At 47.9% G+C, this 271618-nt stretch overlaps 3 protein-coding genes, 1 long non-coding RNA gene and 2 pseudogenes across 16 annotated transcripts; 3 read left to right on the top strand and 3 right to left on the bottom strand.

The window, feature by feature from the left end:
* Positions 1–4641: 4641 nt before the first annotated feature.
* Positions 4642–17200, bottom strand: Liat1 (ligand of ATE1). Of its 5 annotated transcripts, XR_002386994.2 has the most exons (4): positions 16871–17193; positions 13258–14215; positions 12962–13084; positions 4645–9765 (listed from the first exon to the last, which is right to left on the bottom strand). XR_002386994.2 is itself a non-coding variant. In XM_087191589.1 (3 exons), exons 1-3 carry the CDS (start codon positions 17067–17069, stop codon positions 13723–13725), a joined length of 594 nt encoding a protein of 197 aa, XP_087047715.1. In that variant the 5' UTR covers positions 17070–17200; the 3' UTR covers positions 13124–13722. The 5 variants fall into 5 exon arrangements, 3 of the variants coding, with proteins under 3 accessions (XP_087047715.1, XP_021094051.1, XP_021094052.1); XR_002386993.2 differs by having other exon boundaries at positions 4642–13084; XM_087191589.1 differs by lacking the exons at positions 4645–9765; positions 12962–13084 and having other exon boundaries at positions 13124–13777; positions 13876–14215; positions 16871–17200.
* A 25664-nt stretch (positions 17201–42864) lies between these two features.
* On the top strand, positions 42865–192921 carry Rph3al (rabphilin 3A like (without C2 domains)). 9 transcript variants are annotated; one of them, XM_021238217.2, is made up of 10 exons: positions 42865–42942; positions 107076–107187; positions 109222–109365; positions 111031–111189; positions 112047–112176; positions 140419–140505; positions 169069–169243; positions 188496–188609; positions 190152–190298; positions 192018–192921. In XM_021238217.2, exons 2-10 carry the CDS (start codon positions 107111–107113, stop codon positions 192050–192052), a joined length of 1068 nt encoding a protein of 355 aa, XP_021093876.1. In that variant the 5' UTR covers positions 42865–42942; positions 107076–107110; the 3' UTR covers positions 192053–192921. The 9 variants fall into 9 exon arrangements, with proteins under 9 accessions (XP_021093876.1, XP_087048089.1, XP_021093877.1 ...); XM_021238218.2 differs by lacking the exon at positions 42865–42942 and adding an exon at positions 67928–68043; XM_021238216.2 differs by lacking the exon at positions 42865–42942 and adding an exon at positions 95246–95430.
* Positions 192922–210367: 17446 nt separating this feature from the next.
* On the top strand, positions 210368–210654 carry LOC147823848 (Nuclear RNase P; annotated as a pseudogene).
* A 13636-nt stretch (positions 210655–224290) lies between these two features.
* Doc2b (double C2 domain beta) lies at positions 224291–255607 on the top strand. The gene is made up of 9 exons (XM_004857114.4): positions 224291–224710; positions 235323–235402; positions 238643–238717; positions 240206–240315; positions 240454–240580; positions 243600–243757; positions 250886–250967; positions 251934–252030; positions 252610–255607. The coding sequence occupies exons 1-9, from the start codon at positions 224338–224340 to the stop codon at positions 252744–252746; spliced, it is 1239 nt and encodes a 412-aa protein (XP_004857171.2). The 5' UTR covers positions 224291–224337; the 3' UTR covers positions 252747–255607.
* LOC106010422 (putative inactive 1-aminocyclopropane-1-carboxylate synthase-like protein 2) lies at positions 228976–234192 on the bottom strand (annotated as a pseudogene).
* On the bottom strand, positions 250304–251628 carry LOC110344383 (uncharacterized). The gene is made up of 3 exons (XR_002386956.2): positions 251455–251628; positions 250731–250758; positions 250304–250483 (listed from the first exon to the last, which is right to left on the bottom strand). It is a non-coding gene; the product is annotated as an uncharacterized LOC110344383 (long non-coding RNA).
* Positions 255608–271618: the final 16011 nt, after the last annotated feature.

Genomic DNA, 271618 nt, shown 5'->3' on the forward strand with positions numbered 1-271618 from the left:
TATGGCTCCTGTTTCTTTTCGTACTGTTTTCCCTCATAGGAGGTATCAAACTTTAATCTATTGCTTATTTTAGTTATTTTATTGTTTTTCTTATTTTCATTTTTTATTGTGTGTGTGTGTGTGTGTGTGTGTGTGTGTGTTTGGTACTGAGGACTGAGCTCCAGTGTTTTACCACTGAGCTGTATTCTTAGCACATTTTTTATTTCATTTTGAGACATGGTCTCACTAAGTTGCCCAGGCTGGCCTCCGGGTTGGGATCCTCCTGCCTCAGCCCCCTAATACCTGAGATTACAGGTGTGCATCATTGCACCTGGCTGAAATTGATCTTTCTCAGGAAGAAAACCTAGCCTTGGATGATTTTCTCTGGTGAATTCTATCAACCATTCAAGAAAGATACGACACAAAATTGTTTAGAAAATAGAGGAAGAAGAAACAGTTTCTTGTTCTGGAGGAATTTGCCCAAACCCTGACAATGATATTGAAAGAAAACCATAGGCCACATTATTCATGAATATAGACACAAAAGTCCTTAACCAAAATAAGCAAATCAAATTCAATAATACAGTGGACCCTCAGTTACAACTGGCCTGACATACGAACTTGGGTTAATTAGGTTAATGGAAGATTCATTTGCCTCTTGTTTTCTATAGCATGTACCCAAGTAAACATCCAGATCTCAGCTGTATTGACTTAGTTACAACAAGCCCTCAGGAAATGATTGAGTTCTTAAGTCAAGGATCCACTGTATATAAAAGGATAACATCTCACGACTAAATGAGGCTTAACCCAAGAATGCAGGGTTGGTTTGATATTCAGAAATCAGTGTAAGTCATCATATTAACAGACTAATACAACGACATCAACATACAATTATTTCAGTGGATGCAGGGCAAACATTTGGCAATAGTCAACATCCTATAATCCCAGCACTCAGGAGGCCCAGGCAGGAGGATCATAGCGAGTTTGAGGCCAGCCTAGGTTACATAGTGAGTTTCAAGACCAAGCTGAACTACGTAGTGAGACCCTGTCTCAAAAAACCAAAAACTGAAACAAAACAAAAACAAAAAACCAACCAAACAAAAAATAATAGAAACACTCAGAAAATGAGGAGTAGAGGGGAACTTTCCTGACCATAGTAAAAGGTGTCTATGAGCTACCTCCAACTAACATCAGATTTCATGATGAAAAGTTTGAATGCTTCCCTCTAAGTCTGCAAACAAGGCAAGGACTTTCACTGTCACCACTCTGATACAACACTGTGTGGAACTGGTCTGTGCATTAATGCAAGAAAAGGAAAAATACAAGTTAGAAAGGAAGAAGTAATATTTCCCTTATTTGAACTGGGTGTGGTGGCGAATGCCTGTGATCCCAGCACTCAGAAGGCAGAGGCAGGAGGATCGCCGAGAGTTCAAGGCTAGCCTGGGCTACATAATGAGTTCAGGGCCAGCCTGAACTACAAAGTGAGACCCTACAAAGGGGGACTCTCAAATTCCCCCCTCAAAATTTCTACTATTTGAAATGATGTATTCATTATGTCATTTCATACTGGAATGATAACTGCTGATTGCCATCCTCCTCGGATTGCAAACAAATCAAGAATAACCACTTTGACTACTGTACTAAAGCCCTTAGCCAGAGATTAGGCAAGAAAAGAGGCATAAAGATTGGAATGGAAGAAGTAAAGCTGTTCATATTCATAGGTGATAGAATTATTTACATAAAAATCTTAAGGAACCAATAAAAATTTACTAGAACTCATCATTGAATTTATCTGGACCTTAGAATATAATGTAAATATACAAGAATCAACTGGGGCTGCGGATTTACCTGCCTTGAAAGTGCAAGTTCCTGAGTTCAATCCCCGGTACCAAAAAGAAAAAAAAACCCAAAAAACAAACAAAAAAGAATCAATTGTATTTCTATTTATTAGTAGCAAACAAAAATGAAATATAAAGCCAGGCACCTGTAATCCTAGCTACTTATGAGGCTTAGGCAGGAGAATCACAAGTTCAATCTCAGCCTGGGGAACTTAGCAAGACTGCTTCAAAACAAGGTGAAAAGGCTTGGTCTGTGGCTCACTGTTCAAAGTCTCGCCTAGCAGCTGTGAGACCCTAGGCTCAGTTCAGTCCCCAGACACACACACCACACACAAAAGATGGTTGACAATTCTAGAAACTGGGTTTTGGGTACATGTTTCTGTGCTTCCTTTGTATTGAGCGTACGTTGTCATTCAGTATTCAAGTGGGATTGGTTCCAGGACCCCCCTCCCCAGGATGCCAAAATCCACAGATGGTTAAGTTCCTTATATTAAATGACATAGTGTTTGTCATTGTCAAGTGAACTTTGTCATCACTAGATTGCTTACAATACCTAAAACAATGTAATGTTATGTAAACAGTTGTTATATTGTATTATTATTATTACTTTTTGGGGGGGGGCGGTTTGAGACAAGGGCTCACTATGTAGTTCAAGCTGGCCTTGAATCACTATGTAGACTAGGTTGGCCTCAAACTGGCAGCAATCCTCCTGCCTCAGCCTCCTAAGTGCTGGGGATTACAGGTGTGCACCACCAGGCTTGGCCATATTGTATTAAGGAATAAAAGAACATTACTTATTCAACAGAGATGTATTTTTTTCCCTCAATACAGTACTTTCAGTTAGCAGTTGGTGGAATCCATGAATGTGGAACCCACAGATAGGAAGGGCCAATTATGTTTCAAATTTTCCATAATAAAAATTTTCAAAAAGTATATACAGTATTTAACAATGTTCCCATCACACAATTAGAAAATCCTGAGCTGGGAGTGTTGCTCAGTGGTGGATGCTAGTCTAGGATGCACAAGGTGCTGGGTTCCATCCCCTACACCAAATAAAAAACATATGAGAAAATATATAGTAGCAAAAAATAGAAATCATTCAAATTCTCCCCAGAAACGAACCATCACTAACTTTTTGGAGAACTGCAGCTTTTGATGGCCATGGTTAGGAACCTGTCCAAGGGAGCACCGAGCTTTTCCGTGGTAGCACTAAGAAGAACAGTTTTTACCCTTGCCGTGGAGTGGGTTGGGCAGGCAGTTCCGGCTTGAGCGGGAGGTTTCTGTTCTTTGTGTTCACTGACTGCTTTTTCAGAATAAGCATGCAGGGATCATGGGTGTGTCAAACCAATCACTGCTAATTACAAATTACTGCCCTCCTGTTCTCCAAAAGGATTTTGTTTAGGTAATTAAGCGGGACAAGCACAATTAACAGGATGTTCCCTCTGCCAACGCAGCGCCTTCCCAACCCACCCACTGGAGTTCTTACAAAGCAAGGAAGGCTCCAAAAATGTTAGTTTAAATGAATTTTTCCGCTCCTTTTTTTGTGTGTTTATTTGTGCATTCAGGGGATGGGGGTCGGGACGACTCCAGGGAAAGACACCGGGGTGGAAGGATAAAGGCCAGAGGATTTTATCGGTCCACCGGTGCACCGGTGGGGGTGGCAAGGGATCAAGACAAGCTGCTGTGGCTGAGAACAAGACAGCCTTGAGGTTCCTTCTAAGCAAAGCCAAGCGGAAGGCAGCCTGTGCGACAGCATCTAGATGAAGGTCGTGAGCCTCAAAAAGATGGGCTGTTTTTCCTGGCACTGAGCTCTGAGAGGACTTTACCACCACCTGCAAGCCATACAAGGGACACAAAATCAAAGATCCACAAGTGCTTCCCGTGCCTTTTCCGATTTGGCTCTAGGAAAGTCAAGGAGGGCTTTCAAAATAGGCAGCGATCTACAGAGAGATGGCTCCATGCAGACTCTGAGCCATGGCTCCATGCAGACTCTGAGCCGGAGAGCCTGGGTTCAAATCCCACCTTCACCATTTATCCGCCATGGGACCTTGGGCCAGTCCCTTAAACTCTGTGTAAAGTAGGGATAGCAAGAGGTTTTTTGCCCTTGAGATCTGTGAGGATTAAGTAAATGGATGTGTGCAGAGGGCTTGGAAGAGTACTTGGCACAAGTTACAAGCTGTGCAAGTGTGTATTGTTTTAATTATCTCTTGGCTTGTAATTTCACTTCCAAGAATGTATCCAAAGCACTGGAAACATTACACTGGAATGTACATATAAGGATATTTATTGCGAAGTTGTTTAGAACAGCCAAGAAAACTAGAGATCAACTAAATGTTAACAAATAGAGGGCTGAATAAAAAGCCTATATAATGGGATACTAAGCAAGCTTTGGACAGGGTGATATGGATGTCATATTGGTGACTTGGGAAGACATCCATGCCATATTTTTAAAATGGTCATTAAGAAGGCAACATATAGTATCCCATTAATTTTGCTTTCCTGTATGTAGATATATTAATAGAAAAGGACCAGAAGGATGAATACCAAACAGAATGAGGCTAGCTCTTGCCTAACAGTGGGATCAGGTATTTTAATTTTTTTATTCCAGTACTGAGGACTGAACCGAGGTATGCTCTGCCAACTGAGCTGTATGCTCTGCCAACTGAACTATATCCTCAGCCATTTTATTTTATTTTATTTTATTTTATTTTATTTTATTTATTTTATTTTGTTTTGTTTTCTGACAAGGTCTGGCTAATGGCCTTGAATTTGAGATTCTCCTGCCCCAACCTCCCAAGTAGCTAGGATCACAGGCGTGTGCCACCACACCCAGCCCAATCAGGTGGTTTACAAAACATTATTTTGTTTATCTGTACTTTCTAGTTTGCCTGTAATATGCATCTCTTGTGTAATTTGAAAAGCAAAAGCTGAATGTAGAACATCACATGGCTTCTGGTGATCTGGTGAGAGAAACCAGAGTTAAATGGTTGCTCTGTCTCTTCCTTAGACCAGGGTAGAGAACTGGGAAGGGTCTTTGATTTTATGCTGTTCATAAGCTAACAGTTGGCCACAATTTCACTGTTGATTAAAGACACAAGACTCTTGGGTCAGAGACAAAGGTTGGTTTATTAGTCACAGCAACAGCAATAGCCCAGGCATGAGCATTTGTGCTCGGTCCCCCAGCTTCATTTCCTGCAGGGTAATGCAAAGAGATTCCAAGTAACATCCGAACATCACTGGATGTGTTACAGGAAGGGAAGGCTGAGCTTGAAAACCAGAATATTCTAGAACAGGCAGTAAGCAAATCTGCCCTTTGGTCTAGAGAGAGACACTAACTCTTCAAAGCTGTTTGTCATGCAAACATCCTACAAGAGATAGTTTGGAACAAAAGTGGCCCATGACTTTCCTCACATACATGCAGAAACATGAAAATTCCCTTTGGGAATTATCTCCTACCAATCAAAGCTTTTATTTTATTTATTTCTGTAATAAATTTTATTTTATCCCATTCCCCCCTCAAGCCCCCTCCCCTCCCTATATACAAAAGCTTTGTTTCTACTTTTTCCTTCTATTTTCACTTTTTCTTGTCGCTTCCTTCCTCCCTCCCTCTTCCCTGTTCCCCTTCCCATTTGAACACTTTCTTCCCATTACTCAACATTCATTAAACATCTCAGTCCTTATTTCCACATTCAGTTTCTCACACCAGAGAAACAATGTGGTATTTAAACATGTGTGTCTGATTTATTTCACTTAAGAGTATGGTCTCAAGGTCCATCCATTTAGCTATAAATGTCTGAAACTCATCCTTCTTTATGGCAGAGTAGTACTCCATTATATATAAAAAAACACATCTTTATCCACTCATCAGTTGATGGGCATTTGAGCTGTTTCCAAGATTTAGCTATTACCAACTGTGCTGCTATAAACATGGGTGTGCGTATATCACTGTGGTATGATGCTTTTAATTCTTTCGGGAAGATCCCAAGAAGAGGCATAGCTGGGTCAAAAGCAACCTCTAGTTTTAGTTCTTTGAGGAATCTCCACACTGATTTCCACAGTGATTGCACCAGTCCACACTCCCACCAGCAGTGGAGAAGGGTTCCTTTTTCCCATACCCTCTCCACCATTACCAATCAAAGCTTTTAAATTTAATGTGCATATGAAAAAAAAACAACACATAAATCATGGAAGGACTGGGGATTTAGCTCAGTGATTCCAGCGCCTGCCTCACAAATGCAAGGTCCCCAGTTCGATCCCTAGTACCAAAAAAACCACAAAAAAACCACATTAATGTGCATATGAATCAGCTGGGGATCTTGTTAAACTATAGGTTTGGATTCAGCAGGTCTCAATGGGGACCTGAGAGTCTGCTAGCAGGAGAGTTTCTAACAAGTCCCTCAGTCATGTGAGTACAGGGCTCGGGACACACAAGGAGCAGCAAGGCCTCAGCACCCTTCCTCATGGCCAGTGCTGCAGACCAGTGTCACTGAGCAGAGCCTGGAGTGTTGATCTGGGTGCTATGACTTAGTGGGAACAGGGAAATGAGGTAGCACCTTTTATAGTAATAATCAGAGAGGAATATGTCAATGGTTTCAAAGACCAGATCTGACCATGAATAAGTAACAGTCTGGCCAGGACATCCCAGGGAGTTTCCTCATCACCCCAGGTCCCTCCAGAGCCAGTGGGTGGAGATGTCTGCCTCCCCAGGCTCATTCTCCCCAGGAAACTTCTCTGCCAGCCACAGTTCCTAGGAATGACTCCCTCCTTCCTGGGAACTGGTTAGTATGGATTCTTAGCTGCATATAAGAGGCAAATCAGACATGGGCTGATTTGTGGGCCTGCTGATGACCAACACCATTGTCCATCCTCTTCTTCAGGATTCTCTCGAGGGGAAGATCCCTGTATATACTGCCAAGATGGTACCCGATGATGGCTGAGGATTCTTGCTCAATTTGTATAGAAATCACAGTTTGGCAAAGTACCACTCTTTTTGTGTTAAGAGCCCTGGGCTTTTTTTTTTTTTTTCTCGGTACTGGGGATCGAACTCAGGTCCTTGCTCTTTCGAGGCAGGCAGTGGAACCACTGAGCTAAATCCCCGGCCCTCCTGGGCTTTGAATGCCAGCAGCTTTCAGCTCTTTTGGTGTTAGTAGCCTGACCCTTTGCTGCTATGGGCAGCCACAGGGATTCTCCAGCATGTGCTGCTAGAGACAAAAGTCACCAGTTGGCAGAAATATGCCACCCGGAAGAGGCTTTATTGGAGCTTATGCATCAGTGCTACAGCATAACAGGAAAAATGCACTGACTTACCCAGACTAACTGCCCACAGGCAGAGGTACAGATGGGGTATTGATACAGGGTGGTCATGGGGAGGGGAGGGCTCCTCAGTGACCTGACTGAGAAGGGCTGCAGAGGGGAGGAGTCGTCTGTGATAGATCTATGACTGAAGTCTCATGCAGCCAAAGCAAATGTCACCCAGAGCAGCCCTGCGTCACCTGTTGTAGCTGTGCTGGTTGCAAGGCCTTTGAGGCAGCCGTGGAAGAAGAATAAAAAGTATATCTTGCAGCTGGGTGTGATGGCCCTTGTCTGTAACCTCAGCACTCTGGAAGGCTACAACAGGAGAATGGCTAGTTCAAGCCCAGCCTGGGCAGTTTAGGAACTTAGTGAGGTCCTGTCACAAAATAAAAATGTCCAAGGATGTAGCTCAGTGCATGGGCCCTCGGTTTAATCCCCAGTTAAAAAAAAAAAAAGACCTTCTTGGGGAGTACAGGTCCTTCATTCCAGCCTCACCAACACACCTGCTGCCTTCATCTCACTCACTTTGCTGTTGAGTTTGGAGAGTGTGCAGTGCCCACTTAGGGAGCCCATCTAAGGCACTAGTGCAGTAAGCAGGAGCAAGATGTCTAGACCAAGCCATACTGGGGTTTGATATTCCAATTCCTCCTCTTGGTCCCCATGTGACCCTGAGCAAGGCCCATTCCCAGTCTGTATAGGTCTCCTGTGTGCAATGGGAACTGCTCTTATCAGTATGGTGATAGCAACTAGAGAACTGAGTATTTAGGAAGTTGCTAATAAACATTTCCTGAAAGGACCATTGGAGACCTTAGATCAAAATCTCAAACAGAATATGGTGGCTCATCCCTGTAATCCCAGCACTCTGGAAGGCTGAGGAAGGATGATTGCAAGTTCAAGCCCAGTCTGGACAACCTAGTGATGTAGCAAGTCCTTGCCTCAAAATAAAAAATAAAAAGAGGCCAGGGATATAGCTCAGTGCAAAGGCCATGGGTTCCATTCCCAGTACCAAAGGGGGGAAATTTTAAATGGAAATTAAAACAAGAAAAAAGCCAAAATGAAGTGTGCTGGACATGGTGGCACAAGTCTGTAATTCCAGAATTCAGGAGGGTGAGGCAGGAGAATCACCATGAGTTCAAGGCCAGTCTGAACTATATAGTGAGAACTTGTCTAAAACAAAACAAAACAAAAATCTCTTACAAGTTGTGTGAATGGAGCAAGTCTCCTCTTCTCTCTAAGCCTCAATTGTAAAATGGAGATAATACCTTCCACCACTCAGGGAACAAATGTGAAAGAATTTGAAAACATTAAGATGCCATTAAATATTACAATTACAATTAAGGTGGAGACAGGACCAAAAACAAAAAACAAAAAACCAACAACAACAAAAAACACATACCAGAGGGCTGGGGATTTAGCTCAGTTGTTCCACCGCCTGCCTCTCAAGCACAAGGGCCAGAGTTCAATGCCCCGTTCCAAAAAAAAAAAAAGCCACAAAAAACACATACCAGGAAAACAATACAAATAGCTATGCACAACTCCTAGAATGAGCCTAACTAGTAGGGACCATCAGTCTTTTTTCCTCCCCAGTTTTACTGACACATAATTAACAAACACAAGGAAGTTAACAGGCCCCATCAATGTTACTGTATTTAGCTCTTAACTCACCCAGCAATGACCTCCACCCTGTAAGATATATCGGTGCTTTTTGGAAATAAATTTAAAAGTCCTCAAGGTAGGCACACTGGTGCACTGGCCCCCTGTAATCCCAATTCTTCAGGAGGCTGAGGTAGGAGGATCACGAGTTCAAGTTCAGCCTGGGTAATTTAATGAGACCCAATCTCAAAATTAAAAAATAAAAATAAAAATAAAATAAAGGGCTGGGATGTAGCTCAGTGGTAGAGCATTCCCTGGGCTTGATCCCCAGTACTGAAGAGAAAAAAACAAAGTCCTCTGAGCATCAGTAATGGTGTCTATAGTGCCCAGATGAATTACTGCTTGTATGACAAGCTTGAGTGTGGGGTTTTCCAGCCCTCAGATGAGACTGAAGCAGCTAGCTTAATGCACAGCTGATAATGAAGGAGGATACCAACTATTTCAGCTGGCTACTGCTGTGGAACAAAATAGTCCCCAAATTTAGTAGCTTAAAATAACTTTATTAAACCAGGCCATGATATTGTACACCTGTAGTCCCAGCTACTCAGGAGGCTGCAGCAGGAGAATCACTTGAGCCAGGAGGAGGTGGAGGCCAGACTGGGCCACATATACTGAGAACATGTCTCAAAACAAAACAAAAACAAACAAACAAAAAAACTCTGCTGGGCCAGGGATTTAGCTCAGTGGCACCACGCCTACCTCACAAGCACAAGGTCCTGAGTTCAATCCCTGGTACCAAACCAAACCAAACAAAAAACTCTGCTGTGTTCTCAAACAGTTTCTGTGGGTCAGAACCCAGGTGCAGCTTGACTGGCTGCCTCTGGCTCCCGAACTCACACAAAGCTGTAACTGAGGCATCACCCAGAGCCGCAGCATCTTTAGGCATCACTGGCGGTGGACCTGCTCCCAAGGTCACTTGTGCAGCTGGCAATGGGACTCAAGTCCTTGCTGCTGTTGGCTAGAAACATCAGTTCCTTGCCACTTGGGCCTCTCCTTAGGTGGCCTGCAACATGGAAAAGCGAGAGCCCTGAGATTCAGGGAGGGAAATAGTATGTGCCACACTGAAGCCAGTGTGACTCTTGTTCTCTTCAATAGATTAGTTTTTCTTTGTAGCACTGGGGATTGAACCCAGGGCTTTAAGCATGCAAACCAAGCACTCTACCACCAAGCTATAGCCCCAGTCCTTTTAATATTTTATTTTGAAACACAGTCTTGCTAAGTTGTCCAGACTGGCCTTGAACTTGGGATCATCCTGGCTCAGCCTCTCAAGTAGCTAACAGGTGTGTACCACCACATCCAGCAATAAACTTTATTTTGGGGAGCAGTTTTAGATAAAAAGTGAATAGAAAGTACAAAGATTTCCCATAAACCCCCATAACAAGTCCCAATTTCCCCTATTATTGACATCTTGCATGTATGTGGTCTTTTTGTTACAATTGATTAGATATCGGTACATTATTATTAACTGTAGTCCACAGTTTACATTAGGGTTCACTTCTGGTATTCTATTGAATTTGGACAAATATATAATATGTATCCATCAATAGTATCATTCAGAATAGTTTCAGTGCCCTAAAAATTCCTTGTGCTCCACCTTCTGTTCCCAAACAACTCTTGGACTCAAGATTGCAGGATATTGTTTGTCTATGGTGAATACATGCCCTGGCATTGGCCAAGGGTCAGTAGCTCTGGTGATAAGGATGTAGTCAGTACAGATCACTTGAGATGAACATGCTATGCAAGCCACTCCCTTGACCCTTGATCAAACCTTTTAAAAAACCAATCATTCGGGCTGGGGATTTAGCTCAGTGGCACCGTGCCTGCCTCAAAAGTGTAAGGTCCTGAGTTCAATTCCCAGTACCAGAAAAAAAAAAAAAGAATCATTCTTAGCATATGCCTGTAGTGCCAGCACTTGGGAGGTTGAGGTAGGAAGATTGCAAATTGGAGGCCATTCTGGGCTACACAGTGAGATCTTGTCTCAAAAAAACAGAAACAAGAAACGATCACTATTTATTTGGAGAGCAGGGCCAGGGATTTAGCTCAGTGGTTCCACCACCTGCCTCACAAGCACAAGGACCTGAGTTCAATGCCCGGTACCAAAAAAATAAATTAAAAAGGTTAAGATATTTGGAGGGCAATGAACAAGGCTTGGGATCACTCTGGGAGTTGCTTTGCATAGGTTCTATACAGATTCTACAATGACCTGTTCTGATCGTGCATCTGGTGGGGTTGCCCCGTCCCATTTCCCCAGAATCCAGCCTTTTCTGCCATCAAACACTCATTGACTTGACCACTGATTGGTCCAGTGTTGAGCATATGACCCTCGCCAGGCCCAAGACCTTCTCTGGTACTGACAGGGACCCTGGATAGGGACATAGGAGCAGCTTTCTTTTCTTTGCAGAGCTATAAGGATGTCAGTAGCCACTCTGCCATGCTGTGATGAGAACTTGGCTGAACTCGGAGCTAATATAGAGGCAGCAGGGGTGAGATGTGCAGAGAAATGAATTTTGATGTTATATTGTGACCTCCTGGACTAGCCATACCTGAAGCCACGGCCAGGCACAAATTGTTGGTTTTCTAAGTCAGTCATGTCCCTTTGTCTATCTATAAGCCAGTTTTCATTGTGTTTTCTGTTCCCTGCCACTGCAGGAGTCCTCACAGATACAACCTGAGTGTGAGAAAGAGATTTGGACCCTGGGTGGTTTGAGTTGGAGTAGCTTTTGTGCCCATGGGAGGATTAATCCCCACCGGTTTCTGATATTTGTGTCCCCCTTTCCCCCCCTTTCTGGCTTCGGATCAAACCCTGGGCCCTGCGCATGGTAGGCAAGTGCTCTACCCCTGAGTTTCACCCCCAGTCTCCTCTGTGTTAAGCACAGGCTCCAACTGGACACTTTCCTGTCTGGCCCAAAGCCCCTGCCCAGAACACTAGTCTTCTGGACCCTTGCTTCATTCCTTCTCTAGTCTCTCTTGTTCCAGACCCCTGTCACCTGCCCTGTGGTTTGTGTGAATGGCATCTGCTGGTCAGGCACTGAAGCCACATTTCTTCTGTGAAGCTCACCTTTTGATGAGGTGAGGTCTGTGCCAGCACCCAGGCAGCCTCTCCAGTGGCTATGCAGCTGAGCCAGCCTAAAACATCATTGGCCAAAGCTCTCACAGTCCATGGAGGGCTTTCTAGGTGCCAGGTGCTATGCTCAATGCTTTATGTAATCACTGCTGCATGTGGCCCTCACAACACGAAGGTAGCTAGCTGCATCCCTATTTTCTGATGAGGAAACTAAGGCTCAGAGAGGTTAATCAATTTTCCTGAGTTCACAGGGCTAGCATGTAATGGGAAAGACAGAAAGTCAGCTCTGATGTTAGCACTCATACTGTTAACCACTAACCCACAATAACACTTCTCTTCATGGCAAGACGAGCACCATGAACCATCCCTCAGTACCCACAGAGGATTTTGCTAAGCTCCCAAGGCACTCTGAACCCAGTGCATGCTCAGAGCCTCCAGCCACTACAGTTGCTCCGGAGGCATCTCAGATGCCAGCCCAGCTGCTCGTTGCTCTGCTCTGCTTCAGGGTCCCTGCCAGACCTGACTGCTAACCATTCTCCAGGGAAGGAGAGGACTCTGTCAAAAGTCCCTGCAAGATATTTTGCCAGGGCTCAATGGCAAAATGTGGGAACTCTGCAACAGGCCTTTTTAAGGAAAGGTAAAAGGAGGGCTGATCTGTTAGCCATGGGGTGGCAGATAAGAGGGGCTACTTCCACTTAGCTTCCAGACAAGCATTATGTCGATCTGTATTGGCTTTTAATTTCTCCCAGGGACAGTGTGTCCCACCTATCCAAGAACATCTTTACCCCTGGGGAGCCAGGGACCTCATTTTAGACCTCCACCCTGACCCTCAAAGGTAACTGATGCTAACCCAGAGACCACTTTTCCCCTCCGGACTTATCGGGCTGCATTTTTGTGGTACGGGTGACTTCCCCCATAGCTGAAGTAGCCTTCCAGGCCCTCACAGGGTGGCAGGCTAGAAATGCCAGAAAATTATCACCATTGGCCAAGACACACCCTGGGGAGTGTCAGTACCCAGCCCTTACATACTCACCTCAGGTGCCACTGTTTTGAGATTTGGGCCTGAATTGTTTCCCAGTGCATCCTGTGGGATCAAACTCCAGCTGCCCAGCAAGAAGGGTGGCTTAATACTTACTGTCCCCTAGCTGGCTGTCTCTCCTTCCTCCGTTCTTCCCTTTACCTCCCAAAAAATCTCCTTGCATTTGAGTGCTTGCCTCGGGTCTACTTCTGGATGCAAAACCAAGATGACAAGGCCTCTCTATGTGTAGAAAGGGGAATATAAATTTAGGAAAAGCAGTATAGTAAGGCATCTTTAATGCTCCCAAAAGTTGCTTAAAATGCTGCCTGAGGGATTAGGGGAGGACTATATTTATAAAAGTCCTCTTTGGACTTCCCATAATAACCTCCCAAGGATGAAGTTCTTGAACCTACTGATTTTGCAAGCCACATAAGGATAAACAGTGTAATTAAGAAAAAGTCTCCAGAATATTCAGGGCATTTTCTTGGGCCTAACAGATGCATGTATTATGCAAGCTGTATCCATGAAATTAGTTTCAGTCTTAGAATTTAAATAGTCCACACACTTTTTTTTTTTCAGGGGCAGATTATACAGAGATCTGTCTGTGATGAGAACTTAAATAACAAAGAGAGACACTAGCATATTTCAGAAAAAAGACAGTTGTGCGAAGCACTGTGTTCATGAAGTTGCTGGTTTCTTAAGGAATGGGACTCTCCTGAGCACTTAAGGGCATCTCAGTGCAGGAGAGGTTGGCCTCATGTGTACACCAGACGTCTGCTTCCTTCAGATACAGCTCTGGTTTCCTTTTATTATTCTTTTTTAACACATAAACTTGTGGCAAGGAGAAAGGGTGAGCTTGTCAGCACTGTGGGTAGACTTCACTCTGTCAGAGCAGGAGGTAAATCAGAGTGCAGGAGCTTTGCCTCAGGGTTTTTCCTCAGAGCAGTGGTGAGGGTGCGTGGTCAGTGGGCTGCCTCCTTTTAGGGCAGCAGTCTTTGTCTGGGAGATGATGGGGTGAGCTCTCAGGGCTCCCCTGACTGCACGGATCGGAGTGGAAGCCCTTGAGGGTCAAGTTCTGGTATCGCTTCCTCCGGTTCAGTTTGTATATGCGAATCCTTTCTTTTTCTGCTTCCGGGTCAACGAGAATTCCATCCCAACGCAGACTTTCGTTGATCTGGTTTGATAGTTTCTCTTCTACTTCAGCCAAGTGGGGGAGGCTTGTGGTGCAGGCAGAGGCAAAGATGTGCTTGTGACTGTCCTTGTCTTGTTTGGGCTCTGGCCTCAGGCCGTGGTCTTTGCTGGAACTACTGATGTCTTGGAAAGATGAAGAAAATGGCTGACGCTTTAGGCTTCGACTTTGATGTTTATCTGCTGAGCAAATGAAGGGGTTACTGCTGTGGCCATGTCCGCCCTCAGCCCGCCTGGGGTGATGCCCAAATCACCAAAGATAAAAGGAGTTGGGGGCCTCTCTTTACCCAGGGATCAGACCACCCTACCCACTGCCCTCGTGTTTACCCGCTGCCTCTGTGTTTCTGGTCAAGTCATTTTGAGGAAGGAGGAACCTTCTTTCTTTTTCTTTTTGTGGTGCTGGGGATTGAACCCAGGGCCTCTTAGCACATGCTCTGCCATTGAGCCACAACCCTAGCCCAGGCCCTACAGTTTGAGCACATACCCTGAGCAGGCCGTCTGGATAGAGGCTATCAGCCCTGCTCTCCAGGTGAGGAACCTGAGGCCACAAGAGATTTGCTAACCTCCCAATGTCATAGAGCAAGTGGCAGAGCCAGATTCAAAGGCAGGCCTGGCTCCTGGTGCCCTGTTCTTTCCACTATGCCCCACTGCCTCCCATTCAACCTTGACATATGCTGACCAAAGTACTTTCCAGGCCTACAAGTCTCTGACTACCACCAATCTCAGCTCTTTTTTGGGGGGTACCAGGGATCAAACTTAGAACCTTGCACTTTCGCGGCAGGCAGCAGCACCACTGAGCTAAATCCCTTTATGATGGAAGAACCAGAGAACAACAGAAAAGCTTCCTAAACTTGACTAATGAAAGGAGTATTATGCCACACTAGGAAATACTTTAGCTGTGTGGCTGGTGTGTCTTTCCTTCCCTCCATCCTTTCCTTCCTTCCTTCCTTCCTTCCTTCTTTCCTTCCTTCCTTTGCATTAATAGCATTTCAGAATTATATTGCTACATATAAAACACTACAAGTTGTGGTTCATCTGACAGCTCATTCCATTGAGGGGAGAAAATCTTGGGAGGTAGAGTGGAGGACAGAAGCCACAAAAAGAAAATAAGGGGGCGCCGGGGATTTAGCTCAGTGGTTCCACTGCCTGCCTCGCAAGCGCAAGGTCCAGAGTTTGATTCCCAGTACCAAAAAAAAAAGAAAGAAAGAAAGGAAGGAAGGAAGAAAGAAAGAAAAAGAAAGGGGAATAAATCCTATTTTGACATTTCCTTAGCTTCCTAGTCTCTGAAAATGATTTGGTGTCCCCTGCTGACAGTATGAGGTATATGCCACTGTAATTTCTACAGTCAAAAACACCAAGCTGGGTCTGGTGATGCTTGCCTGTAGTCCCAGAACTCTGGGAAACTGAGGCAGGAGGACTGGAAGTTCAAGCCCAGCCTCAGCAACTTAGTGATTTAGTGAAAACTTGTCTCAAAATAAAAATTAAAAAGAGCTCAGGATGTAGCTCAGTTAGGAAGCCCTGGAGACAAAAGAGTTCCGATTTTGCTTTGTAGATACACAGAAGGGTTTTTGTTTGTTTTGTTTTGAGACAAGGTCTCACTTTGTAATGCAGTCTGGCCTTGAACGCACTATGTAGCTCAGATTGGCCTTGAACTCATGGAGATCCTCCTGCTTCAGCCTTCCAAATTCTGGGATTACAGGGGTGTGCCACCTCGCCTGGCTACAGAGAGCTTTTTTGCCCCATACTCTAGAATTGTTTTGTTTTTGTTTTTGCCTATTATGATTTCACGCTAAGAGTAATTATAATCTTCCCATTACTCTCTTTCCTAACTACCGGGCTGACATAGGGAAGGCTGCTACTCCTTCAGCCTCCAGCTCTGCAAAGAGCCCAGAAATTTGAGGCCAGGACCAGCCACATTGAAGGTCAGGGCCATTTCCCTGACAGCCAAAGCCACTGGGGTAGACCATACATGTGACAATGGACTCAGCACTCACAGGCAATTGCATTCCATGTCACTGCTGCACTCTCTTCTCAAAGGGGATACCCAGTGCTGTTCTTGAGAAATCTGTGAGTCTTGCAAGAAGGTTTTAAGGTGAAAGGACTCTGGGTTTGCAGCAGGTGTTGCTGTGTATAGATCTGAAGGTGAGCATGAGAGACTGAGAACCTGCGTGGGTACGATTGTATTATACAGGAACTTTTTGGGGGTCTATGTGTGTGTCACAGTATCTTGAATGTGTGTAGCCCTCGTTGTGCTTCAGTTCTGTTGGATGGTGTCATATTGATACGGGGGGGGGGGGGTTGTGAAGGGTTTCAGAGATTATGAGAGGATGTGTCAGTGACCAGCATGATGGTGTGTGTGCAGGCCAAGCCTGCCCCTTGGAGGATGAGTGGGGTAGGGAATCCTTTGTGCAGAGAGGATCCTTTATATGAATTTACTGAGTGTGGGTGTCTACACAGCATTCAGAGGCAAGTACCTCAACACAGGAGGGAGTGAGGAGGAGATCTCAGGGGGGCATGAGTCTGCATTTCTGTATATGATGGTCAGGCAGTGTCTTGGGTCAAGGGAAGGCTCTCTGTGAGAGGGTTTCTCTACAGGGGCTTCGGGGAGGGTGTAGGGGTTGGGATTGTGAGTTTGGGCCAGAGGGTCTCTGTGGGCACAGCAGTCTTTAAATGTAAATGCTGAGCATCACGGTGCTGCCACAAGTGGCGTGTGTGTTTAGGGGCTCCTGTCTGGGATGCGTGTTTCTGTTCCTGGTCTGAAGTGGTTTCCAGAGAGAGGGGCATCTCTCAGAGGGTGTCCTCAGAGAGGAATCTCAGATCACCAGCTGCTCCTCTTACCGTCTCCCTTGCCTGACCCTTTTGTCTTCTTCTTTTTCCTCTTCGCCTTTCGTCTGGCTAGCTCTAAGGGGTCACCGGCGATGGGGGGCAGCTTGGACCCCAGCAAACCCGCAGCGCTGCCCTCTCTCTCCTTCTCCTCCTCGTCGTCCTCTCCCTCTTCGAGGTATCTCGCAGCCCCGGCCCCACAGCCATGGTCCATCTGCCCGCGGGATCGCGACCTACGACCGGGCAGGGCAGGACCACGCAGCTCCCAGGCTAGCTCCCGGCGCCGACTTCCCGGATGGGGCCACGCGTCTCCATGGCGACTGCCCCACACCGCGCGTGCACCGTTAACAAGCTGCCGCCAGGTGCCGCCCGCGGACAAAGGTGTGCGCATGCGTGTTTCACTCTGCGGCCTTGGCCCAGGCGGCCGACCCTGTGGGCGAGAGGAGGTAAGAGATTCTTCATCCTGGGACTGACACCTCTGGTCCATCCTTGTGCCTTCTAAAATGATATTTATTCTTACTTAACTTTGTCATGGGAGTTCCAGTCTCATGTTCACCCTGGACTCTAAGGCCAACATACTCAACTCAAACTTCTCCACTGTTTCCTTTCAGTGAACACAGCAGGCTAAGGCTGAGCGCCATGTCTGTCACTTGAACTTGGTCCCCCCTCTTAAATGGTCTCTTTGCTTTCATATACCCTTTTCATAACCTTCCCACAAATTCTTTATCCACACAGCCTCTAGAAGAACTTTTAAAGACAATTGGAAGCGTCTGGTATAGTGGTGCATGCTTGTGGTCCTGGTTGTTCTGGAAGCTGAGAAAAGGAGATTGCTCGAGACCAGATTCAAGGCCAGCCTAGTGCAATATAGGGAGACCCAGTTTCTTAGACAGAAAAAGAGTGAGGAGGGGAGAGAAGAAGAGAGAGAAGAGAAAATGAGAGAAGGAAGGACAGAAAGGGAGAAAGAAACAACAAAAAAAAATTAATTAGTTCACTCTCCCTTAAAACCTTTCAGTGATAAAACAAAACCAAACCACCCAGTGGTCCCTCATCACCATATCTATCAAGACTAAACTTTTTTTTTTTTTTTGGTACCGGGGATTGAACTCAGGACCTTGCGCTTTCGAGATGGGTGGCAGAACCCCTGAGCTAAATCCCCGGCCGTAGACTAAACTTAATTAGTGTGGCTTAGAAGGCCTGGTATGATCTCTTGCCTGCTTTTCTTTCCAGGTTTGTCTACCACAGATTGTATTATCTAAACAGATCTGCAATAATATCTCTCATCCCACAAGCTCTTCTAGAATCTTGTTATTCCCACAGCAAGATACAGAGACTAATTCCCCTTCCACCTGGAAGTGTTTGTTGACTTGTATACTGGGTCTCCCATAGTATGTGGCAGAAGTGACACTGTGTGACTTTTTTTTTTTTTTAACACAGCAAGGTATATACCTTTTAGCATCTACTTTTTGCTTTGCTTTGTTTTGATTTCTGCTGGGAATCAAACCCAGGGTCTCACTAGGCAAGTGCTCTCCCGCTGAGCTACACCTCCAGTGGAACACTGACTTCTTAGGCTAGGTCATAAATGGTAGTGCACATCCATCCACCTTGTTAGCTGATGACTTGCTCCAGGGATCCTGAGCCTCTTGGAAAAAAGTGTGAAGACTCTGAGGCTGGTATGCTGTGAGGAAGCCCAAACTAGACCACATGGAGAGACTCTGAGGTTATGCGGGGGAGGAGACCACTGGCTCAGCTTCCCCAGCTCCTACTACTTTTCCACTTCCAGGTATAGTATGACTGCAACAGCAGTAGTGATCCCTAGGCCAGTCACCCTTTTCTGAATTCTGAACCCATAGAAACTGTGAGAAATAATAAAATGATCATTACTGTTAAATTATTATTATTGTTTTTAATGTGTTTATTCATTCGAACATCTTATTAAATGTCTATTAAAATCTTGGCTGTTTTGTAATTGGTTTGTTTATATTTTTGTTGATTTATAAGAAATCTTTACATATTTTGGATCTAAGTTCCTTGTCAGATTTATGGCTGTGAAGAGTTTTTTTCTCCAGTTTTGTAGCTTATCTACCTATTTTCTTAATAGTGTTTTCTGATAAACAGAAATTTTAAATTTAAAATGAAGCCATTTTATCAATATTTTCTTTTTGCATCTTGCCCAAGTAATCTTCATCTACCCATAGATTATAAAGATACTGAATTTTTTTTTTAGAGGCTTTATGATTCTGAGTTTTAAGGTTAAATCCATGATCCATTCTCAAACTAATTTCGAATTAAGTCATATAGGGTTCAACATTCATTTTTTTTTCCCAAATGGCTTTCCAGGTATTCCAGGAGCCTCTATTGAGAAGCTGTTCCTTTCCCTTGAGGCAGCACTTTTGTAGAAAATCAGTTAACTATATATGTGTGAATCTGTTTTCTGAACTCTATTTTGTTCCATTGTTCTATTTGTCTATTCCCACACCAGCACCACACTGTCTGGTTTATTGTAGCTTTCTAGTAAGTCTTGATACCACATAGTCTAAATCTTCCAACTGTGTGTGTGTGTTTGTTTGTTTGTTTATTTTTGGTTTTTGAGACAGAGTCTCATTATGTATTCTGTGCTGGTCTTGAACTCACTCTGTAGCCCAGGCTGGCCTCGAACTCACAGTGATCCTCCTGTTGAGTAGTAGAATTACAGACATCCACCACCATGCCTGGCTACTCCAACTGTATTCTTTTTGAACATTGCTTTGACTGTTCTAGAGCCTTTGCTTTCTGATACACATTTTCAAATTTTCTTCTATATTTCTTCAAAATAGCCTGTTGAGATTTTAAGGTTTTTTGTTTGGGTTTTTTTTTTTTTTTTGGTACCAGGGATCGAACTCCAGACCTTGTGCTTGCGAGGCAGGTGGTAGAACCACTGAGGTCATTGCCTGTTGAGATTTTGATAGGGACTGCATCAAATTTATAAATTTTGGTACTCTTAGTACTCAGTAAGTGAGAATCATTAGTGTTGATCCACACACTGCACATGTGGACGTGCTTTTATAAAAGGTCCTCCTGTTAGTTCATATGCGTCTCAGTCCTTCCATCCACTGTGTCCAGCAGTGTTCTGCATACAGTGACTGTTCAGTATCTGTCTCTTGCCTGTCTGCTTTTGTCCTTAGGAGCTAGGTGAAATATGAATGACAGAAGTCCTTTGTACAACTGACCAGCTGTTAGTTGAGACATCTGGGCTTTTGGTTTTCAGATACTCTTCTGTCTCTCCTTGGTGCTCCCAGACAGGTGCTTGGAAGGGCTGGCTGCCCACTCGCTCGTCTTCCCTCTCAGCTGGTCTTCCTTGCCTGAATGCTTAGCTGGCTGGAGACGGCTTGGCCATTTTTCTTCCAATTGTAGTGAAGATTGCAGGTGGTCTATGAAAGAAAAAAGTCACATGAAAAAAGGGATCCATATTAGGAATAATCACAAAAATCCCTTGCAAGGCAGGCTATCTTAAGTGTTTACTGATATCTTAATTATACATCACTTCATTCGGTCTCCATTTGCTGTCTGTCTCCTCATTTGGTCAAAGCTCTTCAGTCCACTACATTTGGAATCCTGCCCCATTGCTTTACCAAAACAGTTCCACCAGTGTTCTTTCATGTCACTGACTCCATTGTCATTGACTCCTCTGTTGTTGCCATACTTGACCACTCAGCCAACATTTGACGCTGTTAACCACTCCCTCTTTCTTGAAATGTTGCATTTCCTTGGCTTTGGGGACACTCCACATGTTAGCTTCCCAATACTAAAATAAATATCTGGGATAAATCAACTTATAAAAACTTTATTTTGGCTTACAGTCTTGGAGGTTTCAGTCCATGATGGACTGGCTCCATTGCCTTGGCCCTGTGGTGAGGCAGCACAGCATGGTGGAAAACACAAGGCAGTACAAAAATCACTTACCTCCTGGCCTGAAGCAAAAGAGAGAGAGGAAGAGACTAGGACCCCACCATCCTCCTCAAGAGCACACCCCAAGGAACTAAAGACCTCCCTCTAAGCTCCACTTTCCAGAGTTTTTACCACCTTCCATTACCACTCAGGGGACCAAGTCTTTACCATATGGATCTTTGAGAGACACTTAGGATCCAGACTACAACAGCACCCTCATGGTTCTCTGGCCACTCAGCCACCTTTGCAGGTTAATCCTCTCTTCTCAGCCACTGAATGTTGGGCTTCTTCAGATCTTGGCCTAAGAACTCAGTTCTTGAAGTTTTCTGTCACTGTGAGTAATTAATGTGTAAGGAGGAAAGGTTGGTCTTGGCCTATGGTTCCAGAGATTTCAGTCCATGGTCACTTGGCCCTATCTCTTTGGGCTAGTGGCAAGGCAGAACATCACAGCAGGGAGTGTGTGGTGGAGCAAAGCTGCTCCCTTCATGGCAGCAGGAAGAAAAGAGAGACGCATGGGCGGGGGACCCAATATTCCTTTCAAGGGCATGCCCCCAATGACCCTCCAACTGTAAGCCTTGCCTCCCAAACTTATCACCACTTTCCAATGGTGCCCTCAGCTGGTGACCAAGCCTTCAACCCTTGAGCCTTTGAGGGACCTCTAGTATCCAAACCATAATCTCTGCCTATGTTTTCTTTTTTTTTTTTTGGTACTGGGCATCGAACTCGGGTCCTTGCGCTTGCGCAGCAGGCGGCGAAACCACTGAGCTAAATCCCCAGCCCTGCCTATGTTTTCTTAAGGTATTCTTCTTTGTACTTAGAGCTTCAGTCATTTCTTATGTGCTCATGACTTGCTACTTTCTGTCTCTAGCCAGTACCCATAGATCCAACATCCAATTTAACCTCTCATCTCACTCAGTTAATGTGGGGTTTTTTCTTTTCTTTTCTTTTCTTTTTTTTTTGCTGTCAGGAACTTTAATAAAGCACAGCCAATGACTCTTGCTTCATATAGTTATAGGTCAAAGAGGAAGGGGATCACATCTGTAAGAAAATAAAAAGTTCAGGGGAGCTTGTACTTTGCAACCACTGTCCTTACATCTGGAACACTCTCTTCTAGCAGGCTGTTTACTGCTTGCTGGATGCTCACACACCACCTCTTTTGAGGCTCCCTGAACAGTGCCAGAAAAAAAGAGAAGGCTCCTTTCCATGTGACACCTCTTGTGGGCCAGCAGTGGGGCCTGCTGTGCCTTGTGTCCCCCCAATCCCTGGTACATCAAGGCTCATGCTAACAGGAGTGGTCTCAGCTCCACCAAGCATCACCATGGGACAGATAATGTTAATTGCTGTGTTAGTCGTTGTGTTGATTGGGGTCTAAGAAAAGAAATTGAATACAAAGAATTTTTTTGGAGGATAATTTCAGGAAACATTGGTAGAGAAGTGGATAAGTGAAATAGAAGGTAGGACAAATAATAAAAAGCTCATTATTCTGCTGGTTACCTCTGTGTGCAACCGCAGCTCAGTTCCCCTGGAGAACTCTGGGAAGGCGTGCAGAACATGCACAGAGTGATACCAACCAAGAGGTGATGAAGCTGAGTATTACCTACTATTTTCCAGAATAGGCTGCTTCTGGAGCAGTTGAGAATTTTTAGTATTTTTGGCTTGTGCTGCACAGGCCCAACATATTCCCATAGCCAGAGAGAGGCCTTTGGGTAGAGCCACAGATGTTTGGAGGAAAACTTTTTGGCAACTGGAGGTGAATGGCAGGGACTGGATGTGGAGCAGACACTGGCTACTGTGGTTTTTTTCTACCCACTGTGGTTGCATCCAGCCTCCTACCTGCACAGCACTGGTCTTGTTCTAGGACCTGTGCTGCAGCTAATCTTGCTCTGTGACTTGAAGGGAGAACCCTGATTTGTCTGAGTCATTACGGTGATCCCAGTCCCTCTGCCAATGGTTAGCTTTAAAAGGAACTTATTAGGCCGGGGATTTAGCTCAGTGGCACAGTACCTGCCTGGCAAGTGTGAGGTCCCGAGTTCAATCCCTGGTACAAAAAACCAAACCAAAACAAAAGGAACTTATTGTCTATGCCTGGCCAGTGAGAATCGAAGGACTTCTGCTGGAGGCTCCTGGGACAGTGCACCTCCTCTTTGGTCAGACACTGAAGTGTGTGGGTGTGGTGACTGGATCTGTGGTGGACATCTCTCAACAATGATGGGTTCATCTGAGGACAAAGGCAACTTTGGGAGGGAGACTTTGTGAATGCCAGTCGTTTGGTGCCCAAATAGAACTCTTGTATGTGGCTACCAGGAGCTGTCAAGAAGGTTCATATCCACAATGCTCATAATAGCAGGAAACTAGAAGCACCTCTGTGACAGCCACATAACTATAACCACCTGAATGAATCTTGGAAATACAACATTAAATGAGGAGGATGACTGGGGGTGACTAGTCAAAGAAGACAATGATTGAGAAACCAGACCCAGAGCTGAGAAAGACTGAAAGCCCTGTCAGTGACTAAATAAAGTGTGAGTCAGAAAGGGTGACATTCTCTCAAGAGTAAACAGGGCCGGGGATTTAGCTCAGTGGTTTTGGTGCCTGCCTCGAACGCGCAAGGTCCCGAGTTCAATCCCTGGTACCAAAAAAAAAAAAAGTGAACAAAAATACACATTCTTTGGGTGGGAGCATCCATACCACCTTAGATACAGGCAAGATCAAGGGCAGCATCTTCAGTTCTGCCAGTGGTACAAGCAATTGTTCAAGACTTGGAAATGGAGCTAGAGGGAATGCTGGGTGTCCTTTCTATGGAATGCCAGGTGTTATCCTGCCAATTCTTGGAGATTACCTGGTTCTGTGGGTGTACCCTGTTTTTGTCTTTCTAATAACTAGGCTATTTTACAACTCCACAGGGTTGCAGTTAAGTTGTAAAGAAATATTTACAGTGATGCAAATGATTCTTACCCCCAACAATGCAAATGAATTTTGACTGAAGTCACAATTGAATTCTGCCCTTAAAAAAAAGGTGATTTCCAAAATTACATGTTATTATTTTGTAGGATATTAAGATTATTAACCAGCTTTGCTTTTTTAGCAACTTCATTTCAGTGTTTTTGAAACGTATTTGTCTGTCTATATAGATATGGATATGTATATCTTCAGTTCTTCTTTGAACTCCCCCCCCCTTTTTTTTATTAAATTCTTTTATTGGTACATTGTAGGTATACAACACAATTACATTTCTCATTGGGAATTGTACCTTTATATAATGCATCTTGGTTCTTATTTTTTCCCCATTTTTTCCCCCTTTTTTTGTGGTGTTCAGGATTAGGGGATTAAACCCAGAACCTTCACAATGAACTACATTCTCAGCCCCTTTTTTAGGGTTTTAACACAGGGTCTGGCTAAGATGCTAAGTTGCCCACATTAGCTCAAATTTACGATTCTCCAACTTCAGCCTTTCAGAGTGCTGGGATTATAGGTGTATGCCACCACACTTAGCTTTTTAAGCTGGTTTTAATATATTGTTGATTTCTTCATCAATAAAAGAGTTGAATAAAATTTTACATCAGTCATGATTTGAACTTTTTTTTTTCTTTTAAGAGTAGGAAAAATTTATTGAGAGAAAGATAGCTTCTGCCTAAGAGAGGCAGAAGGGGGACTGGAAAGTGGGTTGCCCGCCCACCCCACTTTTCAAAGATGTTTTATACAGCTGTTGTGCCCAGTCTACGAAGTCCCAAAGACCACCAGGAGGCTGTTTCCCATGTAAGCACACGAGGGTCATTTATTCAAGCTTAAGCAGGGACTCTCAATTGTCACCGACACAGCGGATCGAGATTGAGAGCCCCGAGTTCCAAATTAGCAGGGTTTTTATTGAGATTACAACAAGCTTTGGTCATTAGCAGCCATATGATTGGTTAACATTTAGCAAGTATGAAGTGTAGAATTTTGATTGGCTAGGCTCATTGGGGGTTGAAGGGGATTACGTATAGGTTTTTACAAGAAGAATGGGGACAAAGGTTAGTGGTCTACAGTCACGTACTGATGGTCAGCAGACATACTGACTAATGGTCACGACCACCCTGTGTGGACAGTCAGCACGTTAACAGATTGTCCTATAGATGGTGGGCCCGGGACATTTGTTTCTAGGGCAAACAGATGGCTGAGTAATAAATTTAGGAATCCTGAGTTGTGGATTACGTCCTTTGTCCCAGTTCAAGCACTAATTTGAGAGAACAAAGGAGACTGCTTCATTTTGGACAAAATGGAGTCATTCTGGTCCCAAATTTACAAAATGGAGTCACTTTTGGTCTCACACAGCAAAGCCATGTGGTGAGGTGGGTACAAAGTGGGACAAAACTATAAGACCCAATGGAAATTTATGAGGTGGGGCAAAACCATGGCCAGCCAATAAGGGTACAAGTAAAGTCACTGAGGTAATATTAATTAAATGGGGGGAGGAAGTCATGTAGCAAGCATATGAGGATTTTCAGTAAGGGTGGGGGTCAGGGATATTTCCTGGACAGGGTGAGTTAAGACCTTGATCCCCCATCCAGGTGATTGATACCTATTTAGAATATCAGTCACTGCTATTAACTCCAGGGGAAGCACAAGGGTGTGCTTTTACAATTCTGGCCTTCAGTGAATGTGTCTTGATTGTCCTCCAGGTTGGCTCCTCCTGGGCTGGCCCTGTCTAACTGCCTACAAGATATCTAATTAAGTTGCCTATCTGCAACATTCCCCCCTCTGAAGTACCCCTAACTGCTGTGAGGGGGCAAAGGTCGAAGACAGGTCTGGTTACTTCTGACTGAAGAGAGTCATAGTTGTGATCAGCAGTTAAGAGTTACTCTACAGAGGGTCTATCTAAAGGCCTTCTTCATCTTGGTAGCTGTATAGCTTTGAGTCTCCGACCAGTAATCTCAGTGGAAGACCTCCAAAATGATATAGGGGGGAGAGATGTTACTCCCAATGTAACCTACTAGATATCCGAAACTCCAGTTCGTGTTCTCTAAAATCGAAGAATGAATGCTAGGAACAAAGGAGGTTAAGAGTAGGAAAAATTTATTGAGAGAAAGAAACCTTCTGTCTAAGAGAGACAGAAGGGGGACTGGAAAGTGGGTTGCCCCCAGTTTTGTTTTGTTTTTTGAGACAGCCTCTTACTCAGTAGCTCAGGCTGTTCTTGGACTCACTGTGTAGCCCAGGCTGGCCTCAAACTCATGGAGATCCTCCTGCCTCAGCCTCCTGAGTGTTGGGATTAGTGGCATGTACTGCCACTACCATGAACTTTTTTGAAAACTGTAATTTAGGGTAGAAATAACATGATTTTTCTCTCTTACATAATTTTTTAAAAAAATCTTAACTTATAGTTACTTCATTTAGAAAATACTTTTCAACCAGGTGTGGTGGCACATCCCTGTAATCCCAGAACTCAGGAGACTGATGCAGGAGGATCGCCATGAGTTTGAGGCCAGCCTGGGATACATAGTGAGTTCAAGGACAGCCTGTAGCAAGATTCTTTCTCAAAAAAAGAAAAAGAAAATACTTCTCACCTTGAAGAAGTACAGCCGGAAGTAACTCATAGAGAACATCTGTTTGTCTGTCTGTCTCCCCTTGCCAGTCAGTTCCTTGAAGTCAGGGAGTGATATGTTTATCTTTGTTCCTATAGCTCAGCCCAGCTCCTGGCACAGAGCTGATTTCGGCAAGTGAATGAATGAATGAAGTAGGGACAATGAAACTCAACTTTCATAGTTCATAATGCTCATTAGCCTCCAAACTGGGCCTGGAACCCACATTCCTAGTTCTTCATAACTTTTTTTTCCAGGTGCTGGGGATTGAATCCAAGGTCTGGCACGTGCGAGGCAAGTGCTGTACCATTGAGCCCCAGCCCCAGTTCTATAAATCTTGCAGGAAAGCAGTAGACTTTACAGTGATGTTCATTGAACAACAGCAGAGATGACAGTATTTTCATTATCTGTGTCAGCTTCCTTGTTTTTACTTTCTCTGTGTGGTCTCAGTGGGTATTATTATTATGAGCAGGTGAGACCTGAGGTTTCTTTCTATAGACAGATCAGGTTTTTCCCCTTGGCTGGGGCTGACATGGGCAAGCCGTGGGTAGAGCCTGGGCTTTGTGTCCTCCTGCTGCCTGTGCAACCTGGTCCCTCCAGCCGGGCTGCTGGTTCTAGACCTTGGCTGTGTCCTGCCCAGCCTGTCAGTATCTTCCCCAAGAGACACGAGCAGTGCCCACTGTTCACCAGCACCAGCCTATACTTGAGCAAGAGGAATCCCTGCCTCTATCGAGTGCCTCCCAGGATCCTGTTCTGTCTCTACTCCTCTCTTCCTAAGAAAGGAATTCTGTGAAATCAAGGGCTCCTAACCACCCAAGGTGAGCCTCTCCTCCTGCTTCTAGCCACAGTCTCAGTGCCTGGGACCTGCCTGGAGGGTCTGAGTCTGTCCTCCTAAGTATTCAGGCCCAAGGGGAGCCCATGGAACTTGAACAGGCAGGTCGGGGTGCCTAGAGCTGTGCACTCTGGGAACTTCTCTGGATGGAGCTGGGGTTGGGGGCGGGCTGTGGATGGGTGCAGGAACCCGGAGAGTCTGAAATTTGAAATTGAAATATAGCCTTCAAAGCTGTTACAAAAGTTTATTTGTCAAGGTAGGAGAATAGTACATATTTTACTTAACAGTTTCTCAATTTAACTTGTAACATTTCCTATCTACACATATGGTGTGTGGGTCCCTCTGTCTGCTCTTGCCCTGGGCTTTGCAACTGTTAGAGCAGGCCTGTTCTTTCTTTCTCTTCTTTTCAACTCCTTCCAATCACTTCCTGCTTTTCACATCATACCTCATGGCACCTCAAAAAAAAAAAACAGGATGAGGATGAACTTTATATACAATTAAACAAATTGCACCATATTCATATCCATATGGTAGAAACCACCTGGCAGCTTTTAAAAAAGAAATTGAGGGCCGGGGATTTAGCTCAGCAAGACCAAGGACCCAAGTTCGATCCCCAGTACCAAAAACATAAAATAAAATAAAAAAGAAAGCAGCAGCTCACTGTAGGCTGATGTAGCACAAAGGCCAAGAGAGAGCAATGACCTGGGGACAGGAGCAAGACGTTGAGCAGTGACAGGGTTTCCTAACACCTGCTACCCCGCATCCCCTTGCTGATTCTCTAGCCCACTGAGCACTTCTCAGGGCCTGACATTTGCTGCTTCTTCCCCGCTGAACATACTTTTTTCCTCTGGTGGGGATGGTGCTGGGGTGGAACCCACAGCCTCACTTATGCCAGGCAAGTGCTCTGTCCCTGAGGCACACCCTTAGCCGCCCTGAGCCCTGTTGCCCTAGCTATTCTCCCTCCTTTCAGATGTCACCACATCAGAAAGGACTCCCTGACTGTGCCCATCCCACCACACATGCCTTTGCTGTCATTCTTTTCCTCCATAACATCATCATTTGTCATAAACATCTAATTATTTGTTTCTGCATCCTCTATCTTTCTTTCCTAGAGTATAAGTGAGAATCTGCTTTGTTCACTGTTGTACCCCCAACACCTAAATTCAGTGCCAGGCATACAATAAGCACTCTATTTTTACCAAATAGGGCCGGGAGTTTAGCTCTGGGGCATCACACCTGCCTCACAAGTCCAAGGTCCTGAATTTCATCCCTGGTACCAAAAAAAAAAGGAAAAAAATTTTACCAAATAAACATACATGATTAAAAAAATCCTGTACCAGATATGTTAATACTACTAAGAGTACACGTAATAAATGGATAAAATGATTGTTAAGAAGGAGAGGAAAAGACAATTTCCACTCTATTTTGTGATGCTTGACTTTGTTATTATATGCATAGGATACTTATTTTGAAAATGATCTTTTAACATCCCATAAACTCATTAATAGATATAAGAATTGAAAAACACTTGGTTGAGCCCCATGATGGAATATTCTATGATAATAAAAAAACAAATAGTGGTCAAATATGACCACATGGATGGATCTCTCAAATGTGGAGCAAAAAAAAGTAAGTTGCAAAAGAATATAGTCAAATTCATAGAGACAGAAAGCAGATTAGCGGTTGCCAGGATGGGGGAAGAAGAAATTGGGAGTGATTATTTCATGGATATGGGGTATTTTTAAATTAGAGTCGTCAGAGAAACAGAAACAATAGAGCTGAGAGTATAGCTCAGTGGTGGAGCACTCACCTAACATACAAGGGGGTATGGGTTTAATCCCCAGGATCCTCCCCCCTAAAAGAATATATATATGTCATGTTTATATATAACCAATTATATATATAATTGGCTCTTAGATTATGGAGGCCAAGAAGTCCCATGATCTGCCACCTTCAAATTGGAAAACAGAAGAGCTAGTCGTATATTTTAGTCTGAGTTTGAAAGCCTAAGAACTCCATTTAGTGACTGCACAAAATGCCACTGAATCATACACTTCCGAATGGTTAACTGTGTGTTTTAAAATTTTGTCTCAATTTGAAAATAGGTAGTATAATACCATTTATGTCCCGCTTAAAGCACACAAAAAAGCAGCATTATGTATTGTTTGAAGATGCACAGCCATGTAGTAAAAGTATAAAGGAATGTGGGGAAACCAGAAACCCTCAACTCTAGAGAAGGTTTCCTTTGCCTGTGTAGAAATCAAGAAAGCAGAGGTTACACCAAGGGCTGCCACTGGATTAGAAATGTTTTGTTTATTAGGCTGACCAATGAGTTACAATGGGTTAGATTGTTGTTTTATACAGATATTCCTCCTTTAATGATCTACCTGTTTAACAACTATTCGGACTTACAAACCGTTCTTTTTTTTTTTTTTTGGTACTGAGGATCAAACTTGGGACCTTGTGCTTGCGAGGCAGGCAGTGGAACCACTGAGCTAAATTCCCAGCCCCTGTCTTTTTGTTTGTACAGTTCTGTACATCTTGCTTATAGAGCCTCAGTATCTTTTTTTGTACAGTATACCTTGTTTATACAGTATTGTAATTGTTGCTTATTGTACTGTACAGTACAGTACTGTAGTTTTATGTTCTGTTATACATTTCAGTACTGCATGTAAGAGTTATAGGAATAAAAACAAAGTCATCAAATTGGAGTTTCCTTTGACCATTTCTTTGTTCTGAATATTGTAATGTACATACTATATTCAGTTCCTCATTTAGTGACCAATTCATTTAACCACCTAGTTGCAGGAACAAAATTCAGTTATTAAATGAGGGATGTCTGTATTACTCTTTACATCTTTAGTATGTCTAAAATGTTCTATAATAGCAATTTGAAACCTCACAAAATTCCAGCCTGGACTTTTCCTTAGGATTCTGCAATGGGCTGAATTGTGCCTTCCCTCAAATTTGTATGTTGAAATCTAACACCCAGTACTTTAGAAAGACATCACATTTGGATATAGAACTTTTAAAGAGGTAATAAAAGCCAGGAGCTGCCAGGTGTGGTGGCACATGTCTGTCATTCCAGCACTCAGGAGGATTGCTTGAGTTCAAGGCCAGCCTGGGCTATATAGTGAGTTCAAGGCCAGTCTGAACTATATAGTGAGACCCTATCTCAAAACAAGACAAAACAACAACAACAAAAAAGCCAGGAGCAATAGCACCTATAGTCTCAGGTAGTTGGGAGGCTGAGACAGGAGAATCAGGTCAGCTAGTTCAAGACTAGCCTGAGCAACACAGCAAAACCCCATCTCAAAAAGAAAAATAAAAGAAAGTTAAAATGAGTTCATTAGAGTGGCCCTGAATCCAACATTTCAGGTGTACTTATAAGAAGAGATTTGGACACAGGCATACACAGAGAGACTCAGAGAGAAGATGGCCATCTAGAAAGCAAGGAGAGAGAACTTGGAAAAAATCGCCTTCTGACACCTCAAACTCAGGCTGGGCCTGTTGCTTAAGGCACCCAGCTTGTGTCGCGTTATTTAGGCAGCTCAAGAAAACAATCCAGTTCATCTGTTCTTTTCCTTCCCCGAATTCCCCCACCCCACCCCTTCTCAGCTTCACTTTTCTATCTCTTTACCATAAGCCTGGCTCACTGTGTGGCTTCCTGGTGTGTTTAGCCACCAGAGCTGAGAAATAGCGTAGGAACAGGTTAGCAGGGATCTGTGGAAGGACTGTTGATTGCTGTCGCCCTCTTGACCATCTCCCATTTTTGACACTTTCAAAACCCATCTTCAGGACCTGGTCTCTGACTGTGCAGGAGTTAGGGCTCTAGGAGAAAATGGCAATGAAAATTCCAGGGTCCCTGAGAAAGCCTTGGCTGAACAAGGGTCTAGCAAGGAAGGGCTGAGAGGGGACTCACATAGGAAGTCAGCCGGTGGCCTGCTCTTCCCATTGTGGGAAGCTGTATCCTGTCTTGGCTACATGTAGACTGCGTGGGTTTGAGTCCTAGCTCTGCTACTTATTAGCTGTGTGACCCTGGGCAAATTACTTAACTTTTCTATGCCTCAATTTTCTTTTCTTCTAAATAGTCATGATAATAAGAGTACTTACATCCTAAGATTGTTGAGAGAATTAAATGAGTTATATTTGAAAAACAGCATAGTTCTTAGTGCATATGAATTGCTATATTGTGTCTTGCTTTGCCAGAGAGTATCTATTTCTTTTTTTTGGTACTGGGGATCAAACTTGGGGACCTTGCACTTGTGCTTCTGAGGCAGGCAGTAGAACCACTGAGCTAAATTCCCAGCCCAAAGTATCTATTTCTTTAGACAGAATGGCCTGGCTGAGGTATCAGTGAGGAGACGTTCTCTACTTATGGCTGATCCTTGAAAATGCAAATTTTCGGGCTGGGGTTTTAGCTCAGTGGTTCCTCTGCCTGCCTTGAAAGCGCAAGGACCCCAGTTAGATCCCCAGTACCAACAAACAAACAAAAATGCAAATTTTCAGTACATTTTATGCAGTTTTCCAGTGATAGTGATTCCAGGTGTGCAGACCAGGACTCTGTCTCCCAGCACCAGGGGTTTCCCACAGGACCTTGCCTTGCAAATGGAATGACCTGGTGCCTATTTGAGTCTGACCCAGAGGTGGCTGCCTGAACATTCCTGTAATGTTTCCCTTCCTGTAACTCTGGGAGCATTGAAATTATACCTGTCCCCCTCTGGGTAGCTGTACTCCCTCGAGACCTTGGCCTTCCCCTGGTCTCCCTAGTCTGGGTGTCAGGAAAGCCCAGGACAGAGCTTGGCCTGGGAGGTGGCACCGGGGTGCTCAGGAGGCTCTGAGATGAATGGATTTCTCCCCACTTCTAGGCCAGCAGAGAAGCCAGGGGCTGACTCATTCTGAGTCACCCTGGCACTGAGCCAGCCCTAGAGATTGCTTGCTTGAACCCTGGACCTACCACTTACTAGCTCTGTGACCTTGTAAGTAACCTTACCAGTCCCAAGCCTTGGTTTCCTTACCTGTGAAATGGGGACAATACAAGCACCTAGCTCATAAGGTGCTTCATGAGGGTGAAATGAGATACTGCACAGAAAGTGATTGTGCAGGGTCTGGGACATAGGAACTGCTCCATGAATGGCACTGGCTGTCCCCATGTTGCTGTCTAGGGCATTTCTGCTGGATTCTTTCATACTGGGAGACCCAGGAACCTGGGACCCATCCACCTGCAACTTTGTTTGCACAGCCCCTGGAAGGAAGCTGGGGCCTCCTTTGCACCTCAGTTTCCTTTAGGATGTTATTGCTGTGTCTACCCTCCCACTCACCCTGAGCTGTTTCTGGAACTCTGAAGATCAAAGTTTTTTCCTGCACTGGCAATTGTTGATTGATGGTTCTGTCCTATAGGAAGCCTCTGGAGGACCTGAGCAGGGGAAATCTGAGGGGTGCACAGTGCCTTTTGTGTGACTAGATCCAGGCCTTGCTGGCTGACAGCTCAGTGGCTTTTGTGGGCTGCAGTGTGTCTAGGTCCTGCAGGCTGTTGGTCTGAGGCAGAGAGGGAGCCCCAGGGCTCCTCACCAGGAACATTCCTGGAAAGTGTGAAAGAAAAGGAAAGTTGGACGCTAATTAGTGGTGGTAAAAGCAGGTTTTATTCTGTGCTAATTGTGGCAGAGAAAAAAGTCTTTGGCATGGAACTGTGCTCAATTGCAATCAGTGTAAAGGTGACTTGGCCTTTGAAAGGCCAAGTGTGGGGGAGCAAGTGAGGCTCCAGCTGGGTCAGGGAAGTGAAAAATGACAAAAAGTGGGAGAGTGGTCAATGTCCATGTAATCAGGCCATCTGTTCTGCTAATTGCCTCTTACTGAAGTTAGATTTGACCCTCCCAGGAGAGACTGGGCAAGGGGGCCCTGGGCTTCCTGTGATTTCATTTCAGAGGAAAGGCTCTCAGGTCCTAGAGAAAGATGCATGAGGACTTTAGCAGATTCATACCTCTCAAAGGGACAGACAAAGGATTTACAACTTTAAAATAATTTTTTTTCTTTTGGGGGCTTTTTTGTGCAATATTAAACCCAGAGCCTCATTCAAGTGCTTTTCTATTGAGCTCTGTCTCCAGTCCTTTTTATTTTATTTTGTGGCAGGATCTTGCTAAGCTGCTCAGGCTGTGCTCAAACATGTAATTTTTAGCTTGAATTACAGATGTGCAACACTAGGCCCAGCTTAAAGTTTTCAAACCAAATTCAAGTCCGGAGCCTATGTCAGATGGTGGCTGGAACAAGTAACTTCTTTTGGCAAACTTGAATTCTTCCAATAGAAACTCAAAGGGATCTGGGTCATCCCAGGGACATAGCCATAGGCCTCTAGATGCCATTTTAGGTTTTTCTAAGGTCTCTTTGTTTATGGGGGAGAAGGGAGGTGGTTGAGATCATTTGTGCTAAAAGTTGCAGTTCCCCTAGGCCAAAGCTGAGGCCTAGTCAAGCAGATGGCTCAGAGGAACCTGTCTAAAGTTTGGGTAAGGAGAGAGTCTTGTGAAGAAAATAGTACACGTCAATGAGATTGTCCCTGCTGAGGTTGTTAGAGGATCAAAAATGAACAATATGCACATGGCCAAAATAGAACCAGCCAACATCAGATCCAGTTGGCACCTATAGAAAGAGAGCATAGGGCTGGGGACTTAGCTCAGTGGTTTTGCCACCTGCTGCGCAAGGGCAAGGACTCGAGTTCGATCCCCAGTACCAAAAAAGAAAAAAAAGAAAGAAAGAGAGCAGACAAGCTCGGTGTGGTGGTGCACATCTTGCACATTAAAGCCCAGTTGGGCAATTTAATGATTTAGAAAGATGCTGTCTCAAAATAAGAAAAGCGTTGGGGATGTAGCTGAAGCCCTAGATTGCAGAGAGAGAAAGAGACGGGGGGGGCAGGAGAAGGAGGAGGAGGAGAGAGAAACAAAGAAAGAAAAGAAGAAAGAGAAAGAAAGACAAGGGCTGGGGATTTATCTCAGTGATGTTGCTGCCTGCTGCGCAAGTGCAAGGACTTGAGTTCGATCCCCTGTACCTAAATAAATAAATAAATAAATAAAAGGAAAGAGAAAGACAGAAAGAAAGAAAGGCAAGCAAGCAGACAGGTTCTCTCTTGTGTAGTATTCTGATTACAGACTTCCAGGGTTTTCTGCAAGAATTCATCTCAGTACACATCAGAATGCTTGGTGGAACTAATGCAGATGCCAGGCTGTGTCCTCCAGATTTACCAGGACCTGGGAATCTGCAACCTCTCAGGTGCTTCTGATCACAAATGACCTTGAGGCCACATTTGAGAAACTGGTTTAAAGTATAAACACACTGTTTCAAATAGACACATAGACCCTCCGGAAACTATCTTAGCCAAGTGTCCAAGTCTCTTCCCCAGAAACTTTGGCATATGTGCTATGCCTGTTACCTCATGGTGCTATTTATTTTTCTATGGGCTCGTTACCTGGAGCAGCCTTCCCTGGATGGATATTTATTACCCAGCTACCTCTGAGTCACCTAGACCTTCCCCTTGGCTTGAAGATTACTCAGAGGCTTCCTCAGTGTATTAAGAAACTGAGTCCACCTCCCCACTGTCTTCTTGTCATAGCCTGGAGTCCAGAAGCTGTCTTTGAAGCCAGAGTCCTAGGCCCTTAGAGAATAAGAAGACAAGAGCATTTGATGGATAGGGAAGTTTAATTCTCCTTGACCTGCTATAGTTTATTAATGGTAAAAAGCAAAGAGGAAGTCAGGTGCAGTGGCACATGCCTTAATCTCAGCACTCTGGGAAGCTGAGGCAGGAGGATCTCAAGTTCCAACATAGCCTAGGCAAATTAGTGAACTAGAAAGAATCTGTCTCAAAAATGAAAAAGGGCTGGGGATATAGTTCAGTGTGAAGGCACTGGGTTCAATCCTCAATACTGCTAAATAAATAATTGCAAAATAAAAAAAAGCAAAGGAAGGGCCGGGGATTTAGCTCAGTGGTTTTGCCGCCTGCTGCGCAAGCGCAAGGACCTGAGTTCGATCCCTGGTACCAAAAACAAGCAAAGGAAGCCTGGCAGTATAGCTCAGTGGTAGCACATGCTTAGCGTGCATGAGGTCCTGAGTTTGATCCCCAGCAACATGAAGTGTGTGTGGGGGTAGGGAATTCACTAACAAAGAGCATTACTATTATTCTATTCTGTTAATACAGTCAAAGGAATCAGTGGTCTTTCCTTGGAGGAATGGGTGATTCTAGGATTGGGGCAGGGAAATACACAAAATATATAAAAATGAGCCTCAAGCATTCTTGCAGTGCCTGAAGGTAGGGAAGTAAACACCCCAGCAACCTCCAAACCCCAAAATCCCAGTGCCCACATTGATAGGGAAAAGTCAAAAGTGCACAGGAGGGCCGGGGATTTAGCTCAGTGGCGCCACCACCAGCCTCACGGGCACAAGGTCCAGAGTTTGATTCCTGGTACCAAAAAAAAGTGCACACAGGGGCCAGGGATTTAGCTCAGTGGTTCCAGCGCCAGCCTCAGAAGCGTAAGGTCTCAAGTTCAATCCCTGGTACCAAAAAAAAAAGTGCACAGGAGCCAACTGAAAGAGTTCCTAGTAGTAAAACTGGAAGTATCTGAGAAAAATAGTAAGAATTGGATTGTAACCCAAAGTATAAATTAAATATCTGGGGATCCATACAGACACAAATCAACAAATGAATGAATTAACAAACCGGAGAGAGAATACACATCACGCAATAGTTTATGCAGATTCTCCTGCCTAAAGGCAGGGGACATAACTCCCCACCCCTTCAGTACGGGCTGTTCAAAGTGATTTCCTTCCGAAGAGTACAGGATGGAAAAGGGTGAAACAGTAACCTTGTGGAGAAACCTGCCAAACTACCTAAGCCTGGTAAGCAAGGTCATCACCAACACCAATAAGCCCTGTAGATAACATGTACTCTTTTTTTTTTTTTGGTACTGAGGATTGAACTTGGGACCTTGCACTTGATAACATGTACTCTTGATCTGATGTCATACAAATGGCTCTTTACTTCTATTATCTTCCTCAAACCCATAGGTCCAGTATAATCATGAGAAAATACTAGACAGATTCCAAGAGAGGGGCATCCAACAAATTTGACAAGGACTTGTCAGAACTGTTAAGGTCATCAAAAACAAGGAAAATCTGAGAAATTGCCAAGAGGAGACTAAGGAGACATAACAACTAAATGTAATGTGATACCTGAAATGAAATCTTGGAACAGAAGAAGGCACTAGGCAAAAAGAAAGTCTGGAAAAACTGGACTCCAGTTAGTAGTAATGTATCAGTGTTGATTGATACATATCATATCATAACAAATGTACTATTCAAAGGTACAATGTTAATAACAGGGAAAATTCTATGTGTGTGGAGGCCAGTAGATATATCAACTCTATACTATCTGATCAATTTTTCTGTAAATCTAAAGCTCTTCTAAAAATAAAGTCTGTTTAAAAAAGAAAGGCAAGCTGGGAAGAAAAACAGCAATGAGAAACTCCAGCTGTGCTAGGGCTCCTGAGATCTCAAGGAAGGAAGGTGAGGGTCAGTCCGTCTCAATTGTCACCCACATCTGCTCCATAGGGAGCTGGAAACTTGCCAAAATGTCCTGGGATGCTTGTATCTCTGCTGTTCCAAAGCAGCCTATAGAATGCATTTTGGGAAGCTGAAAAACAGAAAGTTTCTGTGCTTTGCACCCTGTAATGTGGCTGAAGGAGGGATTGGTCAGTGTGGCTCTGGATCATTAAGGAGAGCCAAAGACTCTTGGAATCTTGGGATGTCCTGTCAGTTCATATCAATTTACCCATCTGTTATGGTTTATACCTAGACCTCCTCCCAAAGCCTCATTTGGATTTTGAAAGGTGATTGGATTATGGGGCAGTATAACTGACTTGCTCTTAGGAGGAGGGGTTTGGTCTGAGGAGAGGGGTCAGTGGGGGTGTGGCCTGGAAGAGTTTATCTCCCTCCCCAGCTCCTCCTTTGTCCCTCTGCTTCTGGGATGCTATGAGGTGAGCAACTCTCCTGTGCCAGGCCCCTCCGCTACACTGTACTGGCTTGAAGCCAGCTGGCTATGTACTGAAATGTGAACCCAAACAAACCTCTTCTCCCTTTAAGTTTTGCCTATTGAGTATTTTGCTATAGCAATGAGGGAAGCAAGACAGATTTTGGTACTAAAGAAGTGGGGTCATTGCTATAATGCTATCTGGCAATGTGGTTTAGATGCCTTTGGAACTAATTCATGGGAGGAATTTGGAAAGGTTTGAAGATGTTGGCTGGAGAAACTGTAGAATACTGTAAGCCAAGTTTGATGAGAGATTCTGGTTTGAGCTCAGAAGACCTGAACGCTGATTTTTAAAAAGCAGATAGAAAAGATCAAGCTCAGGTTTCAGTTGGGAACAAGAACTCATTAGCAATTGGCTCCAGGTCATGTGTGTTATGATCTGGCAGAAAATTTCTTCATATTTTGCTCATATCCTGAGACTTTTTGGAAGACTGAGTTTAAGGGCAGTGCACTAATTAATCTGACAGAGGAAATTTCAAGGCAGCCCAATCCTGGGGCTGTGGCATGGATACTGTTGGGGTATTTTAGCCAGGTTTATACTGAAAATCAAGAGCAAAAACCCATTTAAAAAGTTTTCAGTTTTTTCCAGAAAGAAAGCACCACAAAGGTAACAGAGAAGAACTTGGTTGCTGCAAAGATTAGTATTAAAAGTAAGCCAAGTACTTTGGATCAGAACAAGAGAAAAAATGGCTTAAGGGCTTGTAAGGAACCAGCAAGACACACAGGCTCAAAATTTCAAAAGTGAAAGACTTTGCTTTCAAAAGAGAGGTCCAGGGCACCATGCTCCAAAAAGGGCTGTCTAGAGAATTTGTTTCCTGGGATTCACTTCATAATGCTCAGCCATTTAGGCACGCAGAGACTTCTGCAGCCATGATACAAGGAAGCCTGGTTAGTGTTTGAGCTGGCAGTAGACCTTGGTGTTATCCATCTGGTGCTGGTTTTATAGTCATGCAGAATGGAAGAGTGTTGTGCAATTAGGAAGGTTTCCACCCAGATTTCAGAAGAAGATCTGAGAGACCAGGAAGTGTGCCCCTGAGAAGGCAGTGCATAAAGCTGTGAAAGTGAAGCCAAAAGTACAGCAGAAGGGCCGGGGATTCAGCTCAGTGGTTCTGCCGCCTGCCTCTCAAACATAAGGTCCCGAGTTCGATCCCTGGTACAAAAAAAAAAAAAAAAGAATTTCATTCAAAAGTACAGCAGAGACCCAAGGAAACTGGAGAATCCAGGACCGTGGAACGTCTGAGGAAAGTCAGAGGAGTGAGAAAACCCAGCCCAAGAGAGAAGCCATGAGGGCTACAACCACTGGCAACCCCCACAGGGGCAGGGCTGCTCAAGCCCTTTGGAGTTTGCATCTTACCACAGCCTGCACTGGGTGCTGGACACAGAGTTACAGGATTTAATTTTGCTCTGCTGTGCTTTGGTCCTATTTGGCTTTATACTTCTATGTCTCCCTTTTGGAATGAGAGTGTTTAACATGTGACATTGTATGTCCACAGTGTTTAATTTATTTTTGAATTTAGAGAGGTTCACAGCTAAGAGTTTGCCTTACATTTCAGAGGAGACTTTGGACTTGGACTTTTCAGCAGTGCAGGAACTGTTAGGACTTTGATGACTCTTAGAGATGGGCTAAATGTATTTTGCGTAAAGGGATGTATATTAGGTTTTGGGGGGCCAGGAGTGGAATGAACGCCTCATGCACTCAAAGCCTCATACACTCAAAGATGGGGCTTTTGAAAGGTGATTGGATCATGGGTGTAGTAAAACCTATTTGCTATTAGAAGGTGGGTTCTGGTTGGAAGAGGTGGGTCAGTGTAAGTGTGACCTGGAAGGGTATACCACCCTTTCTGGCTCCTCCCTTGATGCTCTTCTTCCTGTCTGCCATACCATGAATAACTCTCTGCCATGCTATTCTGCCTTGGAGCTTCTGGAACATAGACTTAAACCTTGTGAGCCAAAATAAACCTCTCCTCCTTAAGGTTGTGGGAGTCACTTTTTTTGTTCGTTTTTGGTTTTTAAAGAAAGGATCTCTCTATGTAGCCCAGACTGGCCTCAAACTTACAATGATCCTCTTGTTTCAGCCTCTTGAGTGTTGGGATTACAAGTCTACAGCACCACGCCTAGCTAGGTGTTGAGTATTTTGTCCAGCCATAGGAAAGTAAGACATCATCTTGCCTGCCCCCTACCTCTAATCTTTTGAAAAGGTAAGTCTGAGCCCAATTCCATTAGTGGACAAAAGGGGCTCCTGATTTTTCTGAGTCACTCTTCCAACCTGGCTTGCTCCCACAGACTAGAACCTGAGGTCTTAACATGCCTTTGGGATGATCTTAATGCAAAAACCCTCAAAGTGAGTGATTTCTGTCTGTATGGCCTGCAGCTTCTTCATGCTGTGTGATTGGGAGTTGCCTGGGTCCTGGAGTGAACTCTATAGCAATTCTGAAGCAATTTTATAGCAATTTTTATAAAGGCCTGTCTGCTTATTTTTATCATCCATTTACTAAGCCAGAATCCTCAGAGATAAACACTGTCCCCTCGTCTCTGTGTCCTCAATGCCCAGCACAGTGACTGGTCCATAAAAGATGCTCTGGAAATGTTGCTGGATGGATAAATGGGCAATTAAAGGCAGGCATCTCATCAGTACAGGCTAATACCTAGCATTATCCCCCTGCAAGGAAACCATTCCAGCCCCCCAAAAAGAAATTTGAGTGAGTGGGGCCAGAAGTATATAGATGCATGGCTTCGTCTGGGTTTTTGAAATATGAAAAATAGATTTCTGATTTTTCTCTTTCACTATTGTATGTAGCTGTGTGGTGGATCATGGGAAACATACAGAAGGAGCTCTGGCTTATTGGACTAAAAGGAGGCCAAGTGCTCTGAAGCAAGGAGAAGAGAGTTTGAGATATAATCACTAATTTCCACCAGTGTGTATTTGGGAGTACATCTACAACCTAAGGCACAAATATCTATGGCACAGATTATGTATTACATAAACCAGTGGCACTTGGAAATACATAAAATTTTATAATGAGGATGTGTTGTTCATACATATTCATAAGGTCTTCAGTTAGCAAGAGGACACACCTGTGGGAGTAATCTATGATTCCAATATCTGTTAGTCCTTGTCTTACACATTCAACAGAAAAGAGGCATTTTACACACACACTCACAACTGATTTTCTCTCTCTTGGTACTGGGGATTGAATCCACAGCCTTCACACTGAGCTATATCCCCAGCCCTTTTTTACTTTCTATGTTAAGACAGGATCTCACTAAGTCACTAAAGTTGCCCAGGTTAAGCTCGAATTTATGATGCTCCTGCCTCAGTCTCTCAGAGTGCTGGGATTATGGGTGTGTGCCACCATACCTGCTCTCTCTCTTTCTTTTCTTTTTCTTTTCTTTTGAGACAGGGTCTCACTATGCAGTTGTTTGGCCTGGAATTCACTAGATCGCCCAGGCTGGCCTTGAACTCTCAGCAATTCTCCTGTTTCAGCTTACCCAGTGCTGGGATTACAGGCATGCACCATGACCCGTGGCTTGTTCTCTCTTTCTTTCTTTCTTTTTTTTTTTTTGGTACCGGGGATTGAACTCTGGTCCTTGCACTTGTGAGGCAGGCAATGGAACCACTGGGCTAAATCCCCAGCCCTCTCTCTTTATTTCTTAATAGAGCCTCAGAATTTAAGGATCCAGACTGGAAACAGTCTACCACTGAGCTACATCTCCACTCTCACCCATAATCCACTTGAAGGAAGAAAAGATACTAGTATGTTCGGACCAAGGAACAAAAAGACAGGAGAGGCCTTTTTCAATTTTGCTGAGTAGACATGGAGAGGTGTTCTTTTCTGAGTTGTGGGAAAAGGAGTTGGCAAGAATAAAAGGAACTTATCATCAACCTCTCTACAGGAACTTGGAGCACAAGGCCATGCAAGGTGGTGTGCACATGAGTACACGTGTGGTACTGACACACATGTAGAATTGTGTGTCCCTTTAGCAGTGAGCATGGAGGGGCCCCAGAGAGAGGAAAGGTCATTTCACACTGGGGCAGGTGAAAAGCAACTGGCTCCTGAGCAAGCTGAGAGGCTTTGTCTGCTTTCAAACAGAAGATGCCCCCAGGGCACAGCCAAATAAAGGCAGTTTTGTTACTGTCTTGGGGCCTGGTGCCTTGGCCTGGAGACCTGGGAAAACAAGGGTTAAGTGAACAGTGCAAGAGTCCCAGCCTAGCTGCAGGACACAGCAGAGGTGCAACAAGTGTCCACTGAAAGCTTTACTAGTGCAGGAATAAAAGGATCAGTTTTGCACAGGCTGCACAGGGCCAGGGCTCTGGCCAAGGGGAGGCACTATTCGGAGGCTACCTCTGGTCAGGGTGTGAGACTTTTTCATGTGATTAGCAGTTGATCCAAAGAGAGGCCCGGTCACCCCAGAGACAGTGAGTGCTATCACAGGGCAGCGCAAAAGGTGGTGCAAACAACTCCTGGAGGGAAGGTGGTGGGTCATTGGGTGGGCCCTGCAGCCTTGGGAATTCGGGGTTAGTGAGGTGATGAAGGTGGTGACGGTAACATTCATAACTCCCACCACTGAAAACCCAGGCCCTCTAGCACACTGGGCAAATGCTGTTCCCTTGAGCCGCATTCCCAGCCCTTGCCATCAAGCTCTCACAGTGGGCCAGGCCTTGGGCTGGGGGCTTCCCCAATATGATCTCATCCAGTCCTCACCAAAGGACTATGATGATCTTCCCCTTTGCACACAAAGCCACTGCAGCTTAGGTTGCACTGTCTAATAAGCAGCCGCTGGCCCCGTAGTTGATTTAGCTCAGTGGTTCTGCTGCCTGACTGGCAAGCGCAAGGACCTGAGTTCGATGCCCGGTACCAAAAAAAAAATTAAATTAAGTAATAGTAAATGAAATAAAAAGTGCAATGCCATGTGACTAGAGGACAGCACAGCTACACAATATTTCTGTAGTACAGATAAGTTTACTGGCTTGTATTAGCTTACAGATTTGCTCCCTTGTCCAAGATCATATTTGTAAAAATCAAGAACCCAAGTGACAGTCATCATGACTGGTACCATGGAGGCTGCTGCATGAATCTGGCGAACCAGCACTTCCAAATTTGGTTTTCACTCAGCTACTGATTTCCAAAGCTATCCTAGGAAATTATTTCATCCTTCCCCCCAAAAAATGTGGAAATGGAGACTATAGCAGATTAGTTTTGAATTGGTAAAACCAAGACAAAGCAGAGGAGAGCTTCGATTTGTTATGGTTACTTCCTTTTGGAACTGTAGCAAGGTGTCTGAGTTCGTGCCTAGTTGATGGAGCATCATTCATTCAAAAAATGTATGTTGCGCTCCATCTAATGCCAGGCATTGTTCCAGGCCCCAGAAAACATGCTTGCCTTTCTTTTTGCCTGCCGGGGTCGTTAGAGTGGGTCATTTCTACAAACCAGGCTTTAGATTTGGGTTTAGAGACTTGAAGCTGATCAGATAAAAGCCAGTGCTGTTTGTTATCCAGTAACAAGGAGCCCTCCAGACCCGTTCGGTGGCGAGGATGACCATCCAGAAGGCAGTCACCTCCATGTGACCTCGGGCCGGGACTCTCCAGCCGGCGGCAACAGGTCCCAGGTCCGCGCGGGGCGGGGCGGGGCGGGGCGCGGCGGGTACCCGTGGCCGCCGCCAGAGGGCAGCCAGGGAGCGCGCGCGGGCGGAAGGGCCGGACCCCCAGGTAAGTGTGACTAAAGTGGGGCTGGCCCTTTTCGGGGCTCAGGATCTGAGGGCCGAGGAGTGCGTCTGACTGCGGCAGGGGCCAGAAGGGGCGCACAGGGCGGTTCTAGAGCAGTGGCTGGGATCTAGGAGCTCGGCGCGCCCGGGTTGGGGGCTGAACCTCGGGGAGTGGCGGGGCGCGGGCAGGGCCTGGCGCCGAACAGCTCTCCCCTGCCGCGCCCACCGACAGCCTTGCCCTGACTCCAGGGCCGCCCCGGAGCTGCCTGGGACCGCGCCTGCCTCCAGCCCCCCCACCCCCACCCCCGCACGCCTCGGCGCCGGGTTGGTAGAGGGGCGCGGACCCTCAGCGGTACCAGTGGTGGCCCCCGGCGGGGGGGGGGGAGGGGTGGCGCGGCGACGAGTGACACCAGGCGGCGCTGGGGTGAGCGCTCCAGGCGAACGAGTCCACAAGTGCAGTGTTTACCCAGCGCCCTCCTGCGCACACGTGCGCGGGAGGGGCCCCGGGGCCAAGGCGGCGGCGGTGTGGGGTGGCGCCCAACCTGCTCTCTGCGATTGTCCTGCCGGCGTGGAGATCCAGCGCCCCGCAGGAATGGCGTGGTGCTTGCCTTATGCCCATGGTTAGGGGCACAGGAGCGGAAACTTGATGGCACGTTGGCACCCCGGGGTTATGGGAGATGAGAGACAGGGTTCCCTGTGCGCCCCCCCACCCCTTTCAGCCTGACAGCCCCGGCCCGGATTTGTTTTTCGCTCCCGAAAACCATTCGCAGCGGTCGGGCAAGGTTTGGGGAAGCGCTGCAGTCCGTCCAGGGCCCCTCTCCGTGCTCAGGGGGACAGTCCTTGGCTTCCAGTAGTGCGGAAGCCTCCTTGCCTGGGCTACAGAGAAGATTGTGCTGAGAGATCTCGAGTTCTAGCCCTGCCTGGTTCTGAGAGGGCAGAGCGACCTGTCTGTCACACCCCAGGGGTTGCCCCGGGGAGAGAGGTGTGAGGCTGCAGGTGGTGTCCTGTCCTAGTGAGATCAGAGCAAGGGGGATCCAGGTGAATGATCAATGTCACCTCCATCTTTGCAGCAGGGAACCTTTGATCCTTCCCGCAGTGTGTGGGGGTGTGTGAAAGGGGTGTCCCTGGAGACCTCGGTAAGAGAGCACTGACAGGGCCAGTTCTGCAGTCCAGGCTCTGCCTCGCCCCCTCACCTGGAGAGATGTGCTTCACCTGGTCGCCAGGCACCTCCATCTCCCTGCCTCCGACAACCCTTTTGGACTTCCATGGGGCGGGGGGGGGGGGGATCCTGTGTCTGAGCCATAAGGTTGGCTTCCTCTTTGTCTCTCACTGTCACATTTTCCCAAGTCCTCTGCACCTGCTGCCTCCTTCACTCCCCTCCACCTAATCCTCTGCAGACAATGCCCTGCCACTTCTCTGAAACTGCCTGGCTGCTTTCCTGGGAGTCTCTTGTTTCCAGACACTGCTCTTCTGTGGGCCCTGAGTCCTCCAGGCCCTAGGAAGCCCATCACTGTGTGCCCTGTCCTCCTAGGAGACACTGCTGTCATTTCTGAGCATAGCCACTCTGCTGGCTTTGCGTTTCCTTCTCTATTGTTCTTCCTCTTCTGAGCTGTCCCTCTTTGCTGGGACAGGTTTTTCAGGCCATGGGTTTGTTTCTCACGAGACTCTCTCCAGGAGCCCTCTGGGAACACCCGTCTGGTGTGTCTAGCTTTGTCTGACACACTCTCCTGGGACGCTGCAGGGTCACCACAGACTCAGCTTGTCTATGTCTGGGCTCCTCCTCCCAGGCAGCTTTCCCCTCACTTCTCAGCAGTGAGTTCCCACCTGCTGTCACAGGTGGGCACCCTTGCCTCCCAAGTGCCTTGCTTCTCCCTTGTATTTTTTTTTCTTTCTTTCTTTCTCTCCCTTGTCCTTTGTGAGCTGCTCTTTGGGTCCAGGCACAGCTTAGGACAGAGAACAGTTTCTTAGCTAGTCTCTCTGCTGCCAGCCCCGTGCAGCAGTCTGTCTGACATGTCACCTCTGAATGATGGTCCCTTTTACTTTGTTACAGAACCCCTCCCCTGAGAAATCTTTAGAGCCTCTGGATTTCTTCCCTTGCAAAGCTCAGCTTCTCCAGCTTCATGTGAAGCTCTTGGTCATGTAGCCTCCCTCTCACAGCAGGTTCTAGCTCCACACCTTCTTAACTCCCTATTCTGGTTCCCCACTTGCCCCTGCCCTGTGGTGCTTGGCTCAGGCACTGTTTCCCAGCAAAGCTGAGCCTCCCCTTGTTACATTAGGCCCTATGCACCATTTCCTGGCCCTATGCCTTTGAGCTACCACTGTCTGCTGATTTGCAGCCCCTCCTGTCCCTGACTGGATATTTCCCTGGATCCCCAGGACTGGGCACCCAATAAAGGCTTTCCCACCCCAAACTTCCAAAAACACCCCCTTCAACCCCATTATTCTTGAGTCCAGTTCAAATTTCCTCTTCCTCCAAGACTGTTCCCCTCTTCCAGATTCCAGCCCATCTACTCCTGCCACACTCATTGATGGATTGGTTACAGGTTGCACAACATAATTTAATACTTTGTTTTCTGCTGTTAGTTTCCCATATCAGGAGACTGAGACATGCTTTTCCGGCTTTTAACCGCAGCAGCTGTTTATTGAGTGGGTTGTTCTGTGTCCTGCACCGGGCAGCATGCTGATCAGTCCAGGCACTCCCTCATTTTGTATTGTCCTTGCAATACCTGGAGAGGTAGGCATTAGGATTATTGTGCTCATTCTACCCATGAGGATGCAAACTCAAGAGAGGGTCAGGAACCTGCTTCAACCACGAAGCTTGCAGGAGAGCAAAGCTGAGGTTGGAATTTGAGTGCCTCTCAAGGCTGTTTTTAGGTACGCACTATGATTTCTGTTTGTTCAGGAAACAAGTATGTTCTACATTTTCTGTGTCCCCTCAGCACCTGGCCTAGATGTACAGGACATGCTAGTGACTTGGCTTATTGGTTGCTTGGGACTCCACTGGATTTGAGGAAAGGACTTTGTCACAGACAGATGGTTAATGGTGGGACTGGTGACTCAGGGAGGCTGTGACATCCGCCAGCCCCAGAGGCCTTGGAAACCGGCTGTTTTCCAATCCAGCTTTAAGAATTTATGGAATAAAGAGAGAGCCTTGCAAGGGTCATTGGGTCATTTCTGTCCAGGAAGGCACTTTTAAATGCCTTTTTTGGTAAACAAAACTAATCACCCCCCTGCACTGGAACACCTTCAACTAAGTTTATTTAGGAGATGTCCTCCTGCAGGTCACTGTTGTATGAAAATGAGCTCCTGCTGTGAAATCCTGTTACCATGGCAACTAGTAGTGTGAGGCCCAAGTCTCTTGCTCTTAGGTCTCTGCACTGTAAGCTTCGAGGAGCTTTTTCTGTTTTTGTCACCAAAAAAAAGTAAACAAAACACTGCTCTGCACTCTCTTTGCAGAGACATTTAAACATTTTAGTTTTCCAGGCATTGACTTCTGGGTACTGTCAGTGCCCCAGCACGTTGTTACCAGGCTGCTGACACCATTAATGATGACCCTGCAACAGTAACCCTGGTTTAGGTCACATTTTGAGTGATATCTAGTGTCCTGTGGATACAAGGACAGTAGCTGCAGCTGCCAGGCCACGCATTTCAGTGCTGGAAAGAGGGACAGGGTGTTGTCTGTGTGTGTGTGTGTGTGGGCTTGTTGGTGCAGCCCTGCTCCAGGTGGAGGTGATAGAGTTGCTGTGTCCTCCTCTGAGGTCCTTGCTCATGGACATCCTGGCAGGGCCACCTGGAGCTGGGTACCTTGGGAGTGTTAAGAAAGACAAGTTCCTTTGCCAGTGATCGTAGCTAATGACATGGACTCAATGCTCAGTGTACAGACCCTCTTCCTTTATTTACTTCTCAACTGAGTGAAGTTAGAAGTACCACTATCATTCTCATTTTACTGGTCAGGAAACTGATACCTAGAGATTGTCACACAGCAAGGACACAATAGAATTGTGCTTTAGTCCTAGGAAGTTTTACTCCTTTTTTAATTATTATTATTACTTAAATTCTTTTATTGGTACATTTTAGGTATACAACACATTTACATTTCTCATTGGGAACTTGTACCTTTACATGATGCATCTTGGTTATTTTTTCTCCATTCCTAGCCCTCCCTTCACCCCTTCCACCCTTCCCTATATACAAAGACTTTGTTTCCATTTTTTCCATTTCTCATCATTCTTCCTTTCCTTTCTTTCCTTTCCCCTGCCCCTCCCACTACCCCTACCCATTTGGACCTTTTCTTGCTATTTTGCATTATTGATTATTCATTCTAATCGTTGGTACATTTTAGGTATACAATGTAAGGAAGTTTTACTCCTATAGCCAGTACCCTGCTCGGTGTGCTGTAGATGGAAAGAACTATGTTTAAAGAATGAAAAGGTAGGGTTGGGGATGTAGCTCAGTGACGCCGTGCCAGCCTGGCAAGTGCAAGGACCTGAGTTCAATTCTCAGTACCAGGAAAAAAAAAAAAAGAAAGGGTGAACTGGAGAGGTGGAACAGATTGACTTTCTCTTGATTTGAAGCTCAGGTCAGTAATTTTCAATATTTTAAAGTATCTTATAGAGGGCATAATGCAGTGAAAAGGCATGTATGAATGAATGTTCATAGTAGCACTGTTTGTGATAACCAAAAACTGGAAATCATCAATGTCCATCAGTGGTAGAATGGACACATATTTTGGAGTGAATGTAGACAATAGACCATGACACACCGAGAATGAACAGTCAACAGCCACATGGTAAAGCATGGATGAATCACACATACGGAACACTGAGCAAAAGAGAAGAACCTGTTGTAAAAAAGCACATACTATATGATTCCATTCATCTAAAGTGCAAGAAAGGCAAAAGAGACTTAAGGTATTAGCAGTCCGGGTATTAGTTTCCTAGAGGCATGAGGAAGGCTCTGGGAGTTGGGTGATGCGTGTTTTATTTATTTTTCTTTTCCTGGTACCAGGAATCAAACTCAGGACCTTCCACCTGCCAAGCAGGCAAGGTGCCACTGAGCTACATGCATGGTGGTGTTTTGTTTTGTTTTTAAAGAGGTGGAATCTTGCTATGTTGCCCCCGCTGGCCCCTAACTCCTGGGCTCAAGCAATCCTCTTGTATCAGCCTGCCAAATAGTTGGGACTACAGGTTTGTACCATCACTCCTGGTTTGTTTTTTAAATCTAGGTGTTGGTTTGCATAGGTATGTCGATACTGTCAGAATTTGGTTGGTGTGTGTGTGTGTGTGTGTGTGTGTGTGTGTGTGTTGCTGGAGATCAGTCCTCATGCCTACTAGGCAAGTACTCAACCACTGAGCTACATCTCTAGCCCAGCATTCATCAATGTGGATATGTATCCTTCTCTGAATGTTCTACTTCAATAAGAGTACCAAAGCAGGGGAAAAAGGCAGCATGAGCCTAAAACCAGAATGTACATGCAGACCTCCTTTCCCTTTGGCCTCACTGTACAGGACCCTTGGATTTCTTGTGATGGACGCAAAGTGGCATGAGGGTGGCACAAAGGTTCTGGAGGGCAGTGTGGGGATGTGAGAGGAGAGCCAGGGTCAGCTGTTTTCTTCCAGACCCTTCCACTACCTGGCTATAGGGGGAGCTTGCTTAGCTTGTGGGTGGTTGCTTGGGGTGGACCCTGTGCCTGACACCTCCCTGATCTCACTCCCTGGATACTCTGGGGATGAGTGAGGGCTATGTATTGCCTTCTGCTCATTGTGGGAAGTCAGGTCAGCCTGAAGATACTATCAAATCCAGGTGGCACTTCAGCCCTGCACAATCATCCTCAGTCCTTTAACAGCAGCGAGCTGCCTACAAAACACCAGCAATTCAAGGACTTCGCCAGCCTGTAGAGTAGCGGCATTTGCTGCGGGAGCGGCTTCTTCATTCACACGGCAGTTATATGCTGCTAAAAATACCGGAGCACTTTATGTAAGAGCGCAGTTCCATAGTTGGCACCTTATGTAAAAGCACTTCTTCTATACCCTGGACCATTAATCAGCTGCATCTTGCTGTGACCACTGTAGGCACTACCATTAGATTAGTGGTAGGTTGGCCTGGTGAAGAGGGTAAATGATCATTGATATCCTGCCCTGCTTGACTCATGAAGCTCCTGTCTGATTTACTCGTTGGTGCATTATTGTCTTTGGGCCTGTCCTGTCCAGGCAGTTGATACTAGGGTTTGCTAAGCTTCCCTTTGCTTTTTTTCCCGGCCCCCATTCACTGATGTGTATCCTCTGACTGGAGATAGAGATACAGCACCTTGCAGATAGAATGGTCTCCTTCCTGGTTCAAGAGTCCTTTCCATCAGAAGCCAGGGTGGGTGACCAGGTGGTCATTTGGCCTGTGCTTTGAATCCTGTCAGTAATGGGGGGGAGCCCATCTCATTATTGGATAATGATTTGAATATTAAAGAAGAATGGTAGGACAAGACCAAGGCACAGAATAAGCCGCTAGGACAAATCTCATAGGGCTCAGATCTTCAAATGCATGGGATCTGAGGCTTGGAAAAGAGCATCACAAATGGATGCAGTTTGAAAGGGTCTGTTAAAATACAAAAGGTGGCTTCCTTACAACATAGTAATTTTACATGTCAGGAGCTACCTTGAAGAAACTAGCACAAACTAGGGATGTAGCTCAGTACAGTTGTACTTAGCATGTTTGTGCCTCTGAGTTCAACCCTGAGTACTGAAAAGAAAGGAAGAAGGAAAGGGAGGGAGGGAGGGAAAGAAGGAATGAAGGGAGAAAGGAACTTTGGCACCTTCTCTGGGGCAGCCGTTGTGCAATCCACAGTGGTATCTGCTGGTGGTGTGGTGGAATATGTGATTATAAATTCATATTTTCATACCTTGGAATACTATGCAACTTTGAAAAGAAACAAGATCTTTATATAACAATGTGGATGAATCTCTTAAGATTGTAAGGTGAAGAGAGCAAGTTGCAGTGATAAATGCGGGATGATAGTCTTTATAGAAATGTCTATGTGTGCTGAGGATGTAGCTCAGTGGGAGAGTGCTTGCCTTGGAGGGAAGAGGCCCTTGGTTCCATCCTCAACACTGAAAAAAAAAAAAAAAAAAAGAAAGAAATGTATATACATGGTTCTCCCTGAATACAAACATATGTAATATACATACATGTAAAAGGGCTGGGGATGTAATTCAGTGCGAAGGCCCTGGGTTCAGTTCCTAGTGCAGCAAAAAACAAATGGGAAAAGATCTCATAGAGCCAGGCACAGTGTTGTACACTTGTAATCCTAGCACTCTGAGAGGCTGAGGCAGGACGATCATAAGTGTGAGTCCAGCCTGGGGACTTTAGCAGTTTAGCAAGACTATCAAAATTTTATTTATTTTTAATTTTTAAAAAGTGAGCTAAAGATATAATAGCTCAGTGTGAAGGCTCAAGGTTCAATCCCCAGTACTGGGGAACAAAGAAGATCTAGTAGAATATCTGTTATCTATAGGGGAAAGAAGAAAAAGAAATAGAATTATATGTTTGTGTGTTTGTGCGTATGTAGGTGTGAAGATCAAAGAGATATTTAGTCATCTCTGTGATAAATTTTAAAAAATAATTTTATTACAGTATAATTTTTTTAGTGTAGGGAATTGAACCCAAGGCCTTATATGTGTGAGGCACATACTCTACTACTGAGCTACAGCCCCAGTGCTTGAGATATAATTTCTATACCACAAAATTCATTCATTTTGTGGGTATAATTCTGCTTTAAATTCTTAAAAAGAAAAGTACTTTCATAATTAAAAAATAATGTCTAGTCTAAACCCCTTCCTGATACTAGAATTCCTCCCTCCATCCATTCCTGAGTCACAGCTCATGGCACGTTTGGCCTTTTCGGGCAACTTTGGTAGGCAGCAGATCTTCCCTCTTTGAGCTGAAATTTGCCTCTTTGTCACTCTGTCTTTGAGCTTGTCCCTTTAAAGCCATCTTGAATAAGATTTTCCTTTCCCACAGGGCAAGATTTTCACTGGTTCAAGATTCTTGTTATGCCCTCTTCCTCTGGGCATCTTCTGTGATTCCTCGCAGAGTCTGTAGGGTAATACGAGTCACACATCTAGGACTCTGGTGTACATGAGATGCATGTGAGCTTCTTGTGCTGGGCTCTGGCTAGCCCATCAACCATCCTCCTAAAGACTGTGCACACCTGGCTGTCTGGCTCAGATGTTGCTTGATCATGATATAATAGTTCTTAAAAATAATGTTCTCTTTAAAAAAAGTATAGCTGGACATGATGGTACACACCTCTAAGCCTAGGACTGTGGGAGGCTGAGGCAGGAGGATTGCAAATTTGAGCACAGCCAAGGCAACTTAATAAGTTGAAGCCTTAACCCCTAGTGTGGGTGTATTTGGAATAAGGAAGTAATTAGGGTTAAAAGAGGTCATAAAGGTAGGACCTCAATGTGATAGGATAACCATCCTTATAAGAAGAAACAGGAAAAAAACTGCCAAAAGACTTCTAGACTTAATTGACAGATTCAGTAGAGTAGCTGGATACAAGGTCAACACTCAAAAAACAATAGCCTTCTTGTACACAAATAACAGACTCACTGAGAGAGAAATTAGGGAAACAATTCCTTTTACAATAGCATCCAAGAAAATGAAATATCTAGGAATCAATCTAACAAAGGAAGCAAAAGACCTCTACACTGAAAACTACAGCACTCTGAAAAAAGAGATCAAAGAGGATACAAGAAAATGGAAAGACATCCCTTGCTCCTGGGTAGGAAGAATCAATATAGTGAAAATGGCCATATTTCCAAAACTACTATATAGATTCAATGCAATACCAATTGAAATTCCAACAATATACTTCACAGAACTAGAGAAAACAATCCAAAAATTCATTTGGAACCATAAGAGACCTAGAATAGCTAAAGCAAGTCTGGGCAATAGAGACATGGCTGGGGTTATCACAATCCCCAACTTGAAACTATACTACAAAGCTACTGTGATAAAATCAGCATGGTACTGGCAAAGGAACAGACCTGAGGAGCAGTGGAATAGACTAGAAGATACAGAAACAACTCCAGACATACTCAGCTACCTCATCTCTGACAAAGGAGCCAGCCATCCTCACTGGAGGAAAGCTAGCCTCTTTAATAAATGCTGTTGGAAAACTGGATTTCAATTTGCCAGTTAAAACTATACCCCTTTCACCATGCACTAAACTAAAATTGCAGTGGATTAAAGATCTAAATATTAAAACAGAAACACTAAACTTGCTGGAAGATAAGTTAGGTAGAACTCTTGAAGACATTGGCATAGGAAAAAACTTTATAAACAAATCCTCAGTAGCATGGGAACTAGCACAAAGAATCAACAATTGGGATCTCATCTTAATAAAAAGCTTCTGCACTGTAAGAGAGACCACCAGCAGAGCTAAGAGACAACCTACAATGTGGGAAAAAATTTTTACCAGCTGTTCCTCAGACAAAGAACTACTATATAGACTCTATAAAGAACTAAAAAAAAATCAGACCCCCCCCAAATTTAAAGACACAATTCAAAAATGGGCATCTGAAATGAGCAGACATTTCTCAGACTAAGAAGTAAAAGCAGCAAATAAACATATGAAAAAATGTTCAGCATCACTGGTCATTCAAGAGATGCAAATGAAAACAACACTGAGATTCCACCTCACCCCACAAAGAATGGCTGCTATCAAGAAATCAACCAATAACAAATGCTGGCGGGGGTGTGGGAAGAAAGGAACCCTTCTCCATTGTTGGTAGGAGTGCAGACTGGTGCAACCACTGTGGAAATCAGTATGAAGATACCTCAAAGAACTAGGGCTAGCGGTCCCATTTTACTCAGCTATTCCCGTGCTGGGTATCTTCCCAACAGAATTAAAAGAATCATACCACAGTGGTATATGCTCACCCATGTTTATAATGGCACAGTATGTAATAGCTAAAACTTGGAAACAGCACAAATGCCCATCAACTGGAGATTGGATAAAGAAGATGTGATTTTTCTATAAAATGGAGTACTGCTCAGCCATAAAGAATGAAAAACTAGAGACATTTATAGCTAAGTGGATGCACATTGAGGCCATACTCTCAAGTGAAATAAATAGGACACACATGTGTAAATACCGAATAGTTTCTCTGGTGTGAAAAAATCAAAGTGTAAATAAGGATCAAAACGTATAATCAATATTGTGAAATAGGAAGACAAGGTCTAAAGGAATAGAAGTGGGAGGGGGAGGGGAAAGGAAAAAAGGGAAAAGAAAAAATACGAGAAAAGGAAAAAAATTGAAACAAAGTCTTTGTAAATAGGGAAGGGTGGAGGGGGTGAAGGGAGGGCAGGGGAATGGGGAAACAATAAGAACCTAGATACATCATGTACAGGTACAAGTACCCAATGATGAATGTAACTGTATTGTGTACCTAAAATGTACCAATAAACTTAACGGGAGAAAAAAAAAAGAGCAGAGAGCTGTCTTTCTCTCCTTGTCCATGCACCAAGGAAAGGTCATGTGAGGACACAGGAAGAAGGTGGCAGTCTGCCAGCCAGGAAAAGAGTCCTCACTGGGGACCGAATCAGCTGCCTCCTTGATCTTGGACCTCTAGCCTCCTCTGGAAGTATGAGAAATCAGTGTCTGTAGATTGAGCCACCATCCGTCTATAGTACTTTGTTATGGCAGCCTGAGCTGACCAGTACCTGTGATTAAATCCATCTGACCTTTCATTTTATGATTGTTTCCTTTGCTTTTGGATTTGAAAGCTCTTTCCCATCGTGAGGTCAGATACATATTCACCTGGATTTTCTTCTGGTCCTTTTTAGTTTCAGCCTTTCCATTCCACTCTATCTAGGTTCACTTCTATCCAGTGATAATTGATTTGGGTTTATGATGTGAGGGAAGATCCTGATTTTATGTCTTTGTGAACTGTAAACCAGTTCTTTCTGTTCACTTTTTTTCCTCACTAACTGCATTTTATTTTTTAAATATATGTTATAGGTTGAGTAGCCATTATCAAAATGCTTGAGGCCAAAAGTGTTTTGGATGGGGCTGGGGATTTAGCTCCGTGGTTCTGCTGCCTGCCCCACAAGCACAAGGGTCTGAGTTCAATTCCTGGTACCAAAAAACAAAACAAAACAAACAAAAAAACCCCCAAGTGTTTTAGATTTTGGAATATTTGTATATACATAATGAAATATCTTGGGTTGGGACCCAAGTCTAAACATGAAGTTTATATTTCATATACTACATTATACCCATAAGCTTTAGGTAGTTTTATATAATATTTTAAATAATTTTGTGCATGAAACCAGTGTCACAGTGTGGAATTTTCTACTTCTGTGTTGTTGTCATATTGATACTCAAAAAGTTTTGGATTTTGGAATGTGGATTTTTTGATTAGGAATGTTCAACTTATACAGTCATGCTGTTCAAAATCCAGAAGGTATAAAAGGCAGACTGTGAGAGCCCTTTTCTCCCTCCCCCTCAGCTTTCCAGGTCCAGTAACTTGGGCTGCTGGATCTTTGAGAACCCTTCCTCCTCCCTCAGACTGACTTGAAAAGTCAGTTTTACTGGCATGTGCAAACATGTTAGTTTCTAGGCTTCCTGCCTTGTTTTATTAGTCTTTCTTTTTCTTCCACTATCACATTTTTATTATGACTTTATATATATTTTAATGCCTGGCCATGCAAATTCTTTTTCCAGATTTCCTTATGTTTGCTTGTGTATTCATGCTTCTGTATGAAACTTACAATCATTTTATTTCTTTTTCTATAAATGTCCTTAAAATCTCATTTAGAATTATATTAAATTTATGTAATAATAAATATAGTGAGTTTTCCTATCCAGAAGTATGGCCCATTCCCTATTCATTGATATCTTCTTTTCAAACATCTCTCTTTTTATAGTACCCAGTAAAGTTTCATGGTTTTCTTTCTTTTTTTCAAGAATTTATTGAGACTCTCATCTGGGCTGCCTGAGAAAGACACTGGGGCAAGGCCTAGTGCCTCCCGCCCCTTCAGGACATGCAATTTGAAAGTCAGATTTAAAAAGCAAAGACATTTTTAGTTAAAACATATCCCCATAGACATGCTGTAATTTTTTTTGGTACCTGGGATTGAACTTGGGACCTTGTGCTTGCGAGGCAGGCGGCAGCATCATTGAGCTAAATCCCCAGCCTGACATGCTGTATTTTTACTTACTAAATCTGACAACACTAAACACCAAACTAGAACAATCACACCAGGGAAAGAGAAGTTGGAAAATAACTAGCCTAGCAATGGGGGCGGACCTATGGCACGTATGTTATTGTGTTTTTCTTTTACGACAAAAGATGTTAATGTATGAGTTGTTTTTTCTAAACTAAAACCTCAGTCTTTAGGTTTAATTGTTGTGTTGGCACTTTGTGATAAATAAGTGATTTTGGGGTTGCAGTTTGGGCACTCAGTCTCTAAAAGTTTTGCCATCACTGGGGTTCAAATCCTGGATCCATCATTTCTAATTTATGACCTTGAGCCACTTACTTAACCTCTCTGACTTGGTTTTCACATCTGTGAATTGGGTAGAATGTGATGAAAGATTATTAGGTTTAGATAGAGTGCTACAGACTGCCTACAAGTGCCTTTCTGCAGCAGGACTGTTTTTCCTAGCAGCTCAGCTGCATTTTCTGCAGCTACCAGTTTGGTTCTCTGCTGGTCTTGGCCCACTTCTACCATGCAGGGGATCTGGGTACAGTGGAAACCACAGTCACATTTCCCCCTCTTTAAGAAGAAGCTCATTTTCCTCCTTTCTTTCGTATTCCTGAGCCATTTCTGGGTCACACTGTGTTCCCACCTGAGCTTGGTTAATTTTTTGGAGAGCTTTGGAGGCAGATGGGCCTGGGGTGTGGCTGGGAGCCGTTGTCTTCAAAGGCTGATAGATGTGGGTAGATAGAGGCAGGTGCGGGGGGGCACGAAGCGTAGGTGATTGGGTGTTTGCAAACCGGGGAGAGCCCATTATCAATCTCAGATCTCGGCAGGACCTCCAGTGACGTTACTCTCTGTACAGGCTTGTGGTCTCACAAGGTCGAGGAACAAAGCATGAATCAAGAGGAGGAAGTTAGGGGAGTTTTTATTGGAAATAATAATAGCTTCTGGATTTCCAAGAGAGGCCCCAAGTGGGTGGCCCTTCTTTTCTTGTCTTTCCTTCTCTTTCCCTTTTCCCTTTCTTCAGTGCTGGGGATTGAACCCAGAGCCTTGGGCATGCAAGGCAAGTGATGCACTGCTGAGCTATACCCAAGCCCCTTATTTTCTTTGTAATTGGATATTATTGGAATATAGGAAGGTCGCTCCACCTCAGGGTCTCATTAAGTTGCCCAGGTTGGTCTCAAATGACTGGGCTTAAGTGGTTCTCCTGGTTCAACTTCCCAAGTGCCCACCAATGTGCCCAGCTGAAAGTTACTGATTTTTTTCAGTTGTGAAATATATGTACAAAACAGCATATAACACATACATTACAGTTTGGGAAGACATAAAGCAGATATCTGCCTGGCTAACTTAGGAGGTAGAGGACCACTATAGCTTTAGGAGGTAGAGCCCTTCACAAATAGCTTTTATTTGTATGTCTCTCTTTAAATGAATCTTCCTTCATATCCCTGGGGGAGGTGCTAACCCGAATTTTATTATAAGCATTAACTCACTGTTCTTTGTAGCTTTCCCACATACATTTATATCCTTAATGCAGTGTGTGATTTCACATGCATTTGAACTTTTGTAACTAGGATCCTCTGTATTCCAGCTGCTTAATAGCTCTGTTGGTATGCGCATGTTCTTGAGCGTGGTCCTGTTGTTCCAAGTTGCTGTAGTTAATTTCTTTTTTCATTTTTATTTTCCGGTGGGTACTGGGGATTGAACTCAGGGCCTTCACTGAGCTACATTCCCAGTCCTTTTATGTGTCTCACTAAGTCCCTAAGTTGCCCAGGCTGGGCTTGGCCTTCCAGAAAGCTGGGATTACAGGTTTGTACCATCATACCCAGCTAGTTTTTTCCTTGTAAAATTCCTTGCATAAAGATGCCCAATTGCCCTTTCTGCTCACAGATGGGCATTTTATGGGTTGTTTCGGCTTTTCTCTACTATTACCAATGTCCTTTCCAGATGTAGGTTTCTCTAGGCTGTTTACCTAAGAGGGAGTTATAGCATAACAGATTGTGCCTCCTGTTGCTGCCTCAAAGTCTGAAGTCCTCTGTGTTTCCTCCAGCCTAGGCCAGGATACCCATTGCCCTATAATCCCATATTCTCAGTTTTAGATTATACCAGGCTGGGTTATGTGAACTGTTTATCTCATTGTGGTTTAAATTGGCATTTCGCTGATTGGTATTGAGATTGAATGTATTTGAGGGCTATTGAGGCTATTGTAGCCTCATTTATGTGCTTGTACTATTCTTAACCCATTTTTTCCCTATTATATTCTTACTGATTCCTAAGAGAACTTCATATATTCATGTTGTACTACTAATCCAGTGCCTATTATGTGTTCCAAATACTTCACTCAGTACAAAGCTTCGTGTTTCACTATCTTAATAGCATCTTTTGATGAACAAAACAGTCAGGCACTCCAGCAAGCTTGCCATTAACTAAAACCCAGTATTTGTATATGGTTCTTTTCTTTTGTGTTAAAATGTGCAGACAATGAGATGCACAAATCTTGCAAGTGTCATCTGCTGAGCTCAGAAAAATGCATTCACTGTGTCTCTCACACCCCTATCAAGATGGGGAGAACATGGCTGGGCATGGTGGTTCAAGCTTGTAATCCCAGCACTTGGGAAGTTGAGACAGAAGGATTACAAGTTCTAGGCCAGTCTGCACTATACAGGAAGATCCTGTCAAAAAATGATAGAGAACATGTCCATCGTCCTAGAAAGTTCTGTTATGCCCCATCCCAGGCAGTCCCTGCTCCACTCCCCCAGAGTCAGCTACCATTTTGATTTCTTCCCATCACAGGCTAATTTTATCTATACTAGAACTTCATATAACTGGAATCATATCTGTGTGCTCTTTTTCTGACTTGATTTGATGTTTTTGAGATTCTTCCCTGATGTGTGTATCAGAAATTGCATCTTTTTTATTGCTCCATAGTATTCCTTTGTATGAGTGTAAATTTGTTTCTCCATTCATCTGTTTTTGGACCCCTGGACTGCTTTTAGTTTTTGGCTGCTTTTACATGTAGTGGCTAGCTGACTGCATAGGGGTTCATGGTGTAATCCTAGCACATTGGGAGGCTGAGGCAGGAGGATCACAAGTTCAACTTCTGCTTAGGTAGCTTAGCAACTTAGCAAGACTCCACCTCAAAATAAAAAAGTCTAGGGATAAATCAAACTCAAATGTATTTATGTCAGTAATTGCTGCATATACGCTTTAAAATTAAGAAATTGCTGTTTGACAAGATTTTAAAAGTGGCTGGGGATATAGCTCAGTGCAAAGGCCTTGTGTTCAATCCCCAGTACCTCTAAAAAATAAATAAATAAAAATTTTAAAAAGAATGACTGTAAGTCTTCATGTTGATCTTCATTCCTCTTTTACATGATTTACTTCTCTTAGGAGTAAAATTGATTATTGGGTCCTAGGCTAGGTGTACCTTTATTTTTTTCATTGAAGCATGACATCCTTCCAGAAAGTTGCTCACATCAGAAGTGTACTACTGCTTGTCTCACAAAGTGAACACCTCTGTGTAGCCATCGGCGAGGTCAGGGATGGGACCTTTTTCAATTTGGGCTCTATCCCTGGGCTGCCCATTCTGGGACTTAACCCTTAAGCAGGTGAAGCCAAGGGGGAAAGGGCATTGGAGCCACTTATTCCTGAAATGGCAGCTGATGAGACTGAGGCTCAGACTCTTGCAGTCACCTGGGTTCCTGTTCAGCCCCCGACCCTATCCATTCAAAGGTATAAGATGTTCCTCCAGTGATTCCTTCCTGCTTAAGTCAGCCACACTCATTTTCTGTTGCTTACAACCAAAGGACCCTGGTGGATGCAGCGTGCCCAAGCAGCCAACAATCTAGTGGAGTGTGCCTCGCATAGCACTAAAACTCTGAGTATAAATAAGCCGCTTTTAACCAATCTCTGAATTTTTCATGACTCTATTGGGTTTTATTCTGCTTCTCTCTCTCTCATTCTCACTCTTACTCTCTCTCTCAGTGTGGTGGTCGGGATCAAACCCAGGGCACTCTACCCATTGAACACCCCCAGCCCCGTAGCCCCATTTCAACAGTTGACTTTCTGGGCTGACAAGATCATTTCAGACAGGCAGTCACTTTAGAGCTGGCATTAAAAGTCTGCATCAGGCTGTGGGTATAGCTAGTGGTAGAGCACTCACATAGGTGGGAGGCCCTGGGTTTAAGCGCCAGCGCTGGGCAGGAGGAGGCTAACTATTTCAAACATCTGGGCTTGGTGAGGTCCTTTTTTCTCCCCTCCTTACTTTAAATTCACTTTCCACTTTTGAAACAATTTTCTCTCAGTCCCTTGTGGAAAGCTAATGGAGAACACTGGCTTAATTTAGAAGAGGAAATGTGTTTTATTTTCTGGACATAATTTTTGGAACCCAGGTTCACACCTCTTGCTCCTTGATATCAAGCAAAAAGGAATTAGGTGAGGGGGTATTTGGCCCAGTGATCAGAAAACAAGGGTTCAATCCCCAGTTCGTTCACGCCCTTGCCCAGGGACCTCTTGCTTAAGAAGGCTCACATCTAAATTGTTCTGCTCTAAGTGGAGCTCATCTGAAAGTAAAAAAGGAAATGAATTCTCTTCTGGTTTCTTCTTTTAATGTCATCAAATCACACAGTTTAGTGACAGGAAATGACCCAATTTCAACTAGAACCTGAATCATCACAGTGCCCATCCTTGTTAATGTCAGGGTCTAGGAAAGTATTTGATCAACGAGAAGGTGCCAGGGGTGGAGTTGGCCAAGAAAAGGTCAGAGATGAATGTGAAATTATTTCTAGCCCTACATAATTCAAACCAGCCCAGGCTGTCTTGGAGCCCACAAGGTTGCCGGTGTTGTCCCTGGTTTTATTCCTCACTTCCACAGCCTTTTTGAGCACAGACCTCCAGGGACCTTTCCCCACCTGCCACTTCTTATCTACTGTGGATTTCCTCATTTCCAGAAGCCACTGCTAGGGGTCCCATGACCCTGACGGAGGTACAAAGGCACCTCTCCCACTTTTTGGACTTGCTCTGACCTTACCTGTTTACACGTGTGGTAGTGGGGTTTAAGCCCAGGGCCTTCACACTGAGGCAAGGTCTCACTAAGTTGCTAATTTGCCCAGGTTGGGGTCAAACTTGAGATCCTCTTGCCTCAGTTTCAGTGCTGGGATGCCTGACCTTATACTTTTTACTTGGAGTAAGCAGAAACAAGACATGGTTCTTTGCCGGGGATTTAGCTCAGTGGTTCCACCGCCTGCCTCGCAAGCGCAAGGACCCAAGTTCCATCCCTGGCACCAAAAAAAAAAAAAAGACATGGTTCTTTACCATGAAGTTACTTTCCATTTGGGCTGCTGCAGCAAATACCATAAACTAGGTAGGGGGCCTGTAGACAATATCTGGGAGTTTTAAGATCAAGGCATGGTTCATAGATGTCTTTTTACTGTGTCCTGAGGTGAAAAGGGCCACTAAGTTCCCCTGGCCTGTCCCTCCCACCCCCAGCCTTTACTGAGGATCGAACCCAGGGCCTCACACCTGTTAGGCAAATGCCCTATCAGTGAGCTACACAGCCCACCCCACTTTAGGGCTCTTTTATAAAGGCATTAAACCCTTTCATGAGGACTCCACCCTTACGACCTAATCATCCCTGAAAAGGCCCCACTTCTTAATTACTATCACTTTCAGAGTTAGAAATGAATTTTGGTGGGACATAAACCTTAAGATCATACTGAATAGGTGACTGATTTTAGGTGCTTGTAGACCTGGAGGGTGTTGCTGGAGTCACTTTTAAAGGCTGAGTGCTGTATGAGGATGTTCCATGGAGGAAAGCTTTGATTTGTACGGCTTGTTATGATGACTTTCTCTTTTTTTTGGTACCAGGGATCGAACTCAGGACCTTGCACTCATGAGGCAGGCATGGCACCAGTGAGCTAAATTCCCAGCCTATATTGTGATTTTCTTAAAAAGAAAATTTTTTTTGGTGCTAGTTTTTTCAGTGCTGGGGATTGAACCCAGGGCTTCCCATGTGCTAGGCCGGTGCTCTACTGCTAAGCTACATACACTCCAGCCCTTGCAGTGGTTTCCATGCAATTGGAAGAGAACACCTCCAGGAAGTGGCACCTCTTCTGATTTCTCACAGAAGTGCCCTGTGGGCTAAGCTGGCCCCAATTGTCCCACAAACCCATCTTCAGGTTCTGATATCATAGGGTGAATTGAGCCACCCTTGACAGGGTTATCAGGAACTGATTTAGCAAAGAGAGAAACTTGGGAGTGAAAAGACCCCATATGGAATTGAAGTTGCCTTTATGGAATTGAAAATTTCTATCCAGGTTATACTCTGAGGTCGGGTAGAAATGTCAGGCCAGGTGGCAGCCCTACTCTGTACAGCTCTACATGGGGTTGAAGTTTGCACTGTGGGTGTTCAGTTTATGATATTCTGTGGTGAGCTCTGCTAGCAGGTGCAGAACATGGACACTTAGGGTGCCAGTGTTGGGCTCTGGGACAGTCCTGAGCGATGGATAGCAAGTAGAGGCAAATAGGAAGGAACCGGAAGTAGCTGCTCAGGAGAGGGTAAAAGTGGCAAGGGGAATGTTTGCAGAGTGCAAGTTTGGTAGAGGAGGAAGGTGAGATCCATCTCTAAAGGTGGGTGGTGGGAATCCAGGCACACCATCTGCAGGGGCTTCCCTGGAGGTAACGGGGTTCTGCAAACAGGCAAGGCTAAGGGGAGGGCAGTCTCAGGACAGATCTTTAAAAGTATGGGGAATGAGCTGGGGATTTAACTCAGTGGTTAAGGCGCCTGTGCACAAGTGCAAGGTCCCGAGTTTGATCCCCAGTATCAAAAAAAAAAAGTATGGAGAATGAGGGCCGGGGATTTACCTCAGTGGCACCACAGCTGCCTTGCAAGTGCAAGGACTTGAGTTTGATCCCTGGTACCAAAAACCAAAACAAAAAAGTATGGGAGATGAGACCTCAACAGGCAAAAGGGCCCTCAGCATCTGCTGATAGGGAGGCCCAGCATGAGCAAAGCTGAATTGCTTAGAGGTTAAAGGCTCAGGCTTGGGGTTTTCATCCTTATTCTACTACTCTCCTACTTTGTAACCTTGAGACATGACTTTGCTTCAGTGTGTCTCAGTCTCCTTATCTGTAAAATAGGAGTAATGGTGGTATCTGTGGCATTGTTGGAGCATTAAATAAGAAGCCATATACAATTCAAGTTAGAATAGCCCTTGGCCCATGGGTGCTGGTTTTATTGTTAGTACTGGGGTCTCCCTACTTTGCCCCAAGAAATGTCCTTTAGAACCTGGAGCTGCCTGTGATTGGGGTTCACACTCTGGGCTGGTGCTGGCTTTGATTTTATACTGAGCTTCACAGCTCCTATGTGGGCCTTCTTTCAGTGGCTGCTGGAGAGTGTAGAGCTAGATATATTGCTTCGTTTAATCATCAGATTTCTGGTGACATCTCTTTCCACTTTCTGCAGGGCCTCTGTTCTCTTTGATCCTTAAGTTGTTTATTTTTTTATTGCATTTAGCCCCTAAACTGCCTCAAGCCTCCTTGAAATAGGCAGTTATACATTTGGAATGAATAAATAAAATGTTAGATCAGACATTGACTCAGAGTTGGTGTGTAAGGAAGTGTATCCTGCCTTATTGTATCCCTGTCTCCTCCTTGTCACTGAGTTTGGGGACGCACTGCGGTTATCAGTTGAGGCAGTAGGAAGAGTCAGCTTCTGGAACAATGAGGGTCTACTTCCCGCCTCAGCACACAGCAGAGAAAGAACTATTTTCTGGGTGTGATGATGAATTCCTGGGCCCAGTGGTGGTAAGGGGCAGGGTAGAAGAAGACAAAATCTAACTCTAATCAAGCACCTATTGTGTGCTTGGCTCTCATCTAGGTGCTTGGTACACTCCAGGAGGCTGATACTAGAGATATGTCCCAGGCAGAGATTGCAGAATTCTGGGAAGTTTATTTATGAGATCTGCTAATAGGTGTAGAACACAACCCCTCAGGGTGTCAGTACGGAGTTCTGGGACACACCTGGAGGATGGCCTGCCAAGTAGAGGCAAATAGGAAGGAGCTCCAAGTAGATGAGCAGAGGAGCAGAGGAGGGCAAGGATGGCAAGGGGAATGTGCAGGGAGTGTGGGGTTGGCAGGGAAGAAGGTGAGATGCATCTCAAAGGTTGAGACACAGGAGTGTAGAACTGCCCAGAGAATCCGTCTGGAGGCCATATGAAGGACCACATGGAAAAACTTCCCCAGGACTTCTCCCAGTCTTCAAACTTGCCAATGCATATGTCTTACTCATCTATTGCCACAATATTGTAACATAACAAACCACCCTAAAACCCGCTGGCATATGGCAGTAAGTATTTATTTCTCTCTCACGGATCTGTGGGTTGGGCAAGGTTTCTCTGATGTGGGCTTTTCTCATTGGGACTTGGTTGGCTTCATACTGTGAATTGAATTTAGTTCTGTTTAATGTGTCTCTGTTCTCACTTGGACTAGTGACCACCCAAGGCACATTTGTCTAAGGGTGATAGGCATGAGTGGAAGAAAGCTAGATTAATGACACAAGCACGTGTCAAGCTTTTTATCACATCCTATATTCATGAACGTCCCTGTGGTCAAAGCAAGACACAGGACCAAGCTCAAGCCAAGGGGCAGGAAAGTAAGTTTCCCACTTAAAGGCCACTGTGGAGCATGGTTGTTTAATACAGGTACAGGGGGGCCCAGAGATTTAGCTCAGTGGTTCTGCCACCTGCCTTGCAAGCACAAGGTCCCGAGTTTGATCCCCAGTAACAACAAAAAAAAAAAAATTCAAGATAAATACAGGTACAGGGAATGAGAAGTTGAAACCAGTAATTTGGCCTCCTTTAGGATGAGCTTCATTGATTCATTCAGTAAATATTTATCAAAAGTCTACAGCATGCCAGGGACTGTGCTGCTTCTGGGAAGCAGGCCTGGTTCTTGTCTTATGAAACTTATATTCTAATAATGGTAGACCACACTAAAGAGCTATGTGTTATCATTAATTATTTAATTGCATTTGTGATAATCACTACAAAGGGAAATTACAGAGCACAGGTACTGAAGAGCCTGACCCTGTCCAGGCAGGAAAAGATGGTGGAGCTCAGAAATGAAGAGTTAGAGTTCCATTCCAAGGGATCCTTAACAAGGTTAACCTCACTGCTGATTTCTCATCAGAAGTCATGGAAGCCAGAAGGCAGTAACATAGTCAAAGTGCTAAAAGAAACAGGCTGTCACCATGTAGATTTCTATACCCAGAAAAACTATCCTTCAAAAATGAAGGGGAAATTAAGACATCCTAGATGAATAAAAACAAAATATGTCAGTAGTAGACATGCCCTGTAAGAAATACTACAAAGAATCTTTCAGGCTGGAATAAAAGAATCCTAAGAGTGACTCAAATCCACATGAGGAAATAAAGAAGTACAAATGTATTTTGGGGGGCGGGGTACTGGGGATTGAACTCCGGACCTTGCGCTTGCAAGGCAGGTACCGGAACCACTGAGGTAAACCACCCAGCCCAATGTATTTTGTTTTTAATTCTTTTCTCCTGTGTAATTAAAAAGACAACTGTGTAAAGCAATAATTATAAAACTGTGCTGACAAGCTTGTAATGTACAAATATAATTTGTATGACAATAATAGCACAAAAAAGAGGGAAGGAAAGAGAGGTATGGTCATGGATTGCTTAATGATGAATACGTGTTCTGAGAAAGATGGCTTTAATATCACTAGGCGATAGAATTATGTGGGACCACTGTTGTATATGTGGTTCATTGTTGACCAAAACACCATTATACAGCACATGATTATACAAGGTGTGAACAAAATATATGGTGAATGTTTAAATTTAAAAACTGTAGAGCTGGGGATTTAGCTCATTGGCATCCAGCCTGCCTTGCAAGCACAAGGTCCTGAGTTTGATCCCTGGTACCAAAAAAACCCAAACAAACAAATAAACACAAAAAACTGTATTATAGTAAAAGTCACATTGCCATTAACCCCTATAGATATATTATGCAAGCAATAACCATGACAGAATAGACTTAAGGCAAAAGTTAGTACTGAAGATAATAAGGGTATTTTGAAATGATAAAAGGGTCAATCCATCAGAAGCTGTAACAATTATAAACATATATGCACCTAATAACAGACTCCCGAAACACATGAAGCAAAATTAGCAGAAATGAAATGAGAAATAGACAATTCAACAATATTTATAGGGCTGGGGATTTAGCTCAGTGGTTCTGCCGCCTGCCTCGCAAGCGCAAGGTCCCAAGTTTGATCCCCAGTACCAACCCCCCCCCCAATATTTATAGATTTCAGCCGGGGATGTAGCTCAGTGGCACCATGCCTGCCTGGAAAGCGCAAGGTCCTGAGTTTGATCCCTGGTACTGGAAAAAAAAAATTTCCAAAATATTTAGAGATTTCAGGATGTTATTTATAATAAGGGGTAGAGCAAGTAGGCAGAGGATTACCAAGGAATTCAAAGACTTGAAAAGCACTATAAACCAACCACTTACCGGACATCTCTGTAGAATACTCTGCCCAACAATAGCAGGTTCTTCTGAAGTGCACATGAAGTATTTTCCAGGAGAGGCCATATTTTAGGCCATAAAACAACTCTTAATAAATTTGAAAGGACTGAAGTACAAAGTATATACTCTAACTATAGAGGAATGAAAATTAGAAATCAAGGGAAAAGGAAGGATTTTTTTTTTTTTTGTACCGGGGATCGAACTCGGGACCTTGCTCTTGTGAGGCAGGCAACAGAACCACTGAGCTAAATCCCTGGCCCAAAAGTTAGAAATCAAAACTAAAGGGAGTTTGGGGAATTAACAAATATGTGGAAAGTAAGCACTCCTAAATAACCAATGGATCAGAGAAGAAATCAGAAAGTACTTTGAGATGAATGAAAATGAAAATATAACATGACAAAAGTAGAGCATTTGTAGCTGCAAATGCCTGTATTAAAGGAGAAGAAAGTCCTCAAATCAATAATCTTCCACCTTAAGAAACTAGGAAAAACCCCCAGCTACTAAACCCAAAGCAAACAGAAGGAAAGAAATAATAAAGGTTAGGACAGAAAAAAATGAAACATTGAGTAAAAAAGTCATGTATTGTTTGAGTCCATTTATAGGCAATGTCCAGAATATACGAATCCATCCGACAGTGGATGGGTGGTTTCCAAGAGCTGTGGAGAAGGGAGCCATGCGGCTGACTGCTAATGGGTTTCTTTCTGGGGTGATGGAAATGTGCTGGAATTTGACAGTGGTGATGGTTGCAGAACTCTATGAATATACTGAAATCCACCCAGTTGTAAACTTTAAAAGGGTGAGCTTTATGGTTTGTGAATTATATCTCAATGCTAATAAATAAAAGTTTTTTGAACAGAGTTAATGGGCAAAAGAAGTTGTGGGGAGAGGGTTCAAGGAAACATTTCCTGCACAAAAGTATAGAGGTGCCTTCAGGTCGCTAGGGGAGTATAGAGGTGTCCACTGGGTAGGGTAGAGATTTTGCTTTTATGCTAAGAGCAGCAGGAAGTCACTGGGGAGACTTCAGATGGAGTAGTTCAGCGGCAGGACTGGCGCTTGGATAAGCACTGTGATGACAGGACAGAATGAAGAGGGTCAGGAGGCGATCTGGGAAAGTGACAGCAGTAACTTAGGCAGGAGGAAGCTGCATTTTGGGGGGGCTTGTTGTTCAAGGTCACTTTGCTAGATGGAGACAGACATAGAGCTCTCTGGCTCTGAAACCTCCACTTTCCCTGGCCAGGCCACTGATTCAAATGCCCCACACGCTGGCATGGGCGGTATCAGGGGAAGTGTGCATCTTGATGTTATTTTTGTTTGGTTTTTTCGCTACTGGGAATTGAACTAAGGCCTTTCCACCCATTATGATTCTGATTTTTGATTTTGAGACAGAACCTTGCTAAGTCAGCAAGTGTCCATCTTATTCATCAGGCCACCGAGGATGTGTGGCTCACTAGGACTAATTGCAGAGTAGAGACCAAACAGAAGGGGAATTCGTTGCTAGGGCACCAGGGTATCTCACAGAAGCCATGGAAGATTTGAACCGCCAGGTGTCCTCCCTGCCTTGTGTCTGCCTAGGTCTCTGCCTTGGTTGCCCTCTTCTTTCTTGCACTGCAGCCCATCTTTCTGTTTCTCTGAACTGGACACGTCCACTGGCGAAAATGACCCTCCATCACCTAGTAAGTTTGCATCTTACTATTCCAGAGAGCTGTTGAACATTAGTCTCAGCCCATTTCCCAGAATCCCCCTTTGTTTCCAGGGTAGGAAATTGAACCCAAGGTCTCACACATGCTAGGGACACACTATACCACTAAGCCACATCCTTGCCCTGAATTTTCCAGGTGCTTAAGGGAGGAACCTCGATATGTGAACTTGGCCTTGTGCTGCCCCGAAAAAGTCTGCTGGCCAAAGGGGGCTGGTCAGGATCAACTCAGGGCTTCTGGAGCCACACCAGATAGGGCTGGGCAGCCACAGTAAGACCATGAAGAAGACGGGCCATCAGACAGAATGCCAAGTTGCCTTATTTTCAGTCCCTTCCCCACCCTCCCATCAGTCTGCCCCTAGAGATTAACCATAGGTAACAACACAAACTTTATTTTGTATTTTGTCACTCAAATTGGTTTGTAAACAGCCCTCAGATTATCATGCCTCTCCTATTTTGCATTCTCTTTCAGCCCATGATTATTAAGCAGGGAGCATTCCAGAATTTAGAAATAATCTTCTAATCTTCATGAGTTCTCTTTGTTTCCCCAGAAAAGAAAGGCCTGGCCCATGCCCTCTTGGAAAACTTGTTGAAAAAGACCCCAGTTACTGTCATTGTCTTCATTTCACCTGCTGTTCGAAACTCAATGGCACTGATTCAGGTACCTGGAGCCCTGGTGATTGTGGAATAAATGGGCCTGTGATTGCGGACGGGAGGGCACAGGAGATGTATGTGAAGTCCAGTGGGAGGCATGTGTGAGGGTCAGCTGCCCACACAACCCTGCTGTTTCCGGCCCTGGCTCATCCATCCTCTTTCAACTGGTCCACAGGGCCTGTGTGCTGTGCCACCTTATCTGGGGACACTATGGTCAGGACGCTGCTGGAGGCCCAGGCCCTTCGCCCTAGGGCAGCATCTACAGTCCTGAGCAGTGTGATGATCTTGGCTGGGGCTTTCTCTCTTGCTGGGAGAAGCAAGGAATCGCAGTCCTTCAGTCAGCCACTGCTCTCATACATCAGAGGCGGGACAATGACACTCTGAATGCAGATGTGGTTTCTGACAGCTCCTTTCTCTTTGAATTCCTGCAGCATTTATAAGGAGGCCATGCATTTGGTGTCTTATTATTTATGGCCAAATGCTATTGCCTAGAATGCTACTTCCAATACTAATTGCCGGTGGTGTGCATGGAGCTGGTGTTGACTAGCATAGCCACCAACCTCTGCATTTAATTTGCTTCCACCACATGAAGGAAGTAGGCAAGTAGTGTTATAGGCATTTAATAGTTGATAAAACCTCAGATTGGCTGTGTAGGGTGTGTGTGTAATTTTTTTCTCTTCAGTCACAGTGCTGGTAAGAGCTCAGACTAAAAGCCTGGCTTCTGATCTCTAATTCCATATTCTTTTCATCAAAGAGTGCAACTGTATTCTGATTCTTTCAGGCTAAGACTGTGGCTTATTCTTCTTTGTTTGTTTCATCTATTATCTACCCATCTGTCCATTTATTCCTCCATCATGTTTTATAATGAACGTGAGGCTGCCTATGAGAATATGTATTTCTCTTTGTATCTTGTACATATAGGAGATATAAACCAGACATGGTGGGCACACCTGTAATCCCAGCACTCTAGGAGAATGAGGCAGGAGGATTTCGAATTCACGCCCAGCCTGGGGAATGGAGCAACTTAGCCAGACTCTGTATCAAAATAAAAAATTAAAGAAAAGGCTGGGGATGTAGCTCAGTGAGAAGGCTCTGGGTTTAATCCCCAGTATCACAGAAAAAGAAAGAAATATAGGGCTGGGGATTTAGCTCAGTGGTGCCATGCCTGCCTCTCAAGTGCAAGGTCCTGAGTTCGAGCCCCAGTACGGCAAAAAAAAAAAAAAAGAAAAGAAATATAAACATATATATTTATAATAAAAAGATAAAGTAGATGCTGTATGCTAGACCTACACGTATTTTACATTTATATGTGTGTATATATATATGTGTGTGTGTGTATGTTTTTATACATATAGGTCTATTAATATTATACATAACCTGTATATAAATATATGTAATTAAATAGAAACCCATTAAAATAAGACTAGGAAAAGTATAGGTTATCTAGAAGGTCAAAGCCAGAGGGAGTGTTATAATGCATGTAAAGACCATAGAGCTATGCACAATTTACTCTATTGGATCCGACTTTTAGCTCAGAGCCAGTGAGTGGTCAAGGCAGGAAAAATATTAGTGACGTGTCCTTGTGGTCTGTAGGGAAAGGGGTATCAGGCACCCAATGCTCATCTAGGCCATTGGATCTGAAGGAAATTTCTTGCCTGGGTGATCATCTGTGGGTGAGAAAAGTGCATGGCCTGTGGGCTGATGCTCTAGTCCAGCCCCCATGGTAGACATAATTAATCAACCACAGATCTGGTGCAGCTGTATTGCCCTTCTAAGCAATGTTCCAGGGAGCTGTTGCCAGTGGTTTGCCATCTTCATGCAAGGCAAAACCCACTTTTTCTCTGGCATGCGGGGTGATGGCATGTCTGGAAAGATTCTGAGTGGAGAGTCACCTTAAGTCACAACAAGCACTTCTGCAGGTGTGACCCAGGTGGTCACATCCTGTTGTCTGCTGGGCTGTTTGCTGTGAAACTCCTCCCAGTGCTAGCTGGAGTGACCCATCAGGGTGACAAGAGGTGGGAAGGTGTATCTGGAGGGACACAGGGTACACACGAAGGACTTCTGACTGGTTAGTCACTCATCTGTTCCACAGGTATTTATCAGACAGCGATTATGTGCCTAAATGTGTGCCTGACTCACTCTACTCACTGCTCTGGTCTCAGTTTAATGTCACTTCCTCTGGGACACCTGCCTGGGCTCTTCCATTTGCATCTGCACTCATGTTCATGTTATCCCACACCTTTCTGCGTAGTCCTGATCATAGCTTGTCCTGACATTTATTTATGTTTATTTGTTTAGTGGCGGGGTTTTTTTTTTTTTTTTTTTTTTTTCAGTACCGGGGATCGAACTCGGATCCTCGGCGCTTGCAAGGCAGGCGGTGGAACTACTGAGCTAAATCCCCGGCCCAATGGTGGGGTTTTTTTTTTTTTTCCCTTTCTCCAACATGTGAGTTCCAAGATGGCAAGAATAGCACCTGTCTTGTTCACCATTGTCTTCCCAATCGTCACAAAGGGTCTGGTACATAGTAGGTGCTAAATTAATATTTGTAGGATGAATAAATGAAAGAATAGAGAGGGTGCAAAGATGAAGTAGATGCACTTTTTTTTCCCCCAGCACGGCCTTTGCATCCCCAGCTCTTTTTATTTTCTATTTTGAGATGGTCTTGCTAAGTTGCCTGGGCTGGGCTCATACTTTCAATTCTCCTGACTGAGTCTCCCAAGGTGCTGGGATAACAGGTGGGTACCACCATACCCAGCTACTTGGGCACACCCTGTCCAGTAGAAGATAGACATAAATATGGCATGTGGCAAAATGCTCAGTGCTGGAAGAAAGGGACAGGTCAATAGTGAAGGGAATTTTAGGGGAGAGAGAGGCACCTTCCAGAAGGAAGGGACATCAAGGAAGGCTTTAAAGTGTAGCACCCTGTGCTGGCTCCTGAAGAATGAGGTAGGGGAGGGACATCTAGGGCCCCGAGAGTGGCAAGAACAAAGGCAGAGGGGGACTTAGAGAAGAGCCAAGAGCCCATGTTGAATGCTTTTGGAGCAATGGCAGGAGGTGCAGCCACAGCAGGACAGTGGGCTGAGCCAGCTGTTGGAGATTTGCCACTGGGCTTAGCTGGGCAGTAGGGGGCAGGCAGCAGTGTTTGTGTGGAGCCAGGGTTCCTGAGAGGGGTTTTTAGTCTGACAGAGGCAGGAGGGAAGAGCTGGGGAAAACAAGTAGGCCAGAGTGTGGTCTGGGAATGGTAGAGGCCCTACCTGGGAGAATGAACAGTCTTTTTCTCCTGGACTGCATTGCATTTACATATTTTTTTACCAGTTGAAATGTTTTATCTATTTAAAAAATTTTTCCATTTTAGAAATTACTACATGTTTGCGATATGCATTTATGCCTTGTTTCTCCCATGCCTGCCTGTTGGCCTCAGATGACCTCTGTCCAGCAGCTCTGGTTCCAGGACCCCACACCAGCTCTGGCCATGCTGGCCTGGCCCAGCTCTCCAAAGGGGATTCTTGCAGCTAGGTTACCAAATAACACTGCTGCTAGCACATTTCTAAAGTTGAAAATAAAATATGTCTTTATCACACTGGTAGCATTTTATCTTGAGCATGGTTTCTTTCAATGCTTTTATTTTGCAGTTATAGGTTTATTTTTCTCATTTCCCTCCTCTTGAGCTTTTCAAAGTATTTTCAGTCACTTAGCTTGAGACTTTTAACTTTCCAATTTATATTAATTATCAAATTACTGTATTTCACATATGAGTCATTTGCTTTATCCCTTTTTGCTTCCTCCTTGCAAATCTTTTTTTTTTTTTCTTTTGGTACTGGGGCTTGAGCTAAATCCCCTGCCCCCTCCTTGCAAATCTTATTTGTGGATCTACTAAGCTGTTTGGCATCTACGTTCCTGTGCAGCCCCAAAGAGTGAGGAAATGTAATGGTGATGGGCCTTGTCGCTCGTGATTCCTCAGCACCGGGTGATGTTGGATTGACAGAGGCCGAAGTGTGCATGTTCCACACGTGTCCAAGGGCTCTCGCGTCAACACAAAGGGCTTCCTTTCCTTCTGGGTGCACTAGTGCAGAAGACCAGAGATGGTCAGAGGTGGACGACAGAGCCTGAATGTAGAGCTTGGGAGATGGGCCAGGATCTGGAATGACCTGGGAAGGCTTCAGTTGTCCCTGGGGTGGGGGTAGGGGGTTAGCAAATAGGTAAGTGCCAAGAGAGCAGGTCACACATGGTGATAGAAGAGGCTGCCACACCATCCAGGAGCATGAAAGAAGCCCACAGTGGAGTGATTCCTTCTGGGCCACATCAATGTGACAGGGGAGGAATGAATGCTGGGGCTTGGAAGGAAAGCACCCTCTGCTGCTGGCACAGGCCTCCTAAGGACAGGAACCAGAGCAGAGAGCTCACATCGTATTCATAAAGATGTCTGCCCCAGTCAGTTTAGGATCTGTGTGTATTCTCACTCCTTCCCAGTCCTGGGTAGGTGACTTCCTCAGGGATTTTGATGGCAAATGACAAGAACCCAACTCAAACTAGCTTAAGCAAGAAGGGGAATGAGTCTGTAGGTCAGGCAGCTTGGGAATTAACCGTGGCTCAGGCATAGGTAGACCCCTTGATTGGCAGTGTCATTGAGATTATGTACCTCCATCTCTTTGCAACCCTGTCCTTCATTTGCTGACTGGCTGTCTCTTGGCCATCCCAAACTAACATTATTCACAGAAAAAGGTCATATTTCTAAGGAACTCTGGCAAGAGCCCAGGGAAGACTCTGGGTGGCTGGGCCTGTGTCATATGTCCAGCCTGAGCCAGGCACTGCCCAGGAAGTGGGGATATTCTAATTGGCTGGCTCCAGTCACATTAGCCCTTGAGGAAGAGGAAGTAGGGGTCAGTATCTCTGACCGCAGAAGGACAGGGCATGCTTACTTTGGCCCAGAGGAGAATCATTCTCAACGGAATGTCGGGCAGGCAAGATGGATGTCCATTATGTAGGGCAGCGGAGGTAGAATGGTCCTCTCAGCCCACCAGTGCACAGAGTACTCTGGAGATGCGGCTTTGAGGCTGCCATCTGTGCAGCAGTGGAGTGGTGTCCCCCATAGTTCTTGATTGTGTGAAGTGTGTGTGCTCAGCCTCTTCACACCTTCATGTCTGGCCATGTCTGCTTCTTCAGATGCAGCTGCCTTTCCATGCCACAGCTGCTTCAAGCCCATGGAAACCATTTTTTTACTACCACGCTTGACCCAGGTCATCCAAGATCATGCTGGTCTCTGAACCACTTGACCTCTGGTCTCTGGATCCCCAAATCTGGCTCTGATGTCTACAGTGGGCCCCCTCCCTGCTGGGGTTCAGGTCTCTTCCCAAAGCTTGACTTGGCTCAAGGCTTTACTTATATGATAGGCAGGTGCTCTAACACTGAGTTACCCCTTCTTCCAGCCTACTTCTCAACTTATTTTTTGGTGGGGGTGAGGGAGAGCAGTGGGAGGGGATCAGTACTAGGGATTGAACCCAGGACCTTCATACTAAGGTATATCACTGACCCTTTTTATTTTTTAATTTTGAGACAGGGTCTTGCTAAGCTGCTCAAACTTGCAGTCCTCCTGCCTCAGCCTCCCAGAGTCCTGGGATTACAGGTGTGTGCCACCATGCCTGGCTATTTCTCAGCATGTTTAATTGCAAAAATTTTTTTCAAATGAAGTCTTACCTGGAAGCCCTATAAATAAAGCAGACAAAAGCCAATTTGCTCACAATTGGGTTGGAATACTGCCTCTGCTTATTCCCACCTCTTCTCTTCTGCCTCAGTAGCCACGAAGAGGTATCTGACACCCTCAGGGATCCTTGGTGTCCACTCTGAGAACCTCTTGGTGATGATGTCCATCTGCCCCTTTCAGTAACACCTGTTCTTATTCCCCATGGGGATCAGGTTGCCAGTGTTGTGTTTTTCTTACCACCAAAACATTTTCTTCTTTCGCTAGGTTGTTTGTACTATGAAAAGGTCAACAGGGAGATCCTTGTCATCTTCCTTCTCACTGCAGGCAGATGTCAGGATGCGAGCAGTCCTCAGATAGCCTCATTTCATTCCCCCTGTGCTCCACCAGGCACCTTTGGGAGGCCATTTTGTTTACAGCATATCAGTCAAGTTATGTGGGCCTCAATTTACCTCGTTCCTGAGGCCTAGGTAACTTGACCAATCCTGTAAATGGCCAGAGGGAGCCCCCACCTTGGGAGTGGAGGCTTGGGGAAATTTTGAGATGCTGACATCCTGTGTACTATCACTGCCTGAAATCAATATTTAGAAGACCTTTCCCCAAAAATGTGCCATTTCTAACAAACAAACAAAACTTCTTCACATTCATAAAAGTGTCCATATTGGAAAAAAAATACCAAAAAAGAGAGGGCCTCTCTTGCTAGGAAATGTGCTGCGTCTGTTCAGTTACAAGACTGTGTCCCTGAGACTTGGGGCCTTGGCCAGGCTTCCATCCACTAGGGAAAATCCAGGCCTTGGTTTGGCTCCAGCTGGGCCTTTCCGGTGGCTGCCACTTATTGACTTAAGTCTGAGTGATTCAGATCTGCTTCTGGAGCAACTGGGTGCCCCTGACAACAAAGAGTGGGAGGGAGGCCCCACCTCCTGTCTGGCTAAGCCTGGCCTTTCCTGCCCCTGGCCCCCTGGCTTCCTGGTTCCTAGGTGTCAGGCTTTGAGGGCAGAGGGAGATACTTTTGTGTTTACAGGAGTCAGGGTCTCAGTTCCCGAAGGGGGTTTCCAGGACTTCACTCACCCCCAGGGAAAGAGCCGTGGGTCTGTGCTGGGAGTGTTTGGTTAGTGGTTGCTGAGGGAGGGGCTTGCTTTCCCCGGCGGCCCCAGCCAGGAAGAGGCTGGAGTTGGAGTTGAGCCTGGAGCCTCCCCTGTGTCTCCCCAGACCATCTGTAACTCTTCCTGCACCATCCTTTTGAGTAGCCCAGTGGACAGGGGCGTATTTGGGGTGCTGGGCAGACAGCATTTGCGTTTTGGTGGAAAGTTGAACAGCAGGTGGGCCTGGGGCAGGTGGAGAATGGGGGCCATCATTGAGCAAATTGTACGGTGGTGTCAGGTGAATACTTTCTTGCATGTCACCTCTGTATGTAGGACGGGCAGGGTCTGCAGGATCTGTGCCCATCCCCTACATTGGGATCAACCAGGACAAGACTGTGTCAAGTTCCTAGATAACCATGAGATGAAGCCAAAAACCCCACAAAGGAAGCAAAGATAAATAGACAAGGCAGTGTTTCTTACAGTGTGCAAGGATGTTAAGTGGTGTACAGATGAGCATTTAAAACATTTTAATGATTATTTTCGTGAATATTGGAACATAACTTGTTTTTTCAGTTGCCATTTATTTACGGCAAATAGTATGGTTTGTAGTAGGGATACTAGTAAGTTTCTTTTGAAAATAATTTTTTTTAAGTAAGAGTGAATTGATTTAAAGGAAAATATTTAGTAAAGAATGGTATGGAAGCCACATAGGGAATGGCAGATAACATGTGACTCCCTGAGTTTTGGGAGCAGTGTGCTAGAAGAATTCAGAGATGAGATAATAAAGGGCTCAGGGAAGAGTCAGGAGGGTGGGAGGAATACCACCCACCCAAGTGGAGATAGGAGGGTGAGTCCGGACACACAGGTCCAGAAATATGGGTGAGAATCTTGGTGTAATCCACTTTGGTTGTAGCAGATAAGTCAGACAGGGACTGGAGGGTGAGCTTGGATTATATTATACAGGACCATCAATTTCAGGATATGGACTCTTAATTTAATTCAAGAGACAGTGGGAGAAATTGAAGGTGCTTGAGGAGGGAAATAGTTCTTGGCTGTCCTTAAAAGAGTCTCATTTATTTGTGAAAGGTACCAACAGAGGCAGGATGACGAGTCAGGGACCTAAGTAAAAAGATTATTAATAGGTCAAACTATAGCCACCACCACACAGCCCTTCTCCTGCTGGCTCTGGCGTGCAGCTCAGAGATACTGGAGAAAGCCAGGTGTGAGATGGTAGAGCGAGCCTGGGAGTGCCTGTGGAGGCAGAGGATTCTGGGAGGGTCGGGGCAGAGGTTGTGGATTGAGGCCTGGGAAGGGAGGGGCCCTCCTCTCCTAGATGGGCTGGGAAGGGAGGCGAGGAAAGGCCCAGAGAGCTGTTCCTGGTATCTCTTGGCCTAGCACTGAATGTTCTGGAGGAACTGGGTAGGGTCAGCTGAAGGAAGCTCCTCTGGGCCAAAGTTCCTGCCGGAGCAGTAAGTGTGCAGTTTCCTGCCTGTGGTTCACCCAGCAGCCTTGGCTGGCTGCCCCAGGGCAGAACTTCATTTATCAGCAGGGGTTTTGGTCATCTGGGTCCCTTTTTTTTCTCTCTCTCACAGTTCTTCTAATTTGGAAAATTCCACCAGATCTCTAGACACCAGATTATGTCCCCCTTGAAGGCCTACCATGTACCAGATGCTGTTTTGGACTTTTATTCCATTCTCACGGGTTAACCTGAACAAGCCTGTCAAGGATGGTGTTACTGCCTATAACATACAGAGCGGGAACAGGGAATGGGGAGGTTCCACTAGTGCCAGGTAATACAGTAGGTTAACTACAGTTGTAAGACCGCTGTCCTTACCAAACGCTCCCAGGAGCTGACTGTAGTGAAGCACACCCAGGGATCCCAACGGTGCCTCCAGAATGTAAGACCAAGGGCCTTACCAAATGCTCCAAGGAGCTGACTGCAGTGTAGAACACCCACTGGACAAGTTGGAAAGTAAAACAGACCTTAGTCTGGCCAGACGACACTCCCAAAGCAAAGTAGCTTAGAGAGGCGCCTAGTCCAGAGTCCGAGGCTCTTTTATAGGGGCTTGCAGGGAAGTTAACAGGAGAAATTTACAGAAGAGGGAACAAAGGTTAGTGGTCTTACATTTGTATGTTAATTAGCCTGACATGTACTGATGGTCAGCAGATGTTTTGTAGATTGTTCTATAGATAGCGGTGTCCGGAACAAAGAGTTGAATAATTATGGCTGATACAGATCTTATCTAGTGTCCTGGAACTAAGAAGCATCTTTATCGATTTACTCACATTCAATCACAGTTGGGGCTAGGGGAGTTTTATGATTACAGAGTCATGCAGTCCCACACAGTGCTGATTCCAAATTTACCCAGTGTGTTGAAGTAGTAGCCAGACTGTGACCACAATAGCTTGGAGCTGGGCATGGTGGCTCACATCTGTAATACCAGCTACTTGGGAGGCTGAGGCAGGAGGATTGTGAGTTCAAGGCCAACCTGGGCAATTTAGTGAGACCCTGTCTCAAAAAATAAAAATAAAAGAGCTGGGGATCCAACTCAGAGGAGGAGTGCTTGGCTAGCTTCATGAGGCCTTGGATTCAATCCGCACCTAGTACCATGGACAACATAAATCGCTGTCTGTGCTCCTCTCTGTGGGTGTGGGGCTGCAGTGGCTGGGCACATCTGCAAAATGGGAGCATTGACTGTACGCATGTGGCCTTGGGGCAGGGTAACCTGAGTTATGCTGTAGGTAAGGAGTTCTGTAAACAACTGCTGCTACCAGCATTACATAAAACTGGAGCTTGGGCCAGGGATTTAGCTCAGTGGTTCTGCTGCCTGGCTCAAAAGTGTAAGGACCTGAGTTCGATCCCCTGTACCAAAAAAATAAACAAAAAAACCTAAAAACGAAACTGGAGCTTGCACTGTCCTGAACATCAGTTTTACTGGAAGACGTTTCTGGGAGGGTATCACCTAGGGTGGGGGATTATTATAGTTAAAATAGTTAACATCCAGTAGGGTAGAGTGTGAACATTTGACCTTGGAGACATTTCATCTTTGGGCTGGCCATCGGTCACCTCAGCATGGGTGTCAGAGGATCTGTGTGCAGCCAGGGAGAGGGGTCTGCACTGTTTACTTTCTCACCAGCCCTACCGCAGGGAAACTTGAGAATCAATGTGCACTTAGCTGTTTTCACAGCTCCCCCTGTGTGTGTGTGTGTGTGTGTGTGTGTGTGTGTGTGTGTGTGTGTATCTGTCCCAGCTCTGCCAAAAGTTGGTGCCAGGAGCTGTGACTTCCAGGCAGGACTAAACTGCCCTGGCCAGTTTCCTTCCTGCCTCACCCTGCCTAACCAGCCTCATTCTCTGAGTTTTGGCTCTGGAGTTTGGAAAAGAGAGACTGGTATGAGGTCTTTTCTTTGGAGACTTTGAGGACAATCTTCTTCCCTGACCTTTCCCTGCCAGGTTTCTACTTCTTCTGTGATGCCCTCAACCAGACTCCTGCTCTTTGGAGCCTTCTAAAGTTTGAACTGCCTTGGAAAGACCACTTCAGCACAGACTCAGAGCTCTGGGCTCTGCTGTTCTTTGTGCAGCCCCAGCATTTGTCAGCACCATTGCCTGGTTCATTCCAGATTCATCCCATGCACTGTGCAAAATGAACTAGGTGTTTGGAGCAAACAAAATAGAGGTGACCTGTCTCCCCATGGACCTTACAGAAATTAATTAACAAAGAAATAAGTGTGCAGATTCAAATTGTGATACATGCAGTGAAGAAAAAGAATTGAGAGTTGATATTGTTGACCTTTCCATCTGCACTAGGCTGTGTCCCCAGCAAGGGCCGCATAAGAGGGATCAAGGGGTTGTGAGGGAAATAAAGGTACAAACAGCATGCACATTCCTTGTCCAGCATATGAGTTTCTGTCATTCATTGACACAGACGCAATCTGAAGGGCATGACTCAGTACAAATGTAATGTCCACGGCGGGTAGGATTCTTTCCCATTGATGAAGATTGTTGTGGGCTTTTTTTTTCATCTCTAAGGAAGAACATTTAAAAATTAAGAACATTTTTCACTCCATTTGGTACCATTTAAAAATGCTTTTGAATAGTTTTAGGTTTATACCTCAGCTCCCAGGTTTCCCACTGTACCACTTGACATTGATGCAGTATGTTTGTTACAAATGATGAGCTAGTTTTGATACATTATTATTAGCTAGAACCTACAGTTCACCTTAGGGTTCATTCTTGGTGGTGTAGGTTTTGAGAGTTTCAGCAGATGGGTAAGGACATGTTTCGATGGTTGCGGTATCATAGGGGGGTAATAGTTTCATTGTCCTAAAAATCTCCTGCACTCCACTTATTTACCCTTCCCTCTCCCTACAAATCTCTGATCTTCTTACTGCCTCCATAGTTTTGCCTTTTTCAGAATGTCTCATAATTGGGCTCATACAGTATGTAGCCCTTTCACACTGGCTTTTTTCATGTAACAATATGCATTAAAGTTCCTTTGTGTCTTTTTGTGGCTTGTGGGCTCTTGTCGGGGTGAGCTTATAAATTACAAAATATATCACCGGACCTCCACAGGCAAGTGTTTTATATTGGTTCTGAGCCTTCTGTTTGCTGACAGAATAAGACATTTATGGGTTTTGTAAATTAAACATTAAGCTTAATTGGGTCATTACTGTGGCACATAACAATATATACCTGTCCAGTGAAACTGGGGCTTGCCTCATTGCTGTGTGTAGGATTTACTGACAAGCTTTCCTAGGAAAGAACTCATGCTAAAGCAAGATTTAAGCATACATACATATTTTGAGATGCTGAGGATTAAACCCAGGGCTTCCCACATGGTAGGCAAGCACTCTATTACTGAGCCACATCCCCCGTCCCAGCACATAAAATTTGATCTAGTAACAGACCTTATTTCTCACGGAAGAAATGTGAGTATTTACATAAAGTGATACCTATTACTCGCAGCTCCTCCTAGTCTAGCTCCATAACAAAGGAACCAATCCTAGAGAAAGGTCTACAGATTAAATGAGCAAAGCCATCTCACAACTACTCTCTAAAGTGTTTTATATTTCTCCAAAGAATAAAAGTCTAAAAAATCAGGAAAAAGAAGTTTTTGGACTTCAGGGTCCCAGGTGACTGCGGGAGGTGTTCGGGCCCATGATGGAGGCAGTGACTGACTTGTGTGCAGTAGAGGGTCCGGGAGAGGAGGAGGGAGGGCTGGCCTCTAGCTGACATGGTGATCCGTGTTTAGGGCTCATGAAAAGCACCGTGGAGATGTCTGGAAATATTTAGAGGGGACTTTAAAATGATGAGAAGCCCATGTATCAAATGAATACTACTCTTGGTATATTATTTTGTGTTCCTTCTAGGTAACGAGGAAAATTAAAACTTGTTAATAGCTAGAGTACCATGGATAATTGATTGTGTTTTGGTTTTTGTTTGTTTGGTTAATTGATCTTTCTTTCCTCCTTTCCTCCCTCATCCCCCTCCACCCCCCATGAGCAACATGCCCAGTCCTGGGATGGTTGTATTGTGAACCAAAACATATTGAACACATCTTATCCTTTATAATGTGACATAGCTATTCATCTTTATTTTCATCACTTTCCATTCCTCAAATGAGAAAAGGAGGCAGGGTTTCTGTGACCTCCAGTGCACTGTATATTTTCCACAGTAGGTTTATTTATTTTGCTACTGCTTTTTAGGTACACTAAGTTAAATGTTGGTTACTTTGTTGTCAGTTCAATGAGATAAAGATGAAATCAGCAGCAGGGTCTAATGTTCCAGTTGTCCCATGGTCCTTTTCTTCAAAGTGGGCTAATGGGATGAAACAGGTTCCACTTTCTCTTTCTTGTTCTGTAAAGACAAAGGACTTCCCAGTCAGAGCAGGGAAGAGGTAGTCATCGGCCTGGCCATGTGTCCTCAGCCTAATGCAACAGCTTTGCAAGCCCGTTCTTACTGCAGATTATATCTCACTGTAGGGATATGCCACATTTATTCACCTGTTGAAGGATATCTTGGTTGCTTTCAAGTTTGCACAATTATGAATAAAATTCCTATAGACTTTCATGTGCAAATTCTTGTGTGGACATAACTTTTAATTTGTTTGGATAAATACCGAGAAGAGTCATTGCTGAATCCTGCTGTAAGACTGTAATAGTCTGCCCTTATCCACGGTTTCACTTTCACATTTGCAGGTATCCATAGTCAACTCTGGCCCAAAAATATTACTATGGTACAATGAGGAATTAAGAATATATATATGGGGGGGATGAGAGACCACATTCACACACTTTTTACTGTGTATCATTATAATTGTTCTGTTTTATCAGTAATTACTGTTGTTAATCTCTTATTGTAGCTACCGTAGGTTTGAATGTATAGGAGAAAACCTAGCAGATGTAGAGCTCGATGATATCGGTGATGTCAGGAATCCATTGCCCTTCTAGGACTGTATCCCCTGCAGATAAGGGTGACTACTCCGTTTCCTCCTATAAGAGATGGCTTTCCAAAGCAGCCATACCATTTTGCAGTGAATGAGAGTCCTGATTGCTCCATATCCTCACCAGCATTTGGTTTCGTCAGTGTTTTTTGGAGTTTGGCTGTATAGTAGTTTTGGCTGTATAGTGGTATCTTGTTGTTTTAACTTGCAATTCTCCAATAACATGATGCTGAGCATCTTTCCATATGTTTGTCATTCATTTATCTTTGTGGGCACATCTGTTCAGATCTTTTCAAGCCTTCCCCCCCACCCCGCTGGTGATTGAGTGCTACCACTGAGCCACACCCTAGCCCCTGGTCCCATCTTCTGCCCACTTTCAGCTGGGTTGTGTATCTCCTTACTTTGGAAAAGAGTATTATTTCCCCATTTAGAATCTTATTCATTGTGACTGATTTCTCTGACAGGATGGAGGAAAAGATTGTGTATGTATGTGAGATGACTGGGCTGGAAAAGGCCTCTAAGACCTGTCGCTCTGTTCAGCAAAGAAGTGAAGTACTGAAGCATTCAGATGTCCCTGAGATGAAGAGTTTGGAATTCAGATTCTGGGGCCTTACCAACTGTGTGACTTCAGTAAACCATTCACCTCTCTGAGCCTCAGTTTGCTTAGCTGTCAAATAGGGATGTAAAAGTCTGTCTCCTAGGGTTGCTTTGAAATATACAGGAAATGATTCTATAAAGCATTTGGCACTAAGCTTGGGAGATAGTAAGCACTTAGTGAGTGATGGCTCTTCTAACTGATAATCAACAGGCATACCTTTTTACTTCCCCTACAGTATTTTATATTTCCTTTGTGTTCCAGTCTTTGACAGCCAGGGTCCACTAGAATCCCCTTTATCTTTACAGTGCAAAGTTGGTGTGTATGTGCAAGAGGGAACATGCCATGCTCCAGCAGGCATCCTTCTTAGCCTCAAGGCCCCTATTCCTGGCCCCTCTCACTTCTGTCATCATCCACTTTCATCTCCTTGGTCCCTTCTCTCACTCACTGTGTCTCCAGAGCTGCTGCTTTTGCTCCTCCCAACAAATGTGAACACCCCAGCTACCCCCCATTTTAGCCTCTCTGGGGATGATCCCCCCAGGTAGTCTTGTGTGAGGGACCTCTGGCTGATGGTGGGGAGAAGTCAGAGAGGCTGGAGAGTGACCAGGGCATCAGAGTCCTCTCAATGGTGACTCTGAACATTCTGGCTCCTGACACTTCCCCACAGACTGCTTCCTCTGACAGACACCTTCTGGTCACCAGCCCTCTGCCTGCCCAGCAATGAACCCCTCTGGGCATTTCCCATAGTGTAGAAGGGGAAGGCCTAGAGCTGCCCAAGTTAGAGCTGGGAGACAGAGCTGAGCCTTGGGCCGGGGATTTAGCTCAGTGGTTCCAGCGCCTGCCTCGAAAGCACAAGGTCCCGAGTTCGATCCCTGGTACCAAAAAAAAAAAAAAAAGCCACACGGAGCTGTGCCTTCTGGGGTTCCTCCTACAGTGGTCGGACAGGCAGCAGGGCAGGCTGAGGGCCAATTCTGCAAGAGCACTGCTCCTGGCAGGGAAGCAGAAGCTAGCTCAGTGGTTAAGATCATGGTGGAGAAGAGACATACACTATTCTATCATGAACTGACCTGCTGCCTTCCTGAGAGATTCAAATGAATTAATTCATCTCAAATACTTAGAATCACAGACATTCAGTGTTAAAGGTGGCTGAGACCTTTCCCCAGTGTGCTTCATTCCCACTCCTCCTCCTCCCACCTCTAGCTGGTTCAGTCTATCAGAGGCTGATCAATCATTTGCCTAGAAAGGGAAACGGCAAGGGCTAAAGAAAAAAAGACAGAGACTTTCATAATTTTGGAGTATATGGGGGCCAGGAGGTCAGGGCCTCAGAGCAGGCAAAGACAAAGACACTCTGAGCTAGCCACTATCTATTGGGTTGGTTCATAGGGAGTATCAGATGACTCATAGGGTGGTGATAATCCTCAATTCAGGAGGATTTTATAATCCTAAGGAGCATCAGCTGTCTCAGAGGGTGGTGATAATCCTGAGTTCATGAGGATCTTATGCTAATGTAATCTTGCCCTTGAGCATCACATCATGGGACCAGAAAGGCTCCCAACATCAATCCTTCCAGTGAGCTGAGGGGCTTGGCCATGCATTTGGGAAGAGGGCTGTCAGTAACCCAGAGAAATGAGTTGTTGGTTCAGTTTAGTGCTGCAGTGTTTATTTATGCCTTCTGCCTGTGCTCTTCTGAATACTGGGAATTCCAAGGCCATTATATAGACAACACTGGTAATGATGACGATGACATTGATGTTAATAATGGCAATGATGGTGATGATAGTGACAGTGATGGCGGCCCTTTGCTGAGAGTGCAAACTGTTACAGGACCTGGACTGTCTAAATGAGAGTCTCCCCCACTCCAAGCTTCACAGTCAGACTGGATGATTCTGTCTGCTGTTCTCTGTATTGGGGGTATTTCACAGCATCCCTGGCCTCCACCCACTGGACAGCAATCAGTAGCAGCCTCTCAGTGTCTCCAGACATTTCCAGACAACTTTGGAGGACAACATCACACTGCCTCGGAACCATGGATCTGATAGTTTTTTCTTCCCAACAGCCTCAGCAGGCAGCTAGCTATTCTATAGGTGAGGCAGTATAAGGCTTAGGAAGCTGCCCAAGGCCACTCAACTAATAATTCAGAGCTACAGTGTGAACCTTAGACTCATGACCAGTGCTTTTATTGCCCTGGAAAGAAAAGAATTAATCACCCTCTTGGCAGGGCCGCCCAGAGTATGTGTCTGGGTTGGAGCCTACAGGACCAGCCCGGGCATCCATTGTCAAATCCGCATGGAGCTCACAAACACAGAGGCTGCTGCCTGTTTTCTGATTTGATTTGAACCTGAAGAGATGAAAGTTTGTGTGTAGAGACTGCGTCCATAGGCCCCAGGTCTGTGCCATAACAGGAGTCCCTTGGCTTCTTCCTTCCAGTGCCCTTTCACCTAGTTTGTCACCTGCAGCCCCGGTAGGGAGGAGGGACAGGCAAATGGGACCTCCTGTGGTTGCTGATTTCTCCCACTGAGGGTGTGAATCTGGTTTTGTGTATTGAATATGCCCCAAATACTCATTTGTAGTTTCATAATCATTTACTGTTTTAAAAATGTACAGAGAAAAAAAGGGCTGAGGATTTAGCTCAGTGGTGCCGTACCTGCCTCGCAAGTGCAAGGTCCTGAGATCAATCCACAGCACTGGAAAAAAAAAATGTACAGAGAAGTTGAAAGAATTTTACAGTGAACACCTACATGCCTTCCACTTAGATTCTGTTAACATTTTTACTGCATGTCTTTTATCACTCATAGTGTGTCCCTGTCTCACTTGTGTCTGGTGGGTCAACGCATAGGTTTATAAATTTTCTAGAAAGCTAGATGTGGTATAGGATAGGCCTGTAATCCCAGAACTCTGGGAGGCTGAGGCGGGATCACAAGTTAGAACCCAGTCTGGGCAACTTAGCACTATAGCGAGAACTTGTCTCAAAATTTAAAAATTTTTAAAAGGGATAGGGATATAGTTCAGGGCAAAGGCCCTGAGTTCAAATCCTAGTATCACCCCCCCAAAAAACCCAAAAAACCCTCTAGGAGAATAATTAATAACTTCTACAGAACCGAGTGTAGCTCTATATATGCAGCTCAAAATGAAAAAAATAAAAAAAGGACTATGGTAAAGGCATTCCCAGTATTGAAGGTTCAGTCCTCACAGTAGAGCAGACCTGGGACAAAGGTGATCTTCATTAACCTGGGTGATGGTGTAGCTCAGTGATAGAGCGTGTGCTTAGCATGTGTGAGGTCCCAGTTCAATCCTCAGCAACACCCCCTTCCGTGTCACCCAGTATTATAATCCATGCTCTTAAAATGTAGAAATAATACAGAGACATAGTTTCAAACAGAAATTTATATAAATTTCTCTACAAAGACAAGGCCATGTTTGGCCATCTGGGAAATTCTAGACTCTTGTCTTTGGTTTCCCTTTGTGGAGCCCTCCTTTCTTTCAGAAATAAGCAAAGATCCAGCACACAGTTCCCATTTCCTCAGTGCAGATCCACAGAGCAGGAGAGACCCACAGTGGCTCTCAGCACCCCTTGCTCCCCTCTGTCCCAGGGGCTTTGTGCAGGGAAGGGGGTGTCCTCTCAGGCACCAGCCTAAGGACCACATGGGCTCTGGGTGTAGGTACTTCTGAAAAATGCACATATTAGTGTAAAGTTGCTTCTTTAATTATGAACATGTTTAGGGTTTTTTGTTTTGTTTTGTTTTGTTTGTACCGGGGATCGAACTCGGGTCCTTGCGCTGGCGCAGCAGGTGGCAAAACCACTGAGCTAAATCCCTGGCCCAGTTTAGGGTTTTTAAGAAATTGAAACTTTACCCCGCTGCAGACAAGCAGGTCTGCGGACACCCTACTGAGGTCCCGAGTCGCGCGGAACACGCTGAATCAGCCCGCTGGACAACACCCCCCCCACCCCCCACGCCCACCCCCCGCTCCTCTGTACAGCCACCTGGTTCCACATTACAAAGACGCAGAGGACACCGGACAAGCAGACCACGGTACTGAATCCCGCTGCTCCCGGCCCAGAGGTAGGGGCTTCTGAACCGCCGTCCCACTGCTCCTGGTCCAGAGGAAGGGGCTTCCCGGCCAGCATCCCACTGCTCCTGGACCAGAGGAAGGGGCTTCCTGGCCACCATCCCTCCCGCTGCTCCCAGCCCACAGGAAAGGGCTTTTGGGTCACCATCCCTACCGCTGCTCCCGGGCCCTGTCCCACCTCTCCCAGCTCAGAGGAGGTAATCCGTGCAGGCGCTAATAGCAGCCTGCCCCAGTCGAAATAAGAAAACACGTAAATAAGTCTCAAAACCAGACTCCCAGATCACCTACAGCAACCCCAAAGGGAAATGAGATGGAACGCTGTGATACTCAACCACCTGGACCCACTGAACTGGCAACAAAAGGGGATCTGGAAAAAATGAAATCAGAAATAATTTCTCAGATAACAGGAGAAATTGTGCCCCTAGTGCAAGACATGATTAATAAATCTAGAGAGGAGCTCAGGAACATGATGGAATCCCAACATAGGAAACAAATGGAATCCATAAAACAGATGCAAATAGATTTCCAGGACATGAAAAACTCCATTGAAAGTCTGCACAGCAGAATGAGCCAATGTGAGGACAGAATTTCAGATATAGAAGATAAGATTGCAATTAGTGACCAGGAAAAGAAAAATTGCTTCAAAATTATAAGGGAACATGAGAAATCAATCCAGCAGCTGCTAGATAATGCAAAGAAGAATAACATAAGACTGATTGGAGTCAATGAAAAAACAGGAGACAGTGCAGATGACATAAAAAAACTTCACAGAAGTGATGGCAGAGAACTTCCCAAGCAGGGGAAAAGAGCTTGACATACAGATAAATGAGGCATATAGGAGTCCAAATAGCCTTGATCAAAAAAATATACACATAGGCTTACAATTGTTAAGATTCCAGAAACTCAACAGAAGAACAAAGTTCTACAAGCAATTAGAGAAAAGAAACAAATCACATACAAAGGAAAGCCCATCAGAATCACAGCAGACTTCTCAACACAAACCCTCAAGGCAAGAAGAGCTTGGAGTGACATATTCCAAGCCCTAAAAGAAAACAGCCTCCAACCCAGATTGATGGACCCTGCAAAACTATCTTTCAAAATGGATGGAGAAATAAGATACTTTCATGACAAAGAGCACCTTAGGAACTCCGTGAATACCAAACCAGCACTCCAAAGAATTTTACACAATATCCGAGGAACAAACATTGAGGATCACAACCCCCCAGGAAGCAAAGCAGAATGAACCCATCTGGGATGACAGGAAATTAAATGTAAAGGGGGAGAACCCAACAAAAAGAAAAAGTCATGGCAATGACAAGTCAATACGTTTCAGTTAAATGTTAATGGTTTCAATTCACCAATCAAAAGAAATAGACTGGCAGAATGGGTCAAGAAGCAAAATCCAACAATAGGCTGCATACAAGAAACACACTTAATTCAAAAGGAAACTCATAGACTGAAAGTTAAAGGGTGGAAAACAATACTCCATGAGACAGAAGCCAAAAAAAAACCAGGAGTAGCCATCCTCTTTGCAGATCAAGTAGATTTCAAACCAACACTGATTAAAAAAGACAAAGAAGGACACTACATCCTTGTAAAGGGAACAATCCAAGAGGAAGAGATGACAATCATAAATATCTATGCACCAAACACTAGTGCACCCAACTATATAAAACAAATACTAATGGACATGAAAAGTCATATATGCACTAATACAATTGTAGTGGGGGACCTCAACACCCCACTGTCACAAATAGATAGATCAACTAGACAAAAAATAAGTAATGAAATACTAGAACTCAATCAAACTCTTGAACAAATGAACTTAACAGATGTTTACAGAGTCTTCCACCCCACAAAATCAGAATACACATGCTTCTCAGCTGCACATGGGTCATTCTCCAAAATAGACCACATACTCACACATAGAACATGTTTAAGTAAGTGCAAAGGAATTGAAGTTATCCCCTGTATATTATCAGACCATAGTGCGATGAAATTGGAGGTCCATAGCAAAAGAAACTCAAAAGATTTCATAAACACATGGATATTGAACAACACACTTCTGAATAACCAATGAGTCACAGAGGAAATTAAAGAAGAAATCAGACAGTTCCTTCAATTAAATGACAATGACAATACAACATATCGGAATCTATGGGACCCAATGAAAGCAGTCTTACGAGGGAAATTCATAGCAGTGAATACGCATATTAGGAAAACAGAATGAGCCCAATTAAACAACCTGATGCTGCACCTCAAGCTTCTAGAAAAAGAAGAACAGGACAACCCCAGAGCTCATACAAGGGAGGAAATGATAAAGATCAGAGGAGAAATCAATGCAATGGAGACTAAGAGAATGATACAAAAAATCAATGAAGCCAAGAGTTGGTTCTTCGAAAGAATCAACAAAATTGACAAACCCTTAGCCAATCTTGTCAGAAAAAGGAAAGAAAAGGGCCAAATCCATGCAATTAGGAATGAAAAGGGTGAAATTACAACAGACCCAGCAGAAATCCAGAGGATCATCAATACCTACTTCCAGAACCTATATGCCAATAAGATAGACAACACAGAAGAAATGGACAGATTCCTAGATACATAGGAATTACCAAAGTTGAACAAAGAAGACCTAAAAATTCTGAACAACCCACTATCAACCAATGAAACTGAAAATGTAATTAAAAACTTATCAACTAAGAAAAGCCTGGGCCCTGATGGCTTCATTGCTGAATTCTACAAGACATTTAGAGAGGAACTGCTGCCACTACTGTTTAAACTCTTCAATGAAATGGAAAGGGAAGCAATACTCCCAAATTCATTCCTGGAAGCAAGCGTCACCTTGATCCCCAAAGCAGAGAAAGACCCAACTAAAAAGGAGAACTATAGGCCAATCTCACTAATGAACATAGATGCAAAAATCCTTAATAAGATAATGGCAAACAGAATGCAGAAGATCATCAAGAAGATCATACACCCTGATCAAGTGGGATTCATCCCAGGGACGCAGGGATGGTTCAATATAGGAAAATCAATCAATGTAATACACTATATCAGTAGAGCCAAGGACAAAAACCATATGATTATCTCCATAGACACAGAAAAAGCATTTGACAAAATCCAACATGCATTTATGATAAAAACCCTGCAAAAAATTCGAATAGATGGTCTCTACCTCAAACTGATAGAAGCCATCTATGAAAAACCAACAGCCAATATACTAAGTGGTCAAAAACTGAAATCCTTCACACTAAAATCAGGAACAAGACAAGGATGTCCACTATCACCACTCTTGTTCAATATAGTTCTGTAAACATTAGCCATGGCAATTAGACAAGAGAAAGAAATAAAAGGAATAAAGATAGGTAATGAAGAAGTCAAATTGTCATTATTCGCAGATGACATGATACTCTATATAGAAGACCCCAAGAACTCCACCAAAAGTCTTCTAGACTTAATAACCAAATTCAGTCAAGTAGCTGGTTACAAGGTCAACACACAAAAATCAATAGCTTTCCTCTACACCAATGACAGACTCACTGAGAGAGAAATAGGGCAAATAATTCCTTTCACAATAGCATCCAAAAAACTGAAATACCTAGGAATTAACCTAACAAAAGAAATCAAAGACCTCTTCTCTGAAGACTATGGCACTCTGAAAAGAGAGATTGAAGATGATACCAGAAAATGGACAGACATCCCCTGCTCCTGGGTAGGAAGGATTAATATAGTGAAAATGGCCATACTTCCAAAACTGCTATATAGATTTAATGCAATTCCAATTGAGATCCCAGCAGCATACTTCATGGACTTTGAGAAAACAATCCACAAATTCATTTGGAACAAGAAGAGACCCAGAATAGCAAAAGCAATTCTAGGTAACAGAGACATGGCAGGGGGTATCACAATCCCTAGCCTGCAACTATACTACAAAGCTACTGTGATTAAAACAGCATGGTACTGGCAAAGAAATAGACTTGAGGACCAGTGGAAAAGATTAGAAGATGCAGAAACAATGCTAGACACACTCAGCCATCTCATCTTCGACAAAGGAGCCAAACACCCTCACTGGAGGAAAGATAGCCTCTTTAATAAATGGTGCTGGAAAAATTGGGCTTCAACTTGCCAAAGATTAAAACTAGACCTATATCTCTCACCATGCACTAAACTAAAATCAAAATGGATTAAAGATCTAAACATTAAAATAGAAACTCTGAACCAGTTGGAACAGAGGTTAGGTAGAACCCTTGAAGATATCGGTGTAGGAAAAGATTTTATGAACAAAACCTCAGTTACCCATGAACTAGCACAATCAACAGAAGCTTATTACAAACAATCAATAAGAAGCTTATTAAAAGGCTTCTGCACAGCAAGAGAAACCACCAGCAGTGTGAAGAGAATGTGGGAAAAAGTCTTCACCTGCTCTTCCTCAGACAAAGGTCTACAGACCTCCCAAATTTAAAGACCCAATCCAAATATGGGCATCTGAAATGAACAGACATTTCTCAGACAAAGAAGTAGAAATAGCAAATAAATATATGAAAAAATAAATACAAATAAATACATGAAAAAATGTTCAACATCACTGGTCATTCGAGAGATGCAAATGAAAACAACGCTGAGATTCCACTTCACTCCAGAAAGAATGGCTGCTATCATGAAATCAACCAATAACAAATGCTGGCCGAGATGTGGGGAAAGAGGAACTCTGCTCCACTGCTGGTGGGAGTGTAGACTGGTGTAACCACTGTGGAAATAAATATGGAGATACCTCAAAGAACTAGGACTGGAAGTCCTGTTTGACCCCGCTATTCCACTGCTGGGGATCTTCCCCAAAGAATTAAAAGAATCATGCCACAGTGATATATGTGCACCCATGTTCATAGCAGCACAGTTTGTGATAGCTGAAACTTGGAAACAGCCCAAATGCCCATCAACTGGAGACTGGATAAAGAAAATGTGGTTTTTAATAAAATGGAGTACTACTCAGCCATAAAAAATGAGAAATTAGAGACATTTATAGCTAAGTGGATGGACATTGAGGTGATACTCTTACATGAAATAAATAGGACACACATGTATAAATGCTGAATAGTTTCTCTGGTGTGAGAAACTGAAAGTGTAAATAAGGACTAAAATGTATAATAGGTAATGTGAAATAGGAAGAAAAGGGGCAAAGGGGAAGGAAGTGGGAGGCCTAGGGGAAAGGATAGAAGGGAATGGGATTAATATGAGAAAATGGAAAAATAGAAACAAAATCTTTGTAAATAGGGAGGACTGGAGGGGTTGAAGGGAGGTCTGGGCAAGGGTGAAAAATAAGAACCAAGAGAGACTATGTAAAGGTGCAAATTTCCAATGATGACTGTGATTACATTGTATACCTAAAATGTACCAATGATTAGAATGAATAATCGATAATGTAAAATAGGAAGAAAAGGTCCAAAGGGGTAGGGGTAGTGGGAGGGGCAGGGGAAAGGAAAGAAGGGAAAGGAAAAATGATGAGAAATGGGAAAAATGGAAATAAAGTCTTTGTAAATAGGGAAGGCTGGAGGGTGTGAAAGGAGGGCTAGCAATGGGGAAAAAATAAGAACCAAGATGGATTATGTAAAGATACAATTCCCAATGCGAAATGTAATTGTGTTGTATACCTACAATGTACCAATAAAAGAATTTAATTAAAAAAAAAGAAATTGAAACTTGAAATAATTTAGACATGCAGAAAACTTGGAAAAATGTTCTAGGGAATTCCTATGCCCTTCATTCAGCGACTCCTGTTGTCACGGCTCCTCATTTTTCTCTTTTTCATGACCTTCACATTTTTTAAGAGAACTGGTCAGCCCTCTTTGTAGAACATCTCTCCATTTGAGTTTGGTATTTTCTCATGATTAGGTTGGGTTGATGCATTTTTGGCCAGAGTCCCATCGAAGCCATGTTGGGTCTCTCTCCCTGCATCTTTTGCTTTATAATTAATCAGTGTCCTGGGGGTGACACTTTGAGATTATGTAAATATCCTGCTTTTTCTCCCCCTCTCCTACTGATGTCAGCATCCCTCGGTCCATCTTGCCCTTAACAATTACTACTGGGGCATTTTGGTGGTGATTTGGTGATTTTCCGTTTCTTCCATTCCTTCTACATATATTAATTGGAACTTTTCTGTAAGAAAGAGTTGTCTCCTCTCCTCTATTGATTCACTAATTCACATATTATAAAAATTAGGTATTTATTATCTCTTATGGGTTAAAATCCAATCTGATTATAATTTATATTATTCAGATCCTTTCAGTTTTAGCCATTGAGAGCTCATTATGAAATTTTTTGTTATGAAAGTCTTCAACCATTACAGAAATGAACCCCTGTCATCCCTTCACCTGGATTCACCTAATAATCTTAGTGTTTAACCATATTTGCTTCTCCTTCCCCCCCTTTCTCCCCCCAACATGGTGTTTTCAAAAATGCACCATCTGTTTGTTTATTTTTTTAATCAGGGTTAATTTGCAGTTAATCTGTCCTGGGACTATTAGGCATTGACAGTAAGTGGCCCCTTCCTGCCCCCTGGAGCCTGGATCTGGCTACTCTGTTTAGAGCCCAGGTTCCTTCTTCCTTGTGCCACATGTTTTTTTTATTTTTTATTTTTGACAGCTTTATTGAGGTACCATTCACATGGTTTTTAGGATGGTCAAAGATATTTGAATCCATCATCATAGTCAGTTTTAGAACATTTTACACCACCAAGAGAACCCTGCATCCTTGTGATCCTCTTCCCTCAGCCTCCTAGAGTGCTAGGATCATAGGCATGTGTCACCATGCACAGGTCTTTGTTTCATTTTATAGCCAAATAATATTCCATTGTGCGGTTATACCACATTTTGTCAATCCATTCATTAGTTGATGGGCATTTGATTTGTTTCTCCCTTTTGGCTATTGCAAATAGTGCTGCTGTGAACATTTCCGTAGAAGTTTTCGTTTGAACACCTGTTTTCAATTCTTTTGGATATACTTAGGAAAGGAATTGTTGAGTCATATGATACTTCTATATTTAACTTTTTGAGGAACTCTCAAAGTATTTCCCACATTTTATATTCCCACTAGGCAAGGGTTCCAGTTTCTCCTATGTCTCCTATATCCAACGCTTGTTATTGTCCATTCGTTTGATTACAGCAGGTATGAAATAATCTTATACTGGTTCTGATTTGCATTTCCCTGACAGGTAATGGTGTTGGGTATCTTTGCATGTGATATTTGGGGCATTTGTGTATCTTCTTTGGGGAAATGTCTATTCAAATTCTTTGCCCATTTTAAATTAAATTTTTTGTCACTTTTGTTGCATTGTAAGAGTTACTTATATATTGTAGATACTAGATTCTTATTAGTTTGCAAATATTCTCTCCCATTTTATGGTTATCTTTTCATCTTCTTGATGTTGACCTTTGAAATATTTTAATTTTGGTGAAGTCCAATTTATCCTATTTTTTCTTTTGTTGCTTATGTTTTTGGTGGCATCTAAGAAATTACTGCCCAATCTGAAGTCATGAAGACTAACCTATCTGTATATTTTCTTCTAAGAGTTTTATAGTTTTAGCTCTTAGGTTTAGATCTTCGCACTATTTTGAGTTAACTTTTATAAATGATGTGATGTAAGGGTCCAACTTCATTCTTTGCATGTGGCCTTCCAGCTGTCTCAGGACCATTGGTTGAAAAGACGGTTCTTCCCCATTGAGTGGCCTTGCACCCCTAATGAAAATCAGCTGACTACAGATATATGGATTTAGTTCTGTGTTCTCAGTTATATTCCTGTGCCCTGAGTTTTGGGTGCCATCTGACCAGGAGGTATGTCCTGCTCTCAGGGAGCATTTGGTCCAGTAAGAGATGTCAGACATGTTCATAAACCACTAGGATTTGAAGGTGCTTCGAAGAGGTAAAAATGATGTTAATGAAGATGTCAGGGAGGGAGTATTGCATGCGGCTGGGGCAGAGGCTGTGGAAATGTGGGGGCAGCATAGGCTTGGGCATGGGGGTTGATGCCAAGTGTTTTTGTCTGGAGACACATTTAGCAAGGCAAGATGGAGCCTAAGGATGGCTATGGCCCCCCAGGTCAGGACACTGGGCTTAATTTGAAACTACTGGAGCAGAGCAGGGCCTTTGGAGGGCCCTCTGGTGGCTGGTTAGTCTGGAGGCAGGGAATCCTTAGAATCCTAGGATGACTGAGGTCTGGTGAGCACTTGGGTCAGCAGTGGGAAGAGTGGGAAGTAGGGGCCATCTTTGAGGGGATTTTTTTGTGGTTTTTTTGGTACCAGGGATCAAACTCAGGACCTTGTGCTTGGGAGGCAGGCGGCAGCACCACTGAGCTAAATCCCTGGCCTGGGGCCATCTTTGAAAAAGGCCCAAGGACTTGTCAGAGACTTTGCGCTACTTTGCTTTGTGGGTTGGGGGTGGACATAAAACAAGAGCAACACTGGCCCTGCACCCCTAATTCCTAGGAATCTACACCCACCCACCTCCTCTGTAGCACCTTCTGGGCTGTTCTGGCCTTCTTGGAGCTCCTGGCACATTCCCAAGTGCTGGGTGCATGGGAGTTGCTTGGAGAATATCCCCTGCTTTATGGCTTTTACTGGACACCACCAGTTGCAGCAGGGGTTGCTGGAGGCAGAGAGGGTGAAAGAAAAATCAGGGGCCCAGCCCAGCTCAGTTAGGCCAAACTGGTTGCCACGTGCCAGCTGTGTGGCATTGAGCAAGTAGCTGCACCTCTCAAGGGCTGGTTTCTTCTTCTCTGGAAGGGGATGAGAGTCGTGTTATACCCTTGGGCTTGTGATGTCAGTCCGTGGCAAGTACTGTTCCTGTAGTAGGCAGCCCCTATAAAGCCAGCCACTTTTCTTTTCCCGGCTTGGCAGTCCAGGGTCAGGCTGAGCATGTGCACATGTGCAGGGAGTTTTTAAATCGTGGGCTCCTCTTAACTGCCTCAAAACTCCTGCCAAGATGCCAGTGGTTCTGTTTGGTTGTTTGTTCTCCCTGCCTATCTTCTCAGTATCAAGCCCTATTTTGGGGTGGCCTCCTCTCTGAGACTGGCCTCCTGCTGTTGCCGAGTCCTTGGCAACTTACACCATAGTGCTTTGTGATGGGCACATAAACAGGGTCTCAGGCTCTAGCAGGGGCACAGAGAGTGTGTGGAGAAGCAGACAGCTGGTTCCTAGGCAGTGGAGTGCTTAACCTTGGAGCTGGAACAGAGAAACGTCTGTTTGTGTTTCCACGAACAAGAGGGGACAGCTGGCCCACGGTTAGTAGTCTGGGTCAGCTGGGGTTGCCTTAGCTGCCGGCTTTAAGCAAACACTCAGCCAGGGCCAGGGCCAGGGCCAGCGCCTGGGGGGAAGAAGGATGGAGAAAAGTGGCTGGCAGGGCCAGAGAAGAGCTACCTAGGAGCAGCTGTCTGGGGAAGGTGACAGGGAGGGAAGGTACTCCCAGGGACCCAGAGAACCACCCTGTCAGCAAACCTGAGGATTGGGACTTGACCTAGCAGGTAAGGATGGGGTGGTCAGATTTTCCAGGGGCTTCTCTCTGCTTTAATATGGAGAGGTTTCTCTTAGACTCCTTCAATAAGCAACACCCAGGTGTGAGCTAAAATAAGATTTCCTTTGGAAAAATTCTGTTTGCCTGGGACTTACCAGACCCACATAAATCACACAAATGGGAGCAGGTTTTATTTCTGTATTAGGAGACAAACAGCATTAACATCCCTCACTGCACGTTTCAAGCCAGGTGCCAGGCAGCCCTTAGGAGGACTTGGGCATTTTCTGAGCAGAGACTTGCTTACACTGAGGACTTGATATTACTCCTGAAACTGTTGAGCTAAGTTCTAATTGTATTTCCTCCTCCTCCCCTGTCCTCCTTCTCCTCCTCCTCTTCTTTTTGTGCTATGTATCCCCTTTTTGACAGTCTGGTGAAATAATGGTTTCAAACACACAAACAGTATTCATAGGAAACTAATTGTACTCATATTACAGTATAATTATCAAGATGTTCTTTAGAAGCTTGTAATATAGTAGTCTATGTGCTTCTTTGTTGATCCATTAAGGCAATAGCCTTGCAGTAGGTCTAATTACAATTGCAATTCAAAGTAGCAATGGGCATAAACATTTTAAGATATGTGCAACTCTTTTCTGTGATGGAAAAACATCTACAATCCTACCGATGACCATGACAATATGATTGATATGTTGCCTACATTTATAATGAAAGGAATTAAAAAATTTCAGTTACAGGTTAATGAAAATAAAGACACAATTTTGTTTTCCTCATCCAAGTTCATGGATCCTTTGTTAAGAACTCCCAAGACAAGCAGTGAGCAAAGGAGGTTGTTTGTTAAGAACTCCCAAGACAAGCAGTGAGCAAAGGAGGTTGTTTTCCTGAATCCCCTTTTTGTATATATGACATATCCCTATCATGGTCCTGCATGTGTCAGGAACGCCAGAGGACATTTTAGACCAGCTTACACATCTGTGCACACAGACTGTTGTAGCTATTGAGCTAACTTCTAATTCTAGCCCTGTGCTGGGGCTCTGCATGCTGGATCCCTCATTATAAGTTGAATAGTTCCCCCCCAAAAGATTATGTTGAAGTTCTGACTTCTAGTACCTCCGAATGTGACCTTGTTTGGCAGTAGGGTCACTGCAGATATCGTTAGTTAAGATGATATTCTGGAATAGAGTGGGCTTCTAATACAACATGATGAGTGACCTTTGAAGAGGAGAGAGAGAGAAGAAAGACAGTCACAGAGGTATGAGTGACTTGTGGTGAGAACAGAGATCGGAGGAAGGTAGCTGCAAGCCAAGGAGTGCCAGCAAACAGCAGACACTAACAGAGAGGTGTGGAACTCATCCTTCCCTTCATCCTTCAATAGAGCTGGACTGTGATGGTAGCTCGGTTTTGACCTTTTAGACTTAGAACTGTTTTAACTCACCCTGTGTGTAGTACCAGTGGCATCCACTCTAGGAGACAGATACTGCGGGGCAGTGGGCCCAGAGCACTGCTTAGAGGCAAGAAGCCAGCCTGCGAGGCTCCCCCACTTCCTGTGCCTTCGCAGGGTGACTCTTGCCCAGGGAGTGTGGTTACCCTGGAGTTGCTGCCTTCAGAGCTGTGATTGCCTTGATTTGGGAGTGTTACCTGCACAGTGTCAGGCCTTTCATAAGTGACAAAAGCAGGCTGCACCTCTGGGGATGCACAGGCAGAGCAAGGAGCTTGAAGGGAGAGGGGAAATAGGATATTTTGCGTCTCATTTCGGTGGAGGCTTTGCATAGCATTTTGCCCTGGGAAGGAGAAAATGGTTTCAAGTTAGACAGAAAGATAGGCAGCGATTTCGAGTCCATTAGGATGGGTATTTTAGGTCACTAAACATTCTAGAGGATTTACTTTTCTAGATTAAAAAAAAAGAGCCCATGGGATTAGATGAGAACTCCTACATGTGCACATGTGAAACTTGTGGGGGAACAAAGAAAATCAACCCATGATTGGCCCCCAAGCAGGAGATGGAGCTACAGGAACATCCTTGGTGCAATCCGTACCCAGTGTGTGTTCATCGAACAGATGATGCAGTGAAACCAAAAGTCGATATTTCGTGCCCTGATGAGGACAATAAGAAGCTCTTAGCCCTGTGACTAAGTAGGGAGGTGTGATGGGATGAGTCACATGATGTCCAGAATTGACCACTCCTGGAAGGGCAGAGGCAACAAAGGTTGCAGGAGTCTTGCAGGGCCTCGAGAGCCCACTGAAGAGGAGGAATCTGTGGGCCGGAAAGACAGGTCGGGTACCCTCATCTGTTTAACAATTGCTAAATCATCCTTTCAAGGTGATTAGAGAAATAAATTCACCCGTAATTCCCAATCCTACTCTGACACATTCCTTTGCATTTGCCATCCCTGTGTCATCCCTATGTTGACTGTTTGGTTCCACTTTCTGCACCTGATCTTGCTATGTACTCCCTTTTCCAGGTCATTTGTTTGTTTGTTTTTTTGACATTGTACTGTTGTTGACCATTCCTCCTGAGTTGGGAGTCCTTTCTAGATATCCCACAGTTTTAGTTGGTGTAAACCACTTTGCAGAGTGGACCAGAGGCAGGACAGCTGAGACCCATTCAGAGGATGGGCTTGTGTGTCAGGAAGATGGTTGAGAAGGTGGAGTCACACTATTAGGCCTTGAATTCTACACTGAGCAGACTGGACCTTATTCCTTGGGCTGTGGCAGAAGTTAGTATTTGTTCCTCGAAAGTGCTCTGGACTGTGTTCTGGGCACTATGCTAGCCCAGGGACCCCGAGACAGATGTATCCCCAGAGCCATGGTCTTTATAGGGACAGCAGAGACAGAGATCCCCTGGGATACAGGTATGAAATTGGGGGAGGGAGGTTGGGCCAGTCCAAGTGCTGACTGAATAGGAAGGAGCTAGGGAATTCTCAGAGGAGGTGTTCTGGCCATCTAGTCAGTAGGAGGAAAAATCATTCTAGATGAGTAGGTGCAATGGACAGGACTGAGTGCCAGCAACATGTCCAGGTTCCAGTGGCTGATCCTGAGTTTTTTGGAGGGATGTGGTGGCAGGTAAGACTGGAAAGGTGGGTTGGATCAGATCCTGGACAGCCTTGAGCACAGCTTGGGTTTTCTCCTATGGCAGTGGGGAGCCATTGATGGTTTTTGAACAGAGGAATCATATAGTCTAAACTGTAAAGAGAACTTCTCAGGCTGCCTATGAAGGGAAGGTGAAGTTGAGCCCCAGGAGGTCTGAAGGCCCATTAGAAAGCTTTTGCCACAGTCTGGGCAAAGGTGGGAGGAGGAGAAGACAGGTACCCTGAGGAGGCGTATCTGGCAGGATGCATGATGACAGGGCAGTTTTAGGGAGTTTGTCAGGCCCTGACTTCCCTGGGGCTCCCGTCTCATCTCCAAATCAGCTCAGGTTCTGCCTGGTGCATAATGAGCCCAAGACCCTTCCAAGTGAGTGGTCCCTTCATTTCAGACAGGCCTTGGAGGCTTCCTGTCTGGACCTTTCATCCTCCCAGGTGCCTGACAAGTAAGGGAAATGTTGATGTCTGGACTCACCTTATCTCCGTTCTATCATCCTGTTTCCCGTTTCATAGTAACAGAGCAGATGTCAGGGCCTGTTGCTAAGGGTTTCCTGGAATATTAATACCTGGGTGTGGAACTGAGGGCTCTTACATGGTGGCTTTGAGGCCTTGGGAAGCACAGCCTGGTGGCAAGTTTTCTTTTATGTTTGTTCCAGTTTTCTCTCCCTTACATCCCATCTCCTCCTCAGTCACCTTGGCTTTTGCACAGCTAGATGTCTTAGAATGGCAAACTCAGTAGTAGCAAATGTGCAACCTCCCTCCCTCCTATAGCAATGCAGACATGATTAATAGATCGCAGCCTCCTTTCCTACGGAGGCTAGACACTGGGCTGTGACTCCTTTGCCATGCAGCTTCTTGGGCACTGACTCATATTTGGCACTTGGGATGAAGCCTCTTTTCCAGCATTGGAAAGCCACCTGTGGAGGCACCATTCCCTCACCTCCCCCTTCCCCTCCTCTTCTGGCCCATGGTGGGAAAGGGAGGGGAGGGCTTTGCTGGGTTCTTATGCTTCCTGTTTGCCTCCAGCATTGAACTCTGGAAAGGAGCTGGGCTAGACACTGTGGTTAGAGTAGGGATTTTATTTGCCAGATACCATTGTATTAGTGATTTATGGTCACGACAATGCTGTATAGCAATTGTTTCCAAACTTGGGGATTTATAGCAACTGTTTATTACCATACCTGGTCTGGTGGGCATCTGTCACCCCTGGCCAGGCCATGTATTTCATTTCAGAATCTTGATTCAGTGGCTCAGAGCTCTCACTTTCTGTAGCTGTTAGAAATCAGTGTCCTACATTTGCTGGTGGCTTCTGTTTGTGGTTGCATGTGAGTGTGTCCTCCTAGCACATGGTTTCTTTCCATCCTTCCATTTGTCTGTTTCTTTCCTACTTTTCTCCCTGTATCATTGTTTCTTTGGTGTCTATCCTGGGTACCCACACCTCAGTCCTGGGCTTGGGGATGTGTTTCTGTGAGGGTCTCTCGTGGGGTCACACTCATGACTTTATCAAGGCAGAACCCAGGCAAGCACCATTGCTGGTCTTGGTTGCTTGGGATGGCTGCCTGCTCTCACTTACTCTGACCCTGCAGCTCAGTGAAGCTCATTCATTCAGGCTACAGTCCAGGGAGTCTGGAGACTCAGTTATACCAGTGAAGTGTCCCGGAAATGAAAACACCAGAGTCTAAAGGTAGGGAAATAATGGCGCCAGGGAAAGGGCGTGAGTGGTAAGGAGCTCCCTGTGCTGGGGAGGTCACCTCATCTGCGTCTTGGCCCCCGTAGCAGGGCAGAGGTTCTGGGAGTATGTGCTGTGCTTCTGCAAAGACAAGTTGTTTTACCTTCCAGTGCCTGTTTCAAAGTCTGGTACAAGTTAGAGACTGGCAGGCAGGTGATATTTTCACACTGTGTAATAGCTATTGTAGGTTTGGAAGGTCAGTGGTCAAACAGCAGTTTTGCTGGCGTAATGACTACTTGTGTTGCTCTGTAACATCACTGGAGTGTGCTCTCATAGCAACCACACCAAGACCCTGGGGCAAGGTCCTCACCCCTTTTAGGAGAGAACAATCTGCTGTGTGCTATTATGTGACCCACCCAGGCCACTTGGTCACTCCAGGCACCTAAGCCCATGAACTCAGCTAAGGAGGTAAAGTCTTTTAAGTAGATGCAGATGTTGGCACAGAAGAGGCCCTTTTTTGAGGTAAGCAACTAGAGGACTATATACATTATTGAAACCACATAGGAGGAGATCTACAGGAAGATTCTTCTGCTTTTGAGTTCTGAGTTTGAAAATGCAAAATTTCCATTAGGTGAACAGGACAGAGCTGCTCCTTCAGCTTTTTCATGATGGACAATTCTAGATGCACTTTGGAGAGAGCAGGCAGGAGGCCTGCAGCTGACGGCTTTGAGTGGCTGTGAACATTGCTATGGAAAAGCTGACTCAAAAATGTGTTTCCAAAAAATGCTTTCCCTTTCCCTTTTGGGAACTTATCCTAAGGAAGTCATCAGAGATGGGCACAAAGATTTATCTCTCATGATATCCATTTCAGTGTTAAATAGAGCAAAATTGGAGATAGTCTATGTGCCTCCACACAGGAAAATGGTAAAAATATATCCACAAGAATGTTACAGTTAAGATCATATTTTTGAAGAATTTTAACGATATGGGAAAGAAAATACAGTGTAGTAGAAAACAAAGCAAACTATATAGGTAATAACCCAATTTTATTTAAAATCTATATATAAATACTTAGGAGAAATTAGAAGGTGCTCCATTAAGAGTTAAGAGTCTGTGGGGCCTGGGATTTAGCTCAGTGGTTCCAGCACCTGCCTTGCAAGCGCAAGGTCCTGAGTTCGATCCCCAGTACCAAAAAAAAAAAAAAAAAAGAGTTAAGAATCTGTGCATGGGCTGGGGATTTAGCTCAGTGGTTCTACCGCCTGTCTTACAAGTGCAAGGTCTTGAGTTCGATCCCCAGTACCAAAAAAAAAAAAAAAATCTGCACAGGCATGTGTGGAGAGTGATGAGAGAGTTTAGGGTGCTTTTCTCTTTACAACACAGTACCCCACGGAGCCGGTCATGTGAGGTAGCGAAATGACTGTTACTCTATGGAGCCAGTCCACCCGGACTGCAGCATTTGGCTGCAGTGATGAACACCCCAGGGTGACATGCTTTTGATTTCAGGGAGAGAACTGGATCTCCTTCTAAGAGTGTGTTTATTTGTACAGATCTGGCCCACAAGGTTGCCTGGGAGTTATGCACCGCTATCCCCTTGGACTTTTCTTGAAAAATCACCACAGGCCTCTCCTGTTCCTGTCCCCCAGTCTCTGCACTGCAGGCCTCTTGAGCAGCCTGTCAGCCAAGCTGGCTGCGTATAGCCCTGTGTCACCCAGCAGGGGTTGAGAGGGTACCAGGAGGGCCTGGCTTCCCAGCATAGGGCCCGTGGGTGCATTGGCCCTTCAGGGGCAGGGAATCAGCTCAGCTGTCAGACCGAGCTACCCCCTGACCCCCCCACACACACACACACAACAGCTATCTAAGGGTGGGGGGATGGACATCTTGAGGAACAAACTACCTATGAGTCAACAAGTCTCAGCAGAAGTTAGAGAGGGGCCCCCGTCCCTGCTCTGTCTGCTCTTCGCAGCATTTGCTTGTTTGTTTTCTGTATTCCTGCTCCTCTGGGAAAAGCCATCTATCTCTCTGAGGAAATGCAGTTCATTTTAGTGCTGTGCACCTACTTTGCAGCAGGCCCTGTACTGGGCTCTGGGGATGGAGAGAGGAGGATGTAGCCTCCACTGCAGCTTAGTAGGAAGAGGAGATGGAAATGTCACATCAGTAAAATGACCTCTGAGCTAGGTCCCAGTGAGATGAGTCTGCCCAAGCAGCATCTTTGGTCTGTGTTCATTGAACACATACACACACATGCATGTACCTTGCTTCTCCAGCCTCTTTCCTATCACAGCTAGGAGGACCTCAGAGACCCTGGGTGCCACCTCTCCTCTCCTTGGTTTATAGAGGAAGTGACCAGAGCTCTACCCAGCCAGTCCCCTGTCTACAGATCTTGCCTCTGTCTCCCTGCAGCCCAGTTCCATCCCTCCCCACTGAAGTGACAGGTTCACCTCCCTGCTCTTTCACCCACCTTTTCTCAAAAAGCTCCTGTTTTGTTTCCTCATAAATTAAATACCTCCCATTAATACAAGGGCATAGCACATATTTAATGCATATAGTATTACTACTTAGAAGTTTTAAGGGTACACATCTTAAGAGGGTAGGGACTGTACTCCCTACCCGTGTGCTCAAAACCTTCCTCAAGGAGCAGAGCCCAGGATGTGAGCTGGGTTTGGTGAGCACACAGCTTGACAGAGGACTCCCAGGTAAAGGGAGGACCGGGAGCCAGGGGCAAGGGTTGTTTGGGGAGGCCCTCATCCACTGCCAAGTCAGGGAGCTGGCAGCCAGCTCACATTGAAGAGGTTTGGAGAATCTAAGCTGGCTCCATTGGCAGTTTCCTAAAATGTGCCTCTGAATTGCCCTTCCTCTCCCCCATCTGTCCCAAGGTTGCTCTGTGGGAGAAGGACAGCTGTGCTTTCCAAGGTGCCAGCCACACGCAGTCCAGGGTGGGCACAGCAGTCCTAGAGCCCGGGCCTGAATTCGCCTGCATTCTCATTTCTGACTTTTGCTCAGAGCCACCCCTGTCTTTGTGCTCGACCACAGATTTGCCATCTGAGGTGAAGCTGCCAAGCCAGTGCCATGGCCCCAGACCAGGGAGATGACATTCTTCATCTCCCTTGATCTCTCTGTAGAATTTAACTCTGTGGGCTTCTCTCCCCAAATCTCCAGCAGTAAAAAGGGTGGGGGGTGTGGAGGACACATTAGTCACACCACCCTCCTCCACCCACTGTGGCCTAGGTTGGGCCAGGGGTCAGTCACCACCTCCCAGGCTGGGGCAGCCCCCTGCCTCCTGCCCAGGACCATTCTCCAGTCCCCAGCCTGCCTCCCTTGCTTCTCTCATGCAAGTCAGCGGGTCAGAATTAGGGGCTGGAATTACAGAGGACAATTGTTCCAGCCTGTCCACCTCAGTTCCCTCAGGTACCAAAGGGGAAAGAGAAGCCCCAAGAAGATCACTGACTCATCCCTGGACTTCTAGTGTGTTTGTACAAAAGCTAGACAAGCACTGGTCTTGTTCTTTGTACCTTCCTCACTGCCAGAAAGCACCCCACCCCACCCCCCGCCCGGGCTTAGGACAGAAGGTGAAGTGAAGCAGAGGAAGTAGCACTGGCCTGAAAGCTGGTAGACCTGCATGGTTAGCTGTGTGGTCTTTTGTCATCCTCTTAACCTCTCTCTCTTCTCATTTGTCCAGTAGAATAATGATTAGATTTAGGAAGAACAGAATAGCCTGTGGGTGGCCACAGATTGAATGCATATTTTGGTTAAAGTTAAAAGAATATTTTAAAGGAATAGACCCCTGTCCCCCACTGGATCAGAGGACCAGTTAATGTTGGTTCGAGGGTTCCCTTGCCAGTGAGCCCAGAACTGTGCTCCCAATAGGAAGTAACCCAAAAGGGACAGGGGATTAATTCCCTAGAGATGCATTTGGAGGTGACCGTTTTGGGGCTGTGAGGAGCATTTTCCACCTGTGTTCAGGGCTGCCTTCTCCTGGGCACCCCACCCATCCCCACCATCACTGAGATGACAGTTTCAGTAGCAAGGTCAGGTCTCTTTTTCTTCCTCCTGTCTCTCCCCATAGCACCATGGTCTTTTGACTCAGAAGCTTCTGCAGAAGTGGGATCTTCCTGTTAGCACTAAGGATCCCTGGCTTGCTTCCAGGATCACCCCTGTAGTGCCCCTGCTTCTGTGGGGTGCCTAGCAGAGCAGAGGGGTTACCTCTACCCTTACTCTGTCCAGCCACAAGGAAAAATGGGCAAGAAGGCTCAAGGCTGTTCATCCTTGTTACAGTGGCCCAGGCGATGGCACCACCTGCAGGTTGGGGCAGGAGCTCCACTGCCTGTGAGCTTCCTGGGCACCTGGTTTACCCAGGATCAAGGAGACCACTCTACTCTGATGAGGGTTCATTTATTGGAGAAAAAAAGAGATAGGAAAACAGCAACAACAACAACAACAACAACAACAACAAAACAGGGCAGCCAGAATTGTAGTATATCTAAAATGTTTACTTTGAACAGAGTAACACATTTTGCACCCACACAACAATGTGACTGTGATATTCACAAGATAACAGGAATTTAAAAACAAAATAAAAAAACCAGAAGACCCCAGTGTACCAAAGGGTGGAGAGGTGGGGCATAGGTTTACAGTTGTTTGATCAACATGTCAATTTGGACCACATCAGTGTGTCAGCCTCTTTGGGAGAAGGTCCTGAGGTGACAGAGGGAGCCATTGGTGACTGTGGCCAGCCCTGGGCCTGTCCAAGGGTCTCCACACCTGGCTCTTTGGGGCTCGAAGTTGCATGGGTCTCTTTCCTACTGTGAAATGGCAGGTCCAGCCTGGAAAAGCAGGTGCCTGGTGTGCCTGTGGGATAGAAGTCAGCCTCGTTAAGGTCACCATTCCCTTGGACGCTAGTGGGTCAGTTAGCTGCAGTCTGCATGCTGCCCCCTGCTGGTCACCATGGCAGTGGCCAACATTGGTCTGGAAGAGCAGTTCTCTAATCATGGTCCAAGGATCTCTGGGGGCTCCTCTTTGCCTTTCAGGAACCCATTGAAGTCAAAACTATTTGTCTCATTGTTATAAAACACCCAGCTATATTCTCTCACAAGTGTACAGAAAATGAAAAGTTCATGGATCTGGTTTCAGATGCCACATTGAAACTAATCTTTAAGAAACTGCCATCTATTGAGTTTGGGTGCAATATCAAAGAAAAATACCTACAATTATCTAGGAAAGCTATTACAGTATTCCTCCCCTTTCCAACTTTCTTACATATCTGAGAGTCTGAATGTCCTCTGTGGACTTTGACAAAACAACATATCACACAAAAGATTGAATGAAAAATCAGATAGGAATATCCAATTGTTTTTTCTTAAGCTAAAAATGAAATAGAGTTGTAAAAATGCAAAACAGTGCCATTCTTTGCATGAATTGTTTTTGAAAAGTTTTTTTTCATAAAATATATAAATTATGTGAATACTTATTGGGTTTATTATATTTAATGAATTAACAAAAGTTTTTTTAATTTCTTGCTTTTAATTTTTAATATGTTAAATATCAATTTCAAAGCGTATATAGTTTTGGATCCCTGAAAAATTTTTATAAACCAGACCTGGTGGCACATGCTTGTAATTGCAAGACTCTAGGAGGCTGAACCAGGAGGATGACAAGTTCAAGACCAGGCTGGGTAACTGGGTGACTTAGCAAGACCCTGTCTCATAAATAAATAAATAAATAAATAGAGCTGAGATGTGGCTCAATGCAAAGGTCCTGGGTTGAATCCCCAATTTAAAAAAAATTTTTTTTTGTATAGCTGAATTGGGGATGTAGCTTAGTGGTAGAACATTTGCTTAGTGAGCAGAAGAACCTGGGTTTGATCTCCAGCACTGAAAAAAATAAAATTTTATATATATATATGTGTATATATATATATATATATATACATATATATATAGTATCTAATGAGTTGTAATCCACATACCATGACATTCAGTGGTTTTAATGTATTCACAGAATTGGGCAACCATCACTACCACTTAAGAAACCCTGAACCTCTTAGCAGTCATGCCTCATCCTGCTCACCTCCAGCCAGGCTCATATCTTTTTCCTCTTTTCTCTCCCCCCAGCACACACACCCACAGGCACACACATACACACTCTCTCTTCAGAATGTATGAGCAGCATCTTCATGATAGATCATCAAAGGGTTTGGTCCTGTCTATGGCCAGGAGAAAGCCAGCTAAGCTAGACTATGCTCACGTTAGGGCATCAAGTGGTTCTAGAGCAGGGTCCCTCCCTGTGGGATCCCAGGGCAGTCCCTGTGGACAGTGCCCCTTGGAATTGTGGCCAGTGGAGGTCCTGGCTACTGCCACCCCTCACTGCCTTCCTCCCTGCTCCAAAAAATACAGTGGCCTTTGATGTCAACCTCCTGTGGAGCAGAGCATGGATGCCTGGGGCTACCATTCTGAGTCCCTTGTGTTTGGGTGCAGGTTAGGGTTTGGCCTGGCTGGCTGTTTCCCACCTGGGCCCCTCCTGCTGGGCAGGGCTTACTCAGTGCTGCAGGGACTGTGCTGGAGGAGAGCATGGATCCAGTGCCCTCCAGGGCCAGCCAGCTGATGATTATGGAGGCTGGGCCTCTCCTCTCCTGATTCTCACCCTTTGATGTCCTGCCAGTTGTGTCCATTGTGGTTGTTTAGCCATGTGATCCACCTGCTGGGCCTTTGGAAAAGGAGCTTTGAGGGAGCTATGTTTTGCTGGAGGAATGAGAGTCCAGGTGTCAGCAGGAGACAGTGTGCGGGGATAGGTTGGAAGTGCCAAGTGTCTGATGCCTGAGTGCAGAGGGACCCTGTCTGGCATCTGCACCCCAGTCAAAGGCATTCTCTTTCCTTTTCCCTCTTCTTATCTCAGATGTGACTCCTGACCCTGGCTGGGTGCTCTGAGCCATGGCAGACACCATCTTCGGCAGTGGGAATGACCAGTGGGTCTGCCCCAATGATCGGCAGCTTGCCCTGAGAGCCAAGTGAGTACCTCCAGGGCCCCTGGGCAAGATTCTTTCCCAGGGAATAGAAGAGTTTGGAGAAAAGTGCCTGTTAAATGCATGCCACACTCTGGCCCTTGAGTTAGGGACTTCACTCATTTATCCATGTGGCGTTTATCCTCATTGCTCAGATGAGTAAAATGGGGTGCAGTTCTCTGCCCATGTTACCTAACTTGTGCATGACAGGGTTGGGACATACATCTGGGCCCGGCCACCTCCCATGGTGTGCTCTGTCACAGCGGCCCAGGGAACCAGACCACCTCACCTGCCCCTTCTCTTGTCACTGAGCCTTAAGGCTGGAAGCCCCTGGAAGCAGGGAGCCTTTGATCTCTGGGTGCCTAGTACAGAGCTCAGTGCCCAGCATGAGCAGAAAGCATGGGCTTGTTCCAGGCAGGGAGAGCTACCCCTCCGGCCAAGGCCGCAACCAGCCTGTTTTTCAGGACTCTCCCATGCTCTTGACAGTGTCTCTCTTTCCTTCCTTAGTTCGCCCAAGGTCTGTCCCAATTTTCCTGTTAACCCTGAGCCTGGGATCCCTCAGCTCCCTAGAGGTTAGATCCATCCACCCTCTCCCTACACTGTCTGTCCCCACTGTCTGGAGGGATAGAGTGGCTCCTGCCTTCCGGTCCCTCCCCAGCCCTTTGAGGGGCTGAGGTCCCTGGTGTCTGATCAGTCCAAGAGCACCCCAGCATCTGTCAAGCTGTGCCAATTAAGGGAGCCAGCATTTCCCAACTGGGACCAAGTTTAAGAAATTTGCAATTAGATGTTATGAGCCTGCAGGGGGACAGAGCCAGGACATCAAAGGGGGACAGTAAAATTAATCTGAAACGCCCAAGATGAGTGGCTTCATGCATGATTTGCAGGAATCTTTGCCTCACAGTTAATTTGTCCCCTTTGCCTGATGGCTCAGCTCCCTTCAGCTTCCCTCACCCAACCCCTGCAGGGAAAGTGACCAAGGCCGAGGTCAGTCCCTTCCTCTCTTCTGATGCCAAATGGTTGATGTGTCCTCCCGGCAGAGCACATATTGGTGGGGAGAATTCAGCTGCACACACTCTGGATAAGGGCCTATGTGGCCCTCCTGTCCCCTCCAGTGTCCCTTCGTCCCTGGCCTCAGTTCTCACTCAGTGGCAACCAAAAGCTGTTGTAGCACCTTCCAGAAGAGTGAACACATTTGTCTCTTCCTTGGGGTGTGCTGTCTAGAAGGCCTGACAGTCTCCGTGAAGGGTGATTATAAATGCCAGGGTTGCAAGGCTGAGCTGTGCCTATGGGACCGTCCAGGAAGTCCGGAGAGCTCTCTTCTCTGCCCCAGTGCAGAGTCTTTGGCCAGCACCTAACCTTTCCTAAGCCCCTACTATGTGCCAAGCACTGGTTGAACAGCAGTGAACAAAACCAACACAGTCTGTTGTCTTCAAGCAGAGATGGGGAGAGATGAGCATTATACAAATACTTCCCCATGTGTAGCTGCTTCGACAGTGGTAATCGGTAGTGGGGACATGTGGGGGACATGTGGGGGTAATTGGTAGTGGGGACATGTGTGCTAACTTAGTCTGGGGGATCAGCAGACACCTTTCTGCAAGCGTGATGCTTATATCGAGACCTGTAAAAAGGAGTAAATGTTAGCTGGAATATAGAGGAAGTTCAATAGCATATGCAAAGGCCCTGAAGTAGAAAGAACATGGCATGTAGAGGCCCTGACAGGAGGCTGGTGTGTCTTGAGTGGAGAAAATAAGGGGTGAATGGTATGAAAGGAAGATGGAGGTGGCTGGGGCCAGGTGCGCTAGGGCCTGGCCCTCTGGAGACTTCCATTCTGAGAGGAGACAGTGCATCTCGTGCTGACTCTCATGATGCTGAAGCCCAGTGGTGGACATTTGCCTAGGCCTTCAGGAACTCTCATCATGAGCCCTGCACCTCCAGTGCCTGGCTGTCCCCAGACCATTCCCAGGGGCTTTATGGATGCTGTGGGGGCACCAGCTTCACCCTGGGGTGTCCTCACCACCACCAGTGTCCTTCTCTCCCGAGGCTGCAAACAGGCTGGTCTGTGCACACTTACCAGACCGAGAAGCAGAGGAGGAGCCAGCGCCTCAGCCCAGCCGAGATGGAGGCCATCCTGCAGGTCATCCAGAGGGCCGAGCGGCTGGACACCCTGGAGCAGCAGAGAATCGGGTAAGGGCTGGCTGCACCAGGCAGCAGCCAGGCTGGTGGGAAGAAATCAAGGGCACTCAGCGGGAGCCCAGCTGGAGGGAACACTGGTGCACTGAGCATGAGTCAGGAGGGCCCCAGCTGCTCTGGCAGACACCTGGGGGACAGGCAAGTGTACAGACCCTCAAGCCCTCAGTGTGCCTGTTTGTAAGCTAAGGACAAGGATTGATGCATGGGTCCCAAGCTCCTGGTCAGGAACGAGCCCGGAGGCCCTCTGTGGGGGCTGTTGGGCTCTACACACCTGCCCTCCAGCTGTGGCTCAGCCAAGGGACAGATTCACGTGGCTGCTGACCAGTGAACAGTCCCCCAAGGCCCCAGCAGGAGGTGTCCTCCAGAGTGTTCAAGGTTCCTTTCCTGTCTTCTGACATTCAGAGTTGAACACAACTCAGTTGTCCAACTTTTTTGTTGTGTCTTTTTATTTATTTCATTATAAAAGCAATTCCTTTTTCCTAGAAAATCTGAGAAATACAGAAAGGCACAGGTAGGAAAACACAATCTCATTGTATTGCCTTGGGCAGAAATTCGTTCCATTCTGGTCTCCTTGTTTTTTCTGTTGATTATATGATCATTTTTAAACATGAGACATTGTAGAGACCCACAGTTTTGGCAGGTAAAGGTACCAACTACTATAGAGATGACTGCTGTTCTAACAGTCCCTTGTGTGTGCCTTAATAGTATAGATGGATCATTATCATTTTAGTACAGGAAGAGCTTAGATCAGATTTGTTGGAATATTCTTTTATGCCATCTACCCTCCTTGGGCTCCACCCCTGCCAGGCTCTCAGGTGACCTGCAATGTGGGTGACTGACCTGAGCTCCTAGCTGCCCTAGGAGGGTGAACAGGGAGTGGATGGGTGGGGAGCACTTCATTGGGGGCTCCTCTGTGCTCTGGACAGCACCTTGAGGTGCTGTCTACCTACCCAGAACTGCCTTCCAGAGTCCTGATTTCTAGCCCCACTGTGAGGGCTTAGTCACCCAGGGCATAGGATGACCAGAAGGCAGTGGTGCCAGTTAATTGCTCAGAGGGGGAGGTGCATCTGTTTATATGAGGCATGGAGACATGAGGTAGACTGACAGAGGGTCCCCAAGAACAAATGGGTCCTGCCAGGGCTGGGGCTGTGACCCCATGAAAACCAGAAGTGCTGCTGGAGGGCATGTGGGTGGAGGGCTGCTGTCCTGCAGCCCAGCAGAGTGCAGCATCAGCCCGGGAGACAGTGTGGGGCTGTGAAGGGAGTGGTGCTGGGCTAGGCAGGCCTAGGAGTAGACCCTGGCTTCACCTCTTTGGGAACTTTGTGACCCCAGCAAGTGACTTCATGTTTCTGAGCCTTCTCATCTTTAAAATGGGACATGTGGCATCCTTCTCACTGGGGGCTATGACACTTGGGGGAGATAAAATGCCTGTGCGTTCAAGAGTTTTCACTGAGTGTCTGCTGGATCCTGGAAATACAGTGGCTGACACACCAGAACACTTCTGTGGACATTGTTCATGTGGCAGGGGTGGCAGTGTGACAAGGGCCTGTAGGACCTGAGGAGAGGAACTTGCCCAGGCCGAGCAGGGCCCTGGTAACCCCATTGGATGCTCGGTCTCTAAGGGTGTCAAGAAGGAGCTGTTTTTTCTCTCCTGCCCAGGTGCTCAGACCCAAAGCCTCCACGTCATCCTGGATCTCTCACCTGCCCCACCCCAGCCATCGATGCTGTCTCATCCTCCTTCCCAGCCATCCACAGCTGCCTACTGGCCTCCTTCCCTCTGCCTCCTCCCTGTTATTCCAGCTTTCCACAGAAGCCAGAGTGAGCTTGCAAAGATGTCACTCAGATCGAATCACTCCCCTCCTTAGAACTCTACAGTGGCTTCAGATTGAGTTTAGGGGAAAAAAAAAAAGAAAAGAAAAGAAAACCTAGACTCCATTTTGTGACCTGTAAAACCTATATAATATGCCCTGGCTTGCTCCTCTTGTCTCACTGTGCTTTTCTTCTTTTTAAATCCCTGCCTCCCTAGGTCTTGGTAGCCTCCTTCCTGGTGGCTTCTTCTTGGCCCAAGCCTTGGCACCTGCTGTTCCTCCCCCTGGAGGCTTCCCAGCTTTTGTGTCACATGGTTGCGTTCTTTTTTTTTTTTTTTTTTTTGGTGCCGGCGGGGATCGAACTCTGGTCCTTATGCTTGCAAGGCAGGCGGCGGAACCACTGAGCTAAATTCCCAGCCCACATGGTTGCGTTCTTGCCATCCTTCCCCTCTCTGTCCTTGTGTTCTCAGAGAGCCTACCTTGGTACCAGCTAATGTGCCTCTTGCCCCGTCTTCCCCGCCCCCCCCGCTATCTACATTTCACATGCAGCTCCCTGTCAGAAGCCAGCTTGCTTATTTACTTTTTTATGGATTTTTTTTCCCTTATTGAGCATAAGTTCTGTGAGAACAAGGGCTGTGTCTGTCTCTGGCTTGTTTGCTGCAATCTTCCCAGTATCTGGCGTACCCTAGGTATTCAATAGTTGATGAGAGAATAAATGATTAGGAGTTGGGGGGCATGGGTCAGTACCCTAGTTGAAGGAACAGCTCATGTGACATAGTCTTGAGAGTCTGTGGTGGCCATGCCCAGGCAGTGGTTGGGTTGGGGACAGGAAGCACATGCCCACTGACTCCTTGTCTTGTGCTGCAGGCGGCTGGTGGAGCGGCTGGAGACCATGAGGCAAAACGTGATGGGGAACGGCCTCTCCCAGTGTCTGCTGTGTGGGGAGGTGCTGGGCTTCCTGGGCAGCTCATCAGTGTTCTGCAGAGACTGCAGGAAGGTAAGACCCTGCTCCAGCTCTGGCATTCTGGCTACTCGGTCTGGATCAGCTCTGCTGTTCTACGGCTCTGCATCCTGTCTCCTGAGAGAGAGAGAGAGAGAGAGAGAGAGAGAGAGAGAGAGAGAGAGAGGGAGGGAGAAAGACAGACAGAGACAGAGACTCCTAGGAATGTGTGTGCATGTCTGTGTTTGTGCACCCCCGTGTGCATGCACTTGGGATGCTCAGAACCAAGGTCTGAAGATGGCCTGGCTTCTAGATCAGCTTTAGGAAGTAGACTTCTAGGTCAGAGTCTGGGTATGAATCTACCTCTTACATTTAGCCACATGACTTCAGAAAACTTGTCTACTATTTGAGGCCTCATCTTCCTCATTTGTACAATATGGGTAAGGATAACATTTACCTGGTCCATAGGCCCTCAGTAAATGTTAGTTGTTATTAGATAAGTACTGTTTTCCTCAGGGCCAAGTTATATGCTAGGATTCCACTTCTATTCCATTTATTGTTCTTTTCTTTTCTTTTCTTTCTTTCTCTCTTTCTCTCTTCCTTCCTTCCTTCCTTTCTTCCTTCCTTCCTTCTGGTACTGGGGATCAAACTCAGGATCTTTCGCTTGCCAGGCAGGTGTGGTATCATTGAGCTAAATCCCTAGCCCATCCATTGGTCTGTTATCTTTGTTTTTTTTTTCTCATTGGTCTGTTATCTTGATCCCTAGTCACTCAAAGAAGAATGATCTTTGCAGCAAGACGTTTTCCTTTTCTTATGTAAATTGTGCCATACATTCAATTACTTAATATTGCATTCAAGACTTTTTCTTTGTTTGTTTGTTTTTGGTACCGGGGATCAAACTCAGGGCCTTGTGCTTGCAAGGAGGCAGGCACGGTGCTACTGAGCTAAATCCCTGGCTCTGAGTTCAAGAGTTTTAAAAATGCAACTTTTAGTGTTTCCTGGGGCTTCTAATTGCCTTTCTTTGTCTTACTGCCCAAAGCATACTGTACCTCGATTTTACTGTCTGTCACATGGAGCCCACTTATTTTTTCCTAGAAGAAGCCCTTCTAGATTTTTATTCCTGCTCTAGTCTAGGCTAGCTGCTACACAGAAATTATCATGGGACTTCCCTTTGCTGCTCTCTTTGATTAGACACATATAGGTATTTCCAGGATACCGTACTTTCTTCTTTTTTGTTTTCACCCTAGTTTTTCTGGAATCCATCTTCAAGTAACTTCCATGTGTCAGTCACTATTTTAAGCCTGGAGTTGTTATAATGAACAAGACAGAGGGGGAAAAAAACCAAAAACCTCCCTTCTTGAGATGACATTGGGCGAAGAAACTGAAAACCGGTTCGATCAAATAAATAAGATGTGGGAAGGAATAATAGGAGATGCAAGACTAGGGGTGGGGCAGGGTGAAAAAGGTTGAGAGGACCATAAAATATGGAAGGGTCAGAGAAATAAATGAGAACTTGGATCATCAAAGCCATTGGCAACCTTGACAAGGGCATTTTCAGTGGCATTCAAAAGCCAGATGAGAAAGAGGTTAACATACCCAATTAATAAGTAGGAAAGCCAAGAATTAAGGTATGATCATTTTCCCCCCAGCTCTGTCACATGTATTTGGTGAACTGGCTGAGGAACGTGGATTACTTGGTCCAAGCATAGTGCAGGGGCTGGTGTCCGGCTCCTCTACAGGCCCTGGATTAGAAACTGATGTAGGCTGTGGGGTTAGGACTCAGGACTTTCTCACTCCCAGGGCTTGGGCGATTGGGTTATATTTACCAGGGAGAGCTGGCCCTGGTAGCCTATTTCCTCCTGTCCTTCAATCCCTCAACTACTCTAACTCTTACAGGTTTGTGGGACCATAAAGAAGAGCTTGAGCTTCTGCTCTGGAAATGTTCAGGGCCTTTAGCACAGAGTCCGCTGTGCTCCTGGCCATGAAAGAGTTAATCTAGCTGTTCCTTAGAGAGGCATTTCCTAGGCAACAAGGGCCATGGCCAGCTCAAGGGAGGACCTCAGCTGCATGGGGTTATGGGGAATTGTTCTTCCAGACTTTGCCCCACCAGCATCTGCTGGGTACCCCAGAGCCCTGGGCTGCTGGAGGACACCCCTTTTAAAGGGGTTTCTACCCTGTAGCAGGCTAAGGACTGGGTTCTAGCATGGCTAGGGAGGCGGAGGAGCCCTTTGAGCTTTGGGGGGGCTTATTCCAGGCCAAAGGTGGGGGGAGAGGTACTAAATGGGGCTCCAGACAGATAAGGGGCATTTGGAGGATATGGGGGGCAAGTTCCTAATCTGTCTTTGAGAAGATTGTGTCATTCATTCGTGTTTATTCATTTTGTAGCTAGGAGAGGGCCCTCCACGTGCAGGCCCCATTCTAGGTACTGCCCATACTTTGACCGACATACACAAAATCCTTGTTCTCATGGAGAGTATTTTCCAGTAACAGGAGAAGAGAGACAATGAATAATGAATGAATAAGCATAAAATAATGTCAAGTAGACTGAGTGCTGTATATTGAATTAAGACAGAGTGACATGATAGCATTTGACTAGGTGCTCAGGGAGGGCTTTTTTGAGCTCAGACCTGAACCCAAGCAAGAGTCAGCCTCTGCAAAGATTTGAGTGCAGAAGTGTTCCAGGAGGAGAGAATAGCAAGCAGGAAGGCCCCAAGGCAGGACCAGCTAGGCTTGTTCAAGGAACTAATATTAGGAGCCATCTGGGATGGTGGGAGCTAGAAGTGGGCATGGCTGATCCCACAAAATTTTTATAAGTCAAGGTCTGGATTTGGGGTTTTAATGTAAGTGTAAAGGGAGATGCTGGTTGGCTTTGTAAGCAAGGGTGTGATGTGCTCTGGTTTGTGTTTGGGGAATATGTGTTTAAGCTGCTGTATGTTGAGTGGATTGCAAGGGGACATGGAAAGCAGGAGACAAGTTTGCTGGTGATGGCTGCCACTGGGAGATGGTGGGCTTGGGAATACACATTATAGGGACAGAGGCCCTGTGCTGAAAGAGTATTGACCTCCTCGGCATATTTGAAGCAGATGGGGAAGAATTAGAGTGACGGGGGGTCCCGTGAAGGACAAAGGCCTAGACTGCAGGGGGCTAGGACAGGAAGCCACGTGGTCCACCTGTGTCCTGGGGGCAGCAGGTCCTCCCAGGCTGCCCAGTAAGTACCATTCCCACACTGTGCAGTGCACAGGGCACCTTACTGGGTTGAAGGGTTTCCTCCTGAACTTTTTGGACTATCTCCACACTCTTCCAGGGACCTGGGAGGGTGGGCCCCCTCTTCCGCAATAGCAGGGTCCGGAAATCCTGATGTCTGGAGTCCTAGCTTGGCCACCATGGAGTGACCTTGTATGAGTTACTTTACCTCTTTGGGCCTCCATTTTTTCACCTGTAAAACAGGTCGCAATGCTTCTGTCATAATTGGGCTGGTGTAAGGAGTGGATGAGGTAGCACAGAGGGTCCCTGAGCAGTATCCAGTCCATTGCAAGCACTCACTATAGGACTCCCGTTATTGTCATTGTTATGACTGGTCCACCCCAAGACCTTCCTGCCCAAATTCCACACCTGCTACAAAGCATGGACCTGGTCTCCCACTGATCTCAGGAGAGAATGGGTGACTCCCCTGGGTTTGTCAGCTGTAGCTGCCATTGTAAGAGACCACTCACCGGGCGCCTTAAACAATAGGCATTTGTTTCCTTGTGGATTTGGAGGCTGAGAAGCCCAAATGAGAGCCCATGGGCTCTGTTCTGGGCTGACAGACATCTACCTCCTCCATGTAACGTCACACAGCAAAGAGAGCAAGCTCTTTTCTCTCTTCCTCTTCATATAAAGACACTAATCCTGTCAGATTACAGCTCCGCCTTATGACCTCACTTAACCATATAATGACTTACCAAGGACCCTCTCTTCAAATATGGTCACACTGGGGCTGGGGCTTCAGCATCAGAATTTTGAGGGGACACAATTCAGTCCATAGCACCTCATGGTCTCCTTATTAGAACTCATGTTTTCTTGAACTTAAAATTGGAGCTGCCCCAATGAGTCCCCTATTTTCCAACATTTATGTAAAAGTCCAGAGACTGGACTTTTACAGAGACTTGTAGCTCTCTGGCATTGGATGTGCTGAGCCAACAAAGAAGGGCCAGGGGATCATGTGCACAGACCACTCGATCACTAATTCTCCCTGTTGGATGACTCCTGGGTGAGAGAAGCCCAAAAGGGGAGGTGTCCAGAATGGTCACTTCCTCGCATCTTGATGGTCAAAGACAGTGTTCTGTAGAGTGATAGGGTTCCAGGGTTCCCAGAACTGAGAGCTGCCAGGAGGATTTGGGCCCCGAAGGCCAAGAGAAAGCAAAGGGCATCAGGGAGGGCAGGATGGCACTACGGAGGCAGAGCTGGAAACAGGCTGGACAGCTGGAGGGTTGGGAGGCTCTGCTGAAGGATGTGGTGGCAGATTGACTTAGGAACAGGGGGCTTGGAGGAGGGATAGAGCATGCTCCAGTGGCCTCCTGGGGTTGAGATCCAAGACCAGAAGACATGGAGCAGAGCTGCGAGCTTTGGGAAGCTGAGGTTTATGGAGCTTGTTAGAGGAACAGCCATCTGGGGGACAGGCTGCATTTGTGCAGAGAATCAATGAGTCTGTAAGGTCCTGGGGACTCAGAAGATGGTCACAAAGGCACAAGCACCCAGATGATGGTCACTTAGGATCTGAGTCACTGGAGAATTAAGGAGGCCCAGATGTGGACCCTGCAGAGCTTTAGCCCTTGCAGGGCCTCTCTGGTGTCTGGGGGAAGATGGATGGCGTCATCATTCACTCATCTAGCAAATGCTTGTGCACCTACTAGTGCCTGGCACTGAGAACCTGGTACAAGGAGACCTGGATCCTTGCCCTCCAGGGAGGAGGAGTTAATTGTGGCTAATGAAATTGCAGTCAGGACTGGGGCTAAACAGGCAGCCTTGGGGGACTAGGAGAGCTCTGACAGGGTGCTGGGGAGCAGAAGCCCTCCCCTCTGGGCTTCCCTGTTTGTGGGGAGCCATTTCTGCGTTCCCCTTCCTCACCTTTTGCAGTGGGCTGCAGCCCGGGGGAGGGGGCTGGGCAGGCTGTAGAGAAGGGATGTGGAGGAGATCCCTGACATGGAAGTGTCCAGACCCAGGCCTGCCGAGGAGGGACAGATCCTCAGGTGCTCATGGGGACACACAGGCGTCCCCAGCAAGAGCTCTGGCAGCGTTCAGCAGCCACGAGCTAATGACCGCGAGTCGGGTGGAAGGCAGTGCCATCCTCAGTCGGAGCTGCATCCCCTCTGTAATTGTGCCTGTATGCCCAGGCTGCCTGCCCTCATTATCCCAGGGCTGTCGGGGGGAAGGAAGAGGGGCTGGCTGCTTAATTGGAGAGGCCTGGTGCTCCTGATTGCTGACAATCTGAGTCAGCCAGCCTTCAGTCTAATTAAGAGTTCAGACTCACCAGCCATTGGCCGGGGCAGAGGGAGCAGGGCTTCGTGAGGACCCTCCTGAGCCTAGGACACCATTCTCACCCTTCTAGGGAAGCAGTCTGGTTTTTTTTTTTTTCTAATCTCAGCCAAATGGATCCCACAATATAGGCACAAGAGAGCTTGCCTGTGGTAAGCTGGGTACTGAATCCTGGCGAAAGAGGAGAGCCCATAGGGGAAGTCCAGCTCTGTAGAGACAGACGTGGCCCCAGCCCAGCATGCCAGAGTGCTGCAGGGAAGGGGCTAGGCCAGGCCAGATCCTTTCTGCCACCAACTCTGAGGAGGTACATCCTGCTGAGGGCCAACCCAGACCCTCAGCGGGGGAGCTGGCAGTAACCCTGGGCTGGGTGGAGCTGTGCCATTTTCTCCCTCCCTGTTCAGTGTTGAGGACTTGGGGCTGCTGAGCCAAGAGAAGAGTAGTGGAATTTCCTTCTCACCTTCCTGCCTGCCCACTGGCAATCAAAGGAGGCAGAGCCCTAGCCCAGCCCTCTCCAGCATTCAGCCCTCATGGTTAGAAATGGTTTCTGATCTGCCAGCGGCAGCACTTCCTGAAGGATCTCCTGACCTCCAGGAAGGGTTTTGCTTCCGTCTTAGAAAGCTTTGGGAGTCCTGGGTCACCTATTTTCCAGAGAGCCCCTTGTGGAGGGAGACTTCAGGGCAGGTGCAGAGAGTTCGAGTGCTGATAGGGTCCTTGCTACTCAAAGTGTGGGCCCAGGACCAGTGGTGTGGCTGTCTCCTCCATGCTGTTTAAAATGCAGATTTTCGGGCCCCAGTAGACTTCTTGCACTAGAATCTGCATTTTAACTAGATTCCCTTGGCGTAATGTCATCAGGATTCACCCATGAAGCATGTGTCAGAATTTCCTTCCTTTTTAAGGCTGAACGGTATTCCATTGTATATACTGTATATGCCACATTTCACTTATCCACTCCTCTGTGATGGATGCTTGGCTTACTTTGAGTTTTAGCTGTTGTGAATAATGCAGCTATGTACATAGTTGTGTAAATATCTCTTTGAGATCCTGGTGTATATACATAGCAGTGGAATTGCTGGATCTTATGGTAATTTTGTGTTTAATTTTTTGAGGAGCTGCCACACTGTTTTCCATAGGGGCTGCAACATTTTACATTCCTGCCAGCAGTGCACAAGGGTTAGGAGGCATCTTTTTTGTAGGGCCTCCCTCCCACATGGGAGAGTGGTGAAAGTGGCCTAGGCTCCCTTCCCCCACTCCCTTCCAAATTACATTCTTCCTGCCTGTGTCCCTCTGGTGCAGCTGTAGAAGCATCAGCCTCCTTAAGCAATAGCCATTTCATCTGCACTGTCTCTAAATTGGCCTGGCTGTGTCCTTTCTCCTCCTCGACCTAATTCAATGTAGAAGACGTGTGTTTGTGCCTCATTATGAAGATAGATTTTTTTCATCCAACTACTGATGTTTCCAAAATTCCCTGAAAAAGTCACTTAATTCATTTGCCCCCAGGGGCCCACTCTGGCAGCTAGCATGTCACCAAAGCTGTTTGGCAGAAATTGACTTGGCTCTTGTTGCCAAGATCGGGGGATTGGACCAGACACCAGGAAGCATCTTGGAATATCCACCTTGCTTGGCATCTGATGAGCAGAACATCTTCATTAAGGCTGACTTTTTTCCTGCTGTTTTGGTGCCTGCAGTGTGGGTTTTCTTTCCCTAAAGAAAGAAAGAACTGCTACTCGCTACAGTTCAGAACCCATTCCTTTGACCCAAGCATGCCACTCACCTTCAGCTCAGGGTCATCAGCACAAAGGAGAGTGGGCTCAGGGACCACACATCACTGGTGACAAGGCTCAGAGCTTGCTGGACTCAGACCTGCTTTACTGTCTTGTGGGTCAGTTCCGTAGCTCTCTGGAGATTGTGCCCACTTTAGTTCACCATTATGCCAGGCCCTCAGGGTGAGGAAGTAGAGATGCCAGCCACTGCCCTTCAGGAGCTTATGAGTTGCTTGTGAGCTGTGGTTGGTGACAGATAATGCAGCATACCATGAGAAGTGCAAGCCAGGGAGCAATCTGGGACCAGAACCTAGAAAGAGTCCGGGAAGCCTCCCCTGCTGAGCAAAGCTGATGCTGGAGCCATTGCTGGGAGGCAATGATGAGGTGCCAGGGCAGGGCATGGCTAAAGTAGGAACAACTCTATAGAAAAAGTGCCGGTGCTGGTGGGTACTTGGCATGGCTGGTGGTTTGGGTATGTGAGAGAATGAGATGAGGGAAGAAGGAGGGAGGGAGGAAGAAAGGCAGCATGAGGGAAGATAGGAGAGGAAGGCAGAATGAGAATGCACAGGAGGGCCAGAGGGGCCAGGCACAGGAGGGAGAAAGGAATGATGGGCACATCAGGAAGGGCTCCTTGAGCCAGGCTGAGGTGTTTGCATTTCTTCTGCTGGAAGCAGAGCCCTTTAGGGGTGCTGAACAGGGAGATGGCAGATACAGGAGTCTTTGGGGAAGGTTAAGTACTCATGCAGATTTGGAAGGAGCATGTGGTAGGTTGGAGTAAACATGCTTTTATTGAATTATCAGAGTAGCAGTAGCCAGGGGCTGAATTGAGGGAGGAACAATCTTAGTGGAAACTCAAAGACAGATAACAGAAATAACAAAAGCTGTGGTGATTGACAACTCTGTCCTTGCCCATTTAATGATCTTTTTTTTTTTTTTTGGTACCAGGGATCAAACTCAGGACCTTGTGCTTGTGAGGCAGGTGGTGGAACCACTGAGCTAAATCCCCGGCCCTAATGATCACTTTGATCACCTTTGGAGGTCAGGATCTGTACTTTGCAGCTCAGGAAAGGGACACTAAGTAAACCTGAAGTCTCTTGCTGGGTCACAGAGTGGTGAGAGCAGGGTCTGATGGCCTTACCCACCAAGGTGCACCAGGCCTGCCACGAGGGCAGGGCTGGGGCAGGAGCAATCATGGGAAAGGGCCCACGGCCTGTCTGGAGACATTTCTATGACCTTTGATGTCCCAAGGTGTCCTGCTGTTGAAGTATGAAAGCTTCTGTGTACAGTCAGGTCACTTGGGTATGTGGGAGACTGTAGTTGAGAAGGAGCAGCTCTGTAACGCCGTGAAGCTGCCCAGTGGGACATAGGGAATAGAGAAAGTTGGTGTGAGCTGGGACTCTAGCCCCTCAGCTGGGGGGCAGGAACCCTGGTGGTGCCATCTTTAGCATGGCAGGGTAGAGGTCACCACCAAGAGTTTAGGGCCTTTAGGTTCCATCTTGACCTTGTTCCGACTTGGGCTTTTCATCTGAGCCTCAACTCTATAGTGCCAGGACTCACGACTTTGATTCTCTTTCCAGAATTGATAGCACCTGCCACCTCCCCAGCCATATGACTGGTGGTACAGACATCTGGAACCCATTGCAGGCAGCCTGGTGGCCCTGTTCCTTCCCTGTGGTGGGGCCCAGAGCTGAATAGCACTAGATCAGGGGCCAGACTGTTCTGTACAACCCATGAGCTAGGAGTTCTGTGTTTGAAAATGGATGAAAAGAGATTCATGTGATGTGTGAAAGTGATGGGAATTTCCAGTTCAGTGTCCACAGAGATTTATTGGAACGAGGTCACCCTACCATTTGCATGTTGTCTGTGGCTGCTTTGTTGTGATAGTGACAGAGTTGAGTAGTTATGACAGAGCTTAAAATGTTGGTTTGCTGCTCTTTACCAGAAAGTGTTCCCACCCCTGTCCTAGCCCCTGAGCTCTACCCAGGATACCTGACTACTTAGAAGTGAGAAGGAAGCTGGGGGCTAGCCCAGTGTACAGCATTTGCCTAACATGTGTGAAGCCCTGGGTTCTAAATCTCCAGCATTGGGGGAAAAAAGAAAAAAGAAAGGAAGAAGAGGAGAGACTTCCCTCCCCTTTGGATTATGTCATTGGTGGGAGCTAAGCAAGTCTTGCCAAGGTTGGTTGGTTGGGTCCCAGTAGATTAAAGAATTTACTAAGATAGTGTCTTACCTGCCTATGACTTTTCCTTTCTTTCTGCGTGTGTGTGTGTGTGTGTGTGTGTGTGTGTGTGTACACACTGGTATGGAGCTCAAGGCCTCAAGCATGTTAGGCAAGCACCCTACTACAGTATTTAGCTGCACCCCCAACCCCTCTTTTCCTGGAATTAAAAAAAGTAATATATGCTGTTGCACAAAGGTTTTGAGCACTGGACTTGGCCCCTGCATTCTCCTGACTTGATCTAATTCCCTTGTCTCTCCCCACCTCAGTTTCTTAGCTAGAAGTTGGGGAAATAAAAGTATCTCCCTCAGGGCCGGGGATTTAGCTCAGTGGTTCTTGTGCCTGCCTTACAAGCTAAGGACCCGAGTTCGATCCCCGGTACCCAAAAAAACCCCCCAAAAAACCAAAAAAAGTATCTTCCTCAGAGCAAGGTTGTGAGGATTGAAATGAGTGTAGTATGTGATAAGCTCTAAGAAATAGTGCCTGGTACATAATAACTGCTCAGTAATTATAAAGAGTCAGACAATGCAGATGTGTGTAAAATATTAGTCCCAACCCCCACACATACACACCTTAGCAGTCTGGGTGTTTGTCCTTTCATACCTTCCTCTCTCCACTGACATGCAAATGTACATAGGTATGTACACTAATAGGATCATAGTATGCTCCTTATTCTGTAACTTCCTTTTTCTGTTTCTTTTTTACTTACTTAATAACATATCAAAGTCATCCCCCCAAGTCCATAGATGTTAATCGAATTCCATTTTCTACTTACATTTCCTTGCCTCCTCCTCTCTCCTCGGCTGCTCACATTTTGGGGGCAGGACTGGGGTGGTGCAAATAAAAGCAGGAAAGGCTGTGCCTGCACCCACCCTCTCCAATTGCAGGCACCTCTCATCCTTTTTCCTGCTAAGTCCAGCCTCTTCCCTGAGTCTGAATCCCTCCCAGGGGCCAAAGCCCTCTTTGCTGCCATCCTCTGCTCACCACCACCCTCCCTGCCACCATGTCTGAAATCCAGTTGGCTTGATCCAGGCTGAGTTCCCAGAAGGCTCCTCGGTCCTCTTGCAGATCAGAGGACAGACACAGCAGTGGTGCTTGGGTGGGTGCTGTGTTGCCAAAGTCTGTTAGTAAAATGAACCCAAGTCTTGGCTGTACCTGCCTTGCGACACCCATGGCTACGGAGATCAGGAGACATACCCAGTCATAGCTGGGCTCTGAACTTCTACTGTGACCTTGCATAAAATCCCTCCCCCTCTCTAGACCTTCTTATAAAAGGAAAAGATTGGACAGATGAGGCAGGTACCCTGGGCTCTCAGGCCTATACAGCACTTCACTCCTGTGAATCTCAGGAGCAGTCCAGCCTAGCAGCATCACCATCCACAGACCAGGAAATGGCAGCAGCCACAGGTGGAAACTGATAACTGTTTCTCTCACTTTGGACCATAGCCCACTCCGTGGATGCTTTCAGGTTGTGCTGAGTTTGCTTCGCAGGCCCCTCTGCCTCTGACATTGCTGTGGTGTCCTATGTCCCTAACAGTCTCCCAAGGACCTAATGGTCTCCCAAGAATAGGCAAAGGCAGTGTTCAGTCCTATTTTCCAGATGGAGATACCAAGGCCCAGAACTTTGCCTACCTATGTTTTGGGAAGTCAGAAGAGCTGGGCGGGAGACCCCAGAGGAAGATGTCATTGGGTACCAGCTTGCAGATGGGCTGTCAAGGGTGATGGCTGTGTGCCCCCAACACTGGGGAAGGGATCACAGCTCCTAGGCCAGGTTAGGTAGTAGGAAGTGGTGCCCAGCCTGGGCCCCCCAAAGTAATACCCCCCGCAGAGTAGGACCAAGGCCTCGCTCTGTTTTGTCACAACCTGGAGATGGGTGGACACTGGAGGTGTGTGGGGGTTTTGGTGGTTGTGCTTAGACTCGCATCTTTATGAAGCTAGCCCCTTTGTTTAATGAGTAATTGCTCCTGTTGCCCTAGCTTGGGGGCCTGGGGACACTGGGAGGGCTCTGTGGGCTCATCCAGGCTGGTCTCATGACTTGTGCTCTGGGCATGCCTGCCCTGCACCCCTTTCAGCCCCTTGCCATTCCCCTTGCGCTCTTTTCACTGGGTCTGGTTGGTGTAGCTGTGAGCATCTCCAGCAGCAGGAAACATCGTTGGCAAATCTGTTTAGTGGCTGTTACTGGGAGCAGTAATTCTGTGCAGCCTCTTGTCCTCTGTTGTGGTAAATAGCAGATAATGACATTTCCAGTCTGTGGCGTGGCTCAGCGCCACACACCTCACCAGCTGCCCCAGCCAGCTGCCGTATTTCACAAGGCCTGTGATTCTTCATTGCTCTCAAATCCCCCCTTTGTTTCCAGATACCATGTTTCCCTACAAGGGTGTGATGGTCACTGACCATAGCTTGGCTGAATTTAGTCCTTTCTTTTGTGCTGGCAGGGTGGCCACCAGGACCGGCTCGTCTGCTGATGGGATAGCAAGGGGAGAATGGGGAGCTGGTTCCTTTTCTGGGGCTCTGTTTTTCCGCAGGTGTCAAAACCAAGAATCAAGTGCTGGAAATAGAGCTCAGTGGTAAAGCACTTGGCTGGCACACACAAGGCACTGAGTTCGATCCACAGAACCCCCTCAAACAAGCAAGCAAAAAAGCAACATCAGTCCTTTGTAAAAGGAGTGTTAGGGATTCTTCAGCCCTCTCCTTTCCAAACTGCTCATTCTTTGCCCTGTCATCGCAGCTCCTGTGGGAGAGGTGATTCTCTCCACGAGGCTGAAGAGGTGACGATCTGCCTGCCAGGCCTTCCAGAGAAGCACAGAGAGGTTTGGGTCCTGCAGGGAGTGAGGACTGAGCACTGGGTAAGCCCGGAGCAGGGCTGCCAGGCCTGTGTAGGGCCCCTCGCACGCAGACTTCCGACTGCTGGAGCCCCATTTGCTTTCCAGCTCATTCTCTGCTCCTTTGCCTATTTATTTTGCTCAAGGGCTACCTGACATCCTCCTCCTCCCCCGAAGTCTGTTGTGGCTCCCTACTGCCTGTGGAATAAGGTCTGAATGCTTCCACCTGGCGTCCAGGGCCCTCAGTCCATTCCCTGACTGTGTCCTACTGACTTCAGCAGCATAAAGGAAACACATGGCTGACTCTACCTGGCCCTGACCTATCATCCCTCTCCCTGGAGGTCTGTTCCTGCACATCACCACGGTGCCTAATTGATCATTAATGCTGTTGCTCCTAGAATGTTAAAAAACTCCAGGGTGTCTGTCTAGTCTGCTATATTAAAAAAGAAACACACACACACACACACACACACACACACACACACACACACAGAGTTCCAACAGGTATTTACTGGCTAGGAAGATATTTATTCTGTCCCTGGTGCTGAGGGCAGAATGTTTTTGAATAGACTGACCTTTTTAGAGTCAAGGTAATCCCAGAAAGTCAGAGGCCAGTGTTCTGCCCCTTGATGGCTGGGGCTTTGGTGGGGTACAAATGTCCCTCTCCAAGTTGGTGGGGGCAGCGCTTGGGGATGTGGGGGTGTGCTGAGTTGGTTTCTGGTGAACCCTGGCCTGGCCATTTTTATCTGCAGTCACCCGAGGCCTCCCCCATACCTTACTCTGTTCTCGGTGGCCCCAAACTCGACTTGGTTGGGCAGGTAAGTGTCTGGTATCCCGCTTCAGGTGGGATGGCTATGCCTCCCCCAGGTCCTCACCCCTGGCTCTTCCTCTTGTCACATTTCTCCTTCCCGTCAGCTCCATTCCTAGGCCTCCTTCAGTCCAGGCGCCCTCTGTCAAGCTTACCGCTTGCTCCCCAGTGGACTTGTACAAACCGGGTGAGCTGCGGCCTCTGCCTCTCATCCCACCCCAGTGCACCCCCGAACACCTTCCCTGACACCTCTGCCAGCCTCCCATGAGGGTGCTGCTTCCTCGATGTCTGCACTTGGCCACTCCTTACTTCTTTCCTTCCCTCGAACATTTATTGAGCACCTACAGTGTGTGGGGACCAGACCAGGTTCTGGAGCTATGTCCGAGAACAAGGCAGGCAAAGCCCAGACCCGCCTGCCAGATCTGTTTTATGAGTAGCGAAACTGACAATGAATAGCATCCACACTGACACTGAAAATGTGGTCTGATCCATTGGCGCCTCCACTTCCCCAAGTTCCCAACCTTCACCAACACCGTGCTCCGTCACTCCCACTTCTGTGTCTGCGCCCGGACCTTTCTCCCAAGGTCCTGTGTATTAGTAGCTGCGGGACAGGCCTCCCAAGGGAGTCCAGGAACAAATATCACAAATAGTAGTGCAGTTTCCCTGGTCCTCTGTTTCCACAACTCAGGTCATCCTGCTGTCCAGCCTGGCAGCCTATGAGTGACCTTAGAGTTCTTCCTCTCTTCCCCTTGACCTCCATACCCTTAGGGATCTAGGAATTCCCTAAGTACCTGGCAGTGTCCAGAAAAAGAGCCTCTGCTGAGAGTATGGAGGGCAGAGTATCTGGGTCCATGTTTCCAGCAAAACTGCTTTTCCTGAAACCCAGGCCTGATTATGTCTCTCCTGTCCTTAATTAGGCCCCAGGGGTCTAGGGGATTCCACTCAGCAGTACCTTGTACTCATCACTTACCACCCCCTCCTTCCCCAGATAATCACGCACCAAGCACCTCATAAGTTCTTTAAATATAAACGAAAATAAACAATGGTGGAACACTGGCCCAGCATGCATGAGGCTCTAGGTCCAATCCCCAGCACTGCAAAACAAAAACAAGAATGTCCTTTTTCTCCAAGGAGCCTTGGTCTCAGGGAGACAGTTCCAGTGTGACCAAGTCAGTGCTACGCTAGAGATGGTGGGTCACTGTGGGGGCAGAGCAGGGAGACACTGGTGCTTCCTGAGGGAAACCCAAGGAAGGGGTCGTGGAGGAAGAATCTTTGTGTTGGTCCTCAAGGATACTTAGATGTTTATTAGGCATGAGGCATGGCTGGGGCAAAAGCCCAGAGGCAGGAAGGTAGCCAGAGCGCTGGGAGCAGGCAGTGTGGGGGGCAGGTGTGGTGGACTTGGCCATGTGACAGGGAAAGGAGGCTGGAGAGTTAGGTGGGGGCCGAGCAGAAGGAGTGGAGGGGGGGTGCGGGGGTGCCTGTATGCATCACTTCTTGTTCCTCTCTCCACCAGGCTGTGAGCCCTACTGTTCCTTCTGTCTAGTCCAGGGTCTGGTAGCAGCAGGAGCTTAGGACATATTGGCTAAATGCCCTGACTGTCACTACTGTTGCTGTCTAGATTCTAGGGATGGGATGATGGAGAGTCAACCAGAGGGTCCTCCCTTGCCTTCTTCTTATGGACATTATAAGCCTTCCTAAACCAAGGCTGCGACTTCAATGCCTTAAGTCACTCAATACAGCACACTTTTGTGACTTCTGGTCAGCCAAATATGTAGGGATCTCTTCCCACCAACTACCCATCAGTTCAGCCACAGATTCTCCAGCTGGGTGTCCTCTGAGCTGGTCAGATACCACAGGGAAGGGCTCAGTCGCTCAGGACTGTACTCTACTTCAGATGCTAGTCACAGTCTAGGCCTTGGAACTTCTGACAACCACCCACACAGGGTTCCCACAACCCCATTCATAGATTTGATTAATTTGCTAGGACAGCTTACAGAACTGATGCAGATGAAGATGCACAGGGCAAAGTATGGGAGAAGGGTGTGGAGCTTCCTTGCTTTTTTCTGGGCGCACCACCCTCTAGGAACCTTTTATGTGCCCTGCTATCCACAAACCGCCAGAATCCAGCCCTTTGGGGCTCATATGGAGGCTGCATTACATACACATGATTGATTGCATCATTGGCCATTGGTGATCAAGGGGGACTTCTTTTTGAACTGGAAGGAGGTGATGAGGGCTCCAAGACTCTGTCCTAGGGGGTTTGTCATAGCCAGGCAGGCTCAGTGACAGGGCAGGCCCTACAGGACACAGCAGGTCCAGGAGATTAGAGGAGGGTTGCATTTGTGTTCCTCAGTGCAGTGGCGAGTGTTTGTGCATGTCGATTTCTACTCTGTTTCTGCCGCCTACCTCGCAAGCACAAGGTCCCCAGTTCAATCCCCGGTACCAAAAAAAAAAGAAGGAACAAAGACCAAATGTCCATTTCACAGAATTGGTTTGATGTCCTGGACCCATAGAACTTTGGAGCTGGTATTTGCTCAGCCAGCCCAAGTTCATTGTGGGGCCAAAGCTGGTGGAGGACCATCCCCCCACCACATCCCAGGGTCAGGCTTTGTGACAACCCTCACAGATAGGCTCACTTACAGCCGAGGCCCAGGGGCTGCTGAGCAGGGCAGGGCATTTTCAAGATGCCGAATGCAGGGATGAGAAGTGCTCTAGCCTCTTCGGTGGTGCTGCCTTAAAGAACCAGAACCAGGCTGCCTTAAAGAGCCTGGGCCAGGTGACTTCCAGGCAGCAGGTGCTTCTCTCTGCCCAGGGTTTCTGGAAAGCAGAGGTTGCTTATGCAACCAGGCCAGGCAGAGGAGATCGAGCTGGCTTTGTCTGGGGCTTCTACTTCCCTGCACTCCTGTTCCTGGAATGGCCAGCATGTGCTGGGAAAGCAGCTACCATTTATCTTTAAGGGACAGCTCTTTCTTTTGCTAGCTCCCTGGCTTACCTCAGAACCAGGCATGTCCACCTTCTGGGCCCTTAAGCGTCCTTCTCAACAAGTATGTAGGTCCTGGAGTGTAGGTGAGAAGTAAGATGGAGTGAGCCCCAGCCTGTATGTGCTAACCCATGTGACCCTCCATCCAGTGCCCTAAGCAGCCTGTGCCTCAGTCCCATTCATACTACAGGTGAGACCCAGGGCAAGCACACATGCCTCTTAGAGGCTCTTGCTTCTTTATTTCCCTGTAGTCCTGGGGATACAACCCATGGCCTTGTACATGCCAGGCAAATGTGCTACCACTGAGCCAAACCCCCTGCCCAAGCTCCTGCTTTTATTGTTATGGACTAGGATCCTGATTCTGGCTCTGCCACTTCCTTCTTCTGTGGATCTGGCCAAGTACCCAACCTCTCTGGGCCTTCCATGTCTCATCCATGACATTCTGCTCATCAAGCCTCCCTCACAGGGCCATTGTGAAAGTCAACGAGATTAAATGTGATAATGATAATGTGTGTTGAGTGCTGAGTGCGGCACCAGGCATGAAATAAGTACTCAATAAATGGTGGCTATTATCATTAATAGGAGTTGTAACTCTGAGTAACCACATGGCGGGGAGCAAGATTGATGGGAGCCAGTTTCCTCCAGCACCTGGGCCTTCCCCTTCCCCAACTGCCTGCAGCCTTTTCATTTGGAACAGTGAGGGAGGCAGGCTGGAGAACCGGCGGCCACTGTGGGACAGTGCTGGTTGACACGATTGTTAGTCTCCCCCCGCACCCTGCCGTGATTTAGGTGGAGTCACAAGAACCTGCAGCCTAGAGCCTGCAGGGTATGCCAGGCTCAGGCCTGTGGAGCCCAGGCTGGTGGTGGGGTGCAGAAGAAAGGGGACTTCTTTTTGAACTGGACAGAGGTGATGAGGTCTCCAAGACTCTGTCCTAGAGGGTTTGTCATAGCCAGGCAGGCTCAGTGACAGGGCAGGCCCTACAGGACACAGCAGGTCCAGGAGATTAGAGGAGGGTTGCATTTGTGTTCCTCAGTGCAGGGGCGAGTGTTTGTGCATGTCGATTTCTAGTCTTCCTCATTCATCTGTGGAGAGAATCACCATCGCCGGTCCCCACATGAAGTCCCACAAGACCTAGGTTTGTCCTCTTTATGTTGGAGGACACCATTCTGGAGTTTCTTGTGTGGTGTCCTGACCAGGAGCTGCTGGGCTCCTTTTCCTTTTCCAGGAGGACTTTAAAGCAGCATCTCCTAACTCTTCAAAATCCCACAAACTCTTTTGATATGTGTGGGAATCATCCACAATCCTTTTTCACACTATTTGAAATTTCAAAATAATCTTGTGTTTCAAAAAAGCAAACATAGCCAGGCATGGTGACGCATATCTGTAATCCTAGCTACTCAGGAGGCTGAGGCAGGAATATTGAAAGTTCGAAGCCTGCCTGGGCAACTTAGCAAGAACACATCTCAATCAGTCAATAAGTAAGTCTGGGGATGTAGCTCAGTGTACCCTGGGTTTAATCCCCAAGACTGCAAAAAACCAACCAACCAAACAAACAAAAAACCAACTAAATATGTTTACTGTGCCTTTCCCACTGCCCGTGAACCATCTTCTGGCCCTGTAGGTTCTGACTCCCCTCAGAGGAGAAGGACCCAGATGAATCGCAGACTTGTGGCCATGGCAGGATCTTAGCAGGAGCAAGCACATGAGCAACTCATCAGCCTCGGGCCACTATGAGGCCTTCACCTGAGCTGGGTACCTCTAAGAAGCTGTCCCTGACCCCAACAACTCCCTGTCCCTTCTATGCTCACAGAGTAATTTACCTCTCTGCATGCATTTTGGCAGAGCCACCCTCCAGCCTTGGCCTGACTCTGCTCTGTCCACTCAGGCCAGCATTTGTATGCCTCTTCCCAAGAGCTGTGCCTCACACCGGGCACACACCCAACACCCACCTTGTCCCCCCAACAAGTGCTGGGCAAATGAGTTCATTTATTCCTTGAGACCAAGCACTCTGTCCTGTGTTTTGCCCTTTGATCATTTGTTGTTTGGTGTTAAAAATCTTCCTCTCAGCATCAAATTGCATGACCCCTCCCCTCTTTGCCTCAGTCTTGTGAAACCATCATCCCGCCTCCTCTGTGTTGCTGCCACCCTTGCTGCACTCCCCTCAGCCCTGTAGAGCCAGCTCACACACCTTTGTTTTGCATGGCTCCCTGGGAATGAGGCAGGAAACCCCATCTACAGCCTACCTGTGGGGTTCACCAGGACCGGGAAGAATTAACAGAGGTGGGTGTTGGGGCACTGTCCCCCCACCTGCCCTGCCCCAGCCAACCAGGGACACATCTTGTTTAAGTACCCTGATTTCCCTCATCAGACACGCACATGGTGAGATGCAGACACAGAAATGATCCAAAGCCGCATCGAGTCAGGATATCCTGTTACATGCTCCGTGAATGTTAATAACCAGGAGCTGATGCCGTTGCCCTTTTTAACCCTCCCTTCCACTGGGGCTGCAGTGGTGACTGTGAGTGGCAGGTGGAGAGAGGCGTGCTTTGGAAACTAGCCTTGAAATCAATAGGAAATGGTGCTTTTTGTAGACTGAGAAAGGCCTTGGCTGGGGGGCTGCCTTGGGCCTGGGGCTTGAAGGAGGTCCCTGCAGTGTCAGTGGCCACTGATGGCAGGAGAGGAGCTGCTTAGCTCTGGCAGTGCAGCCTTCAGGAAGCCTGAGTGAGGAGGAGGCTGGGCCATGCATGGCTGATGTGCCTGGCACTGGTAGAAAGGGTGCAGAGGCTGGAGGCTCTCTGGCAGGGCATCGGGGTAGGAAATAAAGAGAGACACGTACGTCTTCCCTGTGAAATGTTTCTCCAGTGCCTCCTGGCTTATGTCTTAGACCAAGTAGCAAGTGAAGGTGGTTGGCATTTTTCCCCCCAGTACTGTTGATTGAACCTAGGGCTTTTGCACTAAACTATATCTCCAACACTCCACTCCCACCCCCTCCTTATTTTGAGACCAGGTCTCATTAAATTGCTGAGTAGCCCAGGCCTAATTTGGAATCCTCCTGCCTCAGCCTCCCAGAGTGCTGGGATTATAGGCGTGTACCACCACACCTGGCTGTGGTTAGCATTCTTGTTTTTTTTTTTGTTTTATGTTTTGGTGCCCGGGATTGAACTCGGGTCCTTGTGCTTGTGCAGCAGGCAGCGAAACCACTGAGCTAAATCCCCGGCCCAAGGTTAACATTCTTAATTAAGGCTGTGCCTTTCTGAGTCCTGGTAGTCAGTTGACCAATAGGTCAACTGAGACCTGGGGACCACCTGGTAGGTGATCACGACAAGATCTGGAATTCCACGTGCCTTCATCCCTGCTGGCTACCTGAGCCATGTCCTGATGAATGGGAAGAGGGGCCAAGCTGTGCCTTTTCTCACTTGAGACTTGACCTCATTGTACTTCTGAAAGAGGGCCAGGGCACAGGTACCCAGCCTGCCTTCACCTAGAGCGGCAAGGCGCAAGTTCAGTCCAGGCAGGATGAGGGCTTGGAAAAGTGTCCTACTCAGGGAGTCAGATCTGGCTGGGGCAGCCAGAGCCTACATCTACGTTTCACATCCCAGCTCCCATGGTCAAGTTACCTAACCTCAAGCCTCAGCTTCCTCAGGTATAAAACATGGGACAGGGGGCTGGGGATTTAGCTCAGTGATTTTGCTGCCTGCTGTGCAAGTGCAAGAACCTGAGTTCAATCCTCAGTACCAAAAAAAAAAAAAAAAAAATGGGACAGGGCTGGGGATTTAGCTCAGTGGTTCCGGCACCTCCCTCGCAAGCACAAGGTCCTGATTTCGATCCCCGGTACCCCAAACAAAAAACAAAAAAACCCATGGGACGGTAATGCCTACATCATGAATGATTGTGAACATTAAATGAGATTCTACATGAAACAGCCGGCTCGGTGCCTGGCATGGTGTAAGCATCCAGTGAACTGTATAACTATTTCTAGTGTGCACATCAGTCTCTGAACTATATGTGTTGAGTCGTGTGGTGGCAGGGAATGGGCTCCTGGCACTCAGTCACCTGGAGCCAGGCTGTTCCAGCCCTTCAGGTGGTGCTATACCTGCAAACCTGACTGACGATGTCTCTCTTGGGGTCAAGCAGGACTGAACCTGATCGGAGGGGTTGGTGGCCCCTGACATTGTGAGAGGCTTGGTGCATGGGCCTGACGGTTTCCCTCTGAGCCGCAGCTAACTGATAAGTCCTGTCTCCTGTCTGCCTGTGCATGTGCTTTCAGCTTCTTAAGTCCAGCCTGACCTACAAAAGTCCAGATCTGGTCAAAAAATGAACTTGGGGCAAATGGTTTCTCAAAGCATTTAGCATAGGTTTCCTTTAAATGAGAATTCCACTTACCTACTTTAAACATATTTGTTGTGTATTTATTTTATGGTACTAGAGATAGAACGCAGAGCCTCAAGTATGCTAGGCAAGTACTCTAGAGCTGAGCCACACACCCAGCCCTTCTTTTTTTTTTTTTTTTGGTACAGGGATCAAACTTAGAACTTTGTACTTTCGAGGCAGGCAGCAGCACCACTGAGCTAAATCCCCAGCCCAACCCAGCCTTTTTTTAAAAAGAAAAATTTATTTTGAGGCAAAGTCTTATTAAGTTGCTCAGGTTGGCCTCAAACTTCTGATTCTCCTGCCTCAGCCTCCAAGTAACTGGGATTAAAGGTGTGCACAATGTAACTTAGCCCAATTCACATTTTGCCTGATATCCTCCAAGATAGCTTTCTGTGTATAGACAGACTTCTAAATCAATTAGGCAAGCATACATGTTTTATATGGTAGAGCATCATACTATGCCAACTGTTTGTGATAAGCTTTTAAAATTTAGTTTATTGTGCATATTACTCCATTTCATTATATACACAGCTTTGTCGTGATTTTTTGCCATTTTTTTCTGTGTGTGTCTTCGTCATTTTTATCTGGGTGTAGTTTTCCCCCCACACAGGAAGATTTTGCCTTTGCAGGTTTGATTCCTGACGGGGAGCGCAGTACGTGGTCTGCACTGCACACTTGCAGTCCCAGTCTTCACGTACCCGAGAGTGTGATGAGAGCAGCCATGTGCAGTGGGTCTTTCCCCCATTCCCAGGGGTGGGGATGAGGCCTCTGTCGGTACCATTTGCCGCATACTTCCTAGTGGGAACCGGTTCCCCCCGACCTGCTCTTCATGGGAACTCTTGGAAAAGTCATCTTCCAGCTGGGCACTTGTCAGGACAGAAGATTGTGTCCTGTTCACCCTCAGAAAACCTAGAACACTCCCTGTACAGTACTGGATCAATGCTTGTTGGGATGAAGCACTCCATGTTTGTACATTAACCATGCTAAACTAGGTCTGATGGTGCATAGCTGTAGTTCCAGCCACTTGGGAAGCTGAGGCTGAGGCAGGAGGATCAGGAGCTTGAGGCTAGCCTGGGCAGCGTAGTAAGACTCTGTCTCTAAAAAAAAACAACTAATGATAAATAAACAAATTCACCATCTTCAGTGTTCATTTCTGTAGAGCAGTGTTCATTTTCTGGGTCTCCCTATGTAAAATGTTTGAATGGAATTTCATCTTTTTTGGCTGACAGAGTATCATGAACATGGCCTTCTTTCTGGGTGTAAAAGCCCTGAGGGCCCATCCAGCTGTACGTGGCTGCTTACTCGATTACGAGATGGCTCCAGACAGCTGTTCCTGTGAGGTGGCCTGCTCTCTGGTGGTTTCCTGCCTGCCCTCCACTGGCACTAAGGCCCCTCCCATTTTCTCTTCGGTGGCAGCTTGGGAAGCGCATGACTGAGCTAGGTGGGAGCCGGTGTGGAATGGGTCAGGGCTCCCACTGAGGGCTCACCAGGCTGCAGAGTCCCTGAGCTTTAGTGCTCCTGGCTTTGTAGGCCTCTTTCATGCTTTCCAATTCTTGACTGGGCCTGGAAAGGGGAGGTTCTGGGATGGGGCCATCCAGGGGGTTGAGGCGTAGCTGAAGAGGTCTGGATTAGGAGGAGCTGAAGGAGGGTCCTTGGTCAGATCTTAGAGTGGGTCTGCACATGTAGATGGCTCGCAGGATGCACCCATGGGGCGTGGGCACATGCAGATGGGGCAGACATCCCTGCTCTTACCTTTTGCAAGGGCCACAGGTCGCTTCCTGTGTGGCCTGACCAGCTGGGTTCATGGTCTATGCCCTGAGAATGGGGGCCTCTGGACACCAGCCCCACCTCAGACTCCACCCCACATGTGGCTCTCTCCTATCCAGCATCCCATCATCCTGCTAGTCAGCACCACTTGGTGTGGACATGAGCGTGCCCTCCCCATGCTGCCCAGGGAGTGGTCTTGTCTCAGTGTGTCTTGTGTCTCTGGAAGATCAGCATATTACAGGAGGGACCACAGCTCATCTTCTCAGTTGCAATACTAGAAGTAGCTCCCATTTGTTCATTCACTTATTCTCCAGTCAGTCATTGTGCCAGGCACTGGGAACAGGAACAGACACAGACTCTACCCTCTGGGAGCTGACAGCCAGATGAGGAAGTGACAGTAGTCCCATTTCACAGAGCTGAGGGTACACTATAACCTTAACAGAGAAGAGGAAGGAGCCCCTGATGATAGTTACACCCGGGTGAGAAGTCAGAGGGGACCGTCTTGAAGAAGTGGTACTTTTGCTAAGGTCTGAAGGATGCAGAGGCTAATGAGGAGGTAGTGTGGTCAGAAGCATCCCAGACCGAAGTTGTGGTATGTGCAAAGATCTTGTGGCAAAAGCAAAGAAAGGACCAGAGCCTGAAAGAAGGCCAACATGGCTGGAGCTCAGAGTGGAGAGTGAGACAGTGGACCAGAGGCCCGTGAGAAGAGAGGGTCCAGTCTGAACAGGCATCATGACCCATGTGAAAGGGGGCGGTTTTCCAAATACATACAATAGGAAGTGCCCAGAGCCTTTTAAACTGGCAGGTGGAAAAAATGGGGCAATCAGATTTGCATCTCTTTTTTTTTGGTACTGGGGATCGAACTCGAGGACCTTGCGCTTGTAAGGCAGGTGGCGGAACCACTGAGCTAAATCCCTGGCCCTGATTTGCATCTTGAAAAGATCAGCGGGTTTCATATCAGGAACCAATTGGAGGCCAGCCAAAATGGGGGTAGGGACACCTACTGGAAGTCCGTGGTGCTGGCCAGGCTTGGCAGTGACAGTGTGGATTGAGGAGGGGGTACAGAGAGGGGCTCCTCTGGTGTAAGTTGGAGAGGCTTGCCCTCTTCCACTCACGCTTTTTTTTAAATACCAGCTGCTTAATTTTCAGTGTTGGAACCTGGGAACAAAGACCAAGCCCATGAGGGGAAAAGGCTCATTATTCTCTTATTGATCTGAGATTTAATAGAGCAGCAATTATGTATTATTCAAACTGGAGCATGTTGTCTTTTTTTGACCCTAGCCCCTTAGGAGCTCCTGATTTCCCCACCAGCCAAAGACTGTGGCTGCAGGCACACAAAGAGCACCGAGAGATGGCAGGAACAGATGTGGGTTCCACTGCTGATGGCTGTAGCCTGGAAGTGGGGCAGTGCACATGTGGGAGTGGGTGTGGCTTGTCATGTCACCTTCCCAGCCCTGATAGCGACCTAGGTGGGGGGTGGAGGGGACACCTGGGAAAGCCCTCACTGCCACCCTTTCTGCCTGAGATGGAGTCCGAGTAGCTCTGTCCCCTGGCCATGCACAGCCCTTTTTCCTCCTGGGGAGCAGGCAGCTCTGAACCCCATTCTGGAAAAGGCGGGGCTTCCCCACACCAGCATGGCCAGGCCACCCATCCCTCCTCCCCACCCTCTGCCTCAGACTGGAACTGACCAGTGACCGACCCATGTTGTTCCTGTCCCTGAGCTGGGTGGCTCTGTGAGCCAGGTCTGTGGTGGAGGACAGGATGCTATTCCTGCACCCTCTCCTCATTTCCTTTCCTGCCCCTAATACACAGATGCTTAATCAGGCAGACGGTATTTACCAAAGGCATGTGCACACTCATCCTTCAGAACTCTGCTTACTTGTCACTCCTGCCAAGCAGTCGAACACCCCTTTGCCTTGGCAGCCTCAGCGAGCTGTGGTGCACTGCCGGGTGCACAGTGAGACCTGGGCCCTGCCCTGTTCATTCCAGTCTCCCAGGGATGTGCTCTCCAGGGTGCCCCACAGGAGATGGTTAAGTGGATTAGTAAATCCAGTGGGGAAGGAAGAGTCAGAGGTGGTGGAGGTAGACACAGGAGTCAGGCTGACGCAGGCAAACACGAGAGCACATTCATCGGATTGGAAGGTGGGGTGTTGTGGGGAGCCTTGGGAATAGCCAGTTGAGGTCAACTGCACACTGAGGCTGAAGGGTGGACCTTGCAGCCCAGTGTGCCCTGAAGAACTTCCAGTGATGATGAAAATGCCCTTTTTCTGTGTTGTCTCACATATCACCACCATCCAGATGTGGCAGTTGTGTACCTGATATGAGTTTAGCATGACCGAGAAACTGTTTCATTTTATTGAATTGTAATTAAATTTTTTTGTGCTGCTGCGGATTGAACCTGAGGCCTTGAACATGCTAGGCAAGTGCTTTGCCCCTGAGCTATATTCTCAGCCCCTAATTTCACTTTAAATAACCACCTGTGGCTTCTGGCTATTGCATTAGCCTAGAGAAGAATTGTGCATGGTTTTAGAACAGGGTGCAGGGGTATCACTAATAACAGTGAGTGGCATTTACTGAATGCTTATTATGTGCAGGTTGCTTTCCATGAGTATCTTAGTTAATCTTCACAGCGACCCTAGAGGATAAATATTATCCAGTTTTACAGATGAGAACATCTTACATGGACAGGCTCGGAACAGCTTGCCCAAGGGCCCACTCAGGCCTGCCTCCCCCAAAGCCTGTGCCTTAGCACAGTGCCTGCTGCCTTTGCATGGGTTAACAGTGTTTCAGGAACATGACATTGGTGACAGTGCAGGGTGGTGGGCCTTGGAGCACCCAGGAGGACTGGGAACCCTAAGTGACTCCAGAGTAGAGGAGATGATTGTCCATTTCTGGGGCTCTCAACATGCAAAAGCCCGGTCTGGTGCAGGGCTGCTATGGACTGAATGTTTATCCCCCCACCCCCAAAAATCCGTATGTTGAAGCCCTCACCCCAGAGGAATGATATTTGGAGATGAGACCTTTGAGAGGTGTGGTACCATGATGGGTCTGGTGCATTTACAAAAGAAAAGACCAGGAGAAGGGCCCTCCCCAGAACTCAGCCATGCTGCCACCCTCCTCAGAGCTGTGGGCCTCCAGAACTGTGAGCCTCCAGAACTGTGAGAGAGAATTTTGCCACCCAGCCTGAGGCATTCTTGTTATAGCAGACTGAGCTGTCTGAGACTCCCCATGGCGTGGTGTCCAGAAGGCTATGGGGAAGCCTACAGAATGTCAGTAGAGGCCATGGGGCCTGGGCTTCCTGTCGGTGGCTAAAAAGCCCTCTCCTCCCTCCTGAGAGATAGCTCAGGACAGAGCCAGATTCTGGCCTAGAACCACATCCCGAAGCAAGTGAACAGGTCCCCACTGTACCTACACCCACAGTGAAACCTTGTCCCAGAGTCATCCTGTGTCACTTTCTCTGTCCAGGCACTTGTGAGCCACCAGCTATCTGAGTAGAACCAGCTCCCTGGATTGTGTGGGCACTAGCTGGGAGAAGAGGTGTAGTCACCTTCCTGAGCTCTGGAAGATCCTCTGTTACTGACTAGCTGAGACTCAGGGCAGTCTGTAACATCTTTGCATCTCCCTTTCTCCATTTGAATGTATAATAGGAATTGTGACATCGAACTCCTTTATACCTGTGGCCAGGGTATCATTGTCCCTGGTATACATAACATGTCATAAATGGTAGTTTGGTGTTTTATTTCCACCTGATTTTCAAGACCACAGTCTTATTCAACAACCTTGGGAGGGAAAAGTGCTCTGTGTGCTTTAGGGTGAGCTCTCTGTGAACCCCATAAGTGTGTAAAGAGTGCAGCAGGAAAATCTGGCCTGCATGAAGACCACACATGTTTTCACACTCACAGCATGTATAGAGAAGACAGTAGGAATTAACAAGGAAGACAAAGCCAGCCACCGTCAGCATCTCCTTCCTTTCTGCTTTACTCAAGGAAGAGAGCCCCATGGTGTGTGTCTTGAAGCTCCAGTTGTGGGTTGATGGAGATCCTGCCCCAGAGGTAGGAGGGTTAGGGGGGGTGGTGTGAGGGGTTAGGAGGACAGCTTGGAGAGGAAGGTCAAATATGGTGACTTAGGGCCCAGGGAAATAGGCTGCTGGTCCCTGAAGAGGCTCACTCCTCACCTGGCAAAGATCCCAAACCCTTGAGCCAGGTATGGTGGTATGTACCTTGTAATCTCAACTACTTGGAAGGCTGAGGCAGGATCAAAAGTTCAAGACCAGCCTGGGCAATTTAAATCCTGTCTCAAAATAAAAAGTAATTTTAAAAGGGCTAGGCTGTATGTGATGGTGCACACCTGTAATCTCACCACTCTGGAGGCTGAGGTAGGAGGATTACCATGAGTTCAAGGCCAGCATGGGCTACATAGTTCAAGGGCAGCCTGAACTACATAGTGAGACCCTATCTCAAAAAACCAACCAACCAAATTAATTAATTAAAATTAAATTTTAAAATGGCTGGGAATGTAGCTCAGTGGTAGAGCACTTTCCTAGAATATACAAGACTCTGGGCCCAGAACTCCAAAAAACAAACAAATGAAAAAGAGATCCCAGACCTAGGACTTGCACCGAGGTACCCCCCCACCTCCCACTTCCTGGGAGGGCAAGCAGACAGCAGTGGACAGCATGCACAGTGCCTAGGAGACCCTCCCCAGGTGTGTGGGACCACCTACTCTAGGATTTTCTGAGAGCTGGAGAGGGGCCCCTGTGATGACTGGGACCTGTGAGGGGCTTCCCTGCCAGTCCAGATGGGCGGGAGCTTAGAGCGGAGTCCATTTTATTTGGAGAAATAAAAGAGAAGTGACATTTCTCGCACCTGAGCCTTGGGTGGCAGCCAGTCCGTACTCCTATAAATGTGTCATAGCCTCCTTTCCGTGAGCGATGGCTCCCTCCTTCCTGCAGCACTGGGCTCAACTACCCAATCAGGCTGATGACACATGCTTTGGGAAGCCAAGTTGGTGACATTTTCCTCTCCGTGGAGAGGTGTGCTTCTTGCTCAGTTGGCAGCCTGCAGAAAAGGCCAAGCAACAGATCCAGCCCTCCCTCGGTGGGGGAGGCGGGGCTGGAGGCTCTGAGCCCCCTGAGGAGGAGATGCTTTGCCATTGCTGAATCATAGGCCCCCAGTGGGCTGGGAACCAATCTCAGCCCCAACAAATCCACCTCTGCCTCCAGTGTGTTTATCCTGGCCTTCCTCACCGTGGCTTGTTGCTGTGCCTTTAGGGGAAGCAAAATATGTATTTAGAAGTTATGAGCTTAAACAACTCTGCAGAAGGAAAACCTGAGACTCTGGGTTCTGCCTGTATGTGTCCAGAGCTTGTAATATAATTGCTCCAAAGTCAACCCTGAACCCCATCCTTACTGGCCATGTGATCTTGAGCAAATTCTCAAATTCCTACACACCCGAGATTCCTCACCTGGGGAATGGGCCCAGTGCTCCAGAATTTGGGTCCTGGAATCATTAAGGGAGGGAGCTTGGCTTGAAGCACATGTTCAAGCTATCGCTGGGATTTCATAATACTGCAGCGTCTTCTAACCTGTCTCACACACGTGTGAGTCATTTGCATGGTGATGGAGGAGTGCACGGAGTACGGTACGTCTTGCTCTGATTTCCAGGTAGCCACACAATCTGCCACATGAAGGCCATATCACATTCTGTTTGCCTGAATCTTCCCCGGGTATTGGACGTTTGAGTTATTTCCAGTTCTTTGCAGCTGAAAATGATGCAGCTGTGACTGTCATCAAGCTTATTTTTTGGATGTGGTCCTAACAGAACTTAATTATGGGGGTGGAATCAATGGCATGGAGATCTATGGATGGGGCACATCCACTGTGCCCAAAGCCCACCAAAGCTTGCTGGATGGTTTATGCCTTTTGGGTGATCTGTCCTTGTAGCCTGGAGCAAAAGCCATCCATCCCGTGGAAGATGCAAAGGTGGCCCTTGGTTACAGTTGTCCCAGCCCCATGGCCTAGGAGGAAATACTGACCCTTGTGTGCCCCTCTCTCTCGTAGAAAGTCTGCACCAAATGTGGGATCGAGGCCTCTCCAGGCCAGAAGCGGCCCCTGTGGCTGTGTAAGATCTGCAGTGAGCAAAGAGAGGTAGGGCCCCTGGTGGCAGGGAGGGTGGGCTGGATGGGGTCTGGGCCTGATTGATGGGGGTGCTGGGGGTTGGATGGTTCTTGGCAGGGGCTTCTCTGGAGGTGGGGGGGGGCACCTGGGTCCTGGGGAGAAGGGCGGGGAAGGACAACCGGCTGGCTTGGTTATCGTCCCTGTGCAGAGGTAGTAGTAGGCCTGGTTCTCTGCCTGTGAGGGCTGTGGTTAGGGTGGGCAGCCCCCTACACTGAGTGGATGTGCATGTGGAGGGGGCTGTAGGTAAAGTAATAGCTCCCCTGAGTCAAGTGTTTGCTAATCTCTTGGTACGGTGCTTAGTTCCTTACATCTATGAGTCTCTTTCCTCCTTACATAACCGCATAGGTGAGTACTGTTCTTAGCCCCTTTTCCTGGTGGGGAAATGGCGACACGAGGCTGTGATTGGGGACTCTGAGCTGGTGGGGTGTGGGGCTGGAGAACAAGTGCAGCCATGGCTTGCCATGATGCTGCCACCCCCAGAACACCTCCTGGTGCTAGGTTCTGTCACTCCAGTTCTGACCTCATTGTAGGAGAAGAGATTCAGGGTCAGTGAGGACTCTGGGTAGTAGCAGAGTAGAGTGGGGTGGAGCCTGGACCTGTGTTTCCCTACCCCAAACCCAGGGCCTTCTTCACTGCACCAAGATCAGAATGGAGCCAAACAGCAGGCCAAAATGTGTGGCTTCTGGGGAGGGCCATGGGGACAGAAGGAGCCATGCAAGAGAAGCAGCCCCTCACTTTCCAGATATGGATTTATCTTTCCATGGTTGTGCTTGGCACTTGGAATGTGCTTTTCATCAGAAGATCTATAAAATGTTTTTGGTTCTGGAAAATCCTCAACCCTAACATCCTTGAATATTGCTCTTCTGCCATTCCATCTTTCTTCTTCTGGAAACCACACATTTAAAGCTTCTCAATCCATCTTGTGTAACTCCCAACTGCTCTCCTTGCTGAGTGGTATTTTGGCTCCCTCCATGGGGGTCCTGGGTCCCCTGGGGCAGAGCCAGGTGTCCACAGGGATAATGGGATCATTCCCGAGCCCTGCAGTCTGCTGTCGGTGCAGCTGCCCACCCATTTTTCCACCTGCGCTCCAGCCTCCAGCCATCCCCACTGTTTCCAGGTGGGAAACCCCCTCACAGGCCCCATTTTTAGTGTCTTGGCTCTGGTCTCCTGCCTCCCATGGGATGCTTTAAATTCCTGTATCCTTGGAAGACCAATCTCCCAGCTGCCTCTACCTGCATTTGGGCCCAGATCTCTGCAGGTAGCCTTTGGTCCCTTAAAATAGTAAGCATTTGGGCTGGGGATTTAGCTCAGTGGTGCTGATGCCTGCCTTGCAACCACAAGGTCCTGAGTTCAGTCCTCGGTACCAAAAAAAAAAAAAAAAAAAGTAAGCATTTGAGTTTCTGGTCCACTGAGATATATATCTTGATTTTGAACACAAATAAGTTTACTTCCTGTCATTGTTACTGCTCTGTGCGTAGAAGAAAGAGGTAGCAAGCAGGGCCTTGAAGTGTGAACGAGCATTCAGTCTTACTTGGAGGTTCTGATTCCTCATCCCCAAATGGCAGTGATGACGCCCACTTCTTCAAGCTGCTGTGAGAGTTCAGCAACCTCATCAAAGTGTACAAAATATCTGACACTCCATAGATATCAGAGCACCCTCCCGGCCCTGCCAGAAAGCTCCCCTTTGAATCTGAGGTCCTTCTGGTGTCCAGGGGACCCCTTTTAAGATGCAAATACCCCATATCCACAAGGAATGAAATACCTTAAAACATTATCTCATGGGGAGGCACCTTAGCAGCATGGAATGATGGTTGCAAATAATTTGTGGGAGGTCAGAGGTCAAGGAGCTCTCAAGGAAATGAAGTTGGTGGAAGGAAAGGCGAATCTCACAAATTTAATCATTCTGCAGAGGGCCACCGAGGCCACTGCCCTGTCCAGCCTCATCACGAGTTACCTCCATGCGCTTTAATAGTGCAGGGCTGCCACCTGCAGGGAGCCCCCCCTCCCCGCCCTTCCTAATCGCCAGAGCACTCCAGTGCCCAGAAAAGTCCAAAATAGCTTAGGATGAATTTTCTTATCTTTCCTAAGGCAAAAAATATGAAGCTGTGTGTTATGCTATCAATTTGTCCTTGAATTTCTACAGGCCAGTGAAACTTAACGAGGTCAGAAATGTCCCCTCTGCAGCACCAGGCACTCCAGGGGTGTTTAGCAGGTGTGGATGGAGCCACAAACAGCCACACGTGTGCTTATGGGTCTGTGGGTTCCATGCCCAGGGGCTGGAGTTCCTGTCTGCTTCTGGGGTGGGAGAGGGACAGGGCAATTGTTTCCTTGTGCCTTTTTTTTTTTTCCTTAGAAAAATACCTAATCATAACAAAGAGATAGCTAAATAGAAAGGGCGCTTAAAATGTCAGATTTTCAGAACCACATGTAGTGGGGCCTAAGACCTTGATAGGAATGTGGAATTCCATCCCACAGCAAAAGCCAAATCCTAATGGAAGATCGTGGGTTTTCTGATGGAAACTCTTGTACCACTCTGCCCAAGCACTCTTATCTTCCTTTCCTTTCGGTGCTTCACTTCCATCATCTCTGGCTGTAATTGGAAGTAGTTTTTCTGGAGGGAGTTGAGTGCTGGGTGAAATGTTCCTGGGCTGTCAGCTTGGCACTGCTGCTTGTTTTATGCACTTGCATGATGCAGCAGTGTGAGCCTCGGTCTTCCTGCTCTTGGAGAGTTTACAATCTAATGCATTCATTCATTCAGACATTCAGCACATATTTGTGGGACATCTGTGTTCCAGGAAAAATAGCCCTTCCAATGAGAGAGAGACCACAAGCACAGAAAATAAGTTCTGCCGCCTCGCAGATGGTAATAAAGAGCTTAGGACCAAGGGGAAAAGGGGTATGGGATCAGTGGAGTAGGGGCTGTTTTATATGCAAGTCGGGAGAAGCTCACCAATAACATGACATCTGAGCAGAGATCTGAAGCACTCTATGTAGCTATGTGGAGAGAAAGCATTCCAAGTATGGGATGCAGCAAGTGCAAAGGCCCTGAGGCAGTTGTGTGCTTGGTGGGTTTGAGGAACAGTGGGAAGACCCACAGGACTGGAGCAGCATCAAGATTGGTGGGGGAGGTCAGAGATGTAGGGGAGATCAGAGCGAGGTCATCCTTGTGGACCATTGTGAGCACTTTGGCTTTTTTACTCAGTAAAATAAGGAGGCTTTGGGGGTTCTCAGTGAGGAGTAGCTGACCCCTATACTGAGAATAAATTGCAGACTGACGTCTATCAGAACACAGTATTTTATTTTTCATATTTAATATTGCTCAGATATCTAAGTTCTTGCCTGTTGCTACCCTTAGAAGTTTCCTTTTTTATTTTTTTAAATTTTATTATTATTTTTTTGGTACCAGGGATCAAACTCAGGACCTTGCACTTTCGAGGCAGGCACGGTGCCACTGAGCTAAATCCCTGGCCCTTAAATGCATGCATTTTGACATTTTCTGATTTTAAAATCAATATGGATCCTTGAGGAGCATTTAAAGTATGTGGAAAAGCCTAAGAAATAATTTTTAAAATCCTATCTATAACCCTAATATCCAGAGACAACCACAGTTAACATTTTGGCATATTTAATTCCAACCTTTTTCTGTGCCCTTTTTCTTTATTTTTTATTTTTTATTTTTTTTGGTACCAGGGATCAAACTCTGGTCCTTGCGCTTGCGCAGCAGGCGGTGAAACCACTGAGCTAAATCCCCTGCCCTCTTCTTTATATTATTGAACCTCTGTTTCAAAATTAACATTATATCATAAATCTTTTCCATTGTCATCAAGAACTCTCCCATATGCATATTCTTCTAATTTAGGACATTTAAGTTGTTTTCATTTCTCTCTTAGTAGTAACTGTGTGCATAGCTCTTTGTCTACATTTTATTTTGTTTTGTCTTTTTCTTTTTAGTGCTAAGGATTGAACCCAGGGACTCGTACATGGTAGGCAAACACTCTTTCATGGAGCTATGCCCCAGCTTCTTGGCCTACATTTCAGATTATAGCCTCAGAATGGATTCCTAGAAGGAAAAAACAAACATTGGTGTTTTATTTTTCCTCTTTTCTTATACATTCTTTCTTTGTTTGGTTGGTTTTTGTTGCTTTTTGAGGCAGGGTCTCACTCCTTAATTCAGGCTGGCCTCGAACTCATGGCGATCCTCCTGCCTCAGCCTCCAGAGTCCTGGGATTACAGGCGTGTGCCACCACATCCGGCCTCTTATACATTCTTAAATTATTGTTTTATTTATCTCATAATTAACTGGTGTATGATTTCATGCAATTTCTAAGAATAAGAACACATCAGTAGTTTTCTGAGTCCTTTGCTATCTGATAATTGTTACCTTTATACAAAACCCCTCCCCCAAAACCTGACTGATCATACAATTGGTCATAAGCTTTCCCATTCCAAATTCTGTGGTCCTCGCCCCCACCAGTTACCTACCAACCACACGAAGAAAATAACCACCATCAGGGAGAGCTGGCAAATGAAACGATTAGGAGAACTGGTACCCAGGGAATGCAAGATAATAGCAAAACTATGAAAGAGACCTTAGATAAAGGGTTTTTAATTGATTAATTAAAAGATATAAGGAATAAAAACCAAATTGAACAAACAGGGCCTTTGGAAAAAAGAGCATGCAAATTTAAAAAAGAACCAAAGGAATCATTTTCTTTTCTAAAAATGAGTTATATTATTAATGGATTGTAAAACTCAATTGAACTATATGCTAGTCATTTCTTTTTTTTTTTTTTTTTTGTATCGGGGATCGAACTCAGTTCCTTGCACTCGTGAGGCAGGCGGTGAAACCACTGAGCTAAATCCCTGGCCCATGCTAGTCACTTCTTAGAGCAGTATGCCTTGTCATTCCCATTCATGGCCACAGATATTTCCTTATCTTATCATTTGCTTCTCATCAATTGTTTTTATGTTTTTCTATTTCTTTCTTTCTTTCTTTTTTTTTTTTTGCGGTGCTGGGCATGGAACCCAGGACTGTGCTAGGCAGTCGCTCTACCACTGAGCTATACCCCCGGCCCTGTTTTTTATTTTTGAATCCTTGTTGGTGTTCCCAAGTACCTCACCTTTGATTTATTCTGTCCTGGCTGTCATGAAAATGTCACTGTTGTGACCACACCAAACTACAGCATTCACCTAATTAGCTGCTTACCTTTTTCTAAGTAGCTGTTTATGCCAACATTCATCTCCTACTTCTAGGCACACCCTGCACATTTCCCTTCCCTCAGTGGGCTGGCACACTCTCTAACTACCTGCCTGGTACCTTTCTTGTTGGCAAATTAATAAACTCTGACATGTGCTTAAGATTTAAAGAAACTAGAAAGGGAAGGAGGCAGCCCTTCGTGGGCTGGTTAGATCAGGCTCCCCAGGGAGGGCTGTGCCATCCAAGGGTACATCATAGAAGGACAACAGAAAGAGCCATGCTGTCACGTTGGAGAGGAAGAGAAGGGAGGGCGAGACCTAATGCACAAGGCTATGTGGCTTTAAAGACAACAGCAGAGGCATGTGGGAGAAGTCTGAAGCCAGACTTAAGTTTTTATTCACCCTTAAATAACCAGCTGGGGATTTTTATATTCAGAAATTAAAAATTTTGTCTGGCTACACCTACAGCATTTTCATTAACCTTTGTCTAGAACAATCATACAGCATTTGGATATTTGACCCAGCAAAACTTTCAATTATGTTTTTGCTTTTTGCTCTGTTCCCAGCTTTCTGATTTCTTACTACTTTGAAAGTTATGTTTCCATTCTCTGTCTTCTGCAGTCATCATCTTCTTTAAACTTATATTTTTTTGTCTTTTTTTGTTTGTTTTTTTCTTTTTGACTTTTGTTTTTAAACTCATTTTAACAGCTTTTATGTTTTCCTCTGTTTAGAAAGTTTTTAGAGTTTTTCTTCCATGTCAAGATTCCTTCTTTTTGTCTGAGTTGGGTGGTTTACTGGGTTTTATCACAGTGCATGTGTGTGTAAATAGCCTGAATAAAAGAGCAGCTTCAAAACATTGTGTATAGTTTAAAGAATCATAAAAAAGACAGAGACCCACCAGCTACCACCCAAGCCAAGAACTGGATCAGCACTAGGCCTGGGTTTGAATATGACACAAATAAGACGGAACCATGTGCATCTGTCTGCGTACTGCTTCTTTTATTCAACACTGTGATTTTGTGTGTGTTGACGCACATGGCTGTATTCATGGCTGTCACTGCTGTCTATAATCCCCTGCTTGGCCATTTCAGTGACTCCCTGTTCCTTTGTTGTTTGCAATAATTTGCCTCTAACCATTCATGTTTCTGAGAACATATGCAGAAGAGTTTCTCCAGAATTAACACGAGAGGATTTCTCTTGGGCCATGACTTGTGCTCATGTTCAACTTCATTAGTTATTTACTAGTTATTTTACAAACCAGGCTTACCGGTTGATGCGTCCGTGAGCAGAGGACAAGAGTTCCCTTTCCAGCCACATCTATCTGCTCTTTGGTCTTATTTCTGCTCCCTCCTGCCTCCAGTGCAGGTCTGGCTTCTGCTCTGTCCTCTCTGGTATCCTTGTGGGTCTCCATTATGCCCCTAATTTTACCTGTTTTCTTTTTTTGGCTGTGTTTCACAAAAGGCCAATCTTTATCTTTCTAATACCCCAAACAGCTGTCTAATTGTCCGTGAAAATTGACATGCATGTTCACCCGTAGGAAACATTTTCAGCCTTTCCCCTTTTGTCTTACTCTTCTGAATGGTCCATGCCCCCCCTACTTCTATGACAGTTTGCTGAGGCCCCAAATCTCCCCCTGTTCATTCATCTTTAGCTGCAGTGAACTCAGAGGAAGGGACGGGCAAATCTCTCGCAGCCATTTCCCTTTGGGATTTTACCTGCAGCGCTCTACTCCACAGAGGGGGTACATTTGGCTCCTGTGACCTGGCCCTCAAGGGCCAATAGAGCTATGGTGGACAAGAAGGACCACAGCCCCTGGTGTGTGACATCTCTTCCATTCTTCCTTTCTCTTCTCTCCCCTTTGGAGCCTGATGCAAGGAAATGTAACTTCCCAGGTGCAGTTCACATTGCAGCCTGGCTACATCTGGGAGTCACATTCCCTGGGGATTACGGCAGAGCTGGAGGAGAAAGGACAGCCCCTGGTGGCACCAGAAACCTGCAACTCTGCTGCTCCCAGGGTGGCTTTACATCCTGTCCCCTGCGAGTCACAGCCACTGTGACCTGGGAGGGTCACCTCCAGCAGAGGACCCTGGCTGCAGGTGCGCTATCAGTCCCATCTGGGCTGGTGTTTTGCTGTATCTCCTACCTCCTTTCTTGGGTGTGTCACTTGGATTTGGGAGGGATTGCACTGAGGGACTTCTAAACACTGCATACCGGAAATTCATTTCATGTATTGTTTGGCCTTTCTTCCCTATCTACTGGGAAAAAAAGAAAAAAGAAAAAAAGAATGACACTTAAAGTCATCCTGTAATCAGTGGAAAAGTTAATTGGAATCAGATTCCCCAGGATTCTAGAAACCATTCCTCTTGCCTCTAAGAAGGCTTCTGAGGACTTGGGGCTTTGTTATCTGAGGGGATGAGCTACCAAGGGGTGAAGACCAATTTGTAAGTAATTGAAAGCTGATTAATACAATTAGGGTGTTCTTCTCTGTTCAGCACTTGCTTTGCATTCCCAATTTTACATGTGCCCTGATTATAACTCAGCAGAGGCCCCACTGCAGCCAATACTTACCGCATCTCCTGCGGTGTTTTGCATATAAAGGTGCTTGGAAAATGTTTCTTGATTGAAAGAGAAATTTCCAAAGAAATGTCCTCGCTCTGATCACTGTGGAACCTTTTCCCAGCAAGGTTCTTTTGATTTCCCTGGTGTCTTATCAAAAGGTGACCCTGGCTATGGGTCCATAGTGATTGACTGAATTTGTAAGACTAGAAAAGAATTTGTAAGAAAAAAATAGAATAGAATAGAAAAAAAGAACAGAAAAGAATTTTTGAGACTAGAAGAATTGGTGAAATAGGAAAGTGGCATTACAAGTGATCTGTTTTTGCTTACAGTACTGGGGATTGCCATGGTAGGCAAGTGCTCTACTGCCCAGCTACATTCCTAGCCTTTTAATTTCTTTTGAGACAGAGTCTTCATAAGTTCCCCAGGCTGGCATCAAACTTGCCACTCTCCTGACTCAGCCTTCTGAGTAGCTGGGATTACAGGCACATGCCATGGCACCTAGTTATGAATGACCTTGAAATCATCTCCCACTCACTCAACCTGGAAGTGACCAGTTCAGCCTTCTACTCAGTGAGTCTTCCTCAGTCCAACTCTCACAGGCCTGCAGAGTGTCTGGAGAATCAAGAGCTCTCTCCTCCCCAGCTGGCCCAGCCCAGCATCCTTGGCACCTGCCTCCTGGGACAGGAGCCTGTGCTTACTGCAAGCTGCCATCTGCCTCTCCACACTGAGTCTCTCCTGGTCCTGCCGTTACTTGCAGCTTGGGTTTTTGCTGCAGACGGCTTTGCCAGAGGGCCCCCTCCGTGGGCCCTTGAGCACACTCAGGAGTGGGTAGCCAGTGCCGGGGCGGGTGGCTGCCTGAGCACCCTGCCATCTGTGCCTGGCTCGCTCTGGGCTGCTGTCTCGGCATCCCTGGGGGACCCGGATGGTCACACTTCCTCAGTGTGTTTGTCACCTCCCACGCCACTGTTGCTTTGCCAAGCAGGCCCACTATCAGTACTGCCTCTTAACCTCCCACACTTGTACAAGTGGCAGCAGGAGGGGGAGGCTCTTGGCACCCACAGAGCCCCAGAGCAGACTACCTAGCATGGTCTGCATCGGCAAATGGGCTGAGCCACTTGTGCCTTTGTCCCTACCCTTGTTCAGGGTGCCCACCTAATCCTCTGTGCTGGAGAACCTGTCCTGTGAGAGGCTTGCGGAACCAAGAGGGGACTGACCATTACCACGATGCTGTCTTCCTCAGAGCTAGTTGTCCACACCCATAGGCACAAAAGCAGTCATTAATAGAAGACATTAGCTGAGCATCTGCTATGGCCCAGGCAGTGAATGTTTCTCATCTTTACGGAGCCCAATGAGGTACTACATAAACAACCTGTTGACCCTTGTGACAGATGGAGAAACTGAGGCTTAGAAAAGGTTACTTTCACAGAAATATCAGGCAGCCTGGGGGTTTGGCTCAATGGTAGAGTGTTGCCTAGCATGTGCAAAGCCCTGAGTTCAGTCCCCAGCACCAAAAAGAAACAGAAGACACTAGGAATAATTGACAGAGCCCGGAATTGAAGCCAAATATGTCTTCCTCCAAAACATTTCCCAACAACTCTACTTTCTGTTCATTCATTTGTTCATCTAATATTTATTGTACATTTACTATGTGCCAGGCACTGTTTTAGGCCCTTGCAAAACAGCCAAATATTCCTGTCAGGAGCCTATATTCTAGCGTGGAGCAGAGATAAGAGTGAGAAACAGGCAATGAAACATGAACAAACTGATGAACAAATAGTGTAGTCTGTTGGGTGTTGAATGTGGAAAAGAAAATGTAGATGAGGGCAGAGGGGTCAGGAGTGTTGGGCAAAGCAGGAAGGAGGGTGCAGTGCTGAGGTAGACTGGCCACCATATTATACCCATTCAAATGGCTATGATTAAAAAGAAAGAAAAGAAGGAAGGAGAAAGGGGAAGAAAAAGAGCAAGCCAAGTATTGAAGATGTGGAGAAATTGGAACTCTGTGCACTAGAAGTGTGAATACAGAATGATACCACCGCTGTGGACCAAAGTATGGTGGTTTCTTAAAAAAAAAAAAAATTAACCTATTATCCAGTATTTCTGCCTCTGGGTATCTACCCAAAAGAATCAAAAGCAGAGACTCAAACAGATATTTATACACCCATGATCTTAGCAGCATTATTCACAATAGCCAAAACATGGACACAACCCAAGTGTCTATCATCAGATGAATTGATAAACAAAATGTGTTCCATACATAATATTATTCATATTATTTGGCCTCAAAAAGGAATGAAATTCTGACACATGCTACAACATGGATGAACCTCGAGGACATTATGCTGAGTAAAATAAGCCAGTCAGAAAAGAACAAATAGTTCAAGCCCCGGTACCAAAAAGAAAAGGACAAATGCTGTATGACTCCACTTAGATGATGCACCTCGAGTGGTGAGATTCATAGAGACAGACCCAGAGGTGAGAGGGAGAGGGGAGTTAGGGTCTCATGGTAGAATTTCAGTCTGGGAGGATGAAAAGCCGCCGCAGATGGATGGTAAATGACAGTTACACAACAATTTTAATGTGTTTTTATGTCCCTGAACTGTACATCTAAAAAATGGTCAGAATGGTAAATTTTATGTTCTCTATATTTTACCATAGTCAAAAAAATAAATAAATAAAAGTAAACTGGCCAGGATGGGCCACTTGGAGAAGATTTCGTTTCAGCAAAGACTTAAGACAGGTGTATCGGTGGAAGCTGGCAGCTGTCTGGGACAAGGGCAGTCCACAAAAGAGGTACCCTCTAGTGTACAGTGTCTCCAGAGAGCAGGAGGCTCCACCTTCTGGTTCCCTGAGGTGAGTGCCAGGGTGGACCCAGAAGGCTCTTTGGGGTTGATCTCTTCTATGAAATACCTTGGCCCACAGCTCCTAGAATTTGACTCTGTCATTAAATTGGGTGTCCCCTAGTTGTAGTACTCAGTCACACCAGTAGTGCTCACAGGTTGGTGGCTTTGGGGTCCCTGTAGTCTATGGGACCAACCTTGACCATAATGAGGTTCAGGGTGCCTCTTGGTTCCTGTGGGTCAGCTGAGGTGACACCATCCTGACACAGCAACCTGCCTAGTCAGTCCTAGAGAGGCAGGTAAAAAATCTAGAGAGGAAGCATCTGAATTTGGTCTTTTTCTTGCACTGATTAGAATAAAATTTTGATCTGATTTTCCTGCCTGTTTCTCAGATGCCAAGTGACATTGGCTGGCACAGTTGTGCCCTTCCCCCCAGCCAGCTGTCTCACAGATGGAGACTAGGGAATTGAGGGTGGTTCTGTCCTTCAGGAAGTATTTATTAAGCTCCTAGGTGGTGTCCAGCCCTGGAACAACACACCCATTCCCTCTCTTAAAGAAATAATTCAAGATGTGCAGTCACCAAGCTGCCAGAAAATTCTTCAGATGAAGAAAGGAAGCAGGAAGAACTGGCCTCCTGTGGGCTAGGCAGGGCTCAGTGATATGGGCATTAGTGCCCTATTTTTCAGCTAAATGGGACCTCTGGGAGCTTAAGTGACAATTCCAAGGTGGCACCACCAGGACCTGCAGAGCTGCTGTGGGAACCTCGGTTGTCTGACAGGCTCTCACCCCTAGACCAGCTTCTTCCTTCTGATTTCCACTAAGCCAGTGACCACTGCCTGCCTTCAGCAACAAGCCCCAGGCCTCCTGCTCCAGGATGGGGCTGCAGGTTGGAGGAGAACATGACGGAGGAGCAGAGGTGGCCCTTCAGTCTTATCTTCCCTCAGTGATTCCCAGCTCTTTGTGGGACGCCCAGGTCCCTGCCTCGCTTCTCCTGCTCTAACTTTGTAAGTTGTGACACTGCAGACCAGGCTGATGTACCCACACTAATGCCAGTCTGGCCTAGACCCTTATCTAACTACCCTTGAACTTTGCCTGCTGCTCCTAATGCTGCATTGACTTGAAATTAGTGTCATGTTCATGGGCCAGCTCCAATGCTCCCTATAGGCAAAGGAAATCGGAAAAGCTCTTCTGTAGCAGTCACCACTGATGCATCTCCATGTTTCCCATAGTGCCCCAGGAGCTCCTCCTAAGCATTGTCTCCTGTGTGTGACCTTCGACCCAGCAAGTAGGGTACACATGCTCCCAAGGAAACATGCCAAGAATGCATACCATAGCATTTCTTGTAATAGCAACAAAATCTACAAATAATGCAAATGTCCTTTCACAGTAGAATGGATGGATAAGTTTTGGCTATGAAAGAATATATAGCAGTGCATACAGAAGTGCAGCGTCACTCACCAAAGGCCAGATCAAAAATACAATGAGCATTGGGCATGGTGGTACAGTCCTGTAATTCTAACTCTCACAAGTTTGAGGCTAGTCTGGGCTACATAGTGTGTTCAAGGCCAGCCTCACTGAAGAGTGAGACCCTGTCCCTAAAAAACAAAAATAATGAGCACCTTGCCTAGCATTTGTGAAGTCCTGGATTCAATCCTCAGCACTGTAAAAAAGAAGAAAAAAAAAAATAGCAAGTCACCAAAGAATACAGGATGACTTTAAAATATATTTAACTTAGAAATTCATACCTAACCAGTTTTTTCTAAATTAGAAAGAAAAGCAAGATTTTATTTAACACAAAATTCCAGATCCTGGTTACCTCTGGAAGGGAAGGCAAGGCAGGCTGGGGGGGGGAGGGTTGCTTCTTGGATCCAGTAATATTTGATTAGTTGATGAGTTTACAAGAGTTTGTTTACAAAGAATCAATATGATTCTTGCAAATGTGCGAGGTATGAAATAAACTTTCATATGTGTGCTACATTTCACAGGCACACATCCAAAAGATAACAGGAGATCATTAAAATCAGACAAAATAATAATGATCTTGAATAAATGATACGAAGGAAAACCTGTAAGGTTCCCTAGAGTGCAAGGGGAAGAAGATCAAAGAGCTGAACAGAAAGAAGGGATGGTGAATATGGAAGACAGAAAAGGCCAGGGAACCTCAGAATTACAGGTTTTCTCCAAGAGGGAACAAGACTGGTTGGAAATGGAGCAATAATCATGTGTGTGATTGAGGAAAGTATCCCCGAATTGAAGAAAGACCTCCATGCACTCCAGCCGAGAGCTCAGCCCAGGCGAGGTCAGCCCAGACATGGTTTCATTTTGGCTTTGGAACATAATTCTGACACTGTGTTTAAACACAGGCAGATTTGTTGTTCTGGGAATTGAATCAAAATCATGAATCTCCTCTGAAAAGACCTGGCTCAGGATAATTGGCCCATCCAATTTTCTACTTCCAGCCCCTGTTCATTTCCTGTGGGCAGCCCCCTCCACCTGGGGACAGAGCTTGGTTTCCCTGACAAATGCCACCAGCACAGGTTTCTCTCAAACCTGTGAGGGGACAGGAAAGGGAGTTCAATATTGGGACTCAGGATTTCACACTGCTTGTGAGTTATGAGTAAGGGGATGCATGTGCAAAACATTGACAACATAGGTAATTGAGAATGGCAGAGGAGAGCCACCTCTGCCACCACCACCGTGGATTAGCTGAACATGCAAGACCATTCCCGACAAAGGGAGGAGGAAACAGCATTTGAGACCAGAGAGAAGATAAAGGCCCTGTGCTCAGGGCCTTGTGGGGACTTTCCCACATCCAGATAACATGGGAGATGCAAGGGCTAGGGGAACCCATGGGGAACCAAGGGCGGGCTACATGGAAGTCAGGGGCTCACCCCAGGATCTCTCCCTGACATCAAGCAAGCAGTAGTTGCCATCTTCCTGTGACACTGACAAACGTGCCTCACCAGTAATTGTAACATGCGAAGCAAGGCCCTTGCCGGGGTTAATGGAAGCCACAGCATTTCCTCTGGTTCTGAAATGATCCAACCAAGGTGTTTAAATTATCTGTCAAGAAAACAGATAGCACCCTCAGAATATTTTTTCTCACTGCAGTCTTTCCTTTCTGCTGTGCTGGCAATTGCCCGCCTCCCAGACTGACCTGGTTGTTCACAAACCCACTTGAAATGAAAAGGAAACTGACTCAAGCCCTGGGAAAACCTGGGCTCCAAAGGGCTAAACTGGAGCTTCCTTGCCCTTGGGGACTTGGAAGAAAGGACAGTTGGCACTGGGGCTAGATTTCCAGCTGTCTCTCTGTGAGGTCCAGGGAGCCTGATGGGAGCCAACACCCACCAGCACCACCCCCGGAGACAGGTAGCCTTCTGGGCAGAATGGACTTATGCCTGCCAGGGTAGAGGCAGACAGAGGGATTGGTGGGGGCTTTCCGTGCCTCACCAACCTGCACACACACATCTATGAGGTTTGTCGTGGGAATGTATCTGGGAATGTAACTCAATGATAAGGCACCTGTTCAGCTTGCCTGAGGCCCTGTTTGATTCCCAGCACTGACAAAAAAAAAAAGCATTATCTTTAAAATGCAAATATGCTAATACTCCTGGGAGTGTTCTGGGCCTTCAGTTAACATCTCAATTAGGAGTTAGCAAATTAGGTGGGATTAGAACAGATCCTGTTGGGGCTGGGAGGCAGGCCCCAGAAGGAAGCTGCTGACAGCTTCGCCCCGGGCCCTGCTGCTCTGGCTGGCCCGTCTGGTAGAGTGTGCATGGTGTGCACTGTCCACACCCAGCCAGCAGAGGCTCACACAGGGAGGAGGAGTGGAAATCAGCTCAGCCATCTCTGAGCAGGACAGCTACTGAGGGTAGAATGGGCCACGCTTTTGAGCTCTCAGGTGGCAGAGAACAATGGTTCTTCATGGACTCAGGCCACAGGCCTTGTGTCTACAGGGACATTTGATTTTTGTTTCCCTAGCTCAATCTAAACACATCAGAGATGTTTAGGAAATGCTACTTGAATGAATGAGTATCTACAACTGCTTCTTCAGAAGTTGTTTGAAGGGTCATCTTCCAGAGAGAGGGGAAGCAAGCAAGCAGTGAGGAAAGATGCCTGAACCTAATTCCTACCAAAAGAAAAAAAAAAGGCAATGACAAATATAAATTTAAAACAAAACAGAAGGAAGGAAGGAATATAGGGAGGGAGAGAGGAAAGGAAGAGAGCAAACTGTCAGAAAATTAAGTATTTTGGGATGACAAACTGTTGTCTTAGTTTTAATTCTGCTGGTTATCTTACACAGACAGATATATGTACATATATATATATATATATATATATATATATAACTTTTTGAATATTCAAAGCAATATTTGTCTAATCGCTCACTTTGTGATAGAAAAAATGTCCATTAGCTCCCTCTCGCCATGAACAATGAAGAACCCATTTGCTTTTATTTCTAGCCATTTCTTGGATTTCATTAAGAGAATCTGAAATTTTGGATCAAATTATTATTGTTAACTGAATTGTTTATATCTACTTTTTTTTTTTTTTTGGTACCTGGGATTGAACTCGGCTCCTTGCACTTGCACAGCAGACGGAGAAACCACTGAGCTAAATCCCCTGGCCCCTATATCTACTTTTTAAACATAATTGCTTTCACATTTTTATACTTTGTAGTGATATTTATGTTAGCTATTTGGCTGAATTCTGTATTTTATTGACCACTGTGGATATCTGTTACCACAAGTACTAACTCCTTAAACTTTTTATTTTAATTTCTGTGTTGGGCAACTGAGCTATACCTTTGAACAATATTTTCGGAAGAATGGGTGCATCTCTGAGTTCTCTTTTTGCTGATTGACCTCCAGTACCTGTTAGTGGCAGAATCACAGCTGTTCTCTGGATTACACAGGCAAGTGGAAGTGCCATCCTAGGCTCTTTGGAAGAGCAGATACCAGTCTCATTCCTGATTCTGTGGTTACAAATGTGACCAAGAGGCCTACAACCTGCTTCGCATCCTTTCTCAGAAAACCTGAACGAACATACTGAGTCAAAACCTATCCCTTGGGAATCACACATGCTGCATGAATCCTCATTCAGCCTGACTAGGTCTGAAGGCCTGTGGGGCAGCAGCTAGTCCAGCTGTTAGCCAAAACTTTGGGGTAAGATGGTTCCACACTATAAATAGACCCTTGCCACCTGTATATGGTCAGACGGTGAGGTGATTTGAGGCAAATCGGCCCCTCCGTCTTCTCTCCTTTCATTTGGTCCATGGCGAATGAACCTAAGCGTATAAACCTAGGTGGCTGGTAACAGCTTTACTAAGTCTTTTCCTATCTTGCTCCACTACAAAAAAAATGTTGAAATTACTGCTTTCCTCTCCTCTCCTGAGCATCCAGCTTTTCTCCTGAAGCCACATCTAGATTCAATATACCAGCCAGAGACTGTTGCAGCTCCCCGGGTGTCAACCTGCGAGGAGGCCCAAGGATTGAATAACATCAACATGCAATCACCCATCTGTTATATTTTCATTTTAATGCAAGTAATGCAAGCGGTCTGAAAAATAATCAAATCAGGGCTGGGATGTAGTTCAGTGGTACAGCACTTGCTTCATGTTCGTGAAGCACTGGGTTCCATCCCCAGCACTACAAAAAAAATTTTAAAAATCAGATTGTTCAGAAATGTGTCTGTTGGTGGAGGATCACCTGCCAGACTCCCCTCACCCAGGCCATCTCTCTAGAACTGCGTGGCTCCATGCTTGTGCTCCTCCCTGTCCTGCAGCTTAGACCCTCTGTTGGCCCCTACTGCGATAGGTGAGGAACTGGCTAGCTTGGACTACAATGTTTCCTCTCTCCCCTCTGAATCTTTAATCATTTTATCGTTTTTAGTTCTTCGATTAAATTTGTGACTTTACATTTTTCTCTTCTTCCTTTAGCTGTAGCGTTCACACTCCGGCTCACTGTGGGTGAACTGTGGGTATGAAGCCCCTATGCTTCCTTCCCTCCCTCACCTTCCCCTTTTTCTAGATTGTACCTTAACTAGCAGATTGTCAGAACTGTATGTTTAGATTCTGTTCTTTAGCAGTAATTAATTCTTCCACACTTGGTAATTTGTGCTTGGGTCTTAATTTATAAAGGTGACTGTGCCTTAATTTCTAAAGGCTAAGGCCAGGGAAAGGATTTATTGCTCACAGTCGTGGAGTGAAGTGCCCACCATGCCATGTAGGGGAAGCACCAGGGTTGGTCAGGAAGCAGGAGCATGAGAGGTATGGGCCACACTGTTACTGGGGTTTCTGTAGGAAAGGCAGGGCAGAGCAGAGCAAGGGGACAGCCTAAGACTGGCTAGTATAAAGAATTCCGGCAGACTTTGGAATGTGGAAACTGTGCCTGTTTATTTGTCCCTGGCCCTAGGTCGACTGACAGCAGGGGAAATGTGGGTTTGGTGTGTGAGAGTTGCAGGAGATTGTTGGGGGTATGGACTCAGGATTAGCTTAGTTGGAGTATTTGTAATGTGATTTTCTTTCTTTTTTCTCTCTTTCTCTCCCCTCCCTCCCTCCCTCCCATCCTCCCTCCCTTCCTTCCTTCCTTCCTTCTGTCCTTGGGATCAAACCCAGGGCCTCACACATGCTAGGTAAGCACTCTACCACTGAGCTACATCCCTAGCTCTGTAATACATTTTTTGTGTGCCTGTGAGAGCTGAGGCAGGAGAGATGTAAACAACTTTGGCCATTAGTTTGGCGCTGTGGTTAACGGATGCCAAATAGACAAATACAGAATCTAAAAAAACACAGAGCACTTTTTCTCTAGTTAGTCCCAAAATCTGTGATTAGCACCAAATATAGTAAAACTTGTATTGTAACTTTTTGTAAGGTTAAGCAGGCAAGCCAGGGCCTGATTTTTGTGCCATTCCTCCCTGTTTGAGTTACTTATTCTCTCTGCCTCATTTCTTTGTCTATAAAATAGAGATAATTAATAGTGCCTACTTCCTAAGATTTCTGTGAGAATTCAGTAAATTATTATGGATGAAGTTGCTAGAATGGTGTCTAACACATACAAAATGCTCAATAGTTATTAGGGATTTAAAATAATAAATTTATTTTATAAGCATTAAATACCTCAGTGTCAAATGGTTTGTGAGGGTTACATTTTGATAACTACTTTAACCCCTGGGCCATCCAAGGAAAATGTTTCTACTATCATGATCAAAAAGATTCTTTTTCCAGGCATAGTGCTGTGAGCCACTGTAATCCCAGCACTCAGGAGGCTGAGGCAGGAATATGGTCACCAGTTCAAGGCCACCATGTACCACATAGTGAGTTCAAGGCCAGCCTGAACTACATAGCAAGACCCTGTCTAAAAAAAAAAAAAAAAAAGATTCTTTTCTAACTCAATTTCTTAAACTTATGTCACATTCTAATTTACATATTTTGACCATGGAATTGTAGCATAATTCTTACCTTTTCTTGGAGGTTTTATTGACCTTGTTTTTTGGTTTTTGGTGGGTTTTTTTTGGTACCGGGGGTCGAGCTTGGGACCTTGTCCTTGATTTTATTAACAAAAGAATAATGAAACTTTATGTGTTCTATCATGCAGCTTCTCAGTTGTTCTCTATTGTGTAGAGCCTCTTCTTTTCTTTGAGAATCCCCTCAATACTTTTACGACTCTATCCTGGACTACTTACTGAAAACTGTCATGGAACTTCCTTTCGGCATACCTCTTGAGTTGGAGACACTTTCCAAGATCCTGTCTTCCTTTTTCTTGTCCTTCACCTGTATTTTGCTGGAACACATCCTTAAATAACTTGTTGAAAAGGCTGCGCACAAGGGAAACTTAGCATCCTTGTCAGTTTAAAAATGCCTCTCTTCTGGCCCAAGAACTCTAGTTGAAGAATTTTTTATCATCCAGTGTTGCCAGTGGTAAGTCTGATGCCATCCTTATTCTATTTCCTTGTAGGATACCTATTTTCTTTCTTTTTGGATCTTTTCATATTTTTAGCTAAGTGATTTTATATGTTTATTACTTTTTTACTTTTCATTTTTCCTGCCTTATAATCAACAAAACCTTTTACATAAAGACTCATGTCCTGTTTCAGCCTCAGAAAATGTTTCTATTGCTTTTTCTATTCCTATATTAGGAATTTCACTCTCAAATTAAGCATATTTGTCACTTATCATTTCTTTCACATTTTTCTGTTTCTTTGTCTTTGTGATCTACATTCAGTATTTCCTTATTTTTATCTTGCAGCCTTTATTTTGTTTTTATATTTCTGCATGGTATTTATCCATCCTAGGAACTTTTCTTAGTCCCTAAATTGTTCCTTTTTCATAGGATGTTGTTCTTATTTGGTGAATGAGCCTATTTTTTTTTGGTCCCTGAAACTTGAGTATTTTAGTCAATTAATTAGCAGCATGTTTCTTGTTTTAGAAGTAGTGACACAGAATGGATGTTCTGCCAGAGGTGCAGAGATTAAAGGACTGAAGGTAACCATTCCTTGTTTGCTCATGACTCAGCATTGCAGGCCGAGCTGTGCAGGGTGGCTGTTATGCTGACCTCTCCTAGAATCATTAGCAGTGGTGGTCATCAAGCTCACCTGGAGGAATACCCCGGGGGCTCACTCACTGTCAGTCCTGGTATTAGCTGGTGGCTGGTGGCTAGGTTGGCTTGGATCTCTTCTGTGTTATGTCTCATCCTTCACTACAGTGGGCAAAGTGCTGTTATGTGCTGGTGGCAGTGTTCTAAGATATAAGAGAGGAAGTTCCAGAGCTTCTTGAGGCGAGGTCAGAAGTCACATGTTACCTTCGCCATATCCTATTGGTCATAAGACCAGACCAGAGTGATGGGGTGGGAAAATAAACCCCACCTCTGGAAGGGAGGACTGGAAAATAGTTTAGGCCATCTACTATAGTCCCCTAGGTAGCTTCTCCCTCTGTATTAGTCAGCTTTAACTACCACAACAAAATATAGACCCGTGGTGGCAAACCTATGGTGTGCATGCTGCAGCATGCTGTTTGTATCATTGAAAACTCTGAAAGGTTCGTCATCATTGTCATAGACTAAACAACTTAGACAACCAAAAATTCTTTATTGTTTTGGGTTTTTTGTTTTGGGGGGTATTTTTGCTGTCTGCTTTTGTGGTGCTGGGATTTGAACCCCCAGGGCCTTGCTCATGCTAAGCAAGCACTCTACTACTAAGCACCCACAGCTCAGGAATTTCTTGCTGATAGTTCTGGAGACTGTGAAGTCTACACTTGAGGTACTGGTTAATTCAGTCCTCAGTGAGGGCTCTATTTCTCACTTAGAGATGGCCAGCTTCTCACTGTGTCCTCATCTGGAGAGAGAGAGAGGAAGCAAGTTCTCCTGGGATCTCTTCCTGTAGGGTCACCAATCCCCTCATGAAGGCTCCACCCTCATGACCTCATCTAAATCCATTTACCTCCCAAAGGCCCTATCTCCACCTGTGGTCACACTGGGAGTTGATGCTTCAACATACAGATTTGGGGGACACGGGTTAGCCCATAACACTTCTAAGGGCCAGTGTTTTTCATAAATAACCTGAAGTGCTTAAAGCTGCAAATACATACATGTGTTCTGTTGTTGGCTGGCTTGTTTGTTGGGTACCTCCTAGGTGCTGGCATGTGCTGGGTGTCCCTGGGTGGCTCCTTCTATCACAGAGCTCTGATCTAGCAGGAAACAGGTAAATCAAATCAGTCAAAGCAGAACAGGGGTGTGTGCCTTGCACTGGAGGAGTAACAAGGTTCTTTCTGTCTGTGGAAACTTCTGTATAAAAGTGATTTCCCAAAAATGGAATAGAAGCTAGTCTAGGAAAGAGGAAGGAGCAGCATCTACAAAAGCCTGAGGAAAGAGGGAGCTCAGCATGGTCAAGGGTATGAGAGCACTGTGCCAGGCTGGCAGGAGGCAGGGCTCTGGGGTTGTGTTGGCCAAGCCATGGAGCTCAGCTTGCCTGCTAGTTCTTAGAGACCAGCACTGTGTGTGGCAGCCCACCCCTCCCCTGCCATAATGGGCTGACCTTTGCAGTGACCCCTAAGGTAACCCCAGTATAAAGAAGAAGACCACTCTGGAACAGACCATTTCCCATGGCCTTTCAAGGCTGGGTCAGCCTGGAGCTTATAAGGCTGACAGAAATGGTCTCCCTGAAAACAAGGTCCCATTCTACTCCAAAGACAGATCCTTTGCTTTGCCTTCTTTGTTAATTTGGTTGGCCCACAGCACCACATCTCCCTTGCTGGGTCCTGGGCACCTGTGGGCAGCACAGGCACAGCCCTGAACTTGCCAAGCACACAGCTTTCTGGTTGGGAAGGTGGATACATCTGAACTCCAACCCAGATGGGTCGTGCTGTCCCAGGTGTGCTGCAAAGCCTCAGGGAGCACACTGGAGGAGACCTGATTCTGTATGAAGTGGCACAGAAAGTTTCCCAGGGCAAGCTCATATGGCTGCGTCATGGAGACCAGAGGAAGGACACTGCAGGTGTTAGGAACAGCACGTGCTAAGGCCAGACTATTCCCCTGCTCTGACCTATAGGGTGAAGGACAGAGAGAGTGACAACTGAGCCATGGAGACACTTAACCTGACACTCCCATACCGTGTGCCTGGGAGACAGGAAGATGGGGGGCCGGTCACACACAGAAGGGGCAGAGCAATGGACAGAAAAGGGTCTTCAGCCTCCCCTCCCCTCCCTCTCCAGGGACCATTCCACTAGGCCTCCCCTTCTTTCCAACAGGGCCCCAGCAATTACCACCTTCTCCTGCCACCACCATTTAGGAAATGCCAGTGATTAGTGATTGTTATCATGGTAATTAAAATTCCCTGGGAACAGCTTGGCTAATATCCATCAGTGTCTGCAGTCAGGTTGACCGTGAGCTGAAATCGTAATGAAAACCTAGAAACAGAGGACAGAGCGGTGGTACCAGGGAGCATTGAATGCTGCCAGACACCCCCTGCAAGTGCCATGGCGACTGTGTGGGTCTTTTCTCATTAAATGGCATTTTCAAGGCTGGCTGCTTTGCTGGCCTTATCACAGCAAACCACACATGGGGAACAGAGTGGGATTTTGCAGAATCATTCGGCTTCTCAAGAAAGTACTTGCTCTCCACTCTGCAGCCCGACCTGGAGTGGTGGTTAGTTCTCACAGAGGACTTTCCCTGCCCCTGTTCTTGGGGAGGGGACCAGGTGTTGATGCCAGGCAGTGAGAGATGAGTCTGGATGCACAGGCAGAAGTCACATGATTGAGAGCTACTGTTGCACATTGTGCAGCGTGGGGTGGGCAGTGAGGTGAGACGGGTTGGGGATGTGCACAGAGGTGGGGTGCTGCAAGGAGCTCCAGCCAGCTAGGATCCTCACTCCTGCCTCACCAAGGCTGCTGACTTGCACAGAAGGCATTTTCCAAAATACTGACAGCATGTTTTACACACATCTGCACAGGTGCTCCTCTGGGGGCAGATGATAACACTGTGTACTCTAGTTGCTCTGATTTAGAGACCTAGGAACTGCCACTTCTTGCACCAGTTCAAGACACTACCATTCTGGGCAGCCAGGGTGAGCCATCAGACAATCTGCAACATCAGACCAGAGTCCCCGCTACGGTGGACTCACAGGATTGACCAGTCCACTGGTCAGCCATGGACCTGCCCACTGAGCCCCAAGACATGCACAGCCTGGCAGCCTTGAGGGGTTGTTGTCCCTGCTGGACATAAATATTGGAGTTGATAAGGTTCTTTTAGATTTTGGAGGGTTGAGTACCCCAAAAGAAGACAGTTGACCAATAGTTTCATGCAGTTCACCTTGCCACTTTGAACCCTGTACTCATTTTCTGTCTTCTAAAATTACTGGTCATTGTGTTTTTAAGAGGAGGCGGTGTGGGTCACAGGTCAGACTGTGCCAGGGGAGGAGGGGACAGGGAGGGTATGGGGCTTGCCCTCCACCAGCACATCCTGCTAGGCATTTCCTCTCCATCCCTCTTGTAATCTGAAACAGTGGAGTCTATACAAGTAATTATAAGAACTCAAGCAAGGGCTGGGGATTTAGCTCACTGGCACCATGCCTGCCTGGCAAGTGCAACGTCTTGATCCCTGGTAGTGGGCAGGGGGGAACCTCAAGGAAAACCGCCAGGCCACTTACCCAGGACAACAACAATCTTTGTGGGTTGGGACATGTTCCAGCACATTACCCATGGCTACCAGTGTGGTTGTTTCTGCTGCATGTATTGAGCATGTGCCGTGTGTCAGGCATGTCCTAGGAGCTTGAAGATGGAATGGTGAGAAAACAACTGCCACCCTCCCTCCTAGAGGTACAGCCTAGTGGGGGAGACAGATCAAGATGAAAGGAATAGCTGAAAGATTGACACAACCCAGTGTCCATGGGTGGGTGAATGGGATCCATACAGTGGAATCCTTTTCAGCTCAAAAAGGATGTTCTGATGCATGCTACAGTGTAGAGGAACCTTAATGTCATTATGCTAAGTGAAATAAACCAGTCACCAAAGGACAGACATTGTATGACTGCACTCATGAGGAAATTAGGAAAATCCATAGAAACACAAGAAGAAGTATAGTTTCTGTGGACTGAAAGTGAGTTGTTTAATGGATATGGTTTTTGTTTGCAAGATGAAAAAAGTTCTAGAGATTGATTGCATAACAATATGAAGGTACTTAATACTACTGAACTCTACACTTAAAAATGGGACCCAGGCATGGTGGCACATGCCTCTTATCCCAACATTCTAGGAGGCTGAGGCAGGAGGATTGCAAGTTTGAACCCATCCTGGGCAATTTAGCAAGACTGTCTCAAATAAAAAATGAAAAAAAGGTCTTGGGATGTAGCTCAGTGCAAAGCCCCTGGTTCAATCCCCGGTACCACAGAAAAATAAACAAAAAATGGTTAAGGCAGTCAATTTTTGTTATCTATATTTTAGAAGATTGTTTTTGCAATCTTTTGTGAGCTAGGCCTGTGGTCCTGCACTATAGAAGAAAAGCACGGGAGGCTCTGAGAAGAGGACTGTTGAGCATGGACCGTGTCCTCGGCCTGGTGCTTTCCCATCCCTGAGGGCAGGTCCGTGGTCCCTCTTGTAGCACCCAACTCTGGTGACCTCAGGACCTGACAAATGCCTCTCTTCTAAGCCACCAGCCCAAAGAAATTACTCCTGCATATAACATGAGATCCCGGCCCTGAGGACACTTACGTACCACACTGGAAATGTGACTTTAGTTCCTGGAGGGCAATCTGACAATCTACATCATCACCTAAATATGTATATATCCCTTGTGCTGGCAGTTCCACTTCTTGGAATATTACCTAAGGTAATAACCAACCACTATCTGATGATGTACGCATCTATGCAGAGATGCTGGCTGCGGCACAGCTCATAAGAGAGAAAAATTGGAAGTACTTTTACTGTCTGTCATGGGAGCCTGGATTAATTATGTTTAATAAAGCCCAACCATGGAGCCATTAAAAAATGATGATGGCGACCATTACTTATTAACACAGAGCAATTGCTATGACATGTAGTGGAGGCAGGGGAAACAGGTTGTATCTACTCTGTCTTGTTTTTCAAACAAGGAAAAAAATTATGTGTATGCCTGGGAAAGGTGGGAGAAACCTCAGCCCACAGTGTTAAGCAGGGCTCTCCGTGCTTAGTGTAACACGCAGCCTTAGTTTCTTCATTTTCCTTTGTTATTATTGTTCTAGTTTTGTGTGGTATGTGCATGTTTCTTAGGAAAAGAAAAAGACAGAGCCATTTCCAGGGTGGAGTTGGGCAAGCAGAGTGGCGTGGGTCCTAAGCCCTTGCATGCCCCACTGTTCGCAGATGGTGTCAATGCTTGCTTCATTTGACCCTCCAGGCTCAGCCCATGTTGGAGGACAGAGAGCTGGTGCCCCAGGGGCGGGCAGCTGCAGAGCTGGCACCAACAGTTCCTCAGGCCTTTGCTAAGCAAAGGGGCATGAAGTGAGCATCTTACTGGTACCCCAAGCCCCAGTGGCCTTGAACTTGGCTTGGGTACCTGTCCTCAGGATCCATGCAGAAGCGCTCTTGGCAGTTCTGCTTGTGTTCACCTCCCTGTCTCCCCTCTGGGTGTCCAGTCTGTAGGACACTTAGCATGGGGGTCTTGTCTGACCGCTGAAGACACTCTCACCCATAATTCAGTGTGCGTCTCCTTGGCATTGTAAATTGTTGAGGTGAGACCGGAAGCCTCCAAGGTGGGGTAGAGGCCTACAGAGAGGTGTGCTGGCTTTGGGAAAGTTGTTGAGCTTGTTGCAGCCTTGGTTTTCCCATCTGGAAAGTGGAGATAATAACAACTCTTCCTCAAAGAACTATTACCACCCAGTGCCTCTGAGAAGCAGAGAGGAGACTTTTCATCTTTGAACTTTGTGGATTTTAGACCATGTGCCTGTATGTTATGATTTAGATCAAGGATGTCCCCACAAAAGCCTCATATGCTCATGGGTGGGTCTTGGAAGGTGACTGAGTCATGGGGGCCATTGAGTGGACTTAGTGGTGGGAGGTGGGGTCCAGTTGGAAGAGGCTCTGGGGGTGCGACCTGGAAAGCTGCATCTCCCTCTGCCTGTTTCTCTGCTTCCTGGCTGCCATGCCTTGAGCCACTTTCCTCTGTGGCAGGGCCTTGCACCGTGGCTTCTATGCTGGAGTCTGCCAACTATGGACTGAAAACTGTAAAATTCATGAGCCAAAATAAACCTCTTCTTTTTAAAGTTGCGAGTGTCAGCTGTTGTGTCTCAATGACAAGGAAAGTGACTAAGACATTGCATTACTGTCTTAGTTCATTTTCTATCATAACAAAATGCCTGAGACTAAGTAATTGAGACTCATCTCGTGGTACTGGGAATCCAAGCGCACAGCCTTCGTGCTGTGTGGTAACCAGGCCAAAGGTGTCATGCATGAGACAAGTGAACGTGCTCGCTCAGTCTCCTCATCTTCTAAAGCCATCACTGGGCCCCACCCTCGTGGTCTCCAAACCCCATTAAAATATGAAATGGGGGCTAAGTTTCAACATGAGTTTTGGTGCAATTACCAGTTCCAATAAATAAAGATGGTTGTAGGAAGCTTTCCCAAGGGCCCTCCATGTAGCATTCATCCCAGTGATCTGTGCTGTTCAGGGGCTATGCAGAACCAGGCTCGTCTGCACGGGGTTGCTGGATGGGAGTAGTAAATGATTTTTGCCAGGGACATAGTCTGGGCTTGGTAATCCCAAACCTAGCACTCTGGAGCCTAGAGGTGACCTTTGTGTACCTGGAGAAACGATGTGTATCATTCAGTAAATTAGTGCTGATCACTTAAGTGCTGAGTTTATGCAGACTTATTACTAGGATTAGATCTCTTTAGCAGACACAAAAAGCACCCAGAAAACCGGCCAGACAGATTTCAAGTAGGGCCATGATGTGTTCTGTACACATTAGCAAAGTAAAGGCTCTGAGAAGTCCTGCATTAACATCTTGGCAGGTCTGTATCTTTCCCTCTCCCTCTCCCTCTCCCCCTCCCCCTCCCCCTTCCCCTCCCCCTCTCCCTCTCCTTCTCTCCCTTCTCCCCCTCCCTCCCTCCCTGGCTCTTCCCAACATCCCAAAGATATTTGGCAAATGGAAGCACTGTCTTAGAGGGAATCAGGCTCACTCTGGCCTTCTGGTTTTAAATTCTTCTTTCAAGTAGGCGATTTGGTGATAAAGCCGGTCATGTTTGTCACATGGGAGGAAAATGGTGACAGTAGTGCTCAGAAGCACCACATCAGTGGGTGACTGCTCTGTGCCCAGAACTGGGCCTTGGAATTCCTTAGCCATTCATGGGTCTGATCCTTGTGTCACCCCGTGAGTTGAGCACCGCCTTTCTGGTGAAGAAACTGAGGGCCACGGAGGGTGACACATGCAAGTCACACAGCTGAAGGTGACGGACCCAGGGTTCAGATGTAGAAAGTCTGCTTTTCTCTGACAAGGTGACCCTGGTCCTTCCCACGCTCCCAGCCCGCCTTCCTCAATGCCCTGAGCATATTTCCTTCTCAGGGAAAGGGATTATGGAGCACTTGGTATTTTCTGAAGCAGGCATTAAGGGTTTAGGAACCTTATCTCGGCTGCTGCTCTGAATTCTAATCTGGGGCTCTCTCTGAGATTCAGGTCCTTTCTGTGCCTGCTGCAGAAGCCACCAAGGCAGTTTACAAATGCAGAGATGCAGCCCGGCCCACTGTTCCTTAAGCTGCTAGTCACTCAGCCCAGAGCCTTGAGGGGAAGGGCTGGGCAGGAGGAAGACAGATGGCTTCTGTCAGTCACTCCTGGGTGCTGGGCACTGTGCTGAGTACTCTCCAAGAGCACTCAGCAGCTCTTTCAAGCAAGCATTGCTATCACGCTTCATCAGTGAAGAAACGCAGGCTCAGAGAGGTCACAGAGCCACTGTGTGGAGAAGCAGGAGGAGTGGAGCCCAAGTGACCCCTGCGAGCCCAAGTCTGCACATCCCAGACTCAGTGCAGGTGGGGTGGCCGTGGTGAGGACATTTGCCTCTCACAGGCACAGCTGGCAAAGACTCCGAAGAGCCTTGTGCTCCTGGGCTTCCAGGCACTAGAGGTCTCCTGCAGAGGCTGGAATGGACTGGGGACGGGCCGTGTGCAGGGTCACAAGGCCATCTCCAGGACTCTGGGACTTGGAAGGGACAGAGATGGTAGCAGCAGACACTTTCTGCATGCATTTCCCCCATGCTTAACATGCTGCTCCACTGAGATCCCATTCTGTAAAAGAAGAATGAGGGAATATGACATTGTCTTTAACACATTCATGACGGGGCTGTAGTTATGCTTCGCTGCCAGGTGGCTCTGATGTAATTGAATGTTCCTTCAGGAGGCTTATACTGCTTCTCGGGGGGATTTTGACTATAATAATACAAATAAAGGCACTGATTTACCAGACCACATGTCATCATATGACAGTTCCTTAAGGAAAACATTAAAATGGTATAAAAAGTAATGCAAGCCAGGTGTGGTGGCCCATGCCTGTAATCCTAGGACTCAGGAGGCTGAGGCAGGAGGATTGGCATTGAGTCTGGGGCCAGTATGGGCTACATAGTGAGTTCGAAGCCAGCCTGAATTACAGCTTGTCTCAAAAAAAAAAAAAATGTGGCTAATTTTGGTAGAGGAGTTACAAATGAATATTATATACACTAGCAATGGGGTACTCATAAGATTTCCATGTTAAAATTTAGAGAATTAATTATTGATAAACTATTAACCTGTGAATAAGTGCCATGGGCACAAGTTACTCAGAAAAAATATTCACTTTATAAAAGCTTATTTAGGATTAGGCAGGAAATGCTTGCAAGCAGTGTAGAGAGTGTTACCAAAGATTATCTGAAGGAATGGGTACCTCTGTGGCCCCCCCAAAAAGTCAAATGCCTTGTGATATTTTGCACACTGCACAAACCAGCCACCTTTATATATAAAATGTTTTAAAGAAATCACAAATTAAATAAATTTCTTTTAATGAAAAAAAGTGTTATTGTGATAAATTTTAATCAGTATGAATTGTATTAATATTTATATTTAGCAGTAATTATTCAGATTCAAGCAACTAACTAGATTTGGTCCATTTATAGACTTTTTTGATAGTAAAAAGACTGATAAAAGTGGTTAGATCTATTTGTACCATGAGGGCTCAAGCCAGCGGGAGCATGTTTTAGAGTAGGTGTGTAGCATCCACAGAACTCACTCCCATTGTCCTGTGTCCTCGAGAGGTAAATGTCCACCCCAGTCCCTCAGCCAGGGAGGACAGAAGCAGAATTCTCTTTCCCATATTGCCCCGGCTCCCTGCTCTCAGCTCCCATCACTGGCAGGAAGGACGGGCTGGGAAGCAGGAGGGAAGGACCGGCTTGTGGGTGCACAGAGTGGAGTGAGCTGGTCTCCCCTGTGCTCTAAGCAGATGTTTCTCCCCTCCCCAGGTCTGGAAGAGGTCAGGGGCCTGGTTCTACAAGGGGATCCCCAAGTATATCTTGCCCCTGAAGACCCCCAGCAGGGCCGATGACCCCCGCTTCCAACCTTTTTCTGTGGAGCCAACTGAGCCGGAGCCCAGAATCACTGAGACCGGCCGTGTCTACACATGGGCTCGAGGGAGAGGTAAGACCGGATGACCCCGAGGATGGGCTGATCATGTGTGGGCATGGAGCCAGGGTCCCCACCCACTCTGGGGCTCCTGTCACGGTGCATCCCTCCGTGTGCCCTCGGCTCCCCGCCCACTCCTGAGTGAGAGGGCAGCTCTGGCTTGGTGGTCCCTCGCTGTATGCAGAGATGTGGGGAGAAGGTATCTGGGGGCAGTGTCCCAAAACAGCACTAATTTGGGGGCAGAACCACTGTTAGCAGCACTGTCATAGCTCTTTGAAGGACTAGATTGTCAATGGAGGGGTGTTGTGAGGTATGAAAACATGTCTTTCCCAGACAGGCCTCCACCACCTCTTCCCTGCACTTGTCTTGTGTCTCAGGAGGGGAGGGCTCCTGGCTCCCCTGGTCCTAAGGAGCTGGCTGGCTGTGTTTCCAGTGCCCAGAGTATTTGTAGTGGCTGCACAGAGGTGGTGTGTGCCTGGTGATGGTGCTCAGTGTTGCAGAGGGCCCTCCCTAGCTCTTAAAATGCATCCTTGTGTACGGTTTTCCAGAGCTTCTGGTCCCACAGCAGTCTCAAGAGGTAGACGAGGCAGGGATTTAACAGCCCTACTGTACAGATGAGGCCCAGAGAGCCTCACAAAGCTGGAGCTGGCGTGTGACACAGCTGGGGTCCACAGGCAGGCCCTTGCCCTCCTGGGTCTGGTTCCTTCTGCCCTGAAGTGTGCAGGACTCCGGGTCTGAGGGTCCCAAGTAAGACCAGAACCAGAGGGGTGAGGGGCTCAGCCTGATGATGGCCCATCTCGCAGAGGTGGCCCCGAGATAACAGGCCTGGCAACTGTCTCTAAGGAGCTTTCGGACAACTCTGGATGATGACCTGACATCTGACTATCTCTATATCATTCCAACTGTCCTTTCTTATTACAAGAGTAATGCATGCTTCTAACAAAAAATCTGGAGGTTGTCAAACAGTATCCTCTAGAGGGTAAAAACCAGAGTCAACGTTTCCAGACAAAACCCGCGTTGCTGTCTCTTCCCTGGGTATTTTTTCCTCTGCTTCACTTGGCCCTCATTGCAGCAGTCTTTCCCTCCTAATTCTCCCGCCTGCCCTGGGGAAGTGGCAGTCTTCATCCTGTCCCTTTTCCACCCTCGGAGCCTGGGCTTTCTCCTGCCCAGGCCCTGTCAGGGTGGACCCCTGTCCCTCAGACCGAGGGAGGAGAGGTGACCTCAGAAACATGAGTCGGTGGGCACCAGTGGGTTCCGAGTGTTGCTGGGATCAGCTGAGGAGAGGCCTGAGGGCTGTATGAACTGCCGTGATCAAAGTGCCCACTCCAGGGGGCCGTGTGTGCCCCATTTGCTCCACACCAGCGCACGTACACATGCTCATATGCAGACACAAACACACACACACACACGTACGCACACACAGGCCCTGGCCAGGAGCAGCGCCCCAGCCTCCTCCCCAGGCATGAAGACACAGATGGTCTTTTAATTACATGGCTGAGGAGGCCGGTGGCCCCACACACTTCCACACTGTTTATTAACTGAGCCCGCACCGTGGAGGCTCCCGCATGTGACCTTGTTCTCCATTCAAGGTGCTAGGTCATAGGACCCCCTGCCGTGCCTCCAAGCCCTGTGACCCCCAGGACACCTGATGTGCTCAGCCCACAAGCAGAGGGACTGGGAGGGCTGGCAGCCGAGCTGCTTGTGGCAGCTGAGAGGACATCTGTACCCACAGTGAGAGGGAGGCACTGGGATGTGGGGGTGCGGTTGGGGTGGCCAGGACTGAACTTGGGAGGAAGGAGAAGAGCAGGTGGGGGAGGTAGAGGAGGTGGAGCCTGGGGGAGACAGGAGGAGAGCAGAGAAGTGTCACCCCAAGGAAGCCACAGTTCCAGGTTGGCAAGGAGTGCTGCCGTTCAGAGCAGCTTCCAGGCCCGTTCTAGGGTTAGGGTTAGGGTTAGGGTTAGGCATCACTGGGCCTGTCCAGTCCTCTGCCAGTGGGGCACTCTGTGGGTAACTTCCCAGCCCTGAGAGTGGCTTCCCTTCCTCCAGCCCCAGTAGGCTTGGTGCTCCAGCTGTGATCCAGCCCAAGCCTGTCTATATAGCCCTTTCAGTGCCATATTCAGCCCAGACCGAGCTCAAGGGGACACCGTGACCAGGACTGTGGGGCAGCTCCCCACCACCTCGGAAGTGCCACGTGGTCCACATCTGGCCACATAGGCTGCTTCCTTAGCACACAGCATGGACGCAGCTTGTCAGATAAGTGAATGGATGAATGTGAGCCACCCTGCCTGCTCCAGGAGATGCAGGCGGAAGCCTGTGGAGGGGTTTCCACAGGGTCTGGCAGATCCTTGGAGACTGTTAAAACCACTTGCTCCAGCCCTCCGGGACCTCAGGGCCAGCATCCTCCTTCAGCCTCACGATCTCAGCTAATAGAGCTGATCCCTTCGCCAGCTCACCTGCCTGCTGTCTCAGACTTTCTCTTCCCTCTTCCTCACCTCCATGACTCCCTCTGCCCCTCCTCTCCTGTCTCTCAGCCCTTGGGCTCAGGCACCTGCGGCTCCCAACTCCTTCCAACATCCTGGCCCAACCCATTTTTTTCTCCTGCCCTGCTGGAAGAGGAAGGGTAATCAATAGATACAAGCCATGAACTTTTCCATTCTCAGAGCAATCAAGTGACTGGATTGATGTTTCTGAGGTGGGTTCTTTTTCTTCCTCCCTTCAATTTTCTTTGTTAAGTTTTAATTACACAAGAACACAAGTTAAGGGCCGGGGATTTAGCTCAGTGGTTTCGCCGCCTGCTGCGCAAGCTCAAGGATCCGAGTTCGATCCCCAGTACCAAAAAAAAAAAAAAAAGAACACAAGTTAAATAATTCAACAGTGTGTGAAAAATAGTAATCTCTTTACCCTACTGGCCATCATACCAAACCCTTTTCCCACTGTACCTATAAACATGCATTTAATCTAGGCATTTAAATTCCTGTTTTGCTTTTGTCTGGCAACAAAATAAATAGGCTCTTACGACCCTGTCACTTTTTTTTTTGTTATTGTTTTTAAAAGAATATCATGGGCAGCCCTCCAGGCCCCTAGTTAGAGATTTTCCTTCATTCATTTTTAAAGCTGAATAAAATTCCGTAGAATATTTCATAATTTTATTCACCTATTGATGGACATTCAGATTGTTTCTGACTTTTCACCACTGCAAGCAGTACTATAATGTATTTATACATATAATGCTAAAACTGGAGTTTTTCTCTCTGTGGAATAGGTTTCTAAAAGTGGAACTGTATGTTTTAAATTCCAATAGATATTGCCATACTCTATTACAAAAAAATGTTCTGGCCATTTACACTCACCCTAGTGAGACTTCTCATTTTTCTGCATCCTTGATAGACATGGATTTTATTGAAGTTTATAATTGTGGCCAAAATACAGGATAGAAAATAGTACTATATTGCATTGTTTTAACTTGCACATTTGAACTTGCATTCTTTTAACTTGCACAGTTTAACTTCTGGGCTAAAGCCCTGGGTTTAATCCCTAGCACCACAAAAAATAAAAATGTTTATTATTTATTAATTATTTAGAGTTCCTCTTTTAAAAGTTGTCTGTTCAAATCCATTGCTCGTTGCTTATTAAGTTGCTTGGTTTATCTTGATTTGTAGGTCCTCCCTATATGTTAGAGATATTAAATGGTATAAAATGGGTTACAAGAATTCTTCTCCTCTTTTAGCTTTATACTTGATTTGACCTTAATCTTTGTTATAGTATCTTTTGCTAGTGTGTGTGTGTGTGTGTGTGTGTGTGTATGTGTGTATGTAGTATGTCTTTTGCTTTGTAATTTCTAAGTTTCCTTTGCCTTGGAATATCTTTCTCATCCCAAGGTTTCAAAAAACAATCTGCTAAATAAAAGACTTAAGTAATATGAGAAAACTATTCATATATAATAAAATTATCACAAAAAAATACAAAATAAGCTGAGCATGGGGGCACACATCTGTAATCCCAGTACTCGAGAGGCTGAGACAGGAAGATCGCCAGGAGTTCAAGGCCAGCCTGGGCTACATAGTGAGTTCAAGGCCAGCCTAAACTACACAGTGAGACCTTGTCTCCAAAAAATAAATAAATAAATAACTGATAAAGCACTCAAGTCATGTTCAAAATACAAGTCAAGAATACCCCATCCTCACTATTATTCAGTAGTATTTTATAGTTTGCCCTTTTCTTTTTCTTGGTGCTGAGAATAGAACTCAGGACCTTGCACATAACAAAAAAGTGCTCTATCACTGAACTATACTTTTTTTTTATTACTTAAATTCTTTTATTGGTACATTTTAGGTATACAACACATTTACATTTGAACTATCCTTCTAATCACCATAGTTTTATTTCTGTTTTTGTTTTATTTTACGTTACTGGAAGTTGAACCCAGGGCCATATCCTCAACCTTTTTTATTTTAATTTTTTTTTGAGACAATGTCTCGCTAAGTTACCCAGGCTGGACTCAAACTTGCAATCTCCTATGGCCTCAGCCTCCCATATGCCGGCTTATAGTTTTTAATGTTATAATAGTGCAAGAAAGAAGACTCATCTGTTAATATTAGAAAAGAATAAAAGTAATTTTCTTATTTGCAGATGATGTAATTATATACTAAGAAAACTATACTAAAACAACGCATTAGGATTAATAAGAACATTTGGACTTTGACAAGATATAGGATGAACTTATAGAAAATAAATAGCTTTAATCTATACTTTCTAATTAGAAGTAGGAATGGGAAAACTCATTTGGAATTGTAAAAATAAAAATTATTAAATGCCTAGAAATGATTTTTTTAGACAAAGTCTTATTATGTTGGCCAGGCTGGTTTCAACCTCCTAAACTCAAGGGATGCTCTTGCCTCAGCCTCCTAAGTGCTGGGATTACAAGGCTGCACCACCACACCCAGCTTTAGGAACAATATATTTTTTTTTTTGGTACCAGGGATCGAACTCGGTTCCTTGCCCTCGCGCAGCAGGCAGCGAAACCACTGAGCTAAATCCCCGGCCCATAGGAACAATATTTAAAAGAAACTTATAAGACCAATATCAAGCAAATTATAGCCTTACTGAATTAGTTTGCTTGGGCTCCTATAACAAAATACCAGAGACTGAGTGGCTTAAACAATAAAAATTTGTTCCCCACCTCGTACCAGGGATTGAACTCAGGGCCTTGTGCTTTCCAGGAAGGCACCACTGAGCTACATCCCTGGCAAAAATTTGTTTTCTGAGGGCTGGGGCTTTAGCTCAGTGGTGCCATCCCTGTCTCGAAAGCCCAAGGTCCTGAGTTCAATCCCCAGTACCACCAAAAAAAAATTGTTTTCTGACAGTTCTGGAGGGTAGAAGGCCAAGATCAAGATAGCAGCAGGGTTGTGGTCTGGTGAGGGCTCTCTCCGGCCAGTGAGTGGGCTGCCCTCTTGCTCATTGCTGTGCTTTGAAGGAGAGAGGAAAAGAGAGCTCTGTGGAGGCTCTGCTTATAAGGGCACTAATCCTACCAAATCGGGCCCCACCCTGTAATCTTCTTTAGTTTTAATTCCTCCCTTAGAAGTCCTGTCTCCAAATACAACCGTGCTGCTGTTCAGACATTCACTCCACAACACTCCTCAAATGACTAAAAAATAAACCCTAAAGAGAAAGATAAGAGAGAACCTCCATCCTTCCAAATTTATGGTCATTCCTGTCAAATTCCAGTGGACTTTTTAACAGAGAAATGGTTAAGTTGATTTTTCAAAATTCATAAAAATGCAAATGTTCAGAGTAACACCATTTACAGTAGCCAAAAATTAGAAATAATCCACATGGCCATCAACTGCTGAGCAGAGAAGCAAAGTGGGGCATAATCCATAAGTGGACTATTACTCAGCTGTGAAAAGGAATGGTGTACTGATACACCCTGTAACACGGATGAACCCTGAAAACAATACACTTAAGTGGAAGAAGCCAGAGTCCAGAGGCCACGTATAGTATGATGCAGAGTGTCTGAACAGGCAGATCCATAGAGGTAGAAAGTAAGTAAGTGACTACAAAGGCCTGGGGAGGATGGGAAGAAATGGGGAATGACTTCAGAGGTACAGGCGATGGTGATTTCTGTGCCTGAAATTAGATATGGTGATGGTTACACAACTTTATGACTATACTAAAAACTGCTGCACTGTATACTTTCAAAGGGTGAGTTTTATGGGATCTGAATTGTGTCTCAGTTAAAAATTCATAAGGAAGTTAGAGAATAGCTTATTTATTACAGAAATAAATAAATCGTTAGACTGGAATAGAGGAAGAATAGGGCCAAGAATGTATAGAAGCTGAACATAGACAGCTTTTCAATTCAATGGGGGAAAAAAACCAGATTTATTTAATATCTGCAGCTAGTGTAATTAGATTTCCATCCTCTTCTCTGTGTATCCAGAAACACATTAAAGCTCTAAATGTTAAAACTGAAACAATGAGCTAGACAGCACAGCCACCTGTAGTCTCAGGTACTTAGAAGGCTGAGGCAGGAGGATCACTGGAGCCCAGAAGTTTGAGGCCAGCCTGGGCAACACAGGGAGACCCTCTATGAAACTAAGTAAATAAAACCATGCATCAGGAAAAGAGTAGAAGTGGCCTTTTCCTCTGTGTCTTCTCAAGGACCGCTGCTGGCTGTGCGCCATTTGCAGGGTGGGTGCAGTGACTCCTGAGTGCTCCTCTCTCCCTCCTCTGGACCCAGGTGCTAATGTGGGCCAAGGATTTGCCTGCAGACCCTGATGAGCCCCAGGAAGCCTCGACCACAGCCGGATGCTCATTCTCATCCTGGGTGTGGGTGGGTACTGGCCCAGGGCTGACCTAGCCGCCTCAGGCCAGTTCCCCTCCCGCCCACCCAGTGGATGCAGGTGGAGTGTGTGCTCTGGGCCACTTCAGCCTGGCACACTGTTGCTCTGGGTTTGTGGCAATGATGAATGTGGTCGTGCCCTGCCTGGTCTCTGCTCCCCTGAGAGATGGAGGTGTGAAGGGCAGAACCAGCACCCCGGCTCTGGGTCATCCTCCCTTGGAGCTGCCCCCCAACTTCTCCAGAGCCTAGAACATCTCTGCTTCCAAGATGCAAATACCTAGTTCCTCCCCACCTCTCTCCCCTTAGAGTTGGCAGAGACACCAAAAAGCACAAGCAGCTCAAGGTTCTCCAGCCACAGGACAGTGCATTCCCCTTCTCTGCTGAGGCCCTGGGTCACTGTCTCCCTGGAGTCCTCCCCAGGAGTCTCCCGACTCCCACCTGCCCTTGTGCACCTGAGCCAGGGACAGGCCTGGACAGCTTTGAACAGAGTGATGACCCTAGCTCCCTCCAAAGTCCACTCTAGAAAAGTACTCGAGGTTTTGGATTAGTTCCACTTGGGTAATTTTAAGAAAAATAGGAATTTCCTCATCACTTCATTGGCTTGCTGGATGTCAAGCAGTTTTTTAAAAAATCCTAGACCATGATCCTGGTTGCAGTTCAGGGAAAGCAGATTTCGGGGTTAGGTTGGGGTTAAGCAGTCTGGTTCAGCTCAGGCCGCAGAGGTTTGGCTGAGGCCACCTTGCCGGATGACCCTCCAGCTGACCTGTCCACCCCAGCCCACCGTCCTCCCCAGGCTCCTAGAGAAGCCGAGTCACTCCATGCCACGTTTGCCTCAGCCACAGCACACTGTGACTCATGGTCATTATCTCATCTGATGCTCAGTGCAGCCTTTGGGGCAGCTTCAGACAGTGAAATTGACTCTTGGTGATGGATGAGGAGGGGAAGTCTGCCGAAGGTCACATAGGCTGCCACACTGCGGCCTTGAGGGGTGGGGACCCAGGCTCCCGAATCCCAGCCCCCTGCTCCTCCTCTCACGAGCATGGTGGGGAGTGGAGCTCTTGCCCTGTCACCACCATGCTGGCTTCGCCTTTTCTGGCTGGGTCAGAGGGATTTTGCTTGTCCAGAGCCCGCCAAGGCTGGCTCAGTAGAGGGGCTGCTCCCGGCCACTGAGGATAGGTCTCCTGGCGATGGAGGATAACTGTCTTGGCTCTGGCCACCTCCCTCTGCCTGCTCAGCAGTCTGTGTGCCCTGCAGTCTCTGCTCCAGCCCCCATCCATACCTCCACCCACTCTCAAGACCCCACACCCACACTCAGGAGAGGAAGTGACTGGCCCCTCATTTCTGGTCAGAGCACCCCATTAGCCCATAGTGAGACATAACAGCACCACCCATGAGTGCTGCTGTCCCCTAGGTGCAGCTGGGGCAGAGCAGGGGAAAATTGGTACTCCCAGTCAATAGCCATCCCATCGCAGAACTGAGTATTTTGCATCTGACAGGGTAGAGAGCTCCCTGCCCCTGGGAGCATTCAGACCAAGACTGGATATTATAATGGAGATCCTTTGAACCAGAAACTGGGAGAAGCTCACTGTGAATTGTTACTGTGTATCCAGAGCTATGTCCCCATGTTGGAACCAGCTCCAGGGCAGAGGACACATTCTGTGTCCCAAGACTGGAGAAGCTCCATGGCCTATGTGCGCTTTGAACCTGAGGTCTCTGTCTTGTTAGCACAGAGCCTGGGCCAACAGAGCTAATAAGCAGTTCCGTGGCAGCCGTTTTTCCATCAAACACATATGCTATTTCCTGACTTCTTAACGCAGCGTGCTATTTATACCAGGAGATCCATTCATTCTTAATGAGCCTCGGTTGTGGATTGTAAAATGTTTTATTTTCAGACAGGACTGCTCACTGCCCAAAGGCAGCTGTTGCTAGGCCGCCTTCCTTATTTCTCTGTTCCTGAGAAATTAACACTGGGGAAGCTCCTCTGAGCCCTCGGCAGCCCTCCCCCACCCCAGCATTACCCCAGGGGACTTGGGACTTGTTGTTTTTGTCACATGGGCTGGCCATGGTGCCTGAATTCCTCAAAGCCTTCGGGGCATCTGGGAATCTGTGTTGTATGCAGGGGCTGAGTTGCTGAAGCAGGTGGAAGGAGATGGAGCAGAGTAGGAGGGCTTCCGTGTCGGGGGGTGAGATGCCATCTGTCCTTGGAGTGTCACACGTTTGCCTATGTTACAGGTCACAAGCTGGTATAGCAGTGTCCTAATCTGGTTTACTGCTTAAAATTCACTGTCAACTGTTTTAAATATGTAGAATTCTCATTTTTTTAAAAAAAATGGAGTACTGGCTTTGTTTTTGAAAATCAAAAGGAAGCGACAAGAAAAAAAGTGAAAACAGAAAAAAATGGAAACAAAGCTTTTGTACATAGGGAGGGGAGGGGGCTTGAAAAGGGGAATGGATTAAAATAAAAATTTTTTTTGGTACCGGGGATCAAACTCAGGTCCTTGAGCTTGTGAGGCAGGCGGCAGAACCACTGAGCTAAATCCCCGGCCCAATAAAATTTATTTTAAAATTTTTTAAAAAGAAAAGAAAATCAGAATGTCTGCCAAAACTGCCCCTCTCTGGAAAAACTAGTCCAGCTAAGGAGCAGCTTCCACCTTCACATGGGGCTACCTAGCAATCTGTGGTTTGCTGCAGTCCCTGCCCCTCTTTAATGTCTCTGTCAATCACTATAGGTTCGTTAAGAAGAGAAATTATTATTTCCATGTCTCTATGGAAAGAGAGAGAACAGGAGATAGACCAGCAGGGACACTTGTTACAAGAAAAATGGGCAAACTGTGGAAATGAAGGTTTCTTGTGGCCAGCCACATAACTCACTGGTGCTTCCACATGGGCACGGATGTGAGTCCCTGTACCTCATGCTGACCTCATGACCCCACCCCATAATGGCTCTGTGCCAGTGTGAGCATGGAGAGGAGACCACCATTGCCTCCACAGCCTGGCCAGCAGGGGCTGCAGGGCCAGGCTGCAAGCAAAGCTCAAGTGTTAATGGGGGCTCCTGAGTTTCTGCACTGGTGCCACCCTGCTCATCCACACACATACACACTCATGCATACACGCGCACGCATGTGCACGCCCACATGCTCACAGCCCATGCAGCCCACAAGGGCACATCACACCTCCCCAGGATCCACCACACCCTGAGAGAAGTGCTTGCTGACTGTTTATGAACTGAGTTTCTATCAGGTCTCATCCCCCACCCTGTCACCTCATTTGCTTAATTACCACCTTCCCATGTGCTCCTTTTACCCCTGCACAGGTTCCACAATCCTGGTGAGCTGGGAGACCTTGTGTATTTTATATGGAAAGAGAATAGAAGCCGCTAAATGCACACCCAGACTGTTTAGAGAGGAGGGCAGGGAGACTCTGGGAACCATCTGAGAAGGGTGTCTTGGGTCCAAGCATGGCATCTGCAGCCCTCTACGATGTAGAGCTGCCCTTGAGTCCAGAAAATAAGCAAACAAGTCGTAGTTGGTCCATCTTGTCTGTGGTCCCCACCAGCCACTGGGGACTTGAATAACAAAAGGCTGGGAAGTCGAAGGGACAGCTTTGGGCCTCAGTCTCAGTGGCCAAAGGAAACTGCTGCAGCGGTGGCCCTGTGGGTTCCATGTGGCTCATTGCAGGCTGCGTTGGGTCTGTGTGTCTGGTGTTTCGTGTAATCCCCAAACCTGTAATAGAGTAGGGGCACTCCCGTGGTCCATTTATGGCAGGAGATGCTAACAATGGGAGGTCACATGCCATCCCCTGTCACCTCAGCATGGAAGGGAAGAGAGATCCCTACCACATTTGGGAAGCTCTGCCTTTCCCCTAAATCTCAGGGAAACAGTCCTAGCCACATCCTATGTGGCTATTTCGAAAGGGAAGCCCATGTAAAGAGGTTTGTCTCGCCCCCTGGAGGGCCTTGGTGAAGCAAGACACTAGCCTGGTGTTGGTGGGCATGAAAGACAAGAGTCCTGAGCTGGAAATAGGGCTCATTGCCCACTCTGCGTGCCTCCCCTAGCAACCCCCCACCATTCTGGGTGTCCTTACTGGCCTGGAGATTGATTTCCCGAGAGCAGAAGGCCCTCATTAGCCACGCCACGGAGGCTAGGGGCATGGCTGTCACCTCTAATTTGCCCAAACCCAGTGACAGCCTTAGCTGATTGGTCAACTCCAGCTGCAAGGCGAAGTCTTGGGGCCCCCTGCCCTGTCCAAGTTGGAACAGGAAAGCCAGACTCTGGCCTTGGGGCAGCAGGGGCACGTACTCCCGCCCGGGCAAGGCTGGGGCCCAGCTGTCCTCGAGTACTATAGCACACAGCTCTCTCCACTCGCTCACCTGTCTTCCCAGATGAACCTACAACTTAACTCCACCCACTCTGGATGTAGAGGCCTCTGGGGACCTGGATGAAGTGAATAAATCTCAGCTACCTGCTCTGTCTGGCTCCAACAAAGCCCTGGGAGATGACGGTACTATTGAGACCAGGCCTCCCGTCCATCATGGGGCAAGGCTGCCTTGCAGAAGGGCTAAGCACATTGCCCACTGCGGATCCCAGAGCAGCCAGCAGGGGTCTTACAGGAAGGGGGGAGCCTCCCCTGCCTGTATTGCCCCAGGGTAACCATGAGATCCAAGCAAGGCAGGCGACTGTCCCCACAGTGCAGCTTTGAGCACAGACTCCCTGGGTCACGGAGGGGCTGAGGTCCAGCCCAGGTGAGGGAAACTAAGGCACGAGCCCCAGAGACACAAAACCCTTTCCCTGAGGAACTGTGACAGAGAGGCCTGCGGGGAGAGAGAGACAGCAACAGAGACCTAGAGAAAGAATCAGAGACAGACTGGAGACAGAACTGAAAAAGAACCATTCAGAAGAGATAGACCTAAGAAGAAACAGAACTCATGGAGACCCGGAAGAGAGGGAAATAGAGACAAGAGATGCAGAGGCAGAAAGCATCAAAGTAAAAGAAAGATATGAAGTCAGGGAGCAAATAAAGGTGCATTTTGCATCCCAGAAAAGGAGTGGGCAGGAGGTATGTACATGCTGGGTTTTATGTCTGCCATAACCAGAAGCAATAATCTGTCCCCTGACAGCACAGATTACACCCAGGCCAGACCAGCCCCTTATCCCCTGGGTGCCAGAGCCAGGGGACTTTCCTGGCCTCCATCCGGGAGGCCTGGTCCACCCCACCCCAGCTATTGTGTATGCCTACATCATGCCCACCTGTAAATTCCACCTCTCCCAGGAAGCCCTCTCTGACTGCTCCTCTCCCTGGAGGCTGCCACTGCCTCCCTGCCCTGTGTATCATGTTCTCTCTGGGGGAGCCGTTCTTAGTTTCCATACATCCACCACCTTCTATCCAGAGCCCCTCAAGCAAGGGAGGGCCCACAGGATTTCCACACTGGCAGCTACATCTCTATTGATCTGAGGATTTGTCTTCGTTATCTGGTGCCTCCAGTCTGCCTGTGATCCTGAGGAGAGAGTAAATTAAAATCGATGGCGGATGAATAAGCAAGCACAGGAAACCCTCCGCTCCCCACATCTGACTTTCCAGCCTGCTCTCTGCTGCCCCTGCTGCCCCTCCCTGGCCTGGGACCATCCGGTGGCAGCCAGGAAGGGGGGCTGAGGAAGGAGGGTACCCCTCCTCTCCCTCACAGCACAGGTGCCACAGCCTCACCCAGCCCTCCAAGATGGTCCTCTGACTGTCCCCACCTCACAGGCAAGGTGGTCAGCTTGGTGGCCAGCCGAGTGGCAGAAGCACACCGGATCTCCAGGGCCTCAGAGGGAGGGACAGGCAGGCTCTGAGCCTCTTCTGACCACCAGCGTGCCTATCCTAGGAGAATAGGCTCCCCACAGCCTCGGGACCACCATTCTTCCTGCCCAGAATCCTGGGGAAGTTTTCAAACTGAAGGAGAACATGTCTGTCCCCCACCCCCAGCAGCAGGCTCTGGGTAAGTAAGCTGTGTGCTCTCCTCAGGGCCCACTCAGCCTGTGTCCATGGCAACCGGCCTCCAACAGCCCCTCCCCCCAATCGAGGCGGGAGCCACCTGCGGCCTGCGGCCTGGCTTGTCCCCCTTGAGTGTCCTTCACACTCGAGGACTTGTGCCCCTTAAGTGCCTGCACAGTGGGTGCCCAGCTTTTCTGTAGAGACTCGGGTCTCCTGTGTCCCTGGCGCACCCCCTCTTTTCTGACCACTCTCCAATCCTGCTGTCTTTGCACAGGGCGGTGTCCTTGGGGAGGTGTTCAGAGAGGCAACAAGTGTGCTGAGTGCCCGGGGTGGAGGCTCAGGGAAGGAGGCATCTCGGATTGAGACCAAGCTTTGCCCTCAGTGGCTCTTGGCAGGATTGGGAGAGAAATGCAACACTGGGAGGTGCTGGGTTGAGGAGGAGGGGATGTCCTCCATCCTTCCTTCCCTGGGGGCAGGAGACTCTATTAGAAGCATGGCTTCAGTGGACTCCTGGGATAAATTAGATTCCAATTTTTAAAAATACTTGTAAGCTAAGCTGGGCATGCACACCTGTAGTCCCAGCTACTGGGAGGCTGAGGTAGGAAGATCATAAATTCTAGGTCAGCCTGGGCAATTTATCTCAAGCTCAGCCTGTGGATCCACTCCCTCAAAAGAGAAAAGCCAGCCCTGGAGCTTTGCCTGGGTACCAAACATGGTGCCCCCACAGGCTAATCTGCACGGGGGATGTGGGCCCATGAGTGCTGGATGCTCCTCCCCAAGATAAAATAGCTCCCATCTATCAAGCACCTACTAGGTGCACACACTGCCTGTGTTACTGTGTTGCATTGTGTTTTGCTTTTGTGGTACTGGGGTTGAACTCCAGGAATGCCAAGCCACATCCCCAATCTTTTTATTTGTTATTTTGAGACAGGGTATCACTAAGTTGCCTAGGCTGACTTTGGACTTGTTATCCTCCTGCCCCAGCCTCCCGAGTAGCTGGGATTACAGGTGTGTAGCACCATGCCTGGCTCCACGTTACCTCCTTTCATGCTCACAGCTGCCCAGAAGGGGAGCCATCATCCCCTCTACTTCATTGAAGAGCCCATTGAGCACACACAGAGGTAAAGAAGCTGGTCAAAAGTCACACAGCTGGAAAGTGGCAGAGACAGGGCCCAAGCCTGAGTCTCTGAGTCAGAGATGGTGCCTCTTTACCACCCCACACTCCCCTCCCTCTGCCACCGAAACAGAGCCCCAGACTTGGGAGGCATCTCTGTGGGATTTCAGGCTCAGCCCTGTGAACAGGAGGGACAACTGTCCCCTGTCCCAGCGGGGAGAGCTCTGCTTCTGCAGCTGTGCCAGCCTGGTGGGCTGGGGCGGGGGCTAATTGGAAGTCTGTGCACTCCCCAGGGCCTTATCATTGTTCCTTACATTACATTTTTTTTATTTTCAGTATGCAAAATTTTCCACCATCTGCTTTGCTTTGGCAGAATGTTTGCTGAAAATATCTCCCTTCCTCTCTAATTCCCATAATTTCTGGGGGCTTTGGGAGCCTCCAAGCTGAGCAGCCATAGCACACAAGTGCCTCCCAAGCACACAGGGTGCCGGCTGCCCTTGTGCCAAGCAGGCGGATGTTGTGTGGCCCAGAAGGGGGCCCCACCCCCTGACCAAAAAGGGGCATCAGAGGTCTCTCCACTGCTGAGCTGACCTTAAGTTCAGTCCCAGGATCAGAGCCAGTGCCTGTGTGTCTGCCTCTTGGTTTTTGACATGAAGCCTGGAACGATGCCTGAGGTCACAGAAAGAGGTGGTGACCAAGCAGAGCCTAGAGGCAGGCCCCCCACATCCTGATCTGAGCCCAAATAGTCTCCATCCCACTTGTCCTTGGACCGTTCCTGGCAAGGTGTCTCCATAAAAGATCAGCTGCCGCATGTGTCCTTTGAGGCAGTCAAGGGAGACTCTTCAGGAGGGAAGACTCTCCCCACCCCACTTCATATACCAAAACTCAGTTTCCATGGTGACAGTCAAATTGCAAATCTATCCAAGAGCAAGCTGGGGTGGGGGGCAGGGAAGCTGGCCTATCCCCAGAGAAGTGGGCCTGCCTGGAGCTGGTCTGTCTGTCCACTGCTACAGATAAGTGTCCGGCCAAGCAGGGCAGCCCCTCTGGGCATGATGGGAAAATCTCAGGGATGCCAGATCTCCCAGTAAGTGGTCCAGGCGCTCACACTGCGGTGGAGGGAAACCAGAGGGGAGTCCTCCCTGTTCCCTGCCTCACAGAGGAGCCCGGCAAATCCCTATAATGATCCTCTTTCTCGTGAAGGCTATCGGGACCATCTTCTCCCTGGGGTTTTCCCATCTTCAGTTGGAAAAAATCAGGTGTGGGCAGAATAAAAGTGCTCCTCACCGAGCCATCCCAGCTGCAGCCCTTGAGGAACTACAGGAAAGATCAGCCCTCAGACACTCCGAGTATTTTGTGGAGAATGGAAGAACAAGGGCCAAAAGATTTATGAGCCTAAAAGCTTTGTTAATAGACCTGGAAGATTTACGATCCCAGCTGCTGTCCAGAAGGAAGGTGGCAGTGGCAATCAAATGGCAAATTAGCCAAGGTTTGGGTTTTACGGGACATCTTGGGGGCAGAAAGAAATAGCTGCTTCCTTGGCCACTCACTGAGAAACCTGGGACTATTTGGATAAAGGGTGTTTGCAGGAGGCCTGGGCCTCTCTTGGCTGTGTCTTCTCCATGTGTCTTGTTCCCCTGTGACAGTAAAAGGCGCTGGCTGACACAGATGACATCTTTCGGTTTGTTTCATTCAAGTAGGGCTTATGAGAGTAGATTAGAAATGGGATTTGGGTCTGGAGCACAAAGCCCTTCACACTGAGGGTTGGCCCCAGTCGAAATCCCAGTATAATGAGCAATGATGGCCAGGCCAAGGGGCAGTGCATCTGAAAGAAATGGGTCTTTCCAGTCAGCCAGGTGCTCTGTGGCAACATTGTGAGCTCATTTGTCATCTGTTCCCCTGTTTCCATGGCTGAGCCTTTTGGGGTCTGTAACAGGAATCAGAGAACAAGTCAGCTGATGGTAGCTTGGGAAAGTTTTGTTTATTTGTTTGTTTGTTTTAACTTTGTGCAACACAGACACCCCATGGATCCCATGGGGACCAGCCACCTTCACCCCACCTCCAGGGTGGCCATTTTGAACAAGATCACACCTCACAACAAATTCTGTTCTTCCAGTGTAGTGTGGCACATGTGTCTTGGAATTTTAGCCTGATCCCAAGCCCACTTCTGTGACCATAGATGTCAGAATGGGCAAGAGTGGAGAAATGGGGAAATGAGCTTGCCACCATAACCTGAGTTCTGGGACATCCTGTTCCATCATCCCTGCCGAGCCCTTTGACATCTTCCCCTTTACACCAGGCACCACTTGACTCCCCAGAGCCCCTTGCTCACCCCAGCCCCTAACTGCATAGATCCTGCACATTAGCCTCAGGGGAGATGGAAGCTTCCAGGTCAGGAAGCACAACTAGATCATGCGCGAACATCTCAGTCAGAAAGATGGGGAAACGGATGTGGAGGTCAGCCAATGCCTCTCCAAAGGGACTGTCCTGCTGCCAAGCCACACTGCCTTCCCCTGCTGCCTAGAGCATGAGCCACAGTCCTCCTGAGTCCTTTGCAGATATCCCAAGGAGGGTGTGGGGAGCTGCTTTCTCCAGGTGTCTGTCAGCCATCTCTGCCTCCTGCCCACCTCCTCCCACCCTCTTTGTCTGGGCACCCACGAGGTTGGTGTTTAGTCAGGGAATGAGTCAAAATTACGTAAATGCTTCTAACACTGATGCCCGTGGGGTCTAGTCTTGGTGAATTCAGGCTCAAAGCTGCTCCGACCGGGACATGCAAAGCAAAATACGTCCAGTTTCTCACATCCTGTGAAGGGGCACATGAACCACAACCTCTCCTCATCCCCACCCCCTCTTGGCTGTGTATCACAAAAACCCAAAATGCCAAAGCAGAAGTCTTCCTGGTGGGCAGGGGAGGGAAGGAACCAGGGAACAAAAGAGCATGGTCCTTGAGCAGATGGAAGAAGGAGAAGCCAGGGACAGTCACGTGATGGTCATCCTGTCCCACCCCCAGGGCAGCCTACAGAAAGGAGATACATGCCAGCCTCCTTGGTGGGAAGGGGCTGGGGCTTGGTCTTGCAGATGAGGGAGCCCTTTAAAGAGGGCGGCACCAGCATCTGTTTCACTAGAGCATCCTGGGCTGTGCAGAGGGAGAGCTGACCGGGAAGCACCTACAGGTGCCAGGCGAGGGACCCTGCTCACTGAGCCACTGCTGGAGGAGGTAAGACCTTGAGCTGAGTAAGGCCAGTGGTGACAGTGAAGAGGCAGCTGATTCAAGGCCCATGTAGGTGATGAAATTGGCAGGAGGTGAGGACATTTGCAAGGCAAGTGCCACTTAAGCAGTCCTCTGTGAAGCTCCTACACTGTAATAACCACTCTCCCATGGAAGCCAGGGCTGAAAGTCTCTCAGAGTCCGAGTGATCAGCCAACTCCCACCCTCTGGCTGCTTGCTTCTATGGCCCGTGACTCCCTTAGCTGCAAGTTGACATAGGCTGGGCTCTAGACCCCAGTGGAAGTTACCATTTTGCCCTCTTGTACTCACACTGGGCTTCCCTAACTGGCCAGTTGGTTCCCCCACTGAGCGTTAATGTGATCTCAGAATTCTCTGCACACTGCCGCAGAAAGGACTTGGCAGATCAAATGAAACCTATTAGCTACCCTTGGTATAGATCGATTCTGTTTCTAATCTTATCTTCCACCAGTGGGAACCGATGGCTCAGAGCTGTGGAGAGGATTAAGATTCACTTGCTAAGCGCCTAGCACAGTGCCTGCTTCTAGAACTCAACCCATTCTGCCCTCCCTCTGTGACCAGCCTTTCCCATTTCAGCGTAAAACAAAACAGATGCCTGTGACTTCTGCCTCACCCTCTGAGCTAGTCACCTGTGAGAGGTGTTTACCTTAATTTTTGTGGTGCTGGGGATTGAACCCAGGGCCTCACTCATGCTAGGCAAGTGCTTTACCACTGAGTGACATCCCCAGCCCTTTTAATTTTGTTTTGAGACAGTCTCGCTGAGTTATCCAGCCTGGCCTCACACCTGCGATCCTTCTGCCTCAGTCTCCTGATTAGCTAGGATTACAGATATGTGCCACTGAGCCTGGCAGAGAGCTGGCTACCTTTGATCCCACATCTTTTTATGCAGTTATGCTTGTGATTATCCTTATGTCACATCATTAAATAAATTGATAAAGAGTCAGAAAAGAGACCAGAGCAGTTTCATTAAGACCAAGATATTATAAGGTCTTGATAGAAGCCACTTGCTTTTACAAAAAATCTATTGAATTAGATGTGGGCAGGACAACTGTAAAAAAACAGGAAGAAATGGGAGAATATAGGATTCTGCAGTCAGATTGCTGTGCTAGTGTTTTTAAACTCCTGTTTGAATTTAAAGAAACTAAAACCAGAGTCCCAGACACCATGGTATGGAGGCAGTTTATACCCAAAAGGCCATGTGGGCCCAATCTCAAAGCAGCAGCCAAGGCCTGCTGCAAAAGGTTGGCAAATGGATGTACACTTCTGTGTTTAAAATTAAAATAGAATGTTTCAAGGATGAATATATCCTGTATTATGACGCCCACGTTGATGAACCAGCCAAATGTGGTCTCATTGAGTGCAGAAAGGAGAGGATGTTCACTGTGAGAGCCCCTCCCCTCGTCCTCCCAGGACCCCAGCCCCATCTGGCACCTGCTGCATCCACCGTGAGTTACTGGGTGGACTGGGTTGACAGCCCGAGTCTGCAGCCTCCCAGCTCACGTCTTCCAGTAGAACAAGCATGGTCACAAGCACAGACCCCAGAGCCAGCCTGCCCAGTTTAGGATCCCAGCTCCACCAAGGCCACACACCTCAGTTTCCTCACCTGTGAAATGGGGTTGCGATATTTCCCACCTCATGGGACTGTTTTGAAACTTCCGTGAATTCGTGTATGTGGAGTACTGGAAGGCTGCCCCAGAGCAGGCTATGACAGACTTCCGCTGTAGGCCCTTCCCTTCTGCCTGAGGCCTCGGAGCGGCTGTGTCCGCTCCAAAGGTGATCCTAAGTTTCCACCAGGCCAGAGGGCTCCAGCTTTGCCACAGAGAGAGGGTGACACATGGAGAAGGCTGGCCAAGCGTGAGCCCTCCCTGCTGGTGTGGGGCACACTGGGCTCCCATCCCAACCTCCTCGGCCAGGTCTCCCCTCTGACTGGTGGGAAGAAGCACACCACCCCACCCTGGGCTGTCGTTTCTCGTGCCCAAAACAGAAGGGCTGGCAGAGGTTATATGGCACTGTCAAGCCCAGAGGGAGGCCTGCCCTGGCTCCCTCCATCCAGGCAGTGGCCAGTGAGGGTGACCTCTGCCCTGCCTGTCTTTTCCAGTGGTTTCCAGCAACAGTGACAGTGACTCAGATCTCAGCTCTTCCAGCCTGGAGGACAGACTCCCGCCCTCTGGGACGAGGGACAAAAAAGGCAACAAACCGGTGGGGGAGGCAGGTAAGTGTGGGAAATAACCCTGTTGCTTCCCAAGCCCTGGGTGCAGAGTAGCTTTGCTAGTAGGGACCCCGGGCCTCCTCCCGAGCCCCCCTGTGCCATTCCCCAGCTGAGATTGCCCCTCCTGAGCAAGAGGGGCTGGGAAAGTCAGGTATAAACTTCCCTGAACTAGCTCCACTCTGCCATAAAACCACTCCTTTGCCTTCTGATGGCACTTCCTCCGAGGTCTGCAGCACAAGAAAGATGGAGCAGGTGGTCTCTGCAGTTCTTTCTGGCTTTGACATCTCTGAGCTCACCTCTGTGACACTGTCATATGACAGAGGGTTGACTTGGGATTGAGGCTAGAGCAGAAGGCAAGGCAAGACATTTTCCTTCTCTTCGAATGCATTGAGGCCCCTCCAGGAAAAAGACTGACTTTGTTTAGAGTTACCCCCATGTTAGAACCAGAATCTTGAGAGAAGTTTCAGGAAGGCTGACGTTAGTACATGATTTTAAAAAAGAACTTTATAATAACTATCCCAGACTGGGACAAATGCCTTGGGGCACTGTTCTGAGCCCAAGACTAGGTGATGTCCTGCCAGAGCTGGCGTGGAAGGAATTCCTGTTAGGAATTGGACCAGATCAAAAAAAGCAAATGCCCAGCCCTGTGCCATGTTGATCATGATACTCTTTTCCAGAGTCCTGCCGTGGCCTCGGAATCCTCCTCAGTGCAGTTTTCCAAGTGGTCAGTCTCAGTTGGCAGAAATGATGAAAAAGATAAAAGCTGGGGCCTGGGGATTTAGCTCAGTGGTTTCACCGCCTGCTGCGTAAGCGCAAGAACCCGAGTTCGATCCCCGGTACCAAAAAAAAAAGATAAAAGCTGTCCCTGGATCAGGCCTCTTTGGGATGAAAGTGCTGCTTTAGAAAAGTAAAGGAAATTTCCCTGCCAGCCGTGGTTTCCAGGATGAGTTTCTCATGCTCCTCCTCCCCTTTCATGACAGCGCTAGTCTCCCTCCCTTCGCACCAACCCACAGCTGTGACCACACAGGACCCTGGGGAAGGACAGGGTGAAATGTTACAGGCTCCACATCTACTCTCGGCTGGGCAAGTACTAATAACCGTGGTGGAGTCAGGGCTTTTTAGTGAGTAAAGACAGTAATATCTTCCTTGCAATCTCATTGGGTTAAGTGGAACATAAGCCCTTCTCCCGTACCCTCATTCCATGAAAGCTGGAAAAACTAACAATTGTGGATTTTTATGGTGGTGACTTGTTATTTAGTGAAATGGCCTAAGGGCCCATTTTGATGCTTTGCTATCTCAGACCAATCAGAAGAGACGGAGTGGGGGTTCCAGCTAGAACACAGAGGGGGGTCCTGCTGGAACATGACAGCTTTGTTCTGGGGGCAGCTCCCAGGGGAGAGGCTGCAAGAAACCACCCACAGATACCACCATCATTCCAAAGGAGAAGATGTTAACCATCTGCTAGTTGTGCTGAGCTCATCCCTGTCGCCATTTGGGTCTGGAGAGCCCAGTATGGAGCCATTCAGACACACATGTCTCCTGCAGGTGGCAGCATGGAGTCTCCCAGGATGGGGCTCACCCGCGCACCCAGCCACCTCTCGGGGAGCCAGAGCAGCCTGGCCAGGGAGACTGGGACAAGCTCTGCAGACCCACAGGGGCACAGCCTTCCCCAGCCTGAGCCCAGGGGCCCTGGTGAGTACCACACTGTACTTCAAGCCCACCACCGTTTCCCCCTCTTCTGCTTCCTCTCTGAGTGGCCCTGAGCTTCTCACTCCCTCCTCCCAAACTGCAGGGTGGTAGGTGACATTGTCAGTTCTCTGCATATACTGAGTGCAGTGCTGGGTGCTGGGGAACGAAGGTCAGCCAGACCCCAGCCAGCCAGCACTGACCAGAAAGAGGGATACAAATGATAACGGTGCCATCCCTGTCTCCTCTCAGTAACTGTAACGGTGGTGATCAGCATTCCCTGCTTCATGAAATGTGTGTCAGAGCCTTTCCCCATCTCCAGGTCAGTGATAGGAACTCCTGCTTTGTGAGCACCTACTATGTGCCAGGCAGTTCCTTCCTCACCAAGCCCCATGTGCCAGCCTGGGCCAGGAACAGGAGAAGCAGGGCCAGTCCTTACCCTCCAGAGACCTACGCCATAGCTGAGGGAGTTGAATCAGCCCACCCAACCCAGGGCCCGCCCAGCTGGAGCCAGCCCAGATCCTAAGAGGGAGATTCTGGGAGCAGTGGACCCAGCCTGCCCTGGCACCTCCAAGGTCAACTTGCACCCTGTTGGCTACTCTGCCAACAGGATGTCCCCGTTTGATAGTGGGTAATAGACAGAGTCCAAGGCTCTACTTGTCCACTGTCCCAAGCCCTGGTGTAGCCCAACATCATGGGATGGTGGGGTGGGGGGCTTCTCACACTCAAGTCAGAGAAAACTGCTCATGCGGGAAAGGCCCCGGTCCCCTCAAGGAGGAAGCCCCAGCCACACTGGGCCCCTCACAGCCAGAGATGCAGGGGCCCCTGTGAATCAGGGCAGCAGCTGATCTGCTGGCAGGGGGGTCTCCTTCTCAGGCACCCACCAAGAATGCCCTCCCCATTCCCTCTGTCTTCTCTCCCCACTTGATGGTTCCCCAGAAAGCACAGGCATTTGGGAGGGAGGCAGTGGAGGGCCGGTCTCCAGGGAGGGGGAGGCATCTGTGGCCATGGAGTGGACCCTGTCCCCTCCCTCTGGCCCTCTCCAGTTCTCCGTGGAGGACAGTTTGGAATGAAGCAGACCTCCACTCTAGTCCTAGCCCTGCCACCCACAGTCGTGTTAACTTGAACAAACCATAAAGTTGAGCATGTGAATTACTGTTTTGTAGATCAAAACAAGGCCAGCCCAGCAATGCTCTCTTTGCACAAAGTTCTGTTAGCACTGAAGGGTCCCTCATGCGGCGGTGGGAAGGGTGAGGCCAGCGTCCCTAGGCACTGCCTTCCCTGAAGAATCTTTGGGAAATGTGCGGTAATAACAGGGAGGGCACCAGGGCCTAAGAAACAGCATGGAGAGGACTGCCCTATGGCACGATTTATATTCCCATGCCCCTTGCTCCTTTCAGCATTCGAGGCCACCATGTCATGACCCTGGCTTTTGACAGGCCGACTGAAGCACAGAGGGACAGGCGACATCCCTGCAAGCACACGCAGAGCTGAGCGGTGCTGGCCCAGAGCGCAGGCTCCCCTTGCCCAGCATCCCCTGGCTCCTGGATGGGCAGCCCCCTGCTTCCTTTCCCACAGGGCAGCAGCGCAGGTGCAGGGACTGTTCAGGAAGGCCCTGCCTCCACCTCCATGTCCTTCCCCAAGGTGGAGCTGTCACTGAGGAGGGACTGCACCTCTGCACCTCTGCATCTCTCCTTGTGTGGCCTTTTTCTCTTTTCTCCAAAGGCAAAAGACAAACCTGGGCGACTCCCCGCTGCTGATGTGGCCTTCGAAGGAGGGTTACTGCGTGGAGCCAACTTGCCAGTGGGAGACTGAAACCAAGAGAAAGCTGGAGCCAGGCTGGATCCTCCCCGACTTCTGATTCAGCGAGTCAGTGTTTGGGGGCTGAGTCTAGTGCCCCCACCTAGTGCCTTTCTGCGCCCCTCTGGGGAGCCCTCCTCATCCACCATTCTCCCCTCAAGCTGTGACCTTTATTTATTGCCTCTCCCACACACACGTGTGTTTTGGTGGGTCTTAGGTTGGGCTGGAAGGGCTCTGGGGCCCCTCTTATGAGGCCCCCTATATGCACTGCGGTTCTAGTAGGGCCACTGCACCGGTCCTTTCTGTGTTTGTATTAATGACAAGAAGAACTACAACCCTCCTGTACCCCTCAGAGCCAAGCTTAGTCCCTCAGGGTGAGTGCAGAAGCCCAGAGCAAGTGGGGTGAGGGATAAGCCCACCCTCTCCCTGTCCCTCAGCTCCCCGGGGCAGGAGCACTGTCGTGCCTTCCCAGAGGACTGGCTTCTTGTTTGGTTTCTTTGAATCCCTCCATTGGCCTCCAGGTTTTCACTCAGCCAGGCACATGGGTCCCCTAAGACATTAATTCTCTTCTCTTCAGTAGATTGGGTTGGACATGAAAAAACACTCAATTCAAAGTGCAGTCAAATGCTTCTGGAAACCCTCCCTGAAGAGAAAGTGTATGTTGCTGTCCTTGCCCTCCTGCGCTTCCTGCCCTCCTCATCGCTCCCTGGGACTGGGGTTTTCCAAGGGCCCTCTCAGCTCCAAACCCTTAGCTTCTCTCCCTTGCCACACTTCCCTGGGACATGTTATGCTTCAGAATTAAAACAATAAAGATTAGAGTTTGCATTGAGTCAATGTGTTATTCAAAGGACCACAATCACAGGGTTTCTGAGATTCGGTAGAGAAATGGATGGAAAAAATGTGGTACCGTTGATTTGCTGGAACCCTCCCTCACCTCAGGAAAAGAATGAGCTACATCTGTGTGTCCTAATGGAACTCACAGCCTAATGTTGAATGGAAAAAACAAGCCCGCCTATGTAAAAAATTATCAAGGTGAGTTGAACAGACTTACGTGTACATACGTAAAAATGTTTTTTAAGTGGACAAAATCTTCTGGTTATTTATGGTAGACTGAGCGCATACACAAGTTCTTCTGCCCCCAAAGCCCCACTGAAATGACATAAAGAAATGAAAATGACATAAACCACAAAGACCAAAGGAACAGAAGAGAAGATGGCTGGGGGTGAGAGGTGTGTGGAAAAACTTGGGAAGATAAGGCAGCACCATTTAGTCAGTGTCGGCTTCCCCCAGTCCCACAGTGCCCACAAGGGAAGAACAAGCCCCCTCACTCTGCAGAATCCCCTAAATGCTCAGGACTTGAAGGGACCAGTGGTCCCTAAGATGGAAGCTTAGGATGGGTCTGAAAATAATAATGGTTGAAAGAAGTGTTTAGAGGGGCTGGAGGTGTAGCTCAGGAGTAGAGCACTTGCCTAGCGTGCATGAGGCCCTGGGTTCCATCCCAGCACTCCAAAAAAGAAAAAAAACAAAAACAAATACAAATGGTGGGCCAGGGATTTAGCTCAGTGGTTTCGACGCCTGCTGCGCAAGTGCAAGGACCCGAGTTCGATCCCTGGTACAAACAAAAAAAAAAATGGCAAGGCCCCAAGTCCTAGTCGTGACCAACAGTGCCTAGTTTCTGCCCTGCTCTGACCTGGTAGCAGACAGGTCTGTACTGTCGGCCACCAGTGAACTGCAAAGATTCTGGGTTAAGGAGCCCAAACCTAGCCAAACAGCGGAGTAAGGGGCTTCATGGAAACCTGAGTCGGTCCGTAAAGAAACCCCCGCCCACTTTTGCCTAATCACAATCCCCCACCTCAAGGCAGGACATCATTGAATTTCTCTGTGTGAAACTGACCAAAGAGGACAGAAGGACAGATCCTGACATTGGTGATTCCCCAAACAGTGGGTCTCTGCCCAGTCACCAACTGGAGGCCTCCTGCCCTGTGACCAGGCTACCTGGTGCCTTGTCAGTGTCCCTCATGGTGGGACAATCAAAGACACCCAACATCGGACCGACTCCAGTACTGACAAGTGAGTTCCAGTACACAGAAGAATGGAGTCAGGAATGTGCTCTGGTGATAGTGCCCCCATGAGACAAGATAACAGAATGTGGTTTTGGGGGGTAGTTTGGGGGTTTTTTTTTTTTTGGTACCAGGGATCAAACTCAGGTCCTTGCGCTTGTGCAGCAGGCAGCAAAACCACTGAGCTAAATCCCCGGCCAAACAGAATGTTATTTTTAAAAAGAAAGTGTTCATGCTCTTGAAAATTAAAAATATGATAACAGAAATTTTAAAATGTGTAAGAAGATCAGAGGAGGAAAAAAATCTCCCAGAAAGTAAAACACGAAAACAGAGATGTAAAAGAGGAAAAAAAGTCAAGAACACTGGAAAACAAAAAGGCACAATGAATACAAAGTCCAGCTTCCAACTCTAGGAAATTCAAAGCAAGAAGCAGAAAGCAGAGCAGAAGAAATTGCTGAAGAAGTGGCACAAGAATATTTCCTAGATGGGCATTGGGTTGCAGTTAGATAGGAGCAAGAAGTTCTGGAGTTTTATTGTATAGTAGGGTGACCATAACAACAGTAATGTACTACAGATTTCAAAAAGTGAGATGAAAGGATTTTAAATGTTTTCACCAAAAGAAATGATAGCTGAGGAGATATGTTTACTCTGATTTAAACATTGCACAATATGTACATGTATCAGAACCTCATGGTAAATTTACCCACGTAAATATGTACACTTTATGTTTGTATATCAATTTAAGTTTTTTAATTAAAAAAATAAGAACCCTGAGATGTAGCTTAATGGTAGGGCACTTGCCTAGCATGCATGAAGCCCTGGGTTTCATCCTCAGCACACACACACACACACACACACACACACACACACACACACTCTGTTTCCTAAGATTGAAAGCAATGAGCTCTATGTAGAAAGAGCTGACCAAGTGCCCAGCACAGTGACCTTGGCAACGCTTAGCAGGTAAAGATGGGAGAGGCCTGCGCCAGCTGTAATTCCCATCCCTTGAGTCTTGCCGGAACCCAGGCTGTCACCTGGGACAGAGAGGAGGGTGCATCTGCAGCATGCTTGCAGGTGATGCACGGGTCCAAGGCTGCACCTAGGGTAGCCCAGCCTTGAGCAGTGGTTGTCACATTTGGCTGCTCATTTGAGTCACCTGGGAAGCTTTACATGTACACATGCCAGACCCACCCACCAACAGAGACTGTGGTTAAACAACTTTGGATGCATCTTGGGCATCAGGTTTGGTTTGGTTTGGTGGTGCTGAGGGTTGAACCCAGGGGATCATTCATGCTAGGTGAGCGCTCTACAACTGTGCTACACCCCAAGCTCATACACTGGGGCTTTTTAAGTCGCCTGGATGGCCAGCATTCTGGGAGAGCTGAGGGCCATTTCTGCTCTTCTGCATGGGTGCCAGCAGACATGGGCAGAATGTTTAGGGTAGAACGTCTTCATTAGCTAAAAATTGGAAACAATCTAAATACCACCACAGAAGAATAGATAGATAGTTGTGAAATATGCAGCGAATTATGCAGTGGTGAAAATGAGTCCACGCTCAGATGAATCTCACAAAATATTAAAATGTAGTTGTGAAAGAATGCAGGGTGCGATCAAAAAATACTGTGACTTTGAATTTTTAAAATTTTAACACAGTAAATGATACATTGCTATTAATCCCCCTCAGAATATTCCCACTTGCTTAAAACACAGTTATCCAGTCATTCTTGCCACTTGCTGAAGCAGTTCTGGCAGTTCTCTTTCCTGAGAGTCTTTGGTTGCATTTTCATACTTTTGTGGTCATTTTTACTTTGGGGAAGAGCCAGAACTCATTTGGTGCCAGCTCTGGTAAATAAAGTAGATGGGGACACACCATAATGTTTTTATTTGAAATAAATTGCTATAAACATTTGATCAATGAAGTGAATAAAAAAGTGAAAGTTTAAATAAAAAATTTTATTACAGAAAAAGATACATCACCATTAACATCACTCAAAATGCTCCCCCTCATGTCGAACACATTTATCTCATTGTTCTTGCAATGTGTTTTTTCATGAGTTTTTAAAATTTAAACATTGACTATTTTTTGATCACCCCTAGTATGTTGGAAAACTGAACAGCAGACTCAGGACTCATCTTGGGAAGAAGAGACGCAAGTAAGGGGTTTCAACTTAATGGTAATATTTTATTAAGTTTGGGGATGGGAAGATGAGTTGTAATATTTATATATTACATATTAATATTAGTATCATCTTTCTATGTCTGAAATCTTTCAAAACAAAAAATTTGAGAAACTTCTTAGGATGAAATTTCAGGCTACCACCAAGTATGATGGTGCATACCTGTCATCCTAGTACTCTGGGAAGCTGAGGCAGGAGGAGGCAGGAGGATTACAAGTTCAAGCCCAACTCAGGCAACTTAGTAGTGACTTAGGGACACCCTGTCTCAAAATTAAAAACAAAAAATTTATGGGTATGTAGCTCAGTGTGAAGACCATGGGTTTAAACCTCAGGAAAGAAAGGAGTTGGGGGGGAGACAAAGAAAAAGAGAAAGAAATTAATTTTAGAATACCAAGATAAAGGGAAAAAAATTCTAAAACCTTCCAAAGAGGAAGAAAAAAAACAAAAAAAAAAAACAGGTCACATAAAAGATCAGGAATTAAAATGGCCTCCTAATTATCAAAGCAAAATTTGAAAATCTTCTGAAATCTGAGGGAAAAATTTTATATCCAGCCAAGTGACAGGTATGAAGGGAAAATGAAGGTATTTTCAAACATGTGAATTCTTGATAAATTTCTCTTTCTCAGGCAATTACTGCAGGATGTGCTCCAACCAGACAAGAGAGGAAACCAGGAAAGAAGATTCAGGGGACACAGGAGAGAGGCAGAGAATCCCCAGGGTGATGGTGGAGATGTGTGGCCTGGCCAGAGTAGAGCATGAGGACAGAGGAGATAGACAAGGATACACAAGAAGCATGTGTATGTTGGGGAGATTGTACACGAGCTCTAAGTCCTATTTTATAATCCTACACAACATTGAAAAATCAAGAAATAGAACCAGAATGAGATGTAGATTCAGAGGAGCTAAAAAGCATTCTCAGCGTTGCCTGGAGAGGGACTTCAGGTGGCCAGGGAATTACTGCTTTTATGTTATAAACTTTGTAGGACAGTTAACCTTTTAAAACTATATATTACATAATATTTATAACAATTTTTGTGGTACTGAGGGTTGAACCCAGGGCCTTCACACTGAGCAACATCACGGCCCTTTTTTTATTTTGAGACAGGCTGCTCAGTTGCTCAGGCTCCACTCAGACTTGTGATCCTCCTGCCTCAGTCTCCCAGAGTGCTGGATTACAGGCTTGCACCACTGAGCCCAGCTCAGTGAGACATTTTTTAATGGAGAAATACACACCAAACTCCTAATAAATGCGAAGTGCAGAGAGTGGAGGCAGTGGGAGCCTGAGGATGGAGGTGAGTGAGGTGGGGAGGTGGGGAAGACCTACCAGCCAAAGAAAACACAGCCTTTGAGCTGCCCCATATCTTAGGATTTTTTGGTGCAAAAGCAATCCACATTCAGCAGAAGCTGTGCTTTGATTTTTGAATCTTGAGCTTTGCTCAGACTGGCAGCGCTCACCCAGTCCTCTCTCGAAATGCTGGGGGACGGCAACCAGGCACAGCTCCCGGTCAGCCCCTCAATCACGAGAGAAACAACCGGAGCTCCACAGTGCGCTGTGTTGCTAATCTATGATGGTCCCTAAGTTAGGAGTATTTGATGCATTTTTGCCTTTGTATATTTTCAATTTATGATAGGTGTATAGGGACGTAACCCTGTTGTATGTCCAAGAGTTCCGGGTCCACACAGTGAGCTGGGGAACACCCAGCCTATTAGAAGATCTGGTGCCTCTTGGAGGGACCAAAGCCCCTCAACCTGGTGCAGCACAAACCCCATCCCCGGTCTGCACCAGGACCCTAGGCCTGGGCCAGCCAGCCTGGGACAGGGACCCATTCCCTGCACCCTTAAGTGAATTCCAAATTTGTTTCCTAGAGACAGATTCATCCCAAATTAATCCTAAAGCCTCAGCCTGAAGCAGAGATGGAATCCAGACTCTCTCCTAGCAGTCCAGAGCCACCTCTGGAGTCAGCGGTTCTTTGTGGGCTGCTCTGAGTACCAAGCCACCCCCTTCTTTACAAAACATTTTCTGAGGCCCAAGCAACCAACTTACAAATTAACTTTTGGGGGGCTGGTGGGGATTTAGCTCAGTGGCACCAAGCCTGCCTTGTAAGCGCAAGGTCCTGAGTTTGATCCCCAGTACCAAAAAAAAAGTATTAACCTTTGAAACTGGGCCTTTCATGGTGGGTAGCACATGAGTGACCTGAAGTACCCCAAATAGCAGAAGAGTATTCCCTAAAAGAGGCAGCAGGCAGAACACCCGTGAGCTTTGAAACTTGCTTTCCAATCCCAGCTCCACTACTTAGTACCTGAAAGTATGGGTGTTTCTCTGTACCTCAGTGTTCTCATCTGTAAAATGGGGATATACCTCCCTCACTAGACAATTGTGAACATTTAAAACATGAGAGCCCACATAGAGCTCCAACCACTGTGGCCAGCACACCAATGGCCATTCATAATTCACCTGTCAGATGCAGATGTGGCACCTGCCTTGGGAGTGGTTCTGATGGCCTAAGAAGAGAGCACAGTGGCTGCCTGGTACCTGGGCCATGCTGAATGTCCCTGCTCTACCCTTGGGGCTTTGGACTAATGATGTTCATCTGTACTTTTCCCTCCATGGGCTGGTTCCTGGGCAGCCAGTGGGGCAGGTGCACATTAGTAGTGCACAAAACAGACCTCCCCTGCCCTCTTTCTGCCTCTGAATCACGAGGTACACTGTTAAAACATACCTCTAGCACTAGGAAGGCTGAGCCAGGAGGATCTTGAGTTAGTGGCCACAGAGTGAGTTTAAGGCCAGCCTGGACACATAGTGAGATCTTATCTCAAAAAACCCCACCCACATCACTGGGCCCCTCCCCAGAGCCCAGAGTTGCTGGTTCAGAGGGCTGGGGCTTGGAAGTAAGTTCTAAGTTCCCAGGTGATCCTCAGGCTCCCCATGGGGAGGCCCCTCTGTGAGAACCCCTGGTGCGGGGAAGTAGCTCACCTGCATTTCCTAGGCCTGGCATCCCTAAAACACCCCCAGCTGAGGCACCCAGCACTGACATTGGTGGCAGAGGTGATGAGGACCCGGCTGGCAGAGGAAACAGCCTTCCACAGGCCAAGGGCTGAGCCCCCGTCTTCCCCGGGTGACTCTCAGGATGAGTCCATGCACACACCCCAAGCAGGTGCAGCCTCAAAGCGAAGCCCGTCCCCAGCAGATTCACCTCCGTTTCCACCCGGAAAAGTGGGGGCTGGCCTCTCCCCCTCACGTGGAAGTCCCCACTTTCAGGCGTTGTATCTCCAGGTTTCCAGAAGCCTGCGTTATCTGTGTCTGCCTGTTCCTGGTCTCCAGTGCATTGTGGTCACCTTGTTTAGCTTGTTCTCCCACCCTGGCTTGGGCAGGGAGGCCCATCCAGGACTCCAGGCAGCACCCTCCCTGCCTCCCCCGCCCTCCCTGCCTCCTCCCAACTGGGCTTTGTTTGCTGACAACAAACAGAGCCCTCAATTGCACTGAGCCAAGGCCGGGGAGAGATGAAGCGGTTTGCTGTAAGAGGAAGGTAATAACCATGATGGTCACCATTTGTTGAATCAGACACCTGCTACCAGCTCTAGGTTCACTGTCCCCATTTTACAGAGGATGAAACTGAGCCCCAGAGAGGTCAAGAGAGTGTGTGTTTACACCCGGAGTAGTCAGACTGTGTCCTTGAGGCCCCGTGTAGGCTGGGATTTGCTTGTTGGGATGAATCAGCATTCTGAGAGCACAGAAAGTGGGCCAGGTGGAAGAGCAGCCGAGCTGTCAGCAGCACACATAGAAACTTCTAGATGCTGGGGAGACCATCAACCCCTTGTCCCACTGGGGCACATCCCACTGATGTGACAAATGAGAGTAAAGCCCAGCCATTGCATAGAGATTTTTGTCCCCTCGTAGGAAACTGACTCTTGTCCATGGCCCACAGTGGCCAAGAGCCCCAGTTGCTGAGGCCGCTCTTCCTTCATGGGGGTTGGGGGTGAGACCAGCCAAGCGGCTGTCCCTTCTGGGCATGTGTGGGCAGGTGCAGTGCAGGCTTGGCTTTGACTTAGAGGGTTTCCAAGAACTGCCAACAATCAAGCAGCCTCTCCAGACCTCTGGTGTCCAGGACCTGACCCTGCACTCACCTGCAACCTTTAAATAACTCTTAAATAACTTTCAAATAACCATTAAATAACCACCATTTTATTTCTGTCTCTCTTTTTTTTTTCTGACTCCACTAAGTTCCTTATATCACCGGCGTCATATCACATTTGTCCATTTGTGTCAGCCTTGTCATTTAGGATGTGGTTCTCCAGGTCCATCCATGCTCTAGCGTGTGTCAGAACTGCAGCCCATGTGGGCTGAATGACATTCCGCTGTGTGGATATATATCACATTTTGCTTATCCATTGATGGGCATTTGATTTCTTTCCACCTTTTGGCTGTTGTGAATATTGCTTCTATGAATATGAGTATATAAATATCTGTTTAAGTCCCTGCTTTCAATTCTTTGGGATATAAACTCCAGAGCTGAATTGTTGGATCATACAATATTTTTGTGTTTAATTTTTTTTTTTTTGGTACCGGGGATCAAACTCAGGTCCTTGCACTTCCGCAGCAGGCGATGAAACCACTGAACTAAATCCCTGGCCCATGTGTTTAATTTTTTTTTTGAGACAGCGTCCTGCTGTGTTGCCCAGATTGATGTTGAGCTTTTGATTCTCCTGCCTCAGCCTCCTAAGTAGCCAGGATTACAGGTGTGTGCCATCATGCCCAGCTTTTCTGCATTTAATTTTTTGAGGACCACCGTGCTGCTTTCCACAGTGGCTGCACCATTTTACACCTCCCTAGCTTGGCACAGGAGTCTGCTTTTCCTTTCCAAACAGGGTGCTGCCCTCCTGAGTCTCTTCACTAACCTCAGCCCCCCACAGCCCTTGGCTTGGAGAACAGGTGGCCCCGGGGACTCTTGGCTGTTGCTCCCGCAGTGTCTGGAGTCCTGCTGACCTCGGTGCTGGCTGCACAGGTTGCTACCTGTGCTCGCTTTAACACCTTCCTATCATTGGCTAGAAACGCTTGGTGATTCTGAACAAAGGGCCCAACATTTCTATTTTTCCCTGAGTCCTGCAAATTATGTAGCTGATCCCACCCAGCCTGTCTTTGTGTTTCTGGGGTGGGGTATAGGGAGGGGCCCACCAATAGTCAAGTCCTGACAGCTAAGTCCTCAAACTCTCTGCTGAGGGGCATTCTGGATGGTGACTGGAGCCCCTGACTGGGAGTCCTTGTTCTAGCTCTGCCAGCAGTCCTGTGTGCCTGTCACCCACCATATGTAAGAAGAGAGAGCTGATTGTGTTCCACAGAGCTCCCGGGGTGGGGAGGGCTGATGGAAAGTTCCAGAGCACAGTTCAGGACTCATCCCACCCTGCCTGCCCCCTCAGGGGCTCCCTTTGACCTCTCCTCTATATCATGATGGGATTTAGGACACACTAGCCCAAAATACAGCACATCAGTGCAGTACATGTTCAAATCTGAAGGCATCTGAGGAACAGCAGGTGCTGGGAGGATTTCCTGGGCCCCTAAGGAGATCACAAACATAGGAAGGATTTTCTGACCATCCCTTGAAGGCTGGACTCTCAGGGAGAGGCGCCCTCTGGATAGACAGAGGGAAGGAGCGTGTTCATCTCCAGACACAGGGACTGCAGCAAGAAGCCTAACTGGGTTCCCCTCGAGTTCAGCTGATGCCCCTCGGCCCTATCACATCTCTCCCTGACTCCATTCCTCCCCAGACTCTCAGATTTAACTGTTTCTTCGCATCTACCTTTTCTTATGAAAGCTCCAGTGTCACATAAAACTCATATTCAATAAATGTGTTTGCCTTTCTCATGTTAATCTGGCTTCTCTTTCAAGGGCTCCCACCAATGAGCCTAAGGTAGAAGGAAAAGATGTTTCCTCCCATGCAGTTGGGTTCCACAGCACAAAGGAGGTGCAGACTGGCTGGATCCCCCACCTCAGGCCAACCCTGCCACGCCCCCGGCCCACAGTTGAGGTAACCAGATAGAGGAACACCTGTTGGCAAGGTAGCCAGGTATCAGCCAGAAGTGCAATGGAAGGGGCCTTTGCCAGAGATGGACATCCCCCCCACACACACAAACACACACCCAGCACATGCAGACTCAGAAACTTTTGGCTGTTCACAGACAGTATCACCAATCAGTCAAACTGCTCATCCAAGGGCCAGCAAAGGCACCCCTGGACAGGTCAGAGATGAGCCCAAAGGGGAACCTAACACTGGCCTTGCCCAGACCATGAAGGGAAAAAGATCCCACCAGACCCTATAAGCTGAGCATTAGCAGAGTCTCCCCTCTCCCTCAAGGCTGGAGCCTGGTGACCCTGCAGAGAAGGACTTGATACTCCAGTACCCTCCTCCCTCCTCAGCAGCTGACAGAACACTGCAAACAGTCAGGGCTCCGATCTGCACACACCAGCCTCACCTCCGGGCTGTCTTGTGCAGAAAGCAAAGGAGGAGAGCATTGTCCCCTGCCCCACCCCTGCACAGTCCCTGGGAGGAGGAAGCTCCAAGAGCCCCACGCACCCCTCCAACTGCCCACGCTCTGAGTCCTTTGATGCAGCCCCCAGGACGTCTGCAGCTTCTTCAGTGCCAATTACTGGAGAAATAATTCAGCATGCTCACCCCCTGCATCTCAGCAGATACTCTTTGGGGACATTTTAAGTCTGACTGTACCTGCTGAGCAGCTGACAAGTGAATCCTCTCACTCTATCTTCCTCCCTCCCTCCTTCCCAACTGCCATCTCCTTTCCTTCTGCCCAGCTTTTTACCAGGTAAAGGGGACTCAAAGCTGGATGGTATCACCCCTGTCTAAGGAAGGAGCCAGAGTAGAAAATACCCTGTATCCCCTGCCTCGGCTGACTTCTAGGGCAATGCTGTGTTCCCAAGAACTCATGTCTTCCACTGGCTCTTGAAAGCTGAAGCCACATCTTACTCATCTTTGAGTCCCTGGTTAGCTGTCAGACATATGCCGGATGGATGAGTGGATGGATGGATGGATGGATGGAGAATAAGTGGGTAAATGAGAGGATGGACTGATGGAGCACTGGGCAGGTGGATGAAGAGATCGGTGGATGGATATTTTGTGTGGACGGTGTACTAAAGGACAGCTGGAGCTGGACCTGGTGGTGCATGCCTGTGATCCCAGTTACTCAGGATGTTGAGGGATAAGGATCCCAAATTCAAGTCCAGCCCGGGCAACTTAGTGAGACTCTGACTCACAAAGAATATAAAATAAGGGCTGTGGATATAGCTCAGTGACAGGGCACTTGCCTAGCGTTTATGAGGTGCTGGGTTCAATCACCAGCCCACACACACAAAGGACACATCTGAGAGAATACACAGATGGACAGAAGGATGGATCCTGTCCCATTGGGAGGATAGGTGGACGGATGAATACACGGAAACACTCCCTGGTCCAGGGCTTGGCTACTCTCCATGCCTAGGGAAAAGTGAGCAAATAGGAGCCCAAATCTACACCTACCACAAGCTGTGGGCCCCCAGCCTAGGGTTCACTCAATTCAAACAACCAAAAGTCTCCCAAGAAAGAGTCAATCTTAAAACAAGCCCCATGGGCCAATAAGGACCTAGTCTTTGGGTTTCAATTAGAAACCTGCCTGAGGGCCAGGCTAGGTCTCCAAAGTAGCCACTGTCAGTGGTAAGAGTAACAAGGCAGGCCTGCTCACCTGCTGGCTGCCCACCACTGCCCAGCCAGAATCTAGGGCTCCTCTCCAACCTGGGCCAGTGCTGAGGGGCTCCCTGTGGAGCCATGGAAGGTGGGAGGGTCTGTGGCAAGATCATAGGTCCATGTGTCCCCCAGCCTGACTCAGCAACTCCAAGCAGAGTTTGCACATAGCTCCTGCTCCCCACCAACCTAAATCCCACAAGTCAAAACCTACCAGTCAAAACCACTGCAGTGGGCCAGGGATTTAGCTCAGTGGCTTCACCACCTGCTGCGCAAGCGCAAGGACCCAAGTTCGATTCCCAGTACCAAAAAAAAAAAACCCTGCAGTATTCTTTATGCTAATATGCAACCTTGAAGTGGTTTTGTGGATGAGGATTAACTGGTTTACTTCATATGTTAATTAGCCAACCCTAAATGTGCTAGATCCAGACATAAACTCATTCACATAAAAGTATTTTAAAATAAATCACTCAAATACGCTACAGCTCTGCTTCTCCCCTTGACTCTGCCACCTGCAGAGTGTGTGGGCACAGACAGGCCTGGCCAGCGCAGGCCTCAGCTGTCCTGTTAAATAAGAGGGGAGCCAGGTGTGCCCCAGGGTCTCCTGGCACTGACTTTGTACCAAGTCATCCCTGGGCTACAGGGGCAGAGCAGGCCTGGTCCCCAGGCCTCTCGATGGTGGGAGCTGGGGAGAGGCTGTCATCCAAGCCCCGCAGCTACAGCTGCAGAATCCAAGAGCGAAGCTAGATTCATCCAGGAGAAAAACCAGCCAGACTATTAATGGGAGCCCAGAACCATCCACCTCTGAAAGAGCTGGGGTTGGGTGATCCAGAGGCCAGAACAGACCGAAAATGTGGCCTTTCCCGGCTCTTGGGGACTTCTAAGTCTAAACAGATAATTCAGGACCATTCTATCTCACCCTACAATTCCTCTTGAGAAGGGACCATCAGTGTTGAGGAAAATACTTTTTTTCTTTAAAGAGAAGGGGTCTTGCTATGTTGTTCAGGCTGGTCTCAAACTCCTGGGCTCAAGTCATCCTCCTGCCTCAGCCTCTCCAGTAGCTGGGAATATAAACCCTAACTACTGTGCCCAGCTCTAAAAAAATACTTTTAAAGACTGATTATGGGTGAGTCTGAGACATCAGCAGGGCCATAAAAGACATGAAGATGAAGTGCATTTGGAGGAAAGAGCAGAGGTCAGAAAGATGAGGTGAGGCAGGGAAGGTGTGAGCGAGCCCCACTATCCCTAGCTCCCCATACACCCCAAGGGTGGCTGGAGGACCAGTGTGTCATGTTCCTGCATGCAGTGATGTTTGCACTGAGGCAATGTCAGTGTCTCCTATCTCATGCTGAACGCCCAGCATGTTTTCCACACATGCCAGGGCGTTGTGGGAATGGGTTTCAGGAAAGAAGTGCTGAAGTTCCATCTGAGTCTGAGATTCCGAAACTCATATATAAGAACTTCTCTCCTCCCTTAAGTGGAATTAACTCAGCTGATGCTGAGTCAGAGCTAGAGGTGCTGCAAAGCACCCCAGGAGTTTGAAGAAACTTTGGTATACACACACACACACACACCCCTCTATATATTGTGCCTTGCTACTTCTTGAAGCACTGGGAGTTGGCTCTGTCCTTGCCCTGCTACCTCATAGATGCCTTCCCCAAGCCTGGAGAAGTTAGCAGCAGCATCAGACCACACAGCCTGCAGGTGGCACTGAAAGGACTGAGCCCACAGCTTGCTCAGTGGGTCAGTCACCTTTCCATCACTTCAAAAAAACAGCTGAGATGGACCACTGGAAAGGAGAAAGGTTTATCTTGGCTCATGGCTTCAGAGGTTGCAGTCCATGGTCACTTGGCCCTGTGGCCTTGGGCTGTTGATGAGGGAGCACACCATGGTGGGGGCACACAGTGGAGCAAAGCTGCTCTCCCTGTGGTGGTCAGAAAAGAAAAAGAGAGAAGAAGAAAGGGTCAAGATTTTAATAACCCCTTCAAGGACACCTCCGGTGACCTAACTTCCTTCTGCCAGGCCCCACCTCATTTTCTTTTTCGTTTTGAGACAGGGTCTCACTATGTAGTTCAGGTTGGACTTGAATGTACAGCAATCCTCCTGCCTCAGCCTTCTGAGTGTTGGGATTACAAGTGTGCGACACCTTGTCCAGCATAGGCCCCAGCTCTTAAAGATTCTACCAGCTCCCAATAGCACCATCAGCTAGGAACCAATCTCTTAATTCCAGATTCACACCATAATGCTCATCTACATGGTCCACTCAGATGCTCAGCTTGTCAAAAACTGAAATTAGCATGCTCAGCTTTTTTCTGGGCCCTCATCTAAGGCTCCCTGTCTTAGTCACTTTTCTTGTTGCTGCGACAAAATATCTGACATCCATAATTCTAAGGAGAAGAGGTTTATTTTGGCTCACAGTTTGTAGAGGTTTCAATCCTTCGCTGGCTGACTCCAGGCGGGAGTGGCATGGTGGAAAGGCCTGGGCAGAGGAATGCAGCTCACCTCATGGCAGCCAGGAAGCAGAGACCAGGGAGGAGCTGGGCCAGGAGATGAACCCTTCCTTCCAAGCCATACCCCCAGATTCCTCCTCCTAACAGCAAGTAGCTATAAACCTGCATAATCCACTCACTTTCCAAAAGTCTCACCTATCGCCGGGTGTGGTGGCGCATGCCTGTAATCCCAGCACTCAGGAGGCTGAGGGAGGAGAATTGCCGTGAGTTTGAGGCCAGCCTGGGCTACATAGTGAGTTCAAGGCAGCCTGCACTACAAAGCGAGACCCTGTCTCTAAAAAACAACAAAAAAGTCTCAACTATGAGCACATGAGGCTCTGGGGGACAGACATTAGGTATAAACCCTAAGTGACCCCTAGCTTTCTGAAGTTCCCTTTCCATTTCCACTAAGCTTTGTTGGCTTTGCTATCCTTGGAACTCCCTAACCCCAAGCTGTAGGTGCCAGCAGCCCTCTGCCACCCTGCTCCCCTCACCCCACAGAGCCCCGTGGACCCCCACAGCACAGCCATCTCTGGATTCAGAGGAAACAAAGCTGCCTCTCCGTTTCTGTTCTCAGCCCCTCCGCCCTGTGTCCCTTGTCCCACTCTAACCCTCCCTGCACACACACCTGCCCGCAGCACCTCCCACATCTGCTCCTAGGGCGGGAGCCGGCATCCCCGCCCCCCCCGCCCCCCCACCCCCCGCCAGCCTGGGATTTCTGAGCTGAGAATTCAAATAGCTCAGCACGGAATCAGCTCAAGCAGGGTCAGCTAATGGAAATAACAAAATGCTAAATTATTTGAGGGGAAAAAGCGATTTTCTTTATATCCTGCTTGACTCAGAAAACACAGTGACCGTGGTGAAAATTAGAGGAGTCAGAGCTGGTATCTGGGGAAAGAAAAAGGAAAGCTTCCCGCCAGGCGCTCTCAGTGCAGCCCCAGGTGTGAAGAAGAGTGTGAGACCAACCCCAGGCTGGCACACAGCTGCCTGGAGCGGGCACCTGCTCCCCAGGGGCCCCAAGCAGCCGCTCCTGCCACCCGCCAGCTGAAGAGGCCAACAATCAAGGACCGGAACCCAAGGCCCTGCTGGCAGAGTGAAACTGGCTTCTCTTCCCAGCTCAGGCACTGACTCACTGTGTGCCCTGAGGCAAGTAACTCAACCTCTCTGAGACCACTCTCCTGGAAACAACAGGGAGTTAGTGAATTAATGGGTGACACATGCTCAGAAGGCCACAGCAGTCAGGGGCGGCTGTCAGCTGCCCTGCCTCACCCAGCCCCTCCTGTGCCCACTCCCCATGACCTGAAGGCCACAGATCAGCTGCGCTCTGGGTGCAGCTGCAACAGGTGCTGATGGGAACCGAAATGGGGTGCAGGACCCTGGGGCTTCTAGGACGCCAGGCCCATCTCAGAGGTGAGTTCCTGCCATACACTACACTGCTAATTCTAAGGAACCCACTCTGACACCCCCCACCCAGAGAGCCACTTGCCTCAGGGCTTCTGGACAAGGGAATGTTTGGTCTTTTTTTTTTTTTGGTACAAGGGATCAAACTCGGGTCCTTGCACTTGCAGGGAAGGCGGTGGAACCACTGAGCTAAATCCCCGGCCCTAAATGTTTGGTCTTACTATTGCTTTTTAGCCAGTTTTATAAAAATCTTTTCTTTTCTTCTTTTTTTGGGGGGAGGGTGCCAGGGATCGAACCCAGGGCCTTGCACATGCTAAGCACTGAACTGTACTCCCAGCCCTTGCAATGAGCTTTGTAAACTGGATTCCTAGCATCCCCATTTTCCAGATGAACACATATATGAGTGTCTGGTAAACTCTGTCTGATTTCTCAGAGTGCATTGGACAGAATGAGATCTCTTTCCCCCATGCTAAATGGCCCCAGGGAGCCAGGACAGCTGTCTCCTCAACACACACCGTAAGGGACCAGCCCCCGAAGGCCGCTGTGGACTCTGCTGCCCCAAGACCCAGCAGTGCTGGTGTGGGAAGATAAGCAAGATTCATCCAGTCATCATCTGCGCTTGCAGGAAGGCCAGGCTTGGGCTCCATGCTGTGCTCTGTTCTAAAGACAGCTTTTTACAGTTTAGAGGCCTCTGATTTCTTCACTTCCCAGGAACTGGCTGAGTTCCCGGGGCTGAGGTTGCCTTGAAGTTGACTGCTGGATTAGAAAAAGAGTTTTCCTCTATTTGGTTGTCAACTCAATCTAGAGTCTGAGCCAGTAGAATAAAGATTTCAACCGTCCTGGGTAAGTTCCCTCCACTAGGCTATTTGAGCAAATACGAATATGAAACTAGGGGGATGCATACAAAAGAAAAGGAGCCCCAACTTCAGGCTGAGGTGGACCATCTACGGGACACCCCAAAAGGCTCGAACTAGAGGGGGACAGCCAAGTGTGCTGGTGCATACCTGTAATCCCCAGCACTCTGGGAGGCTGAGGCAGAAGGATGGCAAGTTCAAGCCCACCCTCCTGCCTCCTAGCAAGTTAGTAAGACCCTGTCTCAAAATTTTAAAAATATGTATATTTTTTAAAAGGAGGAACTGAGGACATAGCTCAATGTGAAGGCTCTGGGTTCGACTCCCAGTACTAAACAAAACAAAAAAAACTTGGCGGTCGTACATAATCCAGGACTGCCCCCAGAATTGGCATCCTCACAATTTTAATCTTGCCTGCTGAGACTATAAGACCATAAGCACTGTGTAAGATTGCCCTCGTTTCAGAAAAGAAAGGGGAAACACTGAGAAAAGGGTCATCTTTTAAGTGAAGGGAATTTAACTTTGTGAGAAACTTGTTCTGCTTTTCTCACTGTCATGGATGGGGAAACTGCATCATGAACCCGTCAGCTTATCAGCTTCTCCAAATCACCAGGGCTTGGGCCAAGATGCCAGGATTCCTGGGCTCCCCATCCAGGGTAGCTGCTGTGTGGTTGTGTGGCCGGGTGGGTGCCCTCTGTGCCAGGCTGTACAGAGTCCAAGCGGCGCGGACACAGCTGGACTTGGACCTGAAGCCCACCTCTGCCAGTGTGGGGCCTGCAGATGGGCTCTGTGCTTCCGGTTCCCAGCTGGACAGGGGCAGCAGTCACTGTACCCACCTCTCGGACCCGCAGAGAGGCCTTGTGAGGGACGCACCACATGCGCCCAGTCTCTGTTTACTGGTTTTTTTGTTTTGTTTTGTTTTGTTCTGTTTGGACCCAGGGATAGAACTTGGGACCTTGCGCTTCTGAGGTAGGTGGCAGAACCACTGAGCTAAATCCCTGGCCCTGTGTTTACTGTTGCTTGTTACCTGGGGACTCCTGCTACCCGCTGCAGCTCTAGGGCATCTGAAACAGAAATGACCTTGGGATGGAGCATCTGGCTGTGAGAAGAAATGGTGGATGATCCTGCCCCTCGAAGTGAGGAGCAGGGCCAAACCAGAGGTCACACCCTGCTCTGCTTCCTAGCTGCTGAAACTTTCCTCATCCCACCCCACAGCGGGCACTTGGGCAGAAGAAGGGCTGCGGGGTCTAGAGGCCCAGTGTCTACCCCTAGGCAGTGCCCTTCAGGGAGGGACCCTGACAGAGGGACACCGGAGAACCCCAAAAGGCTGAGTCCCCATCTCTCACCTCACAGCTCAATGACAACTCACATGTACACTGCATATACCTATGTCCACACATGTACGAACACACACACACAGACAGACACACACACACACACACACACACTCTCTCTCTCTCTCTCTCTCTCTTCACCCTGAGCCACAAAGGAGCTCTGAACACCAACTGTGGTTATGTGAGTGCCTGTACGTGTGCATATGTGCAACTGTTTGAATGTGTGCACCTTACTGGGTGTGCACCTGTACTGGTGTGTACAGACGTGTACCCCCTTGTGTATAGGTGGGGGTGCACAAACACACAGGTGAGGAGGGGAGTGTGTTTGTGAATATGTGCATGAGCATAAAAGAATTCAAAAGTTGTGGGCAGGAGATGCCGAGAGCCTGCCCATGGGCAGGACCTGGAGGATCCCTCCTTAGCTGGAGCTTGGAACAGACTCACGGCAGCCAAGTGAGTTCAATGGCTGAGGTGAGGCACCGCCCCAGGCCTCATAACCCAATTCAGACTACACTCCCCCACCTCCTTGGGCCAAGGATTTAGCTCAGTGGTTTCGCCGCCTGCTGCACAAGCACAAGGACCCGAGTTCAATCTCCAGTATCAAAAAAAAACCAACAACAACAAAAGTTGGCCTAATGTCTCTCTCTCCCTTTGTGCATATCCACCTCCTTCTTTCTCTGTTTCCTTCTCTGTCGTGAAGAAAGTCAACAGAGAAGCCTGGAATCCTAGGAATAGCTGCCTCGGCTGGAAGGCCAAGGCAAGTTCAAGGCCAGCCTGGTCAACTTTGTGACATCCTGCCTTTTAAAAAAAAAAAAGGTGGCAGAGGAGACCAGCAAGGAGCCAGCTGAGCATGGGAGTCTTCAGAGCTGGTACAGATCCCGCTCTGCCTCTGCCGGCTCCAGTGAAACCAAGTCACTTAGCCTCCCTGAGCCTCAGTTCTCGCCCAGCTGTGGACAGGGCTTGCCTGGCACATCCGACAGCAGGACACGTGCACAGGCTCAGAGAAGCCCTGTCCTGGAGCAGCTGGCTGGGGCCACACTGCCAGCTTCACAGCCTGTCTTGTCGGTTTCTGATAGGGTGACCGTGTCTTACCTCGTACGCGTCCCTCTCTAAGACTATGGACCTTTCTGATTTCCAGTGGGTGACACATTTAGTTTTGTTTTGTTTTTTGGGGTTTTTTTTGGTACCGGGAATTGAACTCGGGACCTTGCGCTTGCGAGGCAGGCGCCAGAACCACTGAGCTAAATCCCTGGCGCAACACATTTAATATCCTCAGAACACTGCTTGGCATCTGCTTGGAGCTTGCTAAAAGACAGTTATTAAAATGTGTCTCAAAAACCATTTAGAACAAAAGAAAGAGAAAACAAAATGCATTTAGACTTTTATGGAAAGATAAAAGTCCTCTAAAACTGGTTTGTGCTGATGGTTGCACAGTTTTATAAATTTACTAAAAATCACTTGAAATGGTTGAATTTTATGGTGTCTAAATTATACCTCAATAAATCTGCTTCCTTTTGTTTTTCTTTTTTTGGGGAACCAAGGATTAAACTCGGGACCTTGTGCTTTCGAATCAGGTGTCGGAACCACTGAGCTAAATCCCCGGCCCTCAATAAACCTGTTTTTAAAAAACATAAAGAGTTGGGTCGGGGATTTAGCTCAGTGGTTTTGCCGCCTGCTGCGCAAGCACAAGGACTTGAGTTCAATCCTCGGTACCAAAAAAAAACCACAAAGAGTTAAGTGAAAAAACTTCAGTAGAATAATATACCCATTATCACTTTCATTTATAAAAAGTTTTAAATTGTATAAAACAATACTTCTTTAATATGAATATACTAAGTAAAAAATACCAAAGCAGCAGTTTCATAATTGGGTTTGTCCCCTGGGTAAATGAGGGCTAAAAGAATGGAAATTTTCATCTGAGATATTTTATTGTACTGGGCGGGGGTGCTTTTTGAGACAGGGTCTCACTGTGTAGCCCAGGCTGGCCTCGAACTCACAGCAAACCTTCTGCTTCAGCCTCCTTGGTGGTGGGATTACAGGTGTGCACCACCACACCCAGCTTGCATTTATATTTTTTAAAGACCAGGAAAACTAGATGTAGGTGTCATAAACAATCAGAATGCCACAGGGGCAGTGGGAGACATGTGAGTGAGAGAGATCTGGGGGGTGGGGACAGGAGAGGCAGCTTTCTATTTCATGAGCCAGGGGTGATTATGCTGTGTAACTAGTCTCCATACTGTCCATCTGCATTTTAGGCAGTTTTATATGCTATAGTGATGCGTGTCCACACATGTGCGTGTGCTGGAGATGGAACCCAGGGCCTTATGCATACTAACCACATACTCTACCACTGAGCTACACCCCTAGCCCTTGAGTCACAAATATTTTTAAGTTAAAAAAAATCTCTAAAAAAGATGACAATATTAAACTTGGTGGGTACATTTTTGAGTTTGTTATGTTATTCTCTATACTCTTTTATATTAAAAGTCAAAATAATTCAAACAAAATAATGGCCTCTATTGCAGGATGGGATGAGGGCTGCATGGGGAATCAGCTGTCTTCAGGAAAACACACTGAAGTGCCGGGGTACAGAAAGGGAGGCAGTGGGCATGGAGCACGGGCCAGGCCCTCCATCTGGCTGGCTGTCTGCAGCCTCCTAGGCTACCCTCAGTCCCCAGTGGGAGCAGCCTGCCCATCAGGCTCCCAGACGACCTGAGTGCCAGCAGACGCCGGTGAAAGGCCTCAGACAGCCTCCCTGATTTCCCAGGCTCTCCACGTCCTCCCGCTGATGGATGACTCTCCGCTCTCCCTCCCTCCTCCCTCTACATGCTGCTGTCTCCAAGGCCACTCTCCCGAGTGGCCGTGAGAGCAGGCAGGAGCCAGGCTGGCCAGGCAGGTGGGCCTGGGCTGGCTCCCCCTCGCCCCCCATTGCCCTGCCTGGAACCTCAGCATCCACCACAGCTGCCTTCACAATCCGGTGCCTCCCGTCACCCCCTGTGGATTGAGTGCCCACCAGTCATAGGCCAGGCCAATGCTAGGTCCCTGTCCCCAAGGAGCTTGTAGACAATAAACTCGATGGAGTACAGCTGCAGTGAGGGATGTCCCCACAGTGGCTCCTGGAGCCCAAGAGGGACAGAGGAACAGCCCCCAAGAAAATCATCCTGTTGGCCTCACTGAGCCAGAGGCCACCCTGCTTGCCACCACCCGCCCTGGACGGGGAAGGCAGGCACAAAGTTACTATGTGACCTTGGGCGAGGAAAGTCCAGCCCTGGGCCTCGGACTCCACATGATAGAGATGTGCTGTGCTGTGGAAGTCCTGTGTGGCCTCCAGCTTTAGAACACTGGGCACATGGTGGATTCCAGGGCCTACGTTATTCTCCCAAGGGCTTCTGAGGCAATTGGTTTGGACCTCACAGCTTGAGGGCCACAAAGATGGACATGTCGTCTCCAGGCCCTCAGTAAATTAGATATTACTGGGGAGACAGACACTGGAACAATAATCATGAAGAGCATAGCAAGCACATGAGGTGGTGTGGACACAGCTACTTGGAGGGCCGAGGTGGAAAGTTCACCTGTGCTGGTAGCACCAGGGAGGCAACACCCGAGCAGGTGTCTAGCTAGGGCAGCTTAGCACCAGGTGGCCAGGCAGGGTGAGGTGTGGAAGCCAGAGCCCGTGGGTGTGTCTGGGCTCAGGTGGTACAGTGGGAGGGGCTGGAGGACCCTTTGTCTGGAGTCTTGTGTTCCAGATGCAGACAAATACCACTGTCCAAACTCAGACACAAGGCAGTCTTTCTATCCCCCAGGGGAGTGTCACAGGAGGGTAGCCACGAGTCCCTTGAGATGACCAGGAAGAAGAGGGCTCAGGGACCCAGTAGGTTGACAGGGAGAGCTGAGCTGCCACAACGCTAACCTGGTGCAGGCCCCGGGCCCTCTTCGGAAGCTGGAGTGAGCCTTAAGCCTGGACTCAAAGGGAGTGTGGGACCTCAGGTCCAGGGTCTGAGCCTGAGGGAGGAGAGGGCTGCCCAGGCTGGCCTCAGATGAGGTCCATCTCCCTTACTCACTCACTCAGAGGTGGGCTTTGCCATCATCATCTGAAGGCCTTTGGAGAACTTGTCTCTCACGGCCTAGGGAACAGGTAAGTGTCACAGCCTGGGGCTGGCAGGGCTGGCAAAGATCAGGGGTGGATTCTGGAGCCAGATTCCCCAGCCTCAAAGATTGGCTCTGCCTCTTGCTAGTGATGAGCTCTTGGCAATTAATTTACTTAATGTAACACATTTTATTATAATAATTCTGTTTATTTTGATGTTCAAATAGATAATCATACTATTGTTAAGACAAAACCTGGATACTTAATGCGTTTTCTCTTTTCTTTTCTTTTTTTGGCCATGCTGGGAATGGAGCCCAGGGCCTCACGCATGCTAAGCAAGTGCTCCACCACTGAGCTACATCCCCAGCCCCTTGATGTATTTTTCATGTGAGTCAATTTAAACAAAAATAAAAAGTAAGTGCTGGCTAGATATCTCAGTGGTACGGCATCTGCCTTGCAACCACAAGGTCTTGAGTTCAAACCCCGGTACAAGAAAAATAAAATAAAATAAAATAAAAAGTAGTAATAGTGCAGATCCAGCTGAGAAAATGGTTCCTAAGCAAGGGAGGTAGGGAATGTGGACCAGAGAGGCCATCTGCTTGGCTGGGCTTTGATGGTTTTCAAATCATTCTCCAGATGCTAGGATGCCCAGAGGGTTCATGGTAGAGGTATCTGCCAGTGGGCTTGGCTTCTCCAGAGCCAGTGGTCACAAGATAGTGTGAAGGAAGCTACTCTCCCCAGTGGACCCAGAGGCCTTCTCTGGCGTCTGACCCTGCCCATCCCGCCTGCACCCCTGGAGTGGGCTGCAGGTGTGATTCAGGGAGTAGAGCAGCTGTGAGGCACACCAGGGCACAGGTGTGGCCATGGGAGACCAGGGCAGAGATGGAGCCATCCCAAGGCAGCGTAGGACTGGGGCCACCGTGCCTGGGCAAAGGCATCTGGGGCAGTGCAGGGAGAACGGGGGCATCGGTGGGGCCTGGGGCACAGCAACATGGACGGAGCCTCAAAGGGAAGTGGGGGACTGTGCCACCAAGGGGCAGCAGAGCACCCAGCTAGGGCAAAATGGCACAGAAGCCCAGTCACTGGAGGCCTTGGGTACAAAGAGGCTGAGATCTCAGAGGAGCAGAACTAAGCTAACAACGTACTGGAAGTGTCCTGAGGCAGCACAGCAGGGGGGACCAGCCACCAGGTCCATAGGGACTGGGCTAGGCAGTGCTCAGTCAAGGTAGGGCCACCAGAGCTGGCACTTTGCCTTGGAGGAGGACCCTGGGAATCACAGCTCCCTGAATAGTGTCCTGCCTGGCAGCCCAGGATTCTGACTCACATCAGGGGCTCAGATTCAGAGTGACATCTCAAAGAATTATTATTTTTCAAATGCAATGTTTTTCATTGTGGGCTTAATTTTTTCCATTTTTTTTCTTCAGCACTGGGGATTGCACCCAGGGAGCATAACTAAACCACAGCTTCAGCCCTTTTCATTTTATTTTGAGACAAGGGCTAAGTTTCCCAGGCAGGTCTCGAACTTTTGAACCTCCTGCCTCAGTCTCCCAGTACCTGAGATTACAGGTGTTTCCCATTGTGCTTCCCAGCTTCCTACTTTTTCTTTTTAATGGTGGTAAAATAAACAACATAAAATTTACCATCTTTACCATTTTGAGGTGTTCAGTTCAATGGCATTAAGTACGTTCATAGCATCATACAAGCATCACCACTACCCAGTTCCAGAACTCTTGCTGGAACTCTAACAATAACCTCAAAGCCCTGATAAATCACCTCTATTCCACTTTTTGTCTCTATGGATTTGTCTCTTCTAGAGCACGCTTTGGTTAACAGATAATGCATATATGTGGTGAAAATGTGTAGCAGAAAAATTGCCCTGTCTCCCAGTTCCCTTCCCAGATAAACTGCTGTTGTCAGTTTATTATTTATTCTTTCAGAGTTATTTGATGCAAATATATATAAATAAATGGGTGCCAAGGGCCGGGGATTTAGCTCAGTGGTTTCGCTGCCTGCTGAGCAAGCGCAAGGACCCGAGTTCGATCCCCGGTACCAAAAAAAAAAAAAGATAATAAATGTGTACCAGACCTTATGGCGCGGATCAGTGATCACAGCACTCTGGTAGGCTGAGGCAGGAGGATTGCAAATTCAAACCACCCTGGGCAATTTAGCAACTAAGCAAGATCCTGTCTCAAAATTGGAAATGGGCCGCCTGCCTCGAAAGTGGAAGGACCTGAGTTCGATGCCCAATACCAAAAAAAATAATAAATTAATTAAAAATGGGGTGAGGATGTGGCTCAGTGTGAAGGCCCTGGATTCAATCCCTGGTAACAAAGGAAATATATATGTGCATATATATCTTTTATTTGTGCCCAGAGGGAAATACTGTTTATGTCTCTTGCTTTTTTATTTAATAGTAAATCTGAGCAATAGGAAGACCGTTAGTACATCAGAATTCAATATAGCATCCATATCACTACACAGAGCTGCCTTACCCTTCCTAATGGCTGTGTAATGTTTCACAGCACAGGTAAAGGACACTGTAATACCAGTCCTTTATTGGTAGAAATCCTTCCATTCAGATTTTTACATTTATCTATTGATAAAGGTGGCACATGGCCACCCTTAGCAGCAAAATGAATTAACACCTAGTTAGAAGGAAAACAAATGAAACACAAGGAGATGCCCTTTTACAGCTCAGACTAGCAAAGATTCATGTCTGACAATTCCAAGTGTTGATGAGGATGTGGAGGAACTAAAGTGAAACAGTCAGCTAGTGGGAATGGAAATTGTAATGGTCAGTTCGGGGAGCAGTTTGGGCAATATCTGATCAAACTCCAGATTCACAGTCCTTTGATCCAGCAATCCCCTCTTCAAGAAATGATCCTACATGCGGGTCAAGAACAGGGCCAGGGACATAGCTCAGTGACAGAGCATGTGTGTAGTATGCACAAGGTCCTGGGTTCAAACTCCAGCACAAAGGAAGGAAGGAAGAGGGCCAGGATGTAGCTCAGTGGTAACATGCCTGCCTGGCAAGTGCAAGGTCCTGAGTTCGATCCCCAGTACGAAAAAAAAAAAAAAGAAGGGGGGGGGAAGTAAAGAGGGAGGGAAAACCCCATGGCATGTTGATAGTAGCAAATCATTGAAATCAACCTAAATGTCTAAAAATAGGAGAAAGGAGGGCCAGGGATTTAGCTCAGTGGAACTGCGCCTGCCTGGCAACTGCAAGGTCCTGAGTTCAATCCCTGGTACCCCAAAAATACAATAGGAGGAAGGAGAAATAAATTATGGAAAAATAAATAATGGCATAATATGCAGTGAAGAAAACAAACTACAGCTACATGCATCAGTTGGAATAAATCACACAACAGTAAGCCAAAAATAAGTTAAATGAGCATATGCATCATATACCATTTATATAGTTTTAAAGCATGCAAAGCAATACTATATATTGTTTCTAGGTACATATTTATGTGTTCAATGTTAAAATAAATGCATGAAATGATAATCACCAAATTCAAGATAGTCCTTGCCTCTGGAGAAAGCAATGAGCCAGAGAATTTATGTATCAGGAGATTTCAAATATACTTGTAATGCAATTATGGCAAAATATAATATGAAAATTTGCCATCCAGCATAGTGGTGTTCACATGTAACCCCGGCACTGGGTAGGAGCGCTGAGGCAGGAAGACTGAGGGTTCAAGGCCACCCTGGGCTAGATCACAAGACCCTGCCTCAAAAAAGTTTGCCAGGTATGGTGGCATGTGCCTGTAATCTCAGCACTCGGGAGGCTGAGGCAGGAGGATCACTGCAAGTTTGGGGCCACCCTGTGCTACACAGTGAGACCCTGTCTCAAAAATTTTTTTTAAAAGTTTGCCACTTTAATCATATTTCATGTGATGCTGGGGTTCAAACCGAGGACCTTGAGAATGCTAAACCCGTGCTCTATCATTGAACTGTAGCCCTAGCTCCCCATTTTAATCATTTTAAGTGTCCAATGCTCTGGCATTAATCACATTTACAATATTGTACAACCATCACCACAATCTGTTTCCAGAACTTTTTTTTTATACCCCAAACAGAAACTCTGTCCCCATTAAACAGTAACCCCCACACTCTCTTCCCCTCAGGCTCAGCTTTCTATTTCTATAAAGTGGCATATTCTACATATATTATATAAGTAGACTCATATAATAGCTATGCTTTTATGTTTTATTTCACTTAACAAAAAAAAAGGGGGGTTGTTTCTCTTTATGGTTAAATAATATTCCATTGTTTGGCTCTACCCACATTTGGTTTATCCATCCATCTGCTGACGGGCCCTTGGGTTGTACCTACATTTTGGCTATTGCAAATAATGCTGATAAGAACATTAGCACACCAGTACTGATCTGTTTGAGTTCCTTTTGATTCTTCTGGGTTCATATCTAGGAGTGAAATTACTGGATCGTACAGTAATTCTATGTTTAGCTTTTGAGGCCAGGGATGTAGCTGCACCCACCTAGCTTTTTTTTTTTTTTTTTGGTACCAGGGATCGAACTCGCGTCCTTGCTCTTGAGAGGCAGGTGACAGAACCACTGGGCTAAATCCCTGGCCCCCCACCTAGCTTTTGAAGGAACCTGGATTTGGGGGGGGGGGCTGCTGGGGATCCAACCTAGGGCCTCAAATGCTCTACTACTGAGCTATATCCTCAGGCCCTGGAATGATTTATTTTTAAAGTAATTGATGGGTACAGACATTCTTTATATTATACTCAAGACTTTTTGTATGATTTAAACATTTTACAAATTTAAGAAGTGGAACAAGTTATAATTGGAAACTACCACTTGCATTGTTAATACCTTTGAATTGCATCATTAATTCAAAGCCTTTTGCCTTGGGTTTCAAAACTATTAGTTTGATATCCTGCTATTCTTCCCACCTTGCAGAGCTGGAGATCAAACCGTGGCCTTGCACTTACTAGACAAGCATTCTACCACTGAGTGACACCGCTGGCCTAAATTCCTCCCATTCTAATCCATGTACAAAGTTGAGTCATTCATCCCAGTCCTCAAGTCCTCTCCAACCAAGGCCCTGAGCTCTGGCAACTCCAAGCCTAGAGCAGGGACTCAGTCTTCCATGCTGTCCCTTAAATCTCAAGGCACACCCTTTCCTCCCAGAGGCTATTCCTGGAGCTTCCCAGTTGGGCTCAGCATCATCCCTCTGTGACATCTGACCCCCTGCCAAGGCAGCCAGACCCCAGACTAGGTCCCTCTCAGATGGTGAGCTTCTCCTATGGACTCTCCTCCTGGCAGCACTGACCTTGGCCAGTGTAGAGGGACAGAGAATTCTTCCATCCAGGACGTGTGTGGCCAGATATCAAGAGATGCACATGTAAGTATGAGGCCAAGGTCTGCTTTATGAGACCTCGGACCAAGCCCTCCACCTCTCTGAGCCCCAGATTCCTCATCTGGAAAGCTAGAGTGGGTGAAGTAAGGGCTCCCAGACCTGTGATCTGGCGGGATCCCAGGAGGGACAGAAGAGAAGACAAACCCCCCTTGGGCCATTTCGTCCATCACTGTGGCGCCCAAGCATTTGACATCTGCAAAACATCATTAGGTAAGTGTTAACTTGTCCCCACCGCTGGGCCTAGTACTCGTAAATGTACTGTGACGAGTGTAATGTGTTTACGAGAATGTGTATAATAAATTATCAGAAATAGCTGAATTTTTAATATCACTTAGTACATCAAGTTTGCCTTGCAGCAGCCACGAGCCATATTGCAAACATGCTGCCTTGCTTGCATCAGCACCTCCCATGCCTCCTGCCAAGCCTCGGTGTGTGCAAAGGAGGCAGGGGTCCCCCAGAGTGGATGGCCCCAACACCCCATCCTAATCTGCCCTCTATCACCCAGACTCTAAAGGAAAATGAGGCTTCGTTCATCACCAGCCCCCCTGCAGAACGCAGCATGGGGACTGGGGACTGTTACAGGAGCGGCTGGGTAAACATTTGTTAATATGTGGATTCATGAATAAATGAATGGACAAGAACCCCTGGAAGGCTGCTCTCCACCAACCAGCGCCACCATTTGGACTGTCCCTCTACATTCCTCCACCGGCTTCTCCTGTTACTACACAGAAGGTTCTAACAGCACAACACAGCAAGACTCCCCCAATCATCAGAAATGGATGGGCAAACTAGGGGGTACTGCTAGGCTGGGGCCAAGCAGGGCACTTCCTCCACAGATATGTGGACACCAGCCAGAGAAACCATCCAAGGACATGCCAGCCAAGTGCTGCTAAGAGGTCACTCCCTCACAAATGCATGTCACCCAGCAAAGAAGTCAAGATACTGAAGCTGGGGTGTATCAGACTCAACAGTGTGGCTTTGCCAAACTAGAAATTCCAATACCCCATCCACCCCTGCCAGGCACTCATCTCCCCAGGATGGGTGTGTGCTGCACATGTGAACAGTGCTGGAGCAGCCGAACAGGTTGAGAATCACTGTGTCAAACCATTAGCACCTCTGAACCCAGCAGTTCTCAGCCTTCATTGTGCTTAAAAATAATCCAGGAGTGCTTGTGAAGACACATCTGGAGTCTGCACGCACACATTCTGAGTGGGTGTGAGGTGGGAGGTGAAATTGGTATCATTAATAGACATCCAGGTGGCACAGATGCCCAGACCATCCTCTGAGGAGCCTGCTTCCACCCCAGCAGGCGCTGGCCTTTGAGAGGGCTCATGAGACAGGGGGAGAAGCAGCTGGGAGAGAAGCAGGAGCACAGGGCTCCCAAGGGGTGGAAACAATGGCAAACTCTACCCACTTAACTTTGCCAAGGGTTGATCCAGCTGCAAGCCACCCACCCAAGCATGATTGATGGGGCTTGGCCATGACCAGCTGCTTCCGGGTCCCCACACAAGCCAGCCGGCGCCCAGCCCTGGCAAACACATCCACTTCTCAACGTGCTACTCTCAGCATCCTTGCCAGAGCAGTGGACAAGGACAGCAGCCAACTGCATTTCACCAGTAGAGAAACTGAGGCAGGCACTGGTTGTACGATGAGATCTACATTGAGAAGGCAGGGGCAAGAGAACTGCTAATCACCGAGTGCCAGCTGCCTGCTAGGCAGGGTGCTGGGCATTTTATATTCATTCTCGCCTTTAATTTTCCCACAGTTAGTGCCTCCATTCACAGGAGAGATTGAGGGCCTGAGTCAAGCAACCCCCATGAAGTCAGACACAGTTTGCAGAAGGTAAACACTGGCTTTATTGTTGTTGTTTTGGGGGGGGGGGTTGGTACCGGGGCAGGCACGGCGCCACTGAGCTAAATCCCCAGCCCAAACACACTTTTAAATCCAAGTTTTCTGTCTCACTCTCCAGCCCATGCTCTTTCTAGAAACTGCACAACCGTCCACTTCTACCCCTTCATGTTACCTCACTCATCTCAGCTGGGGTCAGGGATGCAGAAATGCAGGCTCAGAATGGATCCCAATGCTGCCACAAATGCCATGCATTTCTCCAGGAGGAATCTTGGGGTCCCTGGCTTAGTGCTTCAGATGCTTCAAGTCTCTGGCTTAATCCTTCTACTCCTACTTCTTCGAGGCCCTTCCTGAGAGCCAGTTGCTGAAGAGCTAAGAGCTGTGAGCTGCCCCTCCAAAAAGCCAGATCCACAGAAAGTCAAGAGGCCAGGAGGGGGAGGTTGGACCCCTCCTCCATTCCCCACCCCCAGTCAACACAGGGACAAGACCTTGATAGTAAAAGGGCACAGGGTGGGGAGTTAATATGTCCGGATTTCTGTCCCCAGTCTGCATCTTGCTAGTCACTCAACCACCTGAAGCCTCAGTTTCCCCATGTACAAGGTGATGACCAGATCCTCTTGCTGCTCAGTGAAGGAATTATGAAATGACAGTTCTATGTTTGCATAAGTATTTTACTATCTATATCATTACATAATCATTTTATGATGCAGCCACCTGTGGCATGGAAAAATTCACTGTGTGCCTATTTACAGACTAATCCCCTTAAGTCTTGCTAGAATGAGGACCCCATTAAGTCCAAGCTCTTCTGTCCTTCCCTTGGCCTTTGACCTTTGGAAAGCTGAACTCCACCAGGACCCCAGACTGTCCCAAGGAGCTCCCAGGCTGGGTCTTTCCCACTGTAGTCCCTCAAGCTCTCAGCCCCTTCCCTGCCCCCTCAGCTGAACTGTCCCTGTCCAGCAGCCCTGGGAAGGTTTCACCTGTGTGCCCACACCTGCTCTGAGCCCCTTGAGCTTGTGTGTGTGGAGGTGGGTAAGGGGATCAGGGGAAGAGAGAGTGGAAACATCAAATGAGTCAAATAACCTTGGGTTCTAACCCCAGCTGTGCCAATAGCCAGTAGACCCCTATGCCTGAGCCTTCATTTCCTTACCTGCAGAATGGCAGCAGGGTGCTCCACTATATCATGGGTAGTAAAAGGAACCAGTAAAACAATAACTGTGAATGGTCTTGGCACTATGTAACACGAAGAGTGACCACCATCATCCAGCTCAGAACTTAACATGAAACAACATGCTGTTCTCTGCCACTTCTCACTGTGTGTCATATCCCCAGAGAAAGGTTGGAAGAGAAAGCCAGACTTGTTGAGCATCTCTCACCTATTATATTCAGTGCTAGATGGGGCCTCCCCACAATGCCTCCCTTCAGAAGGTTGGGGTTAGCCCCTTTTCACAGATGAGGAGAGTCAGATCCAATGACCTGCCACAACGATGCAGCTGGGGGCATCCAGGAGACCATCTCTCCTCTCTTTCTTTTGCTCCCTGCCCTCTTCAGGGCCTACGGTGCTTGGAGCACAGGGAAAGTGGGGAGTGTCAGGTGCCTCCTTTAGACTCACAGGAGGAGCTTGGCCTAGAAGATAAGCATCTCTGAATGGAAACCAGAGAGTAAACAGGATTCCATCCGTGTGTCGGGGCTTTCCCAGGACACCTGCATGAGCAACAGCCTGTTCCCAGCAGAGCTCCCTTCCCAGCAAGCGGGACGGCAGCTAGGGAGGAACTAGGGTGGGCTGTCTGGGATTTGCTCAGTCATCTGACCACGGGAAGCCTGGGGGGTGGGGGCAGCTGGTCCTGCCTTTCCCCTCCCCCCTCACTCCTCAGGCAGGAGAAGGGTCCTTCCTCCTAGGCCTGCCTGCCCTCAGCCTCCTGAGCAAGCCTTGATCCAGGTCCTCATCCAGCCTGTCCCATGGGCCCTTCACACCTCTCACTGACCAAGTGGGGACTGACTCAAGTTACTGTGTGCATGTTTGTGACCTAAGAGGACGTGTGCACAGGCTGTACCTGTGCCTGAACAGCCTGTCTCCGAATTCCTACGGTAGGAATGTGGGTGGGCCTGTGTGCTGCAAGATGAGGAGGAGCCATGCCCTGGTCCCCTGATGGCTTTTGTGTGTGTCCTGTTAGGTGTGCTTGGGGGCGTGGAAGACTGTGCCTTGGGAACCCTTGATCATCGGTGTGAGTGTTCGCTTAGGAGTGTGAGGGCATGCCCTGGGGAGGCGTACTGTGCCCCCGAATCCTCCACCAACTGTGTGTGCACTTCTGGTGTGTGCCTATCCTGCACTTGTTTCCACTAAGTATCTCTGCACACGTTTGTGCGTGCTTGGAGTGCCCCTGCACACTTGCCTGTGTCCCCTATGAGTGAACAGAGCCCAGTACGTGTTGACACGGCGGGAATCTGTGAGTCTGCGTCCTGTGAGTCTCTGCTCGGCTAGTTCCGCGCTTGTCCTAAAAGAGTGCGCGCGTGGAAGGCGCCCGGGTGGCCTCGCCGCCCTGTCGCGTGTGTGCGCGCGCAGGGTCCCGGGCCGGCGTGCGCGCCGTGTGAGTGCGATGTGGCGGCGCTGGCTCGCTCCGCTCGCTCGGCGCCCGCCCGCGCAGCCTGCACACTCACACTGCTTGGTTGCTACCGGGTGACGCGGGCTGGGCCCGCCCCCTGCCTGCCGGCCCCTGGCACTCACTCACGCCAGCCGCCGCCGAGCAGGCGGCAGCCGCGTCAGGGCCGTCCGGGGGCGCCGCCCGCTATGCCCGCAGCCCCCGCTGCGCCCCGCCGGGCCTGCTGAGCCGCCCCCGGCCCGGGGTTGCGCCGGGCCGGGCTGCGCCCGGGCGGGGCGGCGCTGCCTGCATGACCCTCCGGCGGCGCGGGGAGAAGGCGACCATCAGCATCCAGGAGCATATGGCCATCGACGTGTGCCCCGGCCCCATCCGGCCCATCAAACAGATCTCCGACTACTTCCCCCGCTTCCCGCGGGGCCTGCCCCCGGCCTCCGGGCCCCGCGCCGAGGCGCCCCCGGACGCCGCCGCTCGACCGACCGCGGCCAGCGCCGGCCGCCGCAGACCCTCCGACGGCGCCCGCGACGACGACGAGGATGTGGACCGGCTTTTCGGAGCCTACGGCGCCAGCCCGGGCCCCAGCCCCGGCCCCAGCCCCGCGCGGCCTCCCGCCAAGCCGCCCGAGGACGAGCCGGACGCCGACGGCTACGAGTCGGACGACTGCAGTAAGTTTCCAACTCGCGGCTTCCCGGCCCCGGCCCTCGCGCGGCCCGCGTCCTCCACGGCGAGCATCCCCGCTTGCCGGCCGCGACCCTTCGCCGGCTCCGTGCGCTCCCTGCAGACCCGCCCGACACCTCCCGAGACCCGGACGGAAGAGGTGGGAAGTTTGGGGGCCCTCTCTGGGGGCGTCCCATTTCCGGGCCCGGCCCCCGGGAACCGCGCTGCGCCCCCTTTTGCCCCACCCTCCCGGAGCTCTGGCGCGGGCGGCGGCTTTTGTTCCCGGGAAGGGCGGAGCTGCGCCCCGGGGAGACACCAGTTGCTGCGGGGCCGCACGGTCGCTCGCCGCCCGCGAGCCCTATCGGGGTGCCCCGCGGCCGAGGGTCAGGCCGAGGAGGGGCCCGGGCTGGGGCGGCCCGGCTTCCCCAGCGGGCGTGGCGGCTTTGCTGGTGCGCCGGCCGAGGACTAGGACAGCGGGGCCGCTTGTCCTTTGGAAAAACCTTGGCGGTTCCTCCTCCCGCGTTCATGGACCCCGCCACGCACTCTCCCGACAGCCGACCTTCGCCACCTGTTACGCCCGCTTCCCCGAGGCAGCCCCCCCCCCGTCCGCGCCCCCTCCTTTGGGGATGGAGCCCAGGGAGCAAGCAAGTGCCAGGGTCCCTCCGGCCGAGGCCCGGCCAGTGGATGCTCCTGGCGCCTTGTGCGGTCTCTGAGCATGCCTCCTTGCTTGAACTGGAACTATAGGGGAAAGCGAGGCGAGAAGCAGCTGCAGTCCCATTCCCGATCGGTCTGCACAGGGTGGGGCGGGGGTGGGGCTTGGTGGCTTTCCGTGGGAGACCCTCAGCCTCGTTGTGGCCCCAGCCTCATCACTAGTCCAGCGAAAACCAGCGTCAAAAACCAGCCGGGCCAGGGATATGATCTTTGCAGCGCCCGGGTCCGGCGCGGGCTTCCCCAGGGCCCGCCCACCCCCTTCCCAGCGTAGCAATGATGGCTGCACCGGGCTTGGCCCTCAGCCGGGCCTCTGGGCTTAACACGTGCCGCCGGAAGCTGAAAGTGGGGTTTAGCAGTGCGTCCCAGGCGCAGAGCCCTCTCCGCCCCACCTGCGGGTGGCCCATCGGCCATCTGGGTCCACGCGCCTCAGAGGCATTTTCCTCTGTGGGGAAAATACCTGCTGTGCACTTCTTTCCCCAGGCCGGGCCACAGTCCTCTGGGCCTCTGGCTCATTGAGGGCTCGCCTGGGGGCATGCGGCTGGGAGCCGTCATCTCCCTCCCCTTGCCTGCTTCCCTGGATCCAAAGCCACCCCCGAAGACAGGGCAGGGAATTTGTCCCCATTATGAGCATCTTGGCTGCTTTGCCAGGGGAGTGAGCAGGATGGGCAACGCTTCTGCCTGAGTGGCAGGCACCGTCCTGGGGCCACTGAGGACCCTCCGGGTGACACATGGCCAGAAGGGGAGAAGTTTGGTCATTTCTATTGGCTGTGAGCCCACAGGTAAGGAAGGAACCCGAGCATCCAAAGTTCGGGCTGGCAGCCGCACCTCCTGTCAGTCCATCAGCCCAACAGAAAGCTCAGTCAGGGCACCAGGGAGTGGGGTAAAGGAGGACAGGCCTGGGTCCCTGGGCTCAGAGCACACAGGTGGCACACATAGGGTCAGCAGTATGAAGCAGCTCTGGGCATACATAGCGTTGCCAGTTGAAACTGGGGTATGACCACACCCATATCACCAGGCACACAATGGAGAGATGACGGAAAGAGCAGGGCTGAGCCTCTCCCTGTCAAGGCAGCTGACCCTAGGCTCAGATCCTGTCAGTTGCTGGGAGCATAGAAATCTGGGCTCCCCTGGGTGAGAGAACAGGGCAGGGACTGGACCACCCTCCGCCAGCCACCCTGGGCGGTGCCCCTTCTGGGCTGTGACAGCCAGATCCCTAGAATAAGCCTAAATGATTCAAGCCAGATGGTTCATTATGGCTTTAGCCAGGGTTATGCTATTTGCTGCCCTAATTATTGGATTATCTCTGTTCTGACAAAAAGAAATTAGGGCGGTTGCTCTGTTGTCCAGAGTGAGATGTGAGGTGCTGTGTGTTTCCCCCCGAAGCCTGGCCCTTATTGGTCACCTCGGAGCTCTGGCACACAGTCCCGGGTTCCCAGCAGATCCCATGGAAGGGGCAAGCTGGCATGTCACCCTCCAGCCACGTGCCGCCGAGCTGCCCCTCCAGCTCTCTACCTGCAGAAGGAGCCCTGTTCTGTTTGTCAAGGCTGTAACGGTTAGGGTGCCTTGGGTTGCAGGTGGTGGAAAAGCAACTCCAAGACAGTGGGTGGTTCCCAGGGCAGCTCCTCGGCACCAGCAGTGGCAACGCCTCTGTCCACTCAGCCGACCCTTTTCCTCCTAGGCTGAAAACCAGAGCCGAGTTCCTGCTCTAAGTGTGTGGGTGAGCATGTCCAGGTGCAAACCAGGGAGGAGTCTGTGTCCATCAGCCAAGCAGGACCCTCGTGGTCTAAGGTGGCTGCCGTGGGTCCAGCATCACATGTACCAGTAATAAGGTCTGCGGTTTGATAAGGGACCAGTTTTCTCTCTCGTGTCTCAGTTTAAGATCAGGGAAACCTCTCCTAGAAATTCCCGGAGACTTGTCATTTGGTCTCACTGTCCAGAATGGCGTCACATGCAGCCTTCCCCCTGGAGCTGGGTCAGCACTGATGCCCGTGCAGGTCTGGAGCGAGAGTGAGGTGGAGGAGTCCCTGTTGGGTCGGCCCCACAGGTTCTCCTTGGCTGGGGGCAGAGCCCAGTTTCCACGGAAAGTGGCTCCCCTTCCTCGGAACCCAGAGCCGCTTTGGGACATGATCTTGTCTGGCCAGCCCTGTCGTGTTCTTTTTTCACACTCCACGTCACACCAGCTGTGTGTCAGGCACTGTGCTCAGCCCAGAGATACAAGCAACCTGGAACACAACCTTTGACCTCAGGGTGTCCGTGGAAACCAAGACAAAGGAGTGGCCACACAGTGAGGGACGGGGAGGCAGGAGCCCCACAGGAAGTTCTGGCTTGCTCAGCGGACCTCCATGGGGAGGCCTTGTTCTGAGGCCGGGAACAGGAAGAACCAGGCTGGCGCAGTGGAAGGAGGAGGAGGGACAGCTGTGTGCACTGGTACTGAAGTATCAGAACAGCCCAGCCGGTTGTGGTGATGCACGCCTGTAATCTTAGCGCTTGGGAGGATAAGGCTGGAGGATTGCAAGTTCAAGGCCAGCCTGGGCTACACTGCACATTAGAAGCCAGTCTGGAACATAGCAGGGCCCTGTCTCAAAAAGAAAAAAGAAAAAAAGGAAGGGAGGGAGGGAGGGCGGGGCTGTGAGGCCAGTGGAGGTACAATGCTAGAGACAAGTGCCTGAGGCAAGGGAAGAGATGCTGATGAGGCCAACTGGTCATATCACAGAAGGTCTTGAATGCCGCACCGAGGAGGTTGAACTGAGTCTGGGAAGTGATAGAGAGCCTCTGAACAATTTAAACCAGAGGAAGAGATTTGTAAAAGTCCTAAACCTCTGTCCCTAAGCTCCTAAGAAGCAGGGACATTAGGTCACTTCTCTGTTCCCCCTGCAGTGCCTACCTAACTTAGTGCCTCCATTTCCCCAACTATGAAATGCCTTCAACTCAGGCTTGACAATTTTCTGTGGTTCTTACCACAGGGTTTAAAAAAGAAATGACTTTAGAGGATGACACTTTTTCTCCACATACACAAAAAGCCAGGACAAGATTTACTATTCCCAAGGGTGTGTGGGTCAGGCAAGTGGGGTTGCAAGCCAAGGTCCTAATGAGGCTGTCAGTCTCTGCCAGCTGAGCTGGGGGATGTTCAGTGGGGGCTCGGGCTTGATTTTCTCTGAATTAGCCCCATTAAAGCTCTATAATTATTGACGAGAGGGTGACAACTCTCAAAAGCCCATTAGTGACCAACCTTCATTATTCTTCCCAAGATGTAAACTTTGGTGGGGCCAGGTGACCTGAGTGGCTTGAAGGGCAGGGGCTGGGGACCCTGTGGCTCCCACAGAGAAGCACCTCCCTGTCCTCAGTCCCTCACCTCTCACCTCCTAGGCTCCGTCTCTGTGTCTCTGTCTCCATCTGCAGCTCGAAAGTGGGGGCTCCCTTCCCCCCAACAGCAGCCCCGCTTCTTTCTTTTTTTTTAAGAAAATACAGAATTTACTAGACACTGAATAGAAAAATAAAATCACTTAAAAAGAGACCCAGAGAGCTCCCTTGATCTCTCCGGGCACCTCTATGCCCTCCATTGTTACCCCAATAAAAGCATTATTTTATATACACAATGGCTAGCAAAGATTAAAAAGATACAAGGCTTCCAAAGATGACAGATGCTCAGTTTAAAGAGGTTGATGACTGAGTCAGGAGCTATCGTCCCTAGAGGAATCCACTTGTGTGGTCTCAGCACCAGTTCAGGCCCCAGCCTTGTGGACCAGAGGCTGATACCAGGGACCCTGAGCATGTGATGAGGTAAACAGCCTGTGTCCTCATTGCATCTTCCAGCATCCTCTCTATCCAGTATTGCTTCTGCTCCTCTATCGCCTGACCAAACCGATCCATGCCTTCTCTTAGTCGCTGGGAATTTTCTGCAAACATGAGACGAAACCAGCCAGGTTCCTTGAATATGTAAGATTTGCCACGAGATAATATCAGCTTGTGGTCTGTGGTCCAGGAAGCAGCAGTGGAGGACCAGTTCTTCAAATGTACATGGTTGTGGGGCCAGGGATGTAGCTCAGTGGTTTTGCCGCCTGCTGCACAAGCGCAAGGACCTGAGTTCGATCCCTGGTACCAAAAAAAAAAATGTACGTGGTTCTGGTAATGTCTTCAAGTTTATCCAGATATAAAGGCCATAGCCACAACTGCGGAAGGTGATCTTGAACTCATACTGCTCCTCCAACTCACGCAGTCTCTTGGTAACATACACATAAGCCTCCTGGAGCTGGGAGTGATTGGTGGGCAGGTACACTCTCTTGATCCAGTCTCTGTCCCCGAGCAGGCGATGCAGCTTGTACTGGGTGATGCCAGAGACACTGTGGAGGTAGCCAAAGGGGCTCATAGCACAGACCACGTCATCGTTGTGGGTATACAGAAAGCCAAAGTGGAAGCCAGTGATGCCAAAATCCTTACTGCCCCAGATCACATGGGTCCTGCTGGGGTCAAGCAAACTTTCTGAGCACAGAACACTGTGGAATATGATGGTTTCATCAAACACAGACTGCATGTATGTTTCATCTACCATCAGGTGTAGTTCATTTCTTTTGGCAAATTTCAGGTATTCTTTCAATGACTCCTTCATGTTGACATCGCTCAGAGGATTCTGAGGGTTGGCTAGCAAGAGGCCTTTGACCTTTTTACTCTTAGTCTTAGCTTCAAGCAGGGCTTGCTCTAGTTTGCCCATCATGTGCTGGAAAGGCTGGGTGTTTGTATTAGTGATCTCAGTGTCCACGTGGGTGGGAATCAGCTCAACTTGTGCATACATCTGGGCGCTAAAGAGGAAGCCACGGGCCGGGGATTTAGCTCAGTGGTTTGGCTGCCTGCTGCGCAAGCGCAAGGACCCGAGTTCGATCTCCAGTACCAAAAAAAAAGAGGAAGCCACTATGGAAGGGAGTGGGGACCACAATGGCATCCCCTGGGTCACACAGAACCATGGCCAGTGCAGAGAAGACAGCACAGCAGCTATTTAGAACAACCACATTTCTCAGATTCAGGCGGCTAGGTGATCCACAGTAGTAGGTCAGGAACTTGGCCACTTCTGCCCATAGAAACGGATGTCCTCTCCAGTTGGGGTAATGCAGCAGGGGCTCCTCGATGTAGTTCATGTCATTCTGACACAACCTTTCAGTCAGATCCACACACAGCCTGTTCTCACTGATGCCAAGGTTAAGGAAGCCCAAGGGGTTCAGGACAGTGTGGTATTTGTCTCCTTGGTAGGCCTCTTGGTCCTGGAAGTTGGAGTAGTAAAATGTAGAGATCTTAAACCCCGGTTGGACAGGATATGGCTAAAAAAACGTAGCTTCAGAATCACTCCACTGGGTACCTGGCTGGTTATGCTGCATAACTGATGGGGCCTGGCTCATATTCCCGGTACCTGTACCAGCCTGGGAAGGCTTGCTGGAACCCGGGTTCCTATCTCAGCTCTTCAGCCAAGAATCCTTAGGCATGCTGAAACCATCCTTAGTCTTTGGGGCTTGGAGACCTGCTCTTCCTCCGTTCACTAAGCTTGCTTTGCTTCTTTCTTTTTTCATGGTTATTGCCTCCTAGGATTTCAGTTAAACAAAGTGGCAAACAGTCAGGAAGCCACTAGGCTTTAAGGCAGAAACTCCCACTCTGCTGGGCCGCCCTGACCAAGTCACCTCACCTCTCTGAGTCTCCTTTCTCCAGACAAGAAGGGAACACTTAGGACATACACTCCCTGAGAGAGCCCCTCCGCCCCTGCAAGTCTAAGAACTGAGACAAAGCTTCCACTGGTAAACTAGTACTTCTCCCACATCTTCCAGGGCGCTCAGACACGTTGGTCAGTCCCCGGAGTGCTGCTCCTTCCCAGGAGGCCCTAGCAGGTGTCAGCCTTCCCCTGGTAGCATGTGAGCCCCCTAGACAGGAACCCCCAGAGCGTGCCAGGGGCCCTCTAGAGCTGCTTCCCTGTGGGAGCAGGCAGGCCTCGTGGAGTGTGTTCTTCCCCATGGTGTCTCCTAAACCCTGCTCCCTGGTGAGCAACACCGCCAAGTGGGTGAGCGCCTGCTCCTTGCTGGTCTCACGGGTGTGGTCAAGGCAGGGTCCCTAGGGGCTCTTGGAGGCTAAGGTCTCAGGGGAGCAGGTGGGTCTGGACCGAGGGGCAGCCTGATGGACTGCCACATACAACCAACAGATTTGAAGAATGTTATTCCAAAAGCTGGGTGAGTCTGTTGGGCACAGTGGCACACGCCGGTAATCTCAGCACTTGAGGAGGCTGAGCCAGGAGCATCGCAGGTACAACTCCTCTCTGGGCAGTTGAGTGAGACTCTTTCTCAGAATAAAAAAGGGGCTGGGGTGGGTGTAGCTCAGTGGCAGAGTCCTTGTGGATTTGATCTTCTGTACCACACACACACAGAGCTAGGTGAGTCTTGGGCCCCGAGCTCTTGTGGCATCGGGAATGGTATCGTGTGCTTCCCCCAGCCCCCTTCACAGGAGGGGTAAGGGCAGCAAAAGGCCAGATACAGTTAGCACTGGAGCACGCATTATCTGCTCAGGAGTCCCTTAGGCTCCCTCTGGACTGACTGACTCTTAGTTTGGACAAGAGCTAACAAATGTCATCATTGCGTGCTTTCATGGAAGAAACTACTGCTGGATAGAATTGAAGCTGGGCTGCCAGAGGCAAGTACTCTAACTTGGGCTGCTGGAAAGGGAGAGGGACCAGCTGGGGGCACCTATTGGAGGGTCGAGCTATGGCTGTGACACGCAGCAGAATCACCATAGTCATAGCAATGACTCAGGTTATTCAGAAGAGCTTAGGTGACCATTTGTATATTCTGTTGCCAAGGGCAGGGAGAGGCGTGATCCAGTTTAGAACAGATTTCTTCCAGAGTGGGTCTCTGAGGGGCCAGCACAGTAATCTAGAAACATGACCTAAATGGATCTGTCCCTTCTATAATTAATTATCTGCTGAGCACTTGCTGTACCCCAGGTGCTGAGTGTTGTGAGGTGGATACTCCTGCTGTCTCCAGTTCCCACATGATGAAACTGAGGCATGAAGAGGTTAGATAAGCTGTCAGAGTGCACATAGCAAGAAGTGCCAGGTGGCACACACCTGTGATCCCAGTACCCAGGAGGCTGAGGCAGGAGGATCGCCGTGAGTTCAAGGCCAACCTGGGCTACACAGTGAGTTCCAGGCCAGCCTGGACTACATACCAAGACCCTGTCTCAAGAGAGAGAGGTGGTGGGGAGACAAGCAGGGACTCAAACCTGGGGAACCCAACATCGGATGTTGCCCCTGTGTGTCTCACTCTGGTAGGACCTAGGGAACAAGACAAATGCAGTTCTAAGTCATCTCAGAACAAAAGGCAGCTCCACCCTCCCAGCTCCTCCGAGCCTCAGTCCCTTAGTTGGCCCTTTTCCCTGCAGAGCTGCAGAACTTCGTCAAGCCCTGGCCCCTGCACTGACCCAGGGGTCTGCAAACTTTGTGAAGCACCACAGAGGAAGTATGTTCAGCTTTGCAGACCATCCGGTCTATGCAGAATTGTGGGAAAGCAGCTGTAGACGAGAAGTATGTGATGGCCGTGGTCAGGGCTGGCCAGTGGCCACACTTAATCCAGACCTGAGCTTGGAATCTAGCGCAGACCCTGCCTGAGGACAGAGTCTCGGGGCCGCCCCTCCCCCAATCCTGGCATCACTCTAGCCACTAAGCCCCCACCTCCCAGTTGGTATGTCCCCTTCCCAGCCCCTCTGTGCCACTGGCCAACCCCTTCTGATCTTTATTGGACTAGGTGAGGCACCACTTCCTCCCGGAAACTTCTCCTGATGGCCCCAGTGCATAGCAAGGCCAGGCGTCTGTCCTTGAGCAGCCATAACTCCTGACTCTCCGGACTGTTGTGACAAGTTCTTTGTCTGTTCCCCATAGGCTGTGTTTTTCTTGGGGTCAGGGATATGCCTTATAGCTATCTTCATCCCAAGAGTCTAGCAGATTGTAAACACTTGGTAAATAAAGAATGAGTGAATGGCCGGGGATTTAGCTCAGTGGTTTCGCAGCAGCAAGCACAAGGACCTGAGTTCGATCCCCGGTAGCAAAAGAAAAAGAATGAATGAATGAGTGGATGGGTGAGTGGATGAATGAATGAGACATCAGTTGACCAGCCCGGCAGCTTGGGAGCAGGATTGAGGCTTCTGAAACATCTGGGAATTGTGCCTTGCTATCTGGGGTCATGCCAAGGTCTTCTTCCACCAATCCCCCTTCCCCTTCCTGCTGGGAGCCCACTTGGGTGTGGAAGGCCACAGCTGCTGTGTGTGATGCCCCCTAAGGGTGGCAGCTGCACCCAGTTATTGCTGCCCCATTTGCCTGGCCCTTGGGAAATCACTGCTGCCTCTGAGAGACTTGAGGGCAGCAGCATGAGGACCCAGCTGGGTCTTTGCAGCCTGTCCAGGGTGCCCAAGGGGCCAGAGAGACCAGGGAGCGGTAGTCCCATGTGCCAACCTGAAGGTCAAGTGAATGAACCAGCCAGTCAGGCCACCCAGGGCCTGCAGCTTCTCAAAGCCCCATCTCTGCCTTGCCACACAGTTCTTATGACATTTCGTAAGTGAGGGAAACTGAGGCACAGAGCCCAAGCTGGTAGTCGCAGTGGAGGACAAGGTGCCTAGTACATGTGGACACCCTACTGGGCTAAGACAGGGGTTAGGGCCAACTGCCTGGGTGGGGCTCCGTTGCCACTTACAGGGGCTGGAGGTGACCCACCTGGCTTCCTTGAGCCTCAGTCCCTGCTCTGGAGAGTGAGAAGAACATGGTCACCTCCTGGGGTTGGGCGGGCTGGGAGAATGGGGGGCAAGATTGGCACACTAATAGCTGCTCAGTAGGTGGCTGTCACCCTAGATTCTATGACATTCTTTGATTCCTGGCTATTAAAAAAAATAATTAGAGATATGCCTTTATACTTTGACCTGTTACCTAGAAGAAATGGTTTTATTGTTAATGTATGTAGACCTGAAATTTTTCTTTTGTAAAACTTGAGGCTGTTTGGCTGTTTTGTTTTCTAGTACTGGGGATTGAACCCAGGACCTTCACACTGAACTACATCTTCAGCCTTTTTAGGGGGTGGGGGACAAGATCTCACTAAATTGCCCATGCTGGCCTCTAACTTACAGTCCTTTTGCCTCATCCTCCCACAGGCACCACACCCAGCCAAGGTTTTTGTATTTTTGTTTTGTTTGCAGGGCTGGGGATCAAACCCAGGGCCTCGCTCACCCCAGGCAAGGGCTTTACCACTGAGCCATGCCTGGGCCCCCACCTCCCTCTGCTCAGGAGCTCTGTGGAGAGCAAACGGTGGCCCGGCTCCTCCTGGGAAATGTGGATGTGCGCCTGTGCCCAGAGCATACCTCAGGGTGCCTGTCACAGCACTGGGAAATCGGTGCCGATTCTCAGTCTCAATATGGATATCATCTGGATAATTTTAAAATGCTATTAGTGGTACCCTTGGATGGTTTTGCTAAGCTTTGCTGTGACAGTAATACTTGGGTTGCTTTAACTAATTCCAGCCATTTAGAAACGAAAATGATTGTGCTTTTCAGTTTGCCTGGCAGCCCCAAAGATAGAAGCTTGGTGTCAGCTGTGTCCATAAGGGGTGGCAAGAGCAGTATGTGGGGGGCAGGCACAGGAGTTTAATTTGTGTAAACCTTTGATGTTCTGTGAAATCAGAGTTGCTGCTTTTCTGCCTACCTTTTATGAAGCTTTGCATATTCAAAGATTCTGAGAAGGATTATGAAGAATGTCTTTGTCCTGTGCCAATTTTTCCAAATTAATCTTTTGAATCTTGAAAAAAGAAAACAAAAAATGGTGTGGCTCTTCTAGCCACGAAGGGGAGGGCAATGCCTCTCAGACATGCAGCCAGAGGTCACCTGTGCCCTCTCCATCCACAGCCACCCTGGGCACACTGGACTTCAGCCTGCTGTACGACCAGGAGAACAATGCACTCCACTGCACCATCAGCAAGGCCAAGGTAGGCCCCGTGCCCCACCGGCCCCAGGCCGAGAGGAAGAGCTGAGTGAGGGCCCATCCTCCCCGCCTTCCTTCCCAGGCATCATGGTGTCTGCTGTGTGGAGTGCAGCACAAGCAGGGAGCTCTTGCCTAAACCATCTCAGCTGCCCACTCCCCAAAAAACCTCAATACAGCAAGGCCTTTAGGGGAGGAGGCCTGGCTGGGCTTCTAGGGGACAGGGGTTGTCCAGGATGGGAAGACCTGTCCTGCAGGCGAGGGAGGGTGTGAGGGGTGGATGCTGATGGCTAGGGGTCTCTGCACCCCATGTTCCCAGGCCCTGGGCTTCTAGGCTCCCTGAGCAGTGGGTGGGCACAACTGTCCTGTGTTAATGCTGCAGGTGCCACTGAAGAAGGCTGACACTCTAGGCAGAGGATTAGCCTTTGGGCCTGACCCCAGAAGGTCCCTTGAGCCTTGCTTTCTGCGGTTGTGGGTGTCTATGAACTCCCTGGTGGCCTGGCCAGGTCCCCACTGTGGCCTGTGTCTCAGCCCCTTGAGCAGCATGTCAGCTGTGTTTTCACCCGTGCTGTTCCCTTGTCCCCCACCATGATGGCTCCCTCTGGGAGGAAGGTGCCAAAGCTGATGTTCTCTCGCAAGGTAAGGGCCCTCGTGGCCAGTAGAGCGCCCCCATAGGGCTGTGGAAGGGCCTGGGCCAGCCCAGCTCAGATGGAGGGGCTTCCTATAGAGCTGCCTGGGCCCAGACCCCACCCCAGCACCCCAACCTGCTGGCGCCCCTGCTTCCACCTTGTGCCTCTGTACCAACCCTGAGGGACTGGCCATCGGGGATCACCCCAGCCTGGGTCACTACACGTAGACTGCCGTGGGCAGGTGTGAGTTCTGTCTGTGCCGGGCCAGGCCCAGGTTGGGCACCTCAAGGCCACTCTCTCCATCCCCCACCCTGCCCACAGCCATCCTGAGAATAGAGCTGAGCACCTGGTGACCCCCACCCAGGGTGGAGGCCAGGCAGTCAGACCCTTCTCTCCCTCTACCCAGCTTTGTAGAGCTTGCCCAGACGTGGAAACCATCTGCCCGGCCACTGGGGCCAGAGCCACCTCCCCTCACCTTCCCAGACACCAGGGCTTCTCCCTACCTTCCCCACCATCCCCAGATGTCCTTGTGTACATGTGTGCGTGCGCATGTGTGCGTGGGTGTGTGCGAGCAGACCTATGTAGGTACACGAGTGTGTCCACTTCAGGGGCAACCCTAGACATCAGAGGTAGGAGATGGGAGACTCCTAAGCCGAGGCAGCCCGATTCTCCTGTTCCTTCTCTGCATAAATCCAGCTCTGCAGGGAAGGGGGCTCTAGCTGAGGGTGGGGAGCCCCAGGGAGGCTCTGAAGCAGAGCTAACACTCTGTGCCTCTGTGAGGAAGGGGGTGGCAAACACTCCTTGGCTGTAGCCTTTGGGTGAGGGTGAATCGCAGCTCACTCACCTGAAAATGGGCCTCGTCACCCCTGCCCCAAGTGGCTGCTGTGGGCAGTGGGCACCTGGCAGTCTGGTGGCACGTGCCCACTTGACCTCGTGGACACACCCAAATGTACCCGGCCACTCCCATCTGAGGAGGGCCTGGGAAAACCCGACAGAACCACAGTCCTGGGAGACTTAGTTGTTTTTTTTAACCGTCGTAAAATATATAAGTGTAAAATTTATCACCGTAACCATTTTTCAAGTGCACAGTGTAGTAGCATTAATCTCATTCACATTGTTGTGCAAACTACACCAATATCCAATTCCAGAACTTTTTCGTCTTGTAAAACTGAAACTCTGGAGCCATTAAGCAGCTCCCCCTTCCCCCTTCCCAGGCCCTGACTACTCCTCAGTCCCTAGGAGTTTGAGTGCACTGGGGGCCTCACAGGAGTGGGCTCCTGCAGTGCAGTCCCTCCGAGCCTGGCTTATTTCATCAGCCTGACACCCCCGGGCCGTGCCTGTCAGTGCAATGTGTGGAATCCCACTTCCTGACCGCTGCAGGCCGTGGCTCTGAGGATTTCAGGGACTCTTGTCCTGAACCCCTCACCAGTGACCACCTCTGAGAGGCCCAGGGACGGCAGGCCTGGGTTCTGGGAGGAGGCTCTGCTCTCAGAGCCAGTGCCTTCCGTCCCCTCGGTGCCAGTAGCAGCCAGGGGCTGCTTGCATCACCTTCCCTGCAGCCCCTTCCAGGACACCCTGGCCTGAGTTTTTGTCTCTAGCAGACACATTCAGCTGGTGAGGGTCTGCCGGAGATCTCAGACACCCCCACCCCGGCCCGTGGTGACATCCCTGGCACTTTCCAGGGCTCCTGGCGTTTCGGGGAAGGGAAGAAACTCCCCACCTGCCAGTACTGTGTCTGTGTTACCTCCTCCCCTCTGCTCCATGCAGAGTTGGAGTTAATACCCTGTCTTAAAGACCATAAAGCTGAGGACACAAAGTAACTCGCAGCTCACCCAGCTGTGCTCTGATCTCAGGCCAACCTGTGTCCTCCCAGCAGTAGATGAGTGGTGGGTGGCAGCCTCCAGCAGGATGAGACCCCAAAGCCAGGCACTGGGGCAGGGGAGGAGCCTGGGTCTGGTGGACCCCCCACTCCACAGCTGTGTGGAAAACCTGCAGCTCCTCTGAATAAAATCAGGACAGGGTGGGAGGGCTGCCTACCCTGCCTCACACAGACTGTACTTCCTCCCTGGTCTCCAGAAGGATCTGAAAGCAGAGTTAGTGAGGGCTGCCATCTTGTGGAGCCTGTGAATTCGGGACACTGCAGAGAAAGTTGAGTCAGGCCTCAGCCCATCTCCCAGGACCTGGAACCCTTTCCCACAGCCACCAAGGAAGCTGTGTGGATGGCAGACGCAGAGTCACATGGATTTAGGTTCGTGGAGAGACTCCCCATGGAAGGGCCATGTTTGGAAAGGAAGAGGGAAAGACCTGGCCAAAGTCGGACAGTTATTCCTGTTGGGAGCAGAGCCAGTCACCTGGCCTCTATGACAGAGAAGCTAGAAAGAGAAAGCAGCCCTCTCAACCCCCAGCAGGCACACTGGACCGGGATGCTGGAGCAGGGGAGGCGTCACCGGCAGTGAGTGTCTTCATGCACCCCATCTGGGGCTGAGGGGTCAGGGCTTCCAGGAAGAAGGCCATGAGTGGACCCAGTCAGAAGGCATCTGCTGACCCAGGCTCCTGGAGGCCCTGGCTGCTCTGTAGCCCCAATCTCCAGTTCACACCCTCTGCTGGTCTCTACCCAGGGCCTGAAGCCGATGGACCACAATGGACTGGCGGATCCCTACGTCAAGCTGCATCTGCTGCCAGGAGCCAGTAAGGTGAGAGTTCCTGCCCAGACCTGCACACTGTGACAGGGCACTCAGGGAGGCCCACAGTGCCCCCCCAGAGCCCAAGCAAGCTGAAGGGACCTCAGCCATTCACACCCACTCAAAGCACCGTCAGCCCCACACTTCCAGGCCCTCCAGGGACCTCCTGGGCCAGCTTTGCCTACCTGTTGACAGGGGCGGAGCCCCACCTGAGAATTTCCAGGTCAGCATTTTTTTAAAAGAAGGAGTCTTGGCTGGAGGTTAATATCATATGGTAAAAAGAGGTTCCAGGGTCAAATAACACTGAGAAACATTGTTAAACAGGTTTCTTGGCAGCAGGACTTATCAGAGCCCTTAATGTGTTGGGTTGTTCTGTGCCCTCCCTAGGGGACAGAGTGGGCAGCTTCTGCCAGGTTTGTTTGACCACAGAACCCCTGTCCCCATGACAGATGACCCAGCAGGCAGACAGGAGTACAGAGGGAGTAGAAGCAACGTTCCAGTGTGCTCAGGCCACCCACAAGAAATTCTTTAGGACAGTATGGACTCCAGAGGAAGGAACGGCCTTAACAAAGGCATGGAATAGGCATGCAGGAACAAGGGGAAGGGAGGTGGCCGGCTCCACAGCCAGCCTTTGCAGGAACCACCTTCCACAGCTTCTAGCAAAGCCAACCTCTGCCGCCACCACCAGGGTCCTCCGCACACTGGTTTCCCGTCACTGCTGTGGCAGCTGCCACAGACTCAGTGGCCTAAAACAACAGTTACTGTCTGACCACTCTGCAGGTTAGAAACCTGACACGGTTTCACTGGGCTAAGCGTCAAGGTGTTACCAGGCATGGTGCTGCATGCCTGTCATCCCAGCACTCTGAGAGGCTGAGGCAGAAGGATCACAAGTTTGAGCCCAGCCTAGGCAACTTAGTGACTTAGTGAGATACTGTCTCAAAATAAAGAACGTACTGGGATGGAGCTCAGTATAAAGGCCCTGGATTCAATCTCCAGTGCCACTAAATAAACAAAATTTTAAACATCAAAGTATGTGTGGGGCTGTGTTCCTTCTGGAGCTGTAGGAAATCATCCATTTTTCGGACCCTTTCCAGCTCCTAGAAGCCACCCACTTCCTTTTCTTGTGGTGCCTCGTGTTCAAAGCCATACATGATACATCTCTGAGCTTCTCCCTTGGTGTCCCTGTTTCCACTTTTAAGGACCCCTGTGGTCACATAGGCCCCTCAGCTCATCCAGGGTTATCTCCACCCTCCTTTTATTTGTTGTTGTTTTGGTGCTGAGGATCAGCGGGGCCTGGAGCATACTGAGCAAGCGCTGTACCACTGAGCTCCACCCCCAGCTCTCCCTGTTTTAAAGTCAGCTGCTCCACAGTAGCCTCAGTCCACTTTGCCTTGTCAGACCAAGGTACCAGGGCCTAGCACATGGCCATCTTGGTGGGACACACTCTTTCTTCCTCCTGCATTCATCTAGTGCTAATAAGATTTTTTTTCCTTTCTCCAGGCAAATAAGCTTAGAACAAAAACCCTGCGTAACACTCTGAACCCCACATGGAACGAGACCCTCACTTACTATGGGATCACAGATGAGGACATGATCCGCAAGACCCTGCGGTGCGTGAGACCCCCAGCTGCCTATCCCTAGCCCCTGCTCCACAAACACACCCACCACTCGTGTACTCCTGCGACTATGGAGGAAGATCGGGGGTGCCCAGTGTGTCTGAGGTACTGGCTTTACCCCTTGCCCCCCAGGATCTCTGTGTGTGATGAGGACAAATTCCGCCACAACGAGTTCATCGGGGAGACGAGAGTGCCCCTGAAGAAGCTGAAACCCAACCACACCAAGACATTCAGCATCTGCCTGGAGAAGCAGCTGCCGGTGAGTGGGCCTCGGGCTCCCTCCAGCTGCGCACCTCTGCAGGGTTACAGGGTTTACTGACCACCTGCTCTGCCCCTTGCCTGGCTGCAAGTGTGGGAGATGGACAGAACTTCCTGCCTGGTGGAGGCACGGGGCTGAGCAATGAGGGGAGTGGTGAGAGCCAGGGGAGGGGAGATCAGAGAGGTTGGGGACGGCAGTTAGGAAGGAATTGGGCTTCCACCAAGTGACACCAGGCCCCAGAGGTGCTAAGCACAGGAACCGTATCTGGTGACATTCAGGGCTCAGGGAGAAGATGAGACCAGATCCTGTAAGGAGCTGACCGCAGCCCAAGCATGGAGGAGCTGGTGGCTTGGGGTGGAGATGCCTCTAGATGGGCTGTGCCAGCAGACCTGGCCTCAGGCGGGGAAAGGACAAATGTGACATCTGGGCCCTGAGCATCTGGGAGGATGAGGCAGCCATTAACTAGGAGCAGCTGGGGCATCGAAGCTCAGGAGCTCAATTGGAACTTGTCAGACTTGCAGCGCCTGTGAGAAGCCCAGAGGAGACAGCACATAATTCTTTCCTAGAAATTGCCATTGTTTGAAAATTATGTCAGAAGAGATTTTGCCCCTGACAGGCTCCAGCAGCTGAGCCCTCCCGGGGTCCTGGTCTCTGTCCCTCTATGCTCTCCTGCCCTCTTGGCCTCACCCCATTCAGAAGAGCTGAAAGGTTGCCCAGGACACCCCAGGCCCTGGGGCCAAGAGAAGTGTTTGGCCCTCAGCTGCCCAGTGTTGAGGGCATGCCAGTGACTCGTTGTCCCTCCACCGAGGCCTGAGCAGTGGAAATGCCTAGGAGGACAGAGCTCACAGCCACCCCCCAAGGGTCCGGCCTGGTGGAGTCTGGCGTCCTCAGGACATGGATTCTTAGCCTGTGTAGCCCAAGCTAGGGCTTGCAACAAGTCAGCCTGCGGCCTGAGCTGCCTGCCAGAGCCCAGCTTTTTGCATAACTTGATGAAATTGTATTCCTTTATCACATTCTCTCCCACTCACAGACATTTGTGTGATGGATATAACCTTTTCTATTTTATTATTAGTCACTAACTGCAGGTAACCTAGTTTTTTCAAATGATCTAACATACTTAGGAAGACAATGCTGGCTTCCATAATAGTTGTGTTCCTGAGTTCTGATCATGAGCATAAACAAACAGCTGTGCGTGTGTATGCACGCATGCATAGATGCAAGAGTGTGTGTTCATGAGAGTGTTTGTTCATAAAAGTGTGCAAGCCTGTGCCCAGAGCTGCATCCAGGCATTGCTGAGCCTTGCTTTAATTGGCTACGAGCTCATTGGTCAGTTGAGGACACATGGAGCTCAGAGAACAGTCTGTGATAACCACTCCAGCAGTAAAGACATGCTGGTGTTACATTTCGTGTTTAAGGTCTGTATACATTGTTTTAAGTACTGAACAATGACCAGCTCAGAGCTCTTCATAGAAAACACCCAAAGTATAATCTCCCATGGCTGAAAAATTAGCTCCTTTCTGGAGTGTCGTCTCCAGGAAGGTATGGATGTGGCTGCATGGGACTCACATTAGTGTTGGGCAGAGCACAGTGGGCCCACATGAAAGAGGAACTTTGCAGAGTCCTGAAGAGGGTCCCTTGGAATGTGGGGCTCCAGCTGGGGTGGCCAGTGGAGCAGAGGTATAAGGGAAGGAGTTCTGGGTGACCAGCAGCTGGAAGAACTGCATGATCTTGGGAGGACCAGTAGACGACACATTGGCTGGTTGTGTTGAGGGTGGACGAGATGGCAGGCCATTTGAGGTCCAACCCCTGAGGTGGGCACCAAGCACTAGGAGACCGGGAGGGCACTAGGTGGTTTCCCTACCTGGCGCCCAGCTACCCCAAGCTAGGAAAAGGTCAAAGCCCTGTCTGTCTCTCCTCAGGGGCCAACCCAGACCCAGGGTACTGGGATTGGGAGACCCTTGCCTTCCAGCAGGCCTGCAGCAGGGTGACCTTTGGGCCTTTCTCTGAGGCCTCAGACTGGAGCAGGTGGCATGAAACTGAACCCAGAGGGACCATCTGTCCCTCTGTTCCCGCCTTCATTAAGACAAGCCTGTGGTGCGTGGATGCTGCTCAGTGCCAGATCCTCACCCAACCCTGGGGCATAAACGTAAAACATGTAGAAACTGTCTTCAAGGGACTAAGAGTCTAGGGGCAGACACAGGAGGAAGCAGGTGGCCACACTGCATGGTGACAGGAGGAAGCTGAAACAGGGCAGCACAGGGCGGGACAGCCAACTGCCCAGGGATCAGGGAAGCCCAGGAGGAGCCACTAGAGCCAAGCCCCATCCTAGGGACAGGAGTTCTTCAGATTCAGAAACAGGAGGCCGCTGGAAGCAGACTCAGCCTGAGAGAAGGCATGGAGGGGGCACCGGGTACAGAGCTCAGAGAAGATCAGGCCTCAGGTGTGAAGAGGGCAGAGCAGGGACCCCCTGCCGAAGCAGCCGGTGCCAGGACAGGGGTTGGGAGACTCTGTGAAGAGCCAGATGGCAAATCTGTGAGGCCCCACCATCTCTGTTGCAGCTACTCACTCTGCCATTGTAAAGTAAGAACGGAAGGGTGAGGCTGAGTTCCAGTAAAACCTTATTAATGGACACTGAGGTTGAATTTCATATAATTTTCATGTGCCATGAAATACTATTTTCCTTTTTTTTTGACTGTTAAAGAAAGTAAAGACCACTCTTAGCGAGGTTCCACACAGGGCCAGGCATCCAGCCCAATTTGGCCATGGGCCAAGCTGTGCAGGGCTGTGAAAGCCACTTCAGGCTGTGCAGCAGAAGCAGGGAGAGCAGCGTCAGACTCCACCTGAGGCGGCATCCTCAGAGGGGAGAGACAGCAGAAAGACCACAGAGGACAAGGCTGTGACCACTCTCCAGGGGCTCCCGACAAGGCCTTTGGTATGGTGGCAAGTGGGCCAGGGTCAGGCAGCTTCAGTGGCCTGTCAGCTGAGGGCCAGGAACAGTGAGTGACTGCTTGCCCCACAGGTGGACAAGACGGAAGACAAGTCCCTGGAGGAGCGAGGCCGCATCCTTATCTCCCTCAAGTACAGCTCGCAGAAGCAGGGCCTGCTGGTGGGCATCGTGCGGTGTGCACATCTGGCTGCCATGGACGCCAACGGCTACTCGGACCCCTATGTGAAAACGTGAGTGTGCAGCTCAGGCCTGCCACCTGCTTCCCCTCCTCACCCAGTGACAGTGTCTGGCACTGTGGCTGGGCATGGCCAGCACTGGAGGGGCACCTGACGGGCAGGGACACCATGCTCACAGGGGCCTGTTCTCTTAAGGGCTCCTTTGGCAATTTGAGGGGTTAAGTGTGGCCAGCCCATTATACAGAGGGGGAAACTGAGGCCCAGAGAAGCCAAGTGGCTCCTTAGGTCACACAGAGAATAGCTGTCTCCTAATGCCACAGACAGGCCTCTCTGTGACTGTGGGACCCAGCATCACAAGCAGGTTGGAGGCGGGGACACAAGGAGCCAGGGCCAGGGGTAGCAGGGAAGCTGGGCAACCTGGCAAAGGAGACCACTGGGACTGTTCAAGTGCGCCAGTCTTGTGCTGAGGCCACAGGTGCAGCTAAGGGTCCACCCAGCCCTACCAGTGATGGTGGCACTAAGGAGAGGCACTAACTGGGAGCCATGCCCAGTGATCTGGGACCTAGAGCTGTAGATCTGGCCAAACAGGCTGTGCTCTGGGCTCAGAGGCTCAGGTTGGGGGTCCAGCGGCCACTGGAGATGGGTGGCGTGGGCACCAGAGTGACCATCTTCACTACCCTGGGCTTTTCACAAAAAGATGGTTGGATCCCCATCCAGAGGGATGTCCCCTGATGCAGGGACTTGCAGAAAGGAGGGGAAGGGTCTGTGGGGCACAAAGGAGCTAAGGTAGGATTTGGAATGGCCTTGGCCTAAGGGGACACAGAGGAGGCCCAGATGCTGGAGTCTGTGGTCCCACAGGGAGCCCAGTGCTCCTCGTGCCACAACTCTGGGGCACCATGCCCAGTGGTCCCTGTCATATTCTGGTCACTTTTAAAATCATATGTCAAGATTGTTGCAGCCTTTTGGAGACCAACTGGTAGTTCATCAAAAAGTTAAACACAAGCCAGGGGTGGTGATGCATGCCTATAATCCCAGCTACTTGGGAGGCTGAGGCAGAAGGATTGCAAGACAGCCTGGGCAACGTGGTAAGACCTGCCTCAAAATAAAAAGGCCTGGGTGTAGCTCAGTGGTAAGGTGCTTGCCTAGCATGTGCAGGCCCTGGGTTCAATCCCCAATACTGGGATTGGGGGTGGGAGGTAATTTAAAACAGAGTTACCACATAATCCAACAATTCCACTCTTAGATTTATACCAGAGAGAACTAAAAATGCACATGCACAAAAAAATGTATATGTGCCCGGGGATTTAGCTCAGTGGTTCCACCACCTGCCTCGCAAGCACAAGGACCCGAGTTTGATCCCTGGTACCAAAAAAAAAAAAAAAAGATTTGTTGACAAAAAAATGTATACATGAATGTTTGTAGCAGCATTATTCATAGTTGCTAAAAGTGGAAACACTTCAAATGTCCCTCCACTGATGAGTGGAGAAACAAAATGTGGGCTTATCCATACCATGGAGTATGGCTGAGCCACTAAAAGGAAGGAGTACAAGTGGAACATCCCAACCCAAACACCAGAAACCTAAAGTGCTTCAAAATCTAAAACTTTTGAGTCCCAACATAATACTACAGATACAAAATTTCACAGCTGATCTCACGTTACAGGTCACAGTCACATGCAGGTGCAATAAAAATACATGTAAAATTACACCAGGTGTGGTAGTGCATGCCTATAATCCCAGCCACTCAGGAGGCTGAGGCAGGAGGGTCACAAGCTCGAGGCCAGCCGAGGCAAATTATTGAGCCTATTTCAAAAGAAAAAAAATTTAAGCAAAACAATTTTTAAAAAATTTAGTCCAGGGCCGGGGATTTAGCTCAGTGGTTCTGACGCCTGCTTCACAAACGCAAGGACCCGAGTTCGATCCCTGGTACCACAAAAAAAAAAAAAAAATTGTGGTCCAGTGGCTTAGAGGCCTGAATGTAAGAAGAAACTGCAAGTGTTAGAAGACAGTCAGCAGACTTTTTATAACACCGGAGAGAAAGTTGCAGTCTCCAGGAAAGTTGGAAAATGTGTGTACCTGATGGCCACATTATCTTCCTTACAGGTTTGTATCCTAGAAACTCAAGCACAGGTGGGAAGCTGTGTGTGCCAGCATTGTAATAGCAATAAACTGGAAATCTCCAAATGTTCAGCAGCAAAATAGATGCATAAGATGTGGCACATGCATACAGTGGTGTACTGCATGGTTAAAGGAATAAATTAGAACTAGACAGATTAACATAGACAGCTCTCCAAAGCATGCTGAGCCAGAAAGCCGACTGCAGAACTGTGCCCACAGCTGGTCACTGTTTCCTAGATAGTCAGCCCTCCACATGCACAGATTCCAGCAGCGCTGGGCCAGGAATACCGTTTGGGGTGTGGGGGAACTCCATCTATACTGAACAGGTACAGACCTTTTTCCCTTGTAATTATTCTCTATAATAGAGTGTAACAGCTATTTACATAGCAGCACTTATACTATTGGATATTGGGTATTATAAGTAATCCAGAGACAACGTAAAGTATAGTATCTAGGAGGATTGTGTGGGGTATCTGCAGATACTGAGCCATTTTATAAGTGAACTTGAGCATCCCTAGGTTTCGGTATCTGGGCTGTCCTGGAACACCTCCCCTGGGAGACCACTGCATTTCTTTACCATGCAGGGTACTTCTTGAGTAGTGGTCCCTGGCGAGGGAGGGGAGCAGGACTGCGGAGGCCAGAAGGGAGCCTTCGCCTTCCCCTGTAATGCTAGATTTCCCTTCAGACAGAAATATAATCTGAGGCCCAAATGGCGTGAACAGTTTAAGTCATGTTCAGTGCCTACCTGGCAGGTGGGCAGGAATTCCAGGTCATTCACTGGGTCACCCAGAAACCAGGGTCTCACCTTGTACTGGCTTCCTCAGGCAAGCGAGGCCTTGCACCAAGCTAGGCCATGGACAGCTGGTGTGGGAGCTGCAGGGCCCCTGTAGCCACATCCTACACCCCAGCCCCAGCCAGGTCCACCTGGCCTTTCAAAGGTGGGCAGATCCCTGGGCAGCTCCTGCATCACAGTCACACTTCACCTAAACCCCTCAGTCTGGGTAAAACTTTCTGGCCAGGACAGGGACTGCTGCTCAGGTCTCTGGTTCCCCTCTCTGAAAGGCCCCTTCATAGACCAGGGGCACCCCTCGGCTGTCTCCTTGACCAAGTCCTGGGACCCCAGAAGAAAACAAAGGAGGAGCCAGGGGGCCGATGCCAAGGAGCTTTTTGTCTGCATCATCATTTTTATAAACCTCATCCCTGGTGACACCTGCCTCAGTTTCCCCAGGCTGAAAGTTAATCCCAGCCCCAGATGTTCAGAGCATGATGGAATGATAATAATGGCTACCATGTGTTGCTTGAGTGAGTACTGTGTGCCAGGGCCGTCACTGTGTACAGCCTATACAATCACTTTTTTTTTTTTTTTTTTTTTGGTACTGGGGATTGAACTCGGGTCCTTGTGCTTGTGCACCAGGCAGCGAAACCACTGAACTAAATCCCCAGCTACAATCACTTCTTTATTACTGATGTTTCCTACCAGGGGAAACTGAGGAAACTAGAAACAACTTGCTGTGCCACCCTCAGCAGCTCCTTCCTGCTCTGGCCTTTGCACCTGGAACATCAAGGGCATTCTTCTAGGAGCCCCTGGCCATCAGATCACTGTGTAGAGTACCCCACGTGGCACTGATGGGTGGCCAGAGCAGGAGGGTCCTGACAACCATGCGGCAGGCCTCTGGGGGATTTGCCCAGAAGGCCACTGTCTTAGTTACTTTTCTCTCATTGTTGAGACAAAATACTAGACACCCAAAGTTAAAGGAAGAAAGGTTTCTTGAGCTCACAGTTTATAGAGGTTTCAGTCCATAACCAGCTGGCTCTATGGCAGGGTGGCGTGGCAGACAGGCAGCTGTTCATGGCAGACTGCAGGTAGCAAAAGAATAAGAGGGAAAACAAGCCTCTTTCTGTCCCTTATATAGTATCCAGGGTACCAGGATTAGGGTGGTGCCAAACCAATCAGTGGATTGATTTAGTAACCACACACGCTTAATCCCAGCATCACACACTCTAGATTCAGCCACCTCTGAAGAAGCCCCACCTCATTCACATGAGGCTCTGGGGGGACATTTAAATACAAGCCATAACAGGCATTGAGGGGTCCCAGGAGCCCTGGCTTGGGGAGGGAACAGCCCTGCAGTAGAGGGAAGGACAACCCCTGGGGGTGTGACAGGATGGCCCCGAGAGGCACTGCACATCGCCAAAGGCCTGGTGCCAGTGTCTGTTTGGCAGCCTAGTGACTCAGTGAGGAGTCACCAGGTGAACGCAAGTTGTCCAGGCTGAGGGCACAGGAGCTCCGGAGCATTGTATCCGACTTTGCAGGACTCCCCTGTCCCTGCTCCTCACCCCAGGGCAAACCAGCATAGGATGCTGCATAGGAAACACCACCAACACATAGCAACGTGGCCAATGTGGGAAGAGAAATTCATCATCAAGAATTCAGGCCAGGGCCGGGGATTTAGCTCAGTGGTTCTGGTGCCTGCCTCAAAAGCACAAGGTCCAGAGTTTGATCCCAGTACCAAAAAAGAATTCAGGCCGGCTGTGGCAGCCCAAGCCTATAATCCCAGGCAAGAGGGTCACAAATTCAAACCTACTCTGAGTAACTTAGCAATTTAGGAAGCGAGAGATGCTGTCTCAGAATTATAAAACATCTGCTCAGTGCAGGGGCTCTGGGTTCAATCCCCAGTACCACACACACACACAAATTCCACCATTTCTGAGTGAATTTAAGCCCCCGATTTTCAGTTAAGTTAACTTACATACAGTAAAGTTCTCCCTGTTTGAAGCTTGCAATACATACAGTCTTGAATATAAAAAATATAGTTGATACTTGGTATCCAAAGGGAAATGGTTCCAGGACCCTGAAGATTTCAAAATCCATCCACGCTCAAAATCCTTACACTCATGAAAAGGCCTAGTATTTGCACATCCCCTGTGCACATCCTCCATATACTTTAAGTCATCTCTAGATTACTTGTACTACCTAATACAATATAGATGCTATGGAAAAGTGGTTGTTTTGTTTTTCATTTTTCACAGTACTGGGGATTGAACCCCAGTTCAAGGCAAGTACTCTTACCACCAAGCGACATCCCCCTCCCTGGGTTCAAACTCTTGATCTTCCGGCTTAGTCCCGACTCGGGCATGCACCACCACATCTCGCTTTCCTTTTTATTTTTTGAGACAGGCTGGCCTCAGACTTTCAATCCTCCTGCCTCAGCCATCTGAGTAGCTTGGATTACAGGCATGTGCTACCCACCTGGCTCACAAATAGTCTATATGCTCTATTAGGAATAATGACAAGGAAGAGAAGCGTTTGTATGTGCTCAGTACAGATGCAATTTTTTTTTTCAAATATTTTCAGCCCTTGGTTGGATGTAAGGGCAAAGGATACAGAGAGCCCAGAAAGTTCCCCGGCTCTGACCCACTGGCCTGTTTTCTGTCCTGGTAGTGTTGTTTTTTCCATATTTTCATACAAAGATATTGGATGGTGTGTTGTCTCTTGCTCTGGCTTGGTCTCCACATCAGACCCTGAGGTTGTATATACCAACAGGTCAGCCTTTGTTAGGGCTGAGTAGTCTTCCATCTTGTGGCTAAGCCACAAGTCTTGTTGATCAGCTCACCAGCTGAAAGGCATGTGCTTGTTTCCAGTTTTGGGTGTTACATGAAGCTGCTACAAACAGGTATTTGTATGGACAAATATCCTCATCTCTCTCCTACCTTCAGCTTTTGTCAACACATACGCTCCCGTTTCTATAGTAAACCAGTATTATGTATGCAATTCTGAAATGCAAAGTAAAATAACAGTGAGATACCAGCAAATATTTTAAAGTGGTAGCTCTTCGCCAGGGGCCCTGTGTGTCAGCCACATAGCCTTTCTGGAGGGCGGTTTTGTAAATGAAACAAGAAGCTTGACCCTGACACGCCCTCGGCTGTCATTTCACCTCTGGGAACTCAGGCACTCAGTTTACTAACCCACCCAGGGCAGCCACTGGGCTGGGTGCCAGGAAGCTGTGGGTGGGTGAGACCAACGTGCTTCTGACCCCAGAGCACATTCAGCAGGGGAGGCACGTGTCGCACACTTGTCTATGCAAGGACAGGGCCAGAGGTTCTGCAAAGGAGAGTTGGGGACTGTATCAATCAGCTTCCCTGTCACTGGGGCACAATACCAACACTCAAAGCTTAAAGGGTATTAACTTCAGAGGATTCAGCCCATGGGCGGCTGACTCCAAGCAAACATGGTGGAAGGACATGGGGGAAGAGATCTGCTCCCCTCATGGCAGCCAGGAAGCAGAGAGAGAGGAGAAGAGTAGACCTTCCGGTCCGCCTCGGGACAGGCCCCGCCTCCGGGCAAACCCCGCCTCAAACCACACGTTCAGCTCTGAGTTCAGCTGCCAGTGAATCCTCTGATGAGTCTAACACCCTGACCCAGCACCTTCCAAAGACCCGGCTCTGCACACCTGAGACTCACCGGTGTTCCTTAGGCAACTCACTCCCACACGGTGAGCCTCGGGTGAAGGGGTCTAAGCGGTGGAGGCCTGCAGATGGAAGAATGTCTGTCTGGTGCCCCTCTCCCTGAGGGATGCATCCTTGTTAGTCCCCGAAGGCCTTTCCCTTCCTCAGAGCTCCAAGGAGGGTGTGATGATGGTTTCACAGCTCTGGGGATGATGTACTGAAAAAACAGATTCTACAGTTTAGACAGATGGATCTTATGATATGTGAATTATATATCAATAAACCTGCTATTTTTAAAAAAACTCTTGAGCAAGGAACCAACTCTGCTAAAAATGTTTTTCTGGTGGGAAATATAAGTTTTGCAAAAATTAGACTTCCAGAAGCAAGGAACATCCTCTCCCCGGGGCACAGAGGAGCTCTGGGGAGCTTCCTGATGGCCTCTCCTCCTGCTGCCACTGACTCACCTTTGTCCACCAGGCTGTGTCAGGATTCCTGTAATTAGACAAAAGCAGGATGGAAACATTGTTACAGAGACAGAAGCTCTGTTGATCCCTGCTGGCTGCATCTACACCCCAAGGCTCCTCCTCATCCCCTGCCCTTCCCTTGGTTATGATTCCAGATACCTGAAGCCAGACGTGGACAAGAAATCCAAACATAAGACAGCAGTGAAGAAGAAAACCCTGAACCCAGAGTTCAATGAGGTATGAAGGGCTGCTGGGGCTTTGTGATGGGCACTGGGTCTGTCCCAGGGTGGGGCCTGGAGGACCCCGGGCTTCCAAGGGTCACTGTGGGGGCTGCTGACAGGAGGGCCCCAGCTGTGAAGTAGGACTGAGGCCATGCCAGGCCCCACCAGGCCACAGTGACGAAGATGGGGGTCCGGGGAAGCTCTTCGATGGATCTACCTGGGACTGTGGCCATGGCGGATGTAGGGTGGGAAGAGGGAAGTGTTAGGGGACTTCCTGCTCCTTGGGTGGTGACAGGGTTTGGAACAGGATGTGAAGATAGAGAGAAGCTCTAGGTGCAGCGTGAGGATTCATGCTGCCCTAGGGCCCCAGAAAGAGCAGAGGCCAGGTGAGTGTCAGGGTCCTCAGCCCAGGGGTGGGTACAGCTGGAGACAGATCTAGGGGTCCCGCATGGAGCAGGGTTGGTGGATGAGCAGAGAGCTCTTGAGCACAGCCTGAGCCTCACCAGGGCTTCCAGAGGCAGCTGAGGAGCTGTGTCCAGGCGGAAGAAGCACCTGATGTTAGAGGGTCCCAGAAGCCGGCAGGAGAGAGGGGTTCACAAAGGACAAAGTCAGCAGTTGTGGTGCACACCTGTAATCCAGCACTAGGAGAGGCTGAGGCAAGAAGATCTCAAAGGCCCCACTACCACCCTATCCCTGAAAAAGGATGAGTTCACCACAGCCAGCTCAGAAGTCAAGGATGACAAAGACTCATTCTTGTGCCATGAGTCACAGGAACGGGGTTCACAGGCAGGTGGAGATCACAGCTTCAGGGACAGAGGGACAGGTGGGTTGAGGGAATAGGGACCTGTCCTGGGCCCTCAGGCAGAAGTGACAGGAGGGGTGCCCACCCTGCCCCTCCTCGCTCTCCCTCCAGCCCTCACCCCATCGCAGACCCCTGAGGGCCACGTGGCCTTGGCTCTAACACTCCCCTTCTGGCCAGCAGGAGTTCTGTTACGAGATTAAACATGGGGACTTGGCCAAGAAGACCCTGGAGGTCACCGTTTGGGATTATGACATTGGGAAATCCAATGATTTCATCGGTAAGAGGGCACACTGGGAATACACTTTAGTTGTGTCCCTGACCTGGGTGTGGCCAACAGCAGTGCCCCAGGGTGAGGCACAGGTCGTCCGTGATGGCCTTGGAGGAAATGTAAGGGAGGCTCAAACATCATTCAGCCTTCCCTCTGTGACAGTAGACAGGTCCAGAGTGGGTGAGAGGCCTGGGAGGCCCAAACGGCAGTCTGTCAGGGAGCTGGGATGATGAAGACACTGGTGGCCAGCACTCGGGGCTGGACTCTGAGCCCATGTGGCCCTGAGTTCCTGGTGGGTACAATAGCCGTGTACAGTGGGGCTGCCTTGCCCCCTCCCTTCCTGGCCCCTGTTCCTCAGCCCCTAATTCATGCCACTGCACCCTGCCCAGCAGGGCAGTGGGCCCCGGGAGAAGAAGGGCAGGACCCCTGGGCCCTGGGCCAGGGGGGCAGGAGCGAGGATGGAGGTCAGATACTGTCCACATTCACAGCCTGGGGGGCAGTGAGAGTCTGGTGTCAGAGCACAGAATCTGAGAGGAGCCCAGTCCCAGGGGTCCGGCAGGCACTGAATCCCTGCTGCCCCTCCTGCAGGTGGCGTGGTTCTGGGCATCAACGCCAAGGGTGAGCGCCTGAAGCACTGGTTTGACTGCCTGAAAAACAAGGACAAGCGGATTGAGCGCTGGCACACACTCACCAATGAGCTCCCAGGGGCCGCGCTCAGCGACTGACTGCCCGCCTGCTGCCACTGCCCAGGCCCCTGGGCCCGAACAGGCCTGGCCTGGCTTCCTCAGCTGTCACCAAGGGCTGTGGCCCCCATGCTGGGAAAGATCCAAGATACCCGCTCGGACACAGAGCCACTGCAACCCCATTTGGTGGACACAGCACCCAGGCTCTCCGAAGGACATGGGAGGGCAGAGTTCTGGGCCTGCTCTCCACCTCCTAGGGTGCAAGGGGCAGGCGGTGGGAGGAGAAGGCCCTGGCCACCCAGTGGGAAGGGCCTTCTAGAAGTCAGCAGGGCAGAGTACAGACAGCCGGGGTGCTCAGGTTGGCGCCAGAGAGAGCAAATGAGGGAGACTGTGGGCAGTGGAGAACGGGACTTGGACAGGGGAGCCAAAGGAGCTTCCGACCACATCCATTCCTCTCTGGCATGGCTGGGCAGGTGGAAAGAGGCTGTGAGCTGAGTCTGCAGTTCCTGAAAGCCGCAGGGTGAGGGCTTCACTCAAGCCCCTCCAGTGGGTGAGCTCTTGACTTGTAGCCCGGGAGCCGGATGCAAACCAGGACTGAGGAAGGCCAAGCTAGCCTTGTGCCTGCAGTGATGGGCAGGCAGGGAAGGCTTCTGGAAGGAGTAGGTGCCTCAGAAGGACTTAAATGGTGAGAGGTCTCTAGGCAGAGCTGGAAGAACAACCTAGGCACTGGGAGTGGTCTGTAAAATCCTGGGGGAGGGGAGAGGGGCTGGGGCCCAGGTGGGTGTTTTTTAGATTTGTTAGGCAGGGGCTGGGCTTGTAGCAGATGGGGAAGCTGATGGTGGCGCAGGGTCAGGTTCATTCCTCAGACTGCTCCTGGCTCTGGAAACCCTAAGTGTTCATCAGCTGCAATGGGGAAGAGAAAAGGGCACCTCTGGCATGAAAAGAAGCAAACATTCCTCCTGCACCCCTTCCCTTCCCCAGCCCCTCTGGGTTCAAGCAGGATAGTCAAGGCCCTCAGGGTTCCCTGTAGCATCCTGGCCCTGTTTGTGGTATGATCTGATGTCCCTTTCAGGAGCGTTCAGTGGCAGTCCAGGGCCTGGTTTCTGGGACAGCCAGGAGCTGAGAGGCCTTGCCAGTCTTTCTCCCCAGGAAGGAGCTGAGAGCATCTCAGTCTTGGGGTTCAGGCATGAAGAAGCCTTCTGGAGCTGTGGCTGAACAAATGCAGAACTAAGGTGTTTCAAAACTGCTGCTGAGCCCCACCATGTTCAACCCTTTGTTGTGTGAGAGGACACAGGCCAAGAGGGAAGGTGACCTGCCCCCAGCCCTAGCACAGCTGGGACAGGATCCATGGCCCCCACCCCAGGCCAGAGCGCTGGACACTACACTGCAGGGGCAATGGGGTGCGGGCCCATGCGCTGGGAGTTCCACTCCTACCCTACACTAGGCTCACAGGCATGAGGGCTGAACCTTCAGCTGCAAGCACAAGGCGCACCACCACCCAAGGCCAGAGGTGTTGGTTCAGATCCCAAGTGCCCATCAGCCCTTTTCAGTTGGCAGTGAACAACTGCAGCCCCTTGCAGTACCCAGCCTCCCTTGTTGCTCACAGAAACTTGGTTTCCTCAACTTACGGCAGTCTTTGCCTTGCGTCATGAAATTGACAGGCAATGCCTTCATGAATCATCACAACCCTAACCCTGTGAGGAGAGTAGAGCATCCTCCCCTATGAGGCTCAGAGAGACTGAGTAGTTTGCCAAAGTTACACAACTGGGTAGGAGGTGACTTGAGACTCAGACACAGGCCTTTTGATTGGGCATCAGGACTAATCAAGGTCCTCTCTCAGTTGGTGCTCCAGCTGGAATGGAAAGCCCTTGGGGCCATGGTGGCAGGTAACATTTTTAAGGGGCCCGGTGTCTGGGTGAGCTCCAGGTATCATCTCCAGTTTGCCTTGCTGAATGCTTCATTTTGACAGGGGCCTCAGCAGCCTGTGGATATGTGAAAGTGCCGAATGGCAAAACTGGAAGGGCATATGGACCCCATCTAGTGTGATGTCCTTATTAGCTACATGGGGAAACAGGCTGCGAGGGAAAAGGGCATGACTGGGACAAGTAACCAGGGTTCCTGGCGCCCAGTCCAGGACCTACTGCCCCAGGCTGTCCTGAAAGGGTCCCTGGTGATTAGAGGGACTGTCAGGCTGGGAGGCCGGGCCTCTGGCCAGCTAGCTCGAGTGTAAGGTGGAGCGCTCCGCCCCGGCCGGAAGTGATAACCGGTCTGAGGTTCTGGCCCTGTCCTAGGCGCGGTACACACTGCATCTCTGTTAAAGAAAAAGCACTTTGAAAAGCTGCAGCATCGACTCTGCCTTTCACCTCAAACAGGCATCTTTCTTCTGGTCCATTAGCCCAACAAAGACAGGAAATCTGTTGCAAAAAAAAAAAAAAAATCATTCCAAAATCAGTTGTCAGTAACAGGGGGGTCGCCCCGTGCGGTGCATCCCCACCAGGCGCCCAGGTCTCCGCCCTGCCCACCGCCACCACTAGCCAATCCCCGACGGGCCCGTCTTCCAACCCTGAGGCGGTAACCTCCTGACCTCTAGTGGCGAGAGTGAGGAACTGCACCGGCGCGCCCGCCCACCGAGCCCGGGCTGTGCATGTGCTGCCCTTTGTTCCTTCTCAAACCGAGTGAACCTCCCGATGCATGGACTCTGGCTGTCGTCGACGCAGACTCGTGCACTGCTTAACACCGTTTTGCTACCATGTGACGGCTGCAGAAACTGTCCTCAAACTGCAGCCCCACAACAATTTTTGTACTTTGTCTGACCTGCCCACAGGTGTCCTTTATAAGTCTTATTTGTTAATATTTATAATGACATATAGCCCAAAGTCAATGGAAACGTCATACTGCTCTCATATTGCTTTGGAGACTCATTTAATAGAACGGAGGGATGCGTAGAATGAAGGAGGGTGAGACAACTGGGACCTTGCCGATAACCTATCTGAGGCAGGCAGCCGAGGGACAGATGGGGAAACAGGCTCGGTGTGAATCACACAGCTGGTCACTGACATGACCAGAATTCAAACCCAGGCCTCCCAAGACTGCACGCACAGACCAGCGTGCCATGCTGTCAGACACTCATTCCACAGACGGCTGTGGAGTGTTAACACTGGTGCCAGGCAGCTGGCAGTCGTCAATGAGATCATCCACAGACAAAATGCAGTAATGACGTGAGAAGGTGACAGGAATGATACGAGCACAAGGGAGTCGGGAGGGGAGGAGAGGCTGTGCAGACCCAGGGAGGTCGTGGGGCCACCAGGGCGGTGACTCCTGAGCTAAAACACTGCTCGGTGAGGAGGGAGCAGCCAGGGGCCCGGAGGCAGGGTGGGGACAGCAGGGTGGGCCAAGGGTGGCAGGGGGACCAGGGCCAGGTCAAGTAGGCTTCATAAAGACAGGCTGTGTGGGAAAGGAGCCGCTTAGTTCTGATGGCCTGCCTGCCGGGCAGGGGTCATCCTCACCATCCACGCAGTGACCAGGCCCGCTCTGGAGGTCCCTGTGGCACCAGAGGACCCAGGACCCAGAGCAGCTCTGGCTGGGTCCGACCCAGACCCTCCTGCCCCGAGACTGTGGTCAACGTCCTGGCAGCCAGTGTCCCTTTGCCATCACCTGTGTGCTGCCCATCTCTGAGCTGCCCGATACCATCCAACACTTTTCTTTTTAGCAAAACATTTATTAGTATAGTTTATTTTATTTTTTGGTACCGGGCATCAAACTCGGAACCTTGCGCTTTCGAGGCAGGCGCTGGACCCACTGAGCTAAATCCCCGGCCCATATTGGTATATTTTAGATACATAATGACAACACTCAACAGCGGGGATTTGCACCTGTACATGACATGATACATCCTGCTTCTTCTTGTCCCATTCCCCCCTCCCCTCAAGCACTCCTCCCCTCCCTATGTACTAAAGCCTTATTTCCATTTCTTCCTTCTAGTTTTACTTTTTTTCTTGTCCTTTCTTTCCTTTCCCCCTCCACTTTCCCTTGTTCCTTTTCACATTTTGAACTCTTTCTTCCCATTTCCCAGTATCTATTATACATTTAATCCTTATTTCCACTTTTGGTTTCTCACACCAGAGAAACAATGTGTTATTTAAACATGTGTGTCTGATTTATTTCTCTTAGGAGTATGGTCTCGGGCTGCATTCATTTAGCTATAAATGTCTGAAGCTCATCCTTTATGGCAGACGAGTACTCCACTGTATAAAAAACCACATCTTCTTTATCCATTCGTCTGTTGATGGGCATTTGGGCTGTTTCCAAGATTTAGCTATTACAAATTGCATCCAGCATGTTCTTTTTCTACCCTCGTTAACCAGACTGAAATTTCATGGTCTGTGGAGAACCCTGCCCGGGGCTCAGATGGAATCTGGACATCTAGGTCTCTGCTCCAGACTCTGCTCCATGAGCCTGTCCAACAGTCCCAGCCAACTTCTCCCACAGGACTCTGCTCTTCTTCCTGGTGTTTATCACCTAGTAATCTTGTATGTTTTGTCTTTCTTTCTTCTTTTTCTTTTATTTTTCTTGGGGGGGGTGGGGGTGGTACTGGGGATTGAACCCAGGGCCTTTGCACTGTGCTGCATACCTAACCCTTTTTATTATTATTATTATTATTTTAGTCAAGGTCTCAAAAGTTGCCCAGGTGGACGAACTTGCAGTCCTCCTGTCTCAACCTTCCACAGTGTTGGGATTATAGTCATGCACCACCACACCCGGCTTTTATTTATTCTTTTCTCTCCCCACACCTCTTCGTCAGAATAGGGATAATATCTGTCTTATTTATCTCAGTAACCCCCAGACCTAAACCCAAGGCTGAGAACATAGTCGGCCTTTCTTCAGTAAACATTTCTTGAGCAAATGGATAAAAATTGCCAATCTGCCAGGCATGTGGAACACGCCTGTAATCCCAGCACTTGGGAGGCTGAGGCAGGAGGATCACTTCGAGTTGAAGGCCAATCTGGGCCACATAGTTCAAGGCCAGCCTGAACTGCCCAGCAATACTCTGTCTCAGAAAAACAAAAACTGCCAACTTGGATGTTACTTGAGCCAACCCCGTGTGTATGGGGCATCAGTTCTGATGATGCTAGGTTTGCCAAGCCCAGGCTCCTGGAAGCACCAAAGATTCCTGAGGTACAGATGAGAAAGGACCACAGCCTACTCTGAATGGACAACGGGAGCGAATGAGAGGGAAAGGAGGGAGAAAAGTCAAAAGGAGAAAAGGAAGGGAAGTTGGGAATGGGACCAGGAAGAGCCAGGACTCATTGGACAGGTAGGGATGAGCCCCAAGGATTTCTAGTCCTGATCAATGAATTGGTCAGGACAATTGGTGGTTATGAAAGATTACTGTTTATTTTAGGACAGAAATAAGAAAAAGGAGAAGAAGCACAAAAGAAGTAGGGAGGGTGTGTTAGTTACTTTCTCCTCTGCTTCACAAGTGCAAGGTCCCGAGTTCGATCCCCAGTACCAAAAAATAAAAACAAAACAAAACAAAACAAAAACCTGAACAAAAGAGTTCATGGTGCCCACAGTAGCAAAAGCAACAAGGAAAACTTAACATCGTCTTTCTGACTCTTTTATTCAGACTATGGGCAGTGCCAAACCAATCAGTGTACTGGCTTAGTAATCACACGCCCTTAATCCCAGCATCACACACTCCAGATTCAGCCATCTTATGACTGCATGAGGCTTTAGGGGGACATCTAGACCCAAACTATAACAGAGGGAGAAAAGGATGCTTTGAAAAGAGGAGATGCAGCCTATAAACAGAACAGACCACCGCCAGAACAAGAGGGTGGCAAAGTCGCCTGCTGCCATCCTGTCTTCTTTGATAGTTGGTGCGGGTGGTCCCGCTTGATCTCGTGCTGGAAGACCGGTACCAAGTGTAAGCTTCAGTGTGTTCTCGGATCAGAAGGCTGGTCCCGGTGCAGGGCTCAGCCAGACCCCATTGTCAGGCTTGGTGCAGGGTCTCTGGGCCCATGGATAACAAATCTCAACTAGCAGGTTGTGCCTAACAGCTTGGCCACACTGCCATGTCCCAGCCTCCCACCGCAGGATGGGCAAACACCAGCACCTGTCCACGGGGCGCAGGGGAAGCTCAGGCCCGGGAGGAGCAGGTCCCCACCTGTCCTTAGCCAGCAGCACTAGGGACAGGGGAACAGAGTGTCAAGAGGAGCTGGCATTGTCATAGCAGCCCTGGTCACTAGGGTTTGTAGGACATGAGCAGGCACTGTGCCAGTCTCTTTCTGGGGTCACTACATGGATCATCTGCTGACCAGGAAATCTGGACTGGGGAAGAGTGGTGGTGGATGGAGTGGAGCCCGAATGGCAGAACTGATGGCCAAGGAGACTCGGGGTCCAGCCAGGGTTGAGCTGCACTCAGAGCAGGAGGCAGGGACAGCCAAGGGTGGAATGGGGACCCGCGGTCTCCTGGGAGTCCCTCGCTGGACAGAGACGTGGTTTGCTCCTGGGGACACCCTGGGACACTCTCTGCCCTCCAGGGGCTTCCAGCATCGGCGAGAGCAGGGGCCTGGGCAGCCTCCAGAGACCACATGTCCCAGAGTGGCCACTGCAAGAGTAGCAGCTGCACAGGCGGCCCACAACCCAAGAGGGGCCGAAAAGAGAAAGACATGGGTTGGGACAAGTAATGAGCTCTTGGGATGCTTCTGTAGGAAAACGGGGCAGAGAGAAGGGGACAGGGAGGCTACTGCCCCATGAACCCATTTAATCCTCATAGTTATGAGCTACCATTTTAGTTCCCGTTCTATAGATGGGGACACTGGGGAATGGAGGAGCTTGCCCAAGGACGCTAGGGACATGGCTGGACTTGCACCCAAGCTGCGTGGCGCCAGAGTCCACACTGTCAACCCCATGCTTCACCAATGGAAGCAGCAGCTGGCAGGCACAGGGTTTCGGGACACTCTGAGTCCCACCAGTCCCATCCCAGGGTCAGCACCGCTCTCCCGGCTCCCAGGACCACCAGGATCTTCTCTGCTGGGAAAGATTTCCCAGGGCTCACCTTCCGGGATCTGGTTGTTGATCTGGAGTGAATGCAGAGGTTACCTTTGCCCAATGGCCTCCCGTCTGTCACAGTCCCAGTTCCCCTACAAAATCTCTTATTTGTTCAGGAGGCTGAGGCAGGAAGATCATTTGTGTCTAGGAGTTTGAGGCCACCCTGGGCAGACCTCTTATCTGGAGATACCAAGCTGGGAGCTTTTGTGTGGGTCCTTAGGGGCTGGCTAGCCAGGTAGCCTTCCCAGGATAAATGTATTACCTTATAGCCATGATGGCGAACCTTTTAGAGCTTTCAATGATATAAACAGCCTGCTGCTGCACACATGCCATAGGTTCACCACCATCACCTTACAGGAATCAGAAAACCGAGCAACCAAGATCTCTCAAAGGCTCCTGGGTTCTCCCCTCCATGCCCTCTGCACCCTCCTCCGTCCCCTACCTCCCTCAGCACACTCATGTACCCCTTCTGAACAGCTTTAATGAGGTATAACAGCTATTCAAAAACTGCAAAATTAACATGTACAATTGGATGAGCTTGGATGTATGAAAACAGTCTGATCTGGCCGCCTATAATCTCAGCACTCACGAGGCTGAGGCAGGAGGATCACCATGATTTTGAGCCCAGCTTGGGCTACATGGGGAGTTCAAGGGCAGCCTGAACTACATAGCAAGACCCTGTCTCAAACAGTCTGATTACCCAATCATGGGAACAGACAGTATCCAACATCGCCCCAAGTTTCTTTGTGTCCTTTTGGTTTAGTTTTAGGGCAGGGGTGTCGAACCTATGGCACTCGTGCCACAGTGGACTATTTGTATCATTGAAAGCTTTAAAAGGTTCGTCACCACTGTTTTAGGGGATGGCAGTTGTGGTAAGAACACAAAAGGAAATGTGCCCTTCTAGCCAATGCTGAAGTGCACAAAATAGTATTGTCAATTGTAGGCACAATGCTGTACAGCAGATCTCTAGAATTCATTCATTCATCTAGCAAAAACTGAAACTTTATACTTGTTGAACAACAAACACCCCACTTCCCATCCTCAGCCAGTACTGTATTCTCTGCTTCTATGGGTTTGACTGCTATCAGCACCTCACATGAATGGAGTCAAGAAATGTTTGTCCTTCTGTGCTTGGCTTGTTTCACTCACCATAATGTCCTCCAGGTCTACTCATGATATTGCAAATGGCAAGATTTCTCTTTTGTTAAGACTGAATGACATTTCACTGGATGTACACAGCACAGTTCCTTTAGCTATTCATCTATGCATGGACACAGTGTCCATGCATCAACACAGAAGCGATCTAAAGCCGTGGCCTCAGCCCGAAGTCTGAGTGGCCTTTCAATTTTACTCTCCACCACTCCCTAGGAACATTTTCTGTCTCTTAGTTCAGATTCTCAGGAGAGATGACTGAGTCCAAGTTATGACTCACCTCCTTGGGTGAAAGGGCAGGGAATAACGTCACATGGCCAACCTTGGCTGGGGGCAGGCAATAGGGCCTAAGGTGTCTTTCACAGGAAGAGGGTCCAGCCAAAGGAAAGAGGAGACAGAAGCCACAGGTACCCCAGGGCAGAAGCCATTCTACAAGCAAACAATGGTAAACAGCCCATCACTGAAACCAAGCCAAACCAAACCACAGGAAAGTAGCCTAAGGATTCACAGAGGCTGAACCCATTCCATTATGGCTCATCGAAAGGCTAGAACACTATGCAGCTATTTGCATTTTTATTTTATTTTATTTTAATTTTTTGGTAAAAATTTCAGTTCTTTCTTTTTTTTTTGGTACCAGGGATCAAACTCGGGACCTTATGCTTGTGAGGCAGGAGGCGGAACCACTGAGCTAAATCCCCAGCCCTGCATTTTTAATAATGAATGGAAGTGTGATAATGTAAAGAGAACAAACTGAGTGTCCAAATTATTTCTCAGTGTCATTGCTATTGCAGTACAATATACATAGGTTATCATTTTAATCACTTTCAGGTTTACAATTCAGTTGCATTAAGTTCACTCACAATGTAGTAAAGCCATCACAACTATCTATTCATTTCCATAACTTTTTCATTATCTCAACAAGGAACTCTGAACCCATTAAATAGTAACTGCACATTCCTCCTTTCCCCCAGCCCCTAGTAACCCTATTTTACCTGTTTAACTTCCTGTCTCTATACATTTACCTATTCAAAGTACCTCATAAAAATGGAGTCATGCAATATTTGTCCTTTTATATCTGGCTTATTTCACTTAACATAATGTTTTCAAAGTTTATCCATGTTCATGCATGTTTCAGAATTTTGTTCTTTTATGGCTGAATGGTATTCCATTGTATGGATATATCACTTTTGTTTATCCATTCTTTAATGTTTTGGGTTTTTTGTTTGTTGTTTTTTGTTTTGTTTTGTTTTGGTACCAGGGATCGAACTCAGGTCCTTGTGCTTGTGCAGCAGGTGGTGAAACCACTGAGCTAAATTCCCGGTCCTTGTTTGTTTTTTTGAGAGAGGGTTTCACTATGTAGTTAAGGCTGGCCTTCGTAGTGGTCCCTCCTGCCTCAGCCTCCTGAGTCACCATGCCCTGCTACCCATTCATTAATGGACACCTGGGTTGTTTCCATCTTTTAGATATTATGAGTAATGCTATTAATATAGATAGTACCACTGGGGCTGGACCACTCCCCTCCACTCACCTGCACCTGGGCAATGCTCCAGGGCCAACTCCCTCACCCCTGTCCTAAAGCACACTACCCAGAGGCAGAGATAAGAAAAACAAAGACCCCTGAGCCTGCCTTGGAAAATTCCAAAATCCTAAAGCAGGATCTTCCGGCATGCTAGATTCTCCGGCAGGACCTACAGGCTCATGCATATAGACTGCATCTCATACAACCAAGTGCAACAGAGGGAAGTATGGGAAAGGACAAGTGTGATACACATGGCAGTCCTGACCCAGCAACCTGGCACTCATGTGGTCAGCCATGCTCTGGAAGACCCAATGGGAGACACCCTGGTCCCCAGGCAACACTTCAAATCCCTAAACCCAATGCCTTCAGCGCTTATGCCATTTTCATTTCCTCCTGCCACAACCTGCTCACCGTGAGCATACTGTCACCTATTTAAATTTGGCTGCATTTTCCTTACTATCTCGTGCTGTGAGCAATTCTTTGTCATGCACAAGAACCTAGGAACTCATTCGGGATGCCATCACCCACGGTAACACTGTGAACACTGCCATGCCAGCATCTGTCTCAGTCCCTGCTCCTCAGTGTTCTGCTGTATACCTGGGAGTGGCACAGCTTGGACATACATTAAATCTGTTTACGGTTTTGAGGAATTGCCAAGCTGTTTACCGCAGCAATTGCATTATATATACATTCCCACCAGCGATGCATGAGTTCCATTTTCTCCACATCTTCACCAACACTTGTCATTATCCACTTGTTTTTCGGTTTAATCCTATTGAGTGTGGAGTGGTAACTGTGGTTTTGCTTCGGTGGCAAGGATTCATGCCAGAGCCTTTGCACTGAGCAACATCCCCAGCCCTTCCTTCCCATCCTTTCCTTCCTTCTGTCTTTCCTTCCTTTTCTTTCTCTCCCCCCCCCCACCTTTTTTTTGAGACAGGGTCTCACTGTGTAGCTCAGGCTACCCTCAAACTCCTGCCTCAGCCTCCTGTGTATTGGAATTACAGGTTTTTGTTTTTATTTTTGAGACAGGGCCTTGCTATGTTACTAAATTGCCCAGGCTGAGCTCAAACTTGAAATCTTCCTGCCTCAGCCTCCTCTAGTATTAGGATTACAGCTTCACGCCACCACACATGGCTCAATAACCACAGTCAATGTTAATGGCTTACATACCCTAATTAAAAGGCAAAAGTTGCCAAGCATGGTGGTGCACACCTGTAATCCTGGCACTCGGGGAGGCTGAGACACGAGGATCACCTTGAGTTCGAGGCCACCCTGGGTTACCTAGTGAGTTCAAGGTCAGACTGAACTACATAGTGAGACCCTGTCTCCAAAAAAAGAAAAGAGGCAGAATTTGCCCAACTGAATAAGAATGCAACACTCAACTATAAGCTGCCTATAAGAAATGTTTAGCCGGGGATTTAGCTCAGTGGCACCACACCTGCCTCACAAGCACAAGGTCTTGAGTTCGATCTCGGCACCGGGGAAAAAAAGAAATAGAAAAATGCAAATAAGTTAAAAACTGTAGAATGAAAAAAGATAATGTTAATCTGGGCTGGTTATGTAGCTCAGGGTAAGAGTACTTACCCAGCATGTACAAGACCCTGGGTTTTATCCCCAGCACCTGCCCCCATGCTAAGCTAATACTGGTCCAAAGAAAGCTTCACATCAAAGTAGATTCTAGAGCAAAGAATATGAAGGGATAAAGAAAGTCATTTTACCCTCTCTTGCCATTGTTTGAGATAGCCTGGCAGCTCCTTCCCCAATAGAGCCTTGCCTCAGGTAAAAAAAAAGAAAGTCATTTTACAATAATGAAGGAAACCATAGTGATACTAATGTCTTTGTAGCTAATAAAACAGCTTAAAAATACCTGTGGCAAAAAACTGATAGAACAACAAAGAATAATATAAAAATATTAATATAATAATATAAAAAGCCACAATTACAGCCTTCAATACCTCTCTGAATAATTGATAGAACAACCAAACAGAATCGATTAGGAGGCAACCTTGAAGGGAGAGGCATTTACAGAACACTCTGTCCAACAGCACCAGAACATAAATTCTTCTCAAGTACACATGGAGCATTTACTAAAACCATATTCCTGGCATTAAATAAGTTTTAACAAATTTCAAAAGACTGAAGCCATACAAGTATGTTTTCTGACTACAGTGAAATTAAATTAGAATCAAGAACAGAAAGATCCCTAAAATTTCCCCAAATGTTTGATAACTGAATAACATCTTCTATAACGGATTAAAGAAAAATATCAAAAAGCTCAGTGGCACCACACCTACCTTGCAAGTGCAAGGTCCTCAGTTCAACCCCCAGTACCAAAAAAAAAAAGAAAAATATCAAAAAGGTGAACCTTCCGGGCCACCATACCACTCCCCCCAGTGCCAAGGAGCAGAGCCGCCCTCAGTGCAGAGGTGAACCTTCCAGGGTGCCATACCACCACCCCCAGCGCCAAGGTGAGCCGCACAGGCGCCAGCAGCACACACCCCTCCTCCTCTTGAAATGAGAAGACATGTAAACAAGTCTCAAAACCAGACTTCCAGATCACCTAAAGCAACACCAAAGGGAAAAGAGATGGAACACTCTGATACTCAACCACCTGGACTCCCTGAACTGGCAATGAAAGAGGATCTGGGAAAAATGAAATCAGAAATAATTTCTCAGAAAAATATCAAAAAAGGTAATTGAAAAATTCTGAACTAAACAAAAATGAGGGCACAAAATAGAATTTGTTGGATCGTGTGGGTTGGGAGGGTAGCCCAGTGGCAGAGCACTTCCCCAGCATGTATGAGGACTTGAGCTTGATCCCCACACTGAAAATAAAAAATTGTTGGATGACACTAGCCCAATTCTTAGGAGATATTAAACACCAATATTAGAAAAGAAAGGCCTCACTCAGATGGGTTTAGTAATCCCAGATCTGTGAGAGGCAGAGCCAAGAGGATCACAAGATCAAGCCCAGCCCGGGCAACTTAGCAAGACCTTATCTCAAAATTAAAAAGTTGCCTGGCCTGGTGGCATATGCCTGTTATCCTAGCACTTGGCAAGGCTGAGGCAGGCAGGAGGATCTCCTCAAGTTTAAGGCCAGCCTGGGCTACATAATGAGTTCAAGGCCAGCCTGGGCTACACAGCAAGACCCTGTTTTGGGGAGTTTTTTTTAATTATTAAATTTTTTAAAAAAGTGCAAAGGCCCTGAGTTCAATCCCCAGTACAGAGAGGAGAGAGAAAGAAGAGAAGAAAGAAGAGGAAGAAGGAGGAGAGAGGAGGGGAGGGGAGGGAGAAGTGGAGGGAGTGAAGAAGATGAAAACAGGAGGAGGAGGAGGAGGGAAGAAGAAGAACAACAACAACAACAAAGCTTTCAAATTAGTGCACCCAGATAAAGCCAGGTGTGGTGGAATATGCCTGTAATTCCAGAACTTGGGAGGCTGAGGCAGGAGGATCACCATGAGTTTGAAGTCAGCCTATGCTATATAGTGAGTTCAAGGTCAGCCTGAACTACATAGCGAGACCCGGTCTCAAAACAAAACAAAAGCAAAAACAAACAAACAAAAAACCTGGAGATTGAATCCAGGGACTTCACAGTGAGCTACATCTCCAGTTTCTTATTAGCGTATTTTTTATTTTTGTTTTTATTTGTTTTTTATTTTGGTACTGGGAATCGAACTTGGGCCCTTGCACTTGCAAGGCAGGCACTGAAACCACTAAGCTAAATCCCAGGCCCCTGTTTGTTTTTATTTTTATTTTATTTTTTTTGCTACCGGGGATCGAACTCGGGTCCTTGCGCTTGGAGGGCAGGTGGCAGAACCACTAAGCTAAATCCCTGGCCCCTGTTTTAATTTTTGATATAAGGTCTTGCTAAGCTGCCCAAGCTCTGCCAGAATTTGCAATCCTCTTGCCTCAGCCTCCTAGAGAGCTGAGATTGCAGTATGGATCACCATTTGGGCTCTTTACCTCATTTTTAAAATGAGTATACAGGGCCGGGGATTTAGCTCAGTGGTTTCGCTGCCTGCTGCACAAGCACAAGGACCCAAGTTCAATCCCCAGTACCAAAAATTTTTTAAAAATGAGTATACATAGCCAGGTGTGGTAGTACACCCCTGCAATCCCAGCACTCAGGAGGCTGAGGCAGAAACATCACTGTGAATCCAGGGCCAGCTTGAACTGCATAGTGAGACCTTGTCTCAAAACAAAAAGCAAAAAACAAAAAAACTCAAAATGCAAAAAATAAAAGGTTGCCAATGATAATAAAATATAATAAAGTTGGGGATTTAGCTCAGTAGTTCTGCTGCCTGCCTTGAAAGGTCCCACCCAAGTTCGATCCCAGGTACCAAATAATAATAATAAATGTGACGGGGGGTGGGGTGGGGGGTGTGCTGGGGATTTAGCCTGATTGCACCATGCCTGCCTTGCAAGCACAAGGTCCTGAGTTCTATCCCTAGTACTGGAAAAAACAAACAAAACAATGGTATAAAATGTCACTGGGTGCTGTGGAATCGCCTGTAATCCCAGCACTGAGGAGACTCAGGTGGGAGGATCACCATGAGTTCAAGGCCATCCTGGGTTACGTACCAAGACCTTGTCTCAAAAAACAAAACAAAAAAAAGAGCATACATAGTAAGGATGAGAAGTGAACTCATCCATACTCATAGTAAGGGTGAGAAGTGAACTACTCAAATTTGTGAAGGGAATCTACGAAAAACTTACAGCTAGTAGCACTCTTTTTGGTACCAGGGATCGAACTTGGGACCTTGTGCTTGCCCGCAGAACCACTGAGCTAAATTCCCGGCTAGTAGCACTTTTTTTTTTTTTTTTGGTACCAGAGATCGAACTCGGATCTTTGCACTTGCATAGCAGGCGGTGAAACCACTGAGCTAAACCCCCGGCCCGCTAGTAGCCCTGTTAATGGTAACAGACAGAATGTCTCCTTCCAATAAGATGGAGAAAAAGACAAGAATGCCTGCTCTCACCACTTTATACAAAGTATACATAGTAAAGATGCACTAAGATAAGCATTTAGGCTATTTCTAATTTTGCTGTTACAATGCGGAAATGGTGATATTCCTGCCTCAGCCTCCCAAGTACCAGGATTATAGGAGTGCAGCACCAGGCTCAGCTTAGAATCAAGTACTTAAAAATAAAACCCAACCAAAGGTACCAAACTTCTATATTAAAAAACTATAAAACATTACTGCAACATACTAAAGATCCAAATAAATAGTGTTATGATGTTCATGAATTGGAGGACATAATTGTATAACATGCTAATTGTCCCCAAGTTGACATATACATTCAATAAAATCTTAAAACCCCAGGGGCCAGGGATTTAGCTCAGTGGTTCCACTGGCTGCCTCGAAAGCTCAAGCTCCTGAGTTTGATCCCCAGTACCAAAAAAAAAAACCCAACAACAAAAATCCCAGAAGGTTTTTGTTGTGGCTGTTCTATTACTAAAACTAATAAACTGATTCTTAAATATATGTGGAAATTCAAGAGTCATGAATAACTGATACAATCTTGAAGAACAGTAAAAAGCCTGTGGGACATATAATACTAGAAATTGAATTACTGAAAATCTACTGTAGAATTGGCACTAGGATAAATAGACCCATGGGACACTAAGAAGTAGTAGGTCATTTGATATCCTTTATTTTTTTTGGTGCTGGGGATCAAGCCAGGCTAATGCTGTACCACTGTGCTACACCCTCTACCTTCCAAAAATACTATTTTTAACATCCCCCCCATAGCGCACACAAAATAGACTGTGATGATTCTAGATCTAGAAATAATAGGCAAAAAATTTTCTAGAAAATAATATAAGATTCATGATCCTGAAGTGGAGAAATATTTAAGTAGGATGTGTAAAACATTTAGCTTCAAAAACAAAAAAAGGCCAGGCATCATGGCGCATGCCTGTAATCCCAGCACTCGGGAGGCTGAGGCAGGAGGATCACTCCAAATTGGAAGCCAGCCTGGACTACACAGCAAGACCCTATCTCAAAAAAAATTACCTTAAAGGAAAAGATGGATAAACTGGACTATATTAAGATGAAGAACTTCTGCATGCCAAAAGACATTATTGGGTCTGGGGTACAGCTCAGTGCTAGTGCACTTCTCTAGCCTGGATGAGTCCATGAGCCCAATTCCCAGCTCAGGAAGGGAGGGAGGGAGGGAGGGTAGGAGAAAAGGAAGGAAAACAAAGAAACATTAAGAGAATGAAGCCGAGTATGGGGGTGTGTGCCTGTTACTCCAGCAATCTGGGATGATCACAAATTCAACTCCAGCCTTGGCAATTAAGAGAGTTAAGGAGACCCTGCTGTGGATGCATCTCAGTAAGAGGCTCTGAGTTCAGTCAATCTCAGGTGGGTTGGGGGGACTGGGACAGAGAGAGACAGAGAGACAGAGAAAGAAAATGAAGCAAAGAATGGGAAAAGGGGAACAATAATAACTCCCACAACATACTAATAAAGACCATCTGCAAATCAGTAAGAAAATGACAACCTAGCCAGGGATTTAGCTCAGTGGTGCTGCTGCCTGCCTTGCAAGAACAAGGTCCCGAGTTTGATCCTTGTACCAAAAAAAGAAAAGAAAATGACAACCCAACAGAAAAAGAGGCACTAACAGAAATTTAACAGAAAAGAATATTCAAGTGTTCAATACATTAAAAAGTGCTCAATCTCATTAACCATCAAGAAAATACAAACTAAATCCTGAATTAAGTCCACTTGCATACTTAGCAGAAGGGCTATAGTGATCATAGCAAACACGGGTGAGAATATGGAGCAACTTGAACTCTCATATACTGTTGGTAGAACTGTAAAATAATACCAGCACTTTGGAAAATTGTTTTGCAATATCCATTAAAGCTGAATACATGCACCTTCAATGACTAGTAATTCTATTCTTAGGTATATATACAACATAAATATGTATGTAGATAGCAAGAGACATATCCAAGACTGTTCACAAACATTTGTAACTCAAGACTTGAAAACAATCCTGTATCCACCCACAGAATCATGATAACACTACTGAAACAGATTATATAACCATGTAAATACATTATTATTACAATGACATAGATTAATCCCACAAATGCAATGTCAGAAAGAAAGCCCAGAAAATTCTGACTGAATATATGTCACATTCAAAAGCAAGCAAAACTAACACGTAGTGATAAAATAGTGGTTTCCATTTTGGGGGTGAAAGACTAATGCTGAGGCCTGAGGGGACTTTAGGGGCTCTTCAAGGATGCTGGCCCTATGTTTTGTTTTTTTTTTCAGTGCTGGGGCTCTTCTGTTTCTTTTTTTTTTTTAGTACCGGGGATCAAACTCAGGGCCTTGTGGTTGCGAGGCAGGTGGCAGAACCACTGAGCTAAATCCCTGGGGCCCCTCTTCTGTTTCTTTTCTTTTTTTTTTTTTTTGGTACCAGGGATCGAACTCGGGTCCTTGAGCTTGCAAGGCAGGTGGAGGAACCACTGAGCTAAATCCCCAGCCCTCTTCTGTTTCTTGATGTGTATTCTCTTTGTGAAAATTCATTAAAGTATATAGTTTTTGGGGGGGGGGTTGGTACTGGGAATCAAACTCAGGTAGGCCTTGCACCGCTGAGCTATATCCTCAGCCCTAAGGTATATAGTTTTATGTACTTTTTCTATATGTTACTTTTGAATAAAAGTTTTGAAACATCAACAGTATACAGTAAGAATGCTTCTCTATATCTTCACAAGAAGGTTTTGTTGTTGCTGTCACTGTTGTTTTTGAGTCAGGGTCTCGCTGTGTAGTTCAGGCTGGCCTTGAACTCACTATGTAGACCAGGCTGGTCTCGAACTCCCAACAATCCTCCTGCCTCAGCCTCCTGAGTGCTGGGATTAGAGGTGTGCATCACCACGCCAGGCTAGAGGGTAAAATTGACATCTTTTTTTTTTTTTTTTTTTTGGTATCAGGGATTGACATTTTTAATTACTATATTTGATCTTATGTCTCCTTAATGACAAGGTTGACTTTACAAAATTGCAGCGGGGGGGGGGGGTGTCCTAAAATTATCTTGAAACCAAATTCTAAGAGAGTTTGGTATTGGGCTGGGGATTTAGCTCAGTGGTTCCAAGTGCCTGCCTCACAAGTGCAAGGTCCCGAGTTCGATCCCTGGTACCAAAAAAAAAAGGGAAGCAGGGGCCACAGCCATGGCCTATTCCTAGCACAAAGAGAAAGAACAAATCATTTGTTACGAAACTCCCAGCAATGCTGAGCTAGTGGCTGATAACCTGATGATCCATGCCAGGACCACGGATTGATACTGAGAAGGACTGACCTGGAGCTGCCCGGGCCTTGAGGGGAGGCCAGCAGGCCCCACAGGGAAGTTTTGAGTCAGCCTTTGCTTGCTTCCACTACAGTACAGGGAGGATCAAGGGACCAGACCTTGGGCCACACAGAAAGGCACGCAGCAACACCCAGCTCTCCATCCTCGGGAGGAAGGGGGCAAGAGTGGTCCCACTGAGGCCACCTCCACCGGAGCAGAGAAGGGGCCCAGGGGATGGAGGCCACACAATGCTGGGCTCTGCCCCTTCCACTCCAGAGTGTCCAGGACTTTTTGCAAAATCCCTTTCAGCAGTTCTCCGAGCAAATGTCTTTCCCTTTGTTGGTCTGTACAGGTAACATACAAAATAACTCATTTTGGGGGCTGGAGATTTAGCTCAGTGGTTCCGTCGCCTGCTTTCCAAGCACAAGGTCCCAAGTTCGATCCCCAGTACCAAAAAATAAAATAACTCATTTTGATGATCAGGGCTCTTGGCCTCTTGACATAATACACAAGAAAATGAGGGTGTGTGACTGTCCTGTAAAAACCTGTCAGCCAATGAGAGTTCTCTTTCCTTAGATTGCTCTGAAAATTTTGCTTTTTGAAACAGCATCTTACTGTGTCACAATGTATGTCAAGCTGACCTTGAACTTATTATGTAGCCCACGCTGGTCTCAAACTCACAGCGCTCCTCCTGCCTCAGCCCCCCGAGTGCTGGGATTACAGACATGCAGCACCATGCCCAGTGGATTGCCCTGAATTTTGTCACTCTGAAACAACGTGCTTAATGTTCTCAGCAACAAAAATCATTACCCAGGAATGTTTGTCAGTGAATTTATTCTGATCCATAATATTCTTTAGTTTTGTTGTTTTAAACAGGGTATCTCACCAT

The sequence above is a fragment of the Heterocephalus glaber genome, unplaced genomic scaffold (assembly GCF_053883595.1).
Source record: "Heterocephalus glaber isolate CG9 unplaced genomic scaffold, H.glaber_assembly_v1.0 deba00001564, whole genome shotgun sequence".
Classification (NCBI taxonomy): domain Eukaryota; kingdom Metazoa; phylum Chordata; class Mammalia; order Rodentia; family Bathyergidae; genus Heterocephalus; species Heterocephalus glaber.

Excerpts from the sequence above, each read along its gene's own strand:
- Doc2b (XM_004857114.4), top strand. The coding sequence starts at position 224,338 with ATGACCCTCCGGCGGCGCGGGGAGAAGGCGACCATCAGCATCCAGGAG. Across the intron at positions 235,403-238,642 it reads GCACCATCAGCAAGGCCAAG|GGCCTGAAGCCGATGGACCA; the intron begins GTAGGCCCCGTG and ends GTCTCTACCCAG. Across the intron at positions 240,316-240,453 it reads ATGATCCGCAAGACCCTGCG|GATCTCTGTGTGTGATGAGG; the intron begins GTGCGTGAGACC and ends CTTGCCCCCCAG.
- Rph3al (XM_021238217.2), top strand. The coding sequence starts at position 107,111 with ATGGCAGACACCATCTTCGGCAGTGGGAATGACCAGTGGGTCTGCCCC. Across the intron at positions 109,366-111,030 it reads CTGGAGCAGCAGAGAATCGG|GTGCTCAGACCCAAAGCCTC; the intron begins GTAAGGGCTGGC and ends TCTCCTGCCCAG. Across the intron at positions 169,244-188,495 it reads CACATGGGCTCGAGGGAGAG|TGGTTTCCAGCAACAGTGAC; the intron begins GTAAGACCGGAT and ends TGTCTTTTCCAG.
- Liat1 (XM_021238392.2), bottom strand. The coding sequence starts at position 17,069 with ATGGACCATGGCTGTGGGGCCGGGGCTGCGAGATACCTCGAAGAGGGA. Across the intron at positions 14,216-16,870 it reads AGGGTCAGGCAAGGGAGACG|CAGATAAACATCAAAGTCGA; the intron begins GTAAGAGGAGCA and ends TCATTTGCTCAG.